The sequence below is a fragment of the Pinus tabuliformis genome, chromosome 4_2 (genome assembly GCF_031772625.1).
Source record: "Pinus tabuliformis cultivar Carrire ecotype Pingquan chromosome 4_2, CPIR1, whole genome shotgun sequence".
NCBI lineage: Eukaryota > Viridiplantae > Streptophyta > Pinopsida > Pinales > Pinaceae > Pinus > Pinus tabuliformis.
This window is the reverse complement of record NC_142304.1, coordinates 1,122,489,206-1,122,777,563: the sequence shown is the minus strand read 5'-3', so window position 1 is coordinate 1,122,777,563 and position 288,358 is coordinate 1,122,489,206.

Genomic DNA, 288,358 nt, shown 5'->3' with positions numbered 1-288,358 from the left:
CTCTAGTCAATCCACTCGCACAGGAGCAATCGCGCACAATCTCAACTCCATAGACTCGTATCAAGGCTCAACTAAGACTCCAGGTCTTGATGCTCCCAATGCTCAATGTGTCGGCTCTTATCCACATCACGCAGAGAGATTAACTACCATGGTAGGCTCCTTGACCACGGCTACTTGCTCTAGCCATGAAGGTCCACACTACAACCACCATTGCGCCACTACTCGGCTAGGTCCCTCCGAGCTACCATTGGTCACACGAGTATCCAGTCCCTTCGTTGTGAACAAGGCACCATCGATCCCGATTCGTGGTAGCAATTGTGAGGGCAGGACTCTCAACAGCAGATCCCTCACTCTACAGGAAGCCTCCACGTAGCTGTCACCACGAACAAGGCACAACACCTCTACAGCTCACCAGCACACAACTATCAACCGAGGCTGAATTTACTAGCAAGTCCACTCACCACATGGCAACGAGTCTTCTCCATATGGTCATGTCACTCATCGACGCACATTATATCGAAGATCAATGATTTCCCACAAACAACAAATGTTTCAAGTAGAGCAATTCTCTGATTATGAATATGACAAAAAAACTAAAAAAAAATCTTAAACAAAACATACTTCTCTCTCTTATTTCCCATGGCCTAGGATGGACCAAGCCCTCAGGGGCTCTGATACCATGATAAAAATGATAGTGCAAACTATCTTGCCATCCATTAATTAAGTGTGATATTACATATATACAGGAAGTGTTGTCTCAAGATAGGGAAACTATCTTGGACACACAATCAATTATTTAAGAGAATATCTCAACCACACACCAAACTAGGGAAACCACTCCTATAGAATAGGAACATACTCTTTACATAGAAAGTCACATCTGAGACAAGTGGAAATACATTTTCCAACAGCTGTTGGTGACATGGATTTCTTGCCCCTAACTTGTTTGTTTTAATTTCGTGTTTTAGGTTTATGATATGTACATTCTTTAGTTTATTTGTGGATTCTCCCTATATCTCTGCATAACCATACAACCTGATATATATACACTATTTACATATATATTACAGCTATTATAGTATCGTTGATTGAAAAGTCTGGTTTCTATTTCCTTTTTAAGATTATGTAATATATATTCAAACCATGATTACTTTACAAAAGAGATTATTATGGATATGATACATTATATCTATATATATATATATATATATATATATATATATATATATTGATTGAAGGGACATAGATCACGAAAATTTCACCTAGGAAGTAAGTGAAACCAATGAGGCTATATTTCCATGACAGCCAAACAAAATAAAGTTCACAAGGAGAAAGTAGAAGGAAAGATGCTCAAATCAAATCGTTGATATTGTTTTGAATCATAATTCATGTGGCTGAAACATGAAGATATTGAGGCACTCGAAATAAATGTGCGAAATGACCCAAGGTCAAGAAACCAAAGTGACAACTCCAAAAATAGGAACCAAAAAAACATAATCAAACCTTGAAGAACTACTAAGCACAAAATCTATATAACAATGATAGATTAAATCATTGATCAATCAAGTACAATTAGAAGGGAAAATTTTCAAATTTATAATGGGGCCCCAAGTTGTTGGAAGACCAAGAGTGGATAAATAAGTTTTAGCCTATGGAAACCCTATTTCAGTTGTGGTATTGATTTTACCCGTAAGCACTCTTCCTTGAGAACTAGAATCTGGCTCGGGGATGAATACTACAAGAAAGGCTTAATTGAAATGTATTTGTAGTTGGGTGGAGAGTCAAAGTCCCATCCTTTGTTGTGTAGTTCATAATACTAGATAAATGTTTTGTCGGTTAATATGTGAAAGTGCTTCTTGTGTTTATTTAGTTGTATAAATATACATGCATCTGAATGTGTTAAAACGTTACTTAATTTGCAAATGGATTGTGATATTTTGATGGGTTTAAAAATGGTAATGGTGGCATGATATATAACTTATGGCCATGAATGTTGTACTATATTTTGTGTAGTTTAGAAGGATACAATACATGCATCTTTGTGTTTAAGCCTGGAAAGATTAATTGTGTAGTGATGCACATTTAATGTTAAGATAAATACTTGTAGATAAGCTTATGTTATTCCTTTGTAAATATAATTAAGTGGTTTAAATGCTTTAGGTAGATGAAGGAGGATAAAGTCCTTGTCCTACAAATGTGATTGGAGTTCTGGGAATTAGATTAAGATTCCCCATTTCAGCCAGTTGTGAAGGTAGAGTGCAAATCCCTATATCAACTAAGTCTTGATACTGGATTGGGTTGCATCCCAAGACTTATTTTTTCTATTCGAAGCTTCTAAGGAACGAGTCTATGTGTGTGAGGGAAGCTCAACAGATATATGTATATATATATATATATATATATATATATATATATGTACACACATAAGTACTATTCTTATAAACAACGACCGAGCTTGGTCATGCCCTTGTTAAGATTGGGAGGGGTAGACAATAATATTTTGTGTTAAGAGCTATGGCAAAGCTTAAGTATTATTTGATGTGAAAATATAGATGCACACAACTTAGGAGGGATCTCTTGAAGGGTTTGTGTATACACTATATATACATATAGGAATTCAACCACTCACTTGGAGCCCTAGTAAAGTCCCGTATACATATATATATAAACACATTGATAGTTAACAAAGCACGGGGTGTTGTTGGGAAAAGTATCCAATTCGGAATGCCCCTATCCCACTCTAAGAGGTGATAGTGCCTTAGCAACAAACAAAGTAAACTAATTGAGTATTCTTCTTTATGAAATGTAAGTGAGGAAGAAGGATCTAACTAACCTCTGTCTTCCGCTAGTTTGTCGATCCAAATCACTCCTCTCTTCAGTAGCTCCTAGCTTCTTGCTCCTTCACCGGCCCAGCTTCACTGAATTCCTGCAAGATCACAAGAGAGAGAAACTACACAAAGATACATATATACATTCATAAAAAGCTCAAGATCAGATTAAGCTAAACATGTAAGCATAACAAAACATCATTGGTATACAACATGTAGGAGAAACTCAAATAGTTTATTGATATGATAATAAAGTCCAAGGGGAGATACAACCAAGTGAGTTCTGATCCAGCATCTACCTCCCAGCAAAGGAATCCCTTCCTCTCCTCCAACAAAACATAAATCACCCAATGTACTAATCTCAATCTCAAACCAACAACAATTCTCTGCAAAGTACAAAATTCCAGCCTCTTGAACCTATGGGTGAGAGATCCATATATAGATGTAAGCAGAGAGGATGAGTCAGCTTATGTTTTGACTTGTGTCTTCTCTCTGTCAGTTCTTGCTTCCACTTGGAGGTTGAGAACCTCTTACTCATCACTAGTCGAATTCATTGAGGCAAGTGTCATTGGAGAAGATTCTGGAAGCTTCCAGGGTCTTTCCACCTCGTTGAATGAGCTTGCCATTTGTCATTTCCTGCTCAGCGCACCCTGGTAGTGCTTCCACCTGCGTTGCAGTGCACCTAGCCAGTGCAGACTTTGCATTTCAATGCAGGCAGCTAGTGGAGCCTCTGAATTGATCTTGAATTGATTATTTCTGAGTGGTTTTTGGTGGAGAACTTCTGGGAGAAGCTGTCATTGGTTGACCTTGTTCCTTTAGGAGCTGTAACAACATCTTTAGGGACTTTGGATCCCTTGAATTATCGACATTTCATGCTTATAGTTGTAAGGCACAAAAATGTCTATAACAGTTGCCCCCTAAAGTATGAGGCCGTTTATCGGGTGAAATGCTTTATTAGGAGGATCCGAAGTTCATTCAATGCTGGGAGGAGACCTGTAATAAGATACAATACAATACATTATTTTTCATATTGTTTTCATGATCTAGCTGAGGCGGGCATTCCCATGCTCAGCTTTATAAATTCATTTTTGTGTACATAGGACAGACAATTGTCTGATGATAGACTGATGATCCTGCTGAAATCATCATCCTTTGGTAGGATGATTGTCTGTGATGCAATGCTGTACATGTCAATGTCTTTATTTTTCCTGAATATATATCGCAGCTCGGATGGATGAAACTAGATCTGCGGTCTTCAATCTCGTCCGATCTTCACTCTAAGTACACGTCGATCCATGTGAGAAATGTTCTGAAGTCGAACATGGAAAGACGTCGCTTGATTACCGGTCAATGAGGTAAACCGTTAACAAGCGCGAGAGGAATCACCGATAATGATAATGACCCTCAAGGTACTGCAGTACAATTCACGTGGTGTGAATAAAGGACTTGGCGTCGAACACCATGCAAAATCTTTCGGTCAAAGGTCATTGAGGTATACCTGTCGCGGGAAGTGAGAAACTTGCCATTGAGGCATGCAAGCTTCAAAGTACTGAAGGGGTTGTTCCTAGATCAACTTCTTAGATAATGGGCTGATGTCGACAAGAAGCGATCCGTCAAAGGAGGGCCTTGATGTATCCCACATCAGTGGCCCTGTCGCTTTAATGAGCTGGAAGGCCAAAACTCGGCAATCTTTTCATATTTTACGAGTCAGATGAAAAGAGCTTAAAGAAGACTCGTCTTTTGAGGAACGAGTGATAAAACGAGTTAGCAGCTGATTCCAGGTAAAGGTTGGAATTTTCCAATCACGGCAGTGTCACAAGGATGGCTAGTGAAATCACTCTTCGTAGTTGTTCCTCAAAATGGGTAAACAATCATATGGAGGTACATGATCGGCCAATGGAAAAGTGGAGGTGACGGTGCAAACACGACCAAGGCTTTAATGGCTGATAATGTTACATTCACGGTGGTTATTTGCCAGAGGATAGTTCATTTTTTAACGAGCTTAAACGCGGAAAAACACTGCTTGGTCTTATGTTTATTTTTTAACGAGCATGAACTATGTGCTAAAACTGCTCAATCTTATGTTTATTTTTTAACGAGCATGAACTATGTGCTAAAACTACTCGATAATCCAGTCATATGATAAGAATGTCTCATGTAAGATGCCATTTTTTATGGAGCTTGCGCCTTACCAAAGCTATGCCCCGCATCCTTTCGTCATGCAAGTTCAGAAACAACTAATCCTACGAGTTTAAAGGGTTAGACCTACAGGTTTAAAGGGAGGACCTAAAAATTTAAAAAATAAATAGTCGCCCCTTGCTTGCACTCCAAAAGGTTTGCATGCCCCCAGGTATAAAGTACGATTTCAAGGTTACCCCTCAATTTGCAGATAAAACATTTGTTTTACCAGGAAAGGCCTACCTCTTTCAGGTTACCCAAAGATTGTTTCATCAATGCAGCGAACAAAACACTTCTTCGGCGATGTCTACCGAGATAGACAAAGGTGAGTGAGAACGAGCGCCAAACACATAACTTTGACAAAAGAATCTTATTCTAGAATAACCCCTCTTCCAAGACGGACGGGGTACACACTAGTCATATTCTCCCGCGGAAGCCTACCCTATACCCAAAGTTTTCCTGCCGAAGCAGACCAGGACGCATGCCCCCTGGGTTCCAGTCATATCCTTCCGAATCACTCGCGCTCAGCGGGAGGACGGACCATAGGTTGAGACATTTCTTGCGTGAAGAGACCATTTAGGGAAGGTATATGACTATTTTCGATGCGTGATCCGGGAAATGAAAGCTGGTCCACGAGCTTGACCACTCTTCCTTCGTGCGGAAAACACATTACTCTAAAGAGTGAGGAGACGATGGCTCCCATGCAATATATATAGTCTCGTCCAAGGAGTAGGTTATAATCCAAGGGTCCTTGAACAACCATCACATTCATTTGAACAATCTTCCCTTTCAATGCGATAGGCACATTGGGGAGGATCCCTAAAGGTCGACTGGTTCCTTTATCAAAGCCTGTCAGATTTCTCATTTCAGGCAAAAGCGCTGGCAAACCAAGCGCTTTCCAAGCAGTGGAGCAAATGATACTCACAGATGCCCCTTCATCAATGATGGTGCTAGCCATGACCATTCTGTATATTTGGATGATAATTCTGAATGGTATGCTTGCTGGCAAACAGGGTCTGCCTAGTTGGTTCCAGTCGAAGGAGACAACTAGGTTGCTTGGTGGTGGGACCGAGTAAACGGCCGGGTATCACTCTGACGAACTTCCTTCCTGCGATAAAGGAATGGGGGGAGTGCCCCCGTGCTCGTTGGAGTCTGTGTTGATGAAGAGAATTTGGATGGAGTCATCTTTATCCTCCTCAGTGACTGTATCATTCGAAGATAAATCCTCTGAAGGCAAGACCGGGTCAACTACCGCCTCGACCTTTTGACTTTCGTCAGGTATGGATTCAGCTGGTTCATCTTCAATAACCGGCGCTTCAGCTGACCACTTGAGTGGGCCAGCTGGATTTTCAACTAACGAAGGACTCGGAAAGATTTTTTTATATCCAGGAGGAAGTCGTAACGGTGAAACCGGACGATCATCCAAAACTCTTTTCGCTTCGTCTAAGAAGGGACAAAGGTGGATGGCGTGGTTGCCTTCGCATAGTCTACAGGGAGATCTAGCTCTCCCTTTTTGTCCAAGGACTTCACTCTCACTAGTTGACGGTATGCATTCAACATGGCTATTAGAGGTTGATGCCACCGGATTGTGCAAACGGAGAGACCAGTCCCTTAGTATCCGAGGGATGCAGGGACAATCTCTGTGGAAGTGGTCTCCCTTGCATATGACACATGGCGATTTAGGCCTAGTCAGTGCTGTGTGTGGATTTTTGTCAGACGACACTTGTTTGCCCCCAGTCGCTTTTGGCTCCTTCTTCTTCTTCTCTTTCTTCTTCTTTTCCTTCTTCTCCTTAGGAACTTGGTTTTTTGTTTCACCAGTTCCGTCAAGCGAAGAGGAAGGAGGAGAGGAAGAATTAGAGGAAGTAGAAGGCTGGTGGGCAACTCTGGACTGGTCTAACTGTTGATTCGACTGTTCAGGAATAGTGGTGTTCTAAACGACATTGGTTGAGAAGAGCCAGACCGGCAAGCCAATTGTCAGTCCTGGAAGCGACAATGTGGCCATATGGGGTGCACCAACATCTCCCCAGGAGGAGAAGGGACTAGGATTTCCACCAAGGGGAATTCCTTGGTTGGTGGGTTCCATTTTCTCAACTTAAATATCAATGCAGGAAAAAGGGGTGATTGTTCCGTTTAAAATAAATTTTAACGACGCTTTAGACACAACTTGCTTTTTCAATTTTAAAGAGTCGAGAAAAAGCTAAAGATGACTCTAGTCTCCTTCAATGTTTTAACGAGCCCGAAGTGACAAATGCTCGGATGGACTTTTTCCATTATAGAGTCTGAAAAAGGCCAAAAGGAACTGCTCTGGAGTTCTAGGTAGAGGGTGTGCCAAACTTTTCGCAAAACTGCAGAATACTTTTTAAGGTACGGGCGGTCAATCTTCCCGAATGCTGTGTTCAGTGCATTGCGATCAGTAGGGCGGTCGACACGGCTTCCTAAGGATAAAGGTTTTATGCCTATAGGGGTCTCCCAATATATACTTGATGGTACGTGGGAGCACAATCCATATTGGCGCTATCATCCCTCAGGAGGAATCACCCAACCATCAGCGAGATCGACAGTCACCAGGTTTTACGACGTCGGAACACATCTCTAGCCTAGACCTCTATGTTGTGCGTTAAGTTACAAAGCGTTGTTAAGTTCATTCAATTTATTTTAGGTTGATCTTTCTTAGAAGTTTTCCTTTTTGGATCACCACGAGATGTATGATACAATTCCTAAATGCAGTCTAAAGATGATAAGCAAGCTTTTATATCTTTTCAACAATGAATATCCTAGCTACAAGGGGAAAAGGAAGATACAAACTTTTCTCAAAGAGCATAGAGCACACTGTAATGCACTTTTCCCTAAATCAAAGCATGCAAACTATCAAAATGCAAATGCATAAATGCATGTATTTGTTTTCGCTTTCTTAATATTGATTCCTAAAAAGAAAGTTGTTGTACAAATTTGAATTCGATTTCAAGTGAAAACATAAACAAGTTCCTTTTTCAAAATCAAAAAGATGATTACGAAACTTTATGATTTACTTGTTTCGACACTAGAAATGCATAAATTCAAACCAAACGACAAAATTAAAATCTCAATCAACTGCGAACAACAAACAAACTCACTCCTAAGATCAAAACGACACTTACGACAGGTCTAGATCTAAGGGCAACAGTATGACTAGTTTACTTTTGTAATGGGAAACTGCAAATGATGTAACAAATACACAAAGAACAAATACAGTTTCTTTATACAACTGAGGTGGAATTGAGGCAAAGAAAAGGGGTTTCAGATAGGTACACTGACTGATAACAGGCTGCAAAAAACAGAGATAAAACTGAGCAAAAGGAAGCAGGGAACCACAGCTGCACAAGGCAAAGACTGATCAGCGCACCCTCAGCACAGAGGATTTGACATTCAACGTAGGTAGCCTTCATGGGACCTGCGTTGAAATGCAGAACCTCTTCACAGAGTCTACGCTGAAGCAGAAACGAGAGTTGTTTCTGGGTTCTCGGTTACGGTTTGCAGTTAAATCTACAGTTTTTGGCCAGATCAAAGCTATCAATTAGGTACAATTAGGAGGATGATTTATAGGAGGACTAAGATCTATCACAAAGGGCTGTTAGAGCACTTGTGGATCAGTTTGTTCAGATCATAAAAAAAGGTCCAATGAGTGGACTAGAGTGGCAGATCTCTACTTTGCATTTGAAAATGGCAAATGCATTTTGATTCGGCACTCCTGAGTTTATGAGAAGAACAACAATGGAAACACAAATAAACTAACAAGATACTCTCCCCAGCGGAGTCGCCAATTTGTTGTTGGGAAAAGTATCCAATTCGGAATGCCCCTATCCCACTCTAAGAAGTGATAGCGCCTTAGCAACAAACGAAGTAAACTAATTGAGTATTCTTCTTTATGAAATGTAAGTGAGGAAGAAGGATCTAACTAACCTCTGTCTTCCGCTAGTTTGTCGATCCAAATCACTCCTCTCTTCAGTAGCTCCTAGCTTCTTGCTCCTTCACCGGCCCAGCTTCACTGAATTCCTGCAAGATCACAAGAGAGAGAAACTACACAAAGATACAGATATACATTCATAAAAAGCTCAAGATCAGATTAAGCTAAACATGTAAGCATAACAAAACATCATTGGTATACAACATGTAGGAGAAACTCAAATAGTTTATTGATATGATAATAAAGTCCAAGAGGAGATACAACCAAGTGAGTTCCGATCCAGCATCTACCTCCCAGCAAAGGAATCCCTTCCTCTCCTCCAACAAAGCATAAATCACCCAATGTACTAATCTCAATCTCAAACCAACAACAATTCTCTGCAAAGTACAAAATTCCAGCCTCTTGAACCTCTGGGTGAGAGATCCATATATAGATGTAAGCAGAGAGGATGAGTCAGCTTATGTTTTGACTTGTGGCTTCTCTCTGTCAGTTCTTGTTTCCACTTGGAGGTTGAGAACCTCTTACTCATCACTAGTCGAATTCATTGAGGCAAGTGTCATTGGAGAAGATTCTGGAAGCTTCCAGGGTCTTTCCACCTCGTTGAATGAGCTTGCCATTTGTCATTTCCTGCTCAGTGCACCCTGGTAGTGCTTCCACTTGCGTTGCAGTGCACCTAGCCAGTGCAGACTTTGCATTTCAACGCAGGCAGCTAGTGGAGCCTCTGAATTGATCCTGAATTGACTATTTCTGAGTGGTTTTTGGTGGAGAACTTCTAGGAGAAGCTATCATTGGTTGACCTTGTTCCTTTAGGAGCTGTAACAACATCTTTAGGGACTTTGGATCTCTTGAATTATGGACATTTCATGCTTATAGCTGTAAGGCACAAAAATGTCTATAACACGGGGGTTGAAATCCTTAAGACCTAGGGGAAGGGATTTTGGGGAGGAAATGTTTAAGCTGTGTTAACCCAAGGAACCAATTTGGTGATCGAAGGCTAGGTAGAAGGAGGTTATGGCATCAAAGAGAAGACATAGCCATCAACTAATGGAAAATAATTGGCGTCCCTAGACCCAAGAGAGATCACCCAAGAAGTTTCAAGTGGAGGCATGTTCTATCTCGTTCCTACAAGAATATTGTGGCAATGTGGGGCCTGTTGGTAGGGAAACACATGTTAAATCTAAGACTTTGAAATATGTATGCACTTCCTACCATAAGATGGACCCCAGAGATTCTACCTAAAGTTTTCAAAGGGAGACTAAGACAAAACCTGTTGATTTTTATTGTCAGGATGTAATGACAATATGCAATCTTTCTTGTTTTAGTTTGACATAACAAAGCAAAGGAGATTGAACTATTTTATAACATGAATTTTGGTTTCACCACTTAGTTGAGGACTTAGTGGGACCCATGACCTATGTGTCTAGTGATGTCGCAACTTGGTAGCAGGACATATGTCAGGTAGACTTTGGGTTTTTGTGAGGCTGTGTGGCCTCTAAATAGGTGACCCATGGTACATCCAAAGTGGAGCCACATGGAGGGTGATGACTCCCCAGTGATAAATCCACTGATGTCAACCAAAAACACTGATCTTGATGATTTATCATGGTGTTGGGTGCAATCTCATGTGGATTTTATTACTACAATGAGGTGGTAGTGGTGGAGCCCACATGCACACCTATAAGGGGAAGGATATGTAATATGTAGGAAGTGTACTTCCACATCCCCTCTGTGTTAAGAATGGGTAATTTCACCCCTACGAATTGAATGGAGGCATAGTCCTAAGGTGATGTGGCATTGAGGGGCCCACTAAGAGGTGAAGTTACACATGAGGAGTGATCCACGGGGGGATCATGACCCATGCTATTAGTTAAAGTAGAAATGACATGGTGATATGTCCAAATGGACTTCCACTTAATCCCATAAGTGCTTCCCTGAAAGTTTCATTAAGGGGCTACACATGAACTTGTTGAGATTTTATCCACAAGGTGAGGTGGCAAAGGGGGCTCACATGTTTCATGTTCTATAATATATATGCTCTATGGTTGTCGAAGGTCATGACCACAAACATGAATAGGTCAGAAGCTAATATGACGTAACTTAGCATGATTGGATTGGCATATTCCATATAGGCAATGCCATGGATAACCACATGGGCACCACATGCCAAGCCATATGACATGGTGAACCCTGATAAGCCATACTTTGAATGGCCATATCTTTTGATCCAAGATTCAGATTGAGACAAATATTATATCATTGTAATGTTTCGATGAGACCAACACATTGGCATTATCCGTTTTAGTTTCTAGAAAGTTGAAACTGATTGAAAAAATTAGACCCCATTTCCATAATTGGACTTTGGAGCTCAAGTCATCAAAGTAATTGTCTCCTTCTACAATTAGTAAGGACTAGGGATGGCAAGGGATATGCTACACTTTCCCATTGATAATCACAAAGTAAGCCTAGATGATAGTCTAGATGAGGAAACCAAAGGGCTTGCTAGCTAATAACCACTGAGTAGTGGTTGTGCCATACTGGGTTGATAAATCCAATGAAGATTGTGTTGGTGAGGAATTCTAAGAGGCGGAGGAAACTAGGGCTAGTGGGTTGATAACACCTAATGGTAGTTCCATGCCGTTGGCAAAAGAACATAGGTGGAAGTTCCACTAAGAAGATGTTGGAGAGTACACTTTTATTCCATCAAAGGTAACAAACCTGATAAAACCTCCTCACCATTAACTACATCTCTCTCTGTCCAAGGTTTAACTAATATTATCTATGCTCTGCATGAACCCTTGTTCTTCTTTGTGGAAATTATTATGTAACCAAGAGGAGATATTAAGAACAACTCATAAATCAACTTTTTTAATGACATGTGCATGAATGGGTGAGAACCCATTCAAGTATAAGAGAAGATGTATAATTTGAATTATTTCAATTCCTTTATGTTGAATCTCATGAGATATTGAATGCTATGTGACAGGGAAGCATGGGATCTTCCTATTCTGGGTGAATGTAACCATTCGTAGGATGAACAAGAAACATCTTGAAGGACAAAAAACACTAGGAAGTCTTCAAAAAATGCACTGAAATATGCACAATCTAATGGGTATAGATCCAATGATTTTCTGGGTAAGTGGTTGTATGTGTGAATTGTAATTGTAATAGATCGGTAAATATAAACCTTAAAATTAGTTTTGATCAGTTTAAGCATATTTTCCTTTGTGTTTGAGAATCAAAACAACAAGGACGATGTTCCTCCAAGGGCGTGGGGTTTGTGGCATCCCTTTTTGGTTAATTCCCCTTGTAAACATTTTCCTTGTAATTATGTAACCATAAATTAAAATTCCTATGAGAGGGGCACATATTCCATTAATTAAGTACGGAGAATAATTGAAGAAATTGGTTGTTTTAAATACTATTCATGGTATGACTTATTGGTTTTAATGGGTTGATTGTGTAATAACTCAACTACAAAACAATTTCATGCCCATGTTCTCTTTGGGAACAAATTATAAGAAAACAAAGGACAAAATTAAACGAGCAATATGGGTTGCGCTGTCGAAGTGCATGCCACACAAAGGGATAGGGTTAGGATGTGGAAAACGATGAGGAGGAGACTCCTAAGGGTAGTTAGAATGACTGAGAAAAGTGGAGGGTTAGAGATCTATGAAAACACAAATGACTCATATGCACAGGCACATAAAGGGGACATGGAAAAGGAGGAGGCCAAGAGGATCATGATGATAAATCTCATTGCTCATAGGATAGAGAAGAATAAGATAACTAAGAGAGTTCAAGGAGAGAGAATCTCAAATGATAGTCTACTTAAGGAATCCAAAGGGCTTGCTGGCTGCTAATCACTAAGTAGTGGATGCGCCTTACAAGGATGATAAATCCACTTGAGACTCTATTGGTTGATAACTTCTAAGAGGTGGAGGCACCCAGGGCTAGTGGGTTGATAACACCTTATGGTAGTTTCATGGGGTTGGGATGAGAACACAGGGGGATGTTCCACTGATACGTTGCTGGAGAGTGCACTCTTATTCCATTAGAAGTAAAAAAATTGATAAAAAAATCCTCAACATTAACTACATCTCTCTCTCTCCACATTTGAATTGAGGCTCTCTATGTCCAAATCCCTATAGATGTTAGGATGTTGTATTATGTCCCTGTATTTAAAAGGAATTGTTCCCTGCCTTATGTGAAATTGTTGAAATGTTGGTGGGTGAAGGTAGTGTAACATTGGTTTAATCCCTCAATCACTCAACTTGAAGCTCTGGAATTTGGCTTGAGGGTGACTACTGCAAGAAATGCTTAACTGCAATGTGTCGAAGGTTGGGTGGAGAGTTTAAGTCCCAATTTCAGTTGCTGAACACATTTTATAAAGATAAGTGTACACTCAAGCATTTGTGAAGTGATTGTTATGCATACGATTAATGTCTTAGCTTAAGCCTGTTTTGGTAGTGATTTAATTTACTAGTCTAAAGCTTGCGATTTTAATGTGGAATGTAATTTCCTACATGTCTGGGCAATGTTTATTTTTTTTGTGTGTGTGTTATATTCTTTCAACGAATAGACCCACGCGCGGGGGGGGGGGGGGTTGAAATTCCCTCTTGTTTGTTGTGTCGGGTGCAGTAGGGGGGCAACATCCCCCCCATATTGAGGGGTTTGAGGGGGGCGATAGCACCCCTCTACGGGGTCAGGGACACCACCCCAAGGGACATTTTTTTGGACCCTATATTAGGTGGGTGGACCTACCTATGGTTTTGTTCATGGTTTTCGCACATGGTTTTGGACATGATGGTTTTCTAGCCATGGTATTTTGTAGATCTGGTCAAGGGAACTACGGTTATGCATTAATCCACGATTAATGGATTGGGGTTTATGGATGCTTCAGAATGTATATATATGTATTGGATCATTGAAAGGAATATAATGAAAAATCAATCTGGTAGTCTCGGTTTTGGGATCCAAGGGAAAATCTCTGTGTATATCTGTTTTATGTTTTATTCTCTCATCATTGTTTATTCTCTATTTTTAGAATTCATATGCAAGTAATTCTTGTATGGGGTTAAAACCTACAGTTGGTATTTGAGTTGTTTTAGCTTCAAGGGGACGCCTTTGCTATTGATGGGTTTTGCTTGGGCCTATGGTAGACCCTGTTTAGTGGGATATCTTCGGGATTGATTCTTGTGGTAAAAGAATATGGCAAGCAGTGGAAAGATAGAGATCAAGAAAATTAATGGTTAGAGTTTTGAGTTGTGGAAACTCAATATGGAGGATGTGTTGGTGGATAAAGATTAGTGGATTGTAGTAGATCTGAGTACTAAACCAACGAAAATGTCAGATGAAGATTGGGCGAAGCTAGATCATAGGGAAAATACCACAATACGGCTTTGTATCTTAGATTCATTAATGTTGAATATATCAAGGGAAACTTCGGTGAAGGCTTTGTGGGGCAAGTTAGGGACTTTGTACCAATCTAAGTCTTTGGTGAATAAATTGTTCCTATGGAAAAAGTTGTATAACCTAAAGATGAAGGATGGAGACTCAGTGAAAGAGCATCTAAACACCTTTAATACTATGGTAATCCAATTTTTATCTATTGATATAAAAATTTCATGTGAAGATAAGTGCGTCAGTTTGTTGTGTTCTCTACCATATTCATGGGATAGTCTAGTTGTTACAATAGGTAGTAATGTGATTTCCTTATAGTTTGATGAAAAAATCTCATCCTTGTTGTAAGAGGAGATGAGATGGAAAAATACGAAGGGATAGAATGGTGATGCCTTTTTTGTACAACGATGGTCCCAGAACAAAAAAAAAAAAAAATCCTCAAGTGGGAGATCTAAATCTAGAGGGAGATCTAAATATCCAGGAAAACCTGTATAGGTGTGATGGAAATGCATAAAGGAAGGGCACTTCAAAAAGGACTATAGATCTAAAGCTCCTAAGAAAGGAAAGGGATCTGATGATTCTTCTTCTGAGGAGGTGAACACCACCTCAGATGAAGGTGGGGATGTGTACTTGGCTTCTTCTTCAAGTACACATGTAGATCAAGAGGCACGATTGATTGACTCAAGTGCATCCTTTCACTTCACTCCCCATAGAGAGTGGTTCCGCGAGTATGATAAATATGATGGTGGTGATGTCTTATTAGGGGATAACAAGAAGGCTAGAATCGCTGATTGCAAAAAAATCAAGTTGAAGTTGCAAGATGGAAGGATTAGAACACTTTTGGGTCTTCTGCATATTCATGTATTGGCTAGAAATCTGATTTTTGTAAGCAAACTAGATGATACAGGTGTAAAAATAGTCTTCAAGAAAGATACCTATAAGATGGTTGGGGGAGCATTGGTATTAACGAGGGGAGTTCATATTGGAACTATGTACAAGCTTCAAGGTAGCATTGTTATTGATGGGTGCAATAGTTTTGTGGTTTCTGAAAGTGGAGCAGAAAATATAGTGGTCTTTGGAGGAAAGACCATGCTATGGCATAAAACGCTTGGAAATATTGGAGAGAAGGGTCTTCAAATACTTCATGGGAATGGTATGGTAGAATTTATGTCTAATTTCTCTTTGGATTTATATTTTTGTGAAAATTGTGCATAGGAAGTAGAATTGGGTGAGTTTCCCCTCCGGAGCTAAGAGGGCGAAACAAATATTAGAGCTTCTGCACATCCATCTGTTTGGACCTGTGTCAGTTCCATCATTGGGTAAGTATGTGTAATATGTATTATTTATAGATGAATTCTCAAGGAATACATGGACATATTTCCTCAGGAAGAAATATTAAGTCTTTGACCGGTTTAAAGAATTTAAGGCTTTGGTGGAAAAACGGACAAATAAGAAGATAAAGGTGCTGAGGACAGATACCACTCAAGAGTTTTGTAAGAAGGAATTTGAAGAGTTATGTAAGAAGTGTGGTGTAGCACGACAAAAAAATACTCCATAAACACCTCAGCAAAATGGAGTTTCAAAAAGAATGAACATGACGTTGATGGAAAAGACAAGCATGCTCAGTGGTGTCGAGTTAGGACATGAATTCTGGGTAGAGGCAGTGGAGACTGCATGTTACTTGGTCAAAAGATCACCTTCATCAGCGTCAGAGGATACGACTCCACAAGAGGTATGGATTTGGAAGAAACCCTCTCTTTCACATCTAAGGGTATTTGGATGTGATGCATATGTACATGCTCCAAAGGAGAAAAGAACCAAGTTGCATAGTAAATATAAAAGGTGCATCTTTATTGGGTATAAGGATGGTTTAAAAGGTTATATGATTTGGAACCTAGAAACAAGAAAGTTTGTGTACAACCAAGATGTGGTGTTTAGAGAGGTGAAAGATGTTATTAAACATGAATTCCTACCAAAGGAACCAAAGAAGATAGAGTTCGAGCTAAAGGAGGAAGAATCGGACTGTACAACGGAAGAGGAATTAGAAGATGAAGAGCCAAAAACTCTAGTTGTGAGAAGATCAGTTCAAGAAAGAAGGCAACCAGAAAGGTTTAGTCCATCTGCTTTTTGTTCAATTTTTTCTTTATCTATTATTGATGATGACCCTCAAATTGTCAGGGAGGCAATATAATGAGAGAATGGAAAACTCTAGAAAAAGGCCATGGTTGGTGAAATTGAATCTTTGGACAAAAATGAGGCTTGGAATCTAGTGGAGTTGTTAGCTGCAAGGAAACCCATTAGAAGAAAATGGGCGTTTAAGGAGAAGATGAATTCAGAAGGCAAGGTGGAGAAAGACAAAGCTCGGTTGGTAGAAAAAGATTATTCCCAGGTGCCGGGAATTGATTTTGGTGATTGTCGGCTGCATAAGTCGTTCTTGCGGACAAGACCGACCTCGCTAGTATCTAATGATATCTAGCGACAAGCAAACCAAACAAATTCTATCTTTCTCTAAATATGCAATTTATAAGTAAAGGCAAACAAGTGTTTTAGGCCTACCATGGGTCCAATGCAAGTTTGTGGAAGCCACGCTCCATTGATCCAAATGAGCTCCTTTGTAAAGAATCTGCAAACACAAACAATCAAACACATTAAATAGCACCTAAAAAGCCAATATAATAAAGCATACTTATCATGATGATCAAGAAATTCATGAAACAAATCACATAAGACAATTTGTTGAGAAAAATGAATCTGATTGTATTAACTTAAATCAAAGAAGAACTTTACAACCTTGGTGCCTTGATGTTGTACAAGCTCCTCCAAGGGTCCAGCAAGAATCTCCTCTACTTTGACAAGTTTCACTCTCTTCCCAATGAAGCCAAAAGGTATTTAATCTCTCATCTCAAGCTTAACTAGGAAGTCTCAATTCCAATAGCATTTACCCTAAAATCTGTTCAGCTTCTAACCTCCCTAGCAACCAGCCCAATGCATTAATTTATAGTGCAATGGAGAGAAGTTACTAGGTCCACCTTCAAAGGGATAAAGCCCTCCTTCAAATGGATAAGCTCCTCTCATCAAGGGATTAGCTCCTTCACTTTTGGGATGCATGAACCACTTAGGAGTGAACCATCCACATCAAGATTCCTTCTAGAATCATCCATAATTAACCACAAGTGAGTTTTTAAGAATAAACTTGCGCCTTTTTTACTTTCACAGGGGTCCGCACCCACTCCTTTAGAGATAGAGCGGGCAGGTCCACAGGTAATATGAACAAGGGGTGCGGGACCGTAGGCAATAATGAGAGAAAGTGCGGAACCAGAGCTTTATTGATTTTTAAGGTCTTTCTCTCATTTTCAAAGCTTGACCTGAAGAGCTGAGGTTTGAGACTTGCTAAGGAGGACAGTATGAATGATGATAGACCCATACTGACTGCAAATAGTCATGGTGACAATATTTTGTGTAACAGATTGCCCCCTAAAGTGCGAAGTCTGTAGTATATGAGGAATTCATTTATCATCTAAGAAGAGTGAAGTACTTTATCATTTCGAGGATCATCTTGTGGAGAGCCCGATTGGAACCTGTAAAAACATTCAATACAAAATATATATATGAGATCATATCATTGCTGAGGTAGGCATTCCCATACTCAAATCAAAACTGACTAGAAAACTAACTACTGCTCTGATATAGGAATGGTCTTGTAGTACATCAAAAGTATAGACACATGTAGACATAGTATGGATGCAACCATCTGTTTATGAATAGTCCACTGTATAATGAATACAAAATTCCTCGTAGCCTGGATGGTGGAAACTAGATCTAAGGTCTTGATTTCTACTTCCCGAAATAGTATGATTCTATCCATGTGAATGAATGTGTCGAAGTCGAACATGGTAGAAAACACTTGATTACCAGTCAATGATGTAAACTGTTAACAAGTGTGAGAGAAACCACCAGTAATGTCAATGGCTCTCAAAGTACTCAGTACAATCCATGAGACGTGAATAGATGTGTTGATGTCGAACATGTCACGAAATCCTTTGATCGAATGTCAATGGTGCAACCTATCGTCGAAGGCGAGAAGCCTGCCATTGAGGCATGCAGATCCCAAGGTACTGACGATTTCTAGATCATCTTTTTAGATAATGAGTTGAACTCGATAGAAAGCGATCCAACGCAGGCAATCCCACAACACGAAATCATAGATCAAGTTTGAAGAAATTTAGTTGCAAGGACTGACTCAAGGATGGTCAAGATGGATGACAGATATTTTGTAGATGAATGGTTTATTTGCACTGACCTCTTGAACACATAATGACACAGTAGATGGTTTGGTGACAATGACCCAAAGTTAATACCCAGAAACCGGCTGAAGACTTTCAATATGATTTGATCAACTGTTAGGCCAATCATTTCCCTACCCATGTCAATGAAAGTTTCGTGTTCAAGAGTGGTTATAGAGTATGACAAACAGGCTCATTTTTCTCTCTTTTCCCCCACTATTTCTGGCAAGTACCTCTTTATTTTTGACAAGCTTGAGGAGGATAACATTTTCTTGATTATAAGCTCATCCTTCGGATGAGTCCAACTTAGTTTAAATTTGAACCCTAAGAAGGAGTGGTATGTTCCTGTTTGTAATTGAACAGGTCCTTTACTGTTAAATTTTAACGAGTCTAGTATAGGAGAAACTCGGCTTTTTTCAATTTTAGAGAGTCTGAAAAAACTTAAGAAGACTCCATGGTTGTCCTTTTTCGTAAATTTGTGTCTCCCAAGCCCGAAAAAGTATAAAATAATACTTGAGAGAACCGGTTTATCATTACGACCAAGGAGTACTTTTCATAATTAGTGCCTCTGATCCGAAAAAATAAAAAAGCGATCAATGACACGTCGTTTTATAACCAATATCGAATTCGAAATGACAAAAATCCAGCAATATTTTCATGTTTTTACAGTCAGGAAAGGGCTGTAAGTGGACCATCTTTTTAGTTCTGTTTTAACGAGCTTAAAAAAAAAACTCGGCAATCTTTTCATGTTTTAGGAGTCAGAAAGGAGCTTGAAGGTGACTCTAATGTTTTTTGTTGAAAATGACCAATTTTTCCTGAAAAATCCGTTATCCTGCACAAAAACTCAAACATTACTCACACCTGTTTAAAATAGATAAAAATGCTTCAAAAGTTACCTCTTTAAAGTGAAAAATAAACAAATTAAAAACTCATTTATTCAAAAAAGCTTATAAAAATGGCTTTTGTAAATTCATTTTTACCGTTTGACTTCAGAGTGAGAAAATAGAGCTTTTGGTCAGAAACTTCTCATGAAGATTGCGGAAAATCCGTCCGTTGGAATCGAACGCCGTCTCCTCCAGGTAATCCACATCATCATACTCTTTCATTTTATCTGTTTAAAAATTATTTTTAGGGCTTTATTTTGTTTTTTAGGAAATTTTTAGGTTAAAACCCACGCGTGGGGGTCCGCAGGCATAGCACAGGAAACCTGCGGACCCTGACTTTTTTGTAAAAGGAAAAAAGTCAAGTGTCCACACCTGCTGTGAATGAAAAGTGCGGACCCACGCATTGTCTCTAATAGAGATGGTGCGGTCCTTGCAGAAAAGGTTTTTAAACCTAAATTTTTCAAATTCCACCCAAAAATTTTGATTTTAGATATTGTAATCTACTTTTTTATTGAATGTAGGGTATACATCATGCTTGATTGGCGGGAGTGGGAGCATGAGGATGTAGATCTCACCGCGATTAATCATCAACCTTCGATTGATGCATTGAAGGCATGCGGTTTATACAAATTCTGGGCCATACCTGGCATGAGGGCATAGGTGGACTTTTTGCAGTGGCTGGTAGACAGATGGAATATACACGACTAGTGCTTCTTTATTGGTGGCCACCAGCTCGAAATGGAGCCGGAAGACATTTACTTTTTGATTGGTTTGCCTAAGAGAGGTGGAAATTTGACTCTATTTGGGACTAGGCCAGGTGGCCAGTCTGTCGATAGCCTCTGGCTAGAGTTCTGCAACGACCAAACTAGAGACAAAGGGATAGATATCAAAACTATATCCTTTCCTGAACTGAAAGTGATTGCGTTTACTGTTACTAGGCTCTACGGAAGCGCAACAATACATATAGCCACTGGATCCCAAATGCGGATGGTAGTAGACTGCTTTCGAGGCACCATCTTCAACTGGTGCGATGCTGTGTTGGCTAATATAAAAGGCCAACTAACTAGAGCAAAGAACGGACAACTGAAGACCTTTGGATATGGTGCTTTAATCGTGAGCTTTGGTCTGGATAGGGTCCCAATGTTGGTCCCACAGCATCTTACCGTTGGAGCTGGACTTCCCCGAGAGCCCAAACTGATGTGTTGGGTTGCAGTTATGGCCCGTCATCCTAAGGAGGGAACAGAAGTCATTCGATTCACTCTTGAATATTTTCATTGGTTGGAGAACCAAGTTTTTGCTATTCAGGACTTTCCTTATGTTGGGGTAGATTATCGTGGTGACCCAGACATGGCTCTTCCACCAGGAGAGCAATGGAATGATTCAGGTAAAATCATTTTCAACATTTTCTAATTTAATTTTTTTGTTTTTATCTCGTCCCAAAATTGATAGTAAAAGTTTCAAATGCAGATGTAGGCCCATGGTGACCAGCCACTCTCCGGCCCTATGAGAGGAAACAACCAGCTGCAGCAACACCAGCCCCACAGGACGAATCTACAGAGACCTTGGCTGAATTGGAGAGTCATCTAGAGCGTTTGACAGCAGACATTCCGGAGACCAGCATAGATGACATTCCTCTTAGGCTACAACGCTATGTGATTGGGGTCCCAGGACCTTTCAGGAGGTTCCTTTGTAGGGTGGCCCGTACAGTGGCTTCTTATCGTGATCATCACCAGTGATAGGATGATCGCCTGTTGTAGACACATATGACATTTTTAGCTTTTTGTACTATCATTTCTGCCGATCATAAGGTGTTTTTCAACCTATGATTGAAGACGATGTATATTTGACACACTTCTATGCTATACTATATCACTATTACCGGCTTATCTTGTAAAACATGTTATGGAATGTTTTTAAATTTACTTGTATGATTATTGCAAATGTCTACTTAACATTCGAGAAGCAATTGCATCTGCTAATGTATTTAAATATCTTGGAATATGCTGATATTAAATATAGTCAAATTCACATTCCAAGAGACGAACTCTCAAAAATAATCTCAATAACACTGGATTTCTAATGGCATATACTCTATTAAGCTGTAATACAACGAGTTCAGAACCTAACCTCACTACCAAAATCCGAATCCCAAATGAGATAGATTCAGATAATAACTCAATCACTTCACTATACTCGGTAATGTTGTTCATTGTTTGACCGAGGCTTACCCCATGCATAGATACCAACTCGTCAGAGGGCGAATAGATAACCCAAGCTATGGAAGAAATGTTCCATGTATTACGACAAGCACCATCAGCAAAACCAATGTATGTTTGGAGAGGCGTCGACATCTGCAATATCAAGAGTAAAATCAAGATAAGCATGAATAATGACAAAAAACACTCTCTAAGCTAAGCACACTTTTTAATCTAAAACACACCAACTAGAAAGAAAACTAACCTAACTAAAAATATCCACACCCAGATTTAAGAATAATACCTCTTCAGGTAAAGACCATTTCTGGGTTTACCTAAAGAGACCCCGTCAAAGTCTACCAATTCATAGGCCCCTTTTGCCAGCTTTCGCTTAACAACATAAGGACCATGCCACATGGGTACAAATTTTCCAGCGCCTAATTTATCATTTGCTTGATCGTACAATAAGACTAGGTCACCTTCCGAAAAATTACGAGGGGTAACATTTTGATCATACTGAGCTTTAATACGTTTGGCATGAGTTTCGATTGCTAATGCAGCATCACGTCAATTCTCATCTAGCTGAGCCAAGTATAACAAACATTTTTCCTCTTCGGAAGTGGCTGGAAGTAATTCGATGGCCATTTGCAATGACGATATTTCGCATTCAATGGGTAACACAGCTTCCAGACCATAAACTAGTTGGAAAGGAGTGAAACCGGTTGACGTTTTTACTGAGGTTCGATACGCCCAAAGCGCTGAAAATAGCATGTTATGCCAATTCGACCTATGAATCCCAATGATTCGTCGGATCATGATGACTAGAACTTTGTTGATCGCTTCAACAAGACCATTAACCTGTGGATAATATGGTGTTGAACTATCGTGATGCAAGCCAAGTTGCTCTGTAAGTTCAGTCATCATAATATTTCGAAAATGACGCCCATGATCAGTATTAATCACTTGTGGAAAACCAAACCTAGAAATTATATGATTGAACATGAAAATCGTAGCAGTTTTTCCATCTGCCTCAAATGTAGGCATCGCCTTGGCCCACTTGGTAAAATAATCTACCGCAAGGATGATATAGGCATGCCCCCCGGCCGAGTGAGGGTTACATGTAATAAAATCGATACCCCATTTCGCAAAAGGACCGATGACAATTATAGCGTGGAGAGGAGCAGGTGGAGCGCACATCTTTTGATCAAAAATTTGGCAATTGTGGCATTTTTGAATCGCGTTAATACAATATTTAAACAAAGACGGCCAAAAATAGCCAACGCGCAATATATTTTGGGCCGTGGCAAACCCAGACATATGACCACCACACGCTCCAGAGTGACAGTCATTTAGAACCCTTTCAGCTTCCTCATGAGTTAAACAACATCAGAAAATAGAGTCTGTCCCACAACGATAAAGTGTATCTCCAATAATTTTGAATTGTTGGGACTGGAATCGTATTTTTCGACGTTCTGATCTTGAAATTTCGGGCCGAAAGGATTGGGTCTAGAGATAAACGATGATATCTCCATACCATGGATCTAAAGTGCTGATTAGAAGCAAGGATTCATCCGCAATGGGCTCCTCTGCCACAGTTTCCGTGTCAGCACACGGGAATTCACACATCAACTCCGCAAAAACTAAAGATTTCTTTGACTTAGACTTTTCAAAGTCCAAGTCGAACTCCTGCAGGATTACAATCCATTTGGAGTACTTGCCCCCTAGCAATTGTTTGGTCAAAATATAGATCATAGGGTTGCAATCGGAAATTACTGTAGTTTTGCGTAGTAAAATGTAATGACGAAAACGTTGGACAACTTGAACAACTACCAATGCCAATTTCTCCACATGTGAATATTTTAGCTTAGTTGGATTTAAAGTTCGACTAAGGTAATATATCGCATGTTCACTACCGAATTCATCTTCCTGAACTAACACCATTCTAATCGTGGAATACGAGGCGGAGAGATACAAGAAGTAGTCCTGGTTGTAGTTGGGAGGATGCAATAACGGTGCATGGGTTAACACGTGTTTTAGTGCATCAAAAGATTTATCAGCTATCTCATCCCAAAAGAATGGAGTATTCTGTTTAAACAACCGGGTAAAACCCTTTGTGATCTTGGCGTAGTTAGGAATGAATCGACGTAAAAAGTTTTCTTTCCCCTGCAAACTTTGAAGTTGGCGAGGACTCGAAGGAGGAGGCAATTTGACAATAGCTTCAACCTTCGAGGGATCGACGCAAATGCCGGCTTTCGAAACAACGAACCCTAGTAACCGACCCATTTCTATACAGAAAACACATTTGTGTGGATTCAACCTAATTTGATAATGTATACACCTCATAAAGATTGCCTGTAAATGGATGAGATGATCAACTCGATGTAATGAATGAGAAGGTAAATCATCGAGATAGGGTTGCACAATGTGCTTGATATCATGAAACGCGTAAGACATGGCTCTTTGAAAAGTTGCCCCGACGTTCTTGAGCTCAAAAGGTAATTTGCAATAAGCAAATGTCCCCCATGGACAAATGAAAGCCGTTTTTGGTTGATCAGCAGGTAGAATATTTATTTGATTGTATCCGGAAAAACCATCCATGAAGGAGAATATTTCACTGCTGGAACAATCATCAATGGTTTGATCGATATAGGGAGTTGGGTAATTGTCTTTTGGACAGGCTCGATTAATATCCCTATAATCGATACATATTCTTATTGTTCCTTGCTTTTTGTTAACAGGAACAATATTCGATACCCAATCCGTTAACGGAATTGGATAAATGAACCCTGCTTTAAGTAATTTTTCAACTTCTTCTTTAATAGCAGCAGCTTTTCGCGGGTGGATCCGACGCAAACATTGCTGGACGGGTTTAGCATCCGGGTAAGTTTTGATTTCATGAACAACAATTGCTGGGTCAATTCCTAGCATTTCCTCATATGACCAGGCAAACACATCACGAAATTCTTGAAATAGGGCCTTATATGTTTGAATTTCATTTTCCGTACAAGAGGCACCTATATGAATGTTTTCAACAATTCCAGGCTTAACCGAAATATCAATAGGAATAGTTCGAGAAATGTTTCCCAAATTTAACTCAGAATCAGGATTTTTCATTGGATTCTGAGGTTCCTTGACATATTCAGTCGTAAAAATAGATGAAAAATCATTTTCAAAGCGATCAATCTCAGGTAAAAACGAAGATCTATGATGAAGATCTTCCCATGGTAAATCATCGACACACAGGATTTCATGAATTTTCTCATCAGTGTGAACAAGTTCGGAAAATGTTGTTGAATCTGAGTTTGATGTTGAAAGTGATTCTTCATGGACCACATTCATTAAGTCAATTTCGGTTGAAGAATGGTCAGAAAACAACTGCATGGCCTGATATGCAATTTCATATGGACTCAAAGGCATAACATCACCAAATGAATCTATCTCAGATTCGGAAGGTATGATCCAAGGATCATCATAAACAATAGTGTCTGACGAAATCATATGAATGGTTGCAGTAGAAGATGATGCTTTGATAGGAAGAAAAAAAAAGTTCCTAGTAAACCAAAATCTTTAACTAGTCCCACTCCAACATCCTTATAAGGGATAGTTGTTTTTCCGACATGTTGAATACTTTCAGAAGAGGCTGGGTCGGATGAAAAGTAAGTTAGCTGGTCTTTAGTTACGATCTTTCCATTATGAGGGATCTTTATAAGCCGAAAGACCGATGAAACGACAGTTGTCATAGCATAAGACCAACTACGACCCAAGAGAAGGTTATAATCTAGAGGGGCATCAACCACCTCCACATCTAGATTAACAGTTTTGCCTTCAACCCCTATAGGTAAATCCTCTAGAATTCCAAAAGGATGGAACCCATGGCCATCAAAGACCTTTATAATCATTGGGGATTGATTAAGTGTAGGAGAACCAAGCGATCTCCAACACTGGATGGACATAATACACGTTGAGGCTCCCTCATCAATCACAATCCTATAACAAGGTCATTTTTTTACTAACACTGGAATCTGTAAAGCCATTTGATGAGGTAAGCGCGGTATACTATTTTCTAGATCGAAAATTATAAGGTTCGAGTCCTGAACGTCAACAACTCCTATAGCCGACAATAGCAATTTACACTGTGCTGGACATGATTGCAGCACTTCCAAAGCCGACATTGTTGAAGGTGAAATAGCCAAATCTTCAACAATGTTATAGTTCTGAGCCACTCTCGCATGTGGATTGAAAGCTGACTTTCGAAGTATACCCTTGGCAGGCAGTTTGATTACTAAGTCTGGGTTAGGTTTCTCGATCTGTAGTGGATCGGAACCGGGAGTTGAAGTTGATGGGTTCAAATTAGAAGATTCTGCTTCCTTACCACCAACAGGACTTTTACTTCCATAATCTTGCAATCGAGTCGCAATCCTAACATGGTACATCATCATTATGGGTTCTTCGGAGGCATTTGAGGAAGAACCTATCATCTTACTGTCTTGACTAGGAAAAGGATCCTTCAAAACAACAAGCGTTTGGGAAACTTTGACGATTTTCACAACCTCAGCACGATGAGGGCAGTCTCTTGTAAAATGCTCTTCATCACAAATGAGACAAGGATAACGAGGTTTGCGTTTCTCATCAGTAGATTCCATTTTTTCTGGTTTCTCTTTCGAATTTTTATCTATTTTATTTTTCTTCTTCCCTTTCTTTTTACCGCTGGATTTTGATTTAGCTGTAGACGACTCTACAACATGAATATCGGTGGAAATTTCCACGGAAGAATCTCCTGTCAGAGAATCTGGTAAAGTTATGATAGGAGAAGAATTATTGGAATAGTTCTTCTTACTTTTGGTATTAACCATACCAATCATACCATCAACGGCATGAGACCCTGAAGGAGCTGCAGTTACTTGATTTTGTCTAGGAAGGTTAGGGATTTTATCGTGTAACGTAATTGATTGCGTATAAACTAAGTCAAGGTACTGAGCTTGAGCAATTACTTGCTCTTCAGTAATGACTCCCGCCTTAGCTACATCCTCAGCGATTTTCGGTAATAAAGATTTGACAAACCATTCAGCTAAGATCTGATCCGGAATAAAAAAATTTCACTAAACGTCGTCGACGTCTCCATTCATGAATGTGATCTGAAATGTAAGTGGACATGGACTATTTTAATGAAGTTAATAACTCCGTGCCATTGTCATATCTGACTGGCAACTGAAAGTGAGTTAAAAGTGAAGTAGCTAACTGACTAAAGTTATAAAAAGTGGCTCGCGGTAACTCAATGTACCACTTGGCTACAAGACCAATTAGATTGCATTGGAAAAGTATTAAACGGATTGAATCATCTGAAATGGAATTAGACGCACACCAGAGGTGATAATTCATCACATGGTTCGATGGGTCCTCTCTTGATTTACCTTCAAACTTAGGAATATCACTAGGAAACTTATTCGGCATTGGCGGCCAAAACAGAAGATAGTTAATTGGATCGTTCGTAAGGCGCGACAAGTCAAGTAAGTCCAAAGTTGCAATGAACGGTAACTGACGATTAGGGTCCCTGAAACCCTGGGTCATGAGACCAGCCCCAGGAGGAGGATATCCAGGATAACTAGGAATTGGAATTGCATTTGGGATATTATATCCTCCCGGAAAACCAGGATTAATTGGACCGTACTGGGGTTGTTGAGGTTGTTGATATGTATATCCAGGGTACGGTTTTTTATAGCTCCAAATCTCACTCTTATGGTTTGTGATGCTATACTCATGGCCTAGGGCAACCCCTCCTTCCAGACCTGGTTCTAAAATTTAAAAAACAGTGTTTTATCCCTTATACGCGACATTGCCCTGAGTTAAATGCGTGTATACATGGGTATGTGTATAGCCAACCCGCGTGTATGTATTAAAACACTTAAAAAAAATATAAAACTCCTTATTTTCGGGCGGAGATCGCGGGTTTTACCTGCTGATCACCTGTTAGTGCCTGTGGCCCAACTGTTCCCAACCAACTCCTAACTAGAAAACTACTTTGGGAGTGGTATAAAAACACCTCAAAGGGAAGGCCTAAGGGAGGAGAGAAGAGAGAGAAAGGTTATTATGCTGAGATTTTTCCCTTGACCAGGTCTGAAGTCCCTTGTGCCTTCTGCACTTCCCCCATTTTGTACAGGAAACCTTTGTTTCCTTGTGTGTTGATGTTCATCCACCATTTATGACATCATGGAGAGAGTCATGGAAGGAGTTTGTTAAAGGCTTAAGGCTGGAACAGATCTGGAAGGAAGCTTTGCTTGGAGCCTGCTAAAGGTGACGCAGGTGAAAATATTCCTTTTTATGTACTTTATTTGTCTATAATAAAAGAAACACGTGTCTTGGTTCCCGAAATGAATCTTCTTTATGTTAATGATATTCATGTTTAGAATTCATATGTAAATGGTTGTTTGGATTTCATAACTAACTACCTTTCTTTATAACATGAAGATGGTTTCTTTATAAGTTTTTGTCCATGTACTGCTGTGTTCTTTCAATTGGCTGTTTTGCAGGACAAAAGAGAAGAAGGGAACTCCAAGAAGGGTTTGGACCCTAAGGGCCTTCTCAAACGTAGGACCGAAGGTACGTACCTGTTACACTAAAAAATGTCACCTTGACTACTTACAGTTAGTATGGCTCAAAATCAACAGTCATGCTACCCTCTTAGGCAAGTCTATGCCTCTGTTATCCATCTCAAACTCAAAGAAGAGAGAAAGTCTTGTAAAAACTATGTTTATCTCTGGGGTCGCAGGTTCTCTCTAGCCTTACCTGCGGGGACGCAGGCAATGTTCACAAAAGCTGCGTCCATGGACGCTCTGTATATTAAAGGACAGGTGCGTCCTCCTGTAAAAGGCAAAATGCGCAAGTTTTATCTTGAAAAAGTTACTTGTGGTTACTTCTAGAACATTCTAGAGGTCGGTTTGATGAAATGGATGCGCCTCCAGTTGGTTCATGTATCTCTATTAAGAGGGGACTTATCCCATCAATAAGGGAGCTATCCCACCCATAGAGGGGGATGATCCCATTGATAGTGGACCTGAATAACCTCTTTACAGCACTATAAATAAAGGCATTGAGCCAGAAGGAGAGGAGGTTGGAGCTATACATTTTCTTTGGGTAAATGCTGCAGGATTTAGGTCTTCCATTAGAACCTTTGTGAGGAGAGATTGTCTTTACATGATTCTACTTGGAAGTGGGTGAGCTTTGTCAAAGTAGAGGAAAACACTTGATGGACCCTGGGAGGAACTTGCACAACACCAAGGCCAGGTTGTAAGAGTTTCTTTGTTTCGTTATTAATACAAACTGGTTTATTTTTCTCAATAGCTTGTGTTAATGAGTTATTTCATGTGTTCCTTGGTCTGCATGTTGAATATATGTTTTATTATATGAAATACAAGTGCTTGGTAATTGTTTGATTGTTTGTGGTTGCAGGAATTGACTTGAAAGAGGAGCTCATCTGGATCGTCAAGAACGGACTTCAACAACAGCGTTTTGGAATAAGGTAAGCCTGAACACTTGTAGTTTTCATGTTGTAAAAGGTGTATTTAGAGAAAGATCACTCCATTTTGTCTTGTTTGTCATTAGAATGTCTTAGACTTCTAGGAAGGTCAGTCGTGTCCGCACCCTTGACAAATTCCGTGTGACAAATTGGCGACTCCACTGGGGAATCCATTAATGAATGAGTCTTTTCCTTTATATGAACTTTGCTTTGTGAAAATCATTTTTATTTTCTGGTTTTTGGCTCTGTGTTTCTGTTTCTGGGTGGGTTAGCTTAGGATTAGTTTTATTTTGGTTTTTCTTGAGTTTTTCAGAAGGACGCACCCTCTGAGTGCTGCACAGTGCGTCCCTGGACGCACTTTCGCAGCGTGCACAGTGCGGGCCCGCGCCTGTGATAACGGGTTGCCTGCGTCTTCCTGTAAAATTTAGGAAAATTCCATTTTTTGCATTTTTTGCTCTTAGATTTTGTTTTTTCTTAGTTTTTACTGCCCAGATCCACTGGTTACCTGCCATAAATCTTCACCTAGGCTTGTTTCCTTGGCATTCCTGCTTTAGCTTTCATCAATTGGGTGTTTTGAGTCTCTTTTTTGAGGAATTCTTGATTTGATTTCCTTTGGTCATTACTTGGAGGTTTGTCTCAGTCCTTTCACAATTTTGCATCTTTTTGCTTGTGTTTTTGCAAAAAAATTTCCCCCTCATTCGCCGGGGGGGGCTAAATTGTGTATGAGTGTTAATCGCCTTTGAGTGTTTTTATTTTATGATCTTTGGAACTCTCACCCAATTTTCTCGACTTGCACTTGATTGGTTCTTAGATTACATTAGAATCGTCTTGTGTTTGAGAATTCTCTTGCATAGATCACATTTGCATAATTAGAATTCTCATTTTCAGAATATGAATGAAAAATGTGCATAGATTACATTTGCATACTTTTCAAGTGAATTGTGCTTAGATTACAATTGCATAGTTTACATTCTGAAAAATCAATTGTAGATTTAGATCAGCTTTCTTTGATTTGAATTTACAAAAAAATAAAAATAAAAAAAAAGGGGTTTGGAATTGATTTGCATTAGTTTGTCTTGATGAAATTAGTGCATTAGAGAATTTGTTATATTTTCTCTTAAGTGATCAATTTTTGCATTGTTGGAAGTGAATGGAAACTCTCTCCTTACTTTAGTTAGGATTCATCGAATTGAAAAGATTACATTATCATATTCGATTGCATTCAGTTGAGTCGGGTCATAACACCATTGGTTTCATCTCCATTTACCCATTTGAGTAATAACATCCTTAATAACACAGCGCTTAATTAAAATTCATCTAGTAATTTTTATTTTTCTAGGGCTCTGAAACACAATATAGCTTAAGCTAGGGTCTTGGAGTAGGTGAGTACTTAACTCTCCAAGACTACAAAACCAAACAGATAGTTTATCTTGAGTAGATCAAATCCAATTATTTCAGTTACACTCTGGGAAAGCTCCTCTTAAAGGAGAAGCACGAGCTCGTGTCCGAACCAGTGAGGGGATCATTCCTCCCTCGTTGGGAACGACGCCAGACAGTACGTATTACAAACGGTAAACCTCGGATTAACCATTGTCGAGGAGCCAGGGGTCACTTATCGGTAAACCTTGGATTATTGTCAAGGAGCCGGTAAGGGGATTGAGCTTGTTACTCTGCCCTTGCGTGCTGTCGGAGTTTAGACTGTTCCCCCAGGTGTAATTGTTGTGATTGGTAACCTTAGTGACCATAATCTCTAGGATTCTACCCAAGGTGACGGTGGAGGGAAGGTCCCACTGTACCTGGAGCAGACGTCGGTTATACTCACTTGGATTTTCCGGGGGGTTCGCTTCACTTCGAGACGGTTAAAGTGGAGGAACTTGTGCCGGTCTATTCATTAAGCAGGTTGCCGGGGTAACTGTTCCACCCGCCATTTCTGTACTGAATCCAGCGAGGTTGGGCTTCATCACCAACTAGCGTTTTTGGTCCGGAAGAATACTGTTTGTGTGTGGTTTGACTCCTAGATTTGATAGCGCGTGTTAATTTGTTTGTTTTTACTTTTAGAGACCATAGGTGTGAATTGTGAATTTTAATTGTTAGGTGTAAATTGTGAATTGTTAATTTTAGTTTAAAATTGTTAATAAAATTCACTGAAGTTGAATATAATGGCAAATGTTCCGGAATTTATCAACCTAGGAACCCCTCCTAATGAGAATCCTAGTACTTTTCCTTACTTTGGAAATGTTGGTCCTCCTTATATGGCTACTTTGTCATTACCTGGATTTACGATAGGTTTACCAATATGGTTATTTTCAACTTCGTTGGCCCAAAATACTCCAATTGTTCCATCTCAACCGGATGCTTCACCTCAACAAAGTTCACCATCTCAACATGACCAACCTTCTGTTGACCCTTTACCTTCTTCGCCTAATTTTTCTTCCTCTATTTCTTCCTCTTCGCCTGGTAAAAGCCTTGATGCTAGTAACCAGGAGGTTAAGAAGAAGAAGAAAGGGAAGAAGAAGAAAAAGAAGAAGAAGCAAGATAAGAAAGAAGTCAACAAACCAACCATGGCTGTAAGTGTTAATTGTGATGAGGAAAATTCCGACATGCACCGTAAACCCAAGTACCCTTGCAGGCTTTGTAAGGGTGACCACTTCCTTGTCAATTGTCCTGGTATTCCAAAGGTCTTGGAAGTATGGTCGGAAAAATCTCATCAACTTTCCGTTGATCCATCAACCAGTGATAGTCAGGTTCCTGGGAAAAAGGGTAAAGTTAGGTTTCCTTGTAAGTTATGCAAAGGGAGTCATCAAACTCACATTTTCCCTCAAATGGATGAAGCCTCAAAATTGTTGGAAAAACTTACTGTTCCACAGCAAGAATTTCCAACTGGTTATCGTAAACTTTCTCCCAACCTACCGTCAATTGATGAAGTGATTGATCTAAATTCAAGTACAGTCGATCACACTCTCCCTTTAGAGAGTGAAACTCATGTCACTCAGGTTGATGATCAATTAGTTGATCAAGTGGTCGATTCAATTTCACGTTCGGTCGATCCCACTTTCCATCTAGAGAGTGAATTTCATACCGCTCAGGTTCTTCTTGTTACATCAGATTCTTCTATGCCGGGGGGCATTTCACCTGTTTATGCAGAACCCCCTCCAAGCACTGAGGTCTTTTCCTTTGATTGGAATAGACTGACAGAACCTCGTCTTCCTTCCTCCATCCCTTTCCAACTCATTGTCAAGGCTGGTGGTAGGGACATACATCGTACTCAGGTAGATGAGGGTGCTTCTGTTAGTATTCTATCCTCGACTGTTTGGAAAGCTTTGGGTTCCCCTCAGCTTGCGCCTATTACGCAGAATCTGAAAGCTTTTAACAGAACCATTAGTGAACCTTTAGGGCTCCTTCCTAATTTTTCAATTACCTTGGAAGGTAAAACTGTCTGTATTGATCTTATGGTAGTTCGAGGTCCCTTGGATTTCAATTTACTCCTTGGGCGAGACTATGTTTATGCAATGAAAGCTGTCATATCGACACTCTTTCGCGTGATGTCTTTCCCTCACAATGGCAGTATTGTGATTGTAGACCAGCTTTCGTTCCCTAGTCTTGTTTCAACTACCCATAATATGACAGCCCTAAATGTTCCTGATTCTAAAGTGGTATCTACCCTGCCACGGGTTAATTATGTGGCAACTGGTCCCATGTTTTCAGTTACCGATGTAAGTGAGCCTCTCACTGTCGATTTAGATCCAGTAATTGACATGGAAAACTCTATGGGATTACTTGAACACGATGTTCTTATCCCTTCTGAGTCCCTTGACATGTGTTCCTTCCAAAGAAGTATTCTTCCTTCTGATGAAGACCTCTTGGAAGCCATGATCAAGGTGTGTCCATTGACATGTCTTTCTTCCAATTGGAAGCCATGATCAGTGTACGTGAGGATAGTTTCTTCTAGTCTCAACCTCGTTAAAAAATGAAACTGGAAGTCATGAGCATAGTTCCTTGTCTTGTGTCAAGCTCATTAAAAAATGAAACAAGGAGTTCCGAGGAAAGTTCCTTGTCTTGTGTCAACCTCGTTAAAAAATGAAACAAGGATAGGTTATATAGATAGTTAGAAAGTAGAATTGTGAGGAAAGTTCCTTTTACTGTGTCAACCTCATTAAAAAATGAATCATTGTGAACGAGGATAGTTTGTTCCTATCTCAACCTCGTTAAAAAATGAAATTGGATACGAGGATAGTTTGTTCCTCTCTCAACCTCGTTAAAAAATGAAATTGGATGTTATGAGGAAAGTTCCTGTTACTGAGTCAACCTCATTAAAAAATGAATCAGGTAGATCGTAGGTTATATAGGAAAGTAGGATTAGGAGGAAAGTTCCTTTTACTGTGTCAACCTCGTCAAAAAATGAATCAGTGTGTTCGAGGACAGTTCCTTTTACTGTGTCAACCTCGTCAAAAAATGAATCAGTGTGTTCGAGGACAGTTCCTTTTACTGTGTCAACCTCGTTAAAAAATGAATCAGTGTGTTCAAGGACAGTTCCTTTTCCTGTGCAACCCTCGTTAAAAAATGAAACAGGCTAGTATGAGGATAGTTCTTTTACTGAGTCAACCTCATTAAAAAATGAATCAGCTAGATTTTAGGCTATATAGATTGTAGAAAGTAGGTTTATGAGGACAGTTCCTGTTACTGAGTCAACCTCGTTAAAAAATGAATCAGGTATGAGGATAGTTCTTTTCTTGTGTCAACCTCCTTAAAAATGAAACAACTCCCTTTTCAAGTTAAATATTGAAAGTAAACCTTCATTTCATCCAGCCGGTTGAATGCAATGAAGCCTGGGGGGCATGTACCTCGCTTTGCATCATTATGCTGGGGGCATGCGAACTTTTTGAGCATAGTTCCTTGTCTTGTGTCAAGCTCTTTAAAAAATGAAACAAGGGTAGGTTAAGTAGGTAGATTGTAGAGTAGTCATGAGCATAGTTCCTTGTCTTGTGTCAAGCTCATTAAAAAATGAATCAAGGTTTTTATGAGCATAGTTCTTTGTCTTGTGTCAAGCTCGTTAAAAAATGAATCAAGGTTTTTAGAGTAGAGTTTTTGTTAGGTAGATTGTAGAGTAGTTATGAGCATAGTTCCTTGTCTTGTGTCAAGCTCGTTAAAAAATGAAACAACTCCCTTTTCAAGTCGAATCTTTACAAGATCTTGAAAGTAAACCTTCATTTCATCCAATTGATTGAATGCAATGAAGCTTGGGGGGCATGTACCTCGTTTTGTGTCATTATGCTGGGGGCATGTGAACTTATAACAAGCATAGTTTTTCGTTTCAAGCTTGCGTAAACATGAAACCGAATCCGAGCATAGTTCTTTTCCTGTGTCAAGCTCGTTAAAAAATGAAACAAATCCTCCTCTAATTGGGTCGAGAGTTTGACTAGATCTCGTAAATGTTAAGTATTTAGGTTAGTTATTTCAGTTTTTGTTTTAGGTCAAGTCTTTCAAATGATCTCGTACTTGAACCTTCATTTCATCCACCTTAGTTGAATGAAATAAAGCTGGGGGGGCATGCGCTCTAACAGTTATGCTTAGGGGGCATCAAGCACAGTTTTATCTTTGTTTCAAGCTTGTGTAAAAATGAAACTAATTTGAAGCATAGTTTTTCTCTGTTTCAAGCTTTTGTAAAAATGAAACCTATCTCGAGTCAATTTCAGTTATTTTCAAGACTCGTTAAACTCATGAAAATACCGAGATTATTTTGCTATCTTTCATTCTCGTAAAACAAATGAAAATGCCGAGATCTTTCCGTCTTTTCCTACTCGTAAATTAAATTGAAAGTCGGCCATATGAGTACAGTTTTATCCCTTTTTCCAACTCGTTAAAACTTACGAAAAAGTGAAACCTCAGAGTCATCTTTTAAGCCCTTTTCTGACTCCTAAAACATGAAAATATCGCCGAGTGTTTCTTTTTCACTCGTTAAAACGGAATTAAAAGACGGTCCCCTTTTAGCTCTTTTCTGACCGTAAAATCAGGAAAAGATTGCCGGGTTTTTGTCGTTTCAAACTCGATAAGGAACTAAAACGACGTGTCTTTGATCACTTTTTACTTTTCAGGTCAACGACACTATTATGAAAGTACTCCTTGGTCGCAAGATCAAGCGGTTCCCCCAGGTATTATTTTATACTTTTTCGGGCTTGAGGGACACAAATTTACGAAAAAGTTCAACGTGGAGTTTCCTTAAGTTTTTCAGACTCTCTAAAAATGAAAAACGCTGAGTTTCTCCTATACTGGGCTCGTTAAACTTTTACAGTAAAGGACCTGTTCAATTACAAACGGGAACGAACCACTCCTTCCTAGGGTTCGAATTTAAACTAGGTTGGACTCGTCCGAAGGATGAGCTTATAACCAAGCATATGTTATCCTCCTCAAGCTTGTTAAAAATAAAGAGGTACTTGCCAGAAATGGTGGGGGAAAAGAGAGAAGAATGAACCTATTTGTCACCTTTTGTCTCAAACGAAACTTTATTACCACTCTTGAGCACGACACTTTTTCATTTCACCTGGGTTGGGAAATCTTTTACCTCACAGTTGACCAAATCACTTTGAAAATCTTTAACCGGGTTCAGGGATCAACTTTGAGTTATTCGTCACCAAACCATCTGTTGTGTCGTTATGTGTTCAAGAGGTCTGCAAGCAAAACTTTCATCTGCAAAATACTTATCATCCATTTGACCATCCCTGAGTCAGTCCTTACAGCAACATTTCTTCAACTTGAACAATGATTTCGTGTTGCAGGCTTGCCTGCAACAAGTCACTTTCTATCGACATCGACACATCATCTAGAAAGATGACTTAGGAATCGACAGTACCTTGAAGTCTGCATGCATCAATGGCAGGTTTCTCGCCTTTGACGACAGTTTACATCATTGACTTTCGATCAAAGGATTCCGTGAAGTGTTCGACATCAGAACATATATTCACATTTCACGGGTTGTGCTTGGTACTTTGAGAACCATTGACATTACTGGTGGTCTCTCTCACGCTTGTTAACAGTTCACATCATCGACTGGTAATCAAGTGGTTTCTAACATGTTCGACATCAAATCATTTAATCACATGCTTAGAATCGTACCAATTCGGGAAGTAGGAGTGAAGACCCTGGATCTAGTTTCTACCATCCAGGCTGCGAGGAGTTTTGTATTCATTATCTATGTAGACTAATCATAAACAGATGGCTGCGTCCATACTGTGTCTACAAAAGTCTATAAAATGATGTACTGCAAGATCATTCCTGTATCAGACTAGTTAGTCCATTAGTTAAAGTTTTGAATCTGAGTATGGGAATGCCTACCTCAGTGATGATATAATCTTATACATGTATTTTGTGTTGAAATTGCAGGTTCTAACCAGGTCATCCACAAGTCAATCCTTGAAATGATAAAGCGCTTCACCCTTCCTAGAATTACAAAATACCAATCTATTCCAGGCTTCGCACTTTAGGGGGCAATCTGTTACACTAAAAAATGTCACCTTGACTACTTACAGTTAGTATGGCTCAAAATCAACAGTCATGCTACCCTCTTAGGCAAGTCTATGCCTCTGTTATCCATCTCAAACTCAAAGAAGAGAGAAAGTCTTGTAAAAACTATGTTTATCTCTGGGGTCGCAGGTTCTCTCTAGCCTTACCTGCGGGGACGCAGGCAATGTTCACAAAAGCTGCGTCCATGGACGCTCTGTATATTAAAGGACAGGTGCGTCCTCCTGTAAAAGGAAAAATGCGCAAGTTTTATCTTGAAAAAGTTACTTGTGGTTACTTCTAGAACATTCTAGAGGTCGGTTTGATGAAATGGATGCGCCTCCAGTTGGTTCATGTATCTCTATTAAGAGGGGACTTATCCCATCAATAAGGGAGCTATCCCACCCATAGAGGGGGATGATCCCATTGATAGTGGACCTGAATAACCTCTTTACAGCACTATAAATAAAGGCATTGAGCCAGAAGGAGAGGAGGTTGGAGCTATACATTTTCTTTGGGTAAATGCTGCAGGATTTAGGTCTTCCATTAGAACCTTTGTGAGGAGAGATTGTCTTTACATGATTCTACTTGGAAGTGGGTGAGCTTTGTCAAAGTAGAGGAAAACACTTGATGGACCCTGGGAGGAACTTGCACAACACCAAGGCCAGGTTGTAAGAGTTTCTTTGTTTCGTTATTAATACAAACTGGTTTATTTTTCTCAATAGCTTGTGTTAATGAGTTATTTCATGTGTTCCTTGGTCTGCAAGTTGAATATATGTTTTATTATATGAAATACAAGTGCTTGGTAATTGTTTGATTGTTTGTGGTTGCAGGAATTGACTTGAAAGAGGAGCTCATCTGGATCGTCAAGAACGGACTTCAACAACAGCGTTTTGGAATAAGGTAAGCCTGAACACTTGTAGTTTTCATGTTGTAAAAGGTGTATTTAGAGAAAGATCACTCCATTTTGTCTTGTTTGTCATTAGAATGTCTTAGACTTCTAGGAAGGTCAGTCGTGTCCGCACCCTTGACAAATTCCGTGTGACAGTACCCCTATCATAGAATTTGTTTATAATAGCTTAATGGCTGTATGAATGCATGTTTCTTTGAATAGATAACTTTCAGTCTGCTAGGGTTTCAACCCAAAAAGCCCTAGGGGAACTTTTCCCTCTATCAGAATTGGCGACTCCACTGGGGACAACACTTTTGTTGTTCCTAGTTTGGGTGTTTTTCAAACCAATCAGGGCTCAGCTGCCTTTTCTGCTTGTTGTTACTGTCTGGTCTGTTCTTGAACTTTAAGCTTTGCCAGTTTCTTCAGTTTGTTTTTTTTATTTTTCTTGAAGCATTTCATATACACTGTTTTTCTTAGTTATAGAAGCATATATACGCTTGTTTCTTTGAGTAAACCCGCATATACGCAGGTTTCCTCAGATACAGTCATGTATACATGCAATATGTACATCAGTACAGTCACGTATATATTGCAATTTTCAAGATTTATAAATCTTTTTATCTCTGGAGGTTTGTCTGGTGGTTTGATTCGATCTGAAACAGTCATTGTCCAGTATCAGTTATTTGTTTTACAGTGAGCATCTTGTTCTGAATTCTCTCTGATTATAAGGAGTATTGGTCTTGCTTTTTGTTGATTGCAAGCGTCATCATTTTTTGCTAAAGCACGCAAGATTTCTTGCTAGGAATCTTGGCTGCTCTGATTCATCAGAGTAGGGAGATTGATCACAATCTTTGTGTTAATCTTTCTTTTGGTGACTTTTTGTTTGCTTGACAAAATCTCTTTTTGTGACCATCCACTTATTTGTTTCATGAAAGTTGTTGATTCACACTTTCTTCGAATTTGTCTTTTTGATCTTTTTGGTTGTCATTGCCAAAGCTTTCATTACTGCTTTTGATTGTTAAGAGCAATTTCAAACACATTTATTTTTGTTGAGTTTTCATCCGTTGAGTGGTGTCGATTCGCAAAAGTGTTTAATTGCTTATTCTTCAATCACAAGTATTCAGTGTTGTTGAGAGAATTTTTTTTTAAAAGACTCTTTTGTTTGTTGCTTTGAAGAAAATCTTTTGAAAATCTTAGTTTTGCTTTCTTGAACTTGCTTTTCATTTGGTTTCCTTTTATTGAGTGAAAGTGCTTTATGTTTGTCTTAGAACTTGTTTTTAGTGTTTAGGCGAAATGAATGGTAGCATCTCATATTCCATCTAGGCATATTAAGTGGCAAGATGAAGATTGATAAGCAAGCAACTTTCATTTTTTGTTTTTAGAGTAGTTTTAAATCTTGCATCCGCATATAGTTGTTGCATTAGGATAGATTTGCATCCCCTTTTTAGGCATACATAGTTTTGTTAGCTTTTGTGAGTGTGAAGCGTGAATTAACGAAAAGAAAAGAAAAATTTGTTTTATTAGAAGTACCTCTGAACCCTATAGAAATTGCTCTTCATCGAAAAACGAAAAAGTGCATGTGCATGTAGTTAAGTTTTTATTAATTTCTTTTGCGTCAAAAAACACCACTAGTTTCACTTCCGTTACCTTGTGACTTAAAGAACAGCCTAATTTAAAATCAAGCGCTAACTAAAATTCACTAGAACTTTTTGTTTTAGTCAGTTACACCAACAAGATTAGGATTTTAGGGCCTTGGATTAGGTGAGTGGAGAGTTAACTCTCCAAGGCCATATAAACGTCAAAAGTAGGAGTCTGAATAACGAGAGAAAATCCAATAGCGTTAGGAAGACCAGGAAAGCTCCGGATCTGGGAGTTAAGCACGAGGGTCTGTGAAGACAGGGAAGAGAGATACCCCCTCTCGTACATGTCCGAACTTACCTCATGACTGTTCCGCCTGGCTTTTGCGACGAGTTGGTATCCATAGTTGCTACTCCTAGGGAACTACATAGGTGGCTACAGAGGGGAATCCCATGGCACCTGAGGTTGACGTTGCATCACTCTCGACAGTACTACTAGAGGGTGCACCTGCACCGGCGCAGGCTGTTGTTAGGAGGTCAGCGTAACTTCCTCTGATACCTTCGTTGATAGGACTGGGCCCTCATCATCCCAGACTATCTTCGGAAGGCCCCTTAATTCACTTTCTCGTATTTTGGTGTCCGGTCTTAATCACCTGGAGCGGAAATACTTGGAAGTTGTTTGACTAGCTGTATCTTTAGGGACTTTATAGTGTGTGCTCTGTGCTCTTAGTCGGCCTAGCTTTCAATTTGTTGAGTCTTTAGTTAGATCATAACAAAAAATTCAAAGTGGCTGACCGATCTCCCAGACGGTCTCGAAGACTTCGTGGTCTTTCGCCACCAATTTTAGAGCCTTCTCCTAGAAGGCGCAGAGGCAATACTACCGGTGGGTTCCATCCCACATTGGTTGAACCATCGGGGATTGATCCTCCTTTCAGGGGCATTAGTGGCCAACCAAGGCCTCGCACTTCTGAACAAGAGAGGTACACTCCAATCCTTTCTCGAGTTCTCTTTCAAGCGGAGAATAACATAGAGGTAGAAGAACTCTCAGAGTCATTAGCGGCTCCAAATTCTCCACTACCATCGAGTCATCCAGACGTATTGCAATACGTTGAGACTCCGACACATAGACCTTCAAGTCCAGGTTACGCTACGCGCTTACCATCGATGACCACTACTAGAAGCATGGATTCTACAAGTGCTATGACTATGCAAACTCCAACATCGGTGCAAGGGGGAGGAACGATTTCCATCTCCTCTGCTTCCTTGCTCGAATCTTTTGCTAGCATATCTTTAGTTGGGTCTACCTCCATTCTGTCCACGAGTGGAAATGCCCAAACCAATGCTTTTGGTACTGGATTCTTCCCATTTGGCACCCACTCACAGGGTATTCCATCGATCCCGTTTAGTGCCGCTACGTCCATGATGGGCGGATCGGCTTCATTCCAGGGTTTTCCTTTCGGAAGTGGTCATATACCACATTCCAACCCGATGGTAGGATCCATGCCTTTTTCTTCTATAGGACAAAGCAGTAATCCTTTCCAAGGTTGGACTAACCCTGGGGTTAGTAGCGTGGGAACTGGGAATCCGTTTATCGGCCAACAAGGGAATAGGCCGTACTCCACGATTAGTTCGTTTCAAAGTATTCCTCCCCTAGCTTTGGCTTGGAATCCGTATCAGGGGTTATCAACTCCTTACCATCCTTTTGGAGGAAACTTTGCTGGTTATGGAGGCTATACGGTCGGAGTTGGTCAAGCTCCGAATTTTGTTGGATCACAAGGCTTGCCTTTTGGTTCAGTCGGTTCTACTGGTTACTTCGGGCAGCCTGGTGCCTCCCAAATTCCAGGACAATCTTTTCAGAACTTTGGGAGTTCTGCCCAATCTGGGTGGAATCCCCAAGGTCCTCCTAGGCTTCCGTTTCTACAACGTTGAACTTGCCAGATCTCACTAAGTTAACAAATGACCCAATCAAGTACAATCCGACCTGGCCTCCGGTCCCAACCAAACTCCCTTCGGACATTCCAAAATTTAAAGGGAAGAGTGGTCAAGACCCAGGCGACCATGTAACCACATTCCATTTGTGGTGCTCATCTAACTGCCTTATCGATGACTCGATTAGGTTGAGACTCTTTCAGCGCACCTTGATTGGTAATGTGGCCAAATGGTATATAGAGTTGCCAGGGGGCAGCTTCACATATTTTTCTGACTTAGCCAATATTTTCTTAAACCATTTCCAGTTTCCTATCCGCTATGATGCTGGAACTGAACTTCTGGCCACCTTTCGTCAGGATAAGGCAACTCACATTTCTGACCATATTCAGGAATGGAGACGGAGAAAGAGGCTCATTAAAGTCGAAATCCCTCTAGAGTACCGTCTCGAGTGGTTTTTGAAATCTCTACAACCCGAGATCTCCAAGGATGTCTCCATGTCTGGGGTCTATTATGAGGAGCAAGCCATTTTTAGGGCCCAGCAATTAGAATTGATCTACTCTCAGTCTGGGATCCTACAAAAATACTTGCCAGATGCTCCCAGGTCTAAGATTGACATAGCTAAGTCGAAGCCAGGTCCGCACGCAGATGGTATCGTTGGGACAGTAGACACAACTACCGTGAACTTGTTGAATCAATTGCAGCAGTTGTCCTTGCAAACTGCTTCTAACAACCAAGTCACATCGTCTAATCCCCCCGCTTCCCAAACTTCTTCAATTAATTTCGTCCAATCTGATAACCCCAAAGGAAATCAACATTCCAATGGAAAAAAGAAAGGACAAGGTAAGAAAAAGAACCAGGATGGGAATCCTGATGCAAATAAATCCGGCAACAACGCTGTTGGTGGTAGAAATGAGTCGAGAAAGAAAGTCAAGTTTCCATGCAAGTTGTGTAGTGGAGACCATCTAACTCATCTCTGCCCTAATATTGAAGACGCTCAGCGCTTGTTAGGACAGCAAGGGACTTCTAGTTCTCAAGCTGTGTTAACTAACCCATTTCCCCAAGGGCAGCAACTTCTTGCTGGCGCGAGTTCAAACCTTGGAACCTCCGCAGGGGGCAACCAGGAATGGGAAAAATCGTCAAATTTTTTCATGATGGGTTCTAACGTCCATGTGGCTACCCGGTCACATGATTATGGTGAAGCTGAAACTTCCAAGGACAAGACTGTTCCTGGAAGTACTGACCTTCATATTGAGCGACCCCCTGTCGATACTATACCACGGATACCGAAAGGTTCCGCTAAATGTGCGACTATTAATACTAATGCTAGGGACGCCCAGAATTACTCCATTATGGAGGATCTGGCTCAGAGTCTGTGCGCCATGTCCGCTTTAGAGGTTCTCCAGTCGTGTCCAACTCAGAGAAGCGCTTTACTCTCCGCGATTGGAGCAGTTGATCCAGCTAACTCTTTAGTGCTCACTTTTGACATGTTAAATGTCAAAAAGCGACTCCCTCATCCTATGGCTTTCCAAATAAAGTCTACATATCGGAAAATCAATATTTTTTGCACTGTTATAGATGAAGGAGCTTCCACATGCATCATGTCGATGTCATGCTGGAAGGCTATTAGATCACCTTTAGCTGTTCCTTCACCCAACGTCTTGACTGCATTTGATGGTCATTCTCATAAGCCGCATGGGATTATCCCAGATTTTCCTATATGTGTTGGAGGGAAGGTCGTCAATATCGAAGTTGAAGTCATAGATGCTAACCTAGACTATAATCTCCTATTAGGAAGGAACTGGGTATACGAAATGGACGTCGTCGTTTCGACTCTGTTTTGTGTCATTTGCTTTCCTCATGAGGCGAAAATCGTTAAGGTTGATCAATTGGACTATTGTCCAGTCGATCCTCAAGCAAACTCTGACTCTACTGTCCCTTTAGTGGATAACCCTCACCCGCCGACTGAGAATTTAGGAGTAGGGATGTATTCCTCATTGATGGGTACATTTGATCTTCCCTCTCCTTTCACTAAAATCAATGCTATTTCATCATCTAAGGAGTCTCCTCGAGAAGAGTTCTTTCGAACTCGTTATTTTTTAGACCCTTGGACCTTGTCTTCACCTACGACCACATTAGTTGAAGGAAATGTAAATGGAATGGCATTCCCTATATCTGTAGCTGAGCTTAGATATCAGTCTATCATAGACTCTGCAGACAACCACTCTACTCCTTTTTCCGAAGAGGAGTTAGATGGTCATGTGGCCCCGGCTTGGAGCCTTGATTCTACCTCTACCTTGGACTGCTTAGATTCGGTTTTACCTTCTGAAGAAGCAATACTCGGAGTAATGATGGGTATAGATCGACCTTGGGAAGACTTACACCATCGTTCATACTTTCTTCCTCCATTGCAGGAAGTAGAATCTAGATTCTCTGAGCTCCTCACTAGTGATGTTTGTACGGTGTCAAACCCTTTGGCTCCAACACACATTCATGCCAAAGGTAATATGTCGGTAATTTCAAAAATGATACCTATAAACATCTCTAGGGACCCTAACGTCATCAAGAATATCTTCATCGGAATTGAGTGTTCCCCTGAAGAAATTCAAATTTACACCGACCTATTTAAGGAATTTCATGGTGTATTTGCTTGGTCTTATGAAGAAATGCTTGGCATTGATCCTTCTATAGTTCAACATGAGATCAAGACGTATGAAAACGCGAAACCGGTTCGTCAAAGGCTTCAGCCGGTTAACCCTAGGAAAGCAGCAACTATCAAAACTGAGGTTGAGAAGCTACTAAGGGCGGGTTTTATATACCCTGTTCCTCTTACTGATTAGGTTTCTAATCCAGTCCTTGTGGATAAAAAGCAAGGAACAATCCGAGTATGCATCGATTTTAGGGACCTAAACAAGGCTTGTCCGAAAGATAATTACCCCACACCATTCATTGATCAGATTATCGATGAGTGTGTGGGTAATGAAATTTTTTCCTTCATGGATGGTTTTTTGTGTTATAATCAAATTTCTATCCGTCCTGAAGATCAACATAAGGCAACCTTTATATGTCCCTGGGGAACCTTTGCATATGGAAAGATGCCTTTTGGTCTTAAAAATGCTGGAGCCACTTTTCAGCGGGCCATGTCATATGCTTTCCATGACATCAAACATATCATCGAGGCATACTTGGATGATCTCGTTGCTCGTTCTCGAAAGAGAACTGATCATCCTAGTCATCTTCGATTGGTTTTTGAGCGATGTCATTTTTATAAAATCCAATTGAATCCCAACAAGTGCATTTTCGCGGTTACGTCCGATCGGTTGTTAGGTTCATCATGTCCAATGAAGGGATTCGGGTTGATCCCTTCAAGGTTGAGGCAACAGTTTAGTTGCCTCCCCCGTCCTCAATTCGAAAACTTCAAAGTCTTCAAGGGAAGGCTAATTTCTTAAGACGGTTTATATCAAACTATGCCGAGATCACTAAAGGGTTCATGTGTTTGCTATGGAAAGGAGTTCCATTTGTGTGGGACGACTTTGCGCAGTGGTCGTTTGATGCTTTGAAGAAAGAATTAGTCTCTTCCCCACTTTTGAGTCCACCGGATTATGGTAGAGACTTCCTTTTATATCTCGCGGCAACAGAATCAACCATTGGTATGGTTGTCATTCAAGAAGACGATGTTCTCGCCGAGCATGTGATTTATTATTTGAGCCGAGGCTTAATAGGTCCTGAACTTTACTATTTTCCGGTTGAGAAGTTGGCCATGGCAGCTGTCCATGCTGTCCAGAGGCTCCGTCATTATATCCTGCTACGCAAATTTTTTTTCTTAGCGACAGTCAATCCATTTCAATTTGTCCTCAGTAGGCGAGTGATTGGGGGCAAATATAATCGATGGATGGTCATTTTGCAAGAATTCGATCTCGAGTTCTTGTCTGCCAAGTCTAAGAAATCCATGGTTTTCACGGAGCTAATTTATGAGCTACCCTGTGGAGAGGATACTGTTTATGAGGAAGCTTTTCCCGACGAACATTTATTCCTCATCTCTTCACTCGACCCTTGGTATGGAGATATCATTGTTTATCTCCAGACTTCGAAGTTTCCCTCTACTTTCTCCAAGGATGAATGCCGAAAATTACGTCACCTAGATAAAAACTATGTTATCATTGGTGACACATTATACCGTCAAGGGGTTGATTCAATCCTTTGGCGTTGTTTAACCTTAGAGGATGCAGAGTTAGTGCTTAATGACTGCCACAGTGGAGCTTGTGGTGGTCATCTATCAGGGCTTTCTGCAGCCCAGTGCATCTTATGTGCCGGCTATTTTTGGCCTTCACTCTTAAAGACTGTGTGGAAGCGGTCAAACGCTGTCACCCTTGTCAAATTTTTACTCGGAAGATATGCGCGCATCCAACTCCTCTTTTTCCCGTTGTCACCATCGGTCCCTTTACTAAGTGCGGTATTGATTTTTACGACTTGTAATCCGCCTTCAGCGGCGAATCACAGGTACATTATCGTGGCTGTAGACTACTTTACGAAGTGGGCTGAGGCCATGCCTACTTATAAGAACGATAGTGACATGGCAGCATTGTTTCTTTTCAATCAGGTTATCTCAAGATTCAGTATCCCGAGAGAGATTGTCACTGACCATGGCAGTCATTTCCAGAATCAACTGATGTCCGAATTGGCTCTTAAATAAGGTTTCGGCCAGGAGCACTCATCCCCTTATTATCCTCAAGCCAATGGACAGGTCGAGGCAGTCAATAAAACTCTTAAGATGATACTCCAACGGACGATCGATAAAAATCGGTCCAATTGGCACATTATGTTGTATTCGGCTCTTTGGGCATACCGAACCTCCGTCAAAATGGCTACTGGTTTTACACCTTTTCATTTGGTTTATGGGATGGAATCTATCTTTCTGGTTGAATGTGAAATTCCATCTCTTAAGTTAGCTGTTGAGCTCCTTCCTGAGACTTCGAGTCTCGAAGAGCGCCTAGTTCACTTGGAACATCTTGATGAGCAGCGTCGAGATGCCGCCACGATGAATGAGGCTCATAAGAAAAGGGTTAAAACGCAGTATGATAAGTCTATCCGTCCTCGAGTCTTTGCTGAAGGTGACCTTGTCTTGGTCTATGACCAAGATAAAGACACCTTGGGGGCAGGCAAATTTAAGCCTATGTGGTACGGTCCTTTCATTATTAAACGAGTTTTAGAAAAAGGGTCATATGAGTTAATCGACTTTGAGGGAAACAAGCTGGCGGAGCCCCGAAATGGGCTCTACCTAAAGAAGTACTTTGCTTAGTTTTGGCCAGGCAATGGCTTCTTTGTATTTTATGTATATTTGTACATATATCATCGAGAGTTTTCTGATATCAACACTTTTTGGTCTGTTGTGGCAGGTGTTGATGGATGATTTGGTCTATTTTGGGTTCGCCGATGGTGCTAGTCGGCACACTCGGAATCTTGCCTCCACAGATTGGGTACTCTATTATCCAACTAGTCAATTGATGGCATCAAGAGGTGTGTGCATTGGTCCTGCTTCAAACAATATGGCCGAGTATACTGCTGTTATTAATTTATTATCCGAGGCAATCTCTCATGGGATTAACTCGTTGGTAGTGTATCTTGATTCTCAATTGATAGTGTCTCAATTAAATAACATTTATCGGGTACGTGATCCATCTTTATATCACCAGTATTTAAGGGTGAGGTTGTTGCAAAGATCATTTACTTATATTAATTATTTGCACATTCCAAGATCTCATAATTGGTTAGCTGATTCTATCGCTAATCAGACATTAGACTGGCACATCAATCATTCATCATAATAAAATCAAGAATCAAAAAGTCAAACTATATATATATATATATATATATATATATATATATATATATATATATATATATATATATATATATATATATATATCGTAAAGCGTCTCGAGTGTACATATGTGTGTCCAAAAAATATACAAAATTGGGACTCAAATGCCCATAATCATGTCCGGCGTATCTAATGCCTCGGCTCAGGATGAGCATCTAAGTATGTAACTATAGCATTGGCCACACGCCGAAAAATGCGAACCCAGTCATGTGGCATGCCAACCACATGACGCTGCATATCCTCAGGAAGGTCCTCTATGACGGCCATCGGCACTTGGCAGCTCAGTCTCGCCAAGTGTCGCTGGACGTTGTTTAGAGTCCGTTCTGTATCAGCAGCCGCCTCTTCAGCTCCTCGGTCGCGCCGTCCATGCCGCGGTAATCCATCTGGTCGTACTGGCCCAATGTCTAGAACATAATCATCATATCAGTCATTTGAATCTCATCAAAAAATATTTTTCAAAATGCATCATTATATTTGAAAAATCCAAACAAATCATAAAATCAAAAAATTCTTACCATTCTCGCCCCATGCTGCGTTCGGTGGTAACGCTAGATCAGGATCTCCTCGGAAATCCATCCCAACATAGGGGTAGTCATCCATGGCGATGATCTGCTGATCCCACCAGGTGAAGAAGTCATCGTCGAAGGAAGTCCGTGGGACCTCCCCACCACCTAGACGTTTCATCAGATCAACCCACCGGCCCATGTGTGGATCGCGTGGGGTGCTGATGGAAACTGCTACCATGGGGCGGAGTGCGGGAACCTTCTCGAAAAAGAAAGTACATAGGATAGTCCCATATCCAAAGTTCTTGGTCTGTCCCCTCCTGATAGAAGTGAGATGGCTCTTCATGTTGGCCAGAAGAGGAGTACACCAGTCGAACACAGTAGTGAGACAGTCAACTACCATGGTCATGTTTATCCATGGCGCCTGATGCAAAGAAGATGATCCATTCACTCGAGCCATGGTGAACAAGATAATCCTAAGTGATAAACTCGCCACATGTGTGATGGAAATCTGGCTCCCAACTTTCTTGGGATGTCCCGGGCAGTATATCTGTACATAGTCCTCTATCGTGAGGTTATTCCGTGTCCTGCCCCGGGAACGTACTACCTCTCCCCTTCGGGAAAGGCCCATGATAAAATAGATATCCTCCACTTCTACCCTGAGCGGCATCTGATCGATCATAAAGGCTTCCTCATCGACATCCCAATAATCGATGAGCATTTCAAGCAGATGCGTGTTCGCTTTCATATTTGGAAATTTGAAAAATTTAAGCAAACCGCATCCCCGTAGGCCATCGAATGCTTCTGGACTGTTCATAACTTCATTATCTACCGCTTCGTGCTCTCTTTCACGCCACGTGACCGGCATCCTGAGAAACAATCGATTTAAAATCGTTAGTTTTTGTTTAAAAATGGTTCGCGGCGTATACGCGGGTCCTAGTGCACACAGTCGCATATAGGGCCTGCGTATATGTGGGTTCAATATTACCAACTCACGTATACGCCGCAAGGAAATTTTTGACAAAAGTTCAATGGTGAAACATCAATCAAAAATCTTAAAACAAGTCACAATCAATTGCAAGCTAAGTATAAGAGTTACCTGGAGGTTTTTGACGAATTTGAACGGTTAAATCTGGCTGTGGGAAGTTTTCTCCTTTTGCTCCAAATCCTTTGCTGTCAAACTCAAATGGTAAAAATGGTGAGTCCAAAATGCTTTTTATAAGTTTTGAAAATGCAACATTTTTTCAAAATTTTATTTTGTTTGGCCTCATGTGACTTTTAACTTGGGAGCTTGGAATGTCGAGATTGGTTTGTTTTTCAGGACATTTTGGATGATTATCAGTTTTGAGACGGTTCCATGACTGCTGACCCGTCATGGCAGATATCGTTTTCTCACTGGCATATAGGTTAGGGACATCATTTTTCCATTGCATTATGCATACTAGCCTCCATTCTCTGATACATCTGCCATAGGGTCGATCCCATCATGTTATGGTTCATAAGCCATCTTCACTCGCCGATTATTTAAATCATGACATGATGGTAGAGCTATCCTTTACATGGGCATCCTAGTTAGCACCTCACTGACATTTTTTGCCCATGTTGCTCCGGTTTGAGTAGGTTCGGGAGTCCTCTGTAGTCCCGCCATGACTTATGTGTTGAAGACTCATTCTTCTTAGCTTCTTCGCTTCGTTCTGGCCTTATACCCTAGAGGCTCCTTTCTGTTGATTTGTCCTACTGCATTGCATGTTGACCACTTGCACCTTTTGGCCTAGAGTCGGCTTCACTTGGACTCATGTTTAAGCCAACTTTTGACCATGACATCTGCAAAATCAACCTTGCATACCTTTGACTTCTGCAGCTTGACACACCTTGACCCGCGGAAGGAACATACCTTTGAGCATCACTGACCAGTTTTCACCTCCCTGCATTGAGCATAGGAACGTTCCTTTCCCAGGAACTAGATCATCTGTTTCACCGACACTCGTTCTTTCCACTGTACCATAGCATTCTTTTATTCTTTTTCCATCTTAACAGAAAAAGACAAAAAAAATTAAATATTCCAAAAAAAGAGCGGGAATGGGACAGTATTTCCATTTATTGTTGGCAGCTAGAGTCAGTCATGTCGCCCTTGAACAAAGCACTCAAAACAAAGTCTCCTCCATAGGGGTGGGATTTAGTTTGACTTAGGTACGCCATAACCTTGTTATTGAGTCAGTTCTCCCCCGATTGGTTATCTCTTCCAATCATATGGAGGGTCCGTTCGTGCCTCCTGCATGGCGAACTTATACAGAGTCATCATATGCTGCCACATAGTCACATTGAGTCGTGCTTTCGTTCAAGGGAAGTTAGCCTGAGTCAGCCTCTCTGCGGTGTCTCTTGACTCATTTTTCAATCGACCATCCTTAGTTGTTAGTGTCATGTATATCATCACATCAGTTATATTGGTCCTTTACTCGTGCCAGTTTGAGAAGGTCCCCATTGACTTCTTGCTGGCAGGTCTTGTCCTTATCGACGACGACATCTTGCTCTGAGGACAGGCCTAGAGCTGCACCTTGGCCCTATTTTCATTATTGATAGGTTACCTTGTGCTCAACATCGATCAGTATCATGGGTCTTTGACTGAGTGGTTTCCCTTGTGTTCGACATCAGCTTACGTTACCACACATTGGGATTCGTGTAGTACCTTGGTTTCCATTTGACCCTATTGGTGGATACCTCGCCTCTGTGTTAGCTTTCATTATTGGTTGGTTCAGAGGGTTTCTGTTGTGCGCTAGACACATCTTGTGTACGCCGGAAACATACTTCGGTTGGGTTACTACATCTTTTTCGTCTGATTCCTTCCACATTATTGGCCTACGGGTTACACATCACTAGATTGATGAAGGATGCCTTAATGCCTTCCTTCTAGCGGATCATTCCCTATCAACTCTGACTCATTGCTCTGGGGCAAAGATCTAGAGTCCATTTGGCAGTACCTTGGGGTTTGCAATCATTAGTGGCAGATCCTTCGCTATCGACAGTGGGAAACCATCATTTTCTCTTGATCGATAGATTCTTATAGGTGTTCGACTCCAGCTCATCTATTCACACTTGTTAGATTGTACTGGGTACCTTGACGCTCATTATCATTATCGGTGAGTAGTCTTGTGTTTGTTAACGATATACATCAATGACCAGTAATCAAACGATTTCTCACATGATCGACTTCATATCATTTATTCCCATGGTGTAGAAATGTACCACGGCGGTCGGTGAAGACCTCAGGTTGTATCAACATTCATTGGTTCACTTGATAGTTGCTCCTGTTGCTGCTAGTTGATACCACTCCACTTTATATGTTGCAGTCAGTCATGGCGACATTCTATATGCTGGCACCTGAGTTTGTAGTGTAGTACCATCCTATTCCATCATCTTCAATTGGTACCTTTTGGGATCAGTCTTTGATATCAGTGATCCGTTGCATCTTTCAGCATCATTGACAGTCTTATATGTGATATTCAAACATGTACTTGTTCATTATGATCAGATGATCCATTATGTATCTTTCAATCATTTATACTTGTATACTTAGTGGATCCGCTTGTACTTGATATGCGGACATGCTTTACTTTTTCTGAGCATGGGTATGCCCGCCTCATACAGTGTTTCTTTCTGATCTCCTTTGGTGGCTTGGCAGGCTGAATTCTGGTGAAGTCCTCCTCGGTTTTTGACAGACTTCCTTTCCATGTACTCGCATAATATATTTCGGCCATCATGTACCCCTTCTGACCTCATATATTAGGGGGCATCTGTTATAGCTCCAAATCTCACTCTTATGGTTTGTGATGCTGTACTCATGGCCTAGGGCAACCCCTCCTTCGAGACCTAGTCCTAAAATTTAAAAAACAGTGTTTTATCCCTTATACGCGACATTGCCCTGAGTTAAACGCATGTATACGTGGGTATGTGTATATCCCCGCGTGTATGTATTAAAACACTTAAAAAAATATAAAACTCCTTATTTTTGGGTGGAGGTCGCGGGTTTTACCTGCTGATCACCTGTTAGTGCCTGTGGCCCAACTGTTCCCAACCAACTCCTAACTAAAAAACTACTTTGGGAGTGGTATAAAAATACCTCAAAGGGAAGGCCTAAGGGAGGAGAGAAGAGAGAGAAAGGTTATTATTCTGAGATTTTTCCCTTGACTAGGTCTGAAGTCCCTTGTGCCTTCTGCACTTCCCCCATTTTGTACAGGAAACCTTTGTTTCCTTGTGTGTTGATGTTCATCCACCATTTATGACATCATGGAGAGAGTCATGGAAGGACTTTGTTAAAGGCTTGAGGCTAGAACGGATCCGGAAGGAAGCTTTGCTTAGAGCCTGCTGAAGGTGACTCAAGTGAAAATATTCCTTTTTATGTACTTTATTTGTCTATAATAAAAGAAACACATGTCTTGGTTTCCGAAATGAATCTTCTTTATGTTAATGATATTCATGTTTAGAATTCATATGTAAATGGTTGTTTGGATTTCATAACTAACTACCTTTCTTTATAACATGAAGATGGTTTCTTTATAATTTTTTGTCCATGTACTGCTGTGTTCTTTGAATTGGCTGTTTTGCGGGACAAAAGAGAAGAAGGGAACTCCAAGAAGGGTTTGGACCCTAAGGGCCTTCTCAAACGTAGGACTGAAGGTACGTACCCCTCTCATAGAATTTGCTTATAATAGCATAATGGCTGTATGAATGCATGCTTCTTTGAATAGATAACTTTCAGTCTGCTAGGGTTTCAACCCAAAAAGCCCTAGGGGAACTTTTCCCTCTATCACGGTTGATACTGATAGACTAGCTGCTGCATAGCAGGACCGAATTGGTACTGTCCCTAGTATGGTTGATAAGTAAATTGAGGTTGACTTATGACAACCGTACTTGGACCAGGTTTTCCTACAGGCGTTTGAACTGAAGTCTGAATTGTGGATCCAGACTGAGGTAAATATTCTTGAGGAGTTGATACAGGGACAGTAGAAACCGGAGCTGTCGATACTCCAGAAGTAGGTGGGGTAGATTGAACAGATGTTGCAGCAGTTGCAGCATTCGTTTGAGGCAGAGTACGAGGCGTACTAGGCCCAGGTTGAGAAACTACAGAAGGTGTAGAAGTTTGAATAGTAGACTAGACAGGTTGCTGGGGTGAAGTAGAAACCAAAGGTTGTCCAGATTGAGATGAAAACTGCACATCTGGTTGCAAGATCTGTTGAGATTGAGATGGATCCCACACTAAATTCATTCTGGGGTATGGACCCATAGCAGGTTGAGAATATTGAGGACCATAACCGGTTTGAGGGTAGGGTTTATAATTCAAAGGTACATTTCCAGCTCCTTGGACAAATGATTTACTGGAAGGTGGTTGGAAACCTTGGGTTGGGTACTGACCTTGAGGTTGATAACCTTGAGGCATGTACTGATATTGGGGTTGACCTTGAGGTACATATTGAAACTGGGGTTGACCTTGAGGTACATACTGAGTCTGGGGTTGACCTTGAGGAATGTACTATCTCGTAGGTATGTACTGTCCTTGAGGTTGCCCCCCAGGAGATAATTGAGGACTTTGAGGCTGCCCCCACATAGTAACTGACCACCTTGAGGTTGCGGATTAGGAATAGTACCTGACATCATAAGAATATATTCTACACTCAACGGCTTAGTTCCATTATTACCAGTTAATAACCCTTGTTCAATAGGTTGAGGAGATGCTCCCTAAAAAGTACCAGTAAGTGACTGATACCCAGAGGGAACATAAGGACCGCCGTATAAAAATGTTTCTGGAGATTGAGAAAACATGGACGACTGTCTTGACATATTTAACGGAGGATAATAACCCCTAGGTGTTGGGTGAAAAAGAATACGAGGTGGTGAAAAACTTAGTCCTGGGTTTTCCAAAAAATTGGTCAATGAAAAATACCAAGCATCGTTCCTTGGTTGACTGTAAAAGATCGATTCACGCTCCCTAAGTTCTATAGCTGGTTGATTTTCAGGGATAGGGATACTTTCTTGCAGAGTAACAAGTTCTTTAATAGCAATAAGTCCAGAAGGAAGATTTTGGGTAATTACTCTTTCTACCCTTGGTGAACCAGTACCACTGGAAGTTGGAGAGGCAAATCCTGATGTTGGAGTAGCAGCAGATTCAGTTTCGGGTTCAGATATTTCAGGTTCCTCAGCTAAATCACTATTAGATGAAAAACTACCAGTAACTTCGGAAAATGAAATAGATTGTGGATTATAATCTGTTACTAGAGCTTGATAATCAGGATGTACAACCAATGAAGACTCTCCTTCTTCAGGTGACCCAACTCTACTGTCACTAGGAGTTACAAGGGCTCGTAGCCCTTCAACCTGGCTGGGTGAAAACTCAGGAGGTTGGCCCCGAAGTCTACGGGACTTCCTCAGTAATTCAGCCACGATTAAATATTTTAACTACACACGCAAACAAAGAAAAATATCAATGAAAACCACCTAAAGTCTCTAAAGAACCAAACAATTTTGAATCACACGCCTAAAGAATCTAGAAGGTCAATCCACACACAAGCAGTAACTCTCCGTATCGAAAACACTAGTTGGTGATGAAATCCAACATCGCAGAATTCAATACAGAAATGGAAGTTGGAACAGTTACCCCGACAACCTGCTTAATGAATAGACTGGCACAAGTTTCTCCACTAAACTGTCTCGAGTGAAGAGAACCCCCCAGAAAATCCAAGTGAGTCTAGCCAACGTCTGCTCTAGGTACAGTGGGATCTTCCCTCCACCGTCACCTTAGGAAAGAATCCTATAGAATATGGTCACTAAGGTTACCAACGGAAACAAATATACCTGGGGAAAAGCCTACGATCTGATACACACACAAGGGCAGAGTAACAAGCTCAATCCCCTTGAAGGCTCCTTGACATAATCCAAGGTTTACCAACAAGTGACCCCAGGCTCCTCGACAATGGTCAATCTGAGGTTTACCATTTTTAATACATGAATATCTTCTATCATTCCCAATGAGGAAGGATTGATTCCCACACTGGTTCAGATATGATCTCATGCTCCTCCTTTAAGAGGAGATTTCCGAGAGCATAGATGTAACAATTGGAATTTATCTCCTACCGCAAGATACAGCTACTTGTTTGTTTTACTATCTTGTAGAGTTAATTACTCCCTACTCCAAGATACTAGCCTAAGCTATGTTGGTGATAAAGAGCCCTAGAAATAAAAGATTACTAGATAGATTTTACTTTAAGCATTATTTTTATTGGTTTTTTCTTAAGCAAAAAGGTGCGGAGATGAAACTTATGGTGTGAAGACTCGACTCCAAATCACTAAAAATGCACTTAAGATGATAAGCAATCTTTTCCCTTCAATGAATTTCTAGCTAAGAAAGAGTTGAGAATGAAAATGCTTATAAAAACAAATCTTTCCTTAACAAACAAATCAAAAGAAGAGCTTTTTTGTCTTTTCCATTACACTAAAAAACGAGACAACTAGTTATGCTCACGAAAATTTCCCTTTTTCTTTCAAACACTCAAATGCTACAAAAATAAACTTTTTCAAAGAGAGATTTTTTATTTTTATAAAACACTCAAAACTACGGAAAAATCTAATCTTGAGATCTATAAATTCTAAAAACTATTTGAAGTAAAAGCTTACAAGATTTCTTTTCAAGGATGTTTTACTTAGCTCTAAGCAAACTAAGGACTAATTTGTCCAGAATCACAAATCAGTCAAAAAACAACCAATTTTTGTTTTCTTTTCTAAAAATGAAATACAAAACTTTTAACACAAGTCCTTCAAAGTTTCGCAAAGAGAAAAACAAGATGGATTCCTCAACAAAGGAAGATTTTGCAAACGGTCAGACTCATAAGAAGGCCAGTGAAAACCAAGGTGATCTGAGGCTTCTAAGGCTTCTAAGCTCTGAGCTACTACAAGACCAAAATGAAAATCAAGCCCGGCAACCAAAACTTCTAGGAATTTCACCTAAAACCCTAATGCCAATGGAATTAACCCAAGAAATGTTCCTGACAAGTTACGTGCAGATCTGGGTAGAGGCTAAAAGAACCTAAACAAATCCTAAGCTGATTGAAAGAGAAAATCTTAAGTTTTTCAAAATTTTGACAAGGTTCACAGGCTTCCAGTTTACCTAGGTGCAGGACCGTTCTGTGTGTAAAGAAAAAGTGCGGGTATGTCCGCACTGTGTTACAAGTAGAGGGTGTGGTCCTCTCCCAAAAGTATGAAAAACAAAAAATAATTCAAGATCTACTAAACCTACCCAATCCGACACACATCAAGCCAAAAACAGAAACAAAAACACAGTTTCTCAAGTCAAAGTAAAAGCAAAGGAAAAATAAAAAATTCATGTCCCCAGTGGAGTCGCCATTTGTCGGCCGGATAATCCATTCTTGCGGACAAGACCGACCTCCCTAGTATCTAATGATATCTAGCGACAAGCAAACCAAACAAATTATATCTTTCTCTAAATATGAAATTTATAAGTAAAGGCAAACAAGTGTTTAGGCCTACCTTGGGTCCAATGCAAGTTTGTGGAAGCCATGCTCCGTTGATCCAAATGAGCTCCCTTGTAAAGAATCTGCAAACAAAAACAAGCACACACATTAAATAGCACCTGAAAAGCCAATATAATAAATCATACTTATCATGATGATCAAAAAATTCATGAAACAAATCACATAAGACAATTTGTTGAGAAAAATGAATCTGATCGTATTAAATTAAATCAAAGAAGAACTTTACAACCTTGGTGCCTTGATGTTCTACAAGCTCCTCCCAGGGTCCAGCAAGAATCTCCTCTACTTTGACAAGTTTCACTCTCTTCCCAATGAAGCCAAAAGATATGTATTCTCTCCTCTCAAGCTTAACTAGGAAGTCTCAATTCCAACAGCATTTACCCTAAAAAATGTTCAGCTTCTAACCTCCCTAGCAACCAACCCAATGCCTTAATTTATAGTGCAATGGAGGGAAGTTACTAGGTCCACCTTCAAAGGGATAAATCCCTCCTTCAAATGGATAAGCTCCTCTCATCAAGGGATTAGCTCCTTCACTTTTGGGATGCATGAACCACCTAGGAGCGAACCATCCACGTCAAGATTCCTTCTAGAATCATCCAGATTTAACCACAAGTGAGTTTTTAAGAATAAACTTGAGCCTTTTTTACTTTCACAGGGGTCCGCACCCACTCCTTTGGAGACAGAGTGGGCAGGTCCGCAGGTAATATGAACAAGGGGTGCGGGACTGCAGGCAACAGTGAGAGAAAGTGCGGAACCAGAGCTTTATTGATTTTTAAGGTCTTTCTCTCATTTTCAAAGCTTGACATGAAGAGCTGAGGTTTGAGACTTGCTAAGGAGGATAGTATGAATGATGATAGACCCATACTGACTACAAATAGTCATGGTGACAATATTTTGTGTAACAATGATTTTTTTCTCCTGTTGCCAAGGTAGCTTCTATTAGATTAATTTTATTTGTTGCTGCTTCTTTTTATTTTGAGGTAGAACAGATGAATGTGAAGACAAAATTTCTTCACAGGGATCTGGAAGGAGTGATCTACATGAAGAAACCTGAAGGCTTTGTGGTGAAGGGTAAGAAAGAACTGGTATGGAGGTTGAAAAAGTCTTTGTATGGGTTAAGACAATCACCAACGATGTTGTATCATAAATTTGACACATATATACAGAGACTTGGCTTCATTAGAAGCAAAGCAGATCATTGTGTGTATTTTAATTTAATTGTTGATTGTGTTATTTATTTCATCTTGTATGTGGATGGTATGTTGTTGATTGGAAATAACAAAGAAATTATCCAGGAATTGAAGACCCAATTGTCCTCCAAATTCGACATGAAAGATCTTGGTGTTGCAAACTATATTTTAGGCATGGAAATTAAACGAGATTGGGAAAAGAAGAAGCTCTCATTAAACCAGAGGAAGTATGTTGAGATGTGAGTTTTAATATGTAGGATAGTGAACTAGTGAAGGATCCTATTCCTCTAGGTGTAAAGTTATTTGCTAAACAATGTCCCAAGACACAAGAATAGGAAGAGGACATGCCTCGCATTCCATATGCAAGTGCAGGCGGTAGCCTGATTTATGAAGTGGTCTATACTAGAACAGATATTGCACATGTAGTGGGATTATTGAGCATATTTATTTCAAAACCAAGGAAGGAGCATTGGAAAATAGTGAAGCAAGATTTCAGGTATTTGTGTGGCACTAGTGATTATAGTCTTTGCTACCAAGGAAGACCAGGATTGGAAAACATTTTGGACATTCATGGCTTTGTTGATGCAGACTGGGCTGGATATTTGGATCAGATAAGATCTACAATTGGGTATATGTTTAACATATTTGGAGATTCAGTCAGTTGGATGTGTAAGAGATAACATGTAGTGGCACTTTCAACTACAGAGGTAGAATACATGGCAGACACTGTTGGGTGTGTGTTATATTATTTCCACAACTATCCCACACATAGGGGGGTAAGAGCCCCCCTTGTAGGTTGTGTGGGGAACAACAACGGGGGTGGTTTCACCCCTTGTCAAGGGGTATGCCCTAGGCTAGTAGCCCCTATGCATGGGGTCGAGGACATCGTCCCGGGAAATTGTTGTGGGGAAAAGTATCCGATGCGGATGACCCTATCCCTACTCTAAAGGTGACAGTCTTTAGCAACAACTGAAAGTAAAGCTTTGATGTTTTCCTTTATGAAAGTACAGAGAGAAGGAAGAAAAGATTAACCAACCTGGTGTCTTTCGCTTAGTCGATCCTTATCCTCTCTCTTTGTCTCTTGTTCCCAGCTCCTTGCTCTCTTTGCCGGTCCAGCTACACACAGATCCTGCACAAAACAAGAGAGGAAACTACAAGATACATGTACTCATAACTGATGCATGGATTAGAGTGAATCAAATATACAAGTAAATACAATACATCAATGCAATACAAGTATATAGGAGAACATGCAAAACTTTATTGATAGAAGTAACAGGGTTCTGAGAAGGTTACAACCATTGATGGCTCCAATCCAGCAACACCTCCCCAACAGCAAGAACTCTCCTCTTCACCTCTAGTAAAACAATCACCCAATAGCTCTAGCTATAAACCAACAGCACCTCCTTGCTTTACACAAAATTCCAGCCTCCCTAGACCTCATGAGAGAGCTCTATATATAGGAGATTTGGAGAAAGGATGAGTCAGCTTGAGGCTGGCATAAAGCTGACTAGTGTCCTCTCCCACTTTAGTTAATCTTCAGTTCTTGAGTCCACTTGGAGAATCTTGCTTCCACTTGGAGATCAAGACCTTCTTACTCATCACAGGGCGAATTCCCTGATCCAAGTGTCATTTTGGAAGCTTCCTGGGCATTGACACCTTGAGAAATGAGCCTGCCACTTGTCCAAACACGTTCAGTGCAGGTAGCTAGTGTTGGAGTTGACATTCAGCGCAGGTAGCCAGTGTAGCAGTTGACATTCAGTGCAGGTAGCCAGTGTAGCAGTTGACATTCAGTGCAGGTAGCCAGTGTAGCAGTTGACATGATCCAGAATTTGCTTGTTTTTGAGTGTTTTCAGGTGGAGAACTGATTTGAAGTGCTGTGGTTTGCTGACCTTGTTCCTCTAGGGGTAAGAACAACATGTTTAGGGACTTTGGATCCCTTTGATTATGGACATTTCATGCTCCATGCTGCGAGGCACAAAAATGTCTATAACAGTTGCCCCCTAAAGTATGAGGTCGTTTATCGGGTGAAATGCTTTATCCAGAGGATCCGAAGTTCATTCAAGTGCTGAGAGGTGCCCTGTAATACAATACAATACAATACATTATTTTTCATTCTGTTTTCATGATCTAGCTGAGGCGGGCATTCCCATGCTCAGCTTTATAAATACATTTTGGTACATAGAACAGACGATCGTCTGATGATAGACAGATAACTCTCTGCTGAAATTATCATCCTTTGAATAGGATGATCATCTGCTGCAATGATGTACATGACAAATGCTTTTATATTTCCTGAATACATATCGCAGCCCGGATGGATGAAACTAGATCCGGGGTCTTCGAACTCGTTCGATCTTCACTCTAAGTACAAGTCGATCCATGTGAGAATTTCACTGAAGTCGAACATGGAAAGACATCGCTTGATTACCGGTCAATGATGAAAAACCGTTAACAAGCGCGAGAGGAATCACTGATAATGATAATGACCCTCAAGGTACTGCAGTACAATTCGCGTGGCGTGAATAAAGGACTTGGCGTCGAACACCATGCAAAATCTTCTGGTCGAAGGTCATTGATGTATACCTATCGCCGGAAGTGAGAAACTTGCCATTGAGGCATGCAAGCTTCAAAGTACTGATGGGGTTGTTCCTAGATCAACTTCTTGGATAATGAGCTGAAGTCGACAAGAAGCGATCCGTCAAAGGAGGGCCTTAATGAATCCCACATCAATGACATGGAACGGAGCTAATGATTTTAGTGGAGGTGAAAACAAACTGTGACATATGATTCAGGGTGGCGATCATGAATGGATGAAGGATAATGTATGGCAGTGGATGGGACACGGTTGACACTTTCAGAATGACCTCTCTTGAACATATAACGACACTGATGCGATGGATCGGTAGCATTACCCCAAAATGTGGATGGTTTGGCGAAGACCATGGTGATGAGACCAGTGAATGAAACAACCCAACCCGATGTGGTACGGAAGAAAAGTGTCATGTTCAAGAGCGACTTGCTACCATTAAGTTTTGATGTTCTCCCAATTTTTCCCCAGTCATTTCTGACCAGTACCACTTTATTTTTGTCAAGCTTGAGGAGGATAAAATATGCTTGCTCTATAACCTGCCATTCGGGCAAGCCCATCGCTATGATTTAACGAGCTTAGCGATAGGGAAACTCGTTCTCGTCTAAAGACAAGTTTGTCGCTATTTAATCATTTTAACGAGTCTAACGACAAGGAAAACTCGGTCCTTTTCATTTTTAGAGAGTCTGAAAAGGCACGAAAAGTTAACTCCAAAATTCCTTTTTCGTCATCTAATCCCTTAAGTCCGAAAAAGTATAAAACAATACAGAAGGGATGAATTTTCGGTTGCTTTAACGAACCGAACAAAACAAGCGCTCGATCTTTTTGTGCAATAATCCCTCAAGTCCAAAAAGATTAAAATCTAGAGGAGGGATAGCTTTCCGGTAGTTTTAACGAGCTGGAAGGCCAAAACTCGGCAAACTTTTCATATTTTACAAGTCAGTGAAAAGAGCTCAAAGAAGACTCGTCTTTTGAGGAACGAGTGATGAACAGGGATAGCAGCAGATTCCAGGTACAGGTTGGAATTCTCCAATCACGGCAGCGTCACAAGGATGGCTAAGTGAAATCACTCTTCGCAACTGTTCCTCAAAATGGGTAAACAAACATATGGAGGTGAACGATCGGCCAAATGACGGTGGAGGTGACGGTGCACAAACACGACCAAGGCTTTTATGGCTGATGAATTCACGATCTCAAAAGGTTATTTACCGGTTCATTTTTTCTGAATGAGCTTGAACTGCTAGGGAAAGATTGCTCACAATTTACGTTTATTTTTTAACGAGCATGAACTTCTACACAAAAACTGCTCAATTCTTTTGCATGCCCCCAGCATCATAATGACGCATGTCAAAGGAGGGTGCCCCCCAAGCTTCATTGCATTCATCTTGGTGGTTGGAATGAAGGTTTACCTTTGAATTTTGAACAGGGGATTTGTTTAATTTTTTAATGAGGTTGACATAGTAAAAGAACTATCCTCATAACTCCTTGTTTCATTTTTTAACGAGGTTGATGCGAGATAAGAACTGTCCTCGGTGCCGACAAAATATCTAGGAATCTTCCGAATCCAACCAGAAGATTGGATTAGATTTCATTTTGTAGGTTTCCACCGTGGCCACTCCCTCCAGATTAATTGGAGGCGATAAGGCGAAAGTACCCATTAAGGCAAGGTCTTTTAGGAGACCTACTCCGATATTTTGAAGCAAATGATTCCTTCCATGGATCATTGGAATGCTTCCTGTAACTTGTGAACTGTTGGGGAGAAAAGTTTGTTGGTCGACGATTGTAATTCCTTCTTGGAAGGGAAATGCAATCTTCCTGAAGTAGGTCGACACAACCGCGGCCATGGCATAGATCCAGGGCCTTCCTAGTAGGATGTTGTAATCGAGGTTTCCATCAATTACTTCAACATCAATTCCTACTGTTTTGCCCCCCAGTTCAACTTGCAAGTTACTTAAAATCCTGTATGGAGTGTATGATCGTCCATCAAATGCTTTTAACGTCGTTGACGATTTCGACAAGGGTGGTGAGCCTAAATCTTTCAAGCAACTCATCGACATAAGACATGTAGATGCCCCCTCATCAATAATTGTTCGATGAACAGTTTTGTTGAGGGCTTTCACTTGAATAAGGAAAGCTAGTTGAGCTGGTAATTGCGGGTCATATCCTTTATGATCAAAGGCCACAAGATTGGAATCTATTGGGCCAATCCCACCTATTGCTGATAATAAAGCTTGCTCTTGGGAGGGGTAATTTTGTGGTACCTCAAGTGTCGACATAGTGGACGGTGATTGGGCCAGGTCCTTTACTATATTATAATTCTGTGCTTCTTTGGCACGAGGATTAAATGTCGATTTGTGTACTACTCCCTTTGGCGACTTTATCATTGGCTCAGCAACGATGGGTGGCACAACTTCGGTCAAAGTTGTTGTTGAACTACTAGGTCGTTCGTTAACCTTGTTGTTTGACAGCTTTGGATTCCCGTAATCTTTATTCCTTGTCAAAGCATTATTCTGTTGCTTTGAGGTAGACAACATAAGCACTTGGGATCCGGAAGCATTTTGATTAGCAACCATATTTTGACCTGGATTAGGAAACGGATCAGTCAATACTGCTGGGGTTTTTGAACTCTTGAAGAGTCTCTTAACTTCAGCTATATGTGGACAATATTTCGTCCAATGATCCTCATCGCATATATGACACCCTGCCGGGGGTTTCCTTTTTCTTCCTGTCTTTTTCTTCTTGCCCCCTAGTTGCTTCAATTTTTTGCCCTTGTCGGTCGACATGGCATTTACTTCTGAGGCAAGAAGTTTTTCATTTGCATTTTGACTGTAAATTTTGTGCTTGCCAATCACGTCATCGCCGGCGTGAGAGTCATTGTTTGATTTAGGAGGAGGAATTGAGAATTCCGGTCTAGGGGCGTCAGGTATTTTGTCGTAGAGTGTGCCAGACTGAGTATAAACCAAGTCTAGATATTGCGCACGAGCTATAACTTGCTCTTCTGTTACGACTCCCCCCTTGGCCACATCTTCCGTTATGGCCGGAAGTAATGACTTTATAAACCATTCAGCTAATAGCTGATCGGGAACATATGTTTTTACCATCCTACGACGATGTCGCCATTCATGTATATGATCAGATATATGAGTGGCCATTGTCTGTTTGAAGTTGGTAAGGAGTTCTGTTCCCGTTTCATACCTTATCGGTAATTGAAAATGGGTTAAAAAGGTTGTAGCTAAGGTACTGAAGTTGTCGAACGAAGCTCTAGGCAATTCAATATACCATTTTGCCGCTGGACCCGTTAACGTCCTCTGAAAAAGGCGAAGTCTTATCGAATCATCATTCAGGGTGTTTGATGAACACCATAGATGGAATGTCATCACGTGATTCGATGGGTCTTCACCAGGATTTCCATTAAATTTAGGAATGTCTGATGGAAGCTTGTGTGGAATCGCTGGCCACCAAGGGGCATAAGCAATTGGATCATTTGTCAGCCGGTTTAGATCTGGTAATTCTAGAGTTGCTACAAAGGGCAACTGTTGATTCAGGTTAGGCGAAGCATATCCAGGATAAGATGGAATCGCCTGAGCAGTGGGTCTTTGCATACCAGCATAATGTTGGCAACTTTGACAAGGTTGATGGGTATAACCATTATAGTATGGTTGCCCATTACTTACAAAGACTTGTTGCTCAGGTCCTTGATATGATTGTTGGAATTGCAGTTGTTGAGTTCTAACCAGCTCTGGTTGTTGGACCATTTGCTGATGCCCAATACTAGATGATTGACCAAGATGAGGAGTCACAGTACTTGTTTGATCCTGAGTCACTCCAGATAAGGAGGCAGTGACCTGAGGTTGCGATTGAGATGTCGAGACAAGAGGCTGTTGTATGGCAACCTGAGAAACTTGGGGTTGACATACAGTAGGCAGCGCTTGTACTTGCGACGCAATCACCATACCAGGTATAGTGGCAACATTCGACACAGGGCGGACTGGTTGCATAGAATATACAACTCCTGGTTCTTGAGGCAGTATTGGTACCCAACCGCTGGATGTAATTCCAGTTTGACCTGAACTTTGTTGTGAACTCACGGATGGGCATCCTCCCGGAGGAGGTAATGAAAGGGCATATTGCCCCCCATATGGTATCAATCCGGAACTCAAGGGGATCGATTGCCCAGATTGACCTCCAAATGGATCAATTTGGAGAGTTTCAACATAAGAAATACCAGATGATAATCCGGATGAAGAAATAGGAACTAACCATGTCGTTGTCCCTGATTGGACTCCGGCTTGTTGTTGACAATTTGCCGGGACAGATGGTATACAAGCGAACATCGTTGGAGTGACAGCAGGAGCTTCTGCTGTCGCTGTGTCATTTGGCACAGTCCTAGATGTCGACGGTTGCTCAGACATTTTAAGTCTATCCAATAAACTGCCTAACGATTCTACAGGAACTTCCACTGGCGATGGACAAACTTCTTATGCAGAAGGAAAAAGAGTGATGCCTACTCCAAAATGAGTTGGAGTATTTGCTTGCTGGTCCTCTACGATTTCCTCTATTGCAATCAGACCAGGAGGAAGAGGAAGACCGTCAGGTCCGTAAAATATTTCTGGTGCCGAAGAAGGGGTTGCTTCGACAGCGACAGTTGTTTGAGCAACAAGACTCTGTGGACTGGTTTCAGATGGAACTGGTTCAGTTATGCAAGTACTTGTTCTCAGACTAGGATTAGTACAACTGTCCCTCTGTCGTTGTTGAACTTCTTCAATAGAGGTAGGGATTCCAGAAATATTAGGAGTGACCAGAATCTCAGATGTAGTTGGAACTGTTGTTCTAACTTTAATGGGAGATTTTGACCCGGTCAAGCGATTTTGCTTCGTCCGTACTACTCTCGGTTCCGGAGACAAAGACGGTTGACTCGCGAGTCTCCTCGAACGACGGAGTTCTAATTGAATTTCCTCCACGGTTGCGGATTACTCGATCAACTAAAATACAAAAAGGGGAATTAGGTTTCCGTATTGAATGAATTTTATTAGACGCTTTTAGACACAACTTTGCTTTTTCATGTTTTAAGAGTCGAGAAAAAGCTAAATATGACTCTAGTCACCTTCGATGTATTAACGAGCCCGAAGTGACAAATGCTCGGTTGGACTTTTTCAGTTATAGAGTTTGAAAAAGGCCAAAAGAAACTGCTCTGGAGATCTAGGCAGAGGGTGTGCCAAACCTTTCGCGAAACCACAGAATACGTTTTACGGTACGGGTGGTCGATCTTCGTGAATGCTGTGTTCACTGCATCGCGATCAGTAGGGCGGCCGACACGGCTTCCTAAGGATAAAGGATAAATGCCTATAGGGGTCTCCCAATATATGTGACGGTACGCGGGAGCACAAGTCCGTATTAGTGCTATCGTCCCTCAGGAGGAATCACCCACCTTCGTAGAGATCGACAGTCACTACGTTTAACGACGCCAGAACACGTCTCTACCTAGACCTCTATTGTGAGCGTTATGTTACAAAGCGTTTTTAGATTCATTCAATATATTTTAAGTTGATCTTGTTTAGCAGTTTGTCTTTCAGGATCACCACGAGATGTATTGGTACAAATTCCTAAATGCAGCTAAAATGATAAGCAAGCTTTACAATCTTTTTAGCTTTGAAAATCCTAACTACCGAGGGGAGAGAAAAACATTATCTTTCCACACAGAGCACAAAGCACAAACTAATGCACTTTCTCCTAGATCAATCACGCAAACTTATCAAAAATGCAAATGCAAGATGCATGTATTTCTTTTCTTTTCCCTTAATGTTGATGTAAGACAAAAAGGAAACTGTCGTATAATTTTCGAATTCAATTTGAAGCGTAAACAAACAAGTTTTGTCTAAAATCAAAAGACGCCTTACAGGTACTTTTTTCGACACTAAAAATGTATGAATTCAAACCATAAGATGAAAAACAAACAAACTCAAACAGCCATGAACAGTAATAAAACTAGCTCTTAAGATCACAAAGACACTTTTACAGTTCAGGATCTAAGAGGCCACAGCTATACTGGTTTGCTTTTCACAATGGGAAACTGTAACTGAAACAAGAAATACTGAAAGAACAATCACAGTTTCATCACACAACTGAGGCGGAATAATGTCAAGGAAAGTTGGTTTACAGCAAGTACAAATGACAAGCAATCAGCAGCAAAATAACAGTGAAAACAGGGCCAAGACTCAGTGGGAAACCTCAGCAAGACACTGGCTAACTGGTCCAGCGTAGGCTCTGGTCTGTCAAACTGACTTTCACCGCAGTTCCCGAAGGGAGTACCTGCGCTGAAATGCAGACTACCTTTGGACAGCCTGCACTGAGACACGAGAGTTGCGTTTACAAGGGTTTCCGGGTCATAAAAAGCTCAAAAATTCACTGTTTTTGCTTAAATAAAAAGCTATAGGTCAAGTACAAGCTAAGGGATGATCAAGAGGATGAAAAGCTATCACAAAGAGCTTAAAATGATCTTTGTAGATCAGCTCTTCAAATCATGAATCTGCTCAGACAATGAGCAAGAGTAGCAGCCCCTCTACTTCGCTTTTGATATAGTCAAAAGCTTTTCGATTCGGTACTCTTTGGTTCAGGAAATGAATAGCAAAGATACTACAAATACAATCAAACGGATACGTTCCCCAGCGGAGTCGCCAGTTTGTTGTGGGGAAAAGTATCCGATGCGGATGACCCTATCCCTACTCTAAAGGTGACAGTCTTTAGCAACAACTGAAAGTAAAGCTTTGATGTTTTCCTTTATGAAAGTACAGAGAGAAGGAAGAAAAGATTAACCAACCTGGTGTCTTTCGCTTAGTCGATCCTTATCCTCTCTCTTTGTCTCTTGTTCCCAGCTCCTTGCTCTCTTTGCCGGTCTAGCTACACACAGATCCTGCACAAAACAAGAGAGGAAACTACAAGATACATGTACTCATAACTGATGCATGGATTAGAGTGAATCAAGTATACAAGTAAATACAATACATCAATGCAATACAAGTATATAGGAGAACATGCAAAACTTTATTGATAGAAGTAACAGGGTTCTGAGAAGGTTACAACCATTGATGGCTCCAATCCAGCAGCACCTCCCCAGCAGCAAGAACTCTCCTCTTCACCTCTAGTAAAACAATCACCCAATAGCTCTAGTTGTAAACCAACAGCACCTCCTTGCTTTACACAAAATTCCAGCCTCCCTAGACCTCATGAGAGAGCTCTATATATAGGAGATTTGGAGAAAGGATGAGTCAGCTTGAGGCTGGCATAAAGCTGACTAGTGTCCTCTCCCACTTTAGTTAATCTTCAGTTCTTGAGTCCACTTGGAGAATCTTGCTTCCACTTGGAGATCAAGACCTTCTTACTCATCACAGGGCAAATTCCCTGATCCAAGTGTCATTTTGGAAGCTTCCTGGGCATTGACACCTTGAGAAATGAGCCTGCCACTTGTCCAAACACGTTCAGCGCAGGTAGCTAGTGTTGGAGTTGACATTCAGCGCAGGTAGCCAGTGTAGCAGTTGACATTCAGTGCAGGTAGCCAGTGTAGCAGTTGACATTCAGTGCAGGTAGCCAGTGTAGCAGTTGACATGATCCAGAATTTGCTTGTTTTTGAGTGTTTTCAGGTGGAGAACTGATTTGAAGTGCTGTGGTTTGCTGACCTTGTTCCTCTAGGGGTAAGAACAACATGTTTAGGGACTTTGGATCCCTTTGATTATGGACATTTCATGCTCCATGCTGCGAGGCACAAAAATGTCTATAACAGAAATATTTTCTGGACCCTATATTAGGTGGGAATGCCTACCTATGGTTTTGTGCATGGATTTTGAACATGGTTTTGGGCATGATGGTTTTATGTCCATGGTATTTTATAGATTTGGTCAAGGGAACTAAGGTTGTGTTCTAATCCAAGGTTAATGGATTTGGGTTTATGGATGCTTCGACATGTATATATATGTATTGTAACATTGAAAGGAATATAATGAAAAAACAATCTGGTAGTCTCGATTTGGGATCTAAGGGAAAATCTCTGTGTATATATGTTTTATGTTTTATGCTCTTGCTATTATCTATTTTATTCTTTTAAGAATTAGTTTGCAGGTAATTTATTTACAGGTTTAAAACCTACATTTGGTATCTGATTTGTTTTTGCTTCAAGGGGATGCCTTTGTTGCTGAGGGGGTTTTCTTGGGCCTATGGTAGACCTTGTTTAGTGGGAGATCTATGGGATTGATTCTTGTGGTGAAACAAGCTGGCAAGCAGTGTAAAGATGGAGATCGATAATTTTAATGGTCAGAGTTTGGAATTGTGGAAACTCAAGATGGAGGATATTCTAGTGGAAAAATATCAGTGGATCACGGTAGATCTGGATACTAAACCAACGAAAATGTTAGCTGAAGACTAGGCGAAGTTAGGTCGGAAGGAAAAGAGCACAATACGATTGTGTGTCTCAGATTTAGTATTACTGAATGTATGAGGGGAAGGTTTAGCGAAGGCTTTATGGGACTTGTTAGGGACTTTGTACCAATCTAAGTCTCTAGTGAATAAATTGTTCCTACGAAAAAAGTTGTATAACCTTAGCATCAAAGATTGAGACTAGGTGACAGAGCATCTGAATGCCTTTAGAACTATGGTAAGCCAGTTATTATCTATTGGTATTAAAAATTTAGATGAATAGTGCATTTGTTAGTTGTGTTCTCTACCAGATTCGTGGGATAGTCTGGTAGTTGTAATAGCAATGCAACTAGCTTACAGTTTGATGAAATAGTCTCATCCTTGTTGTCAGAGGAGATGAGATGAAAAATATGGATGGCCAGAACACATGCCTTGTTTGTACGAGAACAATCCTAGATCAGAAACAAAAATAAGTCCTTGAGTGGGAGATCTAAATATAGAGGGAGATCTAAATCTCCAAGGAAACCTTTAAAGGTGTGTTGGAAATGCGAAAAGGAAGGGCACTTCAAAATGGACTATAAATCTAAATATCCTGAGAAAGGAAAGGGATTTTATGATGCTCCTTTTGTAGAGGAAAAAACCACCTCAAATGAAGGTGGGGATGTTTACTTGGATTCTTCTTCAAGTACACATGCAGATCAAGAGGCATGGTTGATTGACTCAAGTTCATCCTTTCACTTCACTCCCCACAGGGATTGGTTCCGCAAGTATGATAAATATGATGGTGGTGATGTCTTCTTAGGGGATAACAGGAAGGCTAGAATCATCAGTCGTGGAAAATTCAAGATGAAGTTAGAAGGTGGAAGGATTAGAACACTTTTCGATGTTCTGCATATTCCTTCATTGGCCAGAAATATTATTTTTGTAAGCAAGTTGGATGATGCAAATGTAAAAATAGTGTTTGAGAAACATACCTACAAGATGGTTAAGGGAGCATTGGAATTGATGTGGGGAGTTCAGATTGGAAATCTGTAAAAGCTTCAGGGTAGCACTATTATTGATGGGTGCAATAGCTATGTGATTCTTGAAAGTGGAACATAAAATCTAGTCGTCTATGGAGAAAATACCATGCTATGGCATCAAAGGCTTGGACATATTGGAGAGAAGGGCCTTCAAATACTTCATGGTAATGGTATGGTAGAAGGTATGTCTAATTTCCCTCTGGATTTTGATTTATGTGAAATTTGTATATGGGAAGCAAAATTGGGTGAGTTTCCCCTCTTGTGCTGAGAGGGCGAAATGAATATTAGAGCTTCTGCATAGTGATGTGTTTGGACCTGTGTCGGTTCCATCATTGGGTAAGTCTGTGTACTATGTATCATTTATAGATGACTTCTCAAGGAATACATGTATATATTTCCTTAGCGTTATCGGGAAAACTAGTGTCCATTCAGAGCTGCTAGTCCCACTAAGATGGGTAGCTATCTTAGAAACAAACAAACTAAAGTCACTTGTGTTTTCCTTTATGAGAGATAGATGAGAGAGAAGCAGAGAGTACCAACCTTAGTCTTTCGCTTGGCTCCTTGCTTGTTTCCTCTCCCATTTGACAGATCTTTGCCACTCCTTCCTCACTTGTCCAGCTTCAAAGAACACCTGTAGAGTCAAAGCAGCATAATACCATCAAAGCATAGAGATCTATAACCATAAACAATATAGGATCAAATATATATTAACCATACAAATGCATATATCAATGCAATCAGAGATATACAAGAATATGGAGGAAACTCAAATAGCTTAATTGATAGAGGTAGTATAAGAGAGGATTACAACCCATTGATCTGACCCACCGCCATCCTCCTAGCATGAAATACTTTCTTCACCTCATGAAAAGCTAGATCACCCAACACTATGATGTTCCACAGAGAAACCAACAACACTTCCTTGCAAGATACAAAATTCCAATCTTTGGATCTCTAGGATGAGGGATCCATATATAGATGTTTGCAGATGGGTGAGTCAGCTTCTGGGTTTTTGATTAGTGTCATTTCTATGATCGTTCTTGGTTCCACTTGGAGATTTCATGATCTCTTACTCATCCCTGGGGAATTTAGAGAGGCAAGTGTCACAGGAGAATTTTCTAGAAGATTCCATGATCATCCACCTTGCAAACTGTCTTTTCCATTTGTCTACTCTTGCCCATCGCACCCTATAGAAAATATTTTCAGTATGCATTGCACCCCCCGTGTGCATTAGGTGAGATGCATCGCACCCTAGCCATGGAGTAGGTGAGATGGTCCAGTTTTGACTAGTTCTGAGTTGTTCTTCAAGGAGAACTTCTGGGAGATGATGTAATCAGCTGACCTTGTTCCTTTAGGGTGTGTAACAACACTTTTAGGGGCTTAGAAGCCCTTAGTTTATGGACATATGGTATTAGGGTTGCAAAGCCAAAATATGTCTATAACACTTAGTAATAAATCTGAAGTTTTTGATAGGTTTAAAGAATTTAAGGCTCCGGTGTAAAACCAGACAGTGAAGAAGATAAATGTTGTGAGGACAAATAATGATGGAGTGTTTTTCAAGAAGGAATTTGAAGACTTCTTTAAGAAGTGTGCTATAGCACGACAAAATACTACTCCATACACACTGTTATCACCTAGAACTACAGTCCATGTACATAATGTTTTCCCAAACAAAAAAAAAAAATCATTGTCAAAAAATGTGTGTCTAGTGGTTATGTTCCTATGTGTGTCACTTAGGGATTATGTTTTAAAAAGGTATTGATGTGAATCAGTGCAAAAAACCATTAATCATCCTTCATCATAATTGTTTAAGGCATGTCTTGTCCTGTTTGCGTCATTGGTCGTTTGCGCAGTTTCGTAGCGCAGTCTGATTGGCCAATTTGGCAGTGCAATGATGTTTCCGCCTTTTCGTAGCGTGTCATCTACCAGCCATTTCGTAGCGCCTGTTGTTAATTAATAACTGTTCGCGCTACGAAATCGGGGATTCGGGGTTTTTGCAGCGCGGGTTTTTTGAAATGTCAAGTCTGGGGGGATGAGTCATTAGGTCCGTCCATATATTGTCAGTTGATGGTCTCTCCAGGTCATTATGGGTCATCATTCCACCATGAGGTTCAGAACCACGCACATAAACATCATTCAAAGTGATTTTATGATGAATGGTAGTGTCATGTTATTTGTTATTAGTGCGTAAACTGACTTGCTTGTATGACAAGACAATTGAAGCGCGAAGGAGCCCAAGTTTTCATTTTAAAAGGACCAGATTTCAAGCGAGCCTGCATTCCAAAGTTCAAAGTTGCCTTTTGAGTTGAAGCTGCTGTTAGTCCTCTGTCCGAAGGTTTTCAAAGCAAAATGGAGAAAAGGGAGCATTGATCAGGAAGGTGCCATAGAACAGAACCGGAGGGGCTGGATATTGCGTTAAAGGATGAAGGAGTAGCCAAAGCTTTTAGAGACGCTGGCTGTTGGAGGTTTTGTGAGAAATTGCAGGGAGGGCACGCAGAGGTAACAAAAGCTTTTGCATTGAATTTTACCGGTTTAAACTCTAAGGTGTCAATGCTAGAATTCTCTGTATCTCCAGAAGCCATTTCTAGTGTGACTGAGATTCCTAGAGGAGGTCATGAATGGTTCAAAAATTTCAGATTCGATATGAGCCCCTGTAGGGAATTCTTGAAGGAGCCTTATGTAAATGAGGATCTCACAAAGGCTGTGCCAAGGAGTTACGTGAAGGAACATTTTGCACTGCTCCTTACATGCATTCAAAAATATTTAACATGCGAAGGGAGGTATAACAAAGTTTATTCCTATCATTTTAAACTTTTGTTACATTTCACAGGAAAAGTATCAATAGATATCCCCTTCTACTTGTTCAGAAGCCTCAGTAAAATGTGTGATAAAATTCAACTGAAAAAAGGTGACTGTGAAACATCACTGTTTCACCATGGCTTGGTAAAGCTGTTAGTGTTAGATGGTTTACAGAAGATTGGTAAGGATTGGGATTCCTTTATTTTTATGGCTGGTTTTCAGAGCAAGATAGGCCTCACTCCATTGCCTGTTAGGGAAAGAAAAGAAACAATTGAAGAACCTACTCTTGCTGAGCTTAGAAAGAAGGTGAAAGATCAGAAGAAGTCCAAAACCAAGTTGAAGAAACCAGTGAAGCCTTTGGTAATCAAGGAGACACCTCAATCATCATCAAAAGAGAAGGACAAACAGAAGAAGGATGCACCTGGACCAAGTGAAGTTGAAAGGGTATCAAGAGTAAAAACCAGAGGTCAGTTAAGCAAGGAAAAAGGCAAGTCAATTGCTGTTGAAGAAAGTCCTATGTCAAAAGCTAGTTTAACTGATTTACTAGAGGCAATTGAACTTGAACAAGATCAGCCAGTGCAGATTGAGCCAATAGAGTTTGAGCAGGACCAGCCAGTGCAGCCCATGCATATTGACTTAACCCAATCTTCACCAGAGAGCATGAAGAAATCAAAGGCTTCGAAAAGGTTAAGGTTTGAGGAGCCTAGTGAAGAATATGTGTTCAAGCCACGGAGGCCAATTACAAGAAGACAAATGAAAGAGGCCGAGAAAGTGCATAAAGAGGAGGCAGCTGTAAAAATGCCTAGTACAGAGTTTCTTGAAGTTTTGACTAAAACAGTGCAGGCAGCCAAGAGTAAAGATAAGAGTAAAAAGGTTATTATTAGCCAAGGGGGAAATGTCATAGCTATCAAGAACCAGGCAGGAACAACTCAGGAAAAAGTGGCTCAGATAAAGAGTTTTTCTAGAGAACGTGCAGTGAGATATGCCAGTTATAGAAGGGCTGTATTAAAAGGCAACACAAGTCTACTGGGGCAAGCTGACTCAAGGTCTGATGTATTTTCATGGATGGTACCAGCACTGAAGCAAGCAAAACTCATAAGAAAGCTGAACATAAGCCTGAGATCAGAAAATAAGGCTTTGAAGAAAGAGGTTAGCAGTCTGAAGAAGAAGCTAGGTAAACTAGCTCACTGATTTGAAAGGAAAGGTGCTTTTCAAGTTTTGATAAATTTTGGTTTAAGCTCCATCATTTTGAAATTATTTAGGTCCCTAACACCTGTACAAAATTCCTGAAGAAATCATGAGTTTAAGCAGAAAGCGTTTCAAGGCAAAGATGTTCTGTTTTGGCAAAAACAGCAGTTTCGTAGCGCGCTACGAAACTGCTGTAGATGCAGTTTTATAAGAAAACAATGAATTTGGTGATGAAGTCAGCAAATTTTGAAAGGAATGCCTCAAGGACAGGAGGGAAACCATACAAGGCTATCATAGCAATTCAAACAGTGACAGGTGTAAGTTTTGAAGAAAAAGTGAAATATTTTGCTTTTTGCTAAAGTTTTCTTAAAGGCACTTTATGACCGAATTACTAGGGTTCTGGTAGGGCTACCGGGATTTTTGGTTTGTACACCTGTTCAGTCCACAAGGCATCCAGATCATGAGGCATATGGTGTTATGCTTTTTTATTGAAGGATTAAAGAGCTTGGAGCGTGGTCTTTAAATAAGTGAAGAAGAATGGAAGACAGGGACCGTGAAGATAGGATACTCATATTTACTAATTAATGAGCCATCTGCACAGCTAGCACCCGAGACCAGCTCGTTCAGTGAATGTTCCTCCAACATTATCTCAGCCACAACAGAAAATGTACAGCTGTCAAGGATCCAAGAAGAATCATGCATACGAGGAGATAGAATTGGACTTTCAATGTAATTAGGACTCTATGCATTTACAGCACAATACCTTATGTATTTAATAATTTTGTTTAAAAATAGATAAGGTTAGTTAATGATAGACCATCGAGCTCTCCCCTCATGCTTGTTGAGGAGACTCAAGGTAGTTTTATTTTTGGTTTTCCTATATATAGTGAAAACTCTGATGTAAGTAGGATTGGAGATTTATGAAAAAAACAAAGTTCTTATATCAGCTTATGTAAAAATACTTTTGACAGTAATAGAAAGATTACTTTTTCTTCCCAAGATTCATCTTGTGTTCAATGCTCAGAATATATGTGATTTTGTCATTATCCTTTATGTTTTACAGCTCACTAAATATGCAATCACTCTGAATTCACCTAGTGCTCAAACTTCCTGTGTATATTTATGAGTTGAGGTTCTTTTTGAGAAATGTTCAGAGTGTTTAAACATTATATGCCTTGGCTTCCATGATTGAGTAGTTAATAGTTTACTGCAGAGGTGTTTGACTCCATGAGCCCAATGGGAGAAGTGTTATTTTGTTGTTCCAACCAGCTTATTTTCATGTACTGTTTGAAGAGTTAGCCATCTTTTCTTGTTATTAAAGCATATCAAAAATCTGTGAGAGAGCCCTCTCTGACTAAGGAGGCTAAGCCTTAGTCTAAAGCCTGGTTTGAAATAGTTGCATGAGATCTTGCTAAGTAGCAGCCCTTAGTACACGATTTTGTGATAACACACACCTTACAAAAATAGAGTTGTAGAAGGAATGAACAAGACGTTGATGGAAAAGGAAAGAAACATGTTCAGTGGTGTCAAGTTAGGACAAGAATTTTGGGTAGAGACAATGGAGACTGCTTTTTACTTGGTCAACAGATCACCTTCATCTTCATTGGAGGATAAGACTCCACATGAGGTATAGACTGTTAATAAACCTTCTCTTTCACATCTAGGGGCATTTGGATGTGATGCATATGTACATGTTCCAAAGGAGAAAAGAACAAAGTTGAATAGTAAATATTAAAGGTGCATATTTATTGGGTATAAGGATGGTTTAAAAGGTTATAAGCTTTGGAACCCAAAAATAATGAAGGTTGTGTACAACCGAGAAGTGGTGTTTAGAGAGGTGAAATATGTTATAAAACGTGAAGTCCTATCAAAGGAACCTAAGAAGATAGAGTGTGAGATAAATTAGGAAGAATTAGACTCTACAGTAGAAGAAGAATCAGAAGATGAAGAGCCACAAACTCTAGTTATGAGAAGATCAGTTCGAGATAGAAGGAAACCAGAAAGGTATAGTCCATATGCTTTTTGTTCAAAATTTTCTTTATCTATTACTAATGATGATCCCATAACTGTGAGGGAAGTAGTAGATTCAAAGGATGGAAAACTCTGGAAAGAGGCTATGGTTGATGAAATGACACCTTTGCACAAAAATGAGGCTTGGGATCTGGTGGAGTTGTCAGCTAGAAGGAAACCCATTAGTAGCAAATCAATGTTTAAGAACAAGATGAATGCATAAGGAAAGGTGGAGAAATACAAATCTCGGTTGGTAGCAAAAGGTTATTCCCAAGTGTTGGGAATTGATTTTGGTGATATTTTTTCTCTTGTTGCAAAGGTAGCTTCTATTATATTACTTTTATCTGTTGTTGCTGCTTTTGTTTTTGAGGTAGAATAGATAGATGTGAAGATAACATTTCTTCATGCGGATTTGGAAGAAGGGATCTACATGAAGCAACCCAAAGGCTTTGAGGTGAAGGGTAAGAAAGAACTGGTATGCAAGCTACAAAATTCTTTGTATGGGTTAAAACAATCACCAAGGATGTGGTATCAGAAATTTGATACATTTATATGGGGACTTGGCTTCACCAGAAGCAAAGTAGATCACTATATGTATTTTAAATTAACTGGTGATCGTGTTATTTATATGGTCTTGTATGTGGATGATATGTTTCTGGTTGGAAATGACAAAGAAATTATCCAGGATTTTAAGATCCATTTTTCCTCCAAATTCGACATGAAAGATATTGGTATTGCAAACTATATATTGGGCATGGCAATTAAATGAGAGCAGGCAAAGAGGAAGCTTTGGTTAAGCTAGAGGAAGTATGTTGAGATAATACTGCAGAGGTTTAATATGCAGGACAGTAAACGGGTGAAGGTTCCTATTCCTATAGACATAAAGTTATCTCTTGAATAGTGTCCCAAGACACAAGAAGAGGAAGAGTACATGTCCCGTGTTCCATATTCAAGTGTAGTCAGTAGCTTGATGTATGCAATGGTATGTACTAGACCAGACATTGCACATGCAATGGGATCATTGAGAAAGTTAATGTAAAAAGCATGAAAGGAGCATTGGATAGTAGTGAAGCTGGTTTTTAGATATTTGTGTGGCACTAGTGATTATGGTTTGTGTTATCAAGGAATACCAAGATTGGAAAGAGTTTTGGACATTTGGGGCTTTGTTGATGCGGACTAGGCTGGAGATCTGGATCAGAGAAGATCTACAAGTGGGTTTGTTTTTAACCTATTTGGAGGTACAGTTAGTTGGATGAGTAAGAGGTAACCTGTAGTGGAACTTTCAACTACAGAGGCAGAATACATGGAAACCATTCATGCAAGAAAGGAAGAAGTTTTGTAGCAGAGATTGTGTTCAAGTATGGGGTTAGTACAACGAGCTATAAGGATAGATTGTGATAGCAAAAGTGCAATTTTTTTTGGAAAAGAACCTTTCTTATCATTCAAAGACAAAGCACATTGATGTTGGTATCACTTTGTGAGGGATATGGTTGAGGACAAAAATGTATTGCTGGTAAAGGTGGAAAATTTGAAAAATATTGTAGATGCATTAACAAATTCTTTGAGCACTTAGAAGTTCTCTTGGTGTAGATAAACAATGGGAATTGCAGGGTTGGATCAATGAATAATCTCTTATGTCACCCCCTATGGAAATGAAACAACTAGTGGGAGAATGTTGGGGGTCTGTTATATTCTTTCCATGACTAACCCCACGCGCAGGGGACGTGAAACCCCCCTATTCATTGTGTTACACACAACAGGGGGGTCACAGGGTGGGTTGCAACCCCCTCTTTCGGGGACTTTGAGGGGGATAGTAGCCCCCCTCTATGGGGTCCACAACAGTGCCCTAGGGAAAAATCGTTTGAACCCTATATTAGGTGGGTGGACCTACCTATGGTTTTGTGTGTGGTTTTCACACATGGTTTTGGGCATGATGATTTTCTTCCCATGCTATTTTGTAGATACAGTGAAGGGAACTACAATTATGTTCTAATCGAGTGTTTATGGATGATTCAGCATGTATATATATGTATTGTAATATTGAAAGGAATATAATGAACAATCAATCTGGTAGTCTCGGTTTTCGGGTCTAAGGGAAAATCTCTGTGGATATATTGTTTATGTTTCGTGCTCTCACCATTGTTTATTTTTTGTTTTTAGAATTCATATGGAGGTAATTTCTATACGGGTTTAAAACCTACATATTTCATGTAAGGTAATGAATGGTACTGAGAAATGAAGTACATGTTGAATGGTACATGACATGCTAGCATAACAGAGCCAGAAAATAATACAATGTGTCCCATATACATAATGCACCTGGAATAACATGAGCCAGGACTAAATACAATAATATATGACTACATGAGATATAATGGCCAGCCCCTCAAAGAGTGGGTTGGAGGGAGGATAGAACAACTGGGTAAGCCTTGTTGAATAGGGAAGGGCTCTATAAAACTGAATGGATCATCTGAAGGAAACATGCATGCTATGAACACTGTGATTGGTAGGAACCGAACCCATCAAATTTACGGAACTACATCTGAGGCTGTAGCATAATAAGAATGCATCCCGGCATGTGGGGGTCTACCTGAAGGGACACCCCCTCATGAGATCTGAAACATCTCACACACACCTAGGAATCACTAGTACAATCTGCTACATCACTGGACCATCAAGTGTATGAATCACTAACATGAAATTACCAAGTCAACGGGAAATAATGAGTCCCTCTACTCGATCCAAGGCACTGAACAAGAATGGAAGTTGGAACCAAGATACACCACCCTCTAGATCATTCTTCTAGAATAAATGATCTGATGTCGGCAGAAAAGGGCTTGCAATAGATGAGGGAATGAGGATCCTCAACTAAGGCACGAGGGAAAATAGTAATGTGACTGATGGATTGACACTAGGGATAATGGAAACACTGGGACTGAGGGACAAATATACAACTTCCCTTGTCCGAGCTGTTGGGTGTGGAGCCAGATTATTTTATTTATTCATAGGTATCACCGCATTGGACCCCAGTTTGTAATGGGGCGGCAACGCCGCCTGTAATATTTTCACTTCAGGGGGGTCTGGGGTGTGGATGCTAAAAATAAATGTAAAATTACCTTGTAAAATGTTGTAATTTCATAGTCAATATGTGTTGTTCGTTAGGCAGAGATCTTACAATAGAAGTTATGTTTAATTTAGGGTTTTTTTCCCTAGAAGGAAAACCCCTCGCTATATATGAGGGAATTTTATTGTGTCTATGTAGATCTGTATTCTGAGCGAGAAGAGAGAGGAGATTGAGGGAGAGTGAAGAGCGAATTACAGCGAACCTCCTAGAGGTTGTATCTCTTCAGTTTGTTGGATAATATAAAAGGAAGGACTCGCTGTTTCTCTGTGGACGTAGCTCAAATTGGGTGAACCACGTATATCTGTGTCTCTCTTGTTTTATGTGTTTTCTGTGTTTATATTTCTGCAATATTTTATGTATTCCATTACTCTGTAATAAATAATTTTCTAAGAACTTGTATCAGAGCCGAAGGTCTATTTGGCTGATAAACTTGCAGGAGAAAAGGGTTCCTGGTTCGAGTGGGAGCAATGGCAGAAGATGGTAGGTTTAGGGTTGAAAATTTTAACAGCCAAAACTACCAAAAGTAGAAGATGCAGATGGAAGATTATTTGTACCAGAGAGATCTATACCAACCATTTAGTGGAAAGGAAAAGAAGCCGGCGAGTATGACGGACACAAAATGGAACATTCTTGACAGAAAAGCACTTGGAACAATACGGTTGTGCCTAGTGGTGTCAGTAACGTTTAATATTTCAAAGGAAACAACAACATAGGGTTTAATGTTGACATTGGCCAAACTATATGAAAAACCATCAGCCTCAAATAAGGTATTTCTTATGAAATGTTTATTTAATATGAAGATGTCAGAAGGTGGATCTGTTGCTTATCATTTAAATGAATTTAATACAGTTACGAGTCGGTTAATTTTTGTAGGGATAACTTTTGATGATGAAGTTAGGGCTCTATTATTTCTGTGATCATTACTAGAAAGCTGGAATGGCTTAGTTATGGCCATTAGTAACTCTGTCTCTGGATCTAGTACTTTAAATTTTTATGATGTTCTTGGTGCAATCCTTAGTGAGGAAATGCAACAGAAAAGCTTTGGTGAGACATCAGGTAATGCTTTGACTGTAGAGAATAGGGGAAGAAAAATGAAAAGAGGAAAGAGCTATGGATATCATAGTAAGTCAAGAAAAGGCATATCCAAGTTGAGATCGGGGATAGTGTGCTGGAAATGCGGGAAGAAAGGACACCTGAAGAAAGACTGCAAGTCTCAAAAGGGAAAAGAAGGAGACACGCAACAAGAAAATAATCATGAAGCGAATGTAACAAGTGATGTGTTCCAATATGCTTTGATTCTTTCATTAGAAAATATTATTGATGTTAGGGTGGTAGATTCAAGGGTCGCATTCCAGGCCACGCCTGATAGGAAACATTTTCATGATTATGTTCAAGGAGATTTTGGATAGGTTCGATTGGTTGCTGATAAACCTTGTAAAATCATTGGAATGGGTATAGTTTTCATAAAACAACATAATGGAAATCAATGGCTATTTAAGGAGTTAAGTCATGTTCTATATTTGAAGCAAAATGTTATTTTAACAGGGCAGTTGGGAGGTGAAGGTTACGTAACTGCTTTCACAGATAAAACCTGGAAGGTCACTAAAGGAGCCCTAGTAATAGAAAAAGGAGAAAAGGTTGGTACATTGTATTTATGCAATGGTATTTCTAATTTTGTTAATTATCTAACCTCTATAGGAGCAGATACAACATTGTGGCATCATAGGCTTGGGCACATGAGTGAGAAAGGGATGCAAATCCTTCACTCAAGAATTTTTTTGCCAGGTTTGAAGCACGTTGATTTGGAATTTTGTGAAAATTGTGTTTATGGAAAATAGAAGAGAGTCATATTTCTCAAAGTTGGGAAAGAAAAGAACAGTAAAAAATTAGAGCTTGTTCATATAGATGTATGGGGACCTACTGAGGCATCATCTCTCAATGGCTCTCGTGATTATGTTACTTTTGGTAATGATGAAACCAGAAAAACCTAGATTTATTGTATTCGAAATAAATCTGATGTATTTGATACTTTCAAGACATGGAAAGCTTTGGTTGAAAATGAGACAGGAAAAAGGTTGAAGTGTCTTAGATCAGACAATGGAGGTGAATATTGCAACAACGAGTTTGATAGGTACTATTCAGAAAATGGAATTCACAGATAGAAGACAGTTCCAGGAACACCAGAGCAAAATGGTGTGTTAGAAAGGATGAAGGGGACAATCATGGAGTGTGCAAGGTGCATGAGATTGCATGCAGGATTTCCTTTACAATTTTGGGCAGATGTTGTAGATAGTGTTGTTTATCTAATAAACATAGGGCCTTCAAGTTCCTCAGATGGTGGTATTCTAAAGGAGGCATGGACAGGAAAAAAAGTAAACTACTATTTTTTAAAGACTTTTGGTTGTGAAGCCTTTTTCCAGATTAATAAAAAAAATAGAACAAAGCTTGAGGCAAAATCAAAGAAATGTACCTTTATTGGATATGATGTTAATGATTTTGGTTATCGCTTTTATGATTATGAAAAACACAAAATCATTAGGAGCAGAGATGTCATATTCAATGAAAAGGTTTTGTATAAGGATCAACTGCAGGAAAAGAAACTGGAAAAAGAAACAAAGAATACACAGTTTGAAGAGATCACAAAAACGTGATGATGCCTAAAAATCATAATGATCAATAACTAGAATAACAACCACAATAACCACAAGCACCTCAAACACCTGAAAGTGGTGTTAGAAGATCTATCAGGATAGGTAGACCCCCTGGACGATACTCTCCTTCATTATATTATGTATTGTTCACTGATTCTAGTGAACCAAAATGTTATGAAGAAGAAGTGTCGGTAGAAACTAGGAAGAAGTGGGAGCAAGCCATGAAAGAAGAAATGGACTTCTTAACACATAACCAGACTTGGGACTCAGTCAGATTGTTTGCAGGTAAAACAACATTGTAGAATAAATGGGTTTATAAGTTGAACGAAGAAGATGGAGGTAGAAGAAAGGTATAAAGCTAGACTTGTGGTGAAAGGGTTTGCATAGAAAAAGGGTATAGACTTTGATGAGATATTTTCTCTTGTTGTTAAAATGACTTCAATTAGATCTATTTTAAGTTTAGCAGCAACTGAAGGTTTGCATCTTGATCAATTAGATGTAAAGACAATATTTCTCCATGGGGATTTGGAGGAAGAGATATATATGCAGTAGCCACAAGGGCATGAGGTGAAAGGGAAGAAGAAACTAGTGTGCAGGCTGAAGAAGCTTAAAACAGGCTCCAAGGTAGTGCTATCTAAAATTTGACAGGTTTATGTCTGGACAAGGTTATACTAGATGTCACTCTAATCATTGTGTTTATCTCAAGAGGAAAAATGATGGCAGCTATATTATATTGCTATTGTATGTAGATGACATGCTTGTTGCAGGTTCTAACATGCAGGAAGTAAATTTGATCAAAAGAAAATTGGCAAATGCATTTACAATGAAGGATTTGGGTGTTGCAAAACAAATCCTTGTTATGAGAATAACTAGAGATAGGAAGAATCATAAATTAACATTGTCTCACAATGAGTACATACAAAAGGTGTTGAAAGGGTTTAATATGCAGAATACAAAACTAGTTAGTATACCTTTGGCTAGCCATTTCAAACTAAGTAAGGAAATGTGTGCCAAGAATCAGGAAGAAATGGTTGATATGTCTAAAGTTCCATATGCATCAGCAGTTGGAAGCTTAATGTATGGAATGATCTGCACAAGGCCTAATATTGCACATGTAGTGGGAGTTGTAAGAAGGTACATGAACAATCCTAGAAAAGAACATTGGATGGAAGTGAAGTGGATTCTCAGGTATTTTAGAGGTACCACAAATCAAGCATTATGCTTTGGTGGTTCAAACATTGCTCTACAGGGATATGTTGATACAGATACGGTGGGTGATAGAGATAACAGGAGGAGAACCATAGGATATGTGTTTACTATAGGTGGAACAACTGCCAGTTGGATCTCAAAACTGCAAAGTGTTGTTGCACTCTCAACAACGGAAGAAGAGTGTGTTGCCACTATAGAGGCTAGTAAAGAAATGATTTGGTTACAAAGGTTTCTAGATGAATTGGGTAAGAAGTAGGAGTTGGGCAGGTTATAAAGTTAAAGCCAGAGTGCCATACATCTTGCAAAGAACTCTAAATTTCATTCAAAGACTAAAAATATACAACTCAAGTACCATTTCATACGCTTAGCATTCGGATATGGATTGCTGAAGCTGGAAAAGATACACACTAGCCAGAACCCAATAGATATGTTAACAAAAGTTGTAACCAGGGAGAAATTGAGAGTCTTCTCTGTTTCAATTGGTCTTTAAGTATGATGAAGAAGATGTGAAACAACCAGGTCCAGAGTGGAGTCATTTTCTAGCAAATGAAGCAGCGGTGGAGTTGTTATAATGAGTCTCCAAGAGGGATATTGTTGGGTGTGGAGCCTGATTATCTTCTTTATTCAGAGGTATTGTCGCATTGGACCCAAGTTTGTAATGCGGTGGAAATGTCGCCCATAGTATTTGCACTGTAGGGGGGTCCAGGGGGCTGCTAAAATAGATGTAAAATTTCCTTGTAAAATGTTGTAATTTCATAGTTAATCTGGGTTGTTCATTAGGCGGAGATCTGATAGTAGAAGTTATGTTTAATTTAGGGCTTTTTTCCCTAGAAGGAAACCCCCTCGCTATATATGAGGGAATTGTATTACGTCTATGTAGACTTATATTCTAAGCGATAAGAGAGAGGAGATTGAGTGAAATAGAAGAGGGAATTACAACATATTTGTTGTAGGTTGTATCTCTTCAGTTTGCTGGATGATATAAAAGGAAGGACTGGTTGTTTCTCCATGGACGTAGCCCAAATTGGGTGAACCACATATATCTATGTCTCTCTTGTTTTATGCATTTTCTATGTTTATATTTCTACAATATTTTATGTGTCCCATTGCTCTATAATAGATTATTTTCTAACAAGAGCATAAAGTGCATGGTTGACCTGCCAGCGATTGACTCAACTCTAGAGGGGATGGGGATAGTAAGACTGGAGGCCAAAATGAGCAACACAGGATGAATGATATGCAAAGATGGATGGAATACTTTAACATGATATAATGGGATGTGAAATAGACTCCATGAATGCAAGGGTGACTCATCACAGATGCTCTGTACAAGGGTGACTCGATGACGCTACGACACAGGCGAGGCCCAGTGGGGACCATTAAAACATGAGTAAATGATGGTTACTCATGATGAAAATCAACATATGGTACAACAAGTATTAAGGGGAGGTTGAATTCAAAGTACAAGTGTCGCTTTATGAAGAAATTTTATTTTGAGAGGCAACGAAGTGACCCTTCTTGGAAAAATGACTTCCTGTTGAAGTGTCAAATCATCAAAAACTAAGGAAGACCCATTATAGAACTCGATGAAATATTTCCAATGGTATTAACTGTTCATCAAACTGAGCTACAGTTTAGTCGTAATGGGCAACAAATAAATTGTGGTTTTTTCTATGAAAGGGTGTTTTCCCAACAATTTCGATTCATTTGGTAAGTGAGCTGTGCTGAATTTGCAGAGGAGGAAAAGGCCCTAAATATTGTGGAGATTGTAGCAGACAAATCGACCGTTAGAATTAGGATCTGTGAATTTTAGGTAGGTGGCCTTACTCATCTCCTCAATTTCAGTGGTTTATTTCCTGATTTTTGGCACCTGACAGCTCCTTAGGAGACTCCTGCTCCTCTTCATGACCGCATTACACTTTTTGAGCCTAGAAGTGTGGTTTGACTTGCGGGAAACATGTAAAAACCTGTGATCTCACTCCTTTTGGGCAGAACACTATGATTTGGGGCATAAAAGAGGGGTGGTCTGCTAGCCTGGTGGGGGATATAGGTTGATCAATGTAGACCAATGCTTTTTTATCCAAACTGAAAAAACATATGGTGTTTTGCAGGCATGAGAGAGTTGAAAATTAATTTGCATGAACGATACTTTGGTACCCTACGATCTGAGATTCAGAAGGATCGGGGAGTTCGAGGGGCATTGGCTTGTTATGCAGTTCTTAGGTTGGTAGAGAACCCATTGGTGAGGGTAGGTGAGACATTTCTATTAAGAATTATGATTTATTGGGGTCCAGACCAGGAGGACTTTGTCATGCAGGGGCACAAGATTGAGCTCACATTACAAGATATTTATTTCTTGACTCGACTGCCTCCCCTCGGAGTGGTGGGGGATATTCATCTGGTTTTTCCTCGTGGGAGGAACATTACTGAGTTTTTGGAGCACCATTTTCCATGGAATTTACATGTCAAGGGCATGACAATCCTGATTGGTGATCTAGAGTAGCTAGAGAGATGGGTTGTTATCGCATCTGTGCTATGGGTCTTGGGCAGCCATGTATTCCACCACATCACTAGTGAGCAGATGATGTTGGTTGGCGGTGTTTTGGCTGGGACCTACAATCTGTGGGCCCAGATGATGTTGTCGTCAGTGAAATGACAATTAAGTCTTTGTAGGAAGCAGGTGAACCATGAATGCACATTTGGTACAATACTGTGCTCATTCTTCTTTGAGAAGATACCCACCATTCGTCGTTATGTACATATCCAAGATGGGGGCCCACAAGAGCCCATGATGCACTACTAGGGGAAACTACTATGGATGGGAGGAGGAGGGGGATTCAAATGAGCGTTCCGACCCAAGTTTTTTGCATATTTGGATCGGATGCCCCTCTACATTGATGATTACCCTTATAGTGGGATGAACTATCATAGAGATCCTGACTTGTCACTTCCACCCGGGAGAGCATGGGGACGAAACGGTAAGTATGATCCAAATGGATATTGTGGCCACCCACCTATTCCACTTGGACCCCCACTATTGTTTCTTTCAATTTTTCAGTTTCCTTATTTGTAGCACAATTTACTATTTTTGGCAGTTTTTCAGGTCCTGAACTTCTGAAGCCATTTTGAGGCCCTAAACGATGTTTCTTGGGAACCCGAGAGTAACATGGGTCATTCACTAGTGTTTATGTAGGTTGTAACCCCGTACAAAAATTACCTGCATATGAATTCTAAAGCACAGAAAATAAACAATGCGAGAGCATAACACATAAAACACATATACACAGAGATTTTCCCTTGGATCCCAAAACCGAGGCTACTAGCTTGATTTTACATTATTTCTTTCAATGTTACAATACATATTTATACATGTCGAAACATCCAATACCATGTACCAAAAAACCATTGTGTCCAAAACCATGGACCGAAAACCATCGCGTCCAAAACCATGTGCGAAAATCATGCAAAAAACCATAGGTGGGTCCACCGAACCTAACATAGGGTCCATAGATTAGGGTTACATGTACCCCTCAAACCCTTTGTGACCTCCCCTCACTACATAATTGGCACAATGAAGGGGGGGGGGTAACCCCGCCTTTAACCCCCTAGTTAACTACGTGGGCTAGTCATGGAAAGCATATAACACAACCCAACATTCTCCCACTTGTTGTTTTCTTTCCAGAGGGGGCCACAAGAGAGCTTAGTCATTTTTCCAGCCTTGAAATGCCCATTGTCTCTCTACACCAAGAGAACTTCTCAGAGCTCATAGATTTTCTCAATGCATCTGCAGTATTCTTCAAAGTGTCGACCTTTACCAGCAACACCTTTTTGTCTTCTATCATATCCCTCACAAAGTGATACTGAACATCAATGTGCTTTGTCTTTGAATGATATGCAGGGTTCTTTGCCAAGAAAATTGTACTTTGGCTATCATAGTCTATCCTTATAGCTCCCTGTACTAAAACCATACTTGAACACAATCTCTACTACCAAACTGCTTCCTTTCTTGCATGAGTGGATGCCATGTATTCTGCCTCTGTAGTTGATAGTGCCACTACAGATTCTTTCTTACTCATCCAACTGACTACACCTCCAAATAGGTTAAACACCTACCCACTTGTAGATCTTCTCTGATCCATATCTCCAACCCAGTCTGTATCAACAAAGCCACGAATATCCAACATTCTTTCCAATCCTAGTCTTCCTTGGTAGCACAAACCATAATTACTAGTGCCACGAAAATACCTAAAAACCTGCTTTACTGTTGTTTAGTGCCCCTTCCCTAGTTTTGACATAAACCTGCTCAATACTCCCATTGCATGTGCAATGTCTGGTCTAGTACAGACCATTGCATACATCAGGCTACCGACTGCACTTGCATATGGAACACGGGACATGCCTCTTCCTCTTCTTGTGTCTTGGGACACTATTTAGCAGATAACCTCACACCTACAAGAATAGGAACCTTCATCGGTTTACTATCCTTCATATTAAACCTCTGTAGTATTGTCTCAACATACTTCCTCTAGTTTAACCAGAGCTTCCTCTTTTCCCAATCTCCTTTAATTTCCATGCCCAAAATATAGTTTGTAGCACCAAGTTCTTTCATGTCGAATTTGGAGGAAAATTGGGTCTTCAAATCCTGGAAAATTTCTTTGTCATTTCCAACTAGCAACATATCATCCACATACAAGACCAGATAAATAGCATGGTCACTAATTAATTTAAAATACACATAGTGATCTGCTTTGCTTCTGATGAAGCCAGGTCCTCGTATAAATGTATCAAATTTTTGATACCACATCCTTGGTGACTATTTTAACCCATGCAGAGACTTCCTTAACTTGCATACTAGTTCTTTCTTACCCTTCACCACAAAGCCTTCAGGTTGCTTCATGTAGATTTCCTCTTCTAGATCTCCATGAAGAAATTTTGTCTTCACATCCATCCTCTGAATCCACTGCTTCCTTCATAGTTCTAGGATCATCATCAGTAATAGACAAAGAAAAAATTGAATAGAAAGCAGATGGACTATACCTTTCTGGCTGCCTTCTTTCTCGAACTGATCTTCACACACCCAGATTTTTTTGGCTCTTCATCTTCTGTTTCCTCCTCTACTGTAGAGTCTGATTCTTCCTCCTTTAGCTCAAACTCTATCTTCTCAGGTTCCTTTGGTTGGAATTCATTTTTAATAACATCTTTCACCTCTCCAAACACCACATCTTAGCTGTACACAACCTTCCTTGTTACTAGGTTCCAAATCTTATAACCCTTTAAACCATCCTTATACCCAATAAAGATGCGCTTTTCATATTTACTTTCAAACTTGGTTCGTTTCTCCTTTGGAACATGTGCATATGCATCACATCCAAATACCCTTAGATGTGAAAGAGAGGGTTTCTTACCATTCCATACCTCTTGTGGAGTCTTATCCTCCAACGCTGATGAAGGTGACCTGTTGACCAGGTAACATATAGTATCCACTGCCTCTACTCAGAATTCCCATCCTAACCCAGCACCACTGAGCATGATTCTTTCCCTTTCCATCAATGTCTTGTTCATTATTTCTGCAACTCCATTTTGCTGAGGTGTCTATGGAGCAGTCTTCTGTTGTGCTATACCACACTTCTTACATAATTCTTCAAATTCCTTGCTCCAAAACTCTCCAACATTATCTGACCTCAACACCTTTATCTTCTTCTCTGTCTAATTTTCCACGAGAGCATTAAATTCTTTAAACTTGTCAAAGACTTCGTATTTCTTCTTAAGGAAATATATCCATGTATTCCTTGAGAAGTCATCTATAAATGATACATAGTACACACACTTACCTAGTGATGGAACCTTCACAAGTCTAAACACATCACTGTGCACAAGATCTAATATCTATTTCGCCCTCTTACCACCAAAGGGGAAACTCACCCAATTCTACTTCCCATATACACAATTTTCACAGAAATCAAAATCCAAAGAGCTATTACTCATACCTTCTACCATACCTTTACCATGAAGTATTTGAAGGCCCTTCTCTCCAATATGTCCAAGCCTTTGATGCCACAACATGGTCTTCTTTCCAAAGACCACTAGGTTTTCTGCTCCTCTTTCAGGAACCACAAAACTGTTGCACCCATCAATGACGGTGCTACCTTGCAGCTTGTGTAGAGTTCCAATCTGAACTCCCTGCATCAATACCAGTGCTCCCCGAGCCATCTTGTAGGTATCCTTCTCGAACACTATTTTTACACCCGCATCATCCAACTTGCTTACCGAAATCAGATTTCTGGACAATGCAGGAATATGTAGAACACCCGGAAGTGTTCTTCCCCTTCCACCTTGCAAATTCAACTTTACCTTTCCACGACCAATGATTCTAACCTTCCTATCATCCCCTAAGAAGACATCACCACCATTGTATTTCTCATACTTGCAGAACCACTCTTTGTCGGGAGTGAAGTGAAAGGATGCACCTGAGTCAATCAACCATGCCTCATGATCTACATGTGTACTTAAAGAAGCCAAGTACACATCCCCACCTTCATCTAAGGTGGTTTTCACCTCTGCAGAAGGAGCATCATTAGATCCCTTTCCTTTGTCAGGAGATTTAGATTTACAACCCCTTTTGTAGTGCCCTTCCTTTCGACATTTCCAGCACACCACCTTTACAAGTTTTCCTGGAGATTTAGATCTCCCACTCGATGACTTATTTTTGTTTCTATTCTGGGACCTTCTCATACAGACAAGGCATCGCCATTCTAGCTCTCCATATTTTTCCATCTCATCTCCTCCATCAGCAAGGATGAGACTATTTCATCAAAATGTAAGGCAGTCACATTGCTACCTATTGCAATAACCAGACTATCCCACGAATCTGGTAGAGAACACAAAAAACCGATGCACTTATCTTCATCTAAAATTTTAATATCAAGAGATGCTAACTGACTTACCATAGTATTAAATGCGTTTAGATGCTCTGTCACCGAGTCTCCATCTTTCATCCTTAGGTTATACAACTTTTTCAACAGGAACAATTTATTCACTAGAGACTTAGATTGATACAAAGTCCCTAACTTGTCCCACAAATTCTTCATCGTAGCTTCCACTGATACATTCAACAATACTTAATTTGAGACAGACAATTGTATTGTGCTCTTTGCCTTCTGATCCAACTTCTTCTATTCTTCATCGAACACTCCCGTTGGTTTAGTACCCGGATCTACCGTGATCCACTGATCTTTATTCACCAACAAATCCTCCATCTTGAGTTTTGACAACTCAAAACTATGACCATTAAATTTCTCGATCTCTATCTTTTCACTGCTCGCCATATTCTTTCACCACCAGAATCGATCTCGCAAATCTCACACTGAACAAGGTCTACCACAGGCCCAAGTGAAACCCCTCAGCAACAAAGGCATCCACTTGAAGCCAAAACAACTCTGATACCAAATGTAGGTTTTAACCCCGTATAGAAATTACCTACATACGAATTCTAAAGCACCGAAAGTAAACAATGCGAGAGCATAACACATAAAACACATATACACAAAGATTTTCCCCTAGATCCAAATATTGGGACTACCAGCTTGATTTTTCATTATTTATTTCAATGTTACAGTACATATTTATACATGTTGAAGCATCCAATACCATGGACTGAAAAACCATCGTGTCCAAAACAATGGACCAAAAACCATCGCGTCTAAAACCATGTGTGAAAATCATGAACAAAACCATAGGTGGGTCCACCAAACCTAACATAGGGTCAAAAACCAAAATTTTCCAGGGCGCTGCCTCGGACCCCATAGAGTGGGGTTACGGGCACCCCTCAAACCCCTTATGACCTCCCCTCGCTACACAATTGGCGCAATGAAGGCGGGGGGGCTCTGCCCCCCCTTTAACCCCCTAGTTAACTACGTGGGCTAGTCATGGAAAGAATATAACACAACCGAACAAATTCTCACTCAAAATTTGTAGTCCTTGGATAGATCTTTCTAATGAGGTATTGTGCATGTCAAATGGAGATCGTATTCCAAAGTTATGATCCTAGGAATTTGATGTACCAATTCACCCAAACGGGGCCCATAGTTTGGCGCTTCATCTCTATCAGGCCAGGCAGTAACTCCATTAAGAAAAAACTGATTCGTGTATTCTATTTCATCAGGTAGGTCTATTATATACATGAGGGAGAGATTGTTTAGTTCATCTCCCGATGACTGTTCATATTTCTCATTTATTTATTTACATATATTTACCCAATCACAAGGATTACGTGTCAACATTCCCCCCCTTAATCTGAAGGGATGTTGGTGAGTCCAAGCATCGTTCTGAATCGTTCAAGCTTTTCTCTTCCAAGCGCTTTGTTGAAGATGTCTGCAATTTTCTCATTTGTGGAACAATGACGGAGATGGATTGTTTTGGCCTCAACATGGTCTCGAATCAGATGATATTTAGTATTGATGTGCTTCGTTCGATCATGGAACTTTGGGTTCTTGGCCAACTTTATTGCAGAGGTATTTTCAATCATGAGTGGAGTTGATTGTACTTGTTTTACCTACAAATATTCAAGAATTTTCCTGAGCCACACAATTTCTTTTGTTGCTTCAGCTGCTGCCATGTATTCTGCTTCTGTTGTGGAATCTGCTGGAACTGATTGATTGTGTGATCTCCAGGACACAGCTCTTGATCCAAGACTCATAGCATATCCTGAAGTGGATACTCCAGTTTCTTTGTGTCCATCAAAGTCTGAATCAGAGTATCCAATCAAGCTGAAGTCATCCACCTGTGTATACTTGATTCCAAAGTCTTGAATTCCCTTCAAGTACCTTAGAACTTTTTTTACAGCAGACCAATGTCCCTCATAGGGCTTTTTCATAAACCTCGAGAGGATTCCAACAGCAAAAGAAATGTCTGGTCTGGTAGTAGTTAGGTAGTTGAGACTTCCTACAAGCTGTCTATACTTTGTTGCATCCTCAAATTCTTTTCCTTCAATAGATGTGAGCTTTAAGTTTTGTTCCATTGGAGTAGTAAGAGGATTGCACTCTGTCATGCCAAACCTGTTCAACAAATCTCCAATGTATTTCTTTTGAGAAAGAAATATGGACTTTGGATGTTGGGTTACTTCAATGCCAAGATAGTAATGAACATAGCCCAAATCAGTCATTTCAAAACTTTTCCCCAATTCCTTCTTTATGGATGCAATGTAGCTTTCATTGTTCCCTATCATTAAAAGATCATCTACATATCCACAAGATATACAACTATTTTTCCAACTTTCTTGACAAATAAAGTTGCATCATCAAGATCAAAATGATTGAAATTGAGTTTTAGAAGATGCTCAGTTAGTTTTTCATACCAGGCTCGCGGTGCTTGTTTTAGGCCATACAAGGACTTCAAAAGTTTGCATACTTTATGTTCATGTCCTTTCATAGAAAATCATTCAGGCTGGGACATAAAAACATTTTCTTTTAGATCTCCATTTAAGAAATCAGTTTTTACATCCATTTGATGGACTTTCCAACTGTTCTGAGCTGCTAGTGCAAAGAGTGTCCGGATGGTAGCCCATTTTGTTGTGGGGGCAAAAGTCTCCTCATAATAGACCCCTTCCTTCCATGCAAAACCTTTTGCCACAAGCCTAGCTTTGTGCTTATCAAGTGAGCCATCATCTTTATACTTGTTCTTGTAGACCCACTTGCAGCCAATTGGTTTGTTTCCTAATGGAGGATCAACTAGCTTCCAAGTGTCATTCTTTATGAGGGCATCATACTCATTTTGCATCGCTTCTTTCCATTCATCATGAGAAGCAGCTTCTTCGAAAGAAGTTGGTTCAAAATATGTAGACAAGTTAAATTCACAATCATAAGAAACATCCATATCAGTAGGTGAATTAGAGTCATCTACATCACCTCCATTTTGCCGGTTTGAATTTCTGGTTCTTGTCTTTCCAACTTCATCAGGATGAACACTTTCAAGTGTCTTTGTCAGCCACTTTGGGGGACCTTTCTGAGATGGTCCAGGCTGCTCTGTTGATTGAGTTGGGACTCAATCAAGATTGAGTCTCCCTATTCTACCAATTACATCACTTAAAGAATCATCCGTTTTTGGAGTTTCATGCGGGGGAGAGTGTTCTTCAGAAGAAGATTCCACATGTTGATCTAGTATAGGAATCCCCCCTTCAAGATGTGGAATCTGATTATCAAATTCTTGAAATGATTTTGCTTTTGTGAATCTATCCAAGCGATCAAGTTGCTGCTGAACAACATTGTCAGTTTTGGATGATTCAAGAAAAATTACATCTCTAGATACAACAAACTTCTTATTTACTTCATCATAGAGGCGGTATGCTTTGGAGGTGTTTGAGTACCCCAGGAAGATACACTTACGACTTCTAGCACCAAGTTTGTTTCTATGTACCTTTGGTATCAAGGCATAACAGGCGGAACCAAAGACCCTGAGATGCTTTACCGAAGGAACATGTCCATACCACATTTCATATGGAGTCTTGTTTCTTATAGCATTAGATGGACATCTATTCTTTATATATGCAGCACATAGAACAGCATCAGCCCAAAACATTATCTTTACATTTTTGAAGAAGAGCATGGATCGTACCATATTTAAGATTGTCCTATTCATTCTTTCAGCTACACCATTCTGTTGGGGGTTATAAGGCACAGTTGTTTGATGTTTGATCCCATGTTGGCGAAGATAGTTTTCAAATTCATTTTATGTGTATTATTTTCCATTATTAGTGCGAATAGACCCAATATGATATTGTGCATCAGTTTCAATCCATTTATGAAAATTCTTGAATGTTTGAAAAGCATCAGATTTGTTCTTCAATAAATAAACCCAACAAATTCTGGTGTAGTCATCAATAAATGTCATGATATATTTATTTCCATTTGCAGAAGGAACAAGCATTAGACCACATAAATCTGAATGAATGAGTTCAAGCTTCCTATGTGCTCTTGAATGTGAATAATGAAAAGACTATTTGCTATGCTTTCCTAGAATGCAAGCATCACATTGCTTAAGTTTCCTAGGAATTGTAGGCAAACTAGCAACACCATTTTTCTTCAATAAGCGGAGACTGTCATAGTTAAAATGTCCAAATATAGCATGCCATAATAAACTTGATGGAAGTGTACCTTCTTCATGATGACAATTTTATGAGAAATGTTGTGCATGAGCAGAGGTTCCTTGCAGCTTGAGAAGCCTTTCTTCTTCTATTCCCCTCATGACAAGTGAGTGGTTAGATGCTTTTCTTACCTCAAGCTTGCCATCAAACATATGAATGGAATGACCTTGCTCGCGGATGTCGACCAAGGACAACAAGTTTCTTTTGAGCTATGGGAGATATAGAACATGATCCAGAAGAAAGTCTGGAAGACCAGGTAGTTTAAGCTTGATTATGCCAAGCCCTGATGGCTTGATTTTTGATTGATCTGCAAAGTACTCTGCTCCATCAACATTGTCAGTGAAATCTTCAAAAAAATATTTTCTATGAGTCATGAGGCAGGTTCCTCTTGAATCAAGAAACCAATCATTTTTCCAAGAATCAAGTGAAGCATTAAATAGATCTTCATTTACTCCAATGTTACATTGTGCCACAACATAGTGAGCAGATTCAGGTGCTTTACCTTTGTCTGTATCATCAGTTTTACCTTTCTTTTGGTTTCTTTTCTGCTCAATTTTGTCCCATGGTAGCTTGAATGTAGAGGCATCATGTGATCCATTTATTTTGCAGCGAATATAGTACAAATCTGCCTTTTCTCCTTGAGAATATCTGCCCCCCTGCCTCTGAAATATCTTCCTCTTCCTCTTCGTCCACCTCTTCCTCTTGTAGAATCTTGAGTAGGATGCTTTTCTTTATGAGCAAGGCAGACAATCTCTTTAGAAGATTCAGGGGTTGTCTTCTTTCCAAAAGCTTTCTCTCTTTCAACAAATTTTTTCACAAGAGATTCAAAGGTTATATCTTTGAGCTTTCCATTTGCTTGCAATGACTCAAGATAATTGGAGTAAGTAGGATAAAGTGCCTTGAGAAAAGCGATAAGAGGAATATCCAATTCAACCTTAATGGATTTGATATCATGCATTATAGACTTTACTTCAGATGCAAGAGCAAGATGATCATTATTTTCCAATTCAAGAGTGAAGAGTTTAATCATGAGTTGAACAACTTCAAGTGCAAAATGTGAGTCATAGAGTTCTTTCAGCTTTTGTAAGGCTTCAAAGGCAGTTGAATATGACGAAATATGGTGACTCATCTCTTCATTTACAGATGTTGTGACTAATGCATAAGCTTTGTTGTTCTTGTTTTCCAAAATGACGAGGTCTTTGTCTGAGGTAGGCTGTACTGGGTCATTGTCTCCTTCTCTGACACACACTCCTTTCCACAACTCATTGAAGATGAGGGTGTGTTTCATCATCTGGGACCATTCAGGATAGTTCTCCTTGCTAGTGAGAACTATTCCCACCATGGATATGATTGAATGCATTCTATAAAAAAATTATTTCTGCTGATAGAAAAATATTTCTGCCAATATACAGTAAAATTGTACTCAAAAGGGCATTACCCACATAAATCCATCCACCTTATATAAATCTCATATAAATTTTATATAAATCTGCCATATAAATCTCATATAAACTTCATATAAGTTTTATATAAATCCATATAAATCCACTATTATATGGCATACGTCTCCTTTTAAAACTCAATTACCATGTGACAACCACAAAAAGGATCATACGACTTATATTCAGCCTGTACGACGATGAAGATGAATAAATAACCAGCTCTCACCGTAAATTCCGAATATGTGAAATGCTCAGAAATGTGATTAGTTAATAGATGATTGCATTAATTCTTCATTGTCCACAGATTCCTTCTTAGTTTACCTTTCACGTGATTACAAATTCAATCTTGGAATTTGCATGAATCATGTTCATAGGGTGCAACCAAATCCATGTTACCTATACTTAATAAATATATAAACATCAGTGTTTATGTAAAGCAGCGTTTAACACAGCGTATATATGTGACAGCGTTTCTGGAGCCAATCGTTCAAGCTTTTCTGGAGCCAACATATATAGCATTCAAAACAGCATGACAACGTTGTGAGAGGTAAAACATGGGCAACGTAACTGTATGTATGGGCAGCGAATACCACAGCTAAGACCACAGCGTAAATGTTTGGGTAGCGTGGGCAGTGTAAACAGATATATTGGTAGCGTTAAACAATAAGAACTATTGGAGCAACTCCGTGGAAACCCATTAGGTAGCACCCCGTCATATCGAAGCCATTCATCATCCAACACTTTAATTCATCATCATAACTTTTTTTCTTGTAACTTCTCAATCTCACAAACAATTACTACAGCCATGTCTTTCTCTTTAAGGAAAAGTCGATTGGTTGGAGAACACTACAAGGCATAACAATAAGATTCATAGATACAGCAGAGGGAAATCTTAACCTCACCTCATTTCAATGCTCGCTCACTTTTGCCTACCTCCAATGCCTATGATTTTCAAATCCTCTAATGCCTCTGACAACGTCCAAAATTTATTTCAGGGGATGATCAACACAGATTATAGTGAATATGAAAAAAATCGTCAGAGAAGACGGCGCAGGCAGTAACATTCAGGTGATAGAGTGGAGCAGGCTACCATATTTATGAACAGGCAACATTTTTGAATGGAAATCAAAGGAGCAGAGGAGTAGAATAGGGAGTTACAAAGTGCATAAAAGCAAAAAAAGGAGTTGGCTCTGATACCATGTCAGGCCAGGTAGTAACTCCATTAAGCAAAAATTGATTCGTGTATTCTATTCCATCAAGTAGGTCTATTATATACATGAGGGAGAGACTGTTCAGTTCATCTCCCGACGGCTGTTCACATTTCTAATTTATTTATTTACATATATTTACCCAATCACAAGGATTAGGTGTCAACAATCTCCTAGGGTTAGGTTTTTGTATGTTTAGGGTTTTCCATTGTTTGTCAACAATAAATAGGCCTTTGAGCCTCATTGTAACACAATTCAGAGGCAAGTAGCCACCACATCTCTTCTTAGAGATAAGCTACCATCGCCCGAGCTAATCTTATTTCCATTCTGTTTGTAAGAATATATCAGTATTTGATATTAATGAAGTGAAGTGTTATTTCTAATGCATCTTTGTATTTATGGTTATATCTATAATATGTTGTGTTCTAGTTAAAATCTGGATCAGTTGTATTAGAGCAGTCTTCTCTTTCTGTGTTTTTCTTTGCATGTCCCCAACGAGTTTGGGATATAAGAAGTTAGGGTTTGAACTGGTTGAACCTTTGCAAGACCAGCCTCGCAAATCTCGATGACCTCGCATGGTAGATGAAAAGAAAGACGAGGGGATATGATATTCTATCAAAATCTTCCTCGAAGAAGCCCTTGAGCATGTAGGTTTTAACCCAGTACAGAAATTACCTGCATACGAATTCTATAACACAGAAAATAAACAATGTGAGAGTATAACACGTAAAAAACATATACACAGAGAATTTCCCCTGGATCCAAAAACAGGGACTACTGGCTTGATTTTTCATTATGTTACTTTAAATGTTGCAATACATATTTATACATGCCAAAGCATCCAATACCATGGAACGAAAACCATTGCGTCCAATACCATGGACCGAAGACCATCGCGTCCAAAAAACATGTACGAAAATCATGCACAGAACCATAGGTGGGTCCGCCCAACCTAACATAGGGTCCAAAACCAAAATTTTTCGGGGCATTGCCCTGGACCCCATAAATTGGGGTTACGGGTGCCCTTCAAACCCCCTGTTAACTATGCAGAAAGGATATAACACAACCCAACATTCTCCCACTTGTGTTTTCTTTCCACAGGGGGCCACAAGAGAGCTTAGTCATTTTTCCAGCCTTGAAAAACCCATTGTCTCTCTACACCAAGAGAACTTCTCAGAGCTCACAGATTTTGGCAATGCATCTGCAATATTCTTAAAAGTGTCCACCTTTACTAGCAACATCTTTTTGTCTTCTATCATATCCCTCACAAAGTGATACTTAACATCAATGTGCTTTGTCTTTGAATGATATGCGGGGTTCTTTGCCAAGAAAATTTCATTTTGGCTATCACAGTCTATCCTTATAGCTTCCTGTACTAGCCCCATACTTGAACATAATCTCTGCAACCAAACTGCTTCCTTGCTTGCATGAGTGGCTGCCATGTATTCTGCCTCTGTAGTTGATAATGCCACTACAGATTGTTTCTTACTCATCCAACTGACTGCACCTCCAAATACGTTAAACACATACCCACTTGTAGATCTTCTCTAATCCAGATCTCCAGCCCAGTCTGCATCAACAAAGCCACGAATATCCAACACTCTATCCAATCTTGGTCTTCCTTGGTAGCACAAACCATAATCACTAGTGCCACGCAAATACCTGAAAACTCTCTTCACTGTTGTCCAATGCTCCTTTCCTGGTTTTGACATAAACCTGCTCAATACTCCTAATGTATGTGCAATGTCTGGTATAGTACAGACCATTGCATACATCAGGCTACTGACTGCACTTGCATATGAAACACGAGACATATCATCTTCCTCTTCTTGTGTCTTGGGACACTGTTCAACAGATAACTTTACACCTACGGGAATAGGAACCTTCATCACTTTACTATCCTATATATTAAACCTCTGCAATATTGTCTTGACATACTTCCTTTGGTTTAACTAGAGCTTCCTCTTTTCCTGATCTCTTTTAATTTCCACACCCAAAATATAGTTTGCAGCACCAAGATCCTTCATGTCAAATTTGGAGGACAATTGGGTCTTCAAATCCTGCATAATTTCTTTGTCATTTCCAACCAGCAACTTATCATACACATACAAGACCAGATAAATAACACAAACACCAATTAATTTAAAATACACACAGTGATTTGATTTTCTTCTGGTGAAGCCAAGTCCTTGTATAAATGTATCAAATTTCTGATACCACATCCTTGGTGATTTTTTTAACCCATATAGAGACTTCTTTAACTTGCATACCAGTTCTGTCTTACCCTTCACTACAAAGCCTTCAGGTCGCTTAATGTAGATCTCCTCTTCCAGATCCCCATGAGGAAATGTTGTCTTCACATCCATTTATTCTACCTCAAAATCAAAAGTGGTAGCAACAGATAAAAGTAATCTAATAGAAGTTACCATGGCAACAGGAGAAAAGATATCACCAAAATCAATTCCCGGCACCTGGGAATAACCTTTTGCTACCAACCAAGCTTTGTATTTCTCCACTTTTCCTTCTGCATTTGTCTTCTTTTTGAACACCCATTTGCTGCCAATGGGTTTCCTTCCAGCCGGCAACTCCAGCAGATCCCAAGCCTCATTTTTGTGCAAAGATGCCATTTCATCAACCATGGCCTCTTTCCAGAGTTTTCCATGCACTAAATCCACTGCTTCCTTCACAGTTTTGGGATCATCAGTAATAGATAAAGCAAAATTTGAACAGAAAGCAGATGGACTATACCTTTCTGGTTGCTTTCTTTCTCGAACTAATCTTCTTACACCTGGAGTTTGTGTCTCTTCAGCTTCTGATTCCTCCTCAGTTGTAGAGGCTTATTCTTCCTCCTTTATCACAAACTCTATCTTCTCAGGTTCCTTTAGTTGGACTTCATGTTTAATAACATCTTTCACCTCTCTAAACACCACATCTCGGTTGTACACAACCTTCCTTGTTACTGGGTTCCAAAGCTTATAACCCTTCAAACCATCCTTATACCCAATAAAGATGCACTTTTCAGATTTACTATCCAACTTGGTTCGTTTCTCCTTTGGAAAATGTACATATGCATCACATCCAAATGCCCTCAGATGTGAAAGAGAGGGTTTCTTACCAGTCCATACCTCTTGTGGAGTCTTATCCTCCAACGTTGTTGAAGGTAACCTATTGACCAGGTAATATGCAGTATCCACTGACTTTGCCCAAAATTCTTGTCCTAACCTGGCACTATTGACCATGCTTCTTGCCCTTTCCATCAACATCTTATTCATTCTTTCTGCAACTCCATTTTGATGAGGTGTATATGGAGTAGTCATCTGTCGTGCTATACCACACTTCTTACAGAATTCTTCAAATTCCTTATTGCAAAACCCTCCAGCATTATTTGTCCTCAACACCTTTATGTTCTTCTTTGTCTAGTTTTCCACTAGAGCTTTGAATTCTTTAAACCTGTCAAAAACTTCAGATTTATTATTAAGGAAATATATCCATGTATTCCTTGAGAATTCATCTATAAATGATACATAGTACATAGACTTACCCAGTGATGGAACCTTCACATGTCCAAGCACATCGTTGTGCACAAGTTTTAATATCTGTTTCGACCTCTTATTACCAGAGGGGAAACTCACCCGATTTTGCTTCCCATATACACAATTTTCACAGAAATCAAAATCCAGAGAGCTATTACTCATACCTTCTACCATACCTTTACCATGAAGTATCCAAAGGACCTTTTCTCCAATATTTCCAAGCCTTTGATGCCACAACATGGTCTTCTCTCCAGAGACCACTAGATTTTCTGCTCCACTTTCAGGAACCACAGAACTATTGCACTCATCAATAATAGTGCTACCTTGCAGCTTGTATAGAGTTCCAATCTGAACTCCCTGCATCAATACCAATGCTCCCCAAACCATCTTGTAGGTATCCTTCTTGAACACTATTTTTACACCTGCATCATCCAGCTTTCTAATGGAAATCGGATTTCTGGCTAATGCAGGAATATGCAGAACACGCAGAAGTGTTCTAACCCTTCCACCTTACAGCTCCAACTTTACTTTTCCATGACCAATGATTCTAGCCTTCCTGTCATCCCCCAAGAAGACATCACCACCATCATATTTCTCATACTCGCAGAACCACTCTCTATGGGGAGTGAAGTGAAAGGATGCACCTGAGTCAATTACCCATGCCTCATGATCTACATGTGTACTTGAAGAAGCCAAGTACACATCCCCACCTTCATCTAAGGTGGTTTTCACCTCTACAGAAGGAGAATCATCAGATCCCTTTCCTTTATCAGGAGATTTAGATTTACAGTCCCTTTTGTAGTGCCCTTCCTTTCTGCATTTCCAGCACACCACCTTTACAGGTTTTCCTGGAGATTTAGATCTCTCTCTAAATTTAGATCTCCCACTCAATGACTTATTTTTGTTTTTTCTCTAGGACCGTCCTCGTACAAACAATGCATCACCATTCTCTCTCTCCATATTTTCCGTCTCATCTCCTCCATCAACAAGGATGAGACTATTTTATCAAAATGCAAGGCAGTTGCATTGCTACCTATTGCAATAACCAGACTGTCCCATGAATCTGATAGAGAACACAACAAACTAATGCACTTATCTTCATCTGAAATTTTATATCAACAGATGCTAACTAACTTACCACAATATTAAATGCATTCAGATGCTCTGTCACTGAGTCTCCATCTTTCATCCGCAGGTTATACAGCTTTTTCCACAGGAACTGTTTATTCACCAGAGACTTAGAGTGGTACAAAGTCCCTAACTTGTCCCACAAAGCCTTTGCCATAGCTTCCCCTGATACATTCAGCAATACTGAATCTGAGACACATAATCGTATTGTGCTCTTTGCCTTCCGATCCAACTTCTTCCATTCTTCATTGGTCACTCTCGTTGATTTAGTACCTGGATCTACCACGATCCACTAATCTTTATCCACCAACAGATCCTCCATCTTGAGTTTCGACAACTCAAAACCCTGACCATTAAATTTCTCGATCTCTATCTTTCCACCACTCGCCATCTTCTTTCACCACCAGAATCGATCTCGCAGATCTCCCACTGCACCACAGGCCCGAGCGAAACCCCTCAGTAACAAAGGTGTTCCCTTGAAGCCAAAAACAGCTCTGATACCAAATGTAGGTTTTAACCCTGTATAAAAATTACCTGCATACAAATTCTAAAACACGGAAAATAAACATGCGAGAGGATAACACATAAAACACATATACATAGAGATTTTCTCCTGGACCCCAAAACCAGGACTACCAACCTGATTTTTCATTATGTTCCTTTCAATAATACATATTTATACATGCCAAAGCATCCAATACCATGGACCAAAAACCATCGTGTCCAAAAAACATGTGCGAAAATCATGCAAAAAACCATAGGTGGGTCCGCCCAACCTAATATAGGGTCCAAAACCAAAATTTTCTAGGGTGCTGCCTCGGACCCCATAAAGTGGGGCTACTGGTGCCCTTCAAAACCCTTGGTAACTACGTGGAAAGAATATAACACAACCCAACAGAGCGACAAAGGAACACGATGATTGACAACTTTCCCTAGATCGTTCAACGGCTACCCAAGGGTAATGCATCTACTTCCAGCGGCTACTCTGGAAGTGCCACACCCATTAAGGTACAAGTTAACTTTGACATTCCCATATTTGAGGGTTAGATAGATGCAGATGCCATAGATAAATGCTTAAATCTGCTAGAAGGATATTTTTCCATTCATGATTTTTCCAGCCAACAAAATATCACTTTTTCACTTCTCAAAGTAGCCCCCCACATCAAGGACTGGTGGGAAACCTACTGTGAGCAGAAGGATGAAAGTACGAACTCACTGTTTTCAGCCACACCCACTTGGAAGTCATTCTAGGATGCCATTAAGGAGTAGTACTACCCTGTCGGAAGCTATGAGGATAAATACATAAAGTGGACAATGCTGCGATAGGGAAGGGACCAAGATGTGCCGGAGTTTACCGATGTTTTTTATACCCTTCGCATGAAATTGGGTATCAAGGATTCTAAGAAGCATTTGGTTCTCAAGTACCGCGGCTGTCTTCACAGGTACATCCTAGACGAGATGGAATTATTTGGCATGTCCTCGCTTGGCACGACATATCGATATGCCATGAAGGTCGCCAAAATTTTAAACAGAAGAAGCGAGACTTTGGATTTGTGAATCCGAAGCAAGGGAAAGGTTCCCCCGAACCGCAGAACAAAGTAAAAATCCAAGGTGGGGTATCCCAGGGCAACCCACTAAATCCAATAGCAAATAACAACGCTGCGAAGCCAAAGAAGAACATGGGAAAGTGGTGTGAGTTCCATAAGAGCTCCACTCACAACACAAGTGAGTGTAGGGCCAAGAAGTCACTGGTGGCTAAGCTAAAGGCTTCAGAATCAGATGCATGTTCCGACTCTGAGTCAGAACCCAAAAAGGGGAATGAAAAAGGAATGTAGATTATCGATGCAGAGCCCAATGCCACCATGGCCACCATGAAGATCTAGAAGAAGGAACCTGAAGATCCATAAGCCTCTTCCAATCCTAGATGTGGGTAAATGGTTCCCCACTACAGTTCATTGTCAATAGTGGTAGCCAAAAGAACCTCATTTTGGCAGAGGTGATGAAGCGGCTGGGCTTATCAACCATAGCATATCCACAATCGTACACCATTGGATGACTTCACCAAGGATGGAATCTTCGCGTGAGCCAGAAATGTTGCCTTCCATACAACATCAAGCCCTTCATGGATGAGGTATTATGTGATGTTGCTCCCCTTGATGTTTGTGATGTATTATTAGGCCAATCATACTTATGGAAGTGACATGTTGTGTATGAGTCAAGGCCTTGTGTTGTTATTGTTAATTTAGGAAATAACTTGCACAAGATACCGAAGGTAGCACCGCCTACTACCATATCTTTGGTTACTGCAAAACAATGCAGTAAGCTCATTTCCAAAATTGGGAAATTTGTTTTTCTGATGATAAGCCCTCAAGGAAAGAAGAATATGGTGGCCACGACCTCTAGATAGGTATCATCTACACGAAAACAACAGATGGACAAGGTCATGGAGGAGTACAAGGACACCTTCACCTCACCCACAGGGGTGCCTCTGTACTGTCAGGTCAAGCACGCCATCGATATAACCCCTGGTGCACCGCCGCCCAATGGACCAATCGATCGGTGCTCCTTTATGGAGAACAACGAAATCAAGAGGAAAATTTAGGATATGCTACAGAAAGGTCACATCCGGCCGAGTTCATTGCCCTGTGGAAGCCCAATCGTGTTGTTACATAAGAAGGATGGGACTTGGAGACTCTATATTGACTATCGGGTGCTAAACAAGATCATTGTGTGAAATAGGTACCCTATCCCATAGATTGATGACCTTCTGGACCAACTAAAGCAGGCAAAATATTTCAGAAAGATCGACTTGAAGTCAAGATATCACCAGGTACCAATCGATCCCTCTGATGTGTGGAAGACTTCCTTCAAAGCCAAGGAGGGCCTTTTCGAATGGTTGGTTATGCCTTTCAGGTTGACGAATGCTCCTGAAACCTTCATGAGGTTAATGAATGGCATCTTGTGGCCATTCACCAACTCATTTGTAATGGTATACTTGGATGACATCCTGATCTTGAGCTAGAGTTGGGAAGAGCACCTCCACCACATCGGATAGGTTCTCCAAACACTGCGGCAACACAACCTATGTTCCAATTTGGACAAATGCACTTTTGGCATGACCCATGTTCAGTATCTAGGATACATTATTGATGAACTAGGGGTGCATTTGGATCTAGCCAAGATCTAAGTCATTCGGGATTGGCCAGCTCCAACCACTCTAACAAAGCTCCGTATCTTTCTGGGTCTTGCCAATTTCTACCACAGGTTCGTGTTGGGATTCTCTCATATTACTTGGCCCTTGAGTCAAGTTACTAAGGGAGGAGTGCAAGAAAAAATATTTTTGTTTGAATCTCAATAGAAGGCATTCACTGAGTTGAAACATCACCTCTGCTCTGCACCAGTGCTCACATTACCAGACTTGCAACAACCATTTGAGATCAAGACAGATGCCTCTGACTATGTTATTGGGGCAGTCCTTACTCAACAGGGGCATCCAGTGGCATATCACAATGAGACAATTTTAGACATAGTCTGAAAGTATCCCACTTATGACAAAGAGATGTATTCCATTGTGCAGGCCTATCGACAATGGAAGCATTACATTTTGGGGAAGGAAATGGTCATCCACACAGACCACGAGCCCCTCCAGTTCATACAGATGCAAGGGAAGTTTTAGAATGATCACCATCATAAGTGGTCCACATACCTGCAACAGTTCCATTTGAATATGAAGTATAAGAAGAGAAGCACCAATAATGTTGTTGATTGCCTCAGAAGACCACCGATCATGGCGTTAACCATTGTGCTAAACTCTTTTGGGCATGAGACTTCTAATTGACCACTTCTCTACAAAATTTACCCAGAATTCGGCCACACATACCAGACACTCTTGGAGGGTCAATAAGTTCCATATTTTCACCTCCAGGATTCCCTGTTGTGATACCTAGGACACCTTTGTGTTCCTTCAAGCGAGCTTGCCAAGATGATTTGGGAAGCGCACTATAGTTGGGTCATTGGGCATTTCTAGGTCAATAAAATGGTGGCAATAATGCAGAAGTATTTCTATTGGCCGAATCTTCGATGGGATGTCAGGAAGTACATCAGATCTTGCACTACCTACACCATTTCTAAACCAACCATCAAGAAGCAAGGCCTCTATATTCCATTGCCTACCACTAGTCAACCTTGGGAATCCATCTCCATGGGTTACATGTTGGGCCTTCCTTCTACTAAGCATGGAAATGATTGTGTTTTTATGGTCATCGATAGATTCTCGAAGATGGCCATTATGGCAGCCTGCAAAAATAACATCATAGCAGAAGGCACTGCTAAACTCTTCTTTGAACAAGTGTGGGTATACTTTAGGATACCACAGTCTATCATCTCAAATCAGGATAGTAAGTTCCTCAGTACATTTTTGTCCAGTCTTTGGTCGATGTTGGACACCAAGCTCACTAAGTCCACAGCTTTCCGTCCCCAAACTGATGGCCAGACAGAGGTCGTCAACATGATGATTGTACACATTCTGTGCATGTACAACTCAAATCATCCACACACATGGGATGAGAGCCTCCCCTATGTCTAGCATATCTATAACCGGGCTCTCCATAGCTCGACTAGCCACAACCCTTTTTAGGTGGGCTTGGGATTCCAACCACTATGTCCCATTGATGTGGCCATGCCATTTGTAGCTACTCAAGGAGATTCGGCTCATGTCCAGTCCGAAATTGATAAGGCCAACAACTTCATTGAGCACATCCAACATATCCACTATCAGGTCCATGACATTATGGAGAAATCGAATTCCAAGTACAAGAAATGGCATGATCAACATCGGGTGCCACACAATTTCAGGTGGGTGACAAAGTTTAGTTTCATTTGCAAAAGGAACGCCTTACTAAATCCTATTAGAAACTCAAACCACCCCAATATGGTACTTACACCATTACCAAGGCTATGGGATACAATGCATTTGAGCTCAACATTCCCCCATTCCTTGGCTTGTAGCCAGTGTCCAATGCGGACCACCTTTGACCATACATCCCACCATTTCTAGACACATAAGACATTGTAGAACAACTCACACCTACAAAGTTTAATCCAGATTGTGTGGAACAAGACACAACTGATCATATCATGGATACGTAGATCAATAACACCTGAAATCAAAGGATTCAACTATATCGAGTTGTCAAAGGAGGCCAACTCCTTCACTAGGGCAAGTGGCTCACCAGGGACCAAGTTCAATAGAAATTTCCTCATCTCATGGAGGAACTCAACACAATGGGGACCATTGCTTCCTAAGGGGGAGGATTGATTCAGGTGGATATTGGTGGCCACCTACTTATTCCACTTCGACCCCCACTATTGTTTCTTTCAATTTTTCAGTTTCCTTATTTGTAGCACAATTTACTAGTTTTGGCAGTTTTTCGGGTCCTGAACTTCTGGAGCCATTTTGAGGCCCTAAAGGACAAATTTTTGGGAAAACTATAAGAAATATGGGATCTAGAATGATGTTTCTCACTCAAAATTTGTAGTCCTTGGATAGATCTTTCTAACAAGGTATTTTGCATGTCAAACATAGATCGTATGCCAAAGTTACAACCCCGGGAAGTTGATGTACCAATTTACCCAAATAGGGCCCATAGTTTGGTGATTCATCTCCTAGGGTTGGGTTTTTGCATGTTTATGGTTTTCCATTATTTCTCGACAATAAATAAGCATTTGAGCCTCATTGTAACATAGTTTAGAGGCATGTAGCGCCACATCTCTTCTCAGAGATAGGCTACCATCGCTTGAGCTAGTCTTATTTCCATTATGTTTGTAAGCATATTTCAGTTAATGAAGTGAAATGTTATTTCTACTGCATATTTGTATTTATGGTTATATATGTAATATGTTGTGTTCATATTTAAATCTAGATCAAAGTATTCAATTGCTACTTTTATGGTGCATTTCATATTTTTATCACATGTATATGGTACTGAGTGTAAAATATGTGGTATGCAGACATAGCATCGTAAAACCAGTGGGATATGCAGGACGAGACGCAGCGCCTGGTGCTGCATATTAGGGAACATCATCATCATGTCAGGGTCCAAAGGAGAGTGCGCTACTCACTAATCTACATTGTAGATTTGAGGTACTCTTGACCGGAGTTTCAGAGCGTGGATGGCATGATTTAGACAATCGATACATAGATGAGTTTACCAACCTGCCCTCATAGTGGCGAGGTATCATGCGATTCACGACGATGATTGGTGAGGCAATACGTGATGTACATGTAGGTGGAGTAGAGCCTTTGGCGCAGTATCCGCCAGATAGTGACTATATGTGGGGACATGTGGGTCCCTTTGGCTTTGATATTTGTAACATGTTATGGGCATTCCAATGTATTTAGAGTTATGGATTCCAAACACTTATATGATACATAATATGATGATGCATTTTTATATATGATGATGATGGTTCTCCATGTGTTTGTTTATGGTTGTCTTCTGTGGTATACATGTGACAAATGCCAATCTAGAACGTTATTTGCAATGGTATCTACATAGTCATTTTGAGCTCTAGGAACATCACTGAAAGTAATGGTTATGCACATGATACACACCATTTAGTTCCATGACCAGTAGCAAGGAATCTAAACATACATGAAGATGAAGGATGCGATGAGCAAGGGGATCGACTAATAAACCTATCACTACATCATATTCAGCCTAATTATTGGTGGAATATCCAATGCACACACCGTTTGAAAGGACTAATGTATGCAAGGGGGTAAACATGGCCCAGACCATAGAGGCTAGATTCCGAGAGAAGCGATTTGCACCGTCAGCGTGACTGATATACTGTGTAGATGATGGATCCATAAGAAAGGTGTAAAAGACAATGGATGAGATGATGCAATCTACATAAATTCATGGCAGAAATAAAGACATGAAATCGAAAGGATGTGCTATGAGCGAAATTTCTTGAGGTAGAGTGCAATGGGAGAATTAGGAAGGAAATGGCCTTTAGAATCCTCCAAAAATATGCCCCATTTCCTAAGTGCAAGGGTAATCAGGGGTATACATAGCTTCCATGATGTCTTCATCAGGCTGGAAGATGGGAAGATAGGAGGAAGACTGACTACATGATTCAGCGATGTTACCTGGTGCATCAACTTGAGAAATAAGGTTCACATACACGTCATCTTGAATGGTAGATGGTAAGCTGGTAGAAGGAGGATCTAAGGATGTTGAGACCTGGGATTCTGTCGAAAGAGGTTCGATAGAAGAGCGCGCAAAAACCTTAGAAACGATTTCCTGCGAGGAACTCAAGGATGATGATAGGTAAAGGATATGGCTTGTGGTGTCCTTCATCTCGACAACGGGGGAGGGATCACGAAGGTGGGAAGACTCCTCCTGTTATGGTTGACTAGTGTTACCAGAATCCACAGGTAGAGGAGTAGGTGTTCCACTACAGGTGGCCTCGTATTCCTGAAGCACTTCAAGGCAATTACGAAATTCATCAAGGTAACAGAAACAAGGGGATTTTTGACCATGATGATCACACAAGGCACAAGGGTGATATGTGTGTAATGTTTAGAGTTTCTTGGGTGCACCCAACAAGTTAACATGGAATTCAGGGATATTTGACTCAGGGAACGTTTCATGAACCAAAGGTTTGAGATGAGGAAGCTTGGGACAATTATTGGTGGCATGCCCAACAACTTTACACAAAGCACAAGGAGGGGATGACATTGGGGTCTTAGGGACTGGAGGGGTTGGGGGAGCATTTTCCTTAGGTTCTTTCCTCTTAGCTTTTCCAACCTGTCCAGATTCTTTTGCAACATGAATGGGTTCCTGTTGAGGTTGTGATGGAACTGAAGCAGCAGTAGGGACGGTAAGCACTGGTTGAACCAGGGTCAAAGCACAATAAGGTCTTAGCTAACCAGGTGGAATGCTTGCAAGGGGATAGATGTACCATAATGGGATTCTCAAGGTCATGTTAGGAAGGACCAGCGGAGCCATGACAGGGATAGAAAGTACTCCCAGAGGGGGGAATAACAAAGCTATCTAGCATGTAGGGTAATGTCCTAGCGAAATAACTCTTGGATGGTTGAGACCTAGAGGAATAGTTCCTGGTGGTAACATAGGAGAGGCACCCATAAATGGAGGAGTTCCTGGGGGGGTGGATCTAAAGGGCTTGACTGGGATGGTAACTGTAGGGTGCTGAGGAGTTGGCTGCAGATCAGATGTACCAAACTGCTTAAGAGAATCCTATGATGCTTGTAACATGTAAACACTCATAGAGTTAGGCTCTGAAATGGGAGGGGGAGGACCAGGGAAAGCACCCAACAATGACGAATCATTATAGACTCCGGGTGAGACATTGGTGAGAGGAGTAGAGGACTGCTTATCTGACATTGGCGAGATAATGGACTCAGGGGAGGTCACGGATATCGACTCATAGTAAGTCAATTGATTGATATTAAAGATCTTCCCATCATGGGGAAAGCACATATCGCGAAACACCACAGATGCGATTACTAACATGGTGTACATATAACTATGACCTAGGAGAATGTTGCAATCCAAAGGGGCATAAATAACCTCAATTTCGACATGGACAATCTTGCCTGCAAGGGTCACTGGACAGTTGTGGTACATGCTAAGAGGCTGGGAGGAGTGCCCGTCCCAAGCACACAAAGTGATGGTGGAGGGGAACAACTCAAGCGACTTAATTTGTTTCCAAATGACAGTGGACATCACATAGGTGGATGCACCTTTGTTAATAATGCATTGATATATTATGGCATTCTAGACTCTGACTGGTATCTGGAAAGGAACGAATGAAGGCAATGGGGTATGTTCTGATGTATCAACTAGGAAGACAATCAAACATTCATATGAAGGATCTACTGCACCCAAAGTAGTTAGTATATCTTTCTTTTGATATGGGCATGACTGGAGTACTTCCAGTTTCGACATGGCGGCAGGTGATTGTGCTAAGTCATCTACTATATTGTATGTATGGGAAGCTCAGTAATGAATGAATCCCTGCATGTGTTCTATATCTATTTTTATGTTTATTATCAGGATAAGCAACCAGTAGATCTTTCAACTATTATGAGCTTGTTTCTTTTTATTATTGTCCTAAGAGGTTTGCAAATTTCCAAACTATTATAACCCTGAAAATTTGTCCAATGTGCCTAAGTATAAACGAGTTGACAAAAATTATTTTGTTTATTATGTAATTGACAGATTTGGCTTTCAGAACCTATTGTTAGTTGGCTCAGGAGAGATATAACTGTTATAAATAAATAAATAAATAAATATATATATATATATATATATATATATATATATATATATATATATATATATATATATAGATATTCATTTATTCATTTATTTATTTATTTTCAAGAAGGACAACACATGTCCATTACAAACACATAGACAAAGACACATATAAATCTACATGCAAGCTAAGCCAAAACCATTTTAAGCTCAGGAGGGATGGAATTATTGCCAAATATGAAAACTCATTCAAATATTAGGAGGGATAACTCTAATATATTTACCACCATATATACATGCATGCATGGAAATGAGTGGGGATTGGGCCTTAAGGAACTACAGGCCCAACATTCGAGTTGCTCTAGGCCTATGTAATAGAGTGTTGTGACTCAGCATTGAGGGTAGGGAAAATACCAAAGCACATTTATGTATGCAGTGAGGCCTTAATTCATTATGGAAGGAGGAAGGAGGTAGACTCCCTTTTAACCATGTGGATAGGAGCCATGATCAAGGGCGCAAACATTCGACAGACCTAAGTCGTTGGATGTTGCGGGAGTACTAGCCATCCATGTGCCTCAGAGGAATTACCCTGGTTATTTCTCATGGTGCTGGGTGTAATCTCATTGGAATTTTATTCCCACGGTGATCTGGCACCAAAGGGGCTTATGTGCCTCTTATATACACTTGTTAATCCTTGGTGTGTATTTCAACCACCATTAAAATAATAATTTCCTCAATATGTGTTATGTTCATGAAAGGGTTGACAATTGGGAAAATGTTTCCATGTTGTGGTGAGGTGGCTACAACTTAAGTTGTCATGTGGTAGGTCAGATGACATGGTACAATCTGAGAGCCGAAAATTCAAGCAACATGTTGACGGTGTTGGACCCGCCAACATGTAAGGGGATCTCCCCTGTAAGAAGTCCCAATTAGACCTCAGACCGGTTGGTGTAGGAGTCCCAGTAGTGGGTCGTAAAGAAATTCCTTGAATGTGATGTCGCACAAAGGCAGGTAAGATAACTATGTCAGAAGCAAGGGTGTGATTATTGCACTGAGTCAAGGAAGGTGTATGAGAGGTTCTAACACATGGGGGTTGAGCTGAGTCCGCCCCTTGGCAACTTGTAACAGTAATCAACTGGGAAGGGAACAAACAAGCGAAGATGCATCACAAGATGGAAAGCAGGTCATCTGGCAATCCAAAGTGATGGTTAAACCAACAACACATCCGCAAGAAGGTTCATATAATTTCATACAAAACAACTCATAAACAGCTACATAAGTTAAACAACATGCATTGCTACAACAATCAGAATAGTCCAACTACAATAACAACATATGCATGAAAATTTGTTGGCTCTTATTATATAAAGAAATGTAAGTTACAATCATATAGTACATCCATGTAAAGCTGATAGCCCCAACATTTGAACATTACAGCCACATCCACCTACTCCTCCAAAGAGATGTACTAGCTCCGTGTAGTGTAGAAGCCAAGGTGCATTACAATACTATCAAAGCTTTCTCCAAGATAGTCTTATTGGAAGCTTGGCTAACCAAAAGCTTATACAATGAGTTATGAGGGACTATTTATAGCAAAGGGTGGGGTGACCCTTAACATTCCCCTTTGTGACAATTCAACTACCCTCATAATTCTTCATGACTGTTACATCCAACTATTGACACTTGACTTACACTTGACATGACATTACACTATAATGCACATGTATTCATGTGAGACAACATGGCTTGAGCAAGCCATGCAAGACATCACTAACACTCAGTCCATTGTGATGAGACCAACTCTTTGACATTCTTGTGATGGTGAAGGTGGTGAGCTAATGCCAAGCTTGGTCATACATGATGGAGTGGATGCACCCCTTGCTGACATCTTGCTGAAGCGAACTCTTTCCTCTGTGACAATCGATGCATCGGTTCCACTCCTTCATCCAACTCATCTTCTAACATGCACATGGTATTCTTAGGTGCGATTGGACCAGCAACACACTGATGCATAGTTTCTGTGTTGATCTTCAAGTGTGTGCTGGTGGTCATGTGCATTAGCTTGCCAAAGTACATGTTCAACTCCAGTTGGACTTGCTTCCTGTCTTCCCCTTGGTGAGTGTGCTAGAGGGGTTGGATCACACGTGTGCGCACAATGACCTGCATGCTACTAAATCCCTTGCATGCAATCACTAACACTTCTCACCATGTCTACTCCGTGCTAGCTGTTGGGATGGATCCTTAACTTGTATGGGTGTAGTTTCATTTGTCAGTGCATGTTGTGCCCACTATGGTTCTTGTTCCTACTGCAACTCATTCGTCTGTCTGTGCAAATTCATGTTCTTCCTTGAGTTGTTTCTTCAGCACATGCAAGTCCTTCTTTGCTCCATTCTCTATCTTCGTGCGATCTTCATGTCACACCATCATTTCATAGCCTAAGTCTCCAAAGTTTCTTTCATCATCAGTGGATCTACTTGATCTTACAACTTTGTTCTGCCTCTGTGTTGTCAATGACATTCCTCTTGCATTCGCCATGTTTGTTGTATTTTCTACATTCATTGTGTTCGGTATATTTCCTTCAGTTGTTGTTCATGATGTTGCTTGTTGTGATAACTTGACGTTCTTGTCTATGAACAACTTGATATATTCATGAGTAGGCAAGCTCATAGGCATTTGATCAAGTACTGCATCTCCAGGTGTGTTCTGAACGGTGTCTTCGATTCTACCCTCTTGGAAACCATTGTGGAAACCATTGTACCTACACTGCTGAGAGGCAGATGAACACCTACAATACCTAGAGACATGGAAACACTCTTGGCAAGCAATCTGTCAGTCGAAAACCAAAATGAACTTGAGAACTGACTTTCAACATACCTGTGTGACTAATCATGAAGGTTAAGCAATTTTAGCTGGGAGGTCGAGAGTTTGACTACCAAGACTGCAAAAGGCACTGTCTAGGCTACTGGGAGACTGGCTGACTAATGGAACTGCGCAATGCAGAGTCTAGTCTAGCCGCTGAATGCTAGAATTGCATAGTACGCAATCTCAGCTGGCAATGGTTGTAGGCTCAGTGAATGCATTGCGTAATTTTCTGGGCTAGCAATCACTGTCCCATATAAATGCACAAAATAGTCTTGGAGGATAGTGCCTGGGAAGAATGCGCATTTCTAGAGAGGAAGGTAGAGCCTTCCCTCTTAGGATTGCGCAATGTTATCTGGTGAGGCAAAGTTTGGGCCAAGGTTGGTCAGACTCACCGACGGGCAACTGAATGTGAATGTGAGTGTGAATGCATGGTGATACTGAGTATAAACATAAGTGAATGATCATGCATGCAAACAACAAATCATAGATTCATAAAACAAAACAACATGCATGTGGGCGGGGCAAGTCGGCGAATTGGCGATCATTCATGTAAAACAGTTTCATGCATGTGACAACAATGAGATAGCAACGAAAACTAAAACAATGCTAGGACAAGCTAGAATACATGTAAACGATAGAAAATGATCACTAAAATCAAGCAAACAATACTCACACAAGGGAAAACACAAAAGGGGACAAAAATGCAACACAAGGAATGGAAAGCGGTCTTACCCCAAAACAATTGAGGTGAATGTGACAACTGCTCCTAGATGTGATGTGGGACGTCAGAGCTGTAAGGTTGATGTGAGGAATGAGATATGCATCATCCAGTTGATGAGTTTTGATAACATTAAGGTTGTGACACGCATGCCACAAATTTAGGGCAAGCGACACTTGGTGGGAGGTTTCCGAAATGATCCTTGCATGTAACCTCCAACTGCTAAACATAGACCCTTGAAACAAGTGATGCCTTTGCATGCTACCTAGGGAGAAGCATCCTATGCATGAAAGTCAGTTTTTCTCAGTCCCGAAGGGAACCAGTCAACTCAGTTGCACATGGAAGAGACCACTCGACTGCTGGGAGAAAATGCACATTTTTGGCTGGGATGATGGGCTGGCTTCCCAAGAGATTTGTACAATTTCAAGGTAGAGCATCTGACTGCTGCTCAGATTGGCACAAATCCTAGGCTGAGCAACCCTATTAGGGAGAATTTTGCAATTTTCTTTGTGAGGGTTGACTGGCAGAATTGTGCAATTCTGGAGCCCAGCAGGCTGCTAGTCAGGATTACGCAATTTGTAGAGGGAAGGCTGGTTTCCGTCCAGAATTGTGCAATTTCTTGGGGGAGCTACTCAACCTGCAGCTGTAAAAAGTTCAGATGATCAGCCTGTGAGGGGAGTGCATCGAGCTATGATCGATAGGCTGTCATTGTGCAAGGAAAACATTGAAGTTGGTGAAATTGATGAAGCAAGGCAAGCTGCTGTGAAGGTTGGAAGGGAGGCTCTAAAATGAAGCTAAGGAAAAATTTCGAGGGTGGTTGTAGCTATTACAACACGACCAAATCCTTTAACCTAGGAGTCAGATCAAGGAAACTTTTATACCATTGGAAAGGTCTCGATAAGGAAAATAAAACAATGTTATCCATCTTATGCTTTGAGGTAGTTGAAAAAGATCGAAAAAATTTAGACCCCATTTCTATAAGAGGACATTGGAGGTTTGAACACCATAGTAATTACCTCCTTCTACCCTTATTAGGGGATAGGGATAGTAGGTGTTATGTTATAATGAGGTAGGTCAGAGAGGGAAAGGAGTTGCACTACTCCTAAGAGGAGAGAAATTAAGGAGGAGAAGGATGAAGGATGATGATGATGGAAATTCAAGTAAATAGAATAGAGTACTAGAGGTCAATCCAAACCATAAAAATCGGGATGGAAATACAAACCAAAAATATAGTTAAACCACAATTGAAAATTTTAGAGTGAAATGAGACATGTAAAAAGTAGAGCTTGATATATAGAGTAGTTACTGATAGCACCGAAAAATCCCCTACAAGGCCAATTGCGATAATTCTAATAGAAGTTGGAGGAAACCCACTAATATATATGAGTAAAATGTTGTGAATATATTGGGATATGAATGGTTTCCAAGGCTGAGGAGCGAGGTAGTGCCAAGCCAATAAACTGACAACTTGATTTAATTGTGCTTAATTTCCACTCTAATGAGGAATGGTCAGAGTCCATGTTGTTGTTGTTATGCACTAAAATTCACCCCCTTCCAAACTTTATAATGAGAAATTGTGAACTAAATTAATTAAACCCTTTGAGTTTAAGAAGATCATGATAGACAGTAACAAGTTTGCATATCTGAGGATTTGATTCACTTCCTTATGAAATCAGTGGTAGAGATGGCTCATCAGATTAGTTCATGCTATAATTTTAACTTTATCGTAAAACTCGACGATCGTAAGATCCAATTGACTATCCTTTTCCTAAATCATTTGATGTGTGACCACCTTCCCAATCCTCTTCATCACACCCAAACATGCACAAAAGTTAGAGGAAGATTTACCACCCGATGGATTAGGACCATCGATCAAGTTGATCTGATGGTTCTCAATTTGCATTGGGTTGGAACATGCGTGATAGATAATATGTTGCATCGACCCAATATCACCCCATCCATCCAATTCTCCAAACATCAATGGCTATCGAGTTCCTACCTATGTAGAGTCTAACCATGCACTTATGCTCAATGGGAGGGGCCCATATTCTCAGACAGCAAGTTTTCCAATCACCACTCAACATCTGTTGCATTGCATTAATTATCCCCGTAACCCTCATTTAACCTTAATGTCACCAAACTTTTATGATTCATTCATTTCACCTTTGCTTCTACATGTCACTCTAGGAACCCATCAATGGATAAATGTAACCTCTAAGAAAGCGCAACATGCATAATTTGTTTCAATTAAACTATTAAGTTACTCTCACTTACTATTCTTTCGTTGGGCTAGTAATTTATTTCCAAAACTTGATAATGTCTGAGCCTTCGGTTAAGGAAGCTCTAGTAAATGAGCTATCCGAGGTTCAAGACACTAAAGTTTGTATTATAGATGTTCTCACTCTTAAAGGACTTTAACCCTTTCCACTAGTGTATCAGATGATGATATATGCCTATTGAGGTCCAAAATCTTAGACGCAACCCTCCTTCCTATTCAGTTTTACCCCAACTCCATTCTATTTCTTGCCAAAAACTATGACCTTGAACAACAAGTCTTCTTCTTTTAGTCAAGTCGTAATGTTTTCCTAAAATTAGATGAAGAAATATTGGCCAAGATGTTATGTGTTAGAGTTAGTATTTGCATACTGCCACTAGCGATCAAACATACTCTTACAAAGTGGTCTTAGGGTGTCAAAGTCATATTTTTTCATTTTAGTGAGTCATTAAGTAAAATTTGGTCACTAGGTAATAGATCTAGGATTATTTTCACTCCTCCAAAAGTTTTCCAAGTATTGGTCCATGTCACCATTCGGTTGAGTGTACCATCATTCAAAAGGTTTTCATCATTATTTCAAGTTCCAATGGGTCATTTTACACCTTTTGCATGCTTCAGTTGTACTTAGGTAAGGCTCATTTCCCTCTCCTAAGGTTTTGAAGGTAATTTTTCTTGGATGGTCAAATCATCAACCAAAATTGTATTTTGATGCTCAAACACCTTCCCCTATCCTTAATATATCTTCTTAAACACTTCCCATCACTGATATACCTCAAATTCATCAATTTTCCACAAACCCTAGCCTATTGCTATAATTTGACACTTTTCTAGGTTAGGTTTGTGTTTTTCCCTTTTGGGCCCCTTCCCCTCACTCAATCATTGAAATTCAACTTTCCCCTACTTCCTAAAATCCCTTCTTACTTCCCGAAATTTTTTCAAGAATTTATAAGCCCCCCATCCTCTTCATTTCCCTTCATTTCTACAAATCCCCTGTTCCACACATCGAGATAGGTTTTATTCAAATGATTTTTTTGAGAAAGAAAATATGAATTTGACAAATGTGAGAGAGGTTTTTTTCCATCATAGACTCAATAAGAAAAAATTCCTTCAGTTTTTACATAGGTCTCATGGTTTTTGAGAAATGTACAAACAATCATTTGCCACAGGAGAGTTGCTGACCTCTTAGAGTGACCTTGGTAAAATCAATTTTTTCTCCTAAATGGAATGTCCAAAAGACTTACTTGATGAGTCAAATGATAACTAGACACATATATATTTTCAATGAGCTATCATGGGCTCAATTTGGAGTTGAGAAAGACCTCAAAACGTTGACTGAAACAACACTCTGTATTTTGGCAGCCTCATTCCTAACATTTTGACTAGTCTTGAGAGATTGAACTATTGACAGGGAAAATGAGCTCCAAATTGAAAGATTCAAGATGCTATGTAAAGTAGACTCAACAAGCTTTCCAACAAGCTATCCATGCCTAATTTGGACACCAGGAAGGTAGTAAAAAGTTGTCTTGAAGTGGCATTGCGCGTTTAGGAAGTGGCGATGCGCGTTCAGGAGGTGGCGCTATGCATTTGTGGGTTGGCACTGCGTGTTGAGCAGAAGGGCAAGAAAGCCCTCAAAAATTCAATAAACTTCAAAATTTCTCTCCCTTACCTTCATTGCAAGTGAGTTGACCTCCTTTTCTGCAATTTTGGTTTGCATATCAACATCTTAAGCATCATTCTCCATGATAAATATGAAACCCTAAATTTTCCCCTAATTATGCCTAAAACCCTAAACCTCCATTGTTCCTCCTATCACCTATCAATACAACCCTAAACTCTTTTCATATCCCTTTTTCCCTATCCCTTTATCCATATATCCCTTTATCCCCCTTCCCCAAGGGCAATATTTCAAACACAACAAGCCCTCCCTCTCATTTTTATCATTCCTGCTCCCCCATTCATTTTCTAGCCACAAGTTCATATCCCATCCCATCACTCCTTAAAACACTTTCACTCATTCCATTCATACAAACTCAAGCCTTGCAAATATGGATAGAGAGGATCGAGACTATGAGGAGGAGGAAAACACAGGCAGTGACACCTCAGTAGATAGAGCTAGGCAACAGAGAAAACCACACAAGGGAGCTAGAATTATCAAAGAAGAGCCATCAAACCTTAGAGAATTGTAGGCCTCTCAGTTGGCTATCACATGTTTTAGATATCCTGGATGCTATGAGTTTTGTGAGTAGGTAGAGAGAGTTCAAGAATACCCTGAGCTCACTAGACTTTTTGTAGCTCATCTTCAAGACAACAAGGTGACTCTTGCTGGGTTAACATTCACCGTCTCACCCTCCATCATTTCAGATGCAACCAGGATTCCAAATGTAGGGGAGAAGTGGTAAAAGGCCCAGGACCTGGATAGAGGTGAAGAGACTTTTTCCTTTCAAATTTCTTGAAGACAGGTATGTCCCCATGATGAAAATAATCATGAAATATTTCACTTGTGAGGGCATATTTTCCAAGTTGTACACTTATTACATCATGCTCCTCATGCATTTTACCAAGGTGATGATGTTAAACCTTCCTTATTTCTTGTTTAGGAATATGGAGAAGATGGCTCATTTTGTACAAAAGAAGCCATACCCTTAGTAGATGAGCAGTCTCTATCATTACTCCATGATCAAGATCATTGTGCTTCATCATCTCAGTCTCCTCAACATCTCTTGGGAGAAATTTATTTCTCATGACATCTTCAGGGGTCCTCAAATTCCTCCACTAGTGTCTTAAGAAGCAGGGGTACATTCTAGCATTGCTCAAGTGAAAACAAATGAAGAGGCCAAAAGAGATTAGAACTATTGAGGTGCCCAGGATCTTCATGACATATCAGAGGGGCACAAGGAGACTGTTTGCAACTGATAGGCAAGTTTTTGGTCTACGAGATGTGGAAGGGACCTTACCTAGTTCATCAGCCCATAACCAAATTCTAGCTCCACAAGATGTGGAAGGGGCTTTGCCTTCTTCATCGACACAATAGGTATAGGTGCCGCAGCTGCACAAAGGGAAGGAAAATATGCTGGAGGAGAGTTTTGATGATGAGGAGGAAAGGGACTTTGACTTGACTGAGCATGATGAGCTGAAGCAGCATTATACTCATCATGGAGTTCAAATCATTGACTTAGAGTCTCAGAACGAAGAAACCATCAAAGAAATCATCACACAAGAAAAGGAGGCTCAAGTACAAGCTTTGGTGAACAATTTGGAGAGGGCCAAGTATGTAATGACATATTTGGAGCAAGAAAACAAGCAGTTGAGTGACAAACAAGTCCTCATGGAGCTGGAAATGCTCAAGGTAAAACAACAAAGTGGCAAAGAGGCACAAGTCACTTTGAATCCTATTGAGAAAGAGATTGAAGATGATAAAGAGACTTGGATTGAGAGAGTCAAATTGAACCTTGAGAAGTTGCTACAAAAGTCCAATAGAGACAATCAAATGATCAGACACATGGCCTATCATTACAAGACCCGAAACAAGATTTTCAATATGAGCGTCAAGAAGATGAAAGTTAGGCTAAGGCGGACTTTGAAAGGCAAAAAGGAGGAGGATAGGCTGAGGATTCTTGCTGAAGCTTCCTTGGCTCATCAGGAAACTTGATGATGGTGCTTATCACCAATTTTGAGCAAGTTTGGAAGATTTTTGGTCACTTGCAAGTTTTGAAATTTTACACACAGGAAAATTGTCTAAACGCGCAGCGCCACCGGTGTTGCACTTTTCCTAGGGCACCCAATGAAGAAATGGTTTGAATTTTTAGATTTCAAGCAATGAGGAAATATACCCTAGAGATTTTCAAAGTTTTGGGGCAGAACTGGTCCACCAAAAGGTCAAAAAACACCCTAAAAATGACCTTTCTGCCACTTTTTGGACACATAGAAGCAGTCTTGGAAGTATCAGGTTTTGAGGGGTCAAATGATCTTCAAATGCATACATTCTAGGTGTTTTTGAAATTAGAATTGATGAAATTTCCAATGATCTATCATGAGCTCACTTTGGATGCCGGGAAGGCCTCCAAAAGGGACCTGAAGTGGCGTTGCGCGTTGGGCCAGTGGCGCTGCGCGTAGGGCAGGTTTTGCTCAGGATGGCCATTTTTTCCAGTTTTTGACTGTGTTCTTGGATTATCTCTTATGGAGGTTGTTTCACCTTTTTAAATGATGACTTGGCATGTAACTATGATAGATAAATAGTAATATAGGGTAGATTCATTTCCTTAGAAGTCAGTTTGAGCTCAAATGAATTAGTTTTTCACTTTTAGAGGCAAGTTCTTGAGATGCCTATATTCCTGATTCTTGTTCAATATTAGTTAGATTAGCTCCTCATATTAGGGATTCGACCCCTGAGGATGGGAAGAGGTTGAATTCATGTCCATATCTTCTTCTTCTTTCTCATTGTAAAGGGTTGGACTCAGCTGGATGCTCAGACTTTGATTGTACACCATTTTGTAACCAGTTTAGCAAGAGATTAATAAGAATTACAACTATTTATATGGGATCCATGTGGTATGGAGTTTTAGTATAGTTTATTCTTTTATGATAATTTGTAAATTTGTTTTGTATTCCATTAATCATTTCATTGCTTCTAGTTGAATGTTTTCAAGTTGATAGGTAGAATTCATTACATTAGTGCTCTGCCTTGGGAAAGCACTCACCATTTCATGTTTTCTGCAATCTAGGAAGGATCCATGGTTTCACATGCTCTTCTTATTTTCTCACAAGTCTAAAACATCTCACCCAATCAAGCTTTTGAGTGCTAAAACCTATGCCTACCTTGCCCCATTGAACACCTTGCAATTCTAACCTAATTCCCTAGACCTAAATTGTCCATCTCCTACTAATTCGGAAAAACCCCTACAAAATCCAATCAATACTTCAAGTTACTATACCTAGCCTAAGATCCTTTACCTGATCCAGTCATCTTGGTAGAGATCCTTATGGAGACAACCCTCTCCCAACCTAGTAAGGCTAGCTACTTGTCTAAGCATGGTTTGTGGTTACCCTGGCATTGCCTTCCTTCAGCCTAAGGTTCAATCCAGGTGATAACATAGTGGCGACCATACTAGGAACTACAAGCAAAAGGTTTCGTATTCCTCAGAAAAGGTCATCAATGTTCAAATCTGATTGTTGATGGTGAACAATAGTGAGATGCATGTGAAGGCTAAAATCATTCACCTAGCGACTCCAGTGTCGAAAGATCCCAAGGTTCAGAATTTTTATGGCAATTCCAATCTTCAAGAACCAGTAGCCTAAATAATTCCTTTGTGAATTCATTGTTATCAAAATGGATTCGTTGGCTTGAAGGTATGCTCTGATGAGCAGATATCACATTCCAGGTTTCCCAAATAAAATTCCTAAGGTAGATTGGCAAAGGAATTTGCCTATGTTTAAGATGATGATAGGAATATTGCTACTTTACATCTGGTTAGATTTCACATGCATACTCGCAAGTTTAAGGTTGATTTTCCTGAAGACTTCTTGATGAATATATTCATGGCCACTCTGGAGGGTGAAGCCCGATCATGGTATGAAAGTTTGTCACCTACTTGTATTTACTGTTTAAAGAATTTTCATACCATGTTCTTTGAAAGGTATAAAGAATCTTGTCCATCATTAATATTAGTTTAGAACTATTGTAAACATGTTTATAGTTTTATTGAGAATCTTGAGAAAGTTTATGAATATGATGACTTCATGGACGATGAGATCATGGAAGCCCTATATGAAAATCCATTTCAGCAACATAAATGGAGCTTAGAGGATACTTATCAAGATGCTCAGGAAAATTTGCAGTAGGTTCAAGATCTTAGTAAAATTGAAAATGATGGAAGATAAGGTCTTATTTCAGATCTGCTCATAGCAGAAGATAGTATGCAGGAAAATCAAGTTCCAATTTCAGATTTTGATAAAGTCAAGTTGGTTATTTCAGATCTAGATTCAGATCGTGATGATGAAGAGTACCGTGTTTTGAATCCCATGAAGGAGAGCTCTATTGTTGAGATCATCTGGAATGAAGAAAACAAAGTTATTGACCCGAGTGTTCTCATTTCATTAGAACAAAGCCTTCATGAGGAGGTAATCTGGTCATTTCATGAAAAACAAGATGAGATCTTTGTTCAAGTAAGTGAAAAATCTTCTTTGGATAACTTAGTGGTAAATGATAGAAGTGTTAGTTTTGAGTTTCAATAACTATATGAAGTTTTCCCTCATATGGCTGATGAGTGCAATAAGGAACATGACAATCTAGTTTCCATGTCAAATGAAGATGATCAACAATGTATTCAAATTTCAGAAGACCGGGGAATTGAGGACTGTCATTCATATTTTTATTCTCATATTTCATGTTTTGAAATGTTATTTCAAGAAGACAACTATTGTTTTAGCGAAAGAAAACAAAAAGTATTATCTCCTCTGTTTGAAGATGAGATAGATCAACTCCTAAATGATCATGCTACAGCCCAAGCTAATGTAGGTTTGTAGTGTTCACATCGTCAAGAAGGTGTTGGTGAAGAGATTCTTCCACTTTTGAAAATGAGGACAATCTTGAAATTAGATTTATAGATCAGCGAACAAATATTGCTTTCTTTCATGAAGTTGATAGGGCTTTCATGTTTCATAATCTTGAAGAATGTTTTCTGTTTAAGAATGACTTAGACTATGAAATTGAGTATGATCCTAAGAGAGACAATATGCCAAAAATCGAGTCAGAATTTCTCATGCTTGAGGAATTTACAGCCAACACTTAGATAGCAAAAGCTTCTACTTCTCTATGCCTTCCTGTCAATCAGCAAGCAACTGTTCTTTTAGATCAGAATGAAGGGAGTACTTGTATTTTTGCTGTTGGATCTCAAGACAAGCTAGTGCTTCAGGATTTTCAAGATCCCTTCGGCATTCTTTTGCAAGCATTAGAGAAGATGAATGTTGCCTTGTCCATTAGCATAAGCCTTGGTTTCAATTGTTATTGTGAGTTGCCTACATGTATATTGTTCTACCTGCTTGAGGAAAGTCAGAGCATAATTTCAGTGAGTAACCATTTGCTGGATTGGTTACATTTGAAGGTTCACTTCGCATGATTGTACATATTTCTTTAGTAGGAAGATGGTTGTCATCAATATTTGAATCCCTCAAATCTCAATGGTCTACTACCATTAATAAGTTTTGTAAGTACTTGTTTCAATTAAGTAAGTCTTGAGTCATTTTTTCAGTCAATTTCAAGTCAGTTTCGACTTAGTTTGCGTCTTTGAGTCATCAGTATTCAGTCATGTATTTTAGATTGATTTTTTTTTTCCTTTTTTTACTCCATGCCCAATCGATAAGGCTACTTGGTCTGCGGTGTTCTTGGCACCTCCAAGGAGCTACCATCCCCAATGGAACCATTGTTAGAGTCAGTATTTGCATACTGCCACCAGTGATCAAACATACTCTTACAAAGTGGTCTTAGGGTGTCAAAGTCAAATTTTGTCATTTTAGTGAGTCTTCAAGTAAAATTTGGTCACTAGGTATTAGGTTTAGGATTGTTTTCACTCCTTCCAAAGTTTTCCAAGTATTGGTACATGTCACCATTCAGCTGAGTGTACCATCATTCAAAGATTTTTCATCATTATTTCAAGTGTCAATGGGTCATTTTATACCTTGTTCATGCTTCAGTTGTACTTAGGTAAGGCTCAATTCCCTCTCCTAGGGTTTTGAAGGTAATTTTTCTTGAATGGTCAAATCATCAAAAAAACTTGTATCCTTATGCTCATACACCTACTCCTATCCTTAAGATACCTTATTAAACACTTCCCATCACTGATATCCCTCAAATTCATCATTTTCTCACAAACCCTAGCCTATTGCTACAATTTGACACTTTTCCAGGTTAGGCTTATGTTTTTCCCTTTTAGACCCTTTCCCCTCACTCAATCATTGAAATACCACTTTCCTCTACTTCCTAACATCCCTTCCTACTTCCCAAAATTTTCTCAAGAATTTAGAAGCCCCTTATCCCCTTCATTTCCCTTCATTTCTACCAATCCCCTATTCCACACATCGGGATAGGTTTTATTCAAACGATGTTCCTGAGCAAGAAAAGATGAACTTCAAAAACATGAGAGAGGCTTTTGTCCATCATATAACCAAAAAGAAAAACCTCCTTCCAATTTTACACAGGTCTCATGGTTTGAGAGAAATTTCCAAACAATCATTTGTCACAGGAGAGTTGCTGCCCTTATGGAGTGACCTTGGTAAAATCAAATCTTTCTCCTATATGGAATGTCCGAAAGACTTGCTTGATGATTCAAATGATAAATAGACACATAGATATTTGTAATGAGCTATCATGAACTCAATTTGGATTTGAGAAAGACCTCCAAACGTTGACTGAAACAACACTCTTCATTTTGGCAGCCTCATTCTTCACATTTTGACTAGTCTTGGGATATTGAGCTTTTGACAAGGCAATTGAGCTCCAAATTGAAAATTTGAAGATGTTCTAGAAAGTAGACTCGACAAGATTTCGAACTAGCTATCCCACACCTAATTTGTACACCGGGAAGGCAGTCAAAATTTTTCTTGAAGTGGCACTGCACATTCAGGGAGTGGCACTGCATGTTCAAGAGGTGGTTCTGCGCGTCTATGGGTTGGCACTGCGCATTGAGCAGAAGGGCCAGAAAGCCCTCAAAATTCAAGAAACTTCAAAATTTCTCTCCCCTAGCTTCATTTCAAGTAAGTTGAACTCCTTTTCTATAGTTTTGGTTTGCATATCAACACCTTAAGAGTCATTCTCCAGGATAAATATGAAACCCTAAATTTCCCCTAATTATGGCTAAGACCCTAAACCTCCATTGTTCCTCCTATCACCTATCAATACAACCCTAAACTCTTTCCCTATCCCTTTATCCCTATATCCCTTTATTCATCTTCCCCAAGGGAAATATTTCAAACACACCAACCCCTCCCTCTCATTTTTATCATTCCTACTCCCTCATTCATTTTCTAGCCACAAGTTCATCTCCCATCCCCTCACTCCAAAAAAGACCTTCACTCATTCCCTTCATACAAAATCAATCCTTTCAAACATGGACAGAGAGTACTGAGACTATAAGGAGGAGGAAAACATAGGCAGTGACACCTCAGCGAATAGAGTTAGGCAACAGGGAAAACCACACAAGGGAGGCTAAATTATCAAAGAAGAGCCATGAAACCTTAGAGAATTGCAGGCCTCTCAGTTGGCTGTCACATGCTTCAGATATCTTGGCTACTATGAGTTTTGTGAGTAGGTAGAGAGATTCAACACCACCCTGAGCTCACCAGACCTTTTTGTAGCTCATCGTCAGGACAACAAGGTGACTCTTGGTGGGGTAACATTCACCCTCTCACCCTCCATCATTTCAGATGCAACCAGGATTCTAAATGTAAGGGAGAAGTGGTACAAGGCCTAGGACCTAGATGAACATTATTATGAGCCTTATATCAAACCCCGGTACAAAAATGAGGTGAATATACTTTTGCCTCTCAGATTTCTTAAAGACAAGTATGTCCCCATGATGAAAATCATCATGAAATATTTCACTTGTGAGGGCAGATTTTCTCAGTTGTATACCTATCACATCAGGCTCCTCATGCATTTTACCAGGGTGAGGATGTTAAACCTTCCTTATTTCTTGTTCAGGAATATTGAGAATATGGCTCATTTCGTGCAGAAGAATCCATACCCTTAGCAGATGAGCAGTCTCTATCATTACTCCCTAATCAAGATCATTGTGCTTCATCATCTCAATCTCCTCAACATATTTTGGTAGACATTTATTTCTCATGACATCTTCACAGGTCCTCAAATTACTCCACCAGTGTCTCAAGAAGCAAGGGGACCTTTTAACATTGCTCAGGTGAAAACAGATGAGTAGGGCCAAGAGATTAGAACTACTGAGGTTCCCAGGACCTTCATGACATATCAGAGGGGCACAAGGAGATTGTTTACAGAAAATAGGCAAATGTTTGCTCCATAGGATGTGGAAGGGACTTTTCCTTCTTCATCGGCCCATAAGCAAATGCTAGCTCCACAGGATGTGGAAGGGGCTTTGCCTTCTTCATCGACACAATAGGTACAAGTGCAGTAGCTGCACAAAGGGAAGGAAAAGATGTGAGAGGAGAGTTTTGATGATGAGGAGGAAAGGTACTTTGACTTGACCGAGCATGATGAGCCAGAGCAGTGTTATACTCATCATGGAGTTTAAATCATTGACTTAGAGGCTCAGGATGAAGAAACCATCAAAGACATCATCATACAAGAAAAGGAGGCTCAATTACAAGCTTTGGCAAACAATTTGGAGAGGGCAAAGTATGTGATCACATATTTGGAGCAAGAAAACAAGCAGTTCAGTGACAAACAAGTCCTCATGGAGCTAGAAATGCTCAAGGTAAAATGACAAAGTGGCAAAGAGGCACAAGTCACTTTGACTGCTATTGAGAAAGAGATTGAATATGATAGAGAGACTTGGCTTCAGAGAGTCAAACTTTCACCTTGAGAAGTTGCTACAGAAGGCCAATAAAGACAATCAGATGATCATAAACATGGCATATTGTTACAAGACCCGAAACAAGATTTGCAATATGAGGGTCAAGAAGATGAAAGGTAGGCTGAGGCAGACTTTGAAAGGAAAAAAGGAGGAGGATAGGCTTAGGATTCTTGTTGAAGCTTCCTTGGCTCATCAGGGCACTTTATGATGGTGCTTATCACCAATTTTGAGCAAGTTTGGAATATTTTTTGTCACTTGCAAATTTTGAAATTTTACACACAGGAAAAATGCCTCAACGCGCAACGCCACCGATGTGGCACTTTTCCTAGGTCACCCAATGAAGAAATGGTTTGTGTTTTTAGATTCTGAGCAATGAGGAAATATACCCTAGATATTTTCAAAGTTTTTGGGGCAGAACTGGTCCACCAAAAGGACAAAAAACACCCTAAAAATGACCTTTCTGCCACTTTTTGGACACACAGAAGCAGTCTTGGGAGAATTAAGTTTTGAGTAGTCAAATGAGGTTCAAATGGAGAAATTCTAGATATTTGGGAAAGTAGACTTGAAGACCTTTCCAATGAGCTATCATGATATCAATTTGGATGCCGGGAAGTACTCCAAAAGGGACCTGAAAGTGGCCCTATGCGTTGGGCCAGTGGCGCTGCACGTAGGGTAGTTTTTGCTCAAGATGGCCATTTTTTCTAGTTTTTTACTGTGTTCTTGATTTCTCTCTCATGGAGGTTGTTTTACCTTTGTAAATGATGACTTGGAATGTAACTATGATAGATAAATAGTAATAGAGGGTAGATTCATTGCCTTAGAAGTCAGTTTGAGCTCAAATGAATCAGCTTTTCACTTTTAGAGGCAAGTTGTTGACATGCCTATATTCTTGTTTCTTGTTCAGTATTAGTTAGATTAGCTCCTCATATTAGGGATTCGACCCCTAAAGATGGGAGGAGGTTGAATTCATGTCTATATCTTCTTATTCTTTCTCATTGTAAAGTGTAGGACTCAACTGGATGCTTAGACTCTGATTGTACACCATTTTGTAAGTAGTTTAGTAGGAGATTAATAAGAATTGCAGCTATTTTTATGGGATCCATGTGTTATGGAGTTTTAGTATAGTTTCTTATTTTGTGATCATTTGTAAATGTGTTTTGTATTCTGTTAATCATTTCATTACTTCTAGTTGAATGTTTTCAAGTTCATAGGTAGAATTCATTACATCAGTGCTCTCCCTTGGGAAACCATTCACCATTTCATGTTTTCTGCAGTCTAGGAAGGATCCATGGTTTCACATGCTCTTCTTAGTTTCTCACAAATCTAAAACATCTCACCCCATCAAGATCTTGAGTGTTAAAGCCTATGCCTACCTTGCCCCATTGAACACCCTGCAATTCTCACCTAATTCCCTAGACCTAAACTGTCCAGCTCCTACTGATCCAGTAAAACCCATAAAAAATCCAATCAATACTTCGAGCTACTATACCTAGCCTAATATCCTTTGCCTGATCCAGTCATCTTAGTTGAGATCCTTACGGAGACAACCCTCTCCCGGCCTAGTAGGGCTAGATACTTGGTTAAGCGTGGTTTGTGGTTACCGTGGCATTGCCTTCCTTCAGCCTAAGGTTCAATACAAGTGATAAAATTTGTTGATCTGATGGTTCTTGATTTGCATTGGGTTGGAACATGCATGATAGATAATGTGTTTCATTGACCCGATATCACCCCATCCATCCAATTCTCCAAACATCAATGGCTATCAGGTTCCTACCTATGCAGAGTTTAATCATACGCTTATGCCCGACTGGAGGGACCCATATTCTTAGATAGTGAGTCTGCCAATCACCACTTGGGATCTGTTGCATTGCATTAATTATCCCTGTAATGCTCATTTAACCTTAATGCCGCCAAACTTTTATGATTCATTCGTTTCACCTTTGTTTCTACTTGTCACTCCAGGAACCCATCAATGGAGAAACGTAACCTCTAAGCAAGCGCAACATGCATAATTATTTTCCATTAAACTGTTACGTTACTCTCACTTACTCTTCTTTTGTTGGGCTAGTAATTTATTCTCAAAACTTGATAATGTTTGAGCCTTTAGTTAAGGAAGCTCTGGTAAATGAGCTAGTCAGGGTTCAAGACACTAAAGTTTGTATTACAGATGTTCTCACTCTTAAAAGGACTTTAACCCTTTCCACTAGTGTATCAGATGATGATATATGCCTATTGAGGTCCAGAATCTTAGACGCTACCCTCCTTCCTATTCAGTTTGACCCCAACTCCATTCTATTTATTGCCAAGAACTATGACCTTGAACAACAAGTCTTCTTCTTTTAGTCAAGTTGTAATGTTTTCCTAAAATTAGATGAAGAAATATTGGCCAAGATGTTATGAATCAAGGAATTTATATAAGATGATAAATTAAAATTTAATGAAAACCTTATTCGAAAATATTGATCCAAAGCTAATGTTACAATTTTCCATAGAAACACAATCATTGAAACCATTTATCAAATGTTGACTTCTCTTTTCTCCATTATCTTCGAGTTAGCAGACAATACAAAAATGGATGAGTCCATATTCTTAGCCATACAACTCCTTACTCTCCAACTAAACTGCCAGATGATTAATTTCCCTAAATATCTAACTTGAGCCCTTACAGTCGACCTTTCTACTATTGTCCCATCTAGCTCCTACCAACATTGTACCTATTTAATTCATCTAGTCCTCTTCAATTACCCCTAATATTTTATATGTACCAAGCTCCTTATGAGCATTACAGATGTTGATAAAATAGAAGGACAATTACAAATGGATTGATGTAATCTATCCTCAACTTTATCCTCACTCATACTCCCAATATATGGATTGATTTGCATATCCTCTAAATGTTAAAATAACAGAGGCAAACGTAGATATGATTTCAAAAGAACAGAGAAGAATATTAAGTCTTACTGAAGAGAAAAGTATAGAAAGGTGGTTTTATACCCCAATTTTACTATGATTCATTTATATGGTTACGAAAAGCATCCCTTTCACCTACCATAGTAGGTTTTTCCTTTATTGTTTTCTTATGAAGTTCAAAAGTTTTTTGTGAATGAATTACATTTTGTCTCTAAGAAAAAAGAAGCATTATTTAACTATTCATATGCAATTTCACCTCTAATTTATAAAAATAAAAATGCTATAGATATCCTACAAAGGGAAATGTTGTCTTTTGGATTTGTACAAGACAATATCTGGCATTATGATCCTTTCGGAATTATCTCGGGATTAAAGAAACATACAGGGTTATCAGCCTATGTTCATGAGAGCAATCCTGAAATGGAAAAGGTGGTAAATGTTATGTTACCTATGGATGATATCATACAGATGGTACCACTTGTACCTACAAAATATGAAGGAACAACTGATTTTTCTCTTAGCAATACTAAAATACAAATGCAGGAAATCAATGTGGAACCGATAATCCTTGTCGTTCTAGCCACTAAAATAGAAAATAAGAGGTTGTGACCCCATCTGAAGTATTGCAATGAGTAAAGGTAAAGGAAGATGGCATTGACACTAACATGTTTGAACAAGAGGTAGAGAAACTGGATAAGGGAATCCAACAAGTTATTAATGACATAAGGCTGAGAGATTTAGGGGAACATACCCCTGACAGTAAACATGGTTTTACTTAAGGAAAATAGATAATGGAGGCTGTTGTGGAGTTAGCTTTATTATCAAAAAAATCTTAGCCAACAAAGGTTCCATCACTTAAAGATTCAATTTATACAGGTGGAACCCAATTTATTTCTACCACTGACTTTGAAACAAATAGTTTGAACCTCACATTTGTGTAACTAGAAATCAAGGAAAATCAATAAGTGTTGGGATCCTAGGCTTCTTCCCTGGCTATTAACTTGGGGAAGGTGTCTGATATTGATTTTATCAATCTTCATCGACACATAGGTGAAATTGTGGCTCAGAGATTGCTAGAGTCAACTGCAGGAAATTTTGAAAAGGTTTCTGATCAACTGCATGTGGCATGCGTGGCTATAAATAAAAAAATAAACCAAATAAAATAATTAGAAGATATAGTAGTCCGACACACTGAACACCCTAAATACATAGGGCCTGTTAAGAAGTTGGGGGAAGAGCAAGAAAAATAGATCAAATCTTTACAACCTATTCTAAAAATACTTAACCATGGCCCTCATGTTCTAATTCAAGAATTTGAAAGACGAGAAGAGGTTAAAACTCATCTCCAAGGGATGGAGATAGCCTTGTGGCTCAAGGAGGAAGAATGCAAAGAAACCCTTAGACAAATGGAGCGACTGAAGAAAAAATCCTGTGAAAAAGAGGAGCATCACCTCAAGCTCTTGGACAAATACAAAGCCTCAATTGATCAAGGTCTTAACATTTCTCAAACATCTAAAACTGAAGATTCCCAACTACTACATAATAAGATAACTCATTTAGAACAAGAACTGGAACTAGCCCATGTGGTGTAGGAAGATTCTCTCTATGGACAAAGACAATCCCTCTAGCCCAGGGGAGAGGGTTTAGCTAGAAACAAGAAAATCTGACATAAGTTTCCTTAGATTGAGAATGAATAAGATCCTACCTCTTGTATCACTTATCCTTGTTCGATGATGTCCTTGTGATTTTACTCCAGTGACCAAATCCTTAATGTCAATCAAGCACCTAAAACAAATAGACAAGAAACCAAAGCACACATGACATCATACAATATATTTCAATCTGCTTAAGAGGCTAAGGAGTCTCAAGCTACCAAATACAATATTGCAACTGATATAGGAAACAAAATATTAGTTGTATTATTATGATAAAAATGAAAGTACAACCTTCATCTTAGCATTGCAAGTTTCCTTCGACGAGTCCGGATCCCAAGCATCACTCTAACATCTCCTCAAACACCTCGATCATGGGAGTTTAAGGTCTCTTTATCCTTGTTCACAACAAAACATTCTACAAGATATTATCCCTTTAACAAGCTCTTAACAATCATAAACTAAGAGCTAAGACTAGCAAGCTTTCCTAACACTAACTAAGCTCAATCGAAGCTAAATCCAAACTGTATCCAAAGCTCATCCAAGACTAGCAGAAGCTGGAATAGCAAGGGATTATATAGGCATGAGAGAGGGGATGTGGTTCCTCTTATGATGGGAAGAAGCTTGTCTCTTATATTAGTTCCTTTTTAATAGGGGAAAGGAGCCCAAACACTCTCTCTCAGCTTTATCTTCCACGAAGCTTCTAGACCTAGAAGCTTCGACTCCATTTTTAAAAATATTCCAAAAGAGGATCGAGGCGGGTAATCAAGGGATAACAACGCTAATCGGTGTGGGGCTCAGTGTTATTCTCACGTAATCGGCGTGGGGAAGAAAATGATGGATAGCGGTAGCCTTTAAAATTGGGTTTAAATGAAGTATCTCTAGAAATGATGTAAAGGGAAAATGATTCACAGATGGAAAGTGACTCAAAGAGTTGTTTTTCATGATAGGGAAGTACACATAGAGTTTACTATAGAGGTCCTCCAAGATCAAGGAACAGGGAGTATAAGGACGGTGATAAATTATTGTGTAACAAATGCCCCCAAAAGCATGAAGGTCAAACAAGAGTGAGGGGCGAAATGCTTTACGAGTAGATGCAAGGAATCAGAGATCGTTGTCGGAAAACCTACAAGTCAAAAATACATATACATATATGAAATCATATTCATGCCTGATAAATCAGAGAGGCATATAACAATACATGAATCCATGGTATAGGAACAACTATCCATTAAGAGAAGGATCATGTGCATGAATCCTCAGCATGGACATAGCCATCTGACTGAGACGATAAAAAATGTACCCACGGCATGGTCGTAGCCATCCATCTAAAGAACCATGTATATGATCATGAATGACTCATCACTCCTCACAACCTGGACTTTTGTGATCTAAGTCTAGGGTCTTGCGCTCTAACATGATCCGACAAAAGTACAAAATCTAACATGTGAATAGACATGCTAAAGTCAAACATGATAGAAAATTGGTTGATTACCAGTCAATGATCTGAACTTCTAACAAGTGTGAGAGAAACCACCCATAATTCCAATGGCTCTCAAGGTACTATCAGTACAATTCACTAAATGTGAATAAGGAACTGAAGTCAAACACTTACGAAATAATTTGATCAAAGACCAATTATGAGAACCTATCATTGAGTGTGAAGAACTCTAGATCAACTTCCCGGATAATGAGCTCAAGTCAACGGGAAGTGATCTATCAAAGGAAGGTCATAATGAATGCTTCATCATCGACACAAAACAGGGAACACAATGAATGAGAGTAGTTCAAGATGGTGACATATGATTAGACAATGTACAAATAGGAAGACTTCTCTTGAACATGTGGATGACACAACTCCGAATTTTGGTAGCGTTTGACATCATAGGATCAAAGGTCATGGTGACGTGGCAGAGATCATATGAGAGGTTAAAAAATGGATAACCCAAAACCCAGGGAGGCAAGTGAAAGAGTGAGGATGTCCCAAAACGTGACATGAACAACAGATGAGTGTCACTGTTCAAGAGTGACACGTTGGCTCAGGTGAAGAATACAACTGATGAAATATTTCCAATTTTCTCCCACCATTTCTAGCAAGAACCCCAGTTATTTTTACACAAGCTTAACAGGGATAGCATATGATTGCAATATATTTCCATCCTTCAGATGGATCCATCCTAGTAAGTTTTACGAGCCCTAGGAAGGAGTAGCCCGGTCTTTTCATAATGACAAGTCCTATGTCGTTTAATATTTTAACGAGTTCGACAAAGGTGAAACTCGACATCTTTTTCATTTTTTAGAGAGTTTGAGAAAGACATGGAAAAGAAAACTCCAAAAGGTTCCTTTTCATAAATTCTTCCCTTGAGCCCAAAAAGGTAGAAAAGAATACTCGAGAGAACCTCCTAGCCATGTTTGACTAAGTTATACCTTTTTCATAAATAGTTTATCCCATCCCAAAAAAGGGGTAAATGTATACTGGGTAAACAACATTTTGGAACCGTTTATGAGGTCAAAACGACAAGAGATCAACAATATTTTCGTTCTTTGAGAGTCTGAAAAGAGATTAAAGAAAACTCCCCATTTTTATTCACTTTAACGAGTCAAAAAGGGAAAAATGCTAGGCAATATTTTCATTTTTTACGAGTCAGAAAAGAACTTAAAGCTAACTCGTCTCGAAGTAACGAGTGGTAGAAAGGGTAGTAGTTTGTTCAGGCTATGATGAAACTACTAAGAGATCAATAGGTTGGCTAGTAAAACCACTCATCGTTGTGGTTCCTCAAGAAAGGGTAAAATAACCAAGTGAAAGTGAATGATCAACCAAAGAGATGGTGGTAATTGAATGAAACAACCAAGGATCATATAGCAGAAATTAGCTGATAAAATCGGTAATCAAAAGATGTAAATTGGGCACAGGTTCATTTTTACACAAGCTTGAACCATGGGGAACTTTGCTTGAATTTGGTTTCATGTTTACACAAGCTTGAAATGAAAAACTATTCTTGAACTTGGTTTCATTTTTTACACAAGCTTGAAACAAAGAAAAAATATGCTTGAGTTAAGTTTTCATGCCTCTAGCATAATGACTCAATTTGAGGTACATGCCCCCCAAGCTTCATTTCATTCAGCTAGGTGCATGGAATGAAGGTTCACTTTTGAGATCCAGAAAAGACTTGACTAGGGTTTTATGATATCTTAATCAAAGACTCGATTTGGAAAAAGGATTTGTTTCATTCTTTAACAGGGTTGACAGTAAAATAACTATCCTCATGACTCCTTGTTTCATTTTTAAGGAGATTGACACAAGACTAGGAACCATGCACTGACCCTTTGTTTCATTTTTTAACAAGGTTGACACAAGATGAGGTACTATCCTCACACCGCTTGTTTCATTTTTTAACGTGTTTGAGATAAGAAAAGGAATTATGCTTCTCCCCTTTGTTCATGGACCATACGAGAACATGGCTGCCAAGACGTCCTCACTAGATGGGAGAACCACGCTCTGGGAGGAATACATGTCAACTGGTACCAATGAAAAATTGGGTTCTAATGCCCTCAGTACATAATGTACTATACCATCTGTGTGATCATTAGCAGATGTGGAGATAGAACAGGTAGCCACATTATTTACTTGTGGTGGGGAAGGTACTACTTGCAAACGAGAACCAATAGGGGAAGATGGTTACAAAAGAGGCACCTGGTAACCAATGAATGACAATTGATCACTGGTCACTCTTCTCCCTTCATGTGGAAAACAAACCACATGAAAAAGTGAAGAAAAAAGAGCTCCCATGACATAAACATAGTCGAGCCCAAGGAGAATATTGAAATCTAAGGGAACTTGGACTACCATCACGTCTATATAGACAGTCTTTCCTCCCAAAGTAATAGGGAACTTCAGAAGGATCGCTAAGAGCTAACTAGTTCCTAAGTTGAAAGCCAACAGATTCTAGGTTACAAGCACAATCTGTGGGGAACCCAAAGCTTGCCACGTAGTAGAAGACATGATCCTATTAGATGCATCTTCATCTAATATAGTTCCATGTACTACCATACTATAGGCTTGTATCGTAATCTGGAAAGGCACATAAGATGGGAGGCGGAATGCAATCAATCGAATCCAATCAAAAGAAATAACATAACTACTTGGTGGGGGTATCATAGGATTTCCCCCATGCTAAAAAGGAATAGGAGAAGGACTCTCCTGAACAACTAGGACAGGAGGGTCACTCTTCGATTCATGAGAATCTGAGGAGATGAGAAGAACATGAGCAGTATGATCATCATTCTCTTCAAGAATAGAGTGAACGATTGAAGGGGGAGCCAAGTCGACACTCTTTTCAGCCAAGGGTTGGTCGAGAATAGACAGAAGAGACTCATGCTTAGGAAGAGAAGGATGGGCAAGACATGAATCCAAGTCAATCTCTTACCAACTAGGAGAGGGTCAGAAGAAAGTCTCTAATAACCAACAGGGAGTTTCTCATGAGGAGTTGTAAGGTTTTCCAAAATTTTGGAAGCTTTATCCATAAGAGGAAAAAGGTTAAGAAGATGCTTCCCTTCACATAAACTATAGGGGAACCTAATCTTTCCCTTCTACTTACCATCATTAGTGGAAGGTGTAGTATCGAATGGACCTCCAGAGGTTGATGGGGATGGTTGATTGAGGTATTGAGACCATAGCTATAAGACTATGGGGATTCCAAGACAATCTCGAAGGAGATGGTCACCCTTACACAACTTGCAAGGCAATCCGACCTTCCGTGGACGATCGGAAGATTTGTATATGGGAGTTTCATTTAGAGTAATAGTTGCATGGTTGGCTTCTCGATTATCTGACTTCTTATTCTTCATCTTCTTCTTTTTCTTCTTGGCCTCCTAGTTACTGGATTTCAAAATTTCACCAGGCAAAGTAGAAGAAGAGGCTGAAGAAATAGGGGAATAAGGTGAGAGGTCAACCTTAGAATCAACGTAATGTGATCAAAATGAAGGAGATTGTGGGGTGGGAGTTTGGAAACTCGGGACCACTGAGGTCAAAAATAACCATATAAGTAAACCAATGGTTAACATAGGGAGGGACAATGTTGCCATATAAGGAGAACTAGCATTTCCAAAAGAAGTAAAAGGACCACGATTCCCATCCAAGGGGAATCCTTGACTAGTAGACTCTGGAAATGTTGCCATTGGAATCAACCCTAAAGAATCACTAAGGAAGATAACTTTAATCATGAATATTTCATGGGTAGCTAATTTTAAGGCACCGAAACAAAACTTTTCATTTTCGTATTTTAAGAGTCGAGAAAAGAGTGAAAGTTGACTCTAGTCTCTTTTGGATTTAATGAGCTCAAAAGGAAAAGTGCTCGATGATCTTTCAAATTTAAAGAGTCAAAAAGACCAAAATGACTACTAAGAATAATTTAGGCAAAAGGATTACCAGGTAACCGTGAACTATAGAATACCTCCTGGAAAACCAAAAAGTATGAGCAGGAAATTTCCCCAAATGTTGTAATCAGTGTATCACATTTACAAGGTGGTAGACTTGACTTCCTATGGATAAAGGATTGTTACCTATAGGGGTCTCCCTTTATATACGCGATGGTACGAGCATTGTCGAATGCCAAAGCGAATGACAGCTGCTAGGTTTAAAGATGCCAAAACACGTCTCTAGCCTAGACCACTAAATGTGAGTGTTAAGTTTCAATGCTTCCTTAGGTTAATTCAATAAATTTTAACGATTGATCTTGAATTAGGTTTCAATTCCAAGACCCTAACGCTGTCATCTGAAAACTCCTATATGTAGCTGTATGAGAAAAGAAATCTTTCTTCGATGAAAATTAACACTAATTGATGGATATAGAGCACACAATCAATGCAACAACCAAAGAATGAAATCTTTCAGCAATACATGTCCTAAATGCACTTAATTTTTCCTTACCAAGAAAAAAAGTTTCATTTCATTTCCATGCCAATGATGATGCAATTCTAGCTTCTCAATGATGCTACTAATGCAATATTTTCACTTAAGTAAACTAGAATTATGTTCTTCTTTTCATAAAATGCAAAATGAATCTTTCACATAAAGCACATTAATGAACATTTTCACAATTTTGAACAAACAAGCATCAATCAAATTCAAAGCATGATAAATGAAACTAAAAGGTACTTTTTCCCTGAATCTAACAAACCAAACACATAAATTCTTCAATTGAAAAACCAAGCAATGTAATCTATGCTCGGAAAGATAAAGAGACACTCGAAATAAGAGAGAAAAAGAGACTCTTTCACTCATTCGATCGAAAATGAAGCAATGAATATTCTAGGACTAAAAGATGGGCTAAACGAAGCAGCGAATCAGAAACTTGAAACAATGATTGAATAACAAATGAATGGAAATTAACCTAGATGTCCTAGGGTCATAGAAACCATCCAGAAACTCAAAAAATCAAGCAATGAAACTTCAAGCCAATCAATCATCAAACCTAGCAAACAAAGCATCTTAGTCATCTTAGTTCATAGGAAGAATAGACATAGACAGGCCAAGCAACAGAATTCAGGAAGGCAAGACACACTAGCATATGGTTTTATAAGAAACCCTCATTTCAACCTATAGGAATTGGCACGGCTATTTAACAAGAAGAAAGCACCATAAAGGGCTGTGGCACGATTGTTTAAGTAAAACTAGCACTGGTCGGCGTGACTGTCAGCCAAATAATGACGTTGATCGTGGGATTCAAAGAAAAAAAACTCAAACCACAGATAGAATAGCCACTCTAAATTTAAAATCAAAGATTGCAAATGGTGTAAAATTTAGAAAACAAAGGAGAAACGGTGGTATGACAAAATTCGTCACAAACCACGAGATGAAGAACAATCCAAAGAGAGGGATGGGAATCCATAGTGGAGTCGCTAATTTGTGGTGTGGGAAGATTCTCTCTGTGGACAAAGACAATCACTTTAGCACAAGGGAGAGGGTCTAGCCAGAAACAAGACAATCTGACATAAGTTTCCTTAGATTGAGAATGGATAAGATCCTACCTCTTGTATCGCTTATCCTCGTTCGATGATTTCCTTGTGTTTTTTCTCCGGTGATCAGCTCCTTAATGTCAATTAAGCACCTGAAACAAATAGACAAGAAACCAAAGCACACATGATAGCATATCATATAGTTCAATCTACTTAAGAGAATAAGAAGTCTTAAGCTACCAAATACAATATTGCAATTGATATAGGAAACAAAATATCAGTTGTATTATTATGATAAAAAGGAAAGTACAACCTTCGCCTTAGTAATGCAGGTTTCCTTCGAAGGGCTTAGATCTCAAGCATCACTCTAACATCTCCTCAAACTCCTCGATCATGGGAGTTTAAGGTATATTTATCCTTGTTCACACCATGACATTCTATGAGCTATTCTCCCTTTAACAAGCTCTTAACAAGCATAAACTAAGAGCTAATACTAGCAAGCTTTCATAGCACTAACTAAGCTCAATCCATGCTAAATCCAAGCTGCATCCAAAGCTCATCCAAGACTAGAAGAAATTAGAATAGCAAGGGATTATATAGGCATGAGAGATGGGATGTGGCTCCTCTTATGATGGAAGAAGCCTTATATCTTGGGTTAGTTCGTTTTTAATATTGGAAAGGAGCCCAAATAATCTCTCTCAGCTCTATCTCGACTAACCATTTACCAGACTTCCTTTCATGAAGCTTCTAGACCTGGAAGATTCAACTCCATTTTTAAAAACTTTCCAAAAGAGGATTGGTGTGGTTAATCAAGGAATAATAGCATTGATCAGCTCGCGACTCAGTTTTATTCACAAACCAGCGCAGGGAAGAAACCGAGGGATAACGCCAACCTTTAAAACTTGGTTTAAAGGAAGTATCTCTGGAAATGATGTAAAGGGAAAATGCTTTGTAGATGGAAAGTGACTCAAAGAGTTATTTTTGATGATAGGGAAGTACACATAAGGTTTACTGTAGAGGTCCTCCAAGATCAAGGAATAGGGAGTACAAGGATAGTGACAAATTGTTATGTAACGGCCTAGTCAGAGAAGAAAAGAGATTAATATAGAGTGGAGAATTTGGTAAATCAGAAAAATGATGAGATTTATAAAATTGAAACTACTCTACAGGAAATGCATACTGGGATTAAGACCCTACAGGAAGTGATCAGAGTTACCCACACAAGTAAGCAAGTGTTAATACAGGCTAAATAGGAAATATGGAGGGAAAATGGATAAACGATTTCTACAGTCAAAACTTACATTGAAATCCTCTTCGACTGTGAAAAGGGTAATATTAAGAGTGAAAACTTAGAAGCAAAAAGTACAACCTTGTTAGGATTCAGAATTGACCATTTTTGACCTTATATTTTGGCCATAATATTATCCTTTTTCAGTTCAATAGTTGAAAGCTTTGATTACATAATGACTTAATCACCCCAAGGTATGAAGTAATTCTCCGCATATCTATATGTTTAATTGTTCATTACATATTCATGATTATCTTTATATTTATCTTTGGAAAAGCTAACTAAGTTTCCAAGTAACCGTTGAACTGTCTAAAGTCTGCAGGAATTATAATTCATAGTTGTTGTAACACCAGAAAAAACAGCTACGTAGTTGTTGCAACACCAGAAGCAGCAACTACGCAGTTGCTATAGCCAGCAACGACAACTATCTAAAGCAGGGGAATGCTATTTTGCAACAACTGGAAATAACAAACGGCAACTATCTGAAGATCGCCAGAATTCCACGATGACGTAGCATGATCAGCAACTGTCCAAAAAGGGTAAAACACAGTTACAGTTGCTGAAATATCAGGAACGGCACGGGTTTACTAAATCAGCAACCATGGGGAAACGGCAAAAGGATAGTGTGAGGATCCCAAGAAGACGGTCGAAGTTCAGTTACCAGCTGTGTAATAGCAAGAAACCCAAGAAAGAATACACTGTCACACTGTTGTAATAGCATCCTGTAACTCTTATTTTTGACAGAAAGGTCTAACTGAATGAACTATGATAGTCTATTGTAATAGATGTCTCCTCTATAAAGAGGAGACATCTACATTAGAGAAGGGGGGGAGAAAAATAGTTTTGTAAGGGGAATTTTGAGAGACAACAACAAAGTTTGAACTTTTATTGTAACTGGATCTTTTGGCAGATGAATAGAAGATTGTTCTGAGAACCTAATCTAGCAATTGTGTTCTGGGGAATCTTGTGAGAAGGACCAGGCCCACCTTCCTCACAAGATTCACCCATTTACTTTTCTGTCAAGTGTGTAAGTGTGTTTGGTAATTTCTTTCTGATACTCTGTTTTGGATTCTGTAGCATTACCTCTGATAATTTCCTTTTTGCTGGCACTCTGTTTTGTTAATCGTTTGAAACTGTACTTCACCGGTGAATTAGAATTGCAGTGTGTATTAGCAATCTGGTTACAGGGGCAGGTGCTGAACGTCCTTGCTTGGAGGATAGGGTCCTGATCCTCTGCTAACAGAGCATCCATCACTTTTCTTTTCAGATTTATAATCTTAATTAACTGCTTTCATTTTATCTTTGCAATGCACTGTTATAACATAGCGTGAGAATTATGTATACTACAGCTTTTTGATGCTTTTAGAGTTAAGTACATACAGTACGCGGTAGCCTTTGAAATAAAAGACTTTCCCAGGTTGACAATTTAATGTGGTACTTGATTGTTAATCAATAAACAATTCAACTAGCCAACATTTTGGCATCGTTGTCGGGAAAGGCGACTAGAGATTTCTAACAGCATTAATGATTTCTTTTTGACAATAACAGGTGCATGAGAGGACGCAGGAAACCTAATTTCACAGGCGGCAAAGGCGGAGGAGGAAGAAAAACCTTTTTTGACAAAATCATCTCAAAGGCCGAAACATCACAGAGGACAAGCTCCCGGAGACCTCAGATCCAGTATTCCTCACAAACAGATCGACAGATGAAGGAAGTACTGGGACCTGAAATGAAGCTGGAAGTACCATAATACACCGAGGAACCGGTAGAAGAACCTAAAGAAACAGAAGATACAGAAGATAAAGCAAGTGATTCAGGAAAAAGACCAATGGAGGATAACAGAACAGAAGGAAGAGGGGAAAATTCGCTCTCTACCCTGGAGTTCCCTATTGGGGAGCTCCCGAGAGGAGCAACCCCCATGAAAAACATTCCACTCTCAGCATTACCCAACTTTCATGGGTTATCCTCTGAAGACCCGGATGAATTCCTCTTTGAATTCGATATACTATGTAGGAGTTATGATTATGTGAGCCCTAATCAGAAACTAAAATTGTTTCCAGCAACACTGAAAGGGAATGCATTAAGGTGGTTTATGAGCTTAGGAGCTCAAGAAATCACTACCTGGGATCAGATGAAAGAAAGCTTTCTGGCCAAGTATCAAGATTACTGCCGGACAAGAGAAAGGAAGGAAGAATTGTTTAAAATGGTTCAGAAGGAGGATGAGAATCTCGAACATTTTGTGGAAAGATTGCAGTATAATCTACAGTGGTCTGACCACCCTAACATGAGTAAAGACATTCTGAAAACTATATTGCTGAAAGGGGTACGAGATGACTGCTTGGACATGTTAAACATGCTGGGAAAAGGGGACATTTCCAAGGAACCATTTGATGAAATTATCAATCTCTGCATGAGATGTTCAAGAGGAGCAGTGAGTAGATCAAAAAGCAGGGACAATGTATATTCAAGAGTTCAGAAGTCAGCAAGTGGAGGAGCAACAAGGGCTGAAATAGGTAATTTGTTAGAAGAATTTAAAACTGAGATGTTAAGCTCTTTTGCTTCACAAATTGATGCTCTGCAGGTAAAGAAGAAACAGGCAGAAGCAGAAGCTGCCCTAGCCATTTTTTGTTCCAAATGCAGAGAAAAACACCCACTCAGGGAATGCCCACTAGATAAGGTACCAATCTGCACGATCTGTGAAAAGGACCATGAGACCCAGCAATGCCCCTCTCTGCCTGGAATTAAAGCAGCATTGCAGTCAACTGAAGAAGAGGCTGAAGCAGTGTACCTGATGACACAGAGGAGGCAATGGCCACAAAGACAAGGTATGAATTCTAACACAGCATTTAGTCGTTGGAATAATCATTCTCCTTTTCAAACAAATTACCCACCCATGAACCAAATGCAGTACCCACCCTTTAACACAATGAATTTTCAACCTATGCGGCAACCAAATCTTCCTTTTCCTGATCCTACCATATGGAATCCTTGGGCTCCCCAGCAACCGTATTTTAATCGATGGAACCTAGGCTGGGCAGCCCAACAGATGCCATTTCCTCAACATCAACAGTCTCTTTCCTTACCATCCAACACTCCTCGAAATAACCAGGCAATTAGACCGCAGCTGCCTGTGCAACCCAACTCCAACCCAAATAATAATAAAGCCTTGCAAGTAATTGATATTCAAAATCAGCCTGTCTCCCCTATGCAATGTAACGATATCCATCTTCGTTCAGGGAGAATTGTTGAACCCATCATTGATGACATCACTGACTCCAATAAAGAGGAAGTTAGAAAAGAAAAACCAGCTAACAATAATGTTGAAACAGTTGAATCAGCATCTAACAACAATTATCAAACAGCAGATCCGCCATTCCCTGAACGTCTGGCTCTCACTAAAACACTGGAGCAACCTACTTTTAACCTTTTAGGTGAACTACAGAATTTATATGTTAAAATCCCATTGTTGCAAGCGCTAAGAGATGTTCCCATTTATGCTAGGACTGTTAGAGATATCTGCATAAAAAAACCTGGAAGAAAAGCTAAGGACCCCCTCACAGTTCATGTGATGGGAGAACTGACTGCTTTAATGACAGAAAAAGATCCTCCTGTGAAATATGGTGACCCTAGTCACCCTACAGTAATAGTTCAGGTTGGAAAAACCTTTGTCTCTAAAGTTCTAGTAGATTTAGGAGCTGCAATAAATATTATGACACTTGAAACAGCACAATTGCTTCAGTTAAAAAACTTTATTAGGGAAACACCAACCATCCTAGAATTGGCTGATCGCTCTACAATTAAACCGGAAGGGATCATTGAAGATTTAATAATTTCTGTAGAATCCTGGAATTACCCAGCTGACTTTGTGGTGTTACAAACTAAAACAAAGTTGGGGGGTCATCTGCTGATTCTAGGAAGACCTTGGCTGGCTACAGCAGATGCTTTCATTAGCTGTAGATCAGGATCAATGACCATCTCTAATGGACAAAAAACCAAACAGCTTACCCTTTATCCTCATGCTACACCCATGATTAATAATGACAACTCTGTATGGGTAGATTATGAGGATGAAGAAACCCAACCTATATTGACTATCGGACAAGCCTTAACTTTCAAAGACTCTACCGAAGATGAATTAATCAGCAGCTTCATTTCTAAACCTTCTTCGGTCAACCCAGAAATGTACAATCACTTCACTGAAATCTTGGAATCTGAATCTCAGCAGAACTTGGAAGATAAAAATTTATTTTAGACAGCAGTAGGCAGCCCCTCCAAAAGTACAACAATAGAAATAGAGCCTGGAAAAACATTAAATATAAATCCTAATTTAACTGATAATGAAAAACAACAACTAATAAAGTTACTCCAGGAAAATAAAGAAGCATTTGCATGGGACTATACAGACATGAAAGGGATCTCCCCTGAGCTATGCACTCACCGTATTTATATTAAAGAGGGATCCCGGCCAGTCTGTTAACCCCAACGACGAATGAATCCTAACCTAAGGGAAATTGTGAAGGAGGAACTTCAAAAACTCTTGAATGCAGGATTTATATACCCTATATCTGATAGTGAGTGGGTTTCCCCACTTGTAATTGTACCCAAGAAAAATGGCAAATAGAGAGTATGTGTGGATTACAGAGCACTGAATAAAGCCACCCAGAAAGACCATTTCCCTTTACCATTCATTGATCAGGTATTGGATAATTTGGTAGGTAAGAAATTCTTTTCATTCTTGGACGGGTTTAGTGGATATAATCAGATTAAGATTGCACCCCAAGACCAGGACAAGACCACGTTTACTAGCCCATGGGGGACCTTTGCTTACAGGGTACTTCCATTTGGGCTATGTAATGCTCCAGCAACATTTCAAAGAGCAGTGATAGGGATTTTTCTGATATGCTAAATGATTCATTAGAAATATTTATGAATGACTTTACTCCCTATGGAGTGACTTTTGAGGATGCACTGCAGAATCTTGAAAAAGTACTTAAGCGGTGTATAGAAGCACACCTTGCCTTAAGCACTGAAAAGTGTCATATGATGATGAATCAAGGTATTGTATTGGGTCACTTCGTCTCATTCCTAGGAATTCAAGTCGATCCAGCTAAAATACAGGTAATTCAAACCCTCCCTATCCCCAAAACTCAAACTGATGTAAGAAGCTTTTTAGGACATGCTGGATACTATAGAAGATTTATTAATATTTTTTCCAAAATCGCTTCTCCTCTATTTGTGTTATTAACGAAAAATGTTGAATTTAAGTGGACTGATGATTGTGAAAAAGCATTTAATGAACTTAAACATCAGTTGTCTGCAGCTCCCATTTTGAGAGGACCTGATTGGGCACTACCCTTTCATATATCCTCTAATGCCTCAGACACTGCAATTGGAGCTGTCTTGGGTCAGGAAGAAAATAGTCTTCCCTATGCCATTTATTTTATCAGTAAGAATATGACACCAGTTGAATTGAATTATACAATCACTGAGAAGGAATTCCTAGCAGTTATTTATGCAATAAATAAATTTCGACATTATATTACTGGCTACACTACTTTTGTGCATACTGATCACTCGGCCATTAAATATTTGATGAATAAATCAGTTACTGTTGTTGGGAAAAGTATCTATTCAGAACGCCCCTATCCCACTCTAAGGTGTGATAGTGCCTTAGCAACAAACAAGGAAAACTACTTGAGTATTCTTCCTTATGAAATGTAAATGAGGAGAAAGGATGTAACTAACCTGTGTCTTCCGCTAGTTTGTTGATCCAATCGCTCCTCTCTTCAATAGCTCCCAGCTCCCTGCTCCCTTACCGGCCCAGCTTCACCGAATTCTTGCAAGATCACAAGAGAGAGAAACTACACGAAGATATAGATATACATCCATAAAAATCTTAGGATCAGATTAAGCTAAACATGCAAATATAACAAAACATCATTGATACACAGCATGTAGGAGAAACTCAAATAATTTTATTGATATGATAAGAAAGTCCAAGAGGAGATACAACCAAGTGAGTTTCGATCCAGCATCTACCTCCCAGCAAAGGAATCACTTCCTCTCCAACAAAGCATAAATCACCCAATGTACTAATCTCAATCTCAAACCAACAGCAATTCTCTGCAAAGTACAAAATTCCAGCCTCTGGATCTTTGGGATGAGGGATCCATATATAGATGTAAGCAGAGAGGATGAGTCAGCTTATGTTTTGACTTGTGGCTTCTCTCTGTCAGTTCTTGCTTCCACTTGGAGACTGATAGCCTCTTACTCATCACTCAGTCGAATTCAGTGGGGCAAGTGTCATTGAAGAAGATTCTGGAAGCTTCCATGGTCTTTCCACCTCGTTGAATGACTCTGAAACTTCTCATTTCCCGCTCAACGCACCTGGGTAGTGCATTCAAGTGCATTGCAATGCACCTAGCCAGTGTATTTGGGTGCTTTACAACGCAGGCAGCTAGTGGAGCTTCTGAATTGATCCTGATTTGACTAGTTCTGAGTGGTTTTTGGTGGAGAACTTCTGGGAGAAGCTGTCATTGGTTGACCTTGTTCCTTTAGGAGCTGTAACAACATCTTTAGGGACTTTGGATCCCTTGGATTATGGACATTTCATGCTCAAATTTGTAAGGCACAAAAATTTCTATAACAGTTACAAATGCCCGAGTCACCAGATGGTTGTTATTATTGCAAGAATTTGACATCACAATTGTAGATAGGCCAGGAAAAGAAAATGTAGTTGCTGATTTCCTTTCTCGATTAAAAACTGATGAAAATTCTCCAGTAGATGATTCTTTTCCTGATGAGTATTTATTTGCATTATCTGCTCACTCACCTTGGTATGCAGACATTGCCAATTATCTAGTTGCAGGAAAATTACCATCACACCTATCACACAGGGAAAGAAGAAAGATCATCCAGCAAAGTGCTAGGTACAACTGGATAAGCGGGTGTCTTTTTCATACAGGAATTGATCAAGAAATCCGAAGGTGCATTGGTGAAGATGAAATTTATGATGTACTAAAAGATTGTCATGATGGCCCTTGTGGAGGACATTTTGCAGATAAAAGAACAGCACACAAGGTACTCTGAATGGGTTATTATTGGCCATCACTATTCAAAGATGCTAGAAAATATGTCAAGGCCTGTGATAGCTGTCAAAGAATGGGCCAGCCTAATCACAGGGATGAAATGCCACTCAATCCCCAAGTAATTCTTGAACCTTTTGAGAAATGGGCATTAGATTTTATAGGTCCCATTAATCCTCCATCCAATCAAAGAGTGTACATATTAGTATGCACAGATTACATGACTAAATGGGTAGAAGCTAAGGCACTCCTGAAAGCTGATGAAGAAGCAGTACTAACATTTTTATTTGAAGAAATCTTTGTTAGATTTGGATTTCCTAGAGAATTAGTCACAGATGGAGGACCTCCTTTCAACTCTCATGGCTTCAAAAATACGCTCCAGAAATATCATATTAAGCACAAAATGACTACACCTTATCACCCCCAAGCAAATGGGCAGGTTGAAAGCACCAATAAAGTCATAGATGCCATCCTAACAAAAACAATAAAGGAGAATAGAAGGGACTAGTTTCAAAGGTTGCCCGAGGCACTATGGGCTTATAGAACTACTTGGAGGAATACTACAGGTTTTTCACCCTATGAATTAGTTTTTGGAAAGAATGCTATTTTCCCTGTAGAGTTTGAGATCAAGACTTTAAGAACTGCTTTAGTTGTTAACTTTGATTTGACTGATGCACAGACAGCCAGGTTACAGCAACTTCAAGAATTGGACGAGAAAAGACTAGATGCCATCCATCAGACAACCATGATACAGCAACAAAGAAGCAGGTGGCATGACAGAACCATCAAGCAAAAGCAGTTCTAGAAAGGTAACTAGGCTCTACTTTATGATTCTCGTTTCGAGAATTTCCAAGGTAAGTTAAGAAGAAGGTGGTTAGGGCCTTATGAAGTGGATGTTGTTTTTCCAAATGGGACAGTTAGACTTTTAACAATTGATGGAAGCAGAACACCACTACTAGTGAATGGCTATCGACTCCGTTTATATCAGAGGCATGTTTCTAAAGAAGATTTTAAAGCCACTTTCATGGCAATTAAACAGTATTCTTTTCCAGGGGAACTTGCTGTCCCTCAAAGCACCTAAATCTCTGTTTATTTATGCATTTTTTTTAGATTAGATATTCTTTTTTTAACTACTCATAATCCCTGCCAAGGGTTACCATATTATATTTCAGTATTTTGCATATTTGAGCTGTGGAAAATAGTTGAGAACGAAAGCTCTAAAGGAATCACTTTGCGGACTTGGAATTCCCGTTGTTGCAATTCCCATTGCTGCAACACCAATTCCTGTTGCTGCAACACCATTTCCCGTTGCTGCAACACCGATCCCCGTTGATGCAACACCTTTTCACGTTACTACAACATCTTTTCCCGATGATGTAACATCACTCCCAGTGGCTGCAACACCAATCCCATTGCTGCAACACCACTTCCCGATCCCGTAATACCTTTTTAGCAATTCTCTCATTTACAAAAACACCAGCCTTACCACTTCAGCCCCCAAGAAATGAATTTTTATAAAATACACCACTTCTCGTGATGATTACAATACTCCACTATCACTTCCCGTCATTATTATTAAAAATCGCCGGTACTCCCATGCTCTTAGACCCGCTGTAATCATTATGATCCAGCAAAAGATAAGACAAGACTTTTTGACGCAGCAACCAAAAAGGTAAAACATAAAGGTACGCATGATTATGTATGGACATTAAATAATAGTTAATGCGGAGAAGCTGATAGGACTACCAAATAATTGTACTTCCAATCATATCACTTACGCGTAGGGGGGGGGATTACCAAAGCGCTCTCATAATTGCATACTACGCCAACTGCCGCCGCCCTTAACTCTCCCGGTAATATGTAAAAGTCACCTTATCACGGCATGTTACCATTTGCAACGGTTTACTCTGAACTGAATTCGGAAGCTCGGCTCTGAACTGTGAAATTCACTGAAACAGCAGCTATGGGAGGAAATCTCATTACATATGAACCTGGCACAACAGCACTTCTTGAGCTCTATCCTGAAGTTTATCAAATCTTTCTGCAAGCGGGATGGCTAGATTATTTCAGGATACTTCCAGACTTCGACGCGCAGCAAGTCCTCGAGTTTGCACACAATTTAACAGAAGGATTTTCTGTCGTTCAAGGAGTTCAAATCCCAGTCACGGAGGAAGTCATAGCCCAAGTTACCGGGCTACCAGCTAATGGCATACGGTGGTTCAGTAGGAAGCACTTGATCCTTAATGCGCAGCAGGATTTTCTTCAACCAGGCGAGCAGTTAGAACCCAAGGGCAAAGGCGTAGCACTTCAGTCATTTCCTCAACCGTGGCCGAAAGATGATGAAATTGTGAAGCAATACCTGACATGCAAAGGCCGGTACCAGGTAATTTACCAGCATGATTTCGTCCTGTTGAATCATTTGAGGAATGGCCAGTTGATAAATATGCCATATTATTTATTGGGATGTCTCAAAAATATGTCACGTTATACTGTCAACGCAAAGCATCTGCTTCTTTCCTTGAAACACCACCGTTTAGCTCAATTACTGATAAATAGAGGCCTCGCCTTAAATAACCCTCCACCCCCCATTAATCCCCATCAAGAGGCAAAAATTCCACAGCCGGAACAGGAAATCCCTCATCAGGAAGAGGAAATTCTTCACCAAGCTGAAGACATACCTCAGCCAGATGTAGAAATCCCTCAGCAAACAGAGAACATTCCTGAGCAAATACCCAAAGAAATCCCTCAGCAAACAGACGACATTCCGAAAGAAGTCCTCCAGCAAACACCCCCACAAGTTGCTGCAAATGAATAATCAGCAGTATAAATACCCACGGAAACAACCCCATCCCCCAATAGAACCAAGCCATCCATCCCCATACTTGGTATTTCCACCGATGACTCTGATGATAACATCCCTATTACTCTCCTCAAATGGAAAATGCAGCAGAAAAAGGGAACCCCACCAAAAAGAAGAAGAACTAGGGCTTCGGCTAAAGCAACTGCTATTTCTGCCACCATCCCTATCTTAAAGAAAGCCAGCCGGAAAAGAAAAATGTTTGAATTCCCTACTTCTCTACCAAAGCAAAGGACTCGATCGTCTGTAATAGCTGAAATTCCTAGCCACACCCCTCCCAGCTCACCACCCATCACCTTAAAAACCCGCATTCCCACCAGCCCTGGAAACTCCTCTCCCTCACCCTCGGAGGCTGAGATGCAGAGTGTTCACAGTTTCGTGACATCATATTTTAAGGCAGCTGACACACAAGAACCAGCTGCCGACACCCAAGATAATATTGGCCAAGAAGCTGCAACACAAGAAATAGCCACTACCCCAGGTGACACACAAGAACCACCTATCGAGGGTATAAGGGATCAAATCAATGATGAAGCACAACCTCTGCCTCCACTGGAACCTGCTGCTCCACAAGCTCAGCCTACCATATCTGCTCTGCAGGAAGAAATTGAATTTCTAAAAGCTCAAATTCAGGACTACCAGGAGGAAATAATAAGGGTCAAGGAAGCCTATCAAAATGAATTTAGCCTGCATATTTTAGCACGAGTAGCATCTGCAGCAGAGAAGAGTAAGGACAATGAATATGTGTGTGCCAATTGTGGTGAGATATATACTCAAGCAGGATACAAGGTAGTGGCAGAACCAATGAATGAAGTCCCTGCTGTTGTGGTTGAAACAAAAGAACCTGTTGTTACACAGACGGAAACACCACAACCCTCTGCTCAGACAGAAGAACCTGCTGACACACAAGAACCAGTAGGCTCTCCAGAAAAGGTGCAGGAGCAGACAGAAGAACCTGTTGTCACACAAGAACCAACAGGCTCTCCAGAAACGGTGCAGGAGCAGACAGAAGAACCTGTTGTCACACAAGAACCAACAGGCTCTCTAGAAAAGGTGCAGGAGCAGACAGAAGAACCTGTTGTCACACAAGAACCAACAGGCTCTCCAGAAACGGTGCAGGAGCAGACAGAAGAACCTGTTGTCACACAAGAACCAACAGGCTCTCCAGAAAAGGTGCAGGAGCAGACAGAAGAACCTATTGTCACACAAGAACCAACAGGCTCTCCAGAAATGGTGCAGGAGCAGACAGAGGAACTTGCTGACACACAAGAACCAGTAAGTTCCCCAGAAACTGCACAGGAGCAAACAAAAGAACTTGCTGACACACAAGAACCAGTAAGTTCTCCAGAAACTGCACAGGAGCAAAAAGAAGAACTTGCTGACACACAAGAACCAGTAAGTTCTCCAGAAACTGCACGGGAGAAAACAGAAGAACTTGCTGAAACACAAGGACCAGCAAGTTCTCCAGAAACTATGCAGAAAGTAACAGGGAATAAAGAAGAGGAAGATATAGACTCACCCCGGCCTACCCAAATTGCTATGGAGCAAGAGGAGGAAGCAGTTACACAAGAATTAGGAAATGAAGAAGAAAACATAGACTCACCCCGGCCTACTCAAATTGCCATGGAACGAGAAGAAGAAATAGTTACAGAAGGAAATGAAGAAAACATAAACTCACCCAGGCCTACTCAAATTGCCATGGAATGAGAGGAAGAAATAGTTACAGGAGGAAATGAAGAAGAAGACATAGACTCACCCAGGCCTACTCAAATTGCCATAGAACGAGAAGAGGAAGCAGTTACACAGGAAACAGGAGGAAATGAGGAAAAAGGCATAGACTCACCCCGGCCTACCCAAATCGCCATGGAACAAGAAAAGGAAGCAGATACACAGGAATCAGTACAGAATATAGAACATGAAGAAGAAACAGTAGCTGGAAATGAAAAGGAAGATATTGGATCATCCCGGCCTACTCCAATTATCACAGAGCAGATTATCCTTGTTGATGCCTTTACACAAACAGAACTTCCCTATGTTAGTGATGCATGCACAGAAACATATAGTTTTCAAGAATTAAAAGGAAAATGGTGGAGAGAATATGAGCTGTCACAAGGCAAAGCATTCCAACAACAAAAGGGGACCTGGTTCAATTATGCATATAAGAACTGGGAAGCACTTGAGCAGTGTAGAGCTCAGTACAAAGAAATTAAGGAACTAAAAGCCAGATTGTCCCAGATGTTTGAGTTATTCCAAAGAATACTTGCCACAAGGAAACCCTCTTTCAATTATGCAACATTTTTAAGGGAAAGACTGACATTCTTACATATAAAGGCTGTTAGAGAAGGTAGACCTCATCAGGTGGTTACATCAGAGCAATTTATGCAAACCTTTGCAGAGGCACCTAAAAATGATCAAAATTTGTTATGCGAGCTTTATCTCCATAATGAAGCCATGTCCGAAGAAAGAAACATGAATATGCTACCTGTTGTTGGCGACATACAGCTGAGAGCTTTCATCTCCTTTTTAGCCAACCAACTTACATGGCAGAACGCTTTTACCTCAGCTCAACATAATGAACAGAATTGCCTTCTGTGGATTAGGGCTGAACCTCAGAACGCAGCCACCTTCATTGCACAACATCAAAGAATGATAAGTGATCCTAAAATGAAGGACCACGTCAGGCAACTGCAAGCAGTGGTCCTAAGAGACTGTCAACACTATGTGAGAACTAAGGCACCCTTGGCTGTCAAGGCAAATAACTTGTTCTGGGAAAACTGCCCCAAGGAGAGGCAGGAATATCACCCTTATAATCCACCTAATTTACAGGTAGCACTCTCAAGGGTACCTTACTATGTTAGATGCATGCAACACTGTGCTGAAAATAGGATTGGCTATAGATTTAAATTTCCACTTCTATGGTTATCTGGCGAACAATACAAGGGCCAGTTTGGATTATCCAAAAAGGAAGAAGCAGTAGCATGGAGGCAAATATATGATGTCTGTGGGTTCAGGAATAAGTTTGATGCCACTTCCTATAACTATTGTCTCAGTAATCTACACTGTTCATCCTAGTACTCCGACTCAGACTCAGAGTAACCATTGCATGAGGACATGCAATCCCTTCAGTTAGGGGGGATGTTAGGATTCAGGATTGACCATTTTTGACCTTATATTTTGGCCATAATATTATCCCTTTTTAGTTCAATAGTTGAAAGCTTTGATTACATAATGACTTAATCACCCCAAGGTATGAAGTAATTCTCCGCATATCCATATGTTTAATTGTTCATTACATATTTATGATTATCTTTATATTTATCTTTGGAAAAGCTAACTAAGTTGCCAAGTAACCGTTGAACTATCTAAAGTCTGCAGGAATTATAATTCATAGTTGTTGTAACACCAGAAACAGCAACTACGCAGTTGCTGCAACACCAGAAGCAGCAACTACGCAGTTGCTACAGCCAGCAACGACAACTATCTAAAGCAGGGGAATGTTATTTTGCAACAACTGGAAATAACAAACGGCAACTATCTGAAGATCACCAGAATTCCACGATGACGTAGCATGATCAGCAACTGTCCAAAAAGGGTAAAACACAGTTACAGTTGCTGAAATATCAGGAACAGCATGAGTTTACTAAATCAACAACCATGGGGAAACAGAAAAAGGATAGTGCGAGGATCCCAAGAAGACAGTCAAAGTTCAGTTACCAGCTGTGTAACAGCAAGAAACCCAAGAAAGAATACACTGTCACACTGTTGTAACAGCATCCTGTAACTCTTATTTTTGACAGAAAGGTCTAACTGAATGAACTATGATAGTCTATTGTAATAGATGTCTCCTCTATAAAGAGGAGACATCTACATTAGAGAAGGGGGGGAGAAAAATAGTTTTGTAAGGGGAATTTTGAAAGACAACAGCAAAGTCTGAACTTTTATTGTAACTGGATCTTTTGGTAGATGAATAGAAGATTGTTCTGAGCACCTAATCTAGCAATTGTGTTCTGGGGAATCTTGTGAGAAGGACCGGGCCCACCTTCCTCACAAGATTCACCCATTTACTTTTCTGTCAAGTGTGTAAGTGTGTTTGGTAATTTCTTTCTAATACTCTTTTTTGGATTCTGTAGCATTACCTCTGATAATTTCCTTTTTGCTGGCACTCTGTTTTGTTAATCTTTTGAAACTGTACTTCACCGGTGAATTAGAATTGCAGTGTGTATTAGCAATCTGGTTACAGGGGCAGGTGTTGAACGTCCTTGCTTGGAGGATAGGGTCCTGATCCTCTGCTAACAGAGCATCCATCACTTTTCTTTTCCTATTTATAATCTCAATTAACTGCTTTCGTTTTATCTTTGCAATGCACTGTTATAACATAGCGTGAGAATTATGTATACTACAGCTTTTTGATGCTTTTAGAGTTAAGTACATACAGTACGCGGTAGCCTTTGAAATAAAAGACTTTCCCAGGTTGACAATTTAATGTGGTACTTGATTGTTAATCAATAAACAATTCAACTAGCCAACAAGCCTCAGATCTCAACGAAGGATTGAAATAGAGTAATTCACTCATTGATCTTATCAACACCTTGGAAGATGAAATTTTGGGAGAGTTGGGTCTTCCTGCGACAAGTCAATTTGTTTTCTCCCTATGTATGTTAAAAGAAAAGTTTGTCATTGTTGTGAAGGAAAATCCCCTCTGCGGGCAGAGGTGATCCCTCTAGCCCAATAAGTGGGTGTAGAAACAAACCAAACAATCTAATACACACATTCCTAGCTTGTGCTTGATAAATGTAGGAAGAAGGAGGAACCTACCGCATTCTGATGCTAATTGTTTGAACCTCAGAGATGGCTTTGAATATTTCACTCCAAACCTCGCTCCTTAGTTTTTCTTCACATCTAGAAACATACAAGGAAGATCAAAGTACTATAAAGTATATGATAGCATATATAACATACATCAAACATAAACTACTTAAAAAATCAAGGAACATTAAGCTAATAGCATAAAAATTTACATAATTATGGAAATTGAACATCAAATGTATATATTGATCCATGAGAATCTCATCAGATCAGTTACACAGGTTCAATTTTGTCGTCAGCTTCAATAGCAATGGTTATAGTTCAGGTTTTTCGGTAATGTGTATGGTTTTCATGGTGATATGGTTTGATACCTGGGTGTCGACATGTGATTTTTGTCAGCTCCTTCGGGAATTGGTCGTCGATATGTGATTGTCATCTGCCTCACAAGATTTGGTTGTCGACAGATTTGTCATCATGTTATGTTCTCACAAATGTAGCTTTGTGTCAAAGATATGTATGTGGGTTTGAATCTCACTTTGTGACAAATGGTTGTAAATGGTTTTGATGTAAAGGCTAAAACCTATCACAAAACCTAACCCTAAAAGATATGGAGGAAAAAATCAATCCTAAAGTCTAAACCATAACCTAAATCATTAATCCCTAAGTCCTAAACCCTATCAAATCATATTATAAAACTATTACAAAATCTATTGAAAAACTATTGCAATACTATGTTCTAAACCCTCTCAAGCTATTGAATTACATTGAAATCATAATACAACACATTACAATGTATTAAAACTAATAATAAAACCTTGAACCCTATGTAAAAACCCTCAGGCTATTATAAATATTGTATTACATTACAAAACATTAGAATATACCACCCACAGTCTTAACCATAGCAAAACTGAGCGGGAGAAGACCGCGGGGATAGTAGTCATATGAGAAACAAATGTTAACCAGGCGAAGTCTCTAACTACAACGACTATCGTGACGGGATGTGATATGTGAACAGGTTACAGTGGGACGTTATGTCAACCATCAGTTCACCACACCGTTAAGTTAATCGCGACATGAAAACCAAAACCATGTGAACGCGCAGGAATATCAACTGTAACCGTCAGAGGAAACTACCCAGGTGGCTGTTAGCCAGTTAAATGTCAAGCATGTGGCTAGTCACATGGAAATCGCCAGAATAGCACGCCGTTAGTAAACACCCAGTAGATATGTTTTAATATATGGTCTATTATTGGGTTTTGTTGGAGTTTTGGGATATTTTAAATTAAACTACCATGTAACCTTATCACTAGCTGGCAATCAGTGACAAGACTAAGACCAAAAAAACCAAAATTTCAGCCAATTCATGCCAAGTTTAGTCCAAGGAAGTTTGAAAGTACTTGCATGGTTATATGATCTAGGTGGCTCTAGAGTCACACAGGACAAAGAGGGTTTATGAACGCTAAAAATTTGAAGTGTTTGGATTATGCTCAAACTAGAACCAGAGGGTAGATCTCGTCATCTTGATTGCAGTGGTGTGAACAGTTCGTCAATCTGAGTCCGGATGAAGGAGATAGAGGCAGTGAAAGTTGGGTTGACTTTTGTATGACTGGGCAGGTTTAGAGAGGACACAATTTTCACTTTTCTGGAAGATGGGATCCAAACAACTCTGGCCAGATTCTGGGCGAAATCATGGCCTTGTTAAAAAGACTCCTACGCCTTAAAAACATAATTTTTAAAAATGGCATATTGTTTTTAATAAAACAAAAAAAATATAAAAAAAAGGGGGTGGGTGCCACTGACCCCGCCACCCCCCCAACCATTCAACCCAAACCTTATTATGTAATTTCATAGGTGTGGGCCATTACCCCCTACCCCTCCCCACATCCCATGAAGCCACAGCCCAAGACGCGGTCGGTGGCCATGACCCCGCCACCCCACAACTCATTCCAAACAACTACGTTATATGTAGTGGGTAGTGGGCCGACACTTGAGACACAGACCTAACCACGCCCAAAAAACCACCAGCCCTTAATTAATGACAATTGGTGGGAGGTGGGTACGATGGGCAGATAGCCCAAGGTGGGCCCGACCCAACCCATAACTTAATTAAAGTGTTTGTTTAAAATTTAAAATATTCAGTGTATAAAAAAAGGAGGCGGGGTTTGACTGCCCGACCTTCTCCCTATTAAATAGATATCTAACCAACTCAGCCAATGGCTTCATTGAGAAATCCACCAGTGATTTTTTACTTAAACGCAGTTTGTCAATGCGCCTAGAGGAGGAGGGAAATGCACGCAGTTCGAGGTAGAATTTTGCAAGAGGAGCGGAATTTCACTTTGTCAGATTTTGACAAATTTTATATCATTTCAACACTTCTCGACACCACGAATGCAATGGTGTTGTCCATGTCGCCATCAGAGTTCTATGTCTTTCAGCCCTTTTTAGTATGAGGGTGGAACCATGACTGCTACAGAAATAGGGAGCAGAACCATGATCCTTGAAATTTTCCCGAGGTAATTTTTCTCCATGTGAGAATATAGTCAATTTTATAGTCGTTATTCATGGTTTTCCATAGGGATCGCAATGGCAAGGTTAGATTCACCTTTGGAGTTGTAGATTTATAGTCCACCTATGGAGCAGAATCTTTAAGAAATCTAGGGAGAATCTAAAAGATTCCTGGAGCCCCAGATTCTCAATTTCTCCGAATTCAAAAAATGGACAGTTGATTTTGAACTCTTCGACGTCAGAAATCTGATGTTGCATTCAGATTTCTCATTCTCTCATTCTATTTTCGAGCCACTTTTCTAAGTGTTAGTGCAAGTTTCAACATCCGTGTGCGAGCAGTCATGCGATTAATGCCATGAGATCGATGGTTCGAACAACTTCAGCAGTTTGACATCTTCTTCTTCAGATGGCCCTTGGTTGTGAGGTATATGCAGTGTTCATGTCCTTATTTTGCTATGCATTGTGCTACACAGGTCCTTGATTAATGTTGATGTGGGATCCTGTTTCTTACTCATTTTTATGATTCTTTCTTGATGTGACATCGCCTATGTGATGTACTTGTTGTATTGATTCCTCATGCTATGTTTTGAGATCCCTTTGTTGTATGTTGATGGGATACTCATGTTTCTCCATGCATGTTGCTTTGAGATCACTTTTATGCCATGTTGGCAGGATGCACATCGTGAATGAGTTTTGTGTCATACTGATAGGAGTCTTTTGATTGAGAGTTCCTGTAGTGGAACATCTCTTAGAGCCGCTCTTTCATGAGGGCATTTTCCTTGTATGATCGCGACATCATCTCTTGTGTACATCATCATTATTGACAACACCTAATGCAGCAGCCTACACCATCTTGACACCGGGGCCCTGAAGACGTAGTCCCTCCTGGATGCACTCTGTTATCAACGGATTATGTTTTTATGTTGCTGATGATTGTCATGTTCCTCTTCTTTACAGCATGCACATGTATTCATTTATGTTTTAAAAATGCAATTTAACACATCACGAAACTAAAAGGTCTTGGAAGGGTCCTTCATCACACCCGAACCTGGATTAAGTGGTATCAGATTGATCTTTGCGTTAATGTGAATTGTAGTGTGAACAATGGAATGTGCAACGATATAGGATGAAAAAGAAATGTAGGAGACAATGCTCAAAATTTCCAAAATAGTGGAAATAATGTATGGAACTCTACATAAAGAGATAGAGGAAAAGGATCAATAGCAGCTTCAATTGCAATCCACAGAAGAGGCCATGGAGGAACTGAAGCAAAACAAACATAATATTCAAACAAAGAACGCTAAATTGAAGATGCGTCTACATGAAGAGAAAGAGGAAAAACATAGTTTGCTATGAGAGCTGCAAGAAAAGGACAAGGCCTTGGAAAAGTTGCAGCATGACCCATGTGAGGTAAAATGTAATTCTCCAAATTCATGTATGTTTCCTGATGATGATTTCACTATTTTTGAAAATCATACCACAAGAATTGGCTCCAAAATATTGAAGAGAATGGGGTATGAAGGAAAAGGCTTGGGCATTAATGGCCAAGGCATTGTCAACCCCATCAAAGTAGAGGAATTACTGTGTCGAACAGGACTTGGGTATGTCAGAAAAGAAGTTGGGGGATGTGCCAAGACAGCCAGTGAACCACAAACAATAGATGATGAGAAGCCCTCATCAGTTCTTTCCAAATTGATAGAGGAGGTAAAAGATGTTGATTTCTTTTCAGTTTCATCATCACATAGTAAGATTTCTGTTGGAGATGTGGAGATCCAAATTACAGGGACAAAAATGAGGCTCCTTACAAGGATGAGGCACGAGGAGGAAGAAAAAATTGGTGTTGATAACCAATGCATAACTCAACCATTCGAGGTTGTGCAGAGACCTCAATGCTCAAAGGTGTCAAATTCGTCCGAGACATCATTGAAATGGTCGAGGAAAGAGAATGATGGGAAAACATTCCCATCATCCCATGGTAGTTTCCTTTACAAGGAAAGAGCTAAGGCAAGCACTCATCAGCATACTTACACCAGAGATGGCAAGGAAAGGTATAACCACTCTCGACATTAGAATGTTCATTTCGATTACAATCATGTTGTTAATGATGAATGTAAAACATGGTATCGAAAGACATGTACCTTTTGTGGATTACATAACCGTACATTTTCTAAGTGTTGGAAAAGAATGGCAGCACACAAAATGATGAGACATGAAAGACCTTCTCAATAGCATGAAAAGAAATAGGTTAGGTAGATATGGAGGAAGAAAACCTACTGCAGTGATTGCAATAGAAGTGGCCATCAAAGAACCACTTGTTGGAGGCTTCATCCAGAGCTACACCTTAAAGACAAAGCACCGGTGCGTGAACTAGGTGAAATGATTGTTCTTTTGTAAATCACTTGTTGCATTTTAAAATGTAAAAGAGGTCATGCGTTTTCCATCACTTGTTCAGCAACAATGATGTCTGGTCTTATTTGGTGTCGCATGTTAAACTATGAAAGTGATGTTATGTTTCCATCACTTGTCAAAACAATAATGTTTGGCCTTATGTTTGTAAATCATGTGTTGCAGTGATGATGTGTTTTCCATCGCTTGTTGAAGCAACAATGATAGATTGGCCTTGTTGTCATAGCTGAGCTCTTGTGTCCATCTTGATGTAAAATTGATGATTTGGAATTTATCCATGATAAATAATGAAAGGTATTACACACTCATGTGAATGGATGTGCCTATGTTGCTTATGAAACAAATCGATAAGATTGCTAGAATACATAGACACTAAGGCAAACAGAGAAAACATAAGATTCAAACATGTAAACAAAACAATTTTAATAAGGAGTTGACCCAATGCTCCTGAGCTACGTCTCCTGGTCCAGCCCTTCAATGGTGGCCTCTCTATTATGTTTTCAAGCAGATTTTTACAACAGTGAGCTCGATTCAAGACTCACTAAACAAAATGGAGTCAGTAGGAATGGAGTGCACAGACTCTCCTTACTGAACTCTACCTCTGAGGGTCATAGTAGTATGACATGCCTATGCCGAGGAGTTTGCTTGAACCTCTCAAGCCTTCAATGGAGCACATAGACTCCCTAACTCTCTCTGGCTCTGTTTGGCTCGATGCTCCCTTCAGGTCAGCTCGGCTCCTACTCTTTGTTTTCTGCTATTAGCTTCTTGCATCTCTGTGTGTGCTCTCTCTGTGTATCACCTCTGTTAGTTCGTGGCTTTAAAGCCAGTTTGTTCTTTGATTACTGCTTTCCACTTCCCAGCCTTCTGGTTTCCTTTCCTTTATTCGTTTGAATTCCTGTGCTCTGCATCATCATCACTGGGTAATGCCTCGCAGGGAGGTGGCCACCTGTTTGCTAATGAACTGGGTGTCAGATTCCCTCAATCATATTCAAATGGTCGTTAAATCTATTTGCTTCAAGATCACCTGCGAACATGAATCGTTTGCCAACTCATCATCCATGTTGGACTTCAAATCCTCTGTCATCTTGTTTTTTTGAATTTTTCAAATCTGATCCATCATTAGGATATATCTCCAGTGTCGATCTAGAGCCCCCAAATACTATGGTCATCCTCCATATCAAGCAGACAAGTCGCACAATGTTAACCCGTCTGATGCGGGTGATTTTCTCTCTCATCCACCGGACCCGTGTCTCTCGGTGTATGGCATCGGGTGGGACTCAGCCAAAACTTCTTACTGCCTTGAAGCCTTAAGATATCCTACCAGTTTTGGTGAATCCCATGCTACGGAACCGAAACAGTTACTTTTTGCATTTCGTAGCGTTTTTGGGTCCGAGCACTTAGGAGATTTCCTTCGCTGAGTGGGACACCCTGGGATATGCAATTAGCGCTTAGCGCTAATCGCGTATCAAAATCCACCTCTGTTTCTTGAATTAGCCTCCAGTTTTGCAAGTTTTGGGCCAGTGCACTTTACCACGGGCCAATGGTCTATGCGCTTGACCGAGGGTCCTTGTTGCTCCGCTCTGGCCACAATTGCAATTGCTATGAGGATTCCTTCTAATAGCTTCGATCTTTTCTAGAACTTGAAACTTTTAGCATAATTTGAAACAGTCATGAAAATTTAGAGAGTTTTAGGATCAAATTCGGATCACGACCTTCCCACTAAAAAAGCTTTTGGACCACCAAAAGTTGGTTTTCTTTCAAGCATCAATCAAGTGAGGGTATTGCTTCCTCGCTTGCTCAATTTCTATCCATTTCGCACTACTTGGCTTTGAACCCTTGAATCCGATCCTGAGGTACTCAACATCCCCTATGCATGTAGTTCTTACCTTCCTGTCCAGAACTGTATCTTCCTGCAACTCATTAAGATATTCAAGTAATAGATCATCAATAGAAGGCAATTGACTCTTCCCTTCGGGATCTTCAATTAATGAAGGTTCAAATAGTCTCAAGTTGTCTACATTAACAACTGAGTAGATGTGCATGTAAGCTGGTAGATGAAGGTGAAAAGCATTCTCACCAATTTTCTCAAGTATCTCGAAAAGTCCATACCTTATTGGCTTCAACTTCTTATCTTCTCCTTGCATTCGTATACAGCCATACTTGATCACCAACTTGGAAACTATGCTCCATACAATCCTTGTCATGCCTTGCCTTGTACTTGGCTTGGCTCTTTTCCAGTTGTTCCTGTACTACCTGGTGAATCTCTTGGATTTGTTCAATGAATTTGGTTGCCTTGTCCACATCACTGTGTCCATCAACTTCTATGTCTTTACCAAAGACAAAATCCAAGGGAGACATTGGTGTGAAACCAAAACAGGTCTTAAAAGGAGATCTCTGTGTAGAAGAATTTTTAGCTCGGTTGTGAGCATGCTGTACATAACACAAAATGTTCATCCCAAAGCTTGGGATGCTTGCTGCAATAGCCTCTAAGTAACTGGATCACTGTCCTGTTGACCATTTTTGTTTAACCATCTGTTTGCAAATGAAAAGTTGTGCTTTTCTTCAACCTGGTGTCCATCAATTCCCCCAAACTTGACCAAAATTTCCCAACAATTCAGGTATCTCGATCAAATATTATGGAAGTGGGTAATCCAAAATGAACCCATACATGATGAAAAAACAACTTTGTAGTTTGTTCAGTTGTAATCTGCTTGTTACAAGGTATTAAAATACACATTTTGCTTAAACTATCCACAAAAACATATAAATAGTCATGACCTTTCCTAGATTTAGGCAGTTCTCCAACGAATTCCATGGAAACACTTTCCCAAGGATGATAAGGAACTGGTAGTGGAGTGTACATGTTGTCTTATATGGGCCTGACCCAATTTTAAAAGAGTTATTTAGTGAAACAAATCCCGCAGCTACCGGCCCTTTCAGCAGTACTCTGCAGAGAGCGGGCTGAGGTCTCACCCGACGTAGTAGGGGAGGGTGCTGGAACTAGGTTTTCTCACCCTTGGGGTGTCTAGATGTGATCTGGAGGGTACGCACAATCTTTTGCAGCATCACACTAGCCTGTTTCACGTAGATCCAAACTCGGAACACTATTTACTAGTAATTAATGTGTTGTCTACAGATCTACTCTAGTTGATGAAGTATTACTTAGAAAGGTCTTTAAACAAACATTTATTAGCTTTACTCAGTTTTCATACTTAGATTAAACATAGATTCATAATTATTTAAATGTAAGCATATGGGCATAGGTCAAATAGTGATTTCAACCATACGAAAAGCTAGATCTACGATATTTTAGATTAACACAGAATTATCAAAGAAACTTATCTTTATTCACTTTCTTCACCAATACATCCACACACAACTGCAAACTCTTGTAGTCCTCTATGCACACAGCTGCAGAGCCTCTACCCACTACCCACACTCTCGACTCGGACTTACAGATGCTTACATATCGTTCTTCCTCAAGAACCCATTATATTAATGTCATCTCCAAAACCTATCTACCTCTACCCATAGAGCCTTGCTCTATTTATACATTTCCATGGATCGTGATCCATGGGTGGGCTGACTCAACTTACATTTCTTTACATTATTTTTTGGCGGACTACCCTTTGACTTTGACCTACTACAAATCGCGCTTCACACTCCTCACATAATCTTTACCTTCACTTTTCCCAAAATTGCAGGCTTCACACCCCATGACCATTGCGCGGGGCTTCCGCTACCCAACAGTCCCATAACACAATCATCATAACTCATCTCGAGTCACTCGTTGCCATGGTGAGACATGCTATTGTGGCTTTGCGGTACACCTACTTCTTAGTGACACTCGTTGTTTTACTGCTTCTTCGTTGTCTCCTATATTACTTCTTTTCTCTCCTACTTCGTTGTTACGACCCATCCTTGCAACTAATAGTGCTCATTCTGCTCTGCTCAGTCAACACAGAACACCCTTTTCTAGGATTTTAGCTTTACCAGGCGAGCCCCATCCGGGACCTCCTTGTATCACCGCAGCCAATTTCTTTGTATCTGCTTGTTGTACTGTCTACTGCAGCTTGTGTTGAAATTTTGTAAGACCTGTGCTGTGTTGGCTAGTTGAATTGTTTATGAATTATACATTCAAGTACCACATTAATTTTCAACCAGGGAAAGTCTTTTTATTCCAAAGGCTACTGCGTACTGTATGTACTTAAATTCTAAAAGCATTTAAAAGCTGTAGTATACGTAATTCTTACGCTAAGTCATTACAGTACTTGTTAAAATAAAAGCAATTAATTAAAACTACAAATCTGGAAAGAAAAGTGATGGATGCTCTGTTGGCAGAGGATCAGGACCCTATCCTCTAGGTGGGGACGTTCAGCACCTACCCCTGTAATCGGATTACTAATGCACATTGCACTGTCATTCACCGGTGAGAAACAAACTCAAGTGATTAATGAAACAGAGTACTAGCAAAACAGAAAATACCAGAGGTAATGCTATAGAATCCAAACAGAGTACCAGAAAGAAACTATTGCACACTTACACACTTGACAAGAAAGTAAATGGGTGAATCTTGTGAGGAAGGTGGGCCCAGTCCCTCTCACAAGATTCCCCAGGAACACGAAGACTGGATTAAGTGCTCAAAACAGTTTTATATTCATCTGCCAAAAAGATTCGAATACAATAAAGTTCAGACTTGCTGATGTTCTCAAAATCTCCCTTTACAGACTGACTATAGACACTGACTGATCCCCTTTCTCATGTAGATGTCTCCTCTTTATAGAGGAGACATCTATTACAATAGAGTATTACAGCTCATTCAGTTAACCCATTCTATCAAAAATAAGAATTACAGAACGTTGTTACAACAATATGATAATATGTTCTTTCTTGGGTTCTGGCTGTTACACAGCTGGTAACTGACTTCGACCGTCTTCTCGGGATCTTCACATTCCTTTGCCGCTTCCCCATGCTGTTCCTGATTTAGGCAATGCTGACTGTGTTCTTCTTGCTTTAGACATCCGCTTGATTATGCCGCGTCAGGGTTCTTTAAATAGTTGCCATCTGTTATTCGCGACTGTTGCAAAATAGCTTGCTTTAGGTGATTGCTGTTGTTGACTGTAGCAACTACGAAGTTGCTGCTTCTGGTGTTGCAACAACTGCGTAGTTGCTATTTCTGGTGTTATAGCAACTGCGTAGTTGCTGTTTCTGGTGTTTTAGAAACTATACATTATAATTCCTGCAAGCTTAAGACAATTACTTGACAGTTTAGTCAGCTTTTCCAAGGATAAATATAAAGATATTCACGAATATGCAGTGAACAATTAAACATAGATATGCGGGAAGTTACTTCGTACCTTGGGGTAATTATGTCATTATAAAATCAAAAGCTTTCAACCTATGACTGCAAAAGGATAATAATACGGCAAAAAGATAAGGTCAAAAATAGGTCAATTCTGAGTCCCAACATGCTGCTATCCGCACAATCCTCAAGGTCTTTCAAAGGTGACTTAGGAAATTTATGTCTATCCATGGTCTTTGTTTGTCCATCCTTTCGCCACTCTATTGTGGTTGGCAGACCCACCCCTGAGCGAGGTGACAGCCTCCGGACCAATTCTTCTTCGTGTCTCCCTTTTTCTGGTACATCCCCTGCTGTGGATGTTGTCCCTTATGGAACACTCACAGCTGTCAACACCATGCACATTAGAGAGCTGCTGCTCCTTTGGCCATATCACTACCCTTGGGCTTACTCCTTGTGCGGAGAGAATAAACAGCTCCATTTCGATACTTCTCATGTCGTCCCCGGAAGTGTAAGTCGCCCGGTGGATGCCCCTTGGAGCAATTTGAATTTCAAATTCATTGGTTCTTGCTTGTTCTAGCGACCTCGTGCAAAATCTGTGACAGCTTGTTTCTTATCTGACTCGTACTTTCTCATGAGTTTACTGGCTAGGAGCTAAGTGGCGACTCATACTACATAGTTGATGCTTGCTATGACATACCCCCACTTGCCTTTATCCACATGGTACTTTGCCTTCATTTTTCTAGTGAGGCCTCCCTCGCTACTGGTTCCAGCTATGTCTACAGGGTTATTCCCTTTATACGGTAGGTGCGTAATCCGATGGATTAGGTTGGCTGTGATCAGGAACAGTTCTTCCAACCAGAGATATCCATCATGGATGAGACCTAGTAGTTGTCGGATCACAAATATGGTGATGGTGGTGTGGTGATAGTGAGGTATTCACCTCAGATTCAGTAGTCCGGCCCTTTCCATGCCCAGTAACCACTTTTACGGCAATAACGTGTCTTCGGATAACTCAAGGAACTTGTCGCTCTCTGCAAGGTCCCAATCTTTGAATTTATTGTTTGGAATGCACCCAATTGGCAACTCTTCGAACCTTATGTAGTCCAAAAGAAGTGGGATCTGGAGCATAGTTTTTGCAGCATCTATTTCTTTCACTATCTTGGTCATCTTGGTCCATGGAGAATGATACGGGGGTAATGACGGAAACTGGAATGCTATTTCTTCTTCCTCTTCCTGTGCATCAATTTGATTGATCAGGTCTTGTAGGTTGTCATCCTCATCAGTGGGTTCGGTGGTCACTACCTTACCTTTGTCAACTACCGAGTGTTTGTTGAATCTTAGGGAGGCCCAAACTGGACCCATCTTCTACTTGTTCTTCCTAGGTCGCAGGGTGCGTGGGGATTTCGGAATTTCCAGAACTTGAGAGGGCTCTTCGTGACTCAATTGCATTTCTTTGGTGACTCGTGCTCGGGCTCTTGCCATAGTGCTCATGGAGTTCCTAGTAGTTGTGTACTTGCTGGTTTTTTCTAGTTCAAAGCGCCAAAAATCTAGCACCAACCACATGCTATGAGATTTGAAAAAATATCTTCCACCTGTTTGCAATTCAAGTTGGAAAATCTCTGCATATTTTGTCTGAAACTTCCGCATTAATGTCTCGCCACCCGCTCATATCTGACGTGATCTAACTAACCTGTCAAATCCCATGTGGCTAACAATTATCTTTTGACTTTTCCCCGCAGTAGCACTGTCCTTGGGGTGCAAATGCGATCTTGTGAATTGCCTGAATTGGTACAAAATCCTTTTGTTGTGCCCCTTTTCTATAGACTAGGTTATAGTCCCACACCTTCTCTCAGTTGCTCGAGGCACTGAGACTGTAGTTTTCCTTGCTAGGTGCAAGCGCGGACCTGCCCTGCTAGCCTGAGCTGCAATCACCTCTTAAGCATCTGGGTAGTTTATCGAGGGGTAATGTTCTTCTGTGAGTGCGGGCAGTGCCATGATAGTAGGGTCACATCTTGTTCCTGGTCTATTCTGCTGGATCCGTCCCTTCATAGTGCCCTTTTCTTCCTTGGTCATAACTTCAGTGTATTGATGTTGCGAGGCCTATGATGTAGGAAAGTGTTCCCTCTCCGGATAGAGGCAACCCCGCTAGCCCTAGAGTGTGTCTAGTCACAAACAAGGATAGATCAACAATAGCTTTCCTTAAATAGTCATAGTTGGAGGCCTACCTCAACCGGTGGTCGATGGAGTTCCATTGCGCTGCTCCAACTTCCCCTTCCTTCATCCTGAAACAATGCAAAGGAAATACAACAAAGCACGTAACCGGAAAACAACAATGATCTATTTATTCACAAAGTTAAGAAGTCATGAGCTATCAAGTAAATTACATACAAGACATAGGAAAACATCATTGATTGTATTAATAATGAAATAAGAGTAAGCTTACAACCAAAGTCTTGACGCCACAAGCCTTCTCAGAGGGGTCCATCCAGCATGTTTCTCAAGCATTCACACTTTGGAGATGGATCTCCCAACATACAAGATCTCTCTCACTCATAAGTTTTACACAAGATTAAGGGCACTTCACAACCTTCCACAAGCTATCAACAATCCCACACTTGTCACACTCACACCAGCTATCTAGCAAACTCACAAACACTAACAACACTGTTAAACTAGCCAACTATCAGAAACTAGCAATACATAGCAATGGTGAGAGTTTAAATAGGAGAAGGAGTCTCCATGAAAGGTGGAAGAGTGAGCTTATCCCAAAGGAAGGTAGCACAATTGATGGAACTGCCATGCCAAAGAAAGGAGGGCATTACAAACTATGCCAACAACTAGGTCTGGAGTCATCTGGAAGGCCGACTGTTGGAACAAATTCGCCCAATCTAAATCATCGCAGGGGCATAACTGAGCTATAGCGCTGACATTGCTAGTGAGTAATGTAGCTAGTCAGATCATCACTAAAGATTATAAGTAACCTCACGCTGGGACATGAAATTGGACCATTGTGGAAATCAAATGTACTTCCGTGCTGGCAGCGCAGCTGGACTGTTCATGAGCACCCTTCAGTGCATATATTTAGTCCATAGTCACGATGAGGCAGATAACTTAGGAAAAATGGGTCATTTGGCAGCACAAGAGAGCATTTGTTCAATATGAGCATGTTTGACTTGGACACATGACACAGTAGAAGGACTGGAGTGAAGACAGTGACAAATTACTGTGTAATAGATGCCCCCTAAAGTATGAAGCCCGAGAGAGTGGGAGGGGTGAAATGCTTTACGAAACTAACTAAGCTGGAACACCATCTGGAAGAACCTACACGCAAGTACAACTGATATCTCTGATAATGAAGTACATGTAGTCTAGGCATGGGCGCAGCCATCCAAAAGACATACGAACTAGGTTTGTGGTATGGACGTAGCTATCCAGCTAACGAGACCATGATAATGATAAAGGTATGGTCGTAGCCATCCATGAAGACTTAGGTATGGTCACAGCCATCCATCAATGAGTCATGTAATCACAAACCAATCCACGTAGCTCGAACATAGGTAATCTGAGTTCGGGGTCTTGAATGCAACCGACCGTAGTACAAATTCTAGCATGCGAATATATGTGCTGAGGTCGAGCATGATATAAAGTCGCTTGATTACCGGTCAACGATGAAAACCGTTAACAGGTGCGAGAGAAGCCACCAATAATGCCAATGATTCTCAAGGTACTAGCTAGCACAATCCACGAAGTGTGAAGAAGGAGTTGCAGTCAAACACTCATGGAATCACCCAATCGGCGACCAATGATGAAAGCCGACCATCAGGTGTGAAGAACTTTCCATTGAGGCATGCAAGCTCTAAGGTACCAAAGGGGATCTCTAGATCAATCTCCTGGATAATAAGCTGATGTCGACAGGAGACGACCCATTGTAGGAGGGCCATAATGTTTCCCCCATCAACGACACGAGATAAGGAACAAGTGGAAGATGGTGAAACAGAGCATCAGAGAGAAGGCAAGGGTGTAAACTGCAGAAGGATTATATTCTTTAACATGTCGGCAACACAACTCCAGAGGGTGGCAACATTCAGATACCAAGGGATCAGAGGCAGGATGGAAACGGTGTGAATCAAATGGAATGAGGTTAAATGACAACCCAAACCCGCGGAAGTCCAAATGACAATGTATGGATGTCCCAACCCGACAAGAAGCAAAAGTGTCAATGTTCAAGAGTGACTGGCTGCCAATGATGATTTCCAAATTTTCCCCGCCATTGCTGACGAGTACCCCTATTATTTTTCAAAACAAGCTTGAAGGGGATAGCATATGCTTGTAAAAGAAGTTCGACCATTGGTCGATTCCAACCTAGTAATGGTTTAATGAGCCCTAGGAAGGAGAAGCTCGAGTCTCGTCATGGTGACGAGTCCAATGTCGTCAGGGTTTAACGAGTCCAACATAGGTAAAACTTGGAGTCTTTTTCATGTTTAGAGAGTTTGAAAAAGACACGGAAAAGAAAACTCTAGGGGGGTGCTTTTTCGTAAATTTTTGTCTCTCGAGCCCGAAAAAGTATAAAACGATACTCAAAAGAACCGCCCGACCATTACGACCGAGGAGTAATTTTCGTGACTAGTGACTTCGACCTGAAAAAGTAGAAAAGCGATCGAAATCACGTCATTTCGTAACCAATAACGAGCTTGAAATGACAAAGGCCCAGCAATCTTTTCATGTTTACATGGTCAGAAAAGAGCTTAAAGGCGACCGCCTCTTATTTCTTTTAATGAGTCAAGAGGAACAACTCGGCTATCTTTTCATCTTTCAAGTCAGAAAAGAGCGTTAAAGACGACTTTACGGATCAAGCATACACGAAGCTGACACAACACCACTACCTATAGCTCTCCACAAAGCACATCAAACGTAAACCCATTCGACATAAAATGTACAATATACATAAAAACATAGTTAAAAAACCAACTTTTAACTAACCATGTGATAAAAATGAGAAAAAACCCATATTTATAAAATATAATTTTTTAATTTCCAAAAATTACTATAAAAGGGGGAATTCATTCATTTTTACCATTAGTACTGTTCATTTCACCTTGGAGTAATTTGGAGCACCAAAGTTGGCAAGCTGATTTCGGCCCCATTCACCCACCATTCATCCTGAAACTTCTTCCAGGTAAATAGACTTCATCTTGTGCTTCAATCCAGTGTCTTTTTTATGCATTTTGACGTTAGATGTGTTAGTTTAGGCAGATTTTTGAGTCAGGCTCCGCCGCTTGGTCATCGCAGGTATACCGCTCGGGTCCACGATGACCAAAAATATTTACACATAACATTCTCCGATCATCGTGGGAAAGTGATGTACTTTCACGATGACCGCGAGAAAATCGTGTTTGTTTTAAAAACAGACGCGATGAGGATGCAAAATTATGTTTTTGTGCAAATTATGAATTAAAATCTGCAAACGAAGTGGTCATTCATTTTTTCTCGTCATGCAGGCCATAATGGCATTTGTCTGGCAATAACGAACGCATGATGATAATGATGTGGAAGATTTTGCTGATGTTGGGTGCCGAAATGCATTACGTGCATGCAGATTGCTAAAATTCTTCCTTACTGCACATCTTCGGTCTCAACCCGATTTACTGGAGCTACCGATCCGGGCCTGGAATCCAACGAATGGGAAACTCATAATCCGAGGCTGAGACATCGAGTTCGATACAAAAAAAATATACTTCCTGACTGGGCTGTCCCGTTGTGGTGAGAGACCCATTATAGAGGGACAGCGACCTGGGGGCGATTCTCTAGCGATGTTGATGGCTCAAGTGTGCCCATGGGCATGCAAAATGAGGAGTGGGAAGGTGGAAATCCCGATAGTGGAAGACGTGGTTCTTCACACTATGCTTTTTATGGTGACACGGGCAGTGGGCTCCCAAGCCCAACACGAGGCCTCGAAGACCCATCTCTGGTTGGCTCTTGGATGTCTCAATCCAACCATGTTTAACTGGGCAGAAGCAGTGACGACTAATTCTGTACTAGACAACTATTGAGTCACAGAAGGAGGAATCACCCAACCTTGAGTGGAAACAAAAGTGACTAGGTTTAATGACGCTGGAGCATGTCTCTAGCCTAGACCTCTAAATAGTGTGCATTATGTTCCAATGTGTTGTTAGATTTATTCAGTTCATTTTAAAGTTGATCTTGGATTATGTTTCAGTTTTCAAGCCTTACCGTATGTATACAACAAATCCTACGATGCAGCTAGGATGAATGAAAAATCCTTTTTCTTTAATGAACACCTACCTATGGGAGGGTAGAGAGATCATTCCCAAACCAAGAAAACCAAGACAACAAAGGCATTCACTCAATTCATATAGACATCAATCCTTAAAGTGCACGGGTACTACTAGTGAGAGATCTTATTATTCGCTTTCCAATATGAAAACACGAAATGCAAATTCACTTTCACTTTCATACACTAAATGGATGCAATCCTTTTGATTTTTATGTCTTTAAATCTAGAAGAAACAAATAAGTAACAAGGAAGTGTGGAAAAAACCAGTTGATCCAAACAATTGTGATCTATGTTTGGTAGCGAAAAGAAATTGAATCAATGCCAAAGATTGGTTCAATAATGATCACTAAACAATCAACAAAAATCAAGCAAAGGGGAAGGCTCAATCAAACCAACAAAAAGCTACAAATGAACCTTAGGCAAACAAGCAACCAAGCCAACCGATTCAAGAAACTTGAAATAATGAACTAGGTCACATAGGCAAAAAAGAAAGATTCATTCAATAGAGCTGACAAAAGAGTGCCTCAACTATAAACAGTGAAAAACAAGCTACTAAGCAGGCAAGAAAAGCAAGGGACCAGCAGGACTGATGGACTCAGGAGGAAGAATTGAAAAAATCAATTCTACATCAATCAGCGCGGGTCTGATGGACTCAGGAGGAAGAATTGAGAAAATCAATTCTACATCAATCAGCGCGGGTAATACACAAGCAACTAGTGCTGATAAATAACTAGCCGCAGCAACAGAGCGATTTCAGTGCGGAAGTACACGACTTTTCCGCGATGGTAGGATTTTTAGAACCATCATGAATGTGAGGCATAATTATGCGATGCACAAGATATTACAAAAGGGTCAGCGCGATGAAAGCGCGATTGTTAAATTTAAATCCATGATGATGTTCAAAACAATGACAGGCGAACCAAAACTCCCAAATCAAAAGCAGTCAATCCTTCAATCAAATAGAGGTACTTCCCAGATCAAGCCAAGAAACTCAAAATACTGGTAACTAATCCCCAAACTTCAAAAGATACCAAATCAAAAATCAAAACAAGAGCAAACAAAGGAAAAACAAAGGCCAAACTCCCCAACGGAGTCGCCAATTTGTGATGTAGGAAAGTGTTCCCTCTACGGACAAAGGCAACCCCTCTAGCCCTAGAGTGGGTATAGTCAAAAACAAGGACAGATCAACAATAGTTTTCCTTAAACAGTCATATTTGGAGGCATACCTCCACCAGTGGTCGATGGAGTTCCATTGCACTGCTCTAACTTCCGCTTCCTTCTCCTAATGAGTGATCAACCTGAAACAATGTAAAGGAAATACATAAAAGCACGTAACCAGAAAACAACAATGATCTATTTACTCAAAAATTCAAGAAGTCATGAGATATCAAGTAAATTATATACAAGACATAGGAAAACATCATTGATTGTATTAATAATGAAATAAGAGTAAGCTTACAACCAAAGTCTTAACGTCACAAGCCTTCTCAGAGGGGTCCAGCCAGCATGTTCCTCAAGCATTCACTCTTTGGAGATGGATCTCCCAACATACAAGATCTCTCTCACTCATAAGTTTTACACAAGATTAAGGGCACTTCACAACCTTCCACAAGCTATCAACAATCCCACACTTTTCACACTCACACTAGCTATCTAGCAAACTCACAAACACTAACAGCACTGCTCAACTAGCCAACTATCAGAAACTAGCAATGCATAGCAATGGTGAGAGTGTTGGCATTATGTTTCTGGTATGGCTATATGTTACAGATGTTGTACTTGATGGCAACACCCGTGGCAAGGCTCTCAAATGTTGAAAATTAAGAAGTACGCAGGAGATCAGTTCAGAAGGTGCGTACCCGCAGGTACACCATGAAGGGACCGCGGCCAGTTACGCAGGTCAGTCGTTCAGGAGGTGCGTACCCCCAGTGCACTCATTTCAAGGCAGAGAAAAGCACACGTGGGGTTTCTTATGTTTAACCCTCGGTATTTAGCCGACGGTATTTGTGTTATTATGGTTTTGGCTCGTGGTATTGATCCATGATTTTAGGAGGAGCTTGCCTATATAAAGCAAAGGAGATCACTTGACTAAGCATCTTTTTCAATTGAATATCTTAAGATCTGAAATATTGGGTTATGGTCTTAAAAGCTTGATCTATATGTAAGAGAAGTTGATAACGAATCTTTGAAGGGTGATCTCTCAAGCGCATGATCAGATCTGAGCAACTGTGCCAATTTGGCCCTAATCAGAAGTACGCAGGTGTTTAACAGGAGAGCTGCGTGGGTACGCCGAGCAAAAACAGGAGATCTGCGTGGGTACGCAGAGCAGAAACAGGCGAGCTGCGTGGGTACGCAGAGCAGAAGAAGGAGAACTGCATGGGTACGCAGAGTGACAAAGGTTCAGGTGCGTACACACAGTAAAAGTACACGGTGCGATAGTATCTCTGGGTGCGTACCGCAGTAACAGTACGCGGCGCGATAGTGTCTCTGGGTGCGTACCTGCAGTAACAGTACGCAGTGCGGTTGAAGAAACAGTGCATGGACACGTAGTGCGGCAGAAGTGTCTCCTCGGGTATACGCAGGGGAGCAGAAGGTGAATTGTGTATGCACGCAGACCAGAGAAAGAAAACCTGCGTATCTGTCTTAAGACATTTTGTTTGGCTGTATTTTTCTACTGATAAGGTGTTCTGGATTTGGTTCTATTATTGTTGATCTGGTTACTACAGATGACTAGGTGATTTTCTTATACTTGATGATCATTTGATGTTTATGGATCCAGTTTGAAAATTTATGAAAAGTGGTCCTTGTAAGAAAAGAAGTAGGGGGTTGTAGCTCCCTTCCAGGAGAGACTAGAAAACGAGAGAGAGTTGTAGCTCTCTGCAGGTTGCAGCCTGCGTACTGGTAAAGGACTGCACCAGTACAAAACCATTGTAAAAGGAGTTTCTAATTTGAAAGAAGATAGAGACATATTGCAGCAGGTGGTTTTCACCCACATTGGGTTTCCACCTTACATCTTGTGTTCTTTGGTGTGACTATCTATTTTCTTTGTTCATGCTCATTATTTTATGGTACTGACATGAAAAAATAATTCAAAGAACAAATAAGGAAGATTTATTAAAAGAATTTGATAATACTAATTCACGCCCCCTCTCAGTATTATTTTCAACAATTGGTATCAGAGCAGGTCCTCCGGAGAAGCTTGATCGCTTGAAGGAAGATCATTCATCATGAGCAACTATGAGAGGGAAGCATCAATCAGGCCACCAATTTTTGATGGGACAAATTTCAATTATTGGAAAGTAAGATTTACTGCCTATCTTTAATCTCTTGGTACAGAAGTTTGGGATATCATAGATACAGGCTACGCTTTTCCTTCAACTACTCCTACAGATGCGGCCGAAAAGAAGAAATATGAAACAAATGCTAAAGCAGTCAATACTTTGTTGGGATGCTTATCTCAAACAGAATTTGTAAAGGTTATGCAATATAAATCCGCAAAAGAAATATGGGACAAGATTGTCTTGAGCTACGAAGGCGATGAACAGGTAAAGCGTGCTAAACTTCAAACTCTCAGGATTCAGTATGAGAATCTCAGGATGTATAATGATGAAAGTGTGGCTAACTATTTTCTTCAGGTAGATGAGATTGTTAATTGCATGAAAAATTTGGGTGAAGAAATAAAAGAGGTTATTGTGGTTGAAAAGGTTCTAAGATCATTGTCCCCCAAGTTTGAATCTAAAGTATCTGCAATAGAAGAAAAGGAAAATCTACGAATTCTTACTATGTCTCAGCTACATGGAATTATAACTGCTTATGAAATGAGAAAGGGAGGTCCATCAGACAGAAGAGAAGCTGCTTTCAAGGCGTTAGGCAAAGGAGATTATTATGAAGCAAGTCACGTACCAGAAGAAGAAGAAGAAGAATCAAATTTTGTCAGAAATCTTCAAAGGGGTTCTGGAAGGTTCAAAGGTAAGTTACCTTTTAAATGCTTTGCTTGTGGAAGAGTAGGTCATTATGCTGCAAAATTTCCTTATAAGGATAAAGGAAAGGAACCTGCTAGATGGAACAAGAAACAGAGTGCAAATAAGAAAAGCTACTACACTCATGAAGATAGTGATGGTCTATCAAACAGTGATGAAGATGAACGAGGTAATGAATATAAATTGTTAATGGCATTTGAAGATGATGATTATATGGATGCTATAGATGTGGATAACCTTTATGAAGAAATTACTAGACTCAAGAGATGTATAGAAGAAAAGAATATGATCATTGATACTCTACAATTTCAAATTGATGAAAAGGAAAAACATCTTGAAAAATTAGAAGGTGAAATTGTTGGTCTTAGAAAAGAGATTGAGAAAACAAAAGCTATTAATCTTAAGTTTGTCAAAGGATCTGAAACTTTGGATGAGATTATCAATGTGCAGCGGTCTCCACTAAACAAGACAAGTCTGGGCTATAATGGAGAAACTTCTCAAGCATCCACCTCAAAAAGTTATCTTGATGCAGCAAGAAGAAATGAGCAAAAGCACAATGGAGACCATCAGGTAAAGCAGGGACGAATTGCAAACAGAGACTATCAGGGGCAATCCGTCTTAAGGGTGAACAGAAGCTACAACCAGCCACAGGTAAAATCTTCTCAATTTGGTTCAAAATGAATGACAATAGAGATTACAATCACTTGGATGGTAGATTTGATAACCGCAGAAGTTTCTTCAATGGACAATGTTTCTCTTGTCATAACTTTGGTCACAAAGCAGCTCAATGTGTTGCATATAAAACAATCATGACTAGAGAAGCTCAAAAACAAAGAAGTATGACCGGGATTACAAAAAGGACCTACAACAACTTTTCGGTTCTTTAAAATGAAGTTGAATGTTCTATTTGCAATAACTTTGGTCATGAAGATTCTGAATGCAGGAGCAGGTTTCAGCAGAAAAAGGAACAAGCCTCAAGCACCAAAACATGGAGAATAAAGGAACCACAAACAGAAAGATGTGGGATAGCATTTTATGCAGAGGGACAGGAAAATCTATGGTACATTGACAGTGGATGTTCGAAGCATATGACAGGTGATAAAGAAAAACTGGAGTCATATTCTGCTCTAGAAAAGGGAAAGAAAGTTTCTTTTGGAAATGATACTCCTGCAACTATAAAAGGAAAAGGCATTGCTCAGTTAAAAGAAAAGGTCAAGGCTGGAAATGTTTTGTATGTAGATGGATTGAAGCATAATCTTCTAAGTGTCAGCCAGATGTGTGATCAAAGAACCGAGGTGATATTCAGATCAAATGGATGTCTTGTTTGTGATCTTGATACAGGTAAAACAGTGAACAAAGGTAAAAGAACTCCAAATAATCTGTACATATTTGAAGAAGGACAACAACAATGCTATCTGAGCAAGGATGATGAGCACTGGTTATGGCATCGTAGGTTGGGGCATCTAAGCTTTTCACAAATAAGGAAAGCATGCAAATATTAGGCAGTTCACGATCTTCCAGATATCAAAATTCCTGACAACACCATATGCAAATCATGTCAGTTTGGAAAACAAACCAGAACTAACTTCCCAGATAAGGAAGGATTAGCTAGCATGCCTCTTGAGCTAGTACATACAGATACATGCGGTCCATTCAGGAAAAGAACACCTCGAGGAGAAGAATACTTGATATTATTCATTGACGATTTCTTCAGGTTTGTCTGGTTAGGACTTATGAAGCACAAAGATCAAGCATTCGAAAAATTCAAATCCTTCAAAGCCTTGGTTGAAAATGAATCGGGTCACAAAATTAAGTGCCTCAGATCCGACAGAGGTGGGGAGTTTACCTCAAATGAATTTTTCGTTTTCTGTGAAGAACATGGGATAAGAATAGAATTCTCTACAGCTAGAACTCCTCGGCAAAATGGAGTTATGGAAAGAATGAACAGAACAGTCCAACAAATGGCTCGCGCTATGCTTGATGAGTCAGGAACTCCCGCAACCTTCTGGGGTGAAGCTGCACATGCTGCGGTTGTTATTCTCAACAAGACAAATGTCCGGGTGAACAGCACTCAAACTCCTCATGAGCTCTGGAGTGGTAAGACTCCTTCAGTAAAGCACTTCAAAATCTTTGGGAGCAAATGCTATATCAAGAATACTGATGAGCAGCTTGGCAAACTTGAACCTATAGCAGATGAAGGCATTCTTCTTGGTTACTCTCCACATAGCAAGGCATACAAATGCTACAATAAAAGACTTGGCAGAATTGTTGACAGCATTGATGTAGTGGTTGATGAGAAGGGATACATTCCTAGGCAAGTACATCATGAAGACATCGAAGAAGATGAAGGCTACCCTCAACGATAGAATGATGAAGAAGAAGAATCTCAAGAAGAACCAGAGGAGCAGACAAGAATAGAAGAAAAGACTCCATCCAGATATGTTCAGAAGAATCATCCAGAATCTCAGATTATGGGGCAGAAAGAAGCAGGTGTACAAACAAGAAGAACAGTTGTAGAAGCTTCAAGCTATTTGGCATTACTCTCCTCTACTGAACCACAAAATGTGAAAGAGGCATGCAAAGATGAATGTTGGGTAAAAGCAATGGATGAATAACTTGAGCAGATTGAAAAGAACAACACTTGGGAGCTGGTTCCTAGACCAAAGGATAAGAATGTTATCGGAACAAAATGGGTCTTCAAAAATAAATTGAATGAAAATGGAGAAGTAATTAGAAACAAGGCCAGACTTGTTTGTAAAGGGTATGCGCAGCAAGAAGGAATAGACTTTGAAGAAACCTTTGCTCCTGTTGCAAGACTTGAGGCCATCCGAATGTTCCTTGCTCTCTCAAGTTTTCAAAACTTCAAAGTATTTCAAATGGACGTGAAATCAGGCTTTCTGAATGGAGACTTGGAAGAAGAAGTATACATTGAGCATCCAGATGGGTTCATTCTTGGAAATGATCCAAATCTTGTATGCAGATTGAAAAAGGCTCTCTATGGTCTCAAACAAGATCCAAGGGCTTGGTACTATCATTTGGACAAATATCTTCATCAACAAGGTTTTTCAAAAGGATCAGCAGATAGCAATCTTTATATAAAAGTTGAAAATGACAAATTGATAATACTTGTTGTGTATGTAGATGACATTATTTTTGGCAGCAATGAAGAAGCTATGAGTCAAAGCTTTGCCTTGGTCATGCAGAAAGAATTTGAAATGTCCTTGCTGGGAGAACTGACATATTTCCTTGGTTTTCAAATCCAACAAAAAGACAGAGGAATCTTTTTATCTCAAACCAAGTATCTCAAACAGATTTTGAAGAAATATGGCATGGAAGATGCAAAACCAGTATGTACACCCATGGTCACAGGATGTAGCCTCAGTGCAAATGATGAATCTGCAGCAGTACATCAACCAACCTATAGATCTATGATTGGAAGTTTACTTTATTTGACAGGTACCCGACCGGACATCATGCATGCAGTTGGAATAGTTGGAAGATTTCAGGAAAATCTGAAGGAGACTCATCTTCAGGCAGTGAAGAGAATTTTTAAATATCTTCAAGGGACTCAAAATTATGGCTTATGGTATCCTAGAGATACAGATCTCACATTTCATGCTTATACAGATGTAGATTGGGCCGGAAGCGTGGATGACAGGAAAAGCACAAGTGGTGGTGCGTTCTTTATGGGTTCTAGACTGGTATCTTGGTTCAGCAAGAAACAGAGTTGGATTGCCTTGTCTACAGCTGAAGCGGAATATGTTGCTGATGCATCTTGTTGCACTCAACTTCTTTGGATGATGCAGACTTTGCAGGATTTTCAAATCACTTGTACGCCACCTATCCCCATCTTATGTGATAACACAAGTGCAATCAGCATCTCAAAGAATCCTGTCATGCATTCAAAAACCAAGCACATACCAATCAAGTATCATTTTCTTCGGGAACAAGTGCTTGAACAAAAAGTCAAGTTGGAGTATGTTCCTTCTAAGGAACAAGTTGTTGATATACTCACCAAACCATTACCCAGGGACACTTTTGAATACCTCAGGCAAAAGCTGGGGATTGTTGATGCATCATCTTATTGTTGAAACTTTTCTGATTGATGGTTGTACGCATGGTTCACCTGGGGTATATGCGTACATGTGCTGGGTGGCTGATTGGTTGAAGATTGATGGCACAGATTCAGGGGGAGCATATAATGCATTGTTGGCATTATGGAGGATGTACAGAAGGAGATCATGGAAGTAGCTGCAATATGTCTCTATCTCTTTCATGGTGGATTATGGTTCTTTGTTGCAGATCTGGTTCATATTCAAGGGGAGCATGTTCATAGGGGGAGCATAACCCTTTGCCCTTGATGTCAAAGGGGGAGAATGACGCTGAAGTTTTGAGGTTGCCATCAAGTCCAAAGGGGGAGATTGTTGGCATTATGTTTCTAGTATGGCTATATGTTACAGATGTTGTACTTGATGGCAACACCCGTGGCAAGGCTCTCAAATGTTGAAAATTAAGAAGTACGCAGGAGATCAGTTCAGAAGGTGCGTACCCGTAGGTACACCGTGAAGGGACCGCGGCCAGTTACACAGGTCAGCCGTTCAGGAGGTGCGTACCCCCAGTGCACTCATTTCAAGGCAGAGCAAAGCAGACGTGGGGTTTCTTATGTTTAACCCTTGGTATTTAGCCGACGGTATTTGTGTTATTATGGTTTTGGCTCGTGGTATTGATCCATGATTTTAGGAGGAGCTTGCCTATATAAAGCAAAGGAGATCACTTGACTAAGCATCTTTTGCAATTAAATATCTTAAGATCTGAAATATTGGGTTATGGTCTTAAAAGCTTGATCTATATGTAAGAGAAGTTGATAGCGAATCTGTGAAGGGTGATCTCTCGAGCGCATGATCAGATCTGAGAAACTGTGCCAATTCGGCCCTAATCAGAAGTACGCAGGTGTTTAACAGGAGAGCTGCGTGGGTACGCAGAGCAGAAACAGGAGATCTGTGTGGGTACGCAGAGCAGAAACAGGCGAGTTGTGTGGGTACGCAGAGCAGAAGAAGGAGAACTGCATGGGTACGCAGAGCGACAAATGTTCAGGTGCGTACACACAGTAAAAGTACATGGTGTGATAGTATCTCTGGGTGCGTACCTGCAGTAACAGTACGCGGCGCGATAGTGTCTTTGGGTGCGTACCTGCAGTAACAGTACGCAGTGCGATTGAAGAAACAGTGTGTGGACACGCAGTGCAGCAGAAGTGTCTTCGCGGGTATACGTAGGGGAGCAGAAGGTGAATTGCGTACGCACGTAGACCAGAGAAAGAAAACCTGCGTATCTGTCTTAAGACATTTTGTTTGGCTGTATTTTTCTATTGATAAGGTGTTCTGGATTTGGTTCTATTATTGTTGATCTGGTTACTACAGTTGACTGGGTGATTTTCTTATACTTGATGATCATTTGATGTTTATGGATCCAGTTTGAAAATTTATGAAAAGTGGTCCTTGTAAGAAAAGAAGTAGGGGGTTGTAGCTCCCTTCCAAGAGAGACTGGAAAACGAGAGAGAGTTGTAGCTCTCTGCAGGTTGCAGCCTGTGTACTGGTAAAGGACTGCACCAGTACAAAACCATTGTAAAAGGAGTTTCTAATTTGAAAGAAGATAGAGACATATTGCAGCAGGTGGTTTTCACCCACATTGGGTTTCCACCTTACATCTTGTGTTCTTTGGTGTGACTATCTATTTTCTTTGTTCATGCTCATTATTTTATGGTACTGACATGCAAAAATAATTCAAAGAACAAATAAGGAAGATTTATTAAAAGAATTTGATAATACTGATTCACCCCCCCTCTCAGTATTATTTTCAACATTTAAATAGGAGAAGGAGTCTCCATGAAAGGTGGAAGAGTGAGCTTATCCCAAAGGAAGGTAGCACAATTGATGGAACTGCCATGCCAGAGAGAGGGCGATACAAACTATACCAACAACCAGGTCTGGAATCATCTGGAAGGCCGACTGTTGGAAAACATTCACCCAATCTGGATCATCGTGGGGGCATAACTGAGCTATAGCATTGACATCGCTAGTGAGTTACATATCTAGTCAGATCATCGCTAAAGATTATAAGTAACCTCACGCTGGGACATGAAATTGGACCATTGCGGAAATCAGATGTACTTCCGCACTAGCAGCGCAACTGGACTATTCATGAGCACCCTTCAGCACGTATATTTAGTCCATAGTCATGATGAGGTAGATAACTTAGGAAAAGTGGGTCATTTGACAGCACAAGAGAGCATTTGTTCAATATAAGCATGTTTGACTTGGACACATGACACAGTAGAAGGACTGGAGTGAAGACATTGAAAAATTACTGTGTAATAGGGCCTGCGGCTACTCTGTCTTTTCTGAGCTACCTTCTATCATCTATTACAGGCCTAGTGAACCCATGGTACCCGCAACTTCCTCGAGCCCCTGCTAACCTTGACGCCGGCCGCTGGTGCACTGGTTAGTTGGGGTGGCTTTGGACTGTTACTTCTATGCTGATTGGAGGTCTGCACTATAGATACCTATCACCTGTGTTGGCGGGGAATGCATAGTTCATTTCACTTTCTCGACCATGTGCACGCCTGCCTTCGACATCTACATCCTTTCCTTTGCATCTTTGGAGCTACACCCCTTCCTGAAGTAGTGATTACGCGGGATGCTTGTGTCGATATCTACGGCTGTTCCTTTGCCCCTATTGTCCCCATCCTGTTGCAATTGAGTGGTTACTTCATGTAGTTGGTTTTGCCATCATTCCATTTCTTCATCGGAGTCCAACGTGCAAGAACTATCACAGTCCCAGGAGAGTCTACCATCTGCTATTGGATTTACTCTGTCCTGATCTTGTGCTATAATCTTGTAGATACAATCCAACTTGCTATCATTGTCTTCATCACACATGGGCTTGGTATATCGCGCCCCTTCTGCTGGGTCCAATGGGACCACCACGCAGAGAGATTTTTTTTTGAAGTTCATTTTTTGTTTCTTGATATTGATTACTCCATTCATATATGTTGCCCAATCTATCCGCTACAGTGCAGGATATGGGTTACTATCATCCATAATTTCGATAACCTCAAAGTTAGTTTGGGTGTTGGCGCCATCGATGTCTACTATAACTTTGTTTAGGCATCCCATAGGCAGAATCTTATACTGGTTAGGCATCCTTAGTTGAATCGGAGACCATTGCAGTGGAGGCCTGCCCATGCATTCCCAAGTCTTTTTTGGTAAGACATTTGCGTCAAACCCCAAATCTAAAATGACCTGATCCATCTCATAGTCTTTGATCTTGACTGTTAGTCACATTTCCTGCCCAGTGCGCAAAGCATGTTTTCCTAATTTTCGGATCATTAGCGGTTCATCCACTCCCGCGCACTGAGTACGCAATTCCTGCATCCCCTTTACTGCTTTAGCATCCCTCAGTAAGTTCATGCAGGTTTCCAAGAAGGTGGTTAACATAGATGTATCCTTTTTCAATCCTAATTGATCCTTACTCCCCAACGTAGAAGCCTCTCTTCTTGGCTTCCATAAAGGTTTTCTTTGCATGCTCCAAATCAAAATCTAGTTGTTTTGGGGGGGCCTTACGAACCCATGCATCCGTCTCTGGCTATTTCCCCTTCTCTTCTCTGGTTGTCGCGCCACTCCAGAGCATCATATTTACATTTGGCTCCTCCGCACAAGGTTTAGAATTCATCATTTAGATGTTCTAAGTGAGGTTGGCCAGAAGCACCCCCTTTTCTCGCATCTGAGTGATCAGCGTGAGGCAATCGATTGCCTTGTGGTCAAATTGGTAGTAGTAAGGACAACAGGCTTTGGTCAGTTTCAGGAAATCCCACACGTAATGCCCCGACCCTCCACAATTGTAGCAAATTATTTTTCCTTGTCCCCATCTGGGTCCCATGCCTCCATGGCCTCGTCCGCACCCCTGGTACCCTTCCCGTACGAATGGTGTGGTGGGATCCTGCCCGCACGCCTCCATTTGCATCCTTTAAGCAGGTGTTTGATCCATCAACATTTGGTAACTACAACAATTTCTTTCATCGTGGCCTATTGTTCTACAGAAGTTACAAAATAAATGTTGAGGAGGGGGTTGTCGTAAGCTTGGCAAGTGTTTCAGGGAAAACTAGTGTCTTATTGAACGACTAGCCCTCTAGGTTTGGTAGCTACCCTAGAAACAACTGCTTAAAGCAATTCAACAATTTCTTCTATGTGCAACAAATAAGAGAAAGATGAAGGGACCAACTTGAAACTTCCACTTAATCCCTTTCTTGATCTCTCTCCCCCTTGATAGAGGTTGTAACTCCTCCCTGTACTTAACCCACTTGGACGGTACTTGCAGAAACACAGCAACAAAGAACCGTCAAAGCATCATGAGCTATTACAACATAAACATTACAGAATCAGATATATAATGAACAAATGACAGCATTCACAAATGATAACATTCACAATTGCACAATCATATGGAAGAAAAGTTGAAGAACTTTATTAAATAGAAGGGAGAATTACAACCCAGTTGTCTGATCCAACATCATCCTCCCAACTTCAATCCCCCTTCACCTCATGAAATAGCAAGAAAACACCAACAATACAATGCTCCTTTCCTCAAACACAAACTATCAGCACTTCCTTGCAATTCACAATATTCCATCCTCTGGATCTCTTAGATGAGGAATCCATTTATGGATGTGTGCAAGGGTGTGAGTCATCTCTAGGGTTTGATTAGTGTCATTCCACTTGTTACAATTGGTTCCACTTGGAGATTTCTTGGATCTCTTACTCATCCCTGGGTAAATTCAGAGAGGCAAGTGGCATAGGATAAGTTTCTAGAAGATTCCATGAGAAACCACCTAGGAAACTGTCTTGGACATTTTTCCATCCTCGCCCATCGCACCCTATAGAAGGCCTAACCAGTATGCATCACACTTGGACAGTGTACCACTCAGTATGCATCACACCCTGCCAGTGGAGTAGTCAGTATGGTTCAGTTTAGGCCATTTCTGGATAGTTTATAAGGTGGAACTTTTGGGGAATGATGTAATCAGATGACTAAGCTCTTTTACAGTATGAAACAACTCTTTTAGGGGTCGAAGATCCCTAGTTTATCGACATATAAGTTTGGGGCTGATGTGCCCAAATATGTCTATAACAGTGGCCCCCTACTGCATGAAGTCGTAAATCTTGATGTCGGGTGAAATGCTTTATCATGAGGATCCGAGGTTTCAAACTTGAAGGTGACCTGCATAAGTTACAATACAATACATCATCATAATATAATTTTCATGATCTAGCTAAGGGAGGCATTCCCATGCTCAGCTTTATAAATTCATTTCATGTACATAGATCAGATAGTTGTCTATAGATGTAGACTAATGATTCTTCAGATGTAGAGTCATCATCCTTGGTTCAGATGACTATTTTTGTAGTGCCTTTGTACATTTGATGTTTTATATCCTTGAATATATCATAGCCCAGATGCATGAAACTAGATCTGGGGTCTTCAAACTCGTTTAATCTTCGCCCGATGTACAAGTCAATCCATGTGAAGAGATGTTTTGAAGTCAAACATGGAAAGACATCGCCTGATTACCAACCAATAATGTGAGTTGTTAACAAGCATGAGAGGAATCACCAATAATGATAATGACCCTCAAGGTACTACAGTACAATTCATGTGGTGTGAATATGATCTGATGTCGAACACCATGCAAAATCTTACGGTTGAAGGCCATTGATGTCAACCTATCACCGGAAGTGAGAAACTTGCCATTGATGCATGCAAGCTTCAAAGCACCGAAAGGGGTGTTTCTAAGTAAACTTCTTGGATAATGAGCTAATGTCAACAAGAAGTGACTCGTCATAGGAGGGCCTTAATGTATCCCACATCTACGATATGAAATGAAGCAAATGATTTCTGGAGGTGAAAATGGACTGGCGACACAAGGTTCAGGGATGGCGGTCATGAAAAAATGAAGGTTGGAGGTATTGCAGTGGATGAGACATTAACTGGTTTGTGGTTTCTCAACTGAATGACTTCTCTTCAGCATGTCGGCAACACTGAAATGGATTGGTAGCGTTAACCCCAACAGATGGATGGTGTGAAATACCAATGGTGAGATGACTGGTGAACGGAATAACCCAACCCAACTCAATCATGGTGATGAAGTGAAAGTGCCATGTTCAAGAGTGACCTGCTACCATAAGTTCTTCAAGTTTCTTCCCTTTTTCCCTAGTCATTACTGACCAGTACCTCTTTATTTATGTCAACCTTGACAAGGATAACATATGTTTGTTCTATAATTTTCCCTTCAGGCAAACCTGTCGCTATGTCTTAACGAGTCTGGCGACATTGAAACTCGGTCTTGTCTAGAACGGACAAGTTTGTCGCTATTGTTTTAAGGATTTTAATGACAAGTATAACTCAGTCCTTTTCATGTTTAGAGAGTTTGAAAAGGGGCGAAAATAAAACTCCAGAAGTTCTATTTCGTAAAATGATCCCTTAGGTCCGAAAAAGGATAAAATAATACCAAAGGGATGACTTTTCCGATCACTTTAACGAGTCGAAAAAGACAGGCGCTTGACTTTTTCATACGATAATCCCTCGGGTCCGAAAAAATAAAAAATCATATAGGAGGGATGACATTTCCAATCACTTTAATGAGCTGGAAAGGCCAATTTCTCGACAATCTTTTCATGTTTAAAGAGTCTGAAAATGGTTTAAAGGAGACTCGATTTTTGAGGAACAAGTGGTGTCTAGGGTAGCAACTGGTTCCGGTGAATTTGGAACTTCTCAAAACATGGTGAATTTTGTGAAGAGGTTGGCTAATAAGACCACTCATCGCAACTGTTCCTCAAAAGGGGTAAAACAACCAAGTGGAAGCGTATGATTGACCAAGGGGATGGTAATGATGAGAGGTACACAACCAAGGTTCAAATGGCTGATAAAATGGCAATCACAAAGGTTATTTAGTTTAAGGGTGGGTTCATTTTTTGGCAAGCTTGAATCATGGGGGAACTATGCTTGGTTGCAGTTTTTTATTTTTTATATAAGCTTGAAATGACAAAACTAAAAATTGAAAAAGAAAATTGAAAAATGGAAATGAAAATGGTTTGCATGCCCCCAACATGATGAAAAGGAGAGTCTCCTGTAACCAGATGGGAATCATTGTGGTTAGGCAGGATGGTTTCGTCCAGAATAGACAAAACCCTTCCTTGGCTTCGTCCAGAATAGACAAAGGTGAATGGTGTGTTAGACCAATCACATAACCTACAGCGAGACTTATCTTTACAAATAGGTGTGTCCAGAATAGACAAGTGTTCATGCCCGCTAAGCTTCATTACATTCACCATATTACTCCTAGCTATCGGGTGGATGGAATGAAGGTTCAAGCGATACTGTTGACGTAAAAGGACCATTTAGGGATGATGATTGACTTGGAGCTATGCTTGGACCGGGAAATGAAAGTTGGTCAACGGTGATTATTTCGCCTTCATGCAGGAAACACATCACTCAGAAGAGTGTTGACACAATAGCTTCCATGTTATAAACATATTCATGTCCAAGGAGTAGATTGTAATCTAACAGCCCTTGGACTACCATCACATTCAGATGAACATTTTTCACTCCCAAAGTAATAGGTAACTTAGGAAGGACTCCTAATGATCGACTGTGTTATAGACATATTTGGGCACTGCAACCTCAATCACATATTTCCATAAACCAAGGGCTTCTAAGTCCCTAAAAGTGTTGTTTCACACACTAAAGGAGTAAGGTCAGCTGATTACATCATCTCCCAGAAGTTCTCCCTGAAAAACTGCTCAGAACTGGTCAAAACTGGATCATCTCACTTGCTCCATGACCAAGGTGCAATGCATCTCACCTTGTACACACAGGAGGTGCGATGCATACTGAAAATGCCTTCTTTTGGGTCCGATGAGCGAGAATAGACAAATGGCAGAGACAGCTTGCTAAGTGGATGATCAAGGAATCTTCTAGAAACTTCTCATATGACACTTGCCTTTCAGAATTCGCCCAGGGATGAGTAAGATATCAATGAAATCTCCAAGTGGAACCAAGAACTATCAGTGGAAGGACACTAATAAAAAACCCAGAGCTGACTCACACCTCTGCAAATATCTATATATGGATCCCTCATCTTAGAGATCCAGAGGCTGGAGGTTGGAATTTGGTAAATTTCAAAGAGGTTTTGTTGGTTTCTCTTGGAAGACATTGTTGGGTGACCTTGCTTTGTGTGAGGTGAAGAGGGCTTTCAAGCTGGGAGAATGGCGCTGGGTCAGACCAAGTGGTTGTAATCCTCTCTTCTATTACTTTTACTAATAAAGCTATTTGAATTTTCCTCCATATTCTTGTGTATCTCTTAATATTGTATTGATATATGCATTTGTATGGTCAATATATATCTAATCCTATATTGTTTACAGTGAAATATCTCTATGATTTGATGGTATTATGCTGCTGTGAATCTACAGGTGCTCTTTGAAGCGGGACAAGTAAGGAAGCAGTGGCGAGATTCTGTCAAAGGGGAAAGGAAACAAGCAAGGAACCAAGCAGAAGACTGAGGTTGGTACTCTCTGCTTCTTTCTCATCTCTCTCTCGTAAAGAAAAAACAAGTGACTTTAATCTGTTTGTTTCTAAGATAGCTACCCATCTTAGTGGGACTAGCAGCTCTGAATAGACACTAGATTTCCCGATAACAAAATGGTGACTCCACTGGGGAGCGATTAGTTTGATTGCTTGTCTCTATTTGTTTGATTCATAAACCACAGACGAAGCCTAAAGTTAAGCCAGCTAGCCTTCGAACTGCATTTTCTATGCAAGTGCAAAGTAGATCAATGCTGCTTCAGTCAATCTCCGGGTTTGTTTATGAACTGAACAATTGACTTGCAAGCATCCTAAGTCCCCTAGAGATAGCTCAAGTAACCTCATTAGATCAGCCCCTATACTTTGTATTTACTGACTATCATTAGCTCGGCCTAAATCCCTGAACTAAGATGCAAATTGTGACCAAAAACCAAGTTAAAGTCTCATCCCTAGACCATCGCACCTTCTCCTCTTGGAAATCCGGATGCATCGCACCTCCCGTGTGCAGGAGGTGTGATGCATCCCTATTTCTCTGTGTTATAGGTTCGATGATCAGGTAAGACTGTTTCTGCCTCCAGATTTTGGCTTTTTCTTCACTGTCTTTAGCTTTATTCAGGAGTTTTGTTGTCTGTGATCAGTAGACCACTGTTGAAACCCACTTCCTTTGCATCATCCAGCCTCATTGTACAAAGATTTGTGAATGTTTTTTGTGTATTTTTCGCCATTCACAGTTCTCATTTACAAAATAGTAGCTTAGTCGAACTGCCGTCTTTTAATTTGAAAGTGTCGCAAGTGTCGTTTTCAGTCAAAGAAAAGAATCCTCCTCTTTTTGATAGTCGATTACACTGTTACCCTTGTATTTGATCTGAATTAATAGTATTTCAAGTGTCAAAAGCAATTTTCAATCCAAAATCACAAAGTGTCATCTTGTTTCCCTTTCGTTTTTTGAAAAGAAAATCGTTAGTACTGTCGCTTTGAAAGAAGATATAATTCAGATTTGTACTTAGCATTATTTTTGTCATTCACACATTAAGGAAGCGGAAAACAAATACATGCATGTGCATTTGCATTTAGATTTCTTGTTGATTTTAATTTAGGACAGTGCATCTAGTGTGTGCTCTCTGCTCTATGTTGAAAGGATTTCGTTTCTCTTTCCTTAGTAGCTAGGATTTTCATTGCAAAAATAAGAGTAACCACTGTTTATCATCTTAGATTGCATATTTAGGAGTTTTATATCTACATCACACGGTGAACCTTAAAGAAAACTTCTTAAGAAAGATCAACTATAAAATAAATTCAATGAACATAAAAACGCTTTGGAACCTAACGCACAACATCTAGAAGTCTAGGCTAGACACGTATGTCGGCGTCGTAAAGCCTGGTAACTGTCGCTTTCATCGTGGGTTGGGTGATTCCTCCTCCTTGAGACGACAAGTGCCACTACGAACTTGTTCTCCCACGTACCGTCAAGTATATATTGGGAGACCACAATAGGCTATATCCTTTATCCTTATGAAGTCGTGTCTGCCACCCTATCGATCGCAATGCACTAAACACAACATTCGAGAAGATTGACTACCGTACCTTAAAAAGTATTCTGCAGTTTTGCGATTGGTTTGGCAATCCCTCTGTCTAGATTTCCAGAGTAGTCTCTTTCATTCCTTTTCAGACTCCTTAAAGGAAAAGGTCCATCTGAGCACTTGTCACTTCAGGCTCATTAAAAATCGAAGGTGACTAGAGTCATCTTTAGCTTTTTCTTGACTCTTAAAAATTGAAAAAGCAAGTTGTGTCAAAGTGTCTAAAATTCATTTAATTCAGAATAACACTTTCCCCTCTTATTTTGAGTTGATCAAATAATCCGCAATCATGGAAGAAAGTCAATCAAAACCCCGTCGTTCGTGGAGACTGACGAGTCAACCATCTTTGACTCCAGAAACGAAACCATTCCGGAGCAAGTGAACTCATTTAACTGGGTCAAAGGCTCCTGGTTTGTTTGAAACTTTTGTTTCAACATCCTCTGAGACTCCATTTACTCCAACCATTTCTAGTATCCCTGCCTCTACAGAAGAAGTTCTGCAGATACAAGAGGACATTGGAACTGATCCTAGTGTAATAGTAAACACTTTGAGTCTTGAACCAACTCCATCTAGAGTTGATTTGGAAGGTGTTACCCCTCCAACATCTGTCGCTGTAGAATCTATACCCTTTTCGACACCAAAAATATTTTATGGACCTGATGGTCTGCCTCTTCCACCCGGATTGATTGCTATAGAAGAGATTACGGAGGATCTCCCATCCAGTATTCCATCGAATTGTGGGAATGGGATCCACCTATATCCTTCTACTTTAGAAGTTAATACCCCTTCATCGCAAGTTCTTGTAGAATTGATAGGAAGTCTTTTGGATAGACTCGATATGTCTGGACAACCATCAAAATCTAGGATTGTGTCTTCCGATACAGCGGTAGCAGAACCTCCTGCCACCACTCCAATGATGTTCGTTGGTATACCATCTGTCCCAACTAGCTCCCAACCACTAGAAGGAGTCCACCCAAGGACTGTTTCGACAGTATGGTCTGTTCTCGTTTGTTCATCCGGAATAGTATCTAGAATCTCTTATGTTGAATCTCAACAAATTGATCCTTCACAACAATATCAATTTGGGCAGTCTGGTCTCCAAAGGCCAATCATTCCCTTGAGCACTAGATTGTCGCCATATGGAGGGCACTACACCCTTTCATTGTTCCCTCCGGGAGAACAACCATATGAGAGTTCACAACCGAATTCAGGTCAAATTGGAATCACATCCAGTGGTTGGGTGCCAATACTGCCTCAACAACCAAGAGTTGTATACTCAATGCAACCGAGTCTACCTGTGTCGAATATCCCCACTACACCAGCTATTGTGATAGTGTCGCAAGTACAAGCATTGCCTATTGTATGCCAACCTCAAGTTTCTTAGGTCATTGTACAACAACCTCTTATCTCCACAACACAACCGCAATCGCTAATTAGTGGGTCCTTAACTGGAGCGACTCAGGCTCAAACAGGTACTATTACCCCTCATCTTGGTCAAATGTCCAGTATTGGGCAACAGCAAATGGTTTCACAACCATGGCTGGTGCAACATCAACAACCACAATTCCAACAAGCTTACTAAGGACCTGAGCAGAAAAACTTTGCAGGTAATGGGCAGCCGTATATTCAAAACGGTTATCACCAGTCTCAAATTGGTTATGCCCAACCACCTTATCAAAGTTATCAGCATCAAATACATTATGCTGGTACGCAAAGACCCATTGCTCAGGCATTCCCATCTTATCCTGGGTACGCTTCACTGAACCTGAATCAACAGTTGCCCTTCGTGGCAACTCTAGAGTTACTAGATCTAAATCGGCTAACGAACAATCTAATCGCTTATGCCCCTTGGTGGCGGACGATTACTCATAAAATTCCGTCAGATATTCATTAATTTAATGGAAATCCGGGTGAAGACACGTCGAATCATGTGATGACCTTTCATCTGTGGTGTTCATCCAACACTCTTAATGATGATTTGATTCGACTTCGCCTTTTTCAACGAACGTTAACTAGTCCAGCAGCAAAATGGTACATTGAATTGCCTAGAGCTTCATTTGATAACTTCAGTGCCCTTGCCACAACCTTCTAACCCATTTTCAATTACCAATAAGGTATGAAATAGGAACAGAGCTTCTTACCATTTTCAAGCAAACGATGGCCACTCACATATCTGATCATATTCATGAATGGCGACGTTGTCATAGAATGGAAAAAACATATGTCCCTAATCATCTACTAGCTGAATGGTTTATTAAGTCTTTGTTACTTTCTATAACAGAAGACGTGGTGAAGGGAGGGGTTATCACTAAAGATCAGGTCATTGCTCGTGCGCAATATCTAGACTTGATCTATACTTAGTCTAGCACGCTCTATGACAAAATCCCTGATGTTGCGAGACCAGAATTTTTCGTTCCTCCTCCTCCTAAATCAAACAAATACTCTCATGCCAGCGATGGCGTGATAGGTACGACGAGCACGAAATCGACAAAGGCTACATCTAAGAAAGCCTGTAAGATTTCTGATCAAAATGAAAATGAAGAAATTCTAGCCTTGGAGGTTAATGCCATGTCAACTGACAAAGGCAAAGAACCAAAGCAACCAGGAGGCATGAAGAAAGGGAAGAGAAAAAATAAGAAACAGAATGATTCGTCTCCTGAAAAATCTTCTGCAAACCCTTCTAGGTAAAAGAAACCTACTCAGCCATGCCTCATATGCAATGAGGATCATTGGAAGAGAGATTGTCCATATAAAGCTGAAGTTAAGAAATTATTTAAGAATTCAAAAACCTCAGTAGTATTGACTGATCCGTTTCCAAACCCAAAAACCAATCTGGTTTCTGGTGACAATGCTTCCCCATCCCAAGTCCTTATGCTGTCCATTTCAAAACAGCAAAATGATGCTTTGATATCAACAAGGAATAAAGATTATGAGAATCCACAACTGTCGAACAACAAGGCTACTGATCAACCTAGTAGTTCGACAACAACTTCGACCAAAGTTGTGCCACCCATCATTCCTGAGCTAATGATAAAAGCCACCAAAGGGAGTTGTACACAAATTGACATTTAATCCTCATGTTAAAGTGGCACAGAATTATAATATAGTAAAGGACCTGGCTCAATTGTCGTCTGCTATGTCGACACTTGAGGTACTACAAAATTTCCCCTCCCAAAAGCAAGCTTTATTATCAGCAATAGGTGGGATTGACCCAGTAGATTCCAATCTTGTGGCCTTCAATCATAAAGGATATGACCCACAGTTACCAGCTCAGCTCACTTTCCTCATTCAAGTGAAATCCCTCAACAAAACTGTTCATTGAACAATTATCGATGAGGGGGCATCTACATGTATTATGCCAATTAGTTGCTAGAAAACTTTAAGCTCACCACCCTTGTCGCAATCATCGATGACGTTAAAAGAATTTGATGGATGAACATACACTCCATACGAGATTTTAAGTAACTTGCAAGTCGAACTAGGGGGCAAAACAGTAGAAATTGATGTGGAAGTTATCGATGAAAACCTCGATTACAACATCCTACTGGGAAGGACCTGGATTTATGCTATGGCTACCGTTGTGTTGACATACTTCAAAAATATTGCATTTCCCTTCCAAGGGGGAATTACAATCGTCGACCAACAGACATTCCTCCCCAACAGTTCGCAAGTTACGGGAAGCATTCTGATGATCCACGGAAGCTCTCAGTTGCTTCAAAATATCGGAGTAGGCCTACTAAAAGACCCTACATTGATGGGTACTTTTCCCCTACCGCCTCCAAACAACTTGGCAGAAGTGGCAATAGTGGGAACCTATAATATGGTATCTTCCATTCAGAAGATGTCTGAACATGATATTAGCATGGATTGTCACCAGGTGTTGCCTCCAAGCCCAATAGATATATTGTAGCAATCAATGTTCTCGGCATGGGAGGCAAACCCCAATAAATGCTCATCAAGTGTTTGGGTAGATAGGTCTAAGGAGTATGGTACCTCTTCAGATCCTTGGTCGCAATTACATTCTACAGATGAAGGAATTGTTCAGTCAATGAACATACAGGGGGCACCATGGGAAGATTACCACCATCGTTCCCATCTTCTGGATTACCACGAAGATTAATGCAGCGACCTTAATCATCCTTTATTTTTTGATTTTCTATCAAATACTGTAAATACGGTGGATTCCGAGGACGGTTCTTATCTTTTGTCAACCTCATTAAAAAATGAAACAACTCCCTTTCGAAATTGAGTCTTTGATTACAATCTCGTAAAATCCAGGTCGAGTCTTTCAAAGATCTCTAAGTTAAACCTTCATTCCAACCACCGTGTTGAATGCAATGAAGCTTGGGGGGCATGCACCTCGATTTGCATCATTATGCTGGGAGCATGTGAACTTATCATGAGCAGTTTTACGTGAAGTTCAAGCTTGTTAAAAAATAAACCTAGCAACAAGCAGTTTTACGCAAAGTTCAAGCTCGTTAAAAATTAAACCTAGCAATGAGCATAAGTTCCACCAGAGTTTAAGATCATTAAAAAATGAACCCACTTCCAGTAGATAACCATTGTGAACGCATTATCATCAGTTTTTTGTTGGCATTATGATTCAAGTGTTGTCCTTGATGGCAACTCACTCAGAGGTTGGTACAGGTGATGGCAACTTAATCAGAGGACAGATCTTAGTACAACAGGCCAAGAAAGTTCATACACGCAGGTTCATTAAGCCCAAGTCACGTATACACGCTGGTTCACTATATACCAAGTCGCGTGTACGCAGGTTCGCTATATACCAAGTAGGGTATACACGCAGTTTCATGAACGGAAAAGAGTGTACATGTCGGAAAGCTTACTTTTGGTCCGTGGTAGTTAGTCCTTGGAATTTGTGCCTATGGTTTTGGACCATGGAGTCTCGACAGACGTGTTGATCCCTAGTATTGAGTTGATGGTATTGGGTTACTATGGTTTTGGACCGTGGTATTGTGAAGGGCCTAAAGCTATATAAGGAGAAAGATCATTAGGCCAGATGTAGTAGTGAGTGTGTGTGAGTGATGAAGATCTGAGGAAGTGTGAGATCCAAATGCTGGTTATGGGTTGGTGATCTGAACCAAGGTTTCACTCATGTGGAGGATGATGGAACGAGATCTCAAGGCTTGGAATAATTATCTTCATATGGTTTGACTGTGGATAGACTAGATCTACTGACGCATATTTATTATTATGATCTGGGTATGTTTTGATGTCTGATATAGCTGCAGAGTTTTAAGCTTGAATTTGCAGATCTGTACGCTGGTTGGTTTTGGTAAAAGAGCGTATACACGCAGGTTGGGTTCATCCAAGTAGCATATGCAATGTGAAGTATGATATTTGAAGATGGAGTTGGATCTGGTTGTTGTCTGGTTGTTGTTGACAGGGTTTCAGTGATTCAGTATTGGGTGATTCAGAGATTGATGGTGCAGGTTGTACTACAATGGTGATAGTTTCATGGATCCAGTATGAAAATGTATGAAACGTGGTCCCCGGAAGATCGTAGGTCGGAACCTACATACTGGTAAACATATCAGCCAGTACAAGAGCCAGGGGGTTGTAGCTCCCTTCCAGGAGCAGCTGGAAAACGAGTGAAGGTTGTAGCCTTCTGTAGGGTTGGCACCTACGTACTAGTAAATGGATCAGCTAGTACAAGAGCTATGAGGGTTGTAGCCCTCTGCAGGTTGTAGCCTCCGTGCTGGTAAAGGACTGCACCAGTACATTGTAAAAGAAGATTCTTATTAAAGAAGAAAGAGACGAATTGCGGCAGGTGGTTTTCACCCACATTGGGTTTCCACCTTATATCATGGTGTTCATGTGTGTGGCTTTTGTGTGATGATCTGTTCTGTTATACTGCACCTGTTTACTGTTAATATGGTTAATAATGTTCTAATGCATTTACTGAAGATAAGCTAACTAAATCATAAGATCTCTGGATATACGCTAGTTGCTTTAGACGCAGTAGCGTGTACACGCGGGTTCACTTAACTGAAGTAGCGTATATGTTTCTGAGTATGAAATTTGAAAAGTATTACTGATCTGATAATACTGATTCACCCCCCCCCCCCTCTCAGTATTATTTCCAACATTTTTGAGCCTTGGTCGTGTTCTTACTATCACCTCCACTCTGTTTTAGCCGATTATTCGCCTCCATTTGATTGTTTACCCCTTTTGAGGAACAGCTGTGACGAGTGATTTTGTTAGCCATCTTCTTAACACTGCCGTGATTGGAAAGTTCCAACCCTCACCTGGAACCAGCTACTACCCAAAATATCACTCATTCCTCAAAAACGAGTCTCCTTTAAGCTCTTTTCATCTGACTCGTAAAACATGAAAAGATTGTCGAGCAATTGGCCTCTCTAGCTCGTTAAAGTGATTGGAAGTGCCATCCCTCCTCTAGATTTTAATCTTTTTGGACCTGAGGGATTATTACACAAAAAGATCGAGCGTTTGTCTTGTTCGGCTCGTTAAAACTATCGAAAATTCATCCCTTTCGCATTATTTTATACTTTTTCAGACTTAAGGGATTATACTACGAAAAAGGAATATTGGAGTCTTCCTTTCCATCTCTTTTCAGACTCTCTAAAATTGAAAAGGACCGAGTTATCATTGTCGTTAAACTCGTTAAAACAATAGCGACAAACTTGTCCATTCAGACAAGAGCAAGTTTCACTGTCGCTAAACATGTTAAAGCATAGCAACGGGTTTGCCCGAAGGGAAAATTATAGAACAAGCATATGTTATCCTCCTCAAGCTTGACAAAAATAAAGAGGTACTGGTCAGAAATGACTGCGGAAAATTGGGAAGAAAACTCGAAGAAACTTTATTGGTAGCAGGTCTCTCTTGAACATGACATTTTCACTCCATCACCATGATTGAGTCGGGTCGGGTTATTCCGTTCACCGGTCATATCACCATTGGTCCACCGTACCATCCACTTTTGGGGTTAATGCTACCAATCCATTTTAGTGTTGCTAATATGTTCAAGAGAAGTCGCTCAGAGAATTCACCTACCCAGCCTGTGTCTCATCCGCTACAATACCTTCACGCTTCATTCTTTCATGACCGCCACCTTGAACCTTGTATCATCAGATCGTTTTTCACTTCTACAAAATCATTTTCTCCATTCCGTGTCATAGATGTGGGATCCATTCATGCCCTCCTACAACAAGTCACTTGCCGACATCAGCTCATTATCCAAGAAGCTGACCTAGGAACAACCCTTTCAGTACTTTGAAGCTTGCATGCCTCAATGGCAAGTTTCTCACTTCCGGCGACAGGTTTACATTAATGGCCTTCGATCGAAAGATTTTGCGTGGTGTTCGACATCGACTCATGTATTCACACCACATGAATTGTACTGCAGTACCTTGAGGGTCATCATCATCATCGATGATTCCGCCTATTAACAGCTTACATCATTGGCTGGTAATCAGGCGATGTCTTTCCATGTTTGACATCATAACATCTTTTCACATGGACCGACTTGTACTTTCGGGCGAAGATTGAACGAGTTTTGAAGACCCCAGATCTAGTTTCATCCATCTGGGCTACGATATATTCAGGAAAATAAATACATCAAATGTACATCATTGCTTCACAGATAATCATCCAAACTAAGGGATGATGGCTCTACCGGAATCATCAGTCTGCACACAGACGGTTTTCTGTCCTATGTACATGAAAATGAATTTATCAAGCTGAGCATGGGAATGCCTGCCTCAGCTAGATCATGAAAATATTATGAAGATAATGTATTGTATTATATCTTATTATAGGTCACCTTCCAGTTTGAAAAACCTCGGATCCTCATTATAAAGCATTTCACCTGACATCAAAAAGATTTACGACATCATGATTTAGGGGGCAACTGTTATAGACATAGTTGGGCACTGCAACCCCAATCACATATGTCCATAAACTAAGGGCTTCTAAGTCCCTAAAAGTGTTGTTTCATACCCTAAAGGAGCAAGGTCAGCTGATTACATCATCTCCCAGAAGTTCTCCCTGAAAAACTGCTCGAGTCTAGTCAAAACTGGATCATCTCACTTGCTCCATGGCTAGGGTGCGATGCATCTCACCTTGTACACACAGGAGGTGTGATGCATACTGAAAAGGCCTTCTGTAGGGTGTGATGAGCGAGAATAGACAAATTGCAGAGACAACTTGCTAAGTGGATGATCAAGGAATCTTCTAGAAACTTCTCATATGACACTTTTCTTTCAAAATTCGCCCAGGGATGAGTAAGATATCAATGAAATCTCCAAGTGGAACCAAGAACTATTAGTGGAATGACACTAATCAAAAACCCAGAGCTGACTCACACCTTTGCAAATATCTATATATGGATCCCTCATCTTAGAGATCTAGAGGCTGGAGGTTGGAATTTGGTAATTTGCAAAGAGGTGTTGTTGGTTTCTCTTGGAAGACATTGTTGGGTGATCTTGATTGTGTGAGGTGAAGAGGGATTTCAAGCTGGGAGGATGGCGCTGGGTCAAACCAAGTGGTTGTAATCATCTCTTCTACTAATTTTACTAGTAAAGCTATTTGATTTTTCCTCCATATTCTTGTGTATCTCTGAATATTGTATTGATATATGCATTTGTATGGTCAATATATATATGATCCTATATTTTTTACACTGAAAGATCTCTATGCTTTGATGGTATTATGATGCTGTGAATCTACAGGTGCTCTTTGAAGCGGGACAAGTAAGGAAGCAGCGGTGAGATTCTGTCAAAGGGGAAAGGAAACAAGCAAGGAACCAAGCAGAAGACTAAGGTTGGTACTCTCTGCTTCTTTCTCATCTCTCTCTGGTAAAGGAAAAACAAGTGACTTTAATCTGTTTGTTTCTAAGATAGCTACCCATCTTAGTGGGACTAGCAGCTCTGAATATACACTAGATTTCCTGATAACATACTGGTTCCTTTGTTAAAGCCTAACAGATTTTATGTAATAGGCATAAGTGATGGTGGACCAAGTGCTTTCCAAGTACTTGAGGAAAGGATACTCACTGATGCACCTTCATCTACAATAGTGCCAGACATGATCATTTTACAAACTTGTACTATGATCCGGAAAGGTACATAAGAAGGAAGGCAGGATCTCGCTAGTCGATTCCAATCAAATGAAGTGACTAGACTACTTGGAGGGGGTACTAAATAAATGGGTGAATTAACCCCTTCAGTTACGAGAACTGGGGGGTTTTCCTCCTGTCGTGAAGGAGTGGGAAAATTGCCCCCAAGTTCATCATACTCTGAAGAAACAAAAAGAATTTGAACTGTATCATTCTCACTCTCTTTGGGAAGGGTACGATTATCTGAAGGTGAAATTGGGTCAACTGTCACCTCAACCTGTTGACTTTGGTCAAGTATAGACTCATAAGATTCACTTTTAGAGAGAGTGGTTTTGACCAATAGTTGATTTAAGTCAGTCGGTTTTTCAACTAGTAAAGGACTTGGGGAGAGTTTCCTGTAGCCAGATGGAAATCGCTGCGATGAAGCAGGACAGTTATCCAGCACTCTTTTTCCTTCATCCAAGAAAGGACAACAGTGAAGGGAATGATTACCTTCACATAACCTGCATGGAACTTTGAAATTTCCTTTCTGTCCATGAACTTTACTATCACTAGTCAAAGGAGTGCTACCAACATGATCTCCAGAAGTTGATGACACTGGATGGTTTGAACGGGGGGACCATTCTTTCAAGATCCGAGGAAAGCAAGGACAATCTCGATGAAAATGGTCTCCTCTAGAAATTATGCATGGAAATTTGGGTTTGGGAAGTTTAATGTGCGGATTTTCACGAGATGATGCATTCAAAGCATTGGTTGCTTGGTTTCCCCCTTGCTAATTTGGCTTCTTCTTCTTCCATGTCCCTTTCTTCTCCTTCTCAGCCACCTGGTTACTAGCATCACCACTTTCACCAAGTGAAGAGGAAGAAGGGGAGGGAGAAACAAATGAAGAAGAACACGAAGGGTCAACTTCAGTATCAACTGGAGGTTGATTCGATTACTAAGGAATCACGGCATTTTGAACCACAAAGGTTGAAAACAACCATACTAGTAGGCCAATGGTAATTCCCGAAAGAGACAATGTAGCCATATAAGGAGCACCGATATTTCCCCAAGAGGAAAAAGGACTAGGATTCCCCTCTAAAGGGATTACTTGATTAGTGGACTCCAAATTCGATGCCATATGTCTCAAACTAAGATCAACTATGGAACAGGGATTTTATTCTGATTTCAATTAATTTTAATGATGCTTTGACACAACTTTTATTTTTCAGTTTTTAAGAGTCAAGAAAAAGCTAAAGATGACTCTAGTTCCCTTCGATTTTTAATGAGCCTGAAGTGACAAGTGCTCAGATGGACCTTTTATTTTAAATAGTCAAAAAGGAATGAAAGTGACTACTCTGAAAAATTTAGACAGAGGGATTACCAAACCAACTGCAAAATTGCAATATACAGCTTGGTGATAAATTAAAGAGAAATTACCAAGGACTTATGTATGGCAGTCAATCTTTCCGAATGTCGTGTTCAGTGCATTGTGATCAATAAGGAGGCAGACTCGGCTTCCTATGGATAACGGATATAAGATATTGTGGTCTCCTAATATATATGCGACGATATGGGGAGCATAAGTCCATGCTAGCACTTGTCATATCAAGGAGGAGGAATCACCCAACCTTCAATGAAAATGATAATTACTAGTTTTAATGATGCCGGAACATGTCTCTGGCCTAGACCTCTAGATGTGTTGTGTTAAGTTCCAAAGCATTGTTAGGTTCATTGAAATTTATTTAAAGTTTATCTTGTTTAAAGTTTTCCTTTCAATGGTTCACCGCGTGATGATGATTTTGAAAATTCCTAAAATGCAATCCACAATGATAAACAACCTTTGCTTATTTTGAGCAATGAAAATCCTAGCCACTAGGGAAAGAAGATTACAATTCCTTCAAACCAAGTGCAAAGAGCACACATTAGTTCATTTTCCTAAGTCATTTTCTACACACAAACTAAATGCAAATGCAAATGCATGTAGTTGTTTTTCATTCTCCCTAATGTGAAAAAATGCCAAAAAGGAAAACTAAATGTAGCAAAGATCTGAAATATTTTACTCAAAGTGACATTTTCGACAGTTTCTTTTTTAAAAGAGAAAGGAAGACTAAATGACACTCTTCAATTTTGAATAAAAAATGCTTTCGACACTTTGAATTTAAACAAATCAAACCAAATACATAATGAAAAGTAGAATCAACTATCCAGGGAAGGAAGAATCCACGACACTTCTCTTTTCGACACAAAATGACAATTACAACACTTTTTGTATCAAAGTGACAGATCGATTTAAGCAAATTTTTGACAAAGGATTGTAAATGATGAACAAATACATAAAAACATTCACTAATCCTAATCTAAAGGAGGCTGATCAGTGTGATGAAAGTAGGCTTCAGTAAGGAGGTACTGTTCATAAGTAGCAAAACAACTAAACAAAACTGGAAAAAAAGGTCAAAAACCCCCAATTTCTAGAATAGAAAAGGGTTTAGTCAGTAATTGAACCTGGGCTTCATAGAAACAGGGATGCATAGCGCTTACTACACTCGGGAGGTGTGATGCATACTGGATTACAGTGACAAATAGTGCGATGGGCCAGGGAGCGCAACTAAAATGGGTTTTGGCTCAGATGTGTAGTTGTTTTCAGTGGGTTAAGCTAAGCTTTGATGGATAGTAAAGAGAAAAGTATTAAGGAATGTTTTGAGAGGTTACTGAGCTACCAAAAGGGAATCTACAATGTAGAAATTTTGAATAATATGACACATATTCACAGAGATTATCCCGATTATAAACTATTGTGAAATACATGCATAATACATAACCTCCTCTACGTTGATCATCAATTTACAGAAGCAGAAACAATAATATGCGCACATAGAAGCATCAATCGCACATATCAACATAGTATTTTCCCGGGGAAAGCATCTCGCTAAAAATCCAAACTAGATGTATATTATATTGATTGAATCATGTAACAATACATAGTACAATACTCCTCACAATTACTCAGTACTATCTCCACATGTTACACACAATACAGCTCAGATCTGATCTCCAAATCTCCTCCGCTGTTTGCCTGCCTCCACTGCACAATCCTGCAAGAGAATGAATGAGAATGGCTGATCCAAACTCATTTTTTTACCTTGTGAAAGTCACCCACACTGTAAATCACGTGAGAACAAGCTATATTTCACTTGGTATTGGCCCACACTATGCAGAGATAATTGGGATAACTCAATCCCATGCATGTGCAAAATCTCATGCACAACTGATAGCAATCTCAACCTCTAACACCTGTCTCCACTGAACTGTACATGTACTAAGTTAAATGATGTATTCTTTAGTTGCATTATGAGTTAATAATTAGTGAATTAATTAATAACTAATTCACACAACTCATCACTTAGTCTATTGGCCAGTTAGACTAAATACAACTAAGTCAAACTGAACACGACTCCATTAACTGCTCATCCAACTCCACAAAACTCAACCACATGAGTTCTAACCGATGTCCTGCATGCAATAGCTCAACTAACACATAAGAAAACATATTTCCTTCTGACAGCTACATGTGCCACATCTGTAGCTCAAACTGAAGTGCTCCAAGAGAATAAGATAAATTATAGTCTAAATATTATTATGAGACAATAATGTTTGACTTTCTATTTTTGACATCCAGTCTAAAAATAGACTTTGATCACTCCTACTGTGATCACTCCTGTTGTGATCACTCCTACTGTGGTCACTCCTGCTGTGATCATCCCTACTATGGTCACTCCTGCTGTGATCATCCCTGCTGGGATCCAAAAATAGAACTTGCGCCATAATTTGCTTGCGGGCCCACTTAGTGAAGGCGACTCTTTTCACTAAGCTCCATCATCTTGTTGCATTCTCAACAAGCATTTCTTGTTGCACACTTTTCAACACTCCCTCTCAAGAAGAAAGGCTTCTTCTCAAACCCGATCCTGTAACTATGGAATGTTCTCCATGCAACACATCTGGCTGGTCCACTTGCTCTGTCATCAGTCTCTGACTGCTATTGCCTCTGTCGACTGAAGACTCTACATCTCTGTGCTCTTCAGTATCTGACTACTCTAGCCTCTGTCACTTTGATCTCTGACTGCATCCATGCTGCTGCTGGTTCTATTTCCCAGCATTGCATCCACACTGCACCTCCCAACTGACCTCCCTGTTGGGCTAGAAACACCCTCTGGTTTTGAAGCTCTACTTGCTGCTAACAAGTGCTCCCTCTCAGACATCTGTGCTACTGCAAAATCTCCATGCATCTCGCGCCATTGCACACCTCTCTATGCCACCTAGCACTGTGCAAAACACTTGTGCCTCTTGCATTGTTGCAGCCTGCTACCTATGCGCTGCCCTGGGATTCCCTGCACTGTCGCTCTCTCTGCTGCTCCATCTGCATCTGTCTCTACCAAATCAGTCAGTTCCTGCTACTACACATTGGGTCTCCCATAGCAAGGTCTTATCCAAGAGGTTGGGTACCTCAAGGATCCTGCCCCTCCTCCTTGGGACAATCAATCCACATAACCCCACCTCCTACCTAGAGGTATGGCTGCATGCGATCCCTCAGCCCACCTGGCTCAAAGTTTCCCCCTATTGGAGGTCTCTGGATGAGTAGATGTCTCTACTCGATCTCCTCTCAGCTTCCTCTGTTGTGGCTCCTCCACAACTTCCTGAAGCTACTGCACCAATCGTGGCTCCTCCACAATCGTCTGAGACTTCTTCTGGCTCTTCATGTTGAGAGGTAATATACGCTCCCTCTCAACCACCAAGCCTCCATCAGTTGCCTCGCTGCTCAAGGCTTTGCATGCATCTTGAACCTCAAAAGCATACAGGTTCTTGACCTGTGAACCAATCTACTTCACCTGTTTAGTGATGATGTGTCTAAGGAAAACCTTTCCCTTACTGAAGACTACATCATAGCCTCTGTCTTCTAGCATCGCGATCGACACCAAGTTTCTCTTCAGTCCTGGTACATACTTGACATCGGTCAAGGTAAGGCGAGCTCCATACTCCCTCTGAAAAATAACCGTGCCTACACCTGAGACACTATACTTCTCATCATTACCCATCCCTATGAGTATCTGGAGATCTTTCTCCTCCAAAGTACTGAACAAGCTCTTGTCACCGGTCATGTGGAAAGAAGCTCCACTGTCAAGAAACCAACCACTTCCCACCATGGATGAAACCATGCATGCGAAGAGTGTGAAATCCAACTCAAACTGTGAAGCAAGTGCCTCACCTTCAAATCCTTCCCTGGATCCCTTCTTGGACTTCTTCTTTGGGCAATTAGTAGCATAATGACCCAACTCATGACAACGAAAGCATCTCACCTTTGCCTTGTCAACCTTCTTCCCATCATTGGAAGAACTGGATTCGGAAAGAGAAACCTTCCCCTTCCCCTTCTTCACCTTACTCTCTAAGGCACAGTTCTCCTCATTCTACATGGATGAAGAACCATCTCTGATGCATCGTCTAATCTCCTCTTGCACAATATCCGACCAAAGTCTCTCCCATCCTGGCAATTTCTCCCTTCCATTCACCGAGTCCTAGTAGCTATGCCAACTCTTAGGAAGGCCAAGGAGTGCTAGACTCACCAAGTCCTCATCATCGACAGTAACCCCCACACTTCCCATCTCATCTCGACACTGAGTGAACTTCATGAGATACTTGGGCATACTGTCACCATTCTCGCATTTGATGTTTCTGAGTTTATCTTTGAGTGCCAGCTTCCTCTGATCGCTCTTGCTTTGGAATAGATCTGTTAAAGCCTTCCACATCAGATATGGAGAAGTATTTTCATGCATGCTAGACACAATGTGATCCTTCACGCCTTCCAACAGAATCCTTCGACATTTTGCGGTCGTCTTTTTCCAAGCATCAGCTTGAGTAGCATCAGTAGGCTTTGGGACATCCATCTCTATGAACTCCTTCAGGCCGTTATCATCCAATACTGCCTCCATCCTGTCCTTCCATGCAATATAGTTTGAGCTTCCCTCAAGAGCATACTCCAACTGCAATCCATTGAAAGACATTGCTGCGTTGCCACCAAGAAAACACAGCTGCAAATTTGAATTCCACCAGCAACCAACTCAACTGCCTCGGATCTAAGATTCGTGAGAACACAATATTTCTCGTACAGAGATCGATTGTATGGGAATTCACCGGATATCTCACCTTCCAAAAGAAGGATGAATCCAGAGGCTACCTGGCCCGATTACAGACCCTGCCTGAAGAAATAGAATGTAAACACTTCCTGAATAGTAGATCAAATGATCAATCCTCGCTTGATATCCTGTAAAAATCTCTTCTACAAATCAAGCAGCTCTGATACCATGTAGAAATTTTAAATAATATGGCACATATTCACAGAGATTATCCCAATTATACACTATTGCGGAATACATGCATAATGCATAACCTCCTCTATGTTGATCATCAATTTACAGAAGCATAAAAAATAACATGCGCACATAGAAGCATCAATCACACATATCAACATAGTATTTTCCTGGGGAAAGCATCTCGCTAAAAACCCCAACTATCTGTATATTATATTGATTGAATCATGTAATAATACATAGTACAATACTCCTCACAAGTACTCAGTACTATCTCCACCTATTACACACAATACAGCTCAGATCTGATCTCCAAATCTCCTCCGCTGCTTGCCTGCCTCCACTGCACAATCCTGCAAGAGAATGAATGAGAATGGCTGATCCAAACTCATTTTTTTTACCTTGTGAAAGTCACCCACAATGTAAATCACGTGAGCACAAGCTATATTTCACTTGGTATTGGCCCACACTACGCAGAGATCATTGGCATAACTCAATCCCATGCATGTGCAAAATATCATGCACAACTGATAGCAATCTCAACCTCTAACACCTGTCTCCACTGAACTGTACATGCACTAAGTTAGCTGATGTATTCTTCAGTTGCATTATGAGTTAATAATTAGTGAATTAATTAATAACTAATTCACACAACTCATCACTTAGTCTATTGGCCAGTTAGACTAAATACAACTAGTTCAACTAAGTCAAACTGAACACAACTCCATTAACTACTCATCCAACTCCACAGAACTCAACCACGTGAGTTCTAACTAATGTCCTACATGCAATAGCTCAACTAACACATAAGAAAACATATTTCCTTCTGACAGCTACATGTGCCACATCTATAGCTCAAACTGAAGTGCTCCAAGAGAATAAGATAAATTTTATAGTCTAAATATTATTATGAGACAATAATATTTGACTTTTCTATTTTTGATAGCCAGTCTAAAAATAGACTTTGATCACTCCTGCTGTGATCACTCCTACTGTGATCACTCCTACTGTGATCACTCCTACTGTGGTCACTCCTGCTGTGATCATCCCTGCTGTGGTCACCCCTGCTGTGATCATCCCTGCTGGGATCCAAAAATAGAACTTGCGCCATAATTCGCCTGCGAGCCCACTTAGTGAAGGCGACTCTTTTCACTAAGCTCCATCATCTTGTTGCATTCTCAACAAGCATTTCTTGTTGCACAATTTTCAACATACAATGCTTGTAAGTCAAATGTTTAATTCATAAACTGAACCAGGGATTGGCTAAAGCAACATTCATCTACTATGCAATTGCAGAGCAAGAGCAGTTCGAAGGCTACCTGGCTGACTTCAGGATCTATCTATAGTTTATAAAACAAACAATAACAAAAAACAAACATCTGTTCTTCCCCAGTGGAGTCACCAATTTGTTTCAGGGAAAACTAGTGTCTTGTCGAACGACTAGCCCTCTAGGTTTGGCAGCTACCCTAGAAAAAATATATTAAAGCAATTCAATGATTTCTTCTATGTGCAACGGATAAGAGAAAGGTGAAGGGACCAACCTGGAACTTCCACTTAATCCCTTGCTTGATCTCTCTCCCCCTTGATAGAGCTTGTAACTCCTCCCCATACTTAACCTGCTTGGAGAGTACCTGCAGAAACACATCAACAAAGAACCGTCAAAGCATCTTGATCTATTACAACATAAACATTACAGAATCAGATATATAATGAACAAATGACAGCATTCAAAAATGATAACATTCACAATTGCACAATCGTATGGAAGAGGACTTGAAGAACTTTATTAAATAGAAGGGAGAATTACAACCCAGTTGTCTGATCTAGCATCATCCTCCCAGCATCAATCCCTCTTCACCTCGTGAAATAGCAAGATCACACCAACAATACAATGCTCTTTTCCTCAAATACAAACTATCACCACTTCCTTGCAATTCACAACATTCCAACCTCTGGATCTCTCAGGTGAGGGATCCATTTATAGATGTGTGCAAGGGTGTGAGTCATCTCTAGGGTTTGATTAGTGTCATTCAACTTGTTACAGTTGGTTCCACTTGGAGGTTTCTTAGATCTCTTACTCATCCCTGGGCGAATTCAGGGAGGCAAGTGGCATAGGAGAAGTTTCTAGAAGATTCCATGAGCAACCACCTACCAAACTATCTTGGAAATTTTTCCATCATCTCCCATCTCACCCTATAAAAGGCCTAACTAGAATGCCTCACACCTGGGCAGTGTACCACTCAGTATGCATCACATCCTGCCAGTGGAGCAGTCAGTATGGTTCAATTTAGGCCATTTCTAGATAGTTTCTCAAGTGGAACTTTTGTGGAATGATGTAATCAGATGACTAAGCTCTTTTAGGGTATGAAACAACTCTTTTAAGGGTTGAAGAGCCCTACTTTATCGACATATAAGTTTGGGGTTGATGTGCCCAAATATGTCTATAACTTCAAGAGGTGACAATTTTCCATGGCATGCTTTCCTCCTACATCACAAATTGTGCACCAGAGTGCAGGCGCCATGCTTGGCCTAGCCTGTACCTTTGGTCGCAACGTTATTGGCCCCCCTCCTATCACATGGTTCGCAAAGATTGGACAGTGGTCCTTGTTGTGGCTTGGTCCCTTGCATTTGATACACCAGACTTCTCCCCGTACCTCGGTCCTAGGTGCCTATCCATGTTTCAATCTTCGCATCTCCAGGCATAGGTTTTGTATTTGCACTTGGATTCGTTGTACTCCCAACCCTGGGTCCTGTATTGGGGTTTTGTGCAGCTGCATTGCTGCCTCCAATGCTTCAGCTTGAGTAGATATCTTTTATTGTGACAAAGCTGATCTCAGATATGGCATTAATGAAGTGATAAATGAAGCGTGGTGCTGCTCATCTGTCAGCATCATGTTAGCCTCGCGGATGGAACTTTTCAATCTTTGATCTAAATCCCATGGGGTTTCACTAGGCATCATTACAATTTCCTTGAACCCAATAGCTAACTGTTCTTCTGACTTGGGTCACCAAAACTTCTTATTTAGTGCCTTCTTGATTACTACCAATCCTTCATTTGGATGGTCACTTGAATATTTCATGTACCAGGTCAATGCCAGTCCTGCAGCGTGCTCACTAAAGTAGCCTTCTTACTGTTATCATCTGTGATGCCCGAAGTGTCCCATACAGACTTGATCACAAACCGGAACCAACCCATTCCTCATTTCCTACACCTTTAAATGTTGGCATTTGGACTGCGCTCGCCATCCCGATTCTTGATGGTGGTGGGGTTGGAGGTGGAGTTGGTGTTGGAGTGGATGGATTTGATGTAGGTGAAGAGCGGGGTGGCATGGACAGAGGTGGTATCAATGGAAAGCACTCTTTGATCAACCGGACTGCACTCCTTGGTGAGAATCTTATGAGCTCCTCCTTGCTTTCCCGTGAAATAGATGCCAAGGGACTATTTCCTATCCCTCCCACTCCGTGATAGTCTCTTCCACTCTGCGTTACTCAAGACATCAATACACGTGCATAATCTGTTTTTCACACAATAGCATCTTAACCCAAGTATTTAATGACTTGATATACCTACCCTAAGGCCCTTGAAGGAATCGCCTTTCTGCTTCACTATAGCTCATAGTTGTATCTATCGCGAACTCAATGATAAATCCTCCTATTATCCAATCTAGCCAATGATCTAATGTGTGCACAATTTTATCCTCGGTGGCTTCTAGCCTACGCACTAGTTCCGGGGTCCACAAGATAGGCTGGTCCAATTTGCACCTTCCCACGCTATCAACTAGCCTCCCAATCCACTCGTACAGCTCTACCGAAAATGTTGCAAAGAATATTTCGTGAATGTCTGTGAATATATACCAATCTAGCCAATCTTCCTCTGATACTCGTGGGTTTCTGTTCTACTGCGCTGCAAACTCGTGGAGTTTCAAATCCCACCACTCTTCAATCTCTTTCTTTATAGGGTTCCAATGTCCCAACATTGGACACCCCTTAGGCAGATCCTGGTCCCGACAATGGAACCATTTGTTGGCTTATATGGGCCTAACCCAGGTTTGGAAGAGTTATTTAGCCAAACAAATCCTGCAGCTACCAACCATTTCGGCAACAGTCTGCGGAGCGCGGATTGAAGTCTCACCCAAGGTAGCAGGGGAGGGTGTTGGAACTAGATTTCCGCACCCTTGGGGTGTCTAGATGTGATCTGGAGGGTACACACAATCTTTCACAGCGTCGCGCTAGCCTGTTTCATGTAGATCCAAACCCAGAACACTCTTTACTAGTAGTTAGCACGTTGTCTACAGATCTACTCTAGTTGATGAAGTATTACTTAGAAAGGTATTTAAGCAAACATTTATTAGCTTTACTCAGTTCGCATACTTAGATTAACCACAAATTCAAATGTATTTAAAATGTAAGCATATGCGCATAGGTCAAACAGTGATATCAACCATACGAAAAGCTAGATCTACGATATTTCAGATTAACATAGAATTATCAAAGAAACTTATCTTTATTCACTTTCTTCACCAATACATCCAGATCTGCCCTTTGCACTCAGTTGCAGGGGTCCGTGCACACAACTATGAACTCTTCCAGGCCTCTGTGCACACAGCTACGAACTCTTCCAGGCCTCTGCACATACAGCTACAAAGCCTCTACCCACTATCCACACTCTCGACTCGGACTTACAGATGCTTACAGATCATTCTTCCTAAAAAACCCATTACATTAAGATCATCTCCAAAACTTAGCCACCTGTACCCATAGAGCCTCGCTCTATTTATACCTTTCCATGGATTGTGATCTACAGGGGGGGCGACTCAACTTACATTTCTTTACTTTATTTTTGGGCGGACTACCCTTTGACTTTGACCTACTACAAATCACACTCCACACTCCTCGTGGAATCTTTACCTTCACTTTTCCCAAAATTGCTGGCTTTGTGCCCCATGATTGTTGCCCGGGGCTTCCGATGCCCAACAATACAAGCCTAGTTTTCTATTGTTGGGCTTGCTTTTAGCACACATGGTACACCCTCTTACATCTAGAAATTGTCTCATTCATTTTTGGCCAATAACAAAACCTTTGCAGTTTTGCAACTGTTTTACTTACACCAAAGTGACCCAATATTAGACAAGTGTGTGCTTCTCGAATTATCTATACTCTTCCAGTTTGTGGAATGCATAACTTTCCAAAATGATACAAGAGTCAGTCCTTTATGTGATAATCCAATTCTTCTACTTGTTTTCCATGACTTAAAGTCGCATATACATCATTAAAATCTATATCTTGACCATACTGTTCAATGTAGTTTTCATGCAGTACTGAATTATGGTTAAGTATAATAGATGCATTTATAATTGGTCCGGACAACATATCTGCAACTTTATTGTGTATGCCCTTTTTATATCTGATGACAAGATGAAACTGTTGTAGAAAACCCATCCACCTATAGTGTCTTGATTGCTGCAACTTAGTTTATGAGTGTAAATATTGAAGTGGTTGATGGTCAATATGTATAACTGTCACTTTGCTCATTAAGTAAAGTTTCCACTTTTTCACACTCTGTATTAATGCATATAATTCTTTATCATATGTGGGATAATTTACTACTGCAAAATTAAATGTCTCAGAATGATAACATATGGGTTTATTGTGCTGCATCAACATTGCTCCCATGGCATAGTCACTAGCATCTATTTCAATTTCAAATGGTCTTTGAAGATTGGGCAATTCTAGTACTGGTGTTGTACTAATATTTTATTTCAAGGTGTTGAAGGCTTTCTATTGTTTGCCTCCCCACTGAAACACCTTGTTCAATCCTATTAAAGTATGTAAGGGAGCTGCAACTAAGGAAAAGTTAGAAATAAAGTTTCTCCAATATTGTGCTGCTCCTAAGAAGCTTATAACTTCTGTAGCAGATTTGGGTTTAGGCCAGTTTACAATGATTGCAACCTTAGAGGGATCTATCTTCGATTCACCACCCCCTACTATATGTCCCAAATAATTCAAATATGTTTTTCCAAATTCACATTTTGAGAGTTTAACATAAAGTTTTTCTCTTTTCAAAACATCTAGTGTCTGCTTAACATGCTTTAAATGTTCTTCCCACGTTTTGCTAAATATAAGAATGTCATCCAGATATACAATAACAAAATCATCAAGAAAAGGTCTGAGTACATCATTCATTACTCTCATGAAAGTAGCAGGAGTATTAGTTAAGCCAAAAGGCATAACCAGCCACTCATACAATCCTTGCTTTGTTTTGAAAGCAGTCTTCCATGCATCTTGCTCTGCAACTCTAACTTGATGATAGCCACTATGCAAGTCTAACTTGGAAAAATAAACAACCTCTTTCAATTAATCTAATAGATCATCTATGCGAGGAAGGGGATAATGATTTTTGATCGTTATCTTATTCAGTGCTCTATAATCAATGCGCATTCTCCACGATCCATCTTTCTTCTTCACCACAACAATTGGAGACCCACATGGTGATGTGCTAGGTCTGATTAACCCTTTCTCAAGCAGCTCCTATACTTTCTTCTTGATTTCTGCATTCTCTAAAGTGGACAACCTGTACATTCCAATGTTAGGCAATGGAGCATCTTGCTGCAAATTAATATCATGCACTATTTCCTTTTTGGGTGGCAGACCTTTAGGTTCTTGAAACAATACATCATATTCTGAAACAACTTTTTCTAAATAAGCTTGTTGTTTAGCATCACAGCCCTCAAATACATTGATTTTATCAGGTTTCTTTTCCTTTACAACCATCAGTAAAAATTGTTTGCATGAATTTATAATTTGTTTCATCTGCCCTAAGTTTATGAGAGTATAATTATTCTTGAGCTTATGAGCTCTTACAATATATTCTATTCCATCTTTAGTGAGTAGATACTTGTTCTCAGATCTATAGAAAATAGGTTTTCTATCATACAAGTAAGGAATTCCTAAAACAATTCCACATATATCCAAAGGAACTATATCTAACTCAACCTCATCTACAAATGCTGACCCAAAAGAAAACTTAAGTTTACATTGTCTAGTCACTTGTATCTTTTCTTTATCACATAGACAACCTAATGGATATGGTTTCTTGTGAGGTGTGGTTAGTAATCCCAACTTCTTTACAATTGCTTCGGAAATTAAATTTACTTTTGAGCCGCTATCAAACAAAGTATCAATCTTTTGATGATTGGAAATAACTCGAATATGAAAAAGCTCACGTCTTTTTCTCTCATTTTCTTCATTATCAGTGGATTGTGTAGAATGACTAATAGATTCTTCAAAATTTTTACCTTTTATACCTGTGGCTGTGATTGTTGGTTCGTCTGCTAAGTCTAACCCCAAATCCTTTTGAATAGCTGCAGCAGTCTTCTTCTTCTTTCTCTCAAACTTCTTAGGTTTCAGCTCTAGATGCAAAATCCAATAGTGTTCATCATCATGCCCATCCTTCTTACAATGAGTGCATGAAGACTTTTTTTCTGTATAGTGTTTGTCTTCCTCTCTTTCCATTTCTGTTTTCTTTTCTCCTTACTTTTTCTTGCGGTGGGTTTGGATGATCCCCCAACTTTTGGGTTCCCATTCTTACCTCTCGCTTCGAGATGCATAGCCTGAACGGATACTTCATCTATAATAGTGGGATTAAACATGAGGATACTGTGCCTCATGTAGCTATGTAGACTACCTATATACTTCAATAGAGTTTCAGGTGAGTCTAAAGAAATTCCTAGAATTAAAGCTCTTTTCCTAAATTCTTGGGTGTAACCTTGTACACTTTTCCCCTTTAGTTGACGCAGAGTTTTCTAGCTCATCATGGCTTGCTGCATGTAGGCTAGTGGAGAGAATTTCTTTTTAATTGCATAAAAAAATTCACTCCATATGGAAAGAATCATACCATGTTTCTTCATGTCAGCTTGTGTCATGCCTTTCCACCATACCAAGGTAGTGCCTCTAAGGCATAGGCTAGCCAGCGGAATCTTACTCTTGTCTAAGTCAATACTCTGCACTCTACAATAAACATCAATCTGTCTGATCCAATTATCTAGCTTCTTTTCATTGAACTCTCCATCATATATTGGTAAATCAAATTTAACATCTAATTTAATCAAATATGTCTTCTTTTTATTTTCAGCGCTATTAGGAGGCGTGAGAAATTTTTCTTCTTTCCCTTTGCCTTTGGAGTGGTCATGGACGAAAGATTCATCTACTCCTTTGTCTTGTTTGGAGCTTGATGAATCTTCATCTCTATGTTTTTTATAGTCCCTATACATTTCCTCCACCATTGTTTTCAGGGTCATAAAATTATCCATGAACTGGGGGTCTGATTCCAAGGGATTTTCTTCTGACATTTTCCTCTTAGAATAGACTCTTCCAATTTTCGGGTTAGTTTCAACCAATTCTCCTTCTCCTAATTTCAGCTTTGATCTAGTTATCATTCAACAACAAGATCCAGCACAAGCTTGTCTAACCTTAGTAACCTAGGGCTCTAATACCACTTGATCTAGAATTTATGCAGGATAAAGAATGAAAGGTACTACAGACTCATGTGGATGAATGTGCCTATGTTACTTATGCAACAGATCGATAAGATTGCTAGAATACATAGACACTGAGGCAAACAGAGAAGACATAAGAGTCAAACATGTAAACAAAACAAGTTTAATAAGGAGTTGACCCAATGCTCTTGGGCTACATCTCCTGGTCCAGCCTTTCAATGGTGGCCTCTCTATTATGTTTTCAAGTAGAGTTTTACAATAGTGAGCTCGATTCGAGACTCACTAAACAAAATGGAGTCAGGAGGAATGGAGTGCACAGAATCTCCTTACTAAAACCCAACCTCTGAGGGTCACAGTAGTATGACATGCCTATGTCGAGGAGTTTGCTTGAACCTCTCAAGCCTCCAATGGAGTACACAAACTCTTTGACTCTCTCTAGCTCTGTCTGGCTCAATGCTCCCTTCAGGTCAGCTTGGCTCCTACTCTCTGTTTTCTTCTATTAGCTTCTTGCATCTCTGTGTGTTCCTTTCTTTGTGTGTCGCCTCTATCAGTTCATGGCTTTGAAGCTAGTCTGTTCTTTGACTGCTCATTTCCGCTTCCCGACCTTCTCGTTTCCTTTCCTCTATCCATCTGAATTCCTCTGCTTTGTGTCATCATCACTGGGTAACACCTCGCAGGGAGGTGGCCACCTGTTTGTTAACGAATTGGGTGTCAGATTCCCTAAATCATATTTGAATGGCCGTTAAATCCGTTTGCTTCAAGATCGCCTGTGAACACAAATCATTTGCCAACTCATCATCCACATCGGACTTCAAATCCTTTGTCATATTTCTTTTTTGAGTTTGTCAAATCTGATCAGTCAATGGGAGGTATCTCTGCTGACAATCTGGACCACCCAGATCCTATGGTCGTCCTTCATATTGGGCGCACAAGTCACACAATGTTTACTTGTCTGATGCGGGCAATTTTCTCTCTCATCCGCCAGACACGTGTTGCTTGGCGTATGGCATTAGATGGAACTCAACCAAAACTGCTTACCGCCTTGAAGCCTTCCGATATCTTGCCAGTTTTGGGGAATCCCATGCTACGGAACCGAAACAGTTACTTTTTACATTTCATAGCGTTTTCGGGTCCGAGTGCTTAGGGGCTTTCCTTCAATGAGGGGGGTGCCCTCTAAAGAGAGACAAACCAGTTTAAAAAGGAAAGGGAAATTTTAATCTTAAAATTTCGCTTTCCTTTTTTAATTGGTTTGTCTCTCTTTAGAGGGCTAAATGAATTAAATTAAAAAAGTTTCCTAAAAACCGTCAATAATATAAAATTACTTTCTACAATTGTTTAATAATATTTAATTTAAGGACAATGTTAAAACAATTCTATTGACTCCTATGAAACATTAATAATATTATCCTTGTCATAACTAACTAAATGAGTTAATATTATAAGATTACTATATAGATTTATAATAGGAAGTTTATTACTATAACAAAATTACAATTATTCTTATTACCATTACAAATATTTATGTTATATATATCATTAAGATTGACTCATAAATATTAATTTTACACATTAGATTATGATTACGCTTGTTATAACTAACTATAAGGGGTTATTATTAACCATTATAAGAATAATATGTTTTGGTCAAAGTTATTTATTTATTTATTATTATTACTATAACTTTTTTTAACCATATTATAGTATTACAATTTAATAAGAGTTAATATAATAATTATTAGATAATCCAAAATATATTAATTAACATCATAAATTACTAATATTTTTACCCTAATTCATTAATAAGAATATTATAATTAAATTATTTTTAAGCAACCTAATCTAGCCATTCGTCAATTGATTATGGCCTTGGTCCAATATTGCCGTTTGTCCAGTCAAACCTAACCATTGGAAGATCTTCCATCCCTGCTAAACTTGCAGCCATGATCTGATTTTTTCAACTTGTCCTAATGATGAACCACACTCGTTGGTTCGAAATGCGTCGACAAAGATTTTCTAATGTGATTTTTCCGAAAAGATTTCTAAATACTGATTATGGATCACAGAAGCTTAAATTCAATAGATCTCCAACCAACTTATCCAACAGCTTCATTGAGAAATCTGTCGGTGATTTTTTACTTAAATGTAGTTTGTTAGTGCACCCAGAGGAGGAGGGCAGTGCATGCAGTTCGAGGCAGAATTTTGCAGGAGGAGCGAAATTTCACTTTGTTAGATTTTGACAAATGTTATATGGTTTTAGCACTTCTCGACGCCACAAATTCAATGGCATTGTCCGTGTCTCCATCATAGTTCTGCATTTTTCGGTCCCTTTTAGTCTGAGGGTGGAACCATGACTACTTAAGAAATAGGGAGCGAAACCATGATCCTTGAAATTTTCCCGAGGAGGTAATTTTTCTCCATGTTGGAATATAGTCAAGTTTATAGTTGTTTTTCATGGTTTTCCACAGGGATCACAATGTCAAGGTTAGATTTGCCTTTGGATTTGCATATTTCCAGTCCACCTATGGAGTAGAATCTTTGAGGAATCTAGGGGAAATCTAAAAGATTCCTTGAGCTCCAATTTCTCAATTTCTCATAATTCAAAAAATTGGGCAGTCGATTTTGCACTATTCGATGTCACAAATCTAATGGTGCATTCAAATTTCCCATTCTCTCATTCTACTTTCCAGCCACTTTTCTAAGTGCCAGTGCAGGTGTCAATATCCATGTGCAAGCAGTCATGCGGTTGATGCTATGAGATCGATGGTCTAAACAGCTTCAACATTTTGACATCCACTTCTTCAGATGGCCCTTGGTTGTGAGGTATATGCAGTGTTCATGTACTTATTTTGCTATGCATTGTACTACACAAATCCTTGATTGATGTTGATGTGGGATCCTGTTTCTTACTCATTTTTATGATTCCTACTTGATGTGACACAGGATCACCCATGTGATGTACTTGTTGTCATGATTAATCATGCTGTGTTTTGAGATCCCTTTGTTGTATGTTGACCGGATACTCATGTGTCGCCATTCATGTTGCTTTGAAATCCCTTTTATGCCATGTTGGCGGGATGCTCATCGTGCATGAGTTTTTTATCATACTGATAGGAGTCTTTTGAGTGAGATTTCCTATAGTGGAACATCTCTTAGAACCAGTCTTGTGTGAGGGCATTCTCCTTGTATGATCGCAACATCATCTCTTGTGTACATCATCACTATTGACAACACTTAATGTAGCGGCCTACACCATCTTGACACTGGGGCCTAGAGACTTAGCCCCTCCGTTATCAACGACTTATGTTTTTATGTTGCTAATGATTTTCATGTTCCTCTTCTTTACAACATGCACATGTAGTCATTTATGTTCTTTTAAAAATGAAATTTAACACATCACAAAAGTAAAAGGTCTTGGAAGGGTCCTTCATCACACTCGGACTTGGATCATTATAAGAGGCAGTTTTTGCTCATTGAAGAGGGGAGAGTGGTTTTGAGTTTCATGTGTAGGTTCTGGAGGGATATAGGTTGTTTTTTTTTTTTCAGTGTAATAGGAGCATTCGGAGTCAGAATTGGGAATCATTACAAGTGTTGGAAATTTGGTTTAGAGAGCTATCTTATGACAGTGACCAAAAGTGCCTACATGCACATTCATTTTGGTCAAATTTCTGTGCAGTTGACCTCTTTAGTTTCGATCCTAATAAAGCGATCGCCCATCTTGAAAGCGCACCTGGAGACATAGTCCATCAGGGACGAACTATGTAATAAATCTTACTATCTGGTATCCTTGTGTATTTTCCATTTTCACTAATGTTTTGCATCTTATTTCTGTTTTCTCATCTGTCATAAAGTATTATTCTCAAGCAGTTCTCATGGTTTCAACACTTTAAATTAACATTCAATTCTCTATTAGCATAATCAATTCTACTACAGTTTTAACATATGATCATTTAAAATCATATATTAAGAAACTGAAAAAGGAAGCATATAACCTGTGCCTTGATGTTGGAACCCTCCTTTGAGTGGATGTCCAAGTCCAAGCAAAGACTCTTTAAGCACTCCTTCTCCAAGCTAGAATTGGTAGCATCTAAGCATAATCTTAGCATAGAGATGCAAAAATAAATGACCAACCATTTGGGGATGGAAGGGAGTGAATTTATAGGAATGGATAGGGATTTAAGGATCCAAAAAAGAGGGAGGAAGGTCCACATCTCAAGGTGAAAGCCCATGATGATAAGATTAAGAGACCCAAATGAGAGAGCTTGACCATGTCAACAGCAACCAATATCCAGCTCGTTGTTCCTGAAGATCCTAGTAAGTGAAGATTCTCCTCCAATTTAGGAAAACCTACCAGAATAGGTTCAGCATGGGTTTTCCTATGAAATCCCACACTAGTAGTGCTAGTGTATAACTGAGCAACTTGTCATAAGTAAGAGAAAGCACTGGAGAAAAATTTGTTTATGCCAAAAATTAGGTTTTTAGGCAACCTTATCCAAAATGGATTCAAGGCAGTTTTCCTTTTATTCCTCAGGGAGGTTTTGGTCTGTATATCATGATGGATATGCTACATAGTAGTCAATGTTTTGAAACTTCGGGATATGGCATGGGAAGTTAACAAGAGATATGACAAAATTTTGTGTAACATAAGCCCCCTAAAGCATGAAGGCAGAACAAGGAGTGATGGTTGAGATGCTTTACAAGTCAATGCAAGGATGAGAACAACATTGTTAGGAAGACCTACAAATCAATTGTATACATATACATCTCTGAAAATCATGACTTACAATACAGGAATAGAAATTTAATAATACGTGAATTCACGATATGGACACAACCATCCGTATAAAAGGCATTATGTGCAAAGTTCCCCGGTATGATCACAATCATCAAAATAGAAAGGATCATGAATATGGATTCACAGAATGGTCATAGCCATCCGTCAAGAGGAAACATGTGTACAATCATGAATGACTCAGCACTCCACGCAACCTGGATTCTGTCAGACAAAATTCAGGGTTTTTCACTCCATCTTGACCCGATCAGTGTACGAATTCTAACATGTGAATAGATGCATTGAAGTCGAACATGATAGAAAACCACTTGATTATTGGGCAATTATGTAAACCGTTAACATGCATGAGAGAAACCACCAATAATGACAATGTATCTCAAGTTACAATTAGCATAATCCACGACTGTGAATGGTGGAACTGAAGTCAAACACCCATGGAATCATCTTATCGAAGTTGAATGATGTAAACCTACCGTCGAATGTGAAGAGCTTGCCATAGAGGCATGCAATCTCTAAGGTACTCGAAGGGAGTTTCTAGATCAACTTCCCAGATAATGAGCTAAAGTAGACAGGAAGTGATCTGTCAAAGGAGGGCCATAATGAATCCCACGTCATCTACATGAAACAAAAGGAATGTAGTAATGTAGTGGTATTATTAGATGAGAGGCAAAATGGATTCCCCAAAACTAGGAAGGCAAGTAACCAAGTGAGGATATCCAAAATCCAACACAAGTAACAAATGAGTGTCATGTTCAAGAGAGACATGTTTCCTTTACAGGATACAAGAGATGAACACTTTCACCTTTTCGCCCATTATTTCTGGTGAGTACCCCATATATTTTATCGCAAGCTTGAAGGGGATAGCATATGCTTGACATATAACTTTACCCTTTGGATGAATCCATCCTAGTAAGTTTTATGAGCCCTAGGAAGGAGAAACTTGGTCTCATCATGGTGACAAGTCTTATGTTGTTTGAGTTTTACAAGTCCAAGGAAGGTGAAAGTCGGCATCTTTTTCATGTTTAGAGAGTTTGAAAAAGAAGCGAAAAATGAAAACTCCAAAGATCCCTTTTCATAAATTGTCTCTTGAATCTAAAAAGGTAGAAAACAATATTCAAGAGAACCTCTTAGCCGTGTTCGACTAAGGTATTCCTTTTTTTTATAATAGTCTATCTCCATCTGGAAAAGGGTTAAATTTATACTGAGTAGACGTCATTTCATTTACTTTTATGAGTTCGAAGCAACAAGTACTCGACGATATTTTCATTTTTTGAGCGTCATAAAAGAGCTTAGAGATGATTCTAGGGGGTCGTTTTTTCGTTTATTTTTTATGAGTCCAAAAAAGTGATAAATAAAACTTGTTTAATAATTCAAAGTAAATCAACATCACCAAGAACATATGACCTGTCGCTACAAAAGGAAACTCACATTATCGATTTCAAGGAAAAATATTAAAAAATGAGTGAAATATGCCCTAATTTGGTAAAAATATTATTTAAAAACTATAAATAGGGAAAAAAGTAAGTCATTTTTACCATTTTACCAATTTGCAATTGTGAGAGAATTTTTACCTCATTTTACCTCGATTTTTAGGCAAGGAGCACGAGCAATCAAGACACCATTTGTCGATCTGCTTGTTACAGGTAATAGATTTGTCCTTTCCCTTCATTTTGGTAGTCATTTTATGAATTTTCATCCATAGGGTAGGCTACAAGGAAGACTTTCAAAAAATTTACATCGTGGGTGACCAGCACGGGTTTCACCCATCAGACTCGTGCTGCTCACCTTCATGCCAGTTAGTCATTCGTGATGGAAACACAAAAATATTCCTAAATAGACGCGTTGGTGCTGAGGTAAAAAAATTCAAGTGAAATCTTCCATGAAAAATAGTTGACCTTGGATTTTCTCTCCATGAATGCTCATGAAATTTCAGTTTATTGATGATTTATAGGAAAAACAAGTCCAAAATGTTGATCAAATGGAAAGAGACGGGTCATGAAGCTGAAGACCATCAGGATATGTAGGATGAATACTGTATTGATGCCCTCTAAGCATGTGGATTGCTCAAGTTCTTCATAATTCCCGAGAATAGAGTACAACCTGGTTTATTGCAGCACTTAATCAGTTGGTGGGATGTAGATCACCAGTTGTTCATGTTCAGGGATCGAGAGATTTAAATATAGGTTTCTGACATCTACTTCATTATTGAGTTGTCCAGAAAGGGACAACGAGTGCAGTCATCTAGATATCACACTCGAGGAGAGAGTACAGACATGCTCATTGTGAGGCATTGTCTGAGAACCAAAAAGGGTAACAACAAGAAGATTGACATAAAAAACATTACCAATCTCTCACTGTGAGCTATCCTACACACTATGACCTAAATAGCTAGGGAAAGAGCATTGCATGAGGCATCAAAGTCTCAATTGAGTATGCGATAGAATGCCTAAATCCCATGGTTTTCAACTGGTGTGAAGGTTTGTTGGTGTGCATGAAGCACCAACTAATCAAGTGAGGCAGGGGGAATTTGAAACAATTTGGTTTTGGGTCTATTCTGGTGACGTTCATCCTAGAATGTGTGCCATTATTCTTCTATCAGTGATTGGAAGTGGATCTGCCATCACCCAAATATCCACGATTTCTCATATTGGGAGAGTTGATGCCGTGACATGGAGATGGTCAATAGATGTCATTCCCTCCAACATGTTTCAGATGGTTGCATCAATAGCTAATCATGGTCGATGATTGGGTGTATGCAGGGATGAATTTAGGAGGAGATCCAGATATTCCACTTCCTCGAGGGAATGGTGGACTGATGCAACTAAAAACTATTTTCAAAGTTTTTGAAGTTTTTATCATTTTTTTTTTGTATATGTGTACTCATATTTGACTTATAATATCATGCAGATATTGGACCAGAGAGAACTCCAGTGGTTTCTCCAATAGCTAGGTGAGTGGCACGCCATATCAAGGATGCTCCTCAATATGTGAAGGGAGAAGTCCTTATCGTTGAGGTAGAATGTAACCTGGAAAGTTTAATCAGGGGGATTCCAGAGTATGCCTCGATTGATGAGGTGACTTTACGCTACCAAGTGAACACAGCAGGGGTATCCACCAGACTGTGTTGGCTATTGGGTTGAGTCATTAGGGTTGTCTCGTGCTATCATGAGCACCATGTGGGTGAATAGTCAACTCCTAGTTTACTTTCTGCACTATGTAGCCTTATAAATCCATGTGTCTCGGAACACAAATTTTGTTATTTTGATGTAGAAAACTCTTTTGCAAACACTCGATATATATATGTATATATATATGTGTGTGTGTGTGTATATATATATATAGATATATATATATATATATATATATATATATATATATATATATATATATAGATATATGTACATGTTTTCATGTTTATCATATCTGATATGTGATGTTTTATGATTCACAAGTTTGGAAAATGTCTATCTAACACATAATTAGCTAATCCATCTGTTAATGTGTTCACGTGTCTTGGAATGTGATAATAAGTAATAAAACCAAATTATCGTTGCAATAAACAAACTCGCAAATACATTCTCAAAATTTGAGGGTTTCTAACTGAATATTGTCCATTAATCTGTAGCACAATGAGTTGTGAACCAATTTTTACGATTAACTCTCTAATGCCAAGAGCGATAGCTTCTGACAAAATTTTGATGACCACACTATATTAGGCGATGTTATTAGTCATCTGACCTAAAAATATACCTTGTAAATTCACTAACTCACCATTAGGGTCATAGATTTCCCATGCAACGGAAGATATATTATGTGTACTATGACAAGCACCACCAGCAAAACTGACGTAATGGTTGGAGGACATCTGCAAACCAAGTAGAGCATGAGGTAAGCAAAGGAAAAGGTTTGCAAAATAAAAATAGCACACCAAAATCACATTGCACACTAATGAAAACACACTAATGTACATAAGTATTTACATTGAAACAAGTAAAAAAATTTAGATGGAGCCCATTTTTGGACTCGGGTAATTGATCAACAGAGAAAAAAATCGAAGCTTCATCTTTGGCATGACATGTAAGAATTGACTCGGCCAAATAGTGGAATAACACACATAAGTGACAATGCCACCATGCCCCTCGGACGAGTGAGGGTTATGAGTCATAGGATTAATACCCCATTGCTATAATGAGCGAATGGTAAAGGCTCGTTGACAAGATATTATCAAAGAAGGAAAGAAAATGCTAATCTCGTGGCAAGAAAAGGATGCCCCTTGTTGAAATATTTTGACAATTTCAGGTTCAAACGAAATGTCGATAGGAAAAGTAAAAATGATTTTCCCCATGTTTCCCTTGGACAAAAATTCATGCACCAAGATAGGGGTTTGAAGTGGATGGGTAAGTGTATAGGAAACAAAGTTATCTAGACATGATGAAATGTCTCCAAGACTCAGTAGAAATGAGGAACGATGATGAGCATCATTTAGGGAGTTTCTACAAGACACATAACCTCGATGATACTCTCATCAGTGGGAGATGTAGATAATTCAAGGGATTTGGAGAATCCCAAGAACCAAGCCAAGGAGACGATGAATATGTGTCTAGATGCATACTAAGAGTAGTATGACTTTCATAAGCGGCCAGTGAAGCCAAAAAAATAACTTGATAAGCTTGTTATGCTGCGTTGAGCGAGATAACATCACCAAAAGAATCAACTTTATTAGGAGAAGGAACAATCCAAGTATCGTAAGAAGTAGAGATCATGTTGATAGAAGTGACATGAGGAGGTGGGAGGGAAAATGTTCCCATAAGAGTAGAGTCTTTAAAAATACCTACCCCAACGATCTCATAAGGAATGTCGGTATTTCCCACATAGGGAATGTTTCCATTCAGAGAACCTAAAGAGAAAAAAGTTGATTGATCAATGGTGACTATTTTCCCTTCATGAGGAAAACGTAGCATGCATAACGAAGAAGAAACCACACAAAACATAGCATGAGTGCAACTTCGTCCAAGTAGAAGGTTATAATTCAAATTCACATCCACAACATCTACTTCTAATTCGACATTTTTCCCTTCCAACGTGATGGGAAAACTTGTGAGAATATTGTAAGGACAAGATCCTTTGCCATCAAAGGCTTCTAAGGTGTTCAAAGACTACTTGAGAGGCGGAGAGCCTATAGCTTTCCAGCATGAAACAAACATGATGCAAGTGGAAGCACCTTTATCAATCACAGTCCAATGAATTGTCTTCCCTTTAAAAATGACTTGGATTAAGAATGCAAGTTAATGGGGAAGTTGAGGAACATGATTTTCCAGGTCAAAAGTGATCAAATTCGAATTTGTGGGGTCAATTCCTCCTATAAAGGATAGTAATGCTTTCCACTGCATTAGACAAGTTTGGAGAAATTCCAAGGTAGACATTTTCCAAGGTGCTTCAGTTAAATCTTCAACAATATTGTAATGTTGGGCAGCTCACGCATTTGGATTGTAAGCTGATTTCCGAAGCAAACCCTTAGGAGGTAGTCGGGTAACAGAGTCATTACTATGTCTCTCAATATGAAGAAGACTGGAACTGGGTGGAGTAGAAGTACAAGGTCTATCAGTAATTTCTTTCTCCATGGTCTGTTTTTGAGGAGTTTGATAATATTTGGACCAAGTGGCAACACAAATAGACATCGTTCCACTCATGTAAACTTGAGAACCCGAAGATGTAGAATATTGTGGTTGCTCTACCAATTGGGTCTACTATGATGGAAAATATTCCTTCAGTACCTGACCGAGTGGCAACACAAATAGACATTGTTCCACTCATGTAAATTTGAGAACCCGAAGATGTAGAATATTGTGGTTGTTCTACCAATTGGGTCTACTATGATGGGAAATATTCCTTCAGTACATCCAGTTTCCCGTGAGCTCCTTTTAACAAGCAACTAACTTCCACATGATGAGGACAATCCTTGGTATAGTGATCTTCCTCACAAATGAGGCAAGGATATTTGGGCTTACATTTTGATGCATCATTAGCAGATGAATTTGGAGGATCTTGTTTTGGGGTATCATATTTTTCTTTTCCTTTACCCTTATTTTTACCTTTAGAGGCTTTGTCTTCTACGGTTGACTGAACAACACTAACCTCACAGGTTTTACCAAGATTTTGGGAGGGTTTCGAAGGAGGACTGGATGCAACATTCGAAATGGATTTTTGCTTCGAGGAAGCTTTATTGGAAGTTTGAGACATTGATCCAATAATACCATCGACAGGTGATACATTCAGAGGTTTATAAGATGTTGGATCTCTAGATGGTCCCAGAGCATCAGGTAAGAGATCATATAACATGTCAGATTGTGAATACACCAAATCTAAATATCGAGCACAACCAATGGCTTGATATTTGGTTACACAACGTCCCATCGCTATGTCCTTGGAAATTTTGTTGATGAATGATTTTGTAAACCATTCATTTAACATCTCATCAAGTATATCAAACTTGATAAGACGACGCCAACATCTCCATTCATGGATATGATCAGAGATGTGGGTAGTAGTATTGTGTTTCAAAGACATAAGTATATGGGTATCAGTCTCATAATGAACTAGTATCTGGAAGTGAGTAAGGAAGGCCATTTCCAAATAATTGAAGTCTCGATAAGCACCCGAGGTAACTTGATGTATCATTTCACGACAACACCTGTCAGGATTCACTGGAAAAGACGTAGATGAACAAAGTCTTCAACCCAGGAATTAGATGAACACCATAAATGGTAGGTCATAACGTGGGCCTAGAGGTCTTCTCGAGAATTTCCCTCAAATTTCAGAAAATCGCAAAGAGTCTTAGTGGGAATGGGAGGCCAAGAAGACAAATGAAGTATTGGATCATTAGTGAGCCTTGTCACATTGGCAATTCTAGCATTGCTAGAAATGGAAATTGCATGTTGAAAGGCATGGGAGGTCTTTGATAGGGTCCATATTGTGGATTCCATCCTTGTTGGTATGAGTTATGTCCCCAAAGTCATGGATTATGACCATAAGGATCTTGATATTTCCCCCACTGAGGGGTATTTTGGCCAAACAAAGGTGGATTGTGCCCCCACAAAGGTTGGTTTTGACCAATGTAAGTTTTGATACTGACCTACCATAGGCCATTGAGAACCATAAAGTGGATAAAAAAAATTCACGACATATGGCTTATAAGGATGTTGTTGCAACTATTGGCCCTGGTGATAAAAATGTTGGCCCGACTATTGCATGGGTTGACCTTGTCGTTGCAAGGGTTGATCTTGTTAATATAAAGGTTGGTTTTGTTGCTACAAGGGTTGTCCTTGCTACTAAAACGGTTGTTGGTAAGGCCCTTTTTGTGCATAAGATCCTTGTTCTACAAAAGGTTGTTGTTGTACATAAGGTTTTTGTTCTTGGTAAGTTCCTTGTGGAATTTTTTGAGTTCCAGGTTGGTATTGATAAGTTCCAGCTTGAATTTGACGAGATTTCCCAAGTGAGGGATTTGAACCAGGCTGCATTTGGGGGCTTGTCTATTGAGTAAAGGGTGCATTTTGAGGTTGTTGAGAGCCATAAGAGGGCTACAATTTTTGGTAGGGTAACTGAACCGAAAGAAGATCTTGATACAGGATCTGGTCTAATCTATTTGGAATTGATGATCCACTAGGATAAGGTACATTGCCAACATTTTGACTAGCCCCAGTAGCATAAGTTTGAGGTGTATTCACATAAGGTCCACTTGAAATAGGAGGTACATAAGGTGGAGGTGGTTGTTGCCCCCCATGCGGTGGGATAGGTGGTGGCACATATTGTTCATTTAATGGGTGACATTGGGAACTTACAAGGACATTAGTTACCCCTACCGTGACTATCGGTTGTACAGGAACTGATGAAACTATAGTTAGTATAGGAATTTGGGAGGCCATGTTTGAAACAAATGGACCAGAAGTATGCATGGTGCCCGAAGACAAAATTGGATTTTGATAAAGTGAAGACACACTTGGAGTACCTGAAACTAATTGAGACAAATATGTATAACCAACTGGAAACAAAGGCTCACTGCTTTCAGGGGATGGTGGAGGTGAAACACTTCCCACATATGGATAACCTTCAGGTGGAAAGTCATATTCAGAATCATTATCAACACCAGGGGTATTAGTAGCTGAGACTTCTGGAGGACCTTGAGAAGAGGCTGGAAACTCACCTTATGAAGCCATGGGTGGATACAATTGGCAAGGAGGAACCTGAGATGGTCGTGGAGATAACTCCAAAGGTATACCAAGATTATCATATGGACTATAAGGTTGTTGAGGAGATATAACCAATGGATCAAAAGGAAGATTTACAGGGAATAGAACAAACCTCTTTGGACTCTCACGAGTTTCTGGATTAGATTCCTTGAGATGAGGATGAGTCTCGAGGTGGAGGATGAGAAGCAAGGGGTTGGATACTTGGGACAATTCCAAGTTCAAGACCTTGGGATTCAAGTGACTTTGAAAACTCAGGATGAACTCCTTGTGACGACGCTTCAGTGTCTGATGATGAAGGGGAAATGTAAGGTGAACCTGGTGGTTCGACCATGATGACCTTTTCTAAAAACAAATAAAAGGGGTAGTTTATTTGAGCCTACGATTAAAATTTACTATTAATTAGGCAATATGAGGCCAAGTATAACTGCATGGGTAAGTCTTATTATCGTGGGTAGTTATATTTTAGAACTTAAAAACAAGAAATAAATAAAAAAGGGTGTATGGGCAAGAGGGTTTACCAAGTATCTGTGAACCATTATATACACCTTAGCCAAAACCAAGGATATAATGTACGATGATCGATCTCCCCAAATGTTGTGTTTAGTGTATCACATTCATAAGGCATTTGACTCAGTTACCTGTGGCTAAAGGATAGCAACCTAGTAGGGTCTCCCAATATATATTTGATGGTACGGGAAGCAAAAATCCGTGTTAGCATTGTCTAATGCATAAACATTTGGTGAGAGTGTTCTGACATACATACCATACTAGAGTGCGTCTGATATACCCTAGAGTACTGGAGAACCTCCGATATACTTCCGTATTGGAACGAGATTTCATCCTCGGGATGTAATGTAGGCAATTAATGACAATTTATAGGTTTATAGATGTTGGAACACATCTCTATCATAGAACTATAAATTTTTCTGTTTAGTTCCAAACGCCCCTTAGGTTAATATAGTAAATTTTAAAGTTTTTCTTGAATTAGGTTTCAATTTGGGGCTCAAACATTGTCAACTGAATCCGAGCATGCAACTATATGAGAAAAAGGAAACCTTTCATTTCAATGAATTATATGCCAACGAGGGAAGAGATTTCAAGAAATTAATGCATCAAACAAGAGAATGCATCAAACAATATGCTTCCACTAACTTTTTCCAAATATGAAGTGCAAGAGAAAAACTAAACTTCACTGATGAGTAAGCAATGTATTGAAAGAAAAAAAATGATCTTCACTTCACTAAGATGCACTTTTACTTCTATGATTCTCTTTGATTTTCAGATGTTTATATGCAACTAAGCTTCAACTGAAGCCAAAAATGAAGATTTTGATCCAAAATACTCCTAAATGCAAACAAGGCATTAATGAAAGTAACACCAAATTCAAAAAACTCAATGAAAATGTCTTTCACTTCCTATTTGAAACAGATAAGAAAATATATTCATTTTAGTTTGAAAACCAAACAATGTAATCTATGTTGGATAAATAACAAATATGGATTTCAAATGTAATATGACCTAATACACATGAAAAACAACTTTGCATAAGACAAATTGAAACCAATGTAAGTCAATGTTTCAAGTCATTTTACCAGATGAACAGACCTAATCATTCAGCAAACCAGAGACCCAAAGACACTCACAAGCAACAAGAGACAACCAATCAACCTATAAACCCTAAAGTCAAACCAATTTCATTCGAACACTTGAAAGTTCAAAGGAGTAAGAGTTTGCTAATAAAATAAGCTAATCAATCAAAACACCAACAAAAACCAATCATACAAGACAAAACAGGATCTCAGGGGCTCAAACACACTGGGGTTTGATAAAGAAACCCTATATTTTTACTAATGTCAGGGATCAACATGGCTATTAAGGCAAAACAGGCACTGAACAGGGGATAAGTGCGATTGTTTTAATAAAAAGCACGATGGCAGTGCGATAGTCAGATCAAAACATGGGCTAGTCGAGGAAAAAACAAAAAATAAAAAGAATTTCACAAACACTTCCAGACTAAGCACTCTAAGACAGCAACCAATGATTGTGTAGACCTATATCAACCCAAACTAACTAAGAAAAGGATGGTTAGTCAAACTGGTAAAGAGATCAGTTGAGAAAGAAGGGTGAACATGCTATAGCTTCCCCAGTGGAGTCGACATTTTGTTGTGAAGAAAAATCCCCTCTATGGACACAGGTGATCCTTCTTACCCAGTCAGTGGGTATAGCAACAATCCAAACAATCTAATACTAGCTTTCCTAGCTTATGCTTGACAAATGTAGGAAGAAGGAGGAACCTAGCTCATTCTGGTGCTAATCGCTCAATCTTTATAAATGTTTTTGAATATTTTTCTCCAGGCCTCACTCCTTGGTTTTTCTTCATGTCCGGAAACCTACAAGGAAGATCAAAGTAATATACAAGATACAAGAGCATATATAACATACATCAAACATAAACTACTTAACAGATCAAGGAACATTAAGGTAATAGCATAAACATTTACACAATTATGGAAAGTGAACATCAGATGTATATATTAAGAAACTAAAAAAGGAAACATACAACATATGCCTTGATGTTGGAGCCCTCCTTTGGGTGGATGTCCAAGTCCAATCAAACACTCCTCAACTACTCCTTCTCCAAGCTAGAATGGGTATCATGTAAGCATAATCTCAGTATATGGATGTAGCAATCAATGATCAACCATTTGGGGATGGAAGGGAGTGATTTTATAGGAAGAGAGAGGGAGTTAGGGATCCAAAAAAGAGGGAGGAAGGTCATATCAAGGAAAAATCCCACGATGATAATATCAAGAGGCCCAAATGAGAGAGCTCGAGCATATCAACAACAACCAATATCCAGCTTGATGTTCTCGAAGATTCTACTAAGCAAAGTTTCTCCTCCAGTTTTGGAAAACCTGCTAGAAGAGGTTTAGTGTGGGTTTTCTTATGAGAACCTGCGCTGACATCGTGAGTTTATAACTGAGCAACCCATCATCAGCATGGGCATGTAGTGGAGAAAAACGCATTGATGCCAAAAATTAGGTTTTTTGGCAACCTTCTCTGTTATGAAACCAGCTCACAAAAAGATACAAAAGATAGATCAACGCCTTAGAAATAAGTCTCTTCAAGGGGGCATCCTCCTTTACATTACACAAATGAACAATTCTTGGATGATTCAAATGACAAAACCTCGTTTCTATATATAGGAGTCTACGGGGTCACAACATAACCAAGCCAACATAACAATAATAATATAAAGGCACAAAAATAACAATAGAGGGATTCTATGGGGCACAATAATAAAAATATGGAGACAATAAGGGAATAATAATAACAATAAGGGATACAACGACAATAATAATGGGGGGATCACTAATATTAAGGGACCTAACATGCCCCTCTCCTTCCAAAAAGTGTTGTCCTCAATGCTTGAGTAGTTTTGGATGCTTCTGTATAAAATTCTCATCCTCCCATGTGGAATCTTCAACAGGTAAGTTCTTCCACTTGATGAGATACTCTGAAATTGATCGATTTCGTAGCTGTCAAGTTCTGGTTTCTTTGATAGCTTCAGGTTCCAATATGACTTTTCCTTCCTCGTCAAGTTCTGGCAATATTGTCTAAACTAGAAGCTTCTCACCTATAACCTTCTTTAAGCACGAAACATGGAAAACTGGGTGCACTCAAGAAGTTGTAGGAAGCTCCAATTTGTATGCCATACTACCTATCTTTTGCAACACTTTGTATGGACCATAATAATTTGGTGATAATTTCTTATCCTTCTTAGCTTGCTTGAGGGACATTTGTTTATATGGTTGTAGCCATAGGAATACCCAATCACCTACATCAAAACTTCTTTTGTTTTGATGTTGATCTGCTTACTGTTTCATTCTATTTTGTGCCAATGTGAGGTTATCCTTTAAGAGTTGGAGAACTTGTTGCTGATGCTCGATGTGATCTTCCACTGCTTGAACCTTAGAATTTTCTCTTAAATATGATGTGATAGATGGTGGATGATACCCATAAAGTGCCATAAATGGGGTCATTTTGGTTGCAGTATGGAAGGAAGAGTTATACAACCATTTAGCCAGAGGCAACCATTTGACTCATTGTGTCTATTTATCAAATACAAAGCAATGAAGATATCCTTCCAAACATTTGTTTACTATCTCATTTTGCCCATCAAATTGAGGATGATAAGATGAGCTATGATCTAACTAAGTACCGAGACAAGAAAATAATTTTGTGCAAAAATTTCCAGTGAAAATGGGATTTCTGTCACTTACAATAATCTTTTGCTTTCCATGTAGCTTTTGAATTGTTTCCATAAATGCAGTAGAAACTGTACGCGCTTTAAATGGATGAGATAATGCACAAAGGTGTGTATACCTGGTAATTATGTCCACTACCACCATGATAACACTCATTGCTTCAGACTTGGGTAAACATGTGATAAAATCAATTGACACCTCCTCCCAACGTTGGCTTGGAATGGATAAATGGTGTAATAGTCCTGCAGTCTTAATTGTTTCAACTTTATTTTGTTGGCAAACCAGACATTCCGCCACAAACTTTTTAACATCCAATTTAAGGCCATCCCAAAAAAAAATCCTTCTTAACCCTATGGTAGGCTTTTAGAAATCTTAAGTGCCCTCCTAAGGGAGAGGTGTGCAATTCCCTAAGAATATTTTGTTTGAGTTGGGAATTCTTACATAGGTATAACCGATCCTTGTACCATAACAAATCATTTTTCCAGATAAATGTATAAAATGTACTAGGATCTTGTTGTATCTTTTGAATGAGTGCCAACACTTCCTTGTCATTCTTCCATTCATCCCTTGCTTTGTTTATCCAATTTGGTTGGATAATAAAAATGGCTCAAACAAATGCTTCCACATCCTCATCCTTTCTTGAGAGTGCATCCGCCACAACATTTTGCTTCCCTTTTTTGTATATGATTTCAAAGTCATAACCCAACATCTTTGCGACCCATTTTTGCTTCTCTTCTAAAGATAATCTTTGTTCTAAAAAGTATTTAAGACTATCACAATCTGTTTTTATCTTGAAGTGTCTTCCCATTAGGTAGGGCCACCATTTATTAAGTGCATGTGGTATTGCCAACATTTCCTTCTCATAATAGCTTTGTGTAAATACTTTCCTTTGATTGGACAGCTTTCGAAAGCGATGGGTCTTCCTTCTTGCATTAAAACAGCACCAATTCCATTTCCTAAGGCATCACATTCCACAATAAAGTTTTTTGTGAAGTCCGGTGTAACTAAGACTAGTTCTTGGCACATTGCCTCTTCAAGATTTACAAAAGCCTTCGTTGCTTTTGGAGTCCATGAAAATGCATCTTTATTCAATAATGTTGTTCAAGGTGCTGCTATTCTCCCATAATTCTTAACAAACTTGTGATAATACCCTGTCAACCTGAGAAATCCTCATAGATGATTTATGGGTGTGGGGATTTTCCATTCCTTAATGGTTTTAATTTTGCTAGGGTCTACCTTAACACCTTCATGATATACAATATGACCCATATATTCCACCTCTTGTACTCCAAAGAAACATTTGGATATTTTTGCATATAATTGTTTCTCCTCCAATAGTTGGAGAACCATGTCAACATGTTGGACACGATCCTTCCAAGACTTGCTATAGATTAGTAGATCATCAAAATATACTAACAAAAATTTTCTAAGGAAGGGTTTGAAAATGGAATTCATCAAACCTTGAAATGTAGAAGGTGCATTAGTAAGGCCAAAAGGCATGACCAAAAATTCATAATGACCCTCATGAGTTCTAAATGTTGTTTTTGGAATGTCTTCAATATTCATTATTATTTGATGATATCTTGAATGAAGGTCCCACTTGGTGAAGTAAATTGATCCATGCAATTCATCTAATAATTCATCAATGACAGGAATGGGAAATTTATGTTTCATAGTAAGCTTGTTGAGCTCCCTATAATCTAGAAACATGCGCCATGATCCATCCTTCTTGTGAACTAATACTACTGGAGCAAAGAAAGAACTTTGACTAGGTTGAATTATACCAGCCTCTAGCATTTCTGCAACCATACGTTCAATTTCATTCTTTTGGACATAGGGATATCTGTAAGGCCTAATGTTTGGAGGAACACTTCCTGGAATCAAATTAATAGCATGATCATGATCACGAATAGGTGGAAGGCCCTTGGAAGTCTCAAATACCTTGGAATGATTGTCCAAGACTTTTTGGAGATCTGGAGAATGGATGATTTCGATGTGGGAACCTCTAGTGAACATAATTGTGCAATTACGTCTCATTGTTCTTTCTTTAGAAGCTTTGTCATTCTGTTAGAGTTTATTATTTGTCCCGGTTTCCCTACAATAGCCCTTAATTCAACTTCCTTTCCTTCTAAAGAGAATTTCATCAAAAGTTATTGAAAATGAAAAGCTATTGTACCCAAGGATTGTAGCCATTGGACTCCTAGTACAACATCAGCAACACCCATTGAAATGGAAAGCATTGGGTCATTCAATACATATTCTCCCATGGATAGCTTTATATTATGGCACTTTCTTGAGCAATTTATGGTTACTCCACTTGTAACCATCACTTGACCCTCTGGTACTGGATATGGGAAGCAATTTAACTCCTTGGCTATCTTTCAATGAATAAAATTATGGGTAATTCCTTAATCAATCAACACTATTACCTTTTTATTCTTGATATGCCCTTCTATCTTGATAGTTTGAGGAGTGGTAATTCTAGCCAGTGCATTACAAGATATGGTAAGATTCATTTCTTATTTTTCTAGTGTTTTTTCTTGGTGTATATCCTCTTCTTTTGACATTTCCTATTCCTTTTCTTTCTCCTCTTCACAATCTACGTAAAATAATTTCTTCTCGGCACACTTATGACCTTTAGTGTATTTGTTATCACAACTGTAAAAAAATTCTTTTTCTCTTTTTTCTTCCAATTGTTGCAGTGTCAACCTTGTAGGTTGTGGATGGCTAGGGGAAATAACACTTCCATGTTTATGATTGTAAGTGGTAGGCTTCCTTGATGCCATAATTTTGCTTTCCATTTTTCTTGCCAACCTGAATGCCTTCTCCAATGAATCTAGTTCCCAAAGGAAAACATCATGTTGGATGTTATCTTTTAAAGTCCCTATGAACACATCAATCATATGCTCCTCTGGAGTATCTTTTACCCTTATATTTAATTTTTGGAAGTCCTCAATGTTCTCCATCATTGAACCCTTTTGTTTGAGATTTATCAATTGGCTAAAAAGAATTTTACTTTTTCTATCCTCATAATGTGCTATCATTTCATCTGTAAAAATAGCCTAAGTGACAATTTGTTTATGGTAGAAAAGCCATCGATACCATACAAACTGATTTGGTTCCAAATATACAGTTGCAATACGTACCTTTTGTGTGTTTTGCACATTATGGAGATCGAAAAATTGCTCCATTTGTAATATCCATGTTTCGGGATCTTTGCTATCAAACTTCCTCATAATGATCTTTGGAACATGGTGGTTCTTCGATCCAACATTAGAGTCTATGAAATCATGATTAACATTTATTTTGTTCTCATCATGAGTTTCCTTTACTATGCTTTTGCCATTAGTAAGCATTCCTTGTAGAAACTTTGTCAAATCTGTCTTCAAGTTTGTCTGAAAATCTTCCATTCCTTTCTTTAAATCATCCATCTTAGCTTCCATGCCATCCATCTTATCTTCCATGCCATCCATCTTAGTTTCTATGCCGTCCATATTAGCCTCCATGTCATCCATCTTAGCTTCCAAGTCATTCATCTTAGCTTCTACGCAGTTCTTTAAACCATCCATCTTAGCTTCTACGTCTTTCTTTAAACCATCCATCTTATTTTCTATTACCTTTTGTGCAAGTGAAATTTGTTGCACTTGGTTTCGTAATATTGATACATCATGTTGCATTTCTTCCTCTTCTTCATGAGTCATGCTAGAGATTTCAGGTCGCTTACTAGGTGTTTCCATATTCTTTCTTCGGGGCATCAGTTACCAATATTAACGCTTCACTATGCCCTTTGAATTCCTTCAAACAAAATTTTCAAACCAAGCTTATGCAAAAATTTAAAAAAAAATTACACACCTTTTTTCACTTTGTAGGAGCTCGATATTGAATCTGATGTACCTATGTAATTTTGTATCTCCCATAGACTATTTTAGTAGAGTGAACTTGTACGCCATGCCACGTGTCACTGTTTCGACCTTAGTAACTAAAACTGATACACAGAAAACTAGAGGTCATCCTCTTTCTGAAACTTCTTACCACATTTCAATCTGATGCTCAAAACAAAAGTTATGGCGATTTTCCCTAGGTCACCTATTTTGAATGTAATTCGGGAGTTTGCAAAAACTCCAACTTCCTCATAACATATCTCCGCAAATATAGTGAGAAAAGCTTTGAAATTTGGACTCGAAGTTAAAAAATATTTCAGCCCAAATGGGTTTTTGTTTCAGCTTCTGAAATGTTTCAGAGAAAAAGGTATAGCGAAAATGGCATGATGACCTGTTTGGAGTAGTGAAACCCTAGAATCCAAAGCTCTGATACCAAATGTTATGAAACAAGCTCACAAAAAGATAGAAAAGATAGATCAATGCCTTAGAAATAAGTTTCTTCAAGGGGGAAACCTCCTTTACATTACACAAATGAACAATTCTTGGTTGATTCAAATGACAAAACCTCGTTTCTATATATAGGAGTCTATGGGATCACAATATAACCAAGCTGACCTAACAATAATAATATAAAGGCGCAAAAATAACAATAGAGGGATTCTATGGGGCACAATAATAACAATATGGGGACAATATGAGCATAATAATAACAATAAGGGATACAACAACAATAGTAATGGGGGGATCACTAATATTATAGGCACCTAACATTCTCCAGAATGGATTCAGGGCAGTTTTCCTTTGATTCTTCAGGGAGGGTTTGGTTTGTATTTCATGATGGATATGTTGCACAGTAGTCAATTTTTTGGCATTTCGGGATATGGCATGGGAAGTGAATAGGAGATATGACAAAATTTTGTGTAATAGTCACGATGCTAGTGATGTGGGGAGAATTTGAAAAGGCTACTAAGGAAATAAATGACTTTAGAGCCAACTGGAACCATATTGGCAGGTTTAGCGTACCTTCGTTTTGGGGAGAAGATAATTGGGTGATATCCCAGGAGTAATTATGTTATAAACTAAAGAATATATAACAAGACCTTAGTTTCTTGGCTATACAAGGTGAAGAGGCAATTTGAACAACTACATTCATAAACGGTCTTTGCAGAGACTTTTCCATATTGGATGGGATTAGCAAGATAATATAGAGCATTCCTATAATATGTTATTAGATTAGATCTTGATTGGTGGTGTTTATAACAAATTATGAAAATGTGCCTTGGTTTTCGATTACAAAATGGGATAAAATGGCTAAACTAAGGAACCATTTGAAACGAAATCTCGTTATTCTACAAGTCTCCTCAACAACTCAAGTTGTTCAACTAGTTCCACCAATGCAATCCATAACAGAGTAGACAGAAGGTTGGAGTGAAATTCATTTAATCACGACTTAGTCACCAATAGTCAATATTTGTTGCGCCCATGCTTTCTTCCCTACGGAACAATGAATAAAGTCAAGACTTCAAAGTCGCGAAGGAGTCATAACATATAAACATTTTATTATATGGATTGTTTTATTTTAATTCGAATTTGTTACATTTAAGTTAGTTACTAAATCAAATTTCAAACTAATTTTTTAAGACCGTGTTTCTCGTAAAGGGGGGGTTGTTGAAGAAAGTGATAATTTTCGATTTTGTGAAAAAATCTTGTACATGTTACACAATCTATTATTACATCGTTGAAAGCTTGCCCTTGTATTTTAGATGAAGTTTGTTGTGTTTGTTTATGTGTGTGTGACAATCGTAGAAACCTAAATCTGAGACTTGTTCTCATTTAGAAATCATTTTGTTTGGTTATTTATGTTCTAATATCATATTATCGATCTGAATGACTAGATGACAAACATTTGATTGTTGTTTGTCTTAGAAGCTTGTCTCTTAACTTATGATAATTTTTGTTTTACATTTATGATTGTTAGAGTGTTACATTTTGTAATTTGTGTTTGTATGATATTATTCGCATTTTGAGGTGTTTGAGGTTATGAAGAGCCAAGGTTTCAAGCTTCTGCAAGCGTTGAACTCCATGGAGGGGCGCAAAGGGGGTAGCTCCACTCCCTCCTACATTCAGGTCGTAGCCAGCCGAGGTAAGAAATCGATAGGAACTGCCATAGGTCCTTCAGGAGAAGGGAAAAGGAACATTGAAGAGGAACAAGCTTTGATCAATGCAAGGGAGGACAATAGAACAAAGGAAAATGAGGAAGAAGACAAGAAACAGGAAGCAGAAAACAAAATGCAAAAGCGGCCATGTAAACCTAAGTCTAAGGTCATACCCAGAGTAATTTTAAATGATCCTGCTCTGCAGGTGCATAGGGACCACATGCGGACCTATGCTATCATTTGTAAATTCATGGGATTATGGCCCATAGAAAAGGCACTACAAGCATGGATTAAATACCACTGGAAACCGAAAGGAGGCATAGACCTACATCTTGGGTCAAAGGGTTTCTTCACTGTGGTCTTTACAAATATTGAGGACAAAGACAGGGTGTTTGAAGGAGGGCCCTACTTCTATGCAGCTGCAGGCCTCTACATGTGGCCTTGGATGATGAATTTTGTCCCGGAGCGAGAGACTTTCACTTTGGTCCCAGTCTGGGTAAGACTCTATTCCCTACCTCTAGATTATTAGTAAACTGAATCTTTATCTGCCATAGGAAACAAATTAGGGCATTTTTTCAAAGCATCTAAGGCCACCAGAAGGGGAAAATATACTTCCTTTGCATGAATATGTGTGGAGATGGATCTCTTCGAAGCTCTACCAGATGAGGTCATCTTGGAAGTTTTTGATGAAGAATGGGTGCAAACAGTAGATTATGAACATATTCCTTTTAGATGTCGCAAGTGCCATGAGCATGGGCACCTATTTAAAGATTTCCCTCTAAGTAAAATAGAGAACAAAAGTAAAGCTACCACAGTGAAATACACTGAAAACTTTCACAAAGTGGGACATAAAGGAAAAGGGGGCAAAAGGGGGCCAAAGAAACATCAAAAAGAAGGGCAACAGGCTAGTCTGAACAGGTTCCAAGTACTAGAAGAAGAGGAAGAGACAACGAAGGTAGACCAGGTAATGGAAGGCAGCCCAGGGGAGAAGGAGAAAGAAGAAAATAGAGGGCAAACACGGGATTTTAATCAATAAAAAGAGACTACTCTGAGTGATGGAGAACTAGAAATGGACAAAGAAATGACTCGGAGTGAGATGGAAATGGAGGATCATGAACTGCAGGATATTCTTAATAGGGAACACCTAGATCTAGAAGGGTTCTTGAAACAAGGGACCATGGGAGGGGTAGACTCATTACCTCAAGAAGAATTTAATAGAGTACAACAGCTGCTCCTATGGAAAACTCAGGCTAAAGGGCTAGAAAGGCAAGGAAACAATGAAAGGCAGGGCAATGAAGGTGTGAAAACTATGAAAACCACACCAGGATTAGCTGCTAGAAATCCAGGAAGGAAAAGAGGCAGAAAAAAACAGAATGAGTTATTGATGGAATGTGGAAATCTAATGATAGATTCAGGTAAGATGAAAACCAGCTACCCCTTTACAAATATTTCATAATGAAGTTCACATCTTGTAATATCAGAGGTCTAGGAAGTAAAAGAAAACAAAGAATACTTAGCAATAGAATGAAACAAGAAGCTCCATATATGATCTTTATCCAAGAAACTAAATGTTCCATTCAAAAAATAAAAGAAATACACAGTAAATGGCTCAATAAATATGAGTTTCTAGAAGTCAAAGCAGATAAAACAACAGGAGGTATACTTACTCTCTAGAACCCCCAAAAGATTGGCATAATAGATGCTGAGGCATCTAGGAATTATTTATCAGTGGTTATTCAGCCTGTGGGAGACAGGGAGACTTATTTGATTACAAATGTTTATGGTCCCCAAAGATTGGATGATAAACTCAAGCTTCTAGATTTCTTGTGGAACTAAGAGATAGACATGCAGGAGAGCCATGGATCATGGGTGGGGACTTCAACATGTTTAAATCATTATCAGAGAAAAAAGGTGGAACCAGAACTTTTAGCAAAGACTCTATAGCATTTCAAACTTTCATAGACAATATGAAGCTAGTTGATATTGATATGAGTAATGGCCTCTTTACATGGAATGCTATGAGAGGAGGACAGCCTCAAGTAGCCTCAAAGTTAGACAGATTCATAATCTCAAAGGACCTTATGCTCACAGATAAGGAAATAACAGTGAGAATTCTCCCCTTTGGAGGCTCGAACCATTGGCCTGTACAACTTGAGGTTCAGTGCATTGGCACCCCTTGTTAGCGCTTGGAATTCACCTAGGCTGAGATAGACAAACTCTCAAGGCTACATCAAACCATTTCACCTCGTAGCTAGCCCTACGAGGTATGAGAAGGCTCTCTCGGGTCAGATTCGATAGATCTTTCAATATGATTAGGCTGACCAATTAATAATAAAGATTTTAGGCTAGTAAATTGATAAGGGGGGTTGATTTAATGATTTTTGGGGTTTTTTGGTGGCAATTGGTGGAAGTGCAATTCAGGGTACGGGGAATGAGCACAGTTTTTGCAGGGGGATCTTAGGGGCAAGGTAGGAGTGAGTGTTGATGCCTTAATCTGAGGTGGATGATCAGGAATGATAGAGGAGGAGCTAAAGAGGGCAAACAACCAATTTGAATCCTCTCTAGACAGTAGAAAACATAAATATTGAACAAACTAAAAAGCTGAGCATGTCAAAGCATGAATTCAAACTTTACCACTTCATCTGTCCAATTAGAAGCAAAAGAGAGATGTGGAATACATAAACAAAACTTACAAGAACATGTAGAGAACACACCATCAACACAACAATCCACAAGAATCCACAATGATGTCTGCAAAACCCTAGCCTTCCTTTTCCTTGAATTGCAGAGATAGATGTACAATATACAATGAAAGCTTTCTTCCACAAGAGTCCAACCATGAAAATGAGAAGGAGAGAGCATAATATAGACCATCTAGACCATCTAACTCCTTTCCCCACCTCTAGGGGTCGAGCTCAGCTTCCTAGGAGCAGTTTGAACTAATTCTAAACTAAGAACTAGAAAATAGGCAGCCAAACAACTTGCCTCTATTACTTAGCTAACTCATCCATGCATTAATTTTTCACTTTTTACATCATGGAAGCTTCTAGAAGGGTAAAGAGAGATAAAATCTATCAAAGTGCCATGAAAATATTACATTTATCCATCATCTACAAGTAAAAATGGTCAACCAAAGTCAAAACAGTGTTTTTTGACAAAAAAGGTCAATTCTGGCAAAGCTGGCTCGAATGGTCGCGCCCCCTGTTCAAATGGTCTCGCCCCTTTGCAGCTACTTTTGAGTGGGTTCCACTGATCCAAATCAGGTGCAAGATGGCTCATTGGAAAGCTTGGTCTGTCTACTTTCCATCCCAAGTGGAATTTCTGAATTTGGAGTTGTTTTTACCCCTCAAAAACCATTTCTCCCAAAGTCACTTCCTGCAACTCAAAAAGTGGGCAGAAAGTCATTTTTTTGATGTATTTTGAGCTTTTGGAGGCTCAAATCTCAAAATCAGGCTTCTCCCAAGTATTGGTAATTTTTCTCTTTGCATGCCCTTTCCAAAAATGCCAAGTTTTCAAAATTCCGAGCAATCCTCCAGAATGGTCTCACCCGGGGTGAGACCATTCCATGGGCAAAAACCTGTAATTTTACCAAAAATTTGCAAAATGCTCCAAAATTCTCAAAATTTTCAGATTTTGATGCTAGATCAAGGCTGATCAGTACCATGATGAGTGAGGGATGCCTCAGCCAAGATGCGGAGTGGATTTGTCCTTTTCTTCTTCTTCCGGGCCTCTGACAGCTTTCGTTGGAGAATTTTCATTCTTGCTTTGCAAACATGCGATCTGGCCCAGTAATGTGTCCTCATGTTTCGGAGCAGCTCTTTTTCATGGTTTGCCTTCTCCAACAATCTCTCCAAGCGAAAATTTGCTTGGATGAGCAATGACTCCCTGTCAGTGGGCAATGGGTCCCCAGGCCTCCTGCGGTTCAAGCCTCTGTTACTGCGGATTCTCCATAGTTCATCCAGCTCTTTCTCCGTCTCTAGCTGTTGGTTGCGCTGCTCTAAATAATTGATGGTCCACTGAGCCATCTCAAGCTTCCGCTGCAACACAAGTTTCTCCTCATCTCTCTGCCGGATGATCTTATCAAAATCTGAAGAGGGAGAGCGGGCATCGCGACCAGTGAAATCATCATGTGCCTCTCCAACTGCCTCATCCTCAACCATGGGCTGCTTACCCTCTCTTACTCCCTGTGCCGATGAAGAAAGCGAGGCCCCTTTCACCTGGTGTAGAGATAACACTCGCTGCTCTAAAGATGATGACGAGACCCCTTCCACCGGCTGTGGAGAAAGTACTCGTCGAGCTGCTGCAAATAAGGTCCTATGACCTCTCTGATATGTGACCCTAGGAGAAGAAGCCATGTGTCTCGGAATGCTGGTCTCGGGCTGATGTGATGGCCCTCCCTCCTCGTGAACTGCCTCTGGCTCTGGATGTGGCTGTGTAAAAAACTCTCGGGAGATAAAATCTGCCCAAGGAATGCCCAGCTGGCTCAGTTGATGGGAAACTACTAGCTGGATAAGACCATGATGGCATAGGCTCCGAAGGTGCTGTACTAGGGTCTGTCTCTGAAAGATAGAGACCATCTTCTGAGTGTCTTGAAATAAGTATGCTGAGATGTTCATCATCCTCACTCTGGTGAAGTGCATTAGCATGCGGATATGACCAGGACCTACCCGTGAGAATCTCCCCTCGCATGTGAAGTAGTGCATAATGAGTCTCATGATATCTACATACTCTGCTCGGAGGAACTTGATAGGAAAGTTCCTTGTCAAGTTACGCACATGTGTAGGCCTGACATATGGCTCATAGTATACTAGGTCCAGCCACTTGCGCTTCGGCCACACCTCACCCACATTGGGTATCCCGGTAGCCTCTGTGATAGCCTCTGGAGAAAACACAAAATTCACCCCTGCAAGGGTGACCTGCCTGTCATGGAGATGTAGGACAAACAACCGGGCCAACTCTCTGTGATGCTGAATGTGTGACAGCCTCTCGCAAAACTGATAACAAGCCATATGCTGAAAACAAGCCACTGCCAATGGGCAAGCCTGCAACTCTGTCAATGATGTGGGCTCTTCTCTCCTGTGGTGACCACCTTTGCCTCCCCTACGAGGCCTCCGCTGTGTCTCAATCTCAGAAGATGATGATCGGTCATCACCTTGCTCATTAGTCTCAGTAGTTGACATGGTATTATTGAGCAAGGTGGAATAAACAAGTCAAAATGACCGCTGCCCTGCCTGCAAAATGCTGTGAAGTATGCTGTTTTCAAGGGGAAACATCATGAGGGACGTGTTAGGGGAGGGAATTTACATATAGGAAAGGGAAAAATATATATAAGCAGGGAATTTTGAAGGAAAACATCACATAATGCTAAACATGTCATTCCATCTCTCACCATTTGCAAATCAATACTTTATTTAGGGAAACTGTGTTTTTTAAGCACCAAGGGAAAGGACAATGAAAATCTTCATCATGGAGGGAATGATGTCATGTGAGTTAGGGAGATGAGGGGATATAGGGAATTGGGGTTAGGGAAACAATGAAACCTTTTTAATAATCACTGCCAATCAATTTTCATAACAGCAGTTCATTTAAACAGGGGTAGTTTCATTTTTGCATTTGTCATTGGGAATTAGGGTTTCACTGTATGCTTTGACATTGGGGATGGAAATTCAATTGCATAAGGAGCTTTGTATGAAGGTAAATGCAATTTGAATTAGGTTTTCATATGGGGAATATATAGGGAAAAACAGAGTCTTAAGGATGGGGAAGAATACCATGTTAATGCAAAACCCTAATCACAGCAAAACTGGTCTTTTTTGATAGCTATGCAGCTGTACATTTAATGGATTTTTGTCATGACTTTAACATAGCTTGCAACCTTTGACATATACATAGCAAGATGACATTTTTCTTTATTTTTTATAAGGCTATGCAAATGGCATTTTCACTGTTTTTACAATTCTTGTGTGCATGCCTTGTCATCACTTTCTTTTTGTTTTTTACAATGTTTTTTACTTTGCTGTGTATTAACATATGCAAATTTGCTGTGTAGAGAGTGTAGGGTTTTAATCATGTAGCATGGGGAAAAGGTAGGATTTGTATGGTTAGAAAGAACTAGGGTTTGATAGGATTTAGGGGTAGGGTTTGTATGGTTAATTTGCAAATGAGATCAATAAATATGACATATTAACATATGTGATTAACATGGGAAAATGAAAGGAGGGACATAAGGAAAGAAAATTGCCTTGAAAAACAAACAAACTGTCATAACATATGCTTGCAAAACAACCATCATTCAACCTATCTTCTATTGATTTCTTGCATGAAATTATGACCATAATCCTCCTTTGCAAGCATAACACCATCACAAACCACGTGGAGGAGACATACCTTGACAAATTTGAGTGGATTTGGAGAAATTTAACTGTTTGGGTGAGTTTTTGTGCAGGCAGCCAGAATGGTCGCGCATCACCCTGGAATGGTCGCGCACCACTGTAATGGTCGCGCCCGTGTATTTTTATACAACGAAAAACTCACCGAAAGGTCGCGCACCACCCAGGTGGTCGCACACACCTGTGGAATGGTCGCGCACCTTCCCAAGCACTGGATTTGCAGAAAATTGCCACGAAATCGCCTTCTTTGCCTCTAGCACGAAATTTTCACTTTCAATTGCACAATAAGAGTGACTAAAGAGGGAAATTAGCTTTTATAGGGTCATTTTAAAAAAATTTAACTTTAGAACCCACTTTCTAATGTTTTCAACTTGCTTTTCTTTTTAACACTGTTTAGAGTCTTTTTGTCCTGAAATGAGCTCTTTTGATGCATTTGACTCCATTCTTTTTGCAGGTTGACCGCCTGATGGACTGTATTGAAGGAACCAGGGTTGTTGCCGGCACTTTTACAAATTTTTGAAAATTTCTTTATTTTTACAAATTCCTCATGACCTTGGATTTAAAAACAGGGTTTTTTAAATCCAAGGCATAAAGTGAGCTGTAGCTGAAGAAAATGATAATGAAACATATGTACAAAATTCCTTCCGGCTTGCTGGGCACTTACTGACCATGACTCATTACCTTGAAATGATTTTGACTCAAAACCCTAGACCTAAGACCATGGGATCTCAAGACAAAAAATAAGAACAAGCATGACTCAATTACATTGTTGTATGACCTGATCCAGCAAAGCCAAGAAGGGAACAAAGACCAGCTCCTCCATTCAGTGTTATGGCATGCCTAGTGGGATGCAAAACTGACACTGATGAGACACCTATAACTGCATATGCAAAGAGTTATTGATCACTGATGGAGGGCTCAAGACCGACACTAACACCCCTAAGAATAGACCTTTTAGATTTGAGAATATTTAGCTCACCCACCCAGATTTTATCACGAACATTGCAAAATGGCAGATAGAAGATCTGCATATTCAAGGTACAAGAATGTTTCTGCTACAGAAAAGACTAAAACACATCAAGCTCAGACTCAAATATTTGAACAAGAATGAATTTGGTAATATTTTTGAAGCAAAAAAAGTTGTTGAAGGTAAAATGCAGGAACTCAATCAAGCCCTTATCATGGATGGCTTTGATAGAGTCAGAAATGATCAAGTCACCAAGCATCATCAAGACTGGGAGAACTTATGTAAATAAGAGGAGGTATTTTGGAGAAAAAAATCAAGAGTTCAATGGCTAAAAGAAGGGGAGCGAAACACTAGGTTTTTCCACAGATCCACCATGATGAACAGATCTCATAACAAGATCTCATTGATCAAGGATGCTGAAGGTCAACTACTCAATACCCATGAACATATAGAAGCTGTTTTGGTTCATCATTTTCGAAGTATCACAGAGGAGCCCATTTTAGACAAAGCTCATTTTATCAGGGACTTAACAAGGTTCATATCTAAGCTAGTAACAAGAGAGGATAATTTCAATCTTAATAGGCCAGTGACTGAAGAGGAGCTTAGTGAGGTCATCAAAGAAATGCAGAATGGTAAAGCGCCAGGCCCTGATGGTTTCAATGTGGATTTCTTTAAATCTTGCTGGAACATTGTCAAGCAAGATATTCTGAATGTCGTGGAGGACTCTAAGATGAATAAAACCATTTTGAAGGTGCTCAATACATCCTTCATCTCTTTGGTACCCAAACATGACATTGCTCAGACTCCAGACAGATTTGGACCCATAGCTTTTTGCAATGTGGTGTACAAGATAATATCCAAAGTTATTGCCAATAGACTCAAACCCCTTCTACCTACTCTAGTTTCTATGGAGCAATCAGGATATGTGGAGGGTAGACAAATTCTCAATAACATCATTCAAGCGCATGAGGTGGTTCATTCATTGTTAAGCAATAGGAAGTCGGGAATGATTATGCAATTGGACCTTGCCAAAGCTTATGATAAGTTGAATTGGACCTATATCAGGAAGGTCCTTCTAGCCTTTGGATTTGACCATAACTGGGTAAGATGGGTTATGGCCTTGGTAACTTCTTCTAGCTTTTCAATTCTGGTTAATGGTTCTCCTTCCAAGACGTTTACTCCTTCAAGAGGCCTCAGGCAGGGAGATCTGCTCTCCCCCTTTCTCTTTATCCTCATGATGGAAGGATTTGGTCGATCTATCAAGCATGCTAAAGAAGTGGTTAACATCAAGGGTCTCCAACTCTCTGAGACTGGACAGGCTATGACCCATCAACAATTTGTTGATGACACCATGCTGCAGGGCATCCCCATGGTCAAAGAAGCACTAGCTTATAAACAAATCCTGAGTGACTTTGCCATGGCTATAGGTATGGAGGTAAATCTCTCCAAATCTAAGATTTTTTTCTTTAATACTAATATTGCTATCCAGAGGAATATCTCCAAAATTTTGGGTTTTCAAAGGGATGTCCTTCCTTCCAAATACTTGGGAGTTCCTCTAACTGATAAACCTTTGCACAAGAGCATTTGGGAGCTAGTGATTAACAAGTTGCAGGATAAAACCCGGAAATGGACTATTAGATCCTTAAACATGGTAGGCCGGTTGGTGCTTACAAAATTTGTACTTCAATCAATCCCCGTCTTCATGCTTTCAACCCTTCCAGCTCCAAAAGGAGTTTTGCATCAATTTAGAACCATGCAAAGAGACTTTCTTTGGAGTAAGGGGGAGGAGAGAAAGAAATGGGCCTTGGTAGCCTGGGATAAGATTTGCAAACCTAAAAACCACGGATGTCTTGGATTGGATGATCTGGAAGTGCTAAGTAAAGTTTTAGGGGCAAAATTATGGTGGCTTTGGGTAAAAGATCCAAAGGCGCAATGGGCTCGTATTTGGAATGAAAATTATGCCAGCAATTGGTAAGACACTGATCACATAAGGATGATTGGCATCATAAAAGGCTCCTACATCTAGAATAAAGCCTGGGAGAATAGAGGCTTAGTGCAAAAAAATAGCTTCTGGGAAATCAGAGAGGGAGATCTTGCTTTGTTTTGGGATGATAAATGGCAACAAGAACCTACACTGCTAAGAGAGGACTTTGTGGACCTCAAGAAAGAAACTGATACCAAAGGGTTACTTAGGGTAAAAGATTTCTGGGATCAAACCAATAGTGAAGGAAAATGGAGAACCTGGAAGAATATGGAATATAGGGATAATAGCCCCTTGAAAGCAAAAGCTGATGCACTTCTGTCAATGTTGGACCAAAGGAAAATTCTGGTTACAGAGGGGCATTCCCAACTTGGATGGGGCAACAATAATGAAGGTACCTTCAATCTTAAGGAGGCAAAGCACATAAACCTGGAGCTGGATTCCAATAAACCGGATAGGGTTTGGCAGAACCTATGGAGGCATCAAGGATGGATGAAAATCAAACTCTTCATGTGGATGGTACATCATAAGAAAATTCTGACTTGGGAAAACATTAGAAAGAAGAGTGTTCTGGGTACTTCTAGATGTTAGCTTTGTGAATCCCAAGAGGAAAGGATGAAGCACCTTCTCAATAATTGCGTTTTCACCTCCAGGTTGTGGGATACTTTTGTCACAATTTTCAAACAGACAGACAGGGACAAAGGAAGCATTATCAATACCCTTAATAACTAGAGAAGAAACTTCTCTGATTATGAAATTCTTCACTCGGCTTAGGCTTTAACTCCAAGCTTCATAATATGGAATGTCTGGAAAGAAAGGAACTACAGAATCTTCAAAAATGAAAAAAGTTCCTCCCGGTGCATTATTGCGCAGATATTAAGACATCTTAAGGAGATAGTGGGAACTTTAGTGCAAACTTCCCCAAAGAATCCACCTTCAGAAGCTGAAATGCAGATACTTCTTCAGTTGGGTATGCAGGGGATTATACCACAAGGCATGGACAGGAAGGTGAAGAAACTAGTCAATAAGCCAAACTGTTGGCATCCTCCCCCTCACGGTTTTTTGAAATGCAACATTGATGGGGCCTCAAAAGGCAACCCCGATGTTGCTGGTTTTGGAGGGGTGTTAAGGGATGAAAATGGTTGCATCCTTTTTATTTTTCATTTCCATTTGGGAAGAGCTAAAACAATATGGTGGAATGAATGGCACTTGAGCAATGTTTAGAAATCCTGAAGCAGGACAATCTCCAGAATATAATAATTGAAGTTGATTCTGAGCTAATCATTAACTTGGTCAAGAGAATCTACTGTGGCATGGAACAGGAAAAAGTCTCAAGACACTGGAGGCTGCTTAAGGTCTTTCAAAGGATTTGGTTTCACCTGTTGTGCTTGCGAACCGTGAGTTTTACTCATGTGAGAAGGACGGAAAATAAATTGGCAGACATTCTAGCCACTCAAGGGGTGCTCTGCACAAAAGGTAGGGTCAAGATGAGTTGGCAAGAGATGCCTCAAAATAGATTGAGGGAGAATTGTCTCAATCATGCAGATGGGGACAGAACGTTATTTCGAAACAGAGTCGTAGGGATGCGGTCTAGTTGATTCAGATTCGGATTCAATATGAAGTGTTATTTCAGAAGTGATGTTACAATTGGGATGCAGGTCTTTATCTGCTTCCTTAGCCTAGGTAAGCGCAAACCGAGAAGGCTAAGGTGGAAGTTGCTTGGTAGACAGTGACTCTCGGATGACCAGATGGAGAACATTAAGAATGGTAAGAATATTTTCATCTTCCTTTGGTTCAAGCACTTGAGGAGTTGGGATGGTGCAAGGGACCAGAGTCCCGGATTTCTCAGCAGACTCAAAACCCCCTGCATTACTTCCCATGATGTCAATACCACCCTCGGGGTGGTTTATGGTTTATCGCATGCCCTTAAAGCCAGGAGGGGTTTTTCAGAGTTGGGAGCAATTCCACTCACCACGCAACACGTGGCCAAGGTTGGAGAGAGAATACCACCCTCATCACGCAGTAATTCTCTGTGCTTTTAGTTCATGTGATATGATCCTCCGTCGTTGGATCAAACGAGGAGAATAAATGGTTGGGGAACACCGTGCATGTTGGTCGATCTGGGTCTTTTATCGCATGGTGGGTCACAAGGTGATCGCGTGGTAATTCTCTGTGCTTTTGGTTCATGCGAGATGATCCTCCACTGTTGGATAAGGCAAGGAGAATCAACAATCAGGGAACAACGTGCATGTTGGTGGGTCCAAGTCTTTTGGCCATTTACGCATTGTTCATTTTGGATTTGAGTTACTTCGGGTCTATTGTTTGGGTCTTCAGGACCTAGTTGGCGGGTGTATTATTTTTGGTGAGGATTTTACCTAGGGCTAAAAGGTTTAGCCTGTGGTTGTTTGTATATTATGTAATTTTACCCTTTGAACATTTTGAATAGAAGTCACAACCCTTGCATTAGCCAAAAAAAAGATATTATTTGCATTTCAAAGTCTATAAGTTTCTATATCATATTTGCAAGTTTTAGGTTTTAATTATTATTATTGAATACAACTACCTTAAGATAATTGAGATGGAAGCTTGGAGAGAATTTGTACATGTCGCAATGATATCTCATTATCTTTAAATTATTCGACATGTCGTACCTTTTATGTTTGTTCTTTTTTAGTTTTTCTTTAACTTTTTATAATCTAATTTCGAAATTTAATTATTAAGGTTCGTCTTTTGCATCTGAGTTATAGCTTTTAGAGATGGTCTTTGGATACAAATTCATTTTCTATAAATACCATAAAGATACAACAACAAAGAAACTATCATCTACTAAACTTATTATGTTTCCTTATCGAAAATTATATAATTATCATCACTATTACCCATTGTGGTGCACTGGAGGTCAACTTATAGCACCTAGAGTAGGAGGGCTTCTAAGTCGTCAGTGAATGAGTATTTGAGCTGTTCATATGTGTCGAAGATTTGAACACTAACATTTGTGTAACCAGGAAGAATAAGACCTTGTTGTTTGTGTCTATTGTGACACAAATTGGCATAAGAATTAGGAATCACTACCAAATACATCATACCTCAAACATGCTAGAGAGCCACTTTAATGAGCCACTAGGATGGAATTTATATGATGTTTCTACATGCTTTATTTGATTAATGTCTCCATTGATGTGAGGTGTAAACCGTAGCATATGATTTGAATATGGCACATATAGAGTGCCTAGTACCCCAAGATTTGTATCTCCTCTTCAATTTCATTGTTATTATATCGGGGAGAGTGGAGGGCCCACTCCAAGGAAACCTCCGTATGGAATATGAATATGAATCTATTGATAGTGTTGGACCTGTCAACATTCAGGGGATCTCCCCTATATGAAGTCCAAATTAGACCTCGAACCATTTGGTGTAGGAGTCCCATCCAGTATAAAGGCCATCTTGCCAAGTTTTAAATATTTTCCTCGACTTTCACTGTTAGCAAGATAGAGGAATGCACAGGTGCCTTTGAAAAGAAAGAAGGTGTGCCTGGTGAGTGTTCAGTTGTAAATGTGTCAAATTTATTCTATTGCGTAAAGGGGAGGAAATTCACCCTCTAAGAGAGACGTAGTAGTACCACCCAAGAAGATGCACACATGAACTAGAAGGATTAGTCTAACATCCAACATTGTGAGGCTAGGAGGTAACTCCTCAAAATGAATTGTGCTTATTCATTAAGGTTGATCATAGACATATACATGGAGGGAGAGAGTCTCAGGATTCATCTCCTAGTTTCTATTCATATCCCAACTCTCTTTATTTTGTATTTACACTATTTTACATCGATTTACCTAATCCCAAAGATTAGGTGTCAACATTCCCCCTGTTAATCTGAAGGGAAGTTGGCGAGTCCAAACATCATTTTGAATATTTCAAACATTTCTCTTCCAAGCGTGTTGGTGAAGATTTATACAATTTGCTCATTTGTGGAACAATGGCATAGGTGAATTGTCTTGGCCTCAACATGATCTAGAATCAGATGGTATTTTGTATTGATATGCTTTGTTTGATCATGGAACTTCGGGTTCTTGGCCAACTTTATTGCGTAAGTGTTGTCAATTATGAGAATAGTTGAATGTGCTTGTTTCTCCTACAAATCTTCCAAAATTTTCCTAAGCCACACAATTTCCTTTGTTGCTCCGGTTGCTACCACATATTCTGCCTCTATTATGGAATTCGTTGGAACTGATTATTTACATGACCTCCAGGAGACAACTCCCGATCCAAGACACATAACATAACATTAAGACACATAACATAAAATTTGAATCAGAGTATCCAATCAAGGTGAAGTCACCCACCTGTGTATACTTAAGTCCAAACTCTTGAGTTCCCTTCAATTACTTTAGAACTCTTTTCACAGTAGACCAATGTCTCTCATAAGGATTTTGCATAAACATGGAAAGGATTCTAAAAAAAAATGAAATGTCTCGTTTAGTCGTAGTCAGGTAGTTGAGACTTCCTAAAAGCTTTCTATACTTTGTTGCATCCTCAAATTCTTTTCCTTCAGTGGATGTGAGATTTAAATTATGTTCCATTGGAGTAGTCAAAAGATTGCACTCAACCATGCCAAACTTGCTCAACATGTCTCCATTGTACTTCTTCTCAGAGAGGAATGTAAACTTCAGATGTTGAGTTACTTCAATACCAAGATATTAGTGAACATACCCCAAGTTTATCATTTGAAAACCTTTCCTCAATTCCTTCTTTATGGATGCAATATAGCTCTCATTGTTCCATGTTATCAAAATATCATTGGCATGTCGTACCTTTTATGTTTGTTTTTTTTAGTTTTTCTTTAACTTTTTATAATCTAATTTTGAAATTTGAATTGTCAAGGAAACTGGCGAGGCAGGTGGTGGGCCCCAGTATTGCAGAAATAATGCTGCAACTTATGGAACTCCCTTCTTTAATTTTATCAACCCGGTAGGAAGCGACGATGTTGTATGCACAAGTACTAGCTCTTACCGCGGTTGTCACTTGGTCAGCTGGCACAAATCCACTAGGAGCTTAAGCCAACTTCTATAAGCTCTTAGAAGAAGTTTTTTAACTGATGGATGAAAGCTAACTCAAAGAAGGCTAATCTACTTGCAGAAAGAAACTGGAAAGCTGAAAGGAAATGTAAACCCTAGCAAACCGTAATTTTACTAGCTAGCCCTACTGATGCAAAAAAGAGGATGAAAGCTACTGAAAGAGATGCCATTGACTTCTAGGAAGGTAAAATGCATGTGTCTAAGCTACTTCTACAGTAACATCTGAAAAAAAAAAAAAAAAAAAAAAAAAAAAAAAAAAAACATCTTTTTGTATTTTTGAATAAGTTGTTAGAATTATCATGCATGTGCTTTTAACTGGTTTTGACTGTGCAGAGGTGGATTGGTGAGAGGAAATGCTTGCAGAAGGTTGGGAAGGTTCAAAGAGGGCCTAAGGGGTCCCTAGCACCCTTCCATAGAGTTTCACAAAGTTTGGCTATCAAGAAACCACGTTCGTGAGCTTCTACAGGAAGTCTGCAGGGGTTCTACAGGATGTTCTGTAATTTCTACAGGATGTTCCGAAAAGAGGGTTTTGGAGGGTGGATGGAGAGAGAAAGGTGGAGAAGTGGAAATGGAGGTTGGATAAGGATGTTAAGGGGTCTAGGACCTGGTGCATGAGGCTAAGGAGCGATTGGATTTGGTTCAAGGATAGAGGGAGCAATGATGCACAAGGATGTAGAAATTAGGGCAAAGGGAGAAAACATAGCAAATGAGAGGCAAGAATCAGAGTTAGGGGATGAAGCAGATGGGATTTATGGAGTACGGGTAGATGGAGAGGTGTTACAGGTGCTCTGGAAGTTACTTCTCAAACTGAACAAATAATGACTTGGAAACACGATGACCTAGCTACTTTATTCTAATCTGGCCTAAGTAACAGCAAAGGAAATGAACAGAAGTTTATTGCAATGAAATCACATGAAATAGCTATGAAAACTGAGAAATCATGAATCTGAATGCTTAACCACAACTGGTATCAACTTCTGCAAATGAGAATCTAACACTAATGATTGCATGGTGAGGCAAAGACAGTGTTTTTGTTGGCAGCAAGGTCACCTTTGTCCCAGCTCATGATCCCACTGAGTGAGAGGTGAGAGCAGAGGTGCTTGATGGCATTTTTCTAAAGATCTTCCCTGTTATTAACCTATCAAATCAATCTGAACATGAAAAGCCTTTTTTAATCATCAAAATCAACCTAAATAACAAAACAAGATTTAAATCTAAATAGCAGATTTTATTCTAAGAATGCAGCAAAAACACATAGAGGTAAACAAAGGAGGTACTGGGCACTTGGGTTGGGCCCAACCCCAAGAGCTACAGCCTCCTAAGAGAGATTATAGTTGGTGCAAAGCTGGATTCATCTTTATTGGGCAAGAAATAATAGTTACATCAAAAACTGTCCACAAGGGAAAGCTTGAAAGTGTGCTAAAATGCAGAGCTAGTCTACTGCATAAAAAATGACTAAAAGAATGACTAAAATCGAACTATAAACTAGCTAACTTCTGCCTACAAAGTGACTAACTAAAATGAGGACCTAAACCTTCTTATTTATACAAATTGAGGACCCCAACAGTCCTCCTAAACTTTAGGAACTTGGCTACCAAAACTTCTAGCTAACAGCACCTTTACTAGCCCTTGCTCGACTGCCCTTGTGACAATCGATTTGGTGACCCTTGAAGTCCGAGCTGATGGTGGAGAATTCAAGGTAAGAGCCCATAAATGAAGGGGACACCTCTCTCCACGAATTTGGCTACCAAGTGCTCATTTAAACCTTTGATTTTGTCTCCAAATTGCCCAAAAAGACTGCATAAAGCACACATTAGACTTGTTGGCATAATGACTAACCCAATTCACTCTATTAGCATAAATATAATCAAAAACATGCAATAAACTAATGAGAATGGTGGATTAAGTCGAATTAGGAGGCTGAATGAGCCCATATAATTATCCATTTTTGGGGCTCATCATCACCCTCCTACTGAAAGTGTTTCTCATCCTCTGAGAAACTAATCTATCTCTTCATCTTTGATGGCCCTGGTGGCCTCCCTATCATGCCAAGCTTCTGAAGTGATGTCCTCTTCTCGATCATGAAACCATGCTTTTCTCTCTACTTCTTCCCACTACCTGTGCTCCTTTTCTTGTAGCAGTTTTGTTAGCGCCTCAACCTCAGCCTGCAGCTTGTCCTCTCTTTGTTGTTCATCAGAGGTTTCCTTCTCTTTCCTTCTTCTTGTGATTGTTTGGCCACCTTTTCCTCCAATTTATCTGTCTCTCTTAGCTTAGCCTGAGTTTCCTGTAGAGAATTCTCAGCTTCTTGTAGAACTGTCTCAGCTTCCTGTAGAGCTGTCTTTGAGTCCATCATCTGAATTCTCTTTCTCCAAGTGAAATTTTTTGGCTTCCTCATTCATAGGTGATGGTTATCTTTGAATGAGACTCCTCCTTTTGTTTAGTTGTGGCATCCTCGATAGCAGTTGGCTCTTTTGACTGTGGCTGGGGTCTGCCAGCTTTTATCGACATGCTCCTTCTTGCCTTAAAGTACATGGAAGGCTCCCTTTTTTGCTTCCCTTTTTGCTGTGGAGATGTGCTTAAGGTAGCCAGCACAACTGCTACCTCCCTGGTCAAAATCTTGGGTGATTTCTCCTTTTGTTGCTCTGTTTCCATACTTCCTATAGAAATTCCTGTGTCGACTGTTTTCAGGCTTCCTGTAGAAACTATTTTCGAACTTCCTGTAGAAATTGTTTCGGCCTGTTTGGCTGGATGTGGCTTTCCTTTTAATTCCTGTTTGGTTGCCTTGGTTGTGCCCTCCTTTGTTTGGACTTTTTCATTCCTCTCTGTTCTTGCTGTGCCTGAGTGTCTTGTGTTTCTTCATCATTGGTTTTCTCACCATTTTCAATGTGTTCTTTCTTCCTCACTGCTGGATGGGGCAATATTTTTGGCCAAAACTATGATATTGTCATCTCGAGACATGTTTCGGGAGCTTTCCCATGATATGGGGATAGTTTAGGTGTGCAGGGCGTCTTCTACTAATAATTTAATGAGCCCATGATGGGCCAACTAGTCTAGAATCCCTTCATTCAATTTTCTGGCACATTCACTTAATGACTGCAGAAGAAAATAGGGAATGCTTAACTTATTTTCTAGAGGTGAATCAATTCCATGTCTAAGTTCACACAGCAACCTGAAATGATAACCATGGATAATGCTGAATTATGAATCCCCCTGGCATGGTGAGAGTGCTCCCTTTTTCTTATGCTTTGGTCAGAAAAGGAAATGTTGTTTATGGTTTCCCCCTGGACTCAAGGAAGAATTCCTCGTCTATTTGATATCAATGAACAATAATTCCCTGGTTTCAAGACTTTTGCTGCCCAAATACTCGATCATCCGTGTATAATAGGAAGACTTAGGTTTCCACAGACAGGGTACAGAACTTCAATTTTTACTCCCAACATACATACAAACATGCAACTTCAAAAAAAAAAATTATGTACAGGCTAGCCCTCACAGTGCTTTATCTTTTCTACAAGAGAAAAAATGTTTTAACAGGAACTATGGAGGAGAATATTGATGCAGAACCGACCGAGAAATTCCATGCAACACAGGAAAATTGTTGTTTTTTACTCACGGCAGACTTGTCTCTAACCCTCCAATTCAAAACAGCTCAATTCATCACCTTTTTGGAGTATATCATGCATGGAAGAGTGTTTTCAATCCTACCTTTCTCGGGACTCCAAATTTGTCGAAGAAAAACCAGGCTTCTCTGTTTCGGAAGGCTATGTCGTGCTTCTTGTAGAATTTCTTGTTGGCTTCTGTAGTGTTGGAAATAATACTGAGAGGGGGGGGTGAATCAGTATTATTAGAAAAACTTTTTCATTTTATGCTCAGAAACATATATGCTACTTCAGTTAAGTGAAACAGCATGTACACGCTACTGTGTCTAAAGAAACCAGCGTATAACAAGAAAACTTATGATTCAGTAGCTTATAAATGCATCAGGACATTATTAACCATGATAGTGAGACAGGTGTAGTATAACAGAACAGATCATCACACAGAAAACAAACACATGAACACCATGATATAAGGTGGAAACCCAATGTGGGTGAAAACCACCTGCTGCAAGTCATCTCTATCTTTCTTTAATATGAAACTTCAGTTTACAATCTTTTGTACTGGTGCAGCCTTATACCAGTACGCAGGCTACAACCTGCTGAAGGCTTCAACCTTCTCTCGTTCTCCAAACTTCTTTGGAAGGGAGCTCCAACCCCCTTTGCTCTTGTACTAGCTAAGATACTAGTACGTAGGTGCTGTCCTACAATCTTCTTTCCTTCAGGTACCACTTTTCATACATTTTCAGACTGGATATTCCTGAAGCACAACATTACAATCTGAAGACCACAATTCATTCAACTTTCATAACAGATCATTGAAGCACAAAACAACCAATATTAGCATCATCAATCTTTGAATCACTGAACCACTGAAACCATGTCAACACCAGTCACCAGAACACAGAGCAGACTACAGAACTCTGCAATAGCAGTCAGACCCAACTGCAACCCCAAAAATCAAACTTCAAAAGATATACGCTACTTCAATGAGAGAAACCCGCGTATACACACGCTTTTATCAAAGACAACCTGCGTACAGATCTAAAACTAAATTCTCTTAACTTGCAGCTGTACCAGACATCAGTTAGACCCAGAACATAACATTGCGTCAGTATGCAGATCTAGAAATACGCATAATCAACCATATCATAATAGTGCATTTCAAACCATTAGATCCCGATCTGTCCTTAGATCTAGTCTTCCATCAACCGGTGTGATCTCTCCTTAGCTTAGATCAAGCAACCCAGAACCTGCATACCAGATCTCTTTCCTTTTCAGATATTCAAGACTTTTTTTCAATTGTTTTTGCCTAATGATCTTCTTCTCCTTATATAGCCTTAGGCCTTGCTCAATACCAAGGGCCAAAACCATAGAAATCCAATACCATCAACTTCAAAACTAGGGATCAACACGTCTGTCGAGATACTTTGGTCCAAAGACATGGGCTCAAGTACCGAGGACTAACTACCACGGACCAAAGGGAAGCTTCTCGACATGTACGCCCTTTTATGTTCATGAAGCTGCGTGCATACGCGACTTCGTATATAGCGAACCTGCGTATCCGCGACTTAGTATATAGTGTACCTGCGTGTATACGCAACTTGGGCTTAATGAACCTGCGTATATGAAATTTCTCTTCATACTTGTAGTCTGGACTGAGATCTGTCATCAAAGAGAGTTGCCATCAAGGACAACACCTGTATCGTAGCGCCACACCTGTGCCAAAATGCAAACAATCTCCCCCTTTGGACTTGATGGCAACCCCAAGATCATTAGAACCATTCTCCCCCTTTGTCATCAAGGGCAAAGGGTTGTGCTCCCCCTGATTACATGCTGATATCTCTGCTTGGCTGTGCTGAAACATGCTCCCCCTGACTGTGGGTAATATCTGCAAAATATGTTCTTCAAAAGAACCAAGACCTTCCTATCACCAAAAGACTCAATACATACATCCATACTCCAAGAGGGGATACATCAGAAAGTCAATTATATTACATCATTCATCCCAGGCATAGTGGGGAAACCAACATAGGCTGTTACATGACCTTGACACCATAAAATAGATAAAAGAGATACATGACATAGAGACAGCAAATCTAGACCAAGACTTATGAAAGTCACAAGCAGCATCTAATAAACATCTTTTAGATCAGCGACCAAGATTTCCTTCTAAGCTCCTTCTCCTAAAATCAACAACAGTTGTGTACTAGAACCAAAAGCATCTAAATGCCCACAATGCTTTATGAGACTTTAAGCTATTCCCCCTGAACCTGTGCCTGCTGCACCCCCTGAAACTGTGCCTGAAGAATTCAGGCATACCCATCTCAGACCTTCTCCAACCAGAGTCTGCCCTTGCTGTTCAGAACTCCATATACGCGACTTCTCCTCCATAAAACAACGTATGTACGCGGATATGCTTTCTACAACTCGCGCACGTCATACACGCGACTTTCCCAACATAAATCTGCGTATATACGCGGATATCCCTTACGTAACTTGCGTATACCAACTTTTCTGTAGAACAGACAAGCTTCAACAGCAGAATGAAGCATCAACTACTCCCAGCTTTTGTCTGAGATATTCAAAAGTTTCCCTAGGTAGTGGTTTTGTGAGAATATCAGCAACTTGTTCCTTAGAAGGAACATACTCCAACTTGACCTTTTGCTCAAGCACTTGTTCCCGAAGAAAATGGTACTTAATTGGTATGTGCTTGGTCTTTGAGTGCATGACTGGATTCTTTGAAATGCTGATTGCACTTGTATTATCACATAAGATAGAGACTGGTGAAGTGCAAGTGATTTGAAAATCCTGCAAGGTCTACATCATCCAAAGAAGTTGTGTGCAACAAGATGCCGCAGCCATATATTCTGCTTCAGCTGTAGATAAGGCAATCGAACTCTGTTTCTTGCTGAACCAAGATACTAATCTGGAGCCCATAAAGAATGCACCACCACTTGTGCTCTTCCTGTCATCCACGCTTCCGGCCCAATCTGCATCTGTATAAGCATGAAGTGTAAGATCTGTATCTCTAGGATACCATAATCCATAATTTTGTGTCCCTTGAAGATATTTGAAAATTCTCTTCACTGCCTGAAGATGAGTCTCCTTTGGATTTGCCTGAAATCTCCCAACTATTCCGACTGCATGCATGATGTCTGGTCGGGTACCTGTCAAATAAAGCAAACTCCCAATCATGGATCTATAAGTTGGTTGATGAACTGCTGCTGATTCATCATTTTCACTGAGGCTGCATCTTGTAACCATGGGTGTACATACTGGCTTTGAATCTTCCATGCCATACTTCTTCAAGATCTGCTTGAGGTACTTGGTTTGAGACAAGAAGATACCTCCTTCATTTTGTTGGATTTGCAATCCAAGAAAGTATGTCAATTCTCCAAGTAGTGACATTTCGAATTCTTTCTGCATAACCAAGGCAAAGTTTTGACTCATAGTCTCTTCATTGCTGCGAAAGATAATATCATCTACATAAACAACAAGTATTAGCAATTTGTTATTTTCAACTTTTATATAGAGATTGCTATCTGTTGATCCTTTTGAAAAGCCTTGTTGGTGAAGATATTTGTCCAATCGATAGTACCAAGCCCTTGGAGCTTGTTTGAGACCATAGAGAGCCTTTTTCAATCGGCATACAAGGTTTGGATCATTCCCAAGAATGAAACCATCTGGCTGCTCAATATATACTTCTTCTTCTAAGTCTCCATTCAGAAAGGCTGATTTCACGTCCATTTGAAATACCTTGAAGTTTTGAAAGCTTGAGAGAGCAAGGAACATTCGGATGGCCTCAAGTCTTGCAACAGGAGCAAAGGTCTCTTCAAAATCTATTCCTTCTTGCTGCGCATACCCTTTACAAACAAGTCTGGCCTTGTTTCTAATTACTTCTCCATTTTCATTCAATTTATTTTTGAAGACCCATTTTGTCCCTATCACATTTTTATCTTTTGGTCTAGGAACCAATTCCCAAGTGTTGTTCTTTTCGATCTGCTCAAGTTCTTCATCCATTGCTTTGACCCAGCATTCATCTTTTCATGCCTCTTTCACACTTTGTGGTTCAGTAGAAGAGAGTAATGCCAAATAGCTTGAAGCTTCTGCAATTCTTCTTCTTGTTTGTACTCCTGCTTCTTTCTGCCCCACAATCTGAGATTCTGGATGATTCTTTTGAACATATCTGGATGGAGTCTTCTCTTCTATTCTTGTCTGCTCCTCTGGTTCTTCTTGAGGTTCTTCTTCTTCTTGAGGTTCTTCTTCTTCATCATTCTGCCTTTGAGGGTAGCCTTCATCTTCTTCAATGTCTTCATGATGAACTTGCCTAGGAATATATCCCTTCTCATCAACCACTACATCAATGTTGTCAACAATTCTGCCAAGTCTTTTATTGTAGCACTTGTATGCTTTGCTATGTGGAGAATAACCAAGAAGAATGCCTTCATCTGCTCTTGGTTCAAGTTTGCCAAGTTGCTCATCAGTATTCTTAATATAACATTTGCTCCCAAAGATTTTGAAGTGCTTCACCGAAGGAGTGTCACCACTCCAGAGCTCATGAGGTGTTTGAGTGTTGTTTACTCGGACATTTGTTTTGTTAAGAATAATAACCGCAGCATGTGCAGCTTCACCCCAGAAAGTTGCGGGAGTACCTGATTCATCAAGCATAGCACGAGCCATTTGTTGGATTGTTCTGTTCATTCTTTCCACCACCCCATTTTGCTGAGGAGTTCTAGCTGTAGAGAATTCTCTTCTTATCCCATGTTCTTCACAAAAATCGAAAAATTCGTTTGAGGTAAACTCCCCACCTCTGTCAGATCTGAGGCACTTAATTTTGTGTCCTGATTCATTTTCAACCAAGGCTTTGAAGGATTTGAATTTTTCGAATGCTTCATCTTTGTGCCTCATAAGCCCTAACTAGACAAACCTGGAGAAATCGTTAATGAATAATATCAAATATTCTTCTCCTCGAGGTGTCCTTTTCCTAAATGGACCGCATACATCTGTATGGACTAGCTCAAGAGGTATGCTGGCTGATCCTTCCTTCTCTGGAAAGTTAGTTCTCGTTTGCTTCCCAAACTGACAAGATTTGCATATAGTGTTGTCTAGAATTTTGATATCTGGAAGACCACGAACTGCCTGATATTTGCATGCTTTCCTTATTTGTGAAAAGCTTAGATGCCCCAACCTCCGATGCCATAGCCAGTGTTCATCATCCTTGCTCAAATAGCATTGTTGTGGTCCTTCTTCAAATATGTATAGATTATTTGGAGTCCTTCTTCCTTTCATCACTGTTTTACCTGTATCAAGATCACGAACACAACATCCATTTGATCTAAATATTACCTCTGTTCCTTGATCGTACATCTGACTGACACTCAGAAGATTATGCTTCAATCCATCAACATACAAAACATTTCCAGCTTTGACCTTCTCTTTCAATGGAGCAACACCTTTTCCTTTTATGGCTGCAGAGATATCGTTTCCAAAAGAAACTTTCTTCCCCTTTTCTAATGCGGTATATGACTCAAGATTTTCTTTGTCCCCTGTCATATGCTTCGAACATCCGCTGTCAATGTACCATAGACTTTCTTGACCTTCTGCATAAAAGGCTATCCCACATCTTTCTGGTTGCGGTTCCTTTATTCTCCATGTTCTGACATTTGAGGTTTGTTCCTTCTGAGTTGTCTTCCGGAACCTGCTCCTGCATTCAGAGTCTTCATGACCAAAGTTATTACAAATAGAGCATTCAATTTCATTTTCAAGAACCGAAAAGTTGTTAAAAGTCCTTTTCATGGTTCCAGTCATTCTCCCTTGCTTTTGAGCTTCTCTAGTCATGATTGTCTTGTAGGCAACACATTGAGCTGCTTTGTGACCGAAGTTATGGCAAGAAAAGCATTGACCATTAAAGAAACTTCTGCGATAATCAAATCTATCATCCAACCGATTGTAGCTTCTATTCACATTCATTCTTGGAGCAAATTGGGAAGATTTTACCTGTGGCTGATTGTAGCTTTTGTTTGTCCTTAAGGCAGTTTGTCCCCGAATTTCTTGATGGTCTTTATTTGTTCTTGAGGTAAACTGTCCTTGATTCACCTGATGACTTTTATTTGGCCTTTGCTCGCCTCTCCTTGCTGCATCAAGATAACTTTTAGAGGTAGAGGCTTGAGATGTTTCTCCATTATATCCAAGACCTGTCTTGATCAGAGGAGATCGCTGCACATTGATAATCTCATCCAAGGTTTCAGATCCTTTAACAAATTTAAGATTAATCGCTTTTGTTTTCTCAATCTCCTTTCTAAGACAAACAATCTCACATTCCAATTTTTCAAGATGTTTTTCCTTTTCAGCTAGTTGACATTGTAGAGAATCAATAATAGCACTCTTCTCTTCTAAGCAAACTTTGAGATCTTTCATTTCTTCACAAAAACCTTCTACATCTATAGCATCCACGTAGTCATCATCTTCAAAAGCCATTAAAAGTTTATATCTATTACCTTGTTCATCTTCATCACTATTTGAAAGACCATCACTATCTTCATGAGTGTAATAGCTTTTCTTCTTTTCATTTTGTTTCTTGTTCCATTTAACAGGTTCCTTTCCCTTCTCATTCTTATCTTTGTGAGGACGTTTGGCAACATAATGACCTACTCTTCCACAAGCAAAGCATTTAAAAGGTAACTTACCTCTGAACCTTCCAGAACCCCTTTGGAGATTTCTGACAAAATTTGATTCTTCTTCTTCATATTCTGGCATGTGACTTGCTTCATAATAATCTCCTTTGCTTGAAGCCTTGAAAGAAGCTTCTCTTCTGTCTGATGGACCTCCCTTTCTCATTTCATAAGCAGTTAGAATTCCATGAAGCTGAGACATAGTAAGAATTCGTAGATTTTCCTTTTCTTCTATTGCAGACACTTTAGATTCAAATTTGGGGGACAATGATCTTAGAACCTTTTCAACCACAATAGCCTCTTTTATTTCTTCACCCAAGTTTTTCATGCAATTAACAATCTCATCAAATCTAAGGAAATAGTTAGCCACACTTTCATCATTATACATTCTGAGAGTCTCATACTTAATCCTGAGAGTTTGAAGTTTAGCACGCTTTACCTGTTCGTCTCCTTCATAGCTTGTGACAATCTTGTCCCATATTTCTTTTGCATATTTATAGTGCATTACCTTCATGAATTCCGATTGGGATATACATCCCAATAGAGTACTGACTACTTTCGCATTTGTTTCATATTTCTTTTTCTCGTCTGCATCTGTAGGAGTAGCTGAAGGAAAAGTGTAGCCTGTCTCTACGATGTCCCAAACTTCTATACCAAGAGATTGAAGATAGGCAGTAACTCTTACCTTCCAATAATTGAAGTTTGTCCCATCAAAAACCGGTGGCCTGATTGATGCTTCTCTCTCATAGTTGCTCATGATGAACGATCTACCTTCAAGCGATCAAGCTTCTCTGAAGAACTTGGCTCTGATACCAATTGTTGGAAATAATACTGAGAGGGGGGGGTGAATCAATATTATTAGAAAAAAAAAATCATTTTATGCTCAGAAACATATACGCTACTTCAGTTAAGTGAAACAGCGTGTACACGCTACTGTGTCTAAAGAAACCAGCGTATAACAAGAAAACTTATGATTCAGTAGCTTATAAATGCATCAGGACATTATTAACCATGATAGTGAGACAGGTGCAGTATAACAGAACAGATCATCACACAGAAAACAAACACATGAACACCATGATATAAGGTGGAAACCCAATGTGGGTGAAAACCACCTGCTGCAAGTCGTCTCTATCTTTCTTTAATATGAAACTTCAGTTTACAATCTTTTGTACTGGTGCAGCCTTATACCAATACGCAGGCTACAACCTGCTGAAGGCTTCAACCTTCTCTCGTTCTCCAAACTTCCTTGGAAGGGAGCTCCAACCCTATTGCTCTTGTACTAGCTAAGATACTAGTACGTAGGTGCTGGCCTACAATCTTCTTTCCTTCAGGTACCACTTTTCATACATTTTCAGATTGGATATTCCTGAAGCACAACATTACAATCTGAAGACCACAATTCATTCAACTTTCATAACAGATCATTGAAGCACAAAACAACCAATATTAGCATCATCAATCTTTGAATCACTGAACCACTGAAACCCTGTCAACACCAGTCACCAGAACACAGAGCAGACTACAGAACTCTGCAATAGCAGTCAGACCCAACTGCAACCCCAAAAATCAAACTTCAAAAGATATACGCTACTTCAATGAGAGAAACCCGCGTATACACGCGCTTTTATCAAAGACAACCTGCGTACAGATCTAAAACTAAATTCTCTTAACTTGCAGCTGTACCAGACATCAGTTAGACCCAGAACATAACATTGCGTCAGTATGCAGATCTAGAAATACGCATAATCAACCATATCATAATAGTGCATTTCAAACCATTAGATCCCAATCTGTCCTTAGATCTAGTCTTCCATCAACCGGTGTGATCTCTCCTTAGCTTAGATCAAGCAACCCAGAACCTGCATACCAGATCTCTTTCCTTTTCAGATATTCAAGACTTTTTTTCAATTGTTTTTGCCTAATGATCTTCTTCTCCTTATATAGCCTTAGGCCTTGCTCAATACCAAGGGCCAAAACCATAGAAATCCAATACCATCAACTTAAAAACTAGGGATCAACACGTCTGTCGAGATACTTTGGTCCAAAGACACGGGCTCAAGTACCGAGGACTAACTACCACGGACCAAAGGGAAGCTTCTCGACATGTACGCCCTTTTATGTTCATGAAGCTGCGTGCATACGCGACTTCGTATATAGCGAACCTGCATATCCGCGACTTAGTATATAGCGTACCTGCGTGTATACGCAACTTGGGCTTAATGAACCTGCGTATATGAAATTTCTCTTCGTACTTGTAGTCTGGACTGAGATCTGTCATCAAAGAGAGTTACCATCAAGGACAACACCTGTATCATAGCGCCACACCAGTGCCAAAATGCCAACATGTAGGATGTCCCTACGCCTCTGAATGAGCTCGGTACGCGGCAGAACTTTGAAACAGGCCAAAAAGCTTGGTGGAGGACGACAAGTTAACAGATTGTGGGAGCAGAGGACGCGTACTTCGGCTAAGAACGTTGTAGGTGCAAATGAATCAGCAGGTGGTGAGAGTCAGTCGAACATCTTTAATTATGACGTGATTCGTGATGAGGGAGTGAAGTGGCCAGGGGTACGTGGCCACATGCAGACTGCAATTTTATCATGAACTGCATGTTCTCTTCTGGATCAGTTGCACTGGAGTTCAAATGGCCAACATTCCCTATTTTTAATTTTCACGTGAGTCAATTGTCCACGTATATTGCATGATTTCCAGTTGAGCGCTAGAGAAGGCACTGCCAGGTTAACTTTTCTATATTCCTGGCTTAATCCCACCATTTCATTCGTTTAAGCATTTTCGAATCATATTGAAGCAAATAGAGGAACTGGTTTAGACGCATACTTGTAAGTTGACGTGCTGCTGGGTCCTTTTTGCTGCTGCATGAATTTGTTTCTGTGGTTGCATAATGGCTTGGTGGTTGATTCATGGCTATTTTTTGTTGTGCAGGTATCCTCCGGCTGGATCTAAGCTGCAGGAATTTGTTTCCACGTTCAGATCTGCACCCTCAAGCTACTGATGTTGAATTTTTACAAGGCAGAAACTTGTTTTCTCCATTGCTCCCGAACGATAGACTGGATCGATCTGAAACTTTTTGAGCATGTTCCTATCATCATTATGCACCTCCCATAGCAAAAATTTTGATCAATGGATGCACAGATTTCAAGAAAAATGGAAAATGGCTGAAGATTACAGAGATCAATTTCTCAGAAACCGTGCATCAGAATCGGCTGAAACTGCTTGGGTAGGCTACTATCACCCATTTTCATCTCCCCATGAAACAAGTTTTGAAACGGATGCACGGATATGGAGAAAATGCAAAAATGGCTGAAGGTGATGGAGGCTGATTTCTTGGAAACCGTGCACCAGAATTGGCTGAAATTGCTCGAGTATGTTTCCATCATCCCTATACAACTCCCCCTGTAACATTTTTTCAAATGGATGCACGGTTTTCAAGCTAGGGAAAAACAAATTTTGTTCTATGTATTTTTTTCTTCAAATTCTGCAAGTTTTTGCATGGTAAAAAAAAATGAGCTTGGGCTGTGATGCAGGCATGGAATGATGGAGGAGGAGTTTGAAGATTGTAGGAGGACTTCTGAACCCTTGAGGAAGCTATCATGTTTGCCAAACTACTTTTTTAAAATCCATTTCTAGCTTCCTGTAGAAATCCTGTAATTTCTACAGGAACTTCCTGTAGAACACGTAGTTTTTAGGAAATAAGCACAATGAGATGGAAAAAATGATGGAGAAGGGTGAGGGATGGAAACATGGATGCTTTCAGGCCTCATGGACATATTCCTAGCCTTCAGGTCCTCTTTAGAGATCAATTTTGTCTTGTTTGTAGGCTTCCTGTAGAAGACACAGAACTTCCTGTAGAAGACACAGAACTTCCTGTAGAAGGCACAAAACTTCCTCTTTCTTTGTTTTAAGTGATCCTCCTAACCTACAATGTCCTTCTTGCAACATGCAATTATTCAATGGAAATTAGGTTTATTTTTCTTTTTCTTTTTCTCTTTTTTTTTTTTTTGAAAACAACTAGGGCGCCTCATGGAGGTTTTCACCCTAATTGCCTGCCCTGGGCGCCTCCAAGGGAGGTTTTCACCCAGGGATCTTATTATCTTTTTATTTCCTCTTCTTTCCAACCCATTGACTGCCTCATGGAGGTTTTCGATCAGTGAGCCAATCTGAGGCACCTCCGAGGAGGTTTTCACCTTAGATTTTTATTTTTCTCTTATTTTCATTTTTTTCTTTTTTCTTTTTTTTTCTCTACCCTACCCTACTTGAAAAACAAAATTATTTTCAAGTATAAGAATACTTCCAATGGAGCCATGTGCACATCGACATTAGAGACAAAATGATGTGGCGGCTTGAGATGCATGCTTTGACAGCTATCCGAATTTCAGAGACCAAATGATTTGACTTTGAAGGGATCAAACATAGCTGAGGAAGAGAGTACTGCTGCAACTTAGTGACCGTCTGAAACCATATTTCAATATAGCTCTGATATCCTTGGTCCTTTTGTTGATCTGGATCACTCTTCATATCTTCTTCTATCATGAGCTTCTCATCTTCCTCTTTTTGCTGATTTTTCTCTTGAATATATGGAGGATTTGATGGTAACCATGAGGAAGCTCTCTCGATCTCTGATTCTGATGTCTTCTCTTCATTAAGTGCAGCCCATGGTTCTTTGATCTCCTCTTTTGAATCTCCTTTTGTTGGATGTGGTCCTTCAATGCTGTCAATATAGTCTCTTTCTTGCAATACTCTTCCTGAGCTATGGTGAAGATCATTGAGCTCAAGAGGAGTCATTTGGACATGTTGTGCCTCAGCTTTGCAATTGGGTTGAGCTACTCCATTGTATGGTTTTGGAAATGGTGGTATGGGTAGTTGAGTGGGGGTGTATATTTGAGATGGATGTGGATGGGGTTGTGGTTGGGCAGGCATGTGGGGCTGCCTTGGTGGAGGAGGAGGCGATGGTTGTTGTTGAGTAGGTGGTGGAGGCAAAGGAGTGGGAGGAGAGTTGTATTGGGGCCTCCACCCTTGATGAGGTGCATTCCACTGAGGTTGTAGCTGAGCATAAGAGTGAAATGAATTAGCAGCTGGTTGGGCATAATATGGAGATGGATCTGACCAAGGAGGGGGTGTGGACCAGGAAGGATGAGTAGGGGGACCCCAAGAAGGCATGGAAGTGGCTGTATAGGGGTCATAATAGGTCTGGGATGTCCCTTCCATTCCCTGCTGGTAGGGTATGGGTCCATGTGGCGTCCTTTGGTTCAGATAATAGAGTGGTTCAGTGGCTCCTTTTTCCCTCTGATATGCAGCTTTGATTCTGGGTAAGGAAGGGCACTGATATGTAGGATGGTCTTTTTCATAGACAAAACACACTTCTATGGAGTGCAATGGACATTCATTCCTAGGATGCTTTCTAGTGCACCTAGGACAAAAGATGGCCAAATCCCTCTTGACTTCCTCTTGCTTCTTTCGGATCTGCAAGGTATCTAGTTGCATGGCAAGAAACTGCCTCATATCACTCTTGAAATCTTCCATCTGATTTGCAAATTTGTTTTTGGAGAAGGCACTGCTCCCAACATTTCTATTTGTAGCCATTTTCTCCAGAGGAATGTTTTCTTCTTCTTCTTCCCTTGAGGTTCTTCAAATATGTCTTGCGGTCCACCTAAGGGTTCTTTAATCACAGCTATCGAAGAAGAGAGAAGGTTGGCTGTGTGAAGCAATGGGGGTGTTGTGCAATCATTTTTCTGAATTATCTCTACTCCTACAAGGCATGAAAGGAAATATTTTTGGTTGATATTTGTTTTTTTCTGCTTGTACCTACAAAACTAAAATAGATTGAATTGCAACTAACTATCTTGTTGAAATGAAAATGCGGAATTGAAATGAAAGCAGGAAAGGACTAATCTATTTTGCTCATATGAAATTGCAGGAACGAAATGCTAGTCTACGCTTGCAGAATTGAAATTGCGAAATTCAAATGCTAATCTATGAATGCAGGAAATGTCTAATCTACCTTTGCAGAAATGAAATTGCAGAATGGAAATGAAATAAACTACTTAGCAGAAGGTTATAGTAGAAAATATAAGAAAAGAAGCAATCACCAATACTCTGACGCTTCCCCGGCAACGGCGCCAAAAAGATGGTGGGCCCCAGTATTGCAGCAATAATGTTGCAACTCTTGGAACTCCCTTCTTCAATTTTATCAACCGGTAGTTCGTAACAAACTTGGAAGCGATGGTGTTGTATGCACAAGTACTAGCTCTTGCCGCGGCTGTCACTTGGTCAGCTAGCACAAGTTTGCTAGGCACTTAAGCCAACTTCTATGAGCTCTTAGAAGAAGTTTTTTAACTGATGGATGAAAGCTAACTCAAAGAAGGCTAATCTACTTGCAGAAAGAAACTGGAAAGCTAAAAGGAAATGTAAACCCTAGCAAACCCTAATTTTACCAGCTAACCCTACTAATGCAAGAAAGAGGATGCAAGCTACTGAAAGAGATTCCATTGACTTATAGGAAGGTAAAATGCATGTGTCTAAGCTAATTCTACAGTAACATCTGAAAAAAAAAAAAAAAAAACAAACAAACAAACAAACAAACAAAAAACAAAAAAAACATCTTTTTGTATTTTTGAATAAGTTGTTAGAATTATCATGCATGTGCTTTTAACTAGTTTTAAATGTGCAGAGGTGGACTGGCGAGAGGAAATGCTTGTAGAAGTTTGGGAAGGTTCAAAGAGGGCCTAAGGGGTCCCTATCACCCTTCCATCGAGTTTCACAAAGTTTGGCTATCAAGAAACCACGTTCGTGAGCTTCTACAGGAAGTCTGCAGGGGTTCTACAGGATGTTCTGTAATTTCTACAGGATGTTCCTAAAAGAGGGTTTTGGAGGGTGGATGGAGAGAGAAAGGTGGAGAAGTGGACATGGAGGTTGGATAAGGATGTTAAGGGGTCTAGGACCTGGTGCATGAGGCTAAGGATCGATTGGATTTGGTTCAAGCATGGAGGGAGCAATGATGCACAAGGACGTAGAAATTAGGGCAAAGGGAGAAAACGTAGCAAATGAGAGGCAAGAATCAGAGTTAGGGGATGGAGCAGATGGGATTGATGGAGTATGGGTAGATGGAGAGGTGTTACAGGTGCTCTGCAAGTTACTTCTCAAACTGAACAAACAATGACTTGGAAACACGATGACCTAGCTACTTTATTCTAATCTGGCCTAAGTAATAGAAAAGGAAATGAACAAAATTTTATTGCAATGAAATCACGTGAAATAGCTATGCAAACTGAGAAATCATGAATATGAACGCTTAACCACAACTGGTATCAACTTCTGCAAATGAGAATCTAACACTAATGATTGCATGGTGAGGCAAAGACAATGTTGTTGTTGGCAGCAAGGTCACCTTTGTACTAGCTCATGATCCCACTGAGGGAGAGGTGATACCAGAGGTGCTTGATGGCATTTTTCTAAAGATATTCCCTGTTATTAACCTATTAAATCAATCTGAACATGAAAATCCTTTTTTAATCATCAAAAGCAACCTAAATAACAAAACAAGATTTAAATCTAAATAGCAGATTTTATTCTATATTCTAAGAATGCAGCAAAAACACGTAGAGGTAAACAAAGGAGTTACTGGGCACTTGGCTTGGGCCCAACCCTAAAAGCTACAGCATCCTAAGAGAGATTAGAGCTGGTGCAAAGATGGATTCATCTTTATTGAGCAAGAAATAATAATTACATCAAAAACTGTCCACAAGGGAAAGCTTGAAAGTGTGCTGAAATGCAGAGCTAGTCTACTGCCTAAAAAATGACTAAAAGAATGACTAAAATCGAACTACAAGCTAGCTAACTTCTGCCTACAAAGTGAATAACTGAAATGAGGCCCTAATCCTTCTTATTTATACAAATTGAGGACCCCAACAATCCTCCTAAACTTTAGGAACTCGGCTGCCAAAACTTGTAGTTAACAGCACCTTTACTAGCCCTTGCTCGGCTACTCTTGTGACAAACGATTTGGTGGCCCTTGAACTCTGAGCTGATCATGGAGAATTTGAGGTAAGGGACCATAAATGAAGGGGACACCTTCCTAAAAATCCTCTCCACGAATTTGGCTACCAAGTGCTCATTTAAACATTTGATTTTGTCTCCAAATTGCCCAAAAAGACTGCATAAAGCACACATTAGACTTGTTGGCATAATGACTAACCCAATTCACTCTATTAGCATAAATATAATAAAAAACATGCAATAAACTAATGAGAATGGTGGATTAATTCCAATTAGGAGGCTGAATGAGCCCATATAATTATCCATTTTTGGGGCTCATCAGAAAGAAGATAGCGGAAGAGCAGAAAACCAGGGTTGAGGGTTTTTGCTCAAGATTTTCTCCATGGTCGGGTGTAGAGGAGGGAGCTCCACTCCCTCCTACAGTGAGGTAGTGGTTAACAAGAGCAAGACACCTCCATATTCAGGTAGAGGTAACACAATAGAAGGAGGAAAAAATTGGGAAGAGGAAACAGAAAGTAACAAGGAGAAGGAGAAGGATGGCACAAAGGACAAAGAGGAAAATGACAAAAAACAGGGAATAAAAGACAGGAACAACAGGGACCGTGCAAGCCCAAAGCTGAAGTCACTCCCAGAGTAATCTTAAATAACCCTGAGTTGCAGGCCCACAGGGAGCACATGCAGACTTATGCAATCATATGCAAATTCATGGGACTATAGCCCACCAAAAAGGCTTTACAAACATGAATCAGATACCAATGGAAGCCTAAAGGAAGCATTGATCTTCATCTAGGATCCAAGGGTTTTTTCACTGTGGTGTTTGCGAACATTAAGGACAAAGACAGAGTGTTTGAAGGTGGGCCCTACTTCTATGCAGCAGCAGGGATCTACATGCGGCTGTGGATGATGAACTTTGTGCCGTAGCGGGAAACCTTTACCTCAGTCCCGGTTTGGGTAAGACTCTATTCACTACCTCTCAATTATTGGCAAATAGAATCACTAACAGCCATAGGAAATAAATTATGGAGGTATGTCAAAACTTCTGAAGCCACAAGAAGGGGAAATATACCTCCTTTTATAGGATTTGTGTAGAGATGGACCTATCTGGAGCACTTCCGGACGAGGTCATATTGGAGGTTTATGATGAGGAATGGGTGCAAACGGTTGACTACGAGCATATTCCATTTAGATGTCGAAAATGTCATGAACACGGGCACCTTCTTAGAGACTATCCTCTCAGTAAGGCAGAGAACAAAAGCAAACCTAACACAATGAAAGAAGCAGATGGATTTCACAAAGCAGCTCACAAAGGTAAAAATGGAAAAAAAGGGCCAAAACATCACCAAAATGGAGACCAAAAAGTGAGGCCAAATCAGTTCCATGTTCTTGAAGAGGAGGAAGATGCAGCAGTTGAAAACCAAGTTATGAAGGATGGAGATGATAAGAAAGAAAAGGAAGAAGAACAAGAGCAGGAACAAGTAAAGGAAAAATAGAAAGGGATCATGATGAGTGAATCAGAGATGGATATGGATCAGGAAATGACCCAGAGTGAGATGGAAATGGAAGACAATGAGTTACAAGAGATTCTCGATAGAGAAAACCTAGATCTAGAAGGGTTCTTGAGTAAGGGAACAACAGGTGGAGTAGAATCTCTACCACAAGAGGAATGCAATCGAATAAAGCAGTTATTCCTATGGAAAAATTAGACAAAGGGCTTGGGAGAAGATAAAAACATTGAAATACAAGGCAAACAGGGAATGAAAGCAGTACAATCAACTCCAAGATTGGCTCCAAGAAACTCGGTGAAAAAAGGGGCAGAAAAAAGCAGAACGAGTTATTAATGGAATGTGGAAAGCTCATGATAGACTCAGTTAAGATGAAATACCTAACCAGTTACTCCTTTACCAATCAGTAATAATGAAGTTTACAACTTGGAACATCAGAGGTCTAGGAAGCAAAAGAAAATAGAGAATTCTAAATAATAGAATGAAAAAGGTAGCTCTGGATATAATTTTTGTCTAAGAAACGAAATGCTCTGTTCAAAAGATACGACAAATCCATAGTAAGTGGATCAGCCGATATGAGTTTATAGAAGTCAAAGCAGAAAATACAGTAGGGGGTATCCTCATCCTTTGGAATCCCCAAAAAATAGGTATTATTGATGCGGACGCATCAAGGAATTATTTATCAGTTGTTATACAACGAGTAGGAGACAAGGACACTTATCTTGTAACAAATGTTCATGGCCCTCAAAGGTTAGATGAAAAAATCAAGTTTATTGAGTCCTTAGTGGACCTTCGAAACAGATTTGTAGGGCTACCCTGGGTTATAGGAGGAGATTTCAACATGATTAGATCTCTGTCGGAGAAAAAAGGGGGCACAAGAGCACTAAACAAAGATTCCTCAGCTTTCCAATGTTTTTCAAAAAACATGAAGCTGGTAGACATTGAGACAAATAATGGTCTTTGCACTTGGAACAATAAAAGAGGAGGGGATTCCCAGGTAGCTTCCAAGCTAGATATATTCATAATCTCTGAAGAGCTCATGCTTCTAGACAAGGAAATAATAGTAGATATTCTTCCTTTTGGAGGCTCAGATCACTAGTCGATTCAAATGGAGATCAAGGGCGTTGGCACCCCAACAAACAAACTGTTTAGGTTTGAAAATATTTGGCTTTCACACTCGGATTTCATCAGCAACATTGGAAAATGGTGGGTTGAAGACTTGCATATTCAGGGATATTCCATGTTCCTACTACATAAGAGATTAAAGCACATCAAGCAGAAGCTAAAGGAATGGAACCAGAAGGAATTTGGCAATATTTTCACAAGTAAAAAAATTGTGTAAAACAAAATCCTAGAGCTCAACCAAGCTCTGATCAAGAATGGCTTTGATAAAGAAAAAAATGATCAAGTAGAGAAATATCACCAAGAATGGGAAATGTTGTGTAAACAAGAAGAAATTTTTTGGAAACAAAAATCCAGGGCTCTATGGCTAAAAGAAGGAGAACAAAATACTAAATTTTTCCACAAATCTACCATTGTGAACCTAACTCACAATAAAATCTCTTCGATCAAGGACGAGAATGGCCAAATTCTTCAACCCCATGAGGAGATAGATGCAGTGTTAGTAAAGCATTTTCGGGACATTGACAAGGAAAACTTTTTAGGAAGAGAACCTTTCATTAAGAACTTAATTTAACATATACCTATACTAGTATCTAGAGAGGATAATTGTAATCTCAACAGACCTGTGACTGAACAGGAGATTAGTGAGGTCCTCAAGGAAATGAAAAATAGCAAGGCACCAAGTCCGGATGGATTTAATGTGGATTTCTTCAAAGCCTACTAGAATATTGTTAAAAGGGATATTGTCGAGATTGTCGAAGACTCTAGGCGGAACAAGACCATTTTGAAAGCTCTTAATACATCCTTTATTTCCCTTATTCAAAAACAGGATAATGCTCAAACACCAAAGAGATACAAGCCCATCGCCTTATGAAATGTTTTCTACAAGATAATTTCCAAGGTTGTGGTTAAAAGACTCAAACCCCTGCTACCCACGCTCATCTCCGGGGAACAAACAGGGTACGTAGAAGGAAGACAAATTCTGGACAACATAATTCAAGCTCACGAGGTGGTTCACTCGTTAACTTGCAACAATAGAGCGAGCATGATCATGCAACTGGACAGAGCCAAAGCATATGACAAAGTAAATTGTATGTATATCAAAAAAGTGCTCACAACATTTGGTTTCGATCATAATTGGGTCAGATGGGTCATGGCCCTTGTGACTTCTTCCAGCTTTTCAATTTTAGTGAATGGCTCTCCTTCTGAACTTTTTCTCCCTTCCAGGGGTCTTAGACAAGGAGATCCACTTTCTCCTTTTCTCTTCATCCTCATGATGGAAGGGTTGGGGCAGTCCATCAAGCATGCAAGAGTAATGGGAAAAATTCAAAGACTCCAACTTTTGGAGAATGGGCAAGTTCTGACTCATCAACAGTTTGTAGATGATACCATGTTACAGGGAATTCCCACAGTTAAAGAAGCACTTGCTTACAAACAAATTTTGAATGACTTTGCGAAGGCTACATGTATGGAAGTAAACCTTTCCAAATCAAAATTCTTTTTCTTTAACACTCATATTGCCATCCAGAGAAATGTCTCAATAATTTTAGGCTTTCAAAGAGAATCCCTTCCCTCTAAGTATTTGGGAGTTCCTCTTACAGCTAAACCCCGACACAAGAGTATATGGGATCCTCTAGTAACTAAAATGCAAGGCAAACTCAGGAAATGGACAAATAGATCTTTAAATTTAGCTGGTAGATTGGTTCTTACTAAAGCAGTTCTCCAAGTGATCCCAATCTTTATGCTATCAACCCTCCCAGCTCCAATAGGAGTCTTACAGCAATTTCGAAATATTCAATGAGATTTTCTTTGGGGCAAAGAGGAAACAAGGAAAAAATGGGCTTTAGTCTCATGGGAAAAGATCTGCAAACCCAAGAACCAAGGAGGCCTGGGTTTGGACAATCCTGAGATTCTCAACAAGGCTCTTGGAGCCAAACTTTGGTGGAGGTGGGTTAAGGATCCTAAAGCTCAATGGGCAAGCATCTGGAAGGGAAAATATACCAATGCTTGGCCGGATTCTGAAATCATACATATGACTGGAACAGTGAAAGGCTCCCCCATATGGAACAAGGCCTGGGGGAATAGAGAAGTGGTTCAAAAAAATAGTTTCTAGGAAATCAAAGAGGGAAATCTGGCACTTTTCTGGGAGGACAAATGGCAACAAGAACCTAATCTACTGAAGGAAGAATTTTTAGGCCTCAAGCATGAGACTGACAATCAAGGTTTAGTAAAGGTGAAAGACTTTTGGGAGAATCCACATAATGTTGGAAAATGGAGAATTTGGAAAAAAATAGAGGGCAGAGAGGATAGGACCCTCAACAGTAAAGCAGAGTCCCTTAAGAGAATGCTGGATCAGAGAATAATTTTAGTAACGGAAGGGCAGGACCAACTAAGATGGGGTAACAACAAAGAGGGCAATTTTAATATTAAGGAAGCTAAAGGTTTTCTCCTTGATCAGGAACCCCAAGCTCCAAATAAAACTTGGAAGAAGCTTTGGAGACACAAAGGTTGGATGAAAATCAAACTCTTCATGTGGTTAGTTCACCACAGGAAAATTTTAACGTGGGACAACCTTAAAAAAAGGGGCATGCTGGGATCCTCCAGATGTCATCTTTGTGAGACCCATGAGGAGACTATCGAGCATCTTCTCAACAGTTGTATCTTCACTGACAGGATATGGGATTTTTTTACCAACATCTTCAAACAGTCTGATAGAGACAAAGAAAGTATTGCTAACATTCTTAACAATTGGAGGAATAATTTTTCTGATAATGAAGTTCTCAATACAGCCTGGGATCTCTTGCCTAGCTTCATTATTTGGAATTTGTGGAAAGAAAGGAACAAAAGAATATTCAAAGAGGTAAATACTGACTCACTTAGCTTGGCGAAACTGATCGTAAAACAACTTAAGGAGATAGTTGGCACCACGATTAGGAATCTCCCCAAAAATCCTCCCTCAGTAGAAGAGTTAAGAATCCTCTAGCTGTAAGACATGCAGGGGCTTATTCCCCAAGGTATTGACAGGAAAGCAAGCATGAGAGATAAGGTGGAGGAATTCTGGCATCCTCCCCCTGAAGTATTTTTAAAGTACAACATTGATGGAGCTTCCAAAGGCAACTCAGGGGTGGCTGGCTTTGGGGGAGTTCTAAGGGATGATATAGGTAGCATAATCTCCCTCTTCCATGGATACTTAGGAAAAGCCACCAACAACATGGTAGAACTAATGGCCTTGGAACAATGCTTAGAATTTTTGATACAAAACAATTGTCAAAATTTCATAATAGAAGCGGATTCAGAGTTAGTCATAAATGCAGCCAAGAGAATCAGTAATGTAACAGGGCCGGAAAAGGTCACAAAACACTGGAGGTTAACTCAGGTTCTACATAGGATTCAAGTACATCTACAAGAACTTCGTACTCTCAGATTTATTCATGTGAGGAGAAAGGCCTACAAATTGGTGGACATTCTAGCCAATCAAGGTGTCAGCTACAAGGACAGCACAATTTTAAGGAGGTGGAGCACAATGGTGCAGAGCGATCTGAAAAGACTCTGTCATAAACAGGTGGAGGAGGACAAAGAAGAGTATAGAAGCAAAAAGATTGAATCCAACTAGTTTTGGATATCGGTCAGAGGGCTTCACAAGGTTGGACTGAAAGGTACATGATGGGAGGTAAGACAAAGTTGGCGGCATTGTTGACCACGATCAGGAATATTCTCTGCAACTGGTGACAGAGTTTCCCTGACCAAAGAAAGCAACATCTAAACTTTTGTACCACCCAATTTTTTCATTGGGTAATGTCAATACCGCCCAGGGAGCAGTTTCGTAGCAATCGCACTGCTTTTATGTCAAAAGTGGTTTTAATTTTTTGGCAGCGATGCCATAGAGAGCAGGACACGTGGTGGAGGGCCCGATCCAAAAACCACTCTCCCCGCTCCCTAAAGGGTGACGACTTCTGGCACATGATTTTCAGCTCAGTCGTCCGATGGAGCGAGGGAAATCAACGCTCGGGATCAAACGAGTAGTTTGGTGGGGCCCCATCACACGCTAATGTACGGCATTCTTGGTGGGTGCGATATGTCCCTTGACTGTCGGATCCAATTTCACAAATCAATGATGGTGATAGGTCGAGCAGGTTGGAGGCGTTGCCAGTTAAGCGGTATGCTTCTCTCCTTTACGATTTTGTTTGGAGCCGTTGGATAGGGCCCGACAGTTCTTCACTGCAGATTCTAATGAAAAAGTTGTTTTTCGGCGGGTTTAGCATGGGCCCCTCTTTGTTGTATGGTTTTTGTGGGGCTCAGTTCTCTCCAGGTCTTGGAAGGCTGGTGGGGCCCTTTTTTCTTTCGCTCTTGTCCATCCACTACTTAGGTTCATTTTTGGCTTGTTGCTATTTAGCTTTGATGTGTTGAAAGGTAAGTTTTTGGTGCCGAGTCTTCTGACTAGGCCCGTTCTCGGTTCCTTTGGGAGGCTGATCTCCTTCGCCACTTTTCAGAGTGGCTTTTTGTAAATTTTGCATATTATTAATGGTAAAGAAGGTCCTACTCTTGCTTCGGCAAAAAAATATAATCTAATTTTGAAATTTAATTATTAAGGTTCGTCTTTTGCATCTGAGTTATAGCTTTTAGAGATGGTTTTTGGATAGAAATTCATTTTCTGTTATACCATAAAGTTACAACAACAAAGAAACTATCATCAACTAACCTTATTATGTTTTCTTATCGAAAATTATATAATTATCATCATTGTTAACCCTTCTGGTGCACTAGAGGTCAGCCTATAGCACCTAGAGTAGGAGGGCTTCTGAGTGCTCAGTGAATGAGCATTCGAGCTATTCATATGTGGGGACGATTTGAACACTAACATTTGTTAACCAGGAAGAATAAGACCTTGTTGTTTGTGTCTATTGTCACACAAATCAGCATAAGAATTAGGAATCACTACAAAATACATCATACCTCAAACATGTTAGAGAGCCACTTTAGTGAGCCACCAGGATGGCATTTATGTGATGTTGCTACGTGCTTCATGTGATTTATGTCTCCATTGATGTGAGGTGTAAACCATAGCATATGATTTGAATATGGCACATATAGAGTGCCTAGTACCCCAATATTTGTATCTCCTCTTCAATTTCATTGTTATTATATTGGGGAGAGTGGAGGGCCCACTCCAAGGAAACCTCCATAGGGAATATGAATATGAATCTATTGACGGTGTTGGACCTATCAACATTCAGGGGATCTCCCCTATATGAAGTCCCAATTAGACCTCAAAGCATTTGGTGTAGGAGTCCTATCTAGAATAAAGACCCTATTGCCAAGTTTTAAATATTTTCCTCGACTTTAACTGTTAGCAAGATAGAGGAATGAAACAGTTCCTTTGAAAAGAAAGAAGGTGTGCCTAGTGAGTGTTCAGTTGTAAATGTGTCAAATTTATTCTATTGTGTAAAGGGGAGGAAAGTCAGCCTCTAAGAGAGAGGTAGTAGTACCACCCAAGAAGATGCACACATGAACTAGAAGGATTAGTCTAACATCCAACATTGTGAGGCGAGGAGGTAACTCCTCAAAATGAATTGTGTTTTTTCATTAAGGTTGATCATAGATATATACATGGAGGGAGAGAGTCTCAACATTCGTCTCCCAGTTTCTCTTCATATTCCAACTCTATTTATTTTGTATTTACACTATTTTACATTGATTTACCTAATCCCAAAGATTAGGTGTCAACATTCCCCCTGTTAATCTGAAGGGAAGTTGGCGAGTCCAAACATCATTTTGAATATTTCGAACATTTCTCTTCCAAGCGCTTTGGTGAAGATGTATACAGTTTGCTCATTTGTGGAACAATGACATAGGTGAATTGTCTTGGCCTCAACATGATGTAGAATCAGATGGTATTTTGTATTGATATGCTTTGTTCGATCATGGAACTTCGGGTTCTTAGCCAACTTTATTGTGTAAGTGTTGTCTGTTATGAGAATAGTTGAATGCACTTGTTTCTCCTACAAATATTCTAGAATTTTCCTAAGCCACACAATTTCCTTTGTTGCTCCAGTTGCTACCACATATTTTGCCTCTGTTGTGGAATTCACTGGAACTAATTATTTACGTGACCTCCAGGATACAACTCCCAATCCAAGACACATAACATAACCTAAAGACACATAACATAAATTTTGAATCAGAGTATCCAATCAATCTGAAGTCACCCACCTGTGTATACTTAAGTCCAAACTCTTGAGTTCCCTTCAATTACTTTAGAACTCTTTTCGTAGTAGACCAATGTCTCTCATAAGGATTTTGCATAAACATGGAGAGGATTATAAAAAAATGAAATGTCTCATTTAGTAGTAGTCAGGTAGTTGAGACTTCCTACGAGCTTTCTATACTTTGTTGCATCCTCAAATTCTTTTCCTTCAATGGATGTGAGATTTAAATTATGTTCCATTGGAGTAGTCAAAGGATTGCACTCAACCATGCCAAACTTGTTCAACATAGCTCCATTGTACTTCTTCTGAGAGAGGAATATAAACTTCGGATGTTGAGTTACTTCAATACCAAGATATTAGTGAACATACCCCAAGTCTATCATTTCAATACCTTTCCTCAATTCCTTCTTTATGGATGCAATATAGCTCTCATTGTTCCCTGTCATCAAAATATCGTCTACATGCACCACAAGATATACAACTGCTTTGCCACCAAAATTATGACTTTAGAGAATGGGTTTCATGCTTCTTGTTGATGGTCTTCTAGGTAAAATCATGTTCTTCGTGGTTCTAGAGTTTGTTCGGCCATAGGATTTATTGTCATGAGTCAATAGAGTCAACATCATGATTATAAGGCTCATATTGTGTCCATTGTTTTCACTATTTTTCTCTTAATAATTGTTTGATGAAGAAAATCTAATAAAAGCAACATAAAAATATAAATAAAGTTGACAAGAAATTATTAAGATTAAGGAGAAATTGAATTAATAGCTTCCCCACTACATTCTCCAACGTGCCACTCCATTACAATGAACATGCATTTATAATAAAAAGACATCAGGTATAAAATGCAACTACTCTTACATGTTCCATGCCATGCCATGACCAAAAGATGAAAATAGTAATATTAACACATCCTCCAAGGCACCACCATTCCCTTCACTATTCACACCTTCATCAAAGATTTTATTTTGTTTTTAATATAACTCAATTCAAATCCATTTATCATATCAATATAGTTGAGATATTATATTGACTATCCAAATTATTTATAAATGTATTTCAAATTAATATATTTTTATTCACATACAATTTTCTCTTTAAATATTTTCGTGGACGATTCATAATTATATTTTGATTTTTAATTTGTTTACACAAATTAAAGAAGTGGGGTCCACTTATCATATAATTAAGTAAGAGCTGACATTCAGATTTATTTTAATAATATTTTTTATTTACATTAAATTAATAAAATAATTTGGTAAGAAATTTTATTTTTTTATGCAATTACATCTTAAACGAATAATCCAATTATCAAATTTATTAATTTAATAAGAAATTTTATGTTTTTTTTATGCAATTACATCTTAAACGAATAATCCAATTATCAAATTAATATAGCTTATGATCTATTATAAATTACTAAGAATATTTTAGAGATGGAGTGCATCATTTTTATTTTTTAATACTTTTTATACCAATAAAATCAATATTTTATCATTGAATATTTTACTAACGTCCATAAAAAAAAGTTATTTCATGGAGAGGATGGAGTCTACCTATCCTACCAATATAGCTTGAGATCCATCAATGACGATTCTAGAGATGAGGCCGTTGACTTGGGAGTATTGCCCATTTTTGTTATTATTTTTAGAGGGCGTGTGATTATACTATTTTGTAGTGAGTGTTTTTTTTATTATTTTTGTAGAAAGGGGTGGATATTGTATTGGGTTTATGGTTAAATTTATATTAATTTGGCTTTGATAAAAAAAATGGAATTCTATAGTATAATATTATACGTTGAAATAGAGGGTTTTTTTAAAAATAATTTAATTTATTTATATTCAATTTGATTGGTTATCAAATTGAACACTGTCTCTATTAATTAATTGCTCATTACCTCTATTAATTAACCAGAAGTACATAGATCACATCAAGGTGTAGAATGGGCATTTACGATACAATTTGTTTTGAGAAGGTCATAAATTTATTGTTAATGAGTATAATCATTTTATATTCTTATTTATAAAAGTAGCTAATGATTAATATAATCTAATCAAAAATATATTATTTAAAATTATATAAATAATTTAAAATCACATATGTAAATTAAACAAAAAAATATTAATGATATGTAAGAGATATATTTTTATTTTTACATTATATTTTTAAGGGGTAGAGGTCACTTAGGTTTTCGTGCGAATTTAACCACATATGATAGATTTTACGCTATTAATGAATGAATGATATCTAGAATAATAAGATGTTTGTAATACAAATAAATATAAAAAATTTCATATTCACAAACCAAGGTATAATAGAAATTTATGATAAGACCTCTATACCTAGGTCTAATAATAAGATTTTCATAAGATCATATCTATAAACTATAAAAAGTCAAATTGTAAAAGTATTAATAATTATTTCTATGTTGCAATACAAATAATGTTAATTTACAAAATTTAATAATGCATTTAATTACAATTTAGAATTAATCTAATTATAACATTTTAAAATTTTAAATTTTTGTATTTTTATTGTTTTCTACTTTAATTTAGCTATATTTAAACTAAGCGGCAAGGACTAGCTACTATGTAGCCCTTGTTAATATTTAGGTTTAATATAAAAAAAAAAATTAATAATAATATATTTTAAAATTTGTAATGTAATTATCAATTTATTTTTTATTGATTTTAATATCTTTCCTATACTCATTATAGATCACCTCTAGCCAAAAAATAATTTCCCTATATTTTAATATTTTAATTAAAAATTCAAATTCAAATTTCAATTTATTTTCCATTTATGTTATTACAATGTTTTAAAAAGTAGAATTAATCGTAATTTGAAAATTTTAATTATTTTTCTAGAATATATTTTTTTATAAGTTAAATTTTATATTACTTTCAGATTTCAAGTTACATCATTGATAAGTTTGGAGTAAAAAATAATCAAGCTTCAATCCACCATTAGAGAAATTAGATTTATTGGCTAATATCAAGAAATGCATAATATCAACATAATTAGATTGCAATCGAGCACACTGGTGCAATATCATAAAGTACTAAAAAAAAAGAAATAACAAAACAACATATTCAGTAATCTGATGATGTCACATGAGCAGGGTTTCTTGCAGTTGTTCTGGTTGCCGCAAAGGGCTTAGTCTCACATTGAAGATGATTCTTAAAGTGAGCCAAGTGGGCATCCATCCTGTTTAGGCAATACATCTAGTGGCACTATACCCTTTGAATCTCATTCACAAACGAAATAATTTCATTTCTATCATCATGTTTTTCCTTGAAGACTTGGCCTAATAGGTCCTTCAACTACCAATACAAAGTGATGGAGTGCATGTAAAATATGCATCAAAATACAGGGCGACGAGCTTCATCCATTTAAAATATCTAAATACCATGCCTGGCGCAAACCCCTATCATGACTAATGGAGAGGCAATAGGACGTGTTGAAACTCATCTAAATCTCGATTCTTGTTTTCGGAAATATAAGAGCTAAACTTCTCTTCTTTTGTAGGTGAGATGTGCAGATTTCGCTGAAAAAGTTCTCAGCCCAGATATATATGTTCTGCTAACTTTAGAATTTTCATTGTGATTGCCATTGTGATCTACTACAGGTGCTCATTGAAGATCATGAATCTTTTATTGCATGCTCCCCTTAAGACTGTGTTAGTCTCAATCTTTCTTTGATGCCATGCATTGCTCCATCTCTTTTAAATCTTTAATTGTCTCAAATCTTCCTTCTATCTATTCGTTTCTTTTCCAAACTGAAATATGTTGCCTTCTCGTTTGATTTCCTTCTAGTTTTCCATTTTTCCTCCAGATCCTTCTTTGTTGATGAGGACCCTTAAGGACCACATTCAACAAACAATCTTTGGCCTTGTGGCCTAAGTTATCACAAACAAAACATGTAATATGACCAAGAAATATCGGTATGGTTTCCTTTTTACAGTGAATACTTTTATGGACAAATTAATTACACATATAACAATACTCATGGAAGAAATCTTTGTACCTAGAAAATGATGGGACTTTTTGAGAATTCAATTGCTGGTTTCTCTCAGAGTGATTTATACTTTTGCCACTAATGCCACAAGTAACATTGTAGGCTTTTGATAAATGAGCTATTGGTTTTGTTGGACCTATCAATCCACTAGGAAAAAGGACTAGTGCGAGGTATATAATCATTGTGACTAATTATTTGACAAGGTGGGTTGAAGCACATCCAGTTTAGGGTTGTAGCACAGAAATTGCTGCGAATTTCATCTTTGAATACATACTATCCAAATTTGGATGTCCAAAGATATTGATAAGTGACCAAGGGTCACATTTCTTGAATATGACCATCGAAGCATTAACTAAGGAATTTCAAGTTTACCACCAAAAGAGCACTCCTTATCATCCTCAAGAAAATGGGACTGTGGAAGCATTCAATAAAATTTTGGAGAATGCACTGACCAAGGTATGTAATGTAAACAGGGATCACCGGGATCTTAGGATTCCAACAATATTATGGGCTTATAGGACTACATGCAAAAATTTGACAGATCAGACACCCTTTAGGTTTGTTTATGGGAAATAAGTTGTGATTCCCATGGAATAAATTGTCCTTAGACTAAGAATTGCATCTTTTACAAATATGGGAGACTCCGGCATAATGGAAGAAAGGATGTCATAGTTACTTGCTTTGGAAGAAGACAAGTTTATAGTAGGATTTCATCAACAAGTATAAAAAGCAAGGGAAAAGGCTTGGCATGATAGGAAAATTAAGAAAAAGAAGTTTTAGGTAGGAGACCTTGTTGTCCTCTATGACATAAAGTTTGTGAAATTTAAGGGGAAATTCAAAACACACTGGTTAGGCCCATATGTTATTAAGTATATTACTAATGGAGGCACAATGCAGTTAGCGAAGTTAAATGGATAATTGATTCAGGGAAAAGTAAATGGCAGTAGGTTGAAGTTGTACAGGGACAACCCTTCCCTTATAGTTTTTCCCTAAAGAAGAAAGAAGGAAATTCTTAGTGTCACATGCAGTTAAAAGTGGGAACTAGACTATAAAATACGCTGGAGAGAGAGCTTCGATGAAGAACGTAATTCGCTACATTCGAGAATATGTCAAAGTTTGCAGGAAGCTGTGATGTAAGATAGAGGTGTGCTAAAATAGGGAACGTGTTGAAGTTCACCGGAAATTAGAATTATGACCATTAGAAGGGAAAATGTTTGCTCAAAGTTTCATTTAAGATGGAAAATTGGCAGAATTTAAGGATAGATATGCATTTAATGATGAAATATGAACAAAATCAGGACAAAACCAAATCTAATGATGCAGTTCGAAGGTTGGAATTATTATAAATAGCCAACTCCTGCTCAGATTAAGAACTTCGCTGAATCAAGATCTTGAGTGATTAATAATGCGTAGAAGTTGTAGGAGACTTCATTGTATATGTCTCTATGCGATCTTAGGACGCGATTGTGCGGAATTTTTGTGAGAAGGGATTGTCTGGAGTCATGGAAACTGCCTATATGTCCACTCTAGTAGTTGAAACACCTGTAGTAGCATCACCTACTATAGTAGCACCGTCACCATAGAAACAGTGGAAATCACTAAGGAATAAGCAAATAAAGGAAGAAAGAACCAAGAAAAAGCAAGACAAGAAGCCTGCCAAACCTCTGAAACCTCATTAGCAACCTAAGTAGGCCAATATTGGTGAAGAAGAAGTGGAGGAAATACAGGGAGAGGAATGTGGCACAGTTTTCATCTTGCCTCTGCGTTCATACATCCTGCTGAGGAAGCCAAGTTCCAAACCAGCAAATAATTTGAAAGACGTGAAGTACGGGACATTTACACCACTATTGCTGGAAATTGTGTTGTTTTCAGGAGATATTTTAGGGAAAATTCCACAACAAAAATTTACAGACTATGATTTTAATGACCAGAAGAAGTACCCTCATTTCGCACGAGAACGTTACTTGAAGCAGGTTCACTACAAAAATAACAAAGTGATGAGATTGGAACCACAATAGTGAGAGAATGGGTTGGTGTAGTCAAGACTTCTTAATATTTTGAATGTGTCGCACTTCGGCAAAAGTTCAGCAAACATAGCATGTGTGCAACAATTGTTGGTATTAGTACATGATGAACACCTGTGGATGGGGAATAAGATCCCCATAAAACAAATGTTGATTTGGAGAATCACAAAATTACCATATCAAGGGCAGAACCCCTCAGAGGAGTTCGTAGGAAAGGATTAAGATCACACTTTGGCAAATAATATGAACAAGATGTATGGGTTGATCAAAGGCAAAAGGGGCTATTGTTAAGGGATAAATTCCCCTAGGGTCTTGGGTTGATACCCTAGCAGATCGGAGGTTATCTATACAGAGAAACACACATTCCACATAGCCATGATGCTAATATAAACAAACTCTACGATGAGAGGCATACCTGGGGGTCCTTCGTTTGAGAAGATCCAGCCAAGGTCCAAACCCTCTTGGAGTTCCTTTTGCTCCTTCAACCTACAAAACAATCAATTCAAGAAAGTACAGTAGTATATGGACCAAGCATCATAAAGAAATCATCTTCATAGCATATTAAAAGGTAGTTAGTTACACAATTAAAACAACCATTCATATGAGAATCATAACATTGATATCATAAACATGAAGAAGATTTATATCAGGAACAAAGACAAGTGTTTCTTTTATTATAGATAACTAAAGTACAGAAAGGAATGATTTCACCTGAGTCATCCTTTCGTAGGCTCCAAGCAGAACCGTCCTCTGGATTTGTCTATTCTCAAGCCTTCAACAAACTCCTTCCATGACTTACTCCATGATATCTAAAGTAGTAGAAAGACATCATCACACAAGGAAACAAGGGTTTCCTGTAAATGGGGGAAGTGCTGGAAGCACTAGGATCTTCAGACCTGGTCAGGGAAAATCTTAGCAGAGTGATCTTTCTTTCTCTTCTCTCCTCCCTTAGGCCTTCCCATTGAAGCCTTTTTATACTTCTCCCAAAGTAGTTTTTTAGTTGGGATTTCATTGGAACAGTTGGGCCACAGGCACTAATAGGTAATCAACAAGTGAAACCCATGATCTCCGCTCGAAATTAAGGAGATTTAATTTTTTTAAGTGTTTTAAGACATATATACGGATTGGGTATACATAGACCCATGTACACACGCATTTAGCTCAAGGAAATGTCGTGTATAGGGAGTAAAACACTGTTTTTTTTTAACTTTTGAACCAGGTCTGGAAGGAGGGGTTACCTAGGCCATGAGTGCAGCATCACAAACATCAAGAGTGAGGTTTGGAGCTATAACAGATGCCCTCTAATATATGAGGTTAGAAGGGGTACATGATGGCCGAAATGTATTAAGCAAGTTCATGGAAAGGAAATCTGTCAAAAACTGAGAAGGACTTCACCAGAGTTCAGCCTGCCAAGCCACAAAAGAAGATCAGAAAGAAACACTGTCTGAGGTGGGCATACCCATGCTCAGAGAAAGTACAGCATGTCCGCATATCAAGTACAAGCGGATCCACTAAGTATACAAGTATAAAAGACTGGAAAATACATAATGGATCATCTGATCACGATCGAACAAGTACATGTTTGAATATCACATATAAGAATGTCAATGATGCTGAAGGATGAAGCAGATCACTAATATCAAAGACTGATCCCAAAAATTACCAAATGAACATGATGGAATAAGATGGTACTACACTGCAAACTCAGGTGCCAGCTTATAAAATGTTGCCATCAATGACTGCAACATATAAGGTGGAGTGGTATCAACTAGCAGCAATAGGAGCAACTATCAAGTGAACCAATGAATGCTAATACAACCTGAGGTCTTCACCGACCGCCGTGGTACATTTCTACACCATGGGAATAAATGATCTGAAGTCGACCATGTGAGAAATCGTTTGATTACCAGTCACTGATGCATACCGTTAACAAACGCGAGACTACTCACCGATAATGATAATGAGTGTCAAGGTACCCAGTACAATCTAACAAGTGTGAATAGATGAGTTGAAGTCGAACACCTGTAAGAATCTATCAATCAGGAGACAATGATGGTTTCCCACTGTCGATAACGAAGGATCTGCCACTAATCACTGCAAACCCCAAGGTACTGCCAAATGGACTCTACATCATTGCCCCAGAGCAATAAGTCGTAATCAATAGGGAAAGATCCGCTAGAAGGAAGGCATTAAGGAATCCTTCATCAATCTAGCGCGAGTGTAACCCGTAGGCCAATAATGTGGAAGGAATCAGACGAAAAAGATGTAGTAACCCGATCAAAGCATGTTTCCGGTGTACACAAGATGTGGCTAGCGCACGACAGAAACCCTCTGAACCAACCAATAATGAAAGCTGACACAGAGGCAAGGTATCCACCAATAGGGTCAAATGGAAACCAAGGTACTACCCGAATCCCAATGTGGGATAATGTAAGCTGATGTTGAGCACAAGGGAAACTACTCAGTAAAAGACCCAAGATGAGCACAAGGTGACCTATCAATAATGAAAATAGGGCCAGGGTGCAACTCTAGGCCTGTCCTTAGAGCAAGATGTCATCGTTGATAAGGACAAGACCTGCCAGCAAGAAGTCAATGGGGACCTTCTCAAACTGGCACGAGTAAAGGACCAATATAGCTGATGTGATGATAGACATGATACTGACAACCAAGGATGGCCGACTGAAAAATGAGTCAAGAGATACTGCAGAGAAGTCGACTCAGGCTAACTTCCCTTGAACAAAAGCACGACTCAATGTGACTATGTTCCAGCACATGATGACTCTGTATAAGCTTGTTGTGCAAGAGGCATGAACGAACCCTCCATATGATTGTAAGAGATAACCAATCAGGGGAGAACTGACTCAATAACAAGGTTAAGGCTTACCTAAGTCAAACTAAATCCCACCCAAATGGAGGAGACTTGGTTTTTAGTGCTTTGTTCAAGGGCGACACGACTGACTCTAGCTGCCAACAATAAATGGAAATATTGTCCCATTCCTGCTCTTTTTGGAATATATAATTTGTTTGTCTTTTTATTTTAAGATGAAAAAAGAATAAAAGAATGCTATAGTACAGTGGAAAGAATGAGTGTCGGTGAATCAGATGATCTAGTTCTTGGGATTCGAACAATCCTATGCTCAATGCAGGGAGGTGAAAACTGGTCAAAGACACTCAGAGGTGTGTTCCTTCCATGGGTCAAGGTGTGTCAAGTTGCAGAAGTCAAAGGTATGCAAGTTTTATTTTGTAGTCATCATGGTCAAAAGTTGGCTTAAACACGAGTCCAAGTGAAGTCGGCTAAAGGCCAAAAGGTGAAAATGGTAAAAATGCAATGCAGTAGTACAACTCAACACAAAGGAGCCTCTAGGGTATAAGGTCAGAACGAAGTGGAGAAGCAAAGAGGAATGAGTCTTCACTGCATAAGTCATGGTGGGACTACAGAGGACTCCCAAGCCTACTTAGATCGGATCAACATGGGCAACGAATGTCAGTGAGGTGCTAACTACGATGCCCATGAAAAGGATGGCTCTACCATCGTGTCATGATTAAAAAATCGGCGAGTGAAAGTGGTTTACGAACCATAACATGATGGGATCGACCCTATGGCAAGTGTATCGACAAATGGAAGCTAGTATGCATAATGCAACGGAAAAATGGCGTCCCTAACCTGTATGCCAGTGAGAAAATGATACCTGCCACGACGGGTCAGCAGTCATGGAACCGTCTCGAAACTGTCGAAAGAACGTCCAAAATGTCCTAAAAATCAAACCATTCTCGACATTCCAAGCTCCCAAGTTAAAAGTTACATGAGGCCAAACAAAATCAAGTTTTGAAAAAAAAATTGCATTTTCAAAGCCTATAAAATAGTTTTTGGACTCACCATTTTCACCATTTGAGTTTGAGAGAAAAGGAGAGGAGCAAAAGGAGAAAAATTTTCCATATGCCAAATTCAACCGTTTAGATCCTTCCAAAATCACCAGGTAACCCTTAAACTTGTCTTGTAATCAATTGTGACTAGTTTTAGAATTTTTAATTTATGTTTTATCGTTGAATTTTTGTCAAAAATTTCACCACGGCATATACGCGGGTTGAATATATGAAACCCGCGTACACATGGGCCCTACACGCGACTGTGTGTAATGGACCCACGTATACACCGCGAACGTTTCAAACAAAAAAAAACTAACGGCCTAAATTCATTTTTTCTTCAGGATGCCAATCACTTGGCGAGAAAGAGAGCATACTGCAGTGGATGATGAGGCTATGAACGATCCCAATGCTTTGGATGCCTTACGGGGATGTGGTTTGCTAAAATTCTTCAAACACTCGCCTGCTTGAGATGCTCATTGACTATTGGAGTAACGAGGATGATTCATTTATGATTGACCAGATGCCACTCAGGATAGAAGTGGAAGACATTTATTTCATCACAGGCCTTTCCCGAAGGGGAGAGGTAGTACATTCCAGGGGAAGGACACGAGGCAGTCTCTCGATTGAGGACTACGTACATATATATTGCCCGAGACATCCTAAAAATATTGGAAGTCAAATTTCAATCACACATGTGGAGAGTTTATCGCTAAGGATAATCATGTTCACTATAGCTAGAGTGAACGGATCAACTTCTCTGCACCAGGCATCATGGCTAGCCATGAGCTTGGCGGTAGATTGTCTCACCACCATATTTGACTGGTGTACTCCTCTTCTAACTAGCCTGAAAAGCCAGCTTACTTCCATCAAGAGAGGGCAGACCAAAAACTTTGGGTACGGAACTATTTTGTGTTCTTTCTTTTTCGAGAGGGTCCCTGCACTTCGTCCTAGAGTACCGGTTTCAATTAGCACCCCACGAGATCCACGAATGGGTAGGTGGGCTGACCTGATGAAACGTCTAGGAGGCGGGGA